At 43.1% G+C, this 275,005-nt stretch overlaps 1 protein-coding gene across 2 annotated transcripts; it reads left to right on the top strand.

Moving 5' to 3' along the window:
* Positions 1–144,272: 144,272 nt before the first annotated feature.
* Positions 144,273–249,315, top strand: AMOTL1 (angiomotin like 1). 2 transcript variants are annotated; one of them, XM_060103191.1, is made up of 13 exons: positions 144,273–144,532; positions 182,701–182,847; positions 187,611–188,541; positions 203,215–203,506; positions 211,472–211,616; positions 212,838–212,927; positions 232,226–232,371; positions 235,760–235,909; positions 241,759–241,949; positions 243,242–243,367; positions 244,453–244,679; positions 247,461–247,736; positions 248,829–249,315. In XM_060103191.1, exons 1-13 carry the CDS (start codon positions 144,502–144,504, stop codon positions 248,933–248,935), a joined length of 2,859 nt encoding a protein of 952 aa, XP_059959174.1. In that variant the 5' UTR covers positions 144,273–144,501; the 3' UTR covers positions 248,936–249,315. The 2 variants fall into 2 exon arrangements, with proteins under 2 accessions (XP_059959174.1, XP_059959173.1); XM_060103190.1 differs by having other exon boundaries at positions 144,273–144,550.
* The last annotated feature ends 25,690 nt before the right edge of the window (positions 249,316–275,005 follow it).

Here is a 275,005-nt window from a genome sequence, read left to right as displayed (position 1 = left end):
TAGGAATTCCTCCTCCCATTATCAGACCCCCAGGTTGGGAAGCCTGACGTGGGGCTCTGAACCTTCACAGCAGTGGGTGGAATTCTGTGGTATAAGTGTTCTCAGTTTGTGAGTCACCCACCCAGAAGTTATGGGATTTGATTTTATTGTGATTGTGCCCCTCCTACCATCTCACTGTGGCTTCTCCTTTGTCTTTGTATGTGGGGTATCTTTTTTGGTAAGTTCCAGTGTCTTCCTGTTGATGATTGTTCAGCACTTAGTTGTGATTCCGGTGTTCTCGCAAGAGGGAGTGAGAGAATGTCCTTCTTGCCATTTTTATTTTTTGTTTGTGTTTTTCTTGACTTCTGTAAGGCTTTTGTATTTTAAAGATATTAATACTTTGTCATACTTTGGTAGCTATGTCCTTAATTTATCGTGTACTTTTAAATTTTGTTTTTGTTGTCTTTTCAGCTTCAGAAATTTTAAGTTTATATATTCAAATTATCACTGTTTTCTTTTAATGTTATGAAAGCAGAGTGTGATTTGAAACCTAGAAAATCTATCCCTGTCTAGATATTTGACAAGTATGACCTTTTTTTTTTTGGTTTTTATTTCCTTTCCTATAGTGCTGTGCATCCATCTAGATTCTATTTTAGTGTAAAGTGAGTACTGTATCTAAGCTATTTTCCCAAAATCTGGAAGAGAATTGATGGGTTAAAAGAGAACCAAATATAAATCCTGAAAATGAAAAATAGAATCATTGAAATAAATACCTCAATCGATTTGTTAACCGTAGACTAAAAACAGACAAAGAGAGGATTAATAAATCAGAAAGCAGACTTTAGGAAATCAGTAGATTTAGAATGCAGTACCAAGAGCTACACATGGAGTGTAAAATGAGATGCCTCATGACACATTTGGTAGAAGTTCCAGAAATAGGAAATACAAAAAACAGGTAGAAGGTGGAGGCAGTTTTCAAGAGATAATGCCTTCAAATGTTCCAATATTGGAACACACATTCTTAGAGTGAAAAAAAATCACAAGGAGAATGAATAAGAATGTTTCATACTTAATACAGTTTGATGAAATTATAGAACATCAAGTATAAGGGAAAATCTTAAAAGATTTCCAGAAAGAAGTGTAGACTCGCAGACCGCCTGCAAAGAAGCAATGACACTGCCTGTAGAATAAATGAGAAAAAAATTGAATAATATCTTTAAAGTCTTGAGAGAAAAGAATAATGAAGCTAGAACTCTATGTGCAGCTAAATGAAGTTTGAAGAATGAGTGATAAATTAAAAAATTCAAATATAATGAGGGTTTACTGCCCACAGACCCTTGCTGAAAGAGCTACTAAAGAATGTACTTCAATATAACAGAAAACAAACCCACTTAACAAAGCAAAGATGAGTAAAGAAATTAGTAAAATATGTTGTAAATCTAAACTAATATTGGTTGTTTAAGCTCATACAACTCAATAACAACAACAAAAAACAAAATTGAAAAATGGGCAAAGACCTAAATAGACACATCTCCAAAGAAGACATATAGATGGCCAATAGACACATGAAAAGATGCTTATCGTTGTTAATTATTAGAGAAATGCAAATCAAAACTGCAGTGAGGTACCACCTCACATGGGTCAGAATGACCATGGTTAAAAAGTCTACAAATAGCAAATGCTGGAAAAAAAGGTGTGGGAAAAAAAAAGGAACCCTCCTATAATGTTGATGGGAATGTAAGTTGGTGCAGCCACTATGGAAAACAGTATGGAGTTCCTTAAAAAACTAAAAACAAAGGTGTCATATGATTCAGAAATTTCACTTCTACACACACGTCCAGACAAAACTATAAATCAAAAAAGATAAAGGCACCCCTATGTTCAGAGCAGCACTATTCACAATAGCCAAGACGTGGAAACAACCTAAGTGTCCATCAGTTGATGAATGGATAAAGAAGATGTGGTATATATACACAATGCAATATTACTCAGCCATAAAAAAAATGAAATAATGCCATTTGCAGCAACATGGGTGGGCCTAGAGATTATCATACTAAGTGAAGTAAGTCAGACAGAGAAAGACAAATATCATGATATCCCTTATATGTGGAAACTAAAAGAATGATACAAAAAATTTTTATTTACAGAACAGAAACAGACTCACAGACATAGAAAACAAACTTACAGTTACCAAAGGGAAAAGGTTGTGGGGGAGGGGTAAATTAGGAATTTGGGAGTAACATATACACAGTACTATATATTAAGGTTTTTTTTGATGTGGACCTTTTCTTTAAATTAATTAATTTATTTTTATATTTATTTTTGGCTGTGTTGGGTACTTCGTTTCTGTGTGAGGGCTTTCTCTAGTTGCGGCAAGCAGGGGCCACTCTTCATCGTGGTGCATGGGCCTCTCACTATCACGGCCTCTCTTGTTGTGGAGCACAGGCTCCAGACGCGCAGGCTCAGTAGTTGTGGCTCACAGGCCCAGTTGCTCCGCGGCATGTGGGATCTTCCCAGACCAGGGCTCGAACCCATGTCCCCTGCATTGACAGGCAGATTCTCAACCACTGTGCTACCAGGGAAGCCCACACAGTACTATATATTAAATAGATAAACAACAAGGACCTCGTGTATAGCAGAGGGAACTATACTCAATATTTTGTAATAACCTATATGGGAAAAGAATATATACAATCTTTTTCAGATTATATATATATATATATATATATATATATATTCCTTGCTGTATTATTTTAAAGCAAATCTACACATCTTACAATTAAAATCTGGCTCTTTGTGGGGAGGGACTGGTAGAAAAAACTTTTAGCAAGACTCATGAAGAAAAAGAGAAGGCAGAAATAAAAAAATGTTAGGGATAAAAAATGCACAGTAGAGATTTTAAAATATCATGTTAATAACACAATTATGCCAATAGATTTGAACACTTGAAAGGTATAATTTTCTAGAACTATGTAAATTAAGACAATTTATCCCAAAAGAAATAGAAAAATTTACTATAGTATAGTGGTTAAGAGCATAGCTCCTACAGCCAGACTGCCTGTGTTTGATTTTGGCTCTGCTGTTACTACGTGAGCTTCAGCAAGCTACCTAACCTTTCTTTGCCTTAGTTTCCTCATATGTAAAATGGGAATAATAACTACACCTAGATCATAAGACTGTTGTGTTGACTAAATAAATAGTTGTTGTTGAAATGCTTAGATTAGAACAAGGGCCTCGTACTGTGTAAGTGTTACCTACTGCTAATATGGTAGTGACAAAATAACAAGAGATTGCATCAGTAGTCAAAAATGTCCTCCCTAAAAAGGAAACAGAGCCAGAAAGATTTACAGCTGAGTTTTACTATAGTCAAGGAACAGATAATTCCTATCTTATACAAACTGTTCCAGAGAGTAGACAAGTAGACAAAGCCATTCTGTTTATTTTATGAGACAATATAATTTGATTCCCAAACCAAAGACAGTATAAAAAAGAAAACCACATGCCAACCTCACTTATAAACATAGATGTAAAAAATCCAAGTAAAATATTAACAGATCCAGTTTAGCTGAATAGAAGAATACATTTAAAAAATATAACCTAGCATGATTTATCCCAGGGATGTACAGAAGTTTTAACTTAAGAAAATCTGTCAGTGTAATTCACCACGTTAGCAAGGCAAAAGAGGCAATCCACATAATCACTGAAAAGGTGCAGACTAAGCTTTCAAGAAAATTTAGTACTCATTTGTGACTTAAAAAGACAATTCTTAACAAAGTGTAGATAGAAGAAAACTTGAACATCCTTGATTTGAAAAAAGGCATCTAACAAAAACGTACATCATATCATAATAAATTTTATCATATTACATAAAACAAGTGCTTAGAAGCTTTCCATTAAAGCCTAAAACAAGACAAAGATATCCACTACCACATCATCAATACTGTGTTATAATTACATCTAATATAAATTATCATTATTCATTCATGGTATGATTGTCTATTTAGAAAACCTAAGAAATTCTTCAGAACTAATAAAATCACTCAACAAGAGACATCATATAAAACTACCTTCAAAAACAAATAGCATTTCCACAGGCTAGCATTATACGAAGAAATTGCAAAAAATCTAATTTAGCAATAAAAATAATTTGATGCCTAAGAGTAAATAAAACAAAAACTTCGTAAAATTTTTTGCTGAGAAAATTTCAAAAATGGTATTGAAAAACATATAAAAAGCTTTAAAAAAGTAAACAGATATGCAGTACTCATGAATGGAAGATTCAATATGGTAAAGATGATAATGCTCCTCCAAATAAATCTAAATTTTTAATGCAATTCCAATAAAAATCCTAACATGGTTTTTCATAAAACTTGTAAAGTTATCTCAAAATCAGTGTGATAGAATAAAAGCCCCAAAATATCCAATGTAATTCTGAAAAAGAACAACAAGAAAGGAATGCTTATTCCACCCATTATCAGAGTTTATTTTAAAACTCAATAAGTAAAACAGTGTGGCTTTGGTTGAGTCATAGATAAAAGATCAGTTGTGCAGATTAGAAATTTCGAAGAAAGTACATGTATGGAAATTTATTTAATGGAGCTGGCATTACAGATCTGAAAGGAAAGGATGAATGACTTAATCAAAGGGACCAGGTAGCTGGGCTTCCTACACAAAGAAAATTAGATTTTCATCTTACATGAAAAACAAAAAGAAATTTCATGTAGATTAAAGACCTAACCATTAAAAACAAAAATTGTAACAATTAGAAGAAAACAGAGGGAATATTTTTAAGATGTTAGGGTAGGGAAATGTATTTTATATATTCTTAAGCAATACATAAAAAAGCACAAATTGAAAACATTGTTAACTTTGACCATGTCAAAATGTAAGCCTCCAAATGACAAATGAGATAGTAGTAATTTTAAAAGACAAACAGCAGACTGAAACAATATATTTGTAACATGTACAATAAGAAATGGATTATTACCCCCAAAATGTGAAAAAAATGCTATCAAGTTAATTAAAAAAAAACACATCCAATAGAAAAGTGGGCAAAAAAATGAACAAGCAATTCATGTTAAAAGAAACCAAATGACTAATGAATACATGAGATGATGCTCAAGTTCACTAGTAATCAGAAAAATTCAAAATAAACTACTAATGAGATTTAAGTTCACTTTCCTAACATTGGAAAAAATTAAAAAGTCTTCTGATACTAATTGTTGTTGAGAATGTAAGGAAAAACACTTAAAGATCGTTTCTGGAGTGTGAAGTCGTACAATCATATTGAAAAGACCATACCCTACAAACCAGCAATTCTACTTTGAGGTATGTACTTTTGAGAGTCTCCTGTACGTGTGTAAAGGAAGAGAATGAATAAAATATCCTACAGTCATACTATAGAATACTATATAGAAGTTAAAAGAAAGGAGCTAGATAGTTCTATGTAGACCTACATGAATGGTTCTCAAAAATAATGTTGGGAGACTCACAGACTTAGAGAATGAGCTTATGGTTTCCGGGGGGGGGGGGAAGGGGGAGGGGGAGGGATAGTTAGGGAGTTTAGGATTGACATGTACACACTGCTATATTTAAAATAAATAATCAACAAGGATAAAAAAAGGCACCAAAAAACCCCCAAAATGGACTTCCCTTATGGTCCAGTGGTTAAGAATCCACCTGCCAACGGGTTCGATCCCTGGTCTGGGAAGATCCCACATGCCATGGGGCAGCTAAGCCCGTGTGTCACAACTACTGAAGCCCGTGTTCCCTAGAGTCCTCACACCGCAACTACTGAGCCCGTGTGCTGCAACTACTGAAGCTCGCATGCCTAGAGCCCGTGCTTCACAACAAAAGCCACTGTGATGAGAAGCGCGTGGACCGCAACGGAGAGTAGACCCCATTCACCTCAACTAGAGAAAGCCAGGCTGCAGCAACGAAGATCCAGCGCAGAAAAAAAAACCAACAAAAAACACCACAAAGATAATGTTGGGTTTTTTTTCAGCTTTATTGAAGTATAATTGACAAACAAAATTGTAAGATATTTAGAGTGAACGTCAAGGTAGCTTTTAAGTGTATACATTGTGAAAGGAGTTTCACCATCTAGTTAATTTTCACATTCATCCCCTCAAATATTTATCTTTTTTCAAAAACAATGTTGAGTGAATAAAACAAGTTATAGAATGATGTATATATTATGCCACTAATGGAAAAAACTTAAAACGCAGTGAAATACTATATTTTCCTGGTTGTATAGGTGTGAATGTACACACATAAAAAGGAAAATGTGGAGATGGGAGATTAGACACTAAATTGAAGACAGTGCTTGCATCTATGAGGCAGGGATGGTTGTAAGACAATAGATAGGCATGTTAAATGAAGGGAATCTTTTAAAAAATTTGTATTGAAATATAGTTGATTTACAATGTTGTGTTAATTCCAGGTGTACAGCAAAGTGATTCAGTTATACATATGTATATCATATATATATATATATATTCTTTTTAGGTTCTTTTCCTATAAGTTATTGCAAGATATTGAGCATAGTTCCCTGTGCTACACAGTAAGTCCTTGTTGGTTGTCTATTTTATATATAGTAGTGTGTATATTTTCATCCCAAACTCCTAATTTATCTCTCCCCAGCTCCTTTCCCCTTTCGTAACCGTGAGTTGTTTTCTATGTCTGTGAGTCTCTTTCTGTTTTGTAAAGAAGTTCATTTGTGTCATACTTTAGGTTCCACATATAAGCAATATCGTGTGGTACTTGTCTCTCTCTAACTTAATTCACTTAGTCCATCTATGTTGCTGCAAATAGCATTATTTGAATGAAGGGAATCTAATTTCAATTCCATTTTTTTTTGAAAATGAATAAAATATCACACAATGGTAACAACTGTGAACCTGTGTTGAGAATATGTGCGTGTTTAGACCTCAGTCTAATAATGGGAAAGACATCAGATAAATCCCAAGGATATTCTACAAAATGTGTGACCAGTACTCCTCATACAGTCAAGGTCATCAAAAACAAGAGAAGTCTGAGATTCTGTAGGTGTCAAGAGGAGCCTAAGGAGACATGATAACTAAGTATAATATAGTATCTTAGATCTGAGCCTGGAACAACACAAGGACATTAGGAAATAACTAAGGAAATCTGAATAAAGTATGGATTTTTGTTAACAATAATGTATCAATATTGGTACATTAATTGTGACAAATGCACTGCATTGCTATAAGATATTCGTAATTGCGGAAACTGGGTGTGGGGTATATGGAAACTCTTTGTACCACCTCCTCAACTGTTCTTTTTGTGTGTGTGTGTGTACAGTTTATTATATGTCTCTTATGCCATAATCTATTTTCTTTTTTTTAAGGCTTAGGGAGTACAGAATTTTAAATTATAAACATATATTACACATTGTGGTTTTTGATCATAAATTGTAGAGATCTATATGCATTAGCCTACAATAATATCTCCACTTGGATTTTTTAATAAATTTTTAAATTTTATTTTTTTTTACACAGCAGGTTCTTATTAGTCATCAATTTTATACACATCAGTGTATACATGTCAATCCCAATCACCCAATTCAACACACCACTACCGCCACCTCCCCGTGGCTTTCCCCCCTTGGTGTCCATACGTTTATTCTCTACATCTGTGTCTCAATTTCTGCGATGCAAACCGATTCATCTGTACCATTTTTCTAGGTTCCACATATATGCATTAATATACAATATTTATTTTTCTCTTTCTGACATAATTCACTCTGTATGACCGTCTTTAGATCCAGCCACGTCTCAACCTATGACCCAATTTCTTTCCTTTTTATTGCTGACTAATGTTCCATTGTATATATGTACCACATCTTCTTTATCCATTCATCTGTCGATGGACATTTAGGTTGCTTCATTGATCTGGCTATTGAAAATAGTGCTGCAATGAACATTGGCGTGCATGTGTCTGTTTTAATTATGGTTTTCTATGGGTATATGCCCAGTAGTGGGATTGCTGGATCATATGGTAATTCTATTTTTAGTTTTAAGGAACCACCTTACTGTTCTCCATAGTGGCTGTATCCATTTACATTCCCACCAACAGTGCAAGAGGGTTCCCTTTTCTCCACACCCTCTCCAGCATTTGTTGTTTGTAGAGTTTCTGATGATGCCCATTCTGACCAAGTGTGAGGTGATACCTCATTGTAGTTTTGATTTGCATTTCTCTAACAATTAACGATGTTGAGCAGCTTTTAATGTGCTTCTTGGCCACCTGTATGTCTTCCTTGCCTTGGAGAAATGTCTATTTAGGTCTTCTGCCTATTTTTGGATTGGGTTGTTTGTTTTCTTAATATTGAGCTGCATGAGTTGTTTGCATATTTTGGAGATTAATCTTTGCCCATTGATTCATTTGCAAATATTTTCTCCCATTCTGAGGGTTGTCTTTCCATCTTGTTTATGGTTTCCTTTGCTGTGCAAAAGCTTTGAAGTTTCATTAGGTCCCATTGTGTATTTTTGTTTTTATTTCCATTACTCTAGGAGGTGGATCAAAAAAGATCTTGCTGTGATTTATGTCAAAGAGTGTTCTTCCTATGTTTTCCTCTAAGAGTTTTAAAGTGTCTGGTCTTACATTTAGGTCTCTAATCCATTTTGAGTTTATTTTTGTGTATGGTGTTAGGGAGTGTTCTAATTTCACTCTTTTACATGTAGCTGTCCAGTTTTCCCAGCACCACTTACTGAAGAGACTGTCTTTTCTCCACTGTGTATTCTTGCCTCCTTTATCAAAGATAAGGTGACCATATGTGTATGGGTTTATCTCTGGGCTTTTTATCCTGTTCCATTGATCTATGTTTCTGTTTTTGTGCCTGTACCATATTGTCTTGATTACTGTAGCTTTGTAGTATAGTCTGAAGTCAGGGAGTCTGATTCCTCCAGCTCCGTTTTTTTCCCTCAAGACTGCTTTGGCTATTCTGGGTCTTTTGTGTCTCCATACAGATTTTAAGATTTTTTGTTCTAGTTCTGTAAAAAAATGCCACTGGTAATTTGATAGGGATAGCAGTGAATCTGTAGATTGCTTTGGGTAGTATAGTCATTTTCACAGTATTGATTCTTCCAGTCGAAGAATATGGTATATCTCTCCATCTGTTGGTATCATCTTTAATTTCTTTCATCAGTGTCTTATAGTTTTCTGCATACAGGTGTTTTGTCTCCCTAGGTAGGTTTATTCCTAAGTATTTTATTCTTTTTGTTGCAGTGGTAAATGAGAGTGTTTCCTTAATTTCTCTGTCAGATTTTTCATCAGTAGTGTATAGGAATGCAAGAGATTTCTGTGCATTAATCTTGTATCCTGCAACTTTACCAAATTCATTGATTAGCTCTGGTAGTATTCTGGTGGTATCTTTAGGATTCTTTATGTATAGTATCATGTCATCTGCAAGCAGTGACAGCTTTACTTCTTCTTTTCCAATTTAATTTCCTTTTATTCCTTTTGCTTCTCTGATTGCCGTGGCTAGAATTTCCAAAACTATATTGAATAAGAGTCGTGAGAGTGGACATCCTTGTTCCTGATCTTAGAGGAAATCCTTTCAGTTTTTCACCACTGAGAATGATGTTTGCTGTGGGTTTGTTGTATATGGCCTTTATTATGTTGAGGTAGGTTCCCACTATGCCCACTTTCTGGAGAGTTTTTATCATAAATGTGTGTTGAATTTTATCAAAAGCTTTTTCTGCATCTATTCGTATGATCATATGGTTTTTCTTCTTCAATTTATTAATATGGTGTATCACATTGATTGATTTCCATATGTTGAAGAATCCTTTTCTTCAACAATTAAAGGAAAAGCTTTCCTTTTCTCTTTAATTCTTTTATTTTTCTTAATCTCCCACTTTTCCAATTGCTTTTGATATCTGAGAAAAAATGCCTCTTTTCAAATTCCCGCTATTTATTATATGGCAGGTATGATATATTGATACATATCAGGTATCAGGACCATCACTAAGACCTGACATTGTTCGTATCTACACATGGGGTTGTTGGCCCCATCCTCCTAACACCTCTTTCCTAGATTTTCCAGGGGTGCTTGCTAAACATGTGAAACTCTAAGCTCTATGCCAGGAATTTCCAGAGAAGAAGCCAGAGAATTTATTTTTTAAAAAGCCTCTAGGTGATTTTTTTTTTTTTTATAGCTCAGATACGTTTAGAAAAGTGACTCACCTAGTTCCTTCCCTAACCCTAAGGCTCAGCTCAGCGTCAGCTTCGCTGTCGAGCTTTCTCTATCCATGTCAGGTACTTAAGATCTCACACACAGGACTCCATCACTGCTCTCCTTGTAATGTATTCTAGTTAGTTGTTTACACATTTGTCTCTCTGACTGTTCTGCATATTTTTTGTGATCTCAGTGAGAACTCATGGTAGGTTCTCAATATGTGTTCCTTGGATAAATGTGCAAAAGGATAGATAGATGGATGGGCTGCTTTTAAATAAATGGGGTGATTCTGAGAATTCCACCAGCATCCATCTTCAAGCCCCTCAAGAATGGTGTCGCTGGTTGCTTTGTGATGGGTAGGCTGAGCCTCTTTTATCACCTGTGTAGAATAAAGCATGATAATATTCATTTTATTCCATAACATATTGCTTTAGGCTTGGATAATGGTCAGAGAAACTGGTAGTGTAAATATGTTTCTGAAGATCTGGGAAATTATCCAAACCCAAACTCACATTTGGTAAGTAGTACTTATAGTGGGGCAGGCTACTCAATGCTTGGAGCTGTGCTATCCAATATGGCAGCTTCTAGACACATGTAGCCTTGGAAATTTAAAGAAATTAAAACTAAATGAAATAAAAAATTCATTTTTTTTTCTTTTTTTCGATACGCGGGCCTCTCACTGCTGTGGCCTCTTCCATTGTGGAGCACAGGCTCCAGACGCGCAGGCTCAGCGGCCATGGCTCACGGGCCCAGCCACTCCGCGGCATGTGGGATCTTCCCGGACCGGGGCACGAACCCGTGTCCCCTGCATTGGCAGGCAGACTCTCAACCACTGCGCCACCAGGGAAGCCCCAAAATTCAGTTTTTAAAAAAATAATTTTATGTTTATTTATTTGTCTGTGTCAAGTCTTAGTTGTGGCATGTGGGATCTTTTTGTTGCAGTGCATGGGCTCTTTCACTGTGGTGTGGGGCTTCCCTAGATGTGGTGCGGGCTTTTCTCTAGTTGTGGCTCATGGGCTCCAGAGCACACAGGCTCAGTAGTTGCAATGCACAGGCTTAGTTGCCCTGCAGCATGTGGGATATTAATTCCCCGCCCAGGGATCGAACCCACATCCCTTGCATTGGAAGGCAGATTCTTAACCACTGGACCACCAGGGAAGTCCCTAAAAATTCAGTTTCTTGTTCACACATTTCAGGTGCTCAAAGGCCACATATGGTAGTGCCTACTGTATTAGAAAGTGTATAGAATATTTCCATGATCACAGAAAGTTCTGCAGGAGAATGCTGACATAGATTATTCCTCTCTATCCTTCAAAATCCAAATCCAGTACTTCTTTAACACAAGGCTTTTCCTTATCCCTCTAAGCAAAGTTCTGTTTGGTTCACAGTGCCAGGCTTGTCCAAGGCACCAGGAATCAGAGAGGAAAAAAATGTGGTTAAGGGGCTTCTCTAGTGGCGCAGTGGTTGAGAGTCCGCCTGCCAATGCAGGGCACACGGGTTCGTGCCCCGGTCCAGGAAGATCCCACATGCTGCGGAGCAGCTGGGCCCGTGAGCCATGGCCACTGAGCCTGCATGTCCAGAGCCTGTGCTCCGGAATGGGAGAGGCCACAACAGTGAGAGGCCAGCGTACCGCAAAAAAAAAAAAAAAAAAAAAATGCGGTTACTGCCTTGCTAGATCTTACAGGAGGTTCTTAACTTGGGTGATTTGGATGCCGGGGGACATTTGTAATGTCTAGAGACATTTTTGGTTATCATAATGTATGTGAGTGTGTGTTGTGTGTGTATGCATGTGTGTGATACTGGCATGTAGTGGGTAGGGGTCAGGGATGCTGTTGAACATTCTGCAAAGTTCCAGGACAGCCCCTCCCTTAGTCAAACATTCATCTGTCCCAAAATGTCAATAGTACTGAAGTTGAGACACCCTGGCTTAAAGCTTTGTTGGGGAGAGAGACAATGCCAATGTAATGTGGGAAGTGAAGAGAGAGGAGTGATGTACAGAAATGGGGTAGGAAGATTCTCGAGCTGAGTCTGGAAGGAGCTGGAGGATTAGTCCCTCCATCTATGGTCCCATAACCCTTTGCACATTCCTCTCTATGGCACCTACCACTGTACGTTAACCACAGGTTCACACATCCTTCTCCCTGTTACTCTGTGAATTCTTCAAGGGCAGGTCCTGTGTCTAATTCACTGACATGTGTGCAGTGTGTACAGTGATGCGTCCACACAGTAGAAACACGTTTACACAGGTGAACAAATGATGGGTGGACCTAATCTCCCTCACCTCTCCCCCACCTCTCCCCAAACAGAGGTGTCTCTTGATGTGTCCTGATGTGAATTATTTTGCTGGCTGAAGAAACATTTTCTAAAACAAGGTGCCAGTGTTGAGTTAAATTTGTCACCAGAGTCTTCAGAGAGAGCCCTGTCCTCGGGCAATTGTTCCTGAGAGATGAATTGGGGGATTTAGTTCACATACTTTAGTGGCTTGAAATGCAGCACATATCTGCCTCCTTGGCAGCATCAATTCATCATGGAGTGCATCATCAAGGCCAAACAGCCGATGCTGAAAACAGAGCAACAATTTCCTCTCGGGATGCCATGCAGCTGGAGCCAGGGAACAAGGCACCTCTGTGGAGAAGAGATAATCAAGCCCCAATTTAATGCAGTGATTCCCTTGGAATTTTAGAGACTTTCCTGTTATTCTCCAGTATGTTGGAAAAAAATTCCTGAAGCAATGTGAGCAAATACCACCTTGCCTTTTCCTTTCCTTGAAGATGTTTGTACCTGTTAAGCCCTTGATTCAGATTTTTATAAAACCTCATCCTGAGCTAATTAGAAGTGTCTTGGGTTGCAAATCACATTTTACACAAAGATTTAACATCCAGAATAGACATACAGGCTTACAAATCACACAGGAAAAGAGAAACAATTCAGTAAAATGTAGGCAAAGGATAGAGGCAAGCAATTCACAGAAGAGGAAAGTCAGGTGGTCAATAAATGTCTGAAAAAGTTGCTCACCTTCACTAGTGATCAGGAAAATGGCAATTAAACAACAATGGGATACCATTTCATACCCATTATGTAGGCAAAAATTAAAATCTGAAATACAGAAAGTTGGTGAGGATGTGGGGGAAGAGGAACCCTCATGTGCTGCTGGTGAGAATATAAATTAGCACAACCATTCTGGAGAGTAATTTGGCAATTTCTGGCAAAGTTGAGAATGTTCAGATGTTCTGAGCCTGGATGCAGCACTGTTTGAATAGTGAATATTGGAAACAAGGTAAATATCCATCAGTAGGAGAATAGATAAATAGAGTAGAATACTATTCAACAGTTAAGACGAATGAAATATATTGATATATACTAATGTGCAAATCTCTCCAAAACACATACACCATTGAATGAAAAAAGCAATTCACAGAATTATATGCACATGAAAACATTTATATAAAAATCTTAAAAAGTCAAAATAATGCTATCCAGTGCTTATTTATATATATGTAATAAAAGTTAAAAAAATAACCATATGCACAAATGGCATACACCAAATTCATGAAATTGGTTATTGCTGATGAAGGGGGAGAATGGAACAGTGAGGGGAACAAATAAGACTTCTAACTCTACCTTGTGAAGTTCTATTTATTTTTTTTTTAAATGAGGAGCAAAAGTAGCAAAATGTTCCCAGTAGTTAATTCCAAGTGGAGGGTTATGGGGGTTATTCCCTGTTGCTCTCCAGATCCACACTTCACCATTCTCCACCCTGCGATACCCCAGGAGGCTGGGCCCTCTGCTCAGATTCTCAGCCTTCTGGCTCCCACTGGGTTCATCCAGCTGGGACAGGGGCAGAGATGGGAGGGAGGGAAGGGAGGGAGTCGGGGTATTTATTCCTCCACTCCTTCCCTCTCTGCAGAAATACAAGCCCTTATTAGGAAGCCCTCTCTGTCAGGTTCTGGTAACAGGTCCCCACCTTGTGTCTTTAAGATGCTAAGGTTTCCTGAATCCTTGGGGTACAGCACCATCTCTTGTGGCTTTCCTATACCTTGCTCACTCCTTTGCCATATATTTCCTGTCAGGACGCTTCTTGATACAAAGGTATGAGATGTTTGCTATTTCTCTGCAATTTTTGTATTTTAAGAACTATACCAAAAAAAGAAGAAGAAGAAGTATCAGAGATGTAAGGAGTTGAGTGGGCAGAAGCCAAAAAACATGAAAACTTTCTCAAGAACCTGGGATGCCTTGAGGAACTTAGACATTAGGTAAATGAGGACCTTCATGCTGATGTTTTATGTGAATCGAGTCCCCCTGCTTCCCCTCTCCCATGGGTCACACAGGAGTCCTGCCCTCCTGCAGAGATGCAGCCTGGAGCACTCGCCCCTGCCCTGCCATCAGCTTAACATGTAACAGAGGCATTGCTCTAAGCCAGCAGTTTACGCTCCTTAATTGGTTTTGTTTGATAAACTTGACTGCACATCTCCTCTCTGTCAACCACTGAGCCAGATGATGGAGGTGCAGAGTCATCCCTGCTGCCAAGGGCTTTACTGCCTAGAGGCAACATAAATCCACCAGGTGGGGCATTTTTATAGGAAGCAGAAACTTTTTATTTTATTTTATTGTGATAAGAACACTTAATATGAGATGTGCCCTCAACAGATATTTAAGTGTATGATACATAATTTTTGACTATAGGTACAATGTTGTACAGCAGATCTCTAGAGCTTATTCATCTTGCTAACTGAAACTTGATGCCCATTGATTATTAACTCTCCATTTCCCTCTGTCCCCAGCCTGGTGACCACCATTCCACTCTTTGATTCTATAAATGTGACTGTTTTAGATACCGCATGTAAGTGGATTCATGCAGTATTTGTCTTTCTGTGACTGGCTTATTTCAATTAGCATAGTGCTCTCAAGGTTCCTCTATGATGTTGCATATTGTAGAATTTTCTTTTTTTAAAAGACTGAATAGTATTCTGTTGTATGTATATATCATATTTATTCATTTGTTGATGGACATTTAGGTTGATTTCACATCTTGGCTGTTGTAAACAGGGCTGCAATGAACATAGGAGACTATACTATACTTTTCCTCAATGCACTACCTAATTAAGGAAACAGTACTTTCTTTATGTTGCTTCCAGTTTCTGAACAAAAGTTACTCATAAAGGGTGAAATGGGTGGTTTGGAACAAGGATGAAAAGGAGTATTTTTTATATGGAGTTTTCAAAATGTTCAACTATATTCTAATAAAATAAATTAAAATTAGAAAAAAAAAGAACATAAGAGGCTAATATCTCTTCAAGACCTTGATCTCAATTATTTTGGATAATACCCACAAGTAGGATTACTGGATCATATGGTAGATCTATTTTTAATTTTTTGGAGGGACTTCCATAATGTTTTTCACAGCAGTACACCATTTTGCATTCCCATAAATAGTGTGCATTGTTCCAGTTCTTCACATCCTTGTTATCTTTTGTTTTCTCAATAATAGCATCCTGACAAATGTGCAGTAAAACCTCATTTTGGTTTTGATTTGCATTTCCCAGAGGACTGGTGACTTTGAGCATTTTTTCATGAAACTTTGGGGAATTGGTATGCCTTCTTTGGAGGAATGTCTATTCAAGTCCTTAGCCTATTTTCAAGTTGGGTTATTAGGGTTTTTTTTTTTTGCTATTGAGTGGTAAGAGTTCCTTGTATATTTTGGAGATTAACCCCTTATCAGATTATATATAGTTGCAAACCAGGTATATGATTTACAAATATTTTCTCCCATTCCATAGGTTGCCTTTTCACTGTCAATTGTTCCTTTGCTGTGCAGAAGCTTTAGTTTGATGTAGTCCCAGTTGTTCATTTTTGTTTTTGTTGCCTGTGCTTTTGGTGTCATACCCATGAAATCGTTGCCAATATCAGTGGCACGAAGATTTTCCCCAATGTTTTCTTTTAGAAGTTTTACAGTTGTAGGTCTTGCACTTAAGTCTTTAATCCATTTTGAGTTGATTTTTGTGTACAGTGTAAGAGTCAGAATCTGACAAGACAGGGATTCGCCTCAGTCTCAGGGGGAGCACAGAACAGAACTCAGTGAGGTCTTCCGTACAGAAATGAAGACTAGGCTGAGATTTACCAGGAGAGTCTAACTCTCATTAGTTCAAGAAATGGTGGTTGAACACCATCTGTGAGGGATACTGATGAAGTCTCCACCTTCAAGAGCACTGCTGGCCAATAAAGCTTTGTGCTGATGGGAAAGATCTATTTGATACCACTTTCCATGTGTGTTTATTAAGCACTTGAAATGTGGCTATTACAAGGAAGAAACTGAATTTCAAAATTTTACTTAATTTAAATTAAAATTTAAAAGCTATGTGTGGGTCATGGTGATCATATTGGAGAGTGCAGTTCTAAAAAGTCACATCTACCAGGACAAATAGCAGGTTATAATTACAATGATTATATGATATCATATATAATCTTTTTTTCATTCAATAAACATTTCTTGCCAAGGGGGAGAGTGGGTGGGAGAGGGAAGGATTGGGAGTTTGGGATTAGCAGATGCAAACTATTATATATAGGATGGATAAACAACAAGGTCCTACTGTATAGCTCAGAGAAGTATATTCAATACCCTGTGATAAACCATAGTGGAAAAGAATATGAAAAAGAATATATATATATATATGTATATGTATATATATATATATGTATAACTGAGTCACTTTGCTCTACAGGAGAAATTAATAAAACATAGTAAATCAACTATACTTCAATAAAATTTTTTTTAAAAAACCAACATTTCTTGAGAATGTGATATGGGCTGGCACCACAATACAGAGATGATTTGGTCTTGGCCTCTGGCACCAAGAGGTCCACAGCCTAATAGAACTTGAACACTAGCCAGGTCAAATCCTCCCTTTTGAGAATGTTTTTGTAACATGTAGAACACCTGGATATAAATAAATCTCACTGAAACTAAGGTCTTTAACAGCATGGGACTGGGGAGTATTTACTTAGTCTAGCCCACTCTGAGACTGGGAATCTTGACTGTGATCATCAGTTGTGATCATCAAATGCACATTTACACAAATATGACAGTATTGGTAATGATCCTTTAACTGTAACTATAGTAAGATCACGAGGATTTGATGGTAATGCACCCACGACCAAGGGTAAGAACCACACTCAGTTTACACATCACTATGTACATTTATACAAGCCAACTATAAGACACACAAGGGATTCCGATACTGATTCCTCATAAGAGTTGATAAAAGCTCTTAAGCAGCACGGCTGGGTTTAAATTGCTGGCCCTGTCTGGATTATCCTCTCTGTGTCTCACTTTGTTCTTATCAGAACTTGAGCCATACAATCTGTGCTGGTACATTCCCTTCCTCCTTCATGGCTTTTGTTACATCTTTTTTGCTTTCTGCACTTACTCAAAGCATGTGCTTTCTCAGCCATTTCTAGGAAAGGTTTTGTTAGATGCAGCTGTGACTGTCTCTAAATTGGACCCTCTCCGCCTGGACCTGCATTCTCTGCCTCCTCTGCATTCTTTCAGTGGGATGTCCTTTCTTCTAAGTGCTGTGGTCACGGGAGCATCATTTTAAACTCATTAACCATTAAACATAGCCTGTTCTGCTCTCTCAACTGCTACATGAAGGGCCTTGTTGCTAAGTCATGTACAAGATGATGTGGAATATGTACAAACTGGTCACTGACAATTCCTTACACCATGCAGTGGGCGTCTTTTGGGAATATCAGCCTCTTTCTCTGACCAACTCCCATCTCCCTCCCATACATGGTCACCATCGGTGGCAGCTATGATCGTAGTGTGTGTCCCCACCCACTGTGGCCAGAGATGACTGCTCTAGAAGTGAGCAACTGGTCCAAGATTCCTTCTCTGAGAATTTAGAACTAGAGGGCAGGGGAGAGAGAGAGAGAGACTGATTCTACCCAAGACAGCACGGGGTTGGAACTGTAGAACACAAATGGAGATCAGATAAAGTCAGTCCACAGAGGGTGACAATGATGAAGCAAATGCACACAGAGACACAACTTTCCCTACAGGATTCCACAGCCTAATCTCTGTTCTTCCACTGGCCAAGCTGCATTATTGCCTTCTGTCTACAAGACATCCTTATTTCCTTAAAACCAATTTCCCTGAGTTTGTTGAAGTAAGTTGGAGCAAGGTGATTTCTGCTTACACACACACACACACACACACACAAAAAAAAAAACACACACACCCCATAGAAGCTCAGCAAATGGAAGGTGCGGTTGGGAGAGTTTTAATATGACCTCTGTTGATTTCTATCCCTGGTATCCATGCTTCTGTGTGTTCCCCTCACCCTGAGTTGTGAGAGGGAACTGTAACTTGCTTCTAACCCATAAACTATAGCAAGAGGAGGGAAATTTGCAGTCCCTAATCAGTTGATTTTAAGTTAATCAAATAAGAGCTTATTCTGGGTGGGTCTGACCTAGTCAGGTGAACCCTTGAAAGAGGGTCTAAAAATCAGAGACTCATTTGTTTCCTCTAGCCTTAAAGAAACAAATGAATGAGTTCTATAGCTACAAAAAACTGATTTCTATTGTATGGGAACAAAATTTGCCACCGCAAAATGTCTCTTTGGCATGTGGATTATTTTGAGCTGAAAACAATCAAGGCCTAAAAGATTCAGGAAGAAACTTTGACCTTCCCCCTTAGCTGCCTAAAGAATTTAGGTAGCAGACCTGTTCCCAGAATAGAGCATCACCAGAGATATCTGCAAAGAATATGGTCTAGGGTGGTGGGGAAACCCTAGGCAGGGCCTAGGAATCAGAGTCCACTCTGTGTCCCGTTGCCTCTGTGTGGCCCAGCAAATATTTATTTACCAAACATTTGCTTTTCTATCTTCGTGTGAATTGCCTTCCTCCCCTTGAAGTCCCAACCACTACTCTTAACATCCTCTTTGGTCTTTAGCAGAAAATAGTATTTAAGGTGAGGGTTTCAGCCATTTTGGTTAGTGACTTAGTTTTCCTGGGGCTCTCTCATGTACACATGTTATTAAACTCTTGTGTGATTTTCTTTTGTTAATTCTCATGTCAATTTAATTCTTAGACCAGCCAAAAAATCCTAGAAGGGTAGACGAAAACGTCTTGCTCCCTGACCCTACCAACAACCACATGAGCTTGGAAGAGGACCCCAAACCTCAGACAAGACCACAGGCCTGGCTGAGACCCAAGACTTGTGAGACCCTGAGCAGAGGATCCAGTTACACCATGCCTGGACTTCTGCTCTAGGGAAACTGTTTTAAGTTTTAAGCTGTTAGGTTTGGGAAGATTTGTTACACAGAAAGAGAAAACTAAGAAGGCAAATGAATGGCTGTGTTCTTTCTTGTTCGAGTCTCCTTCTTCCCCCCTTTCTCCTTTAAAAAAAACTAGCACTGTCTTGCACATGTGATCTGTAATTGTCTCGATGGACCCTAAGAGGTCAGATTAGCTATATTCCTAGTTCTTTATTTTATTTTTTTATACAGCACGTTCTTATTAGTCATCAATTTTATACACATTAGTGTATACATGTCAATACGAATCACCCAATTCATCACACGGCCACCACCAACCCCTGCTGCTTTCCCCGCTTGGTGCCCATACGTTTGTTCTCTACATCTGTGTCTATATTTCTGCCCTGAAAACCGGTTCATTGGTACCATTTTTCTAGGTTCCACATATATGCGTTAATATATGATATTTGTTTTTCTCTTTCTGACTTACTTCACTCTGTATGACAGTCTCTAGATCCATCCACGTCTCTACAAATGACCCAATTTCGTTCCTTTTTATGGTTGAATAATAATCCATTGTATATATGTACCACATCTTCTTTATCCATTCGTCTGTCAGTGGGCATTTAGGTTGCTTCCATGACCTGGCTAATGTAAATAGTGCTGCAATGAACATTGGCATGTATGTGTCTTTTTGAATTATGGTTGTCTCTGGGTATATGCCCAGTAGTGGGATTGCTGGATCATATGGTAATTCTATTTTTAGTTTTTTAGGGAACCACCATACTGTTCTCCATAGTGGCTGTATCCATTACATTCCCACCAACAGTGCAAGACGGTTCCCTTTCCTGCACACCCTCTCCAGCATTTGTTGTTTGTAGATTTTCTGATGATGCCCATTCTAACTGGTGTGAGGTGATACCTCATTGTACTTTTGATTTGCATTTCTCTAAAAATTAGTGATGTTGAGCAGCTTTTCATGTGCTTCTTGACCATCTGTATGTCTTCTTTGGAGAAATGTCTATTTGGGTCTTCTGCCCATTTTTCGATTGGGTTGTTTGTTTTTTAAATATTGAGCTGCATGAGCTTTTTATGTATTTTGGAGATTAATCCTTTTTCCATTGATTTGTTTGCAAATATTTTCTCCCATTCTGAGAGTGGTCTTTTCATCTTGTTTATGGTTTCCTTTGCTGTGCAAAAGCTTTCAAGTTTCCTTAGGTCTGATTTGTGTATTTTTGTTTTTATTTCCATTACTCTAGGAGGTGGATCAAAAAAGATCTTGCGGGCCTCCCTGGTGGCGCAGTGGTTAAGAGTCCGCCTGCCGATGCAGGGGATACGGGTTCGTGCCCCGGTCTGGGAGGATCCCATATGCCGCGGAGCGGCTGGGCCCGTGAGCCATGGCCGCTGGGCCTGCGCATCCGGAGCCTGTGCTCCGCAACGGGAGAGGCCACAACAGTGAGAGGCCCACATACCGCAAAAAGAAAAAAAAAAAAAAAAAAAAAGACCTTGCTGTGATTTATGTCAAAGAGTGTTCTTCCTATGTTTTCCTCTAAGAGTTTTATAGTGTCCGGTCCTATATTTAGGTCTCTAATCCATTTTGAGTTTATTTTTGTGTATGGTGTTAGGGAAAGTTCTAACTTCATTCTCTTACATGTAGCTGTCCAGTTTTCCCAGCACCACTTATTGAAGAGACTGTCTTTTCTCCTTTGTACATCCTTGCCTCCTTTGTCATAGATTAGTTGACCATAGGTGCGTGGGTTTATCTCTGGGCTTTCTATCTTGTTCCATTGATCTATATTTCTATTTTTGTGCCAGTACCATATTGTCTTGATTACTGTAGCTTTGTTTGCTCCAGCTCTGCTTTTTTCCCTCAAGACTACTTTGGCTATTCGGGGTCTTTTGTGTCTCCATACAAATTTTAAGATTTTTTGTTCTAGTTTTGTAAAAAATGCCTTTGGTAATTTGATAGAGATTGCAGTGAATCTGGAGATTGCTTTGGGCAGTAGAGTCATTTTCACAATATTGATTCTTCCAATCCAAGAACATGGTATATTTCTCAATCTGTTGCTATCATCTTTAATTTCTTTCATCAATGTCTTATAGTTTTCTGCATACAGGTCTTTTGTCTCCCTAGGTAAGTTTATTCCTAAGTATTTTATTCTTTTTGTTGCAGTGGTAAATGGGAGTGTTTCCATAATTTCTCTTTCAGATTTTTCATCATTAGTATATAGGAATGCAAGAGATTTCTGTGCATTAATTTTATATCCTGCAACTTTACCAAATTCATTGATTAGCTCTAGTAGTTTCTGGTGGCATCTTTAGGATTCTTTATGTATTGTATCATGTCATCTGCAAACAGTGACAGTTTTACTTCTTCTTTTCCAATTTGTATTCCTTTTATTTCTTTTTCTTCTCTGATTGCCATGGCTAAGATTTTCACAACTATGTTGAATAATAGTGGCAATAGTGGACATCCTTGTCTTGTTCCTGATCTTAGAAGAAATGCTTTCAGTTTTTCACCATTGAGAATGATGTTTGCTGTGGGATTGTCAGATATGGCCTTTATTATGTTGAGGTAGGTTCCCTGTATGCCCAATTTCTGGAGAGTTTTTATCATAAATGGGTGTTGAATTTTGTTGAAAGCTTTTTCTGCATTTATTCAGATGATCATATGGTTTTTCTTCTTCAATTTGTTAATATGGTGTATCACATTGATTGATTTGCGTATATTGAAGAATCCTTGCATCCCTGGGATAAATCCCACTTGATCATATTGTATGATCCTTTTAATGTGTTTTTGGATTCTGTTTGCTAGTATTTTGTTGAGGATTTTTGCATCTATATACATCAGTGATATTGGTCTGTAATTTTCTTTTTTTGTACTAAATGTGTCTTGTTTTGGTATCAGGGTGATGGTGGCCTCGTAGAATGAGTTTGGGAGTTTTCCTCCCTCTGTAATTTTTTGGAAGAGTTTGAGAAGGATGGGTGTTAGCTCTGCTCTAAATGTTCAATAGAATTCACCTGTGAAGCCACCTGGTCCTGGACTTTTGTTCGTTGGAAAATTTTTAATCACAGTTTCAATTTCATTACTTGTGATTGCTCTGTTCCTATTTTCTATTTCTTCCTCTTTCAGTCTTGGAAGGTTATACATTTCTAAGAATTTGTCCATTTCTTCCAGATTGTCCATTTTATTGTCATAGAGTTGCTTGTAGTAGTCTCTTAGGAAGCTGTGTATTTCTGTGGTGTCTGTTGTAACTTCTCCTTTCTCATTTTTTTTTTTTTTTTTTTTTTTTTGTGGTACGTGGACCTCTCACTGCTGTGGCCTCTCCCGTTGTGGAGCACAGGGTCCAGACTCACAAGGTCAGTGGCCATAGGCTCACGGGCCCAGCCACTCCACGGCATGTGGGCTCCTCCCAGACCGGGGCATGAACCCGTGTCCCCTGCATCAGCAGGCAGACTCTCAACCACTGCGCCACCAGGGAAGCCCTCATTTCTCATTTTTAATTTTATTGATTTGAGTCCTCTCCCTCTTTTTCTTGATGAGTCTGGCTAGTTTATCAATTTTGTTTATCTTCTCAAAGAACCAGCTTTTAGTTTTATTGATCTTTGCTACTGTTTTCTTTCTTTCTATTTCATTTATTTCTGCTCTGATCTTTATGATTTCTTTCCTTTGCTAACTTTGGGTTTTGTTTGTTCTTTTTTCTCTAGTTCCTTTAGGTTTAAGGTTACATTGTTTATTTGAGATTTTTCTTGTTTCTTGAGGTAGGCTTGTATAGCTATAAACTTCCCTCTTGGAACTGCTTTTGTTGCATCCCATAGGTTTTGGATCGTCCTGTTTTCTTTGTCATTTGTCTCTTGGTATTTTTTGATTTCCTCTTTGATTTCTTCAGTGATCTCTTGGTTATTTAATAACGTATTGTTTAGCCTCCATGTGTTTGTGTATTTTACATTTTTTTTCCAGTAATTGATTTCTGATCTCATAGTGTTGTGGTCAGAAAAGATGCTTGATATGATTTCAATTTTCTTAAATTTACTGAGGCTTGATTTGTGACCCAGTATGTGATCTATCCTGGAGAATGTTCCGTGCGCAGTTGAGAAGAAAGTGTAATCTGCTGTTTTTGGATGGAATGTCCTATAAATATCAATTAAATCTATCTGGTCTATTGTGCCATTTAAAGCTTCTGTTTCCCTATTTATTTTCCTTTTGGATGATCTGTCCATTGGTGTAAGTGAGGTGTTAAAGTCCCCCACTATTATTGTGTTACTGTCGATTTCCCCTTTAATAGCTGTTAGCAGTTGCCTTATTATTGAGGTGCTCCTATGTTGGGTGCATATATATTTATAATTGTTATATCTTCTTCTTGGATTGATCCCTTGATCATTAGGTACTGTCCTTCCTTGTCTCTTGTAACATTCTTTATTTTAAAGTCTATTTTATCTGATATGAGTATTGTTACTCCAGCATTCTTTTTTTTTTTTTTTTTTTTGCAGTACACGGGCCTCTCACTGTTGTGGCCTCTCTTGCTGCGGAGCACAGGCTCTGGACGTGCAGGCTCAGCGGCCATGGCTCATGGGCCTAGCCGCTCCATGGCATGTGGTATCTTCCCGGACTGGGGCATGAACCCGTGTCCCCTGCATCGGCAGGTGGACTCTCAACCACCGTGCCACCAGGGAAGCCCAGACTTTGGGAATTTTAATGAGTACTGGTCAGGTCTTTTGTAAAATATTCCCCAATTGAAATATGATTGATGTTTTTCTCATGGCTAACTAGAATGAAAAATTTCACTGTTTGTATGGAAACACAAAAGACCCCGAACAGCCAAAGCAATTTTGAGAATGAAAAATGGAGCTGGAGGAGTCAGGCTCCCTGACCTCAGACTATACTACAAAGCTACAGTAATCAAGACAGTATGGTCCTGGCACAAAACCAGAAATATAGATCAATGGAACAGGATAGAAAACCCAGAGATAAACCCATGCACCTATGGTCACCTTATCTTTGATAAAGGAAGCAAGAATATACAGTGGAGAAAAGACAGCCTCTTCAATAAGTGGTGCTGGGAAAACTGGACAGCTACATGTAAAAGAATGAAATTAGAACACTCCCTAACACCATACACAAAAATAAAGTCAAAATGGATTAAAAACCTATATGTAAGGCCAAACAATATCAAACTCTTAGAGGAAAACATAGGCAGAACAGTCTATGACATAAATCACAGCAAGATCCTTTTTGACCCACCTCCTAGAGAAATGGAAATAAAAACAAAAATAAACAAATGGGATCTAATGAAAGTTCAAAGCTTTTGCACAACAAAGGAAACCATAAACAAGACCAAACAACAACCCTCAGAATGGGAGAAAATATTTGCAAATGAAGCAACTGACAAAGGATTCATCTCCAAATTATACAAGCGGCTCATGCAGCTCAATATCAAAAAAACAATCAACCCAATCCAAAAATGGGCAGAAGACCTAAATAAACATTTCTCCAAAGAATATATATAGATTGCCAACATACACATGAAGGGATACTCAACATCACTAATAGTTAGAGAAATGCAAATCAAAACTACAATGAGGTATCACCTCACACTGGTCAGAATGGCCTTCATCAAAATATCTACCAACAATAAAAGCTGGAGAGGGTATGGAGAAAAGGGAACCCTCTTGCACTGTTGGTGGGAATGGAAATTGATACAGCAACTATAGAGAACAGTATGGAAGTTCCTTAAAAAACTGAAAATAGAACTACCATATGACCCAGCAATCCCACTACTGGGCATATGCCCTGAGAAAACCATAATTCAAAAAGAGTCATGTACCACAATGTTCATTGCAGCACACTTTACAATAAACAGGACATGGAAGCAACCAAAGTGTCCATCGGCAGATGAATGGATAAAGAAGATGTGGCACATACATACAGTGGAATATTACTCAGCCATAAAAGGAAACAAAATTGAGTTATTTGTAGTGAGGTGGATGGACCTAGAGCCTATCATACAAAGTGAAGTAAGTCAGAAAGAGAAAAACAAATACCATATGCTAACACATACATACAGATTCTAAAAAAAAAAAAAAAAAAGATGGTCATGAAGAACCTAGGGGCAGGACAGGAATAAAGACACAGACTTGGAGAATGGACTTGAGGTCACGGGGATGGGGAAGGGTAAGCTGGGAAGAAGTGAGAGAGTGGCATGGACATATATCCACTACCAAATGTAAAATAGATAGCTAGTGGGAAGCAGCCATATAGCACAGGGAGATCAGCTCGGTGCTTTGTGACCACCTAGACGGGTGGGATAAGGATGGTGGAGGGAGACGCAAGCAGGAGGCAATATGGGGATATATGTATACGTATAGTTGATTCACTTTGTTATACAGCAGAAACTAACACAACAATGTAAAGCAATTTTACTCCCATAAAGATGTTAAAAAAATAAAATAATAAAATAAAATACATGTAACGTTATTTTATTGTTTATCCCTTAAACCCATAGTTTTTGTTATATCTTGATTTCACTAGCAACAATCTTTACCAAAAATAACATTTTCCAGGAATGTAATCCTTATGGTTGGCAAGAGTTATTATTTCCAAAATATGGAGTAACATGTGCAGATGGGCTGTTTCTACAATAAGCTACATTTAGGATCATGTTGTAAAAAGAGGTTTTATGCATGCATAATGGGAACTGAATTGCCATTTCTTAGAAAAAAATCCAAGAATGTTCTACAAGGACAGACAAATTTATGATAACTACTGTTCATTCAGTGTCTTCTGGCTCCCAGGGACATGCTTGATACTTGACCTATATTATCATAGTTAATCTCATATTGGACCCTCAAGATAGCTATTATTATACTCATTTTTAAAAAATGAGAAAATTTCACCAAGGGGGGAAAGCAGTGGTGGTGGTGGTGGGATGAATTGGGAGATTAGGATTGACATATATACACCAATATGTATAAAATAGATAACTAATAAGAACCTGCTGTATAAAAATAAATAATAAAAAATTTTAAAAAAGAAGCTACTGTATAGTACAGGGAACTCTATTCGGTGCTCTGTAATGACCTATATAGGAATGGAGTCTAGAAGAGAGTGGATATATGTATATGTGTGACTAATTTACTTTGCTGTGCAGCAGAAACTAACACAACATTGTAAATCAACTATACTCCAATTAAAAAATTAATTTAAAAAATGTGAAACTTTGATGGTGTTTAACTAGAAGAGTTACACATACAGATTTGTTTTTAAAATATTGCTCTGCCTGCTGTGTAAGAAACTGGCTGAAGGTAGAGGATGGCAAGAGCGGAAATGAGGAGACAAATGAAGAGCTACTGCCATAGTCCAGGGTAAGGGTGTGGTAAGAATCATGGCAATGGGGATGCAGGGAAGCAGACGGGCTCCATGACTGGATATGGCAGTGGTGAGGGAGAAACACCCTCAAAGATTTTCCTCTCTCTACGGTGCTATCTCCCAGGGTACGTTTCTTGTGTTTGCTTTCCTTCTTACAGAATAAAGACAAAACCAGGCCCTTCCACGCAGCAGCTGGAACACAAAGGCAACACAGCAAGACTTCAGCTTTGTCTCAGAAAAGCTCTCCAAATATCCCATCATTAGGGATTCCCACAGTATTGGGAAAGGAGGTAAAATGTTCCCATTTGATTCTCACCTGTTTGATCCAGCTCTTTCAAGAAGACATTGAACTTCTCCCCAGGCAGGGGAAAAAAAAAAAAAACTTGTTATATAACACAAATGGGAAAGTGTCATGTTATGTAAAATGTTCAGAGTACTATATTGATGATAACCCATTGGTCTTAGCACAGTTTCTGAATACCAAGGCTGCTGGTGTTAGCAATGATAATATAATTATTTAGAATTAGAAAAAAAATTGTCCTTACATTTTCTACTCAAAATTCTAGGTCGGAGGGGGCAATTTGTACGTAAGAAGAGTCAGGGCACCTCTGAGAGTGACAAATTGGAAAGAAAGGAATTGGGGGGCATTCAGTTCATGTCTATTAAAGGGTGGTGTAGTAGAAAATACATGGGCTTTGGAACCTGAACTTGGTTCACATTCTGCTTCTTCCATTTCTTAGCTGCACGATGTTGAATAAATGTCACCCTTTCTGTATCACGAACGGCGATAAAAACTGATAAAACCTCTAGGCCTCGGTTATTATGAAAAGTAAGACAATGCATTAACAACTAATACAGGTATAATATAAACTACAAGAAAGTATTGTACAACATGGGGAATATAGCCAATATCTTATAATAACTATAAATGGAGTATAATCTTTAAAAATTGTAAATCACTATATTGTACACCTGTAACTTATATCACATTGTACAGCAACTGTATTGCAATTAAAAAAATAGTACCTGGTACAGAGTAAACAGTCAATAAATGTTAGTGGCAATGTTGTCATGCTTATGTTTAAAGGAAAAAAGATTTTGACTATTGGTAGTGAATGGAAATTCCTTAACTCTCACTAGCAATGATAGAAAAGATCATTTCAATTTCAAAGTGAATGGTTTGATTTTCAAAAAAATCAACGAATATTTATTGAACATCTACTATGTGCTAATCATTTTGCAAGGTGATGTGAGAGGACCAAAGAGGCATTAAGACAAACATACAGATGAGTGGGTGAGACATAAAGTAAGACCCAGAAAGGGAGCTCGGTTAGGTCCAGGTGGGCTAAGTTGCAGGTGAGGACAGAGAGGGTGGGTGTTCTCACAAGTGAGAATTGCTATCTGGCGGAGGTGGCAGGGCTGGGACAATGGCTGGTGATAAGATCCACTTTCCTCATGTCTGAATGCAACCCCTAACTGCTAGTTCGGAAAAAATAAGGAAGAACAGTTTCCCCAAGCAATGAAGAGTTGTTTTGGAATGGGTTGGAATAAAATATGTCAGTTTCAGGATGTGTGAGATTACTGCTCTGACATTTACCGGTAAAGCCAGAGTCATTTGACCTTTATCTAAAAGGTATGACTTCGTGAGTTTTCAACAGTAAAAAAAAATCTGCTTTAGAAATAGCTGCCAGAGAAAATAAGCCTGAACAGACCCCATCATGAAAGATCTGAGGGCTCCAACCAATTTTCAATTCAATTCAAAGTCATGAGTATGTTCTGAACATCTTCTCTGTGGCAGTCCCGTGGGTATAATGCTCTGTTGAGGATCTCATGGGCTAGTGGAGGGGACAGGCATGTCAACGGATAAATTATGAAACAGCGTGCAGAGTACAGCAGTAGAGATGTGTTCTAGGTTCAGAGGTCACACAAAGGAGAGGGTGATGTTGAAGGCAGGTGGGAATGTCCAAGCTGAGTTTGAGGAGAGAACAGCAGGATTCAACAGAAGGATGAGGGAACGGGGAGGTAAGAAATGGTGTTCAGGAAATATACTCAGTTGGGAACTCCAAACAAGCCTCACCTCTCCCAGCTCCCAGGAGGACAAAGCCATGGCCAAACCTCTCATGCTTTCTGATTCACACAACTTTGAACCAACTCCGCCCCAAATACCTTCTCACCATTATTCAGGATGTCTACTTTTAGCTACAAATTTTGATCCTTGTTTACAAACAGACACATATTTTAAGCTGTAGCTGCTCATTTATACTTGAGTGCAGATGAGTTCCATGTGCTGTATCAGGAGGTTTAAGATATTTAAAGAACAGGAATGTCTGAACCCCAACTAGAAAGCTTGATTATGTTCAGCGCCCCCCCCAACTCGCATTGGCTTCAACACCTTCACTCAATTACCTGTATATTTAAAAATTTACAAATCTGCTGGCTTTTAATTATGCTGACTTTGCTATATTTGTTGTTGATTACATTTCCTTTTTCTTGGGTACATTAATAAGACCCCCTAGCAAATATCAAGATGAGTCACTTAATCTTAACATTAGCCAGAATTTGGTCTTTACCTATAGTCTGTTTCTTCTTTTCAGATACAGCACTCTGAGAAAGTCAAAGAAAAAGACTCCTTTCTTCCTTTTTTTTTTTTTAATTAAGCTTACCTGGAAATGCACAAACTGTGTTCCATTCCTCCTGTGGCTCAGACCCAGATCCTCAGAGGAGAGCATGTGTCTGTCTCTATAATTGCTTAGGTTGCTATGTGCGTTCCCAAGCCATTCTCCTAGCCATGCAAATACACATTTTGTGACTTGCCAGGTATTGTGTACTATTGTTCTTGGCAAAATACTTTGTTCCATTACTCTCCTGCCCAGAGGCAGAGAGGACTGAGGACGTCTAGAAGTCAACCTGGCAATTCTATTCCTCCTTATAATTTAGAAGATTCTGGGAACAGGACAATGTGTCATCAAAGTAGCACTTCCATGAGATATTCAGTAGAAACAAAATATTGAAGTTCTTGGGTGATAAGAACCTTGGGAAGCCCCAAAACTCAACAAGATTGACCATGTCTGCAAAGCGGCTGTTGGCAATGTTGCCAGCTTCAGAGAGGGTCAGAGAAGGGACTGTAGGCTGGCTTCAGGTGTCTCTGGAGATGGCCATGCATTTTTCTAATTATTGAAAGAGTCAGAATATACCTGAGGTTTGGTGGGAAGCGGGTGGGGGCAAGAATGAAGGGAATGGACCTTCAATAGAAGGTCCAGAGGATCTAAAGCTATTTATGAGGCCAAGGACAGTGCATCCTTGCTTTCAGCAGTGGCATGCTGAGGAAAAGGCAGCAGGAGCAAGTGGGGAGAAGCAGCTTTGTCTCTCTCTGGACTAAGAGAAGGTACCAGCATGCACATATAGATGGGCAGGGCTTCTGAGCAGACACACACTTGACTCCAATCTGCTGTTCTTTGTATCCCATAAAACCTCATTCTGGGAGGAATTATCTCAAGATGATTATACTCTTCGAACCCCAAGGAGAGTCCTTTGGGGGACCTTGGTCCTCATCCACAGGTCCCTAGTGACAGGCACATCATGTTTAGGAGATGTGGGGTTGCTAGGGAGAAGGCATCCATTACTCCAGATGGCATCACTGACTTTGGAGAAATTGCCACCATTATTCGGGACTTTGGGGGAAATCCTTGGAATACTAATGAATGAGGTCAAGGAAATATCAGTGGTCTCAGGGGTGTCCTGGAAGAACAAGAACAACATAGTTGGAAGAGAATAGAGTGACGACATTTGAAACTGGGGTAGTTTTTCAGGTATATAAGAGATGAAAATTTGCATGATATGTCCATGCGGATTGAAGAGGAATGGAATATGTCACACAGAGGGAACTGGAAATGATGTCAGCTGGCTTTGGTCCCACTGTCCTCTCCTCTCTAGACCGTCTTACAGTCTGCCATCCAAGCTGATAGACCTAAAATACAAATCTGGCCATGCCACTTCCTATAAAAAGCGATTCAGTAGCTCTAGTCATCCCCATTCGGGAAAGTTCACACACTTAGCATAACCCAGGGATCTCACTGATGTGGCACTGGCTTCTTCTCCAGCCTCAACTCTTTGCTTATTACTCATTGCCCCACCCCCACCCCGACCTTTTACCCTTTGCTCTGTTCTTGCTGAACAATTTACCTGCAAAAGCCATGCTCTTTAAAGGCTGTACACATGCACATGCTACTCCCTTGGTGTGGCATATCTTCTGTTTTAAGTCATCAAGACTAAATGCAAGGGACTTCCCCAGTGGTGCAGTGGTTAAGAATCCACCTTCCAATGCAGGGGACATGGGTTCGATCCCTGGTGAGAGAACTAGATCCCACATGCATGCTGCAACTAAGAGTTCACATGCCACAAATAAGGAGCCTGCTGGCAGCAACTAAGGATCACATGTGCCACAACTAATGGAGCCAGTGAGCCGCAACTAAGGAGCCCACCTACCACAACTAAGACCCGGTGCAACCAAAAAAACAACAAAAAAAAGACTAAATGTAAGAAACTTCTAGGAAGACCCACTCAAGGAGAATTAATTACTAACCACCTCTCCCTACTTGTTGCTTCATGCACCCACTGTATCTAGTGTAGTTGACCCTTATTAGTTAATTTCAGATTTAAATTCCATGAGTTTGAATGCTATCAAGCAATTGAAACATCCATGACATATAAGAATTTGCTAATTTTGCCAAGGCTGTAGTTTGTGTTATACATGCTGGGAGGCAGGTTTCTAGAAGGTGGTTCGTAGCTAGTGAGAGAATCTAGTCAACCACCCAGCATTTGCCTTTCAAAGTGACGTGTCCTCCCTGCTTGTGGTCACGTAGGCAGTAGTCTCATGGAGGGATGAAAACTTGTTGACCCCTACCTACAATATTACCTATTCAGCCCTATACAAACATATTTTCATGTAACCCTTAATGAAACTCCCATGAGTTCTTATGAAAATTCCCATTTTACAGGTAAGGAAATTGAGACAAATATTTTTCCCATATTTAAACAGCCAGTGGGACTTCTCTGGTGGAGCAGTGGTTAAGAATCTGCCTACTATTGCAGGGGACACGGGTTCGATCCCTAGTTTGGGAAGAGCCCTCATGTCGCAGAGCAACTAAGCCCATGAGCCACAACTACTGAGCCCATGCATTGCAACTACTGAAGCCCGCGCACCTAGAGCCTGTGCTCCACAACAAGAGAAGCCAATGCAATGAGAAGCCCGTGCACCACAACGAAGAGTAGCCCCCACTTGCCACAACTAGAGAAAGCCTGCGCACAGCAATAAAGACCCAACACAGCGCCCCCACCCCCAAAAAAAAGAAAGTATATAAATAGCCAGCAAGTGAAGTCAGGAATCAAACCCAGGTTCAAAACCAACAGAATGGAACAGAGAACATACAACTAGAACTAGTGATTTCTGAAGTTGGTGAAAAGGGACAAGGACTCTGAAGGAATTTAAGAATGGGATTCTTCTTTAGAAAAGGTTTTGAGTAAATGAAACAGTGGAGAAAATTATGTTAGAGAAGAATTTGCCAATTTGAGGATTCTTGAGGGTATCCTCACAAAGTTTCTGGACACAGATCTTTAGGAATAGCACTTAATGTTAAGGATCTGCACTTCCATGGCCTCCATGTTGCTAAATCCGAGTCAACCCACAGACTTCTATAGCACTGGGCAGAGTCGATCACATTTCTTCCTGGACGTGCTTTCTTTGCCTGGCTTCTGGGACACCAAGCTCACCTGGTTCTCTTCCCTCCTCACTGGTTACTCCTTCTCAGTTTCCTATGCTGGTTCCTCCTCATCTCTCCAGCCTCTGAATGTCAGAGAATCCAGGGGCCCCTTGGGTTTATTCTCCTTTGTACCTACACCCTTCTTGATCGTCCTTTCTAGTCTCCTGGTTTTACATCTCCCCTACATGCTGACAACTTCCCTTGAACTCCAGACAACCATATTTCAATGCCTGCCAGACATCTCCACGTGGATACCTGGCAGACATCTCAAAGTGAAATGTCTCTGAATGTTTATCTTCTCCTTCAAACCTGTTCTATTTTCATTCTTTCACAGTGTAGTTGATGACAATATCCTTCTAGTTGCTTCGGACAAAAACCTTGAGTCATCATTGATTCCTTTCTTTCTTACATCTCACGCCCAATCTATCAGGAGATTTCTGTCAGCTCGAACTTCAACATAGGCCCAGAACTTGGCCACTTCTCACCATCCCTATTGCTACCACCTAGCCCAGATCATTGCACTTCTCTCGTGGATTACACGGGAGCTTCCTAACCATTTCCTTTCTTTTACTCTTGCCACCCACTCCCAACCTCCACTGTCTGTTCTCAAAACAGCAGCCAGAGGATGCTATTAAAACATAAATCAGGGCTTCCCTGGTGGCACAGTGGTTAAGAATCCGCCTGCCAATGTACGGGACATGGGTTTGAGCCCTGGTCTGGGAAGATCCCACATGCCGTGGAGCAACTAAGCCCATGTGCCATGACTACTGAGCCTGCACTCTAGAGCTCATGTGCCACAACCACTGAGCCCACGTGCCACAACTACTGAAGCCTGAGCGCCTAGAGCTCATGCTCCACAACAAGAGAAGCTACTGCAATGAGAAGCCCACACACCGCGATGGAGAGTAGCCCCTGCTTGCCGCAACCAGAGAAAGCCCGTGCACAGCAACAAAGACCCAACTTAGCCAAAAATAAAAATTAAAAAAATTTTATTTAAAAAAACAAATCAGATGATGTCACTTTGTTAAAAGTATCTCTAAGGCCTCCTTTGTTCAAAAACCTTTATATTTCTCAGAGTGGAAGCCAAAGTCCTTATATTGACTTATCATCCTCTCCTGACACCATCGCCTACAGACATACCGTATACCACTTCTTTACTTAGTAGGCTTATCATTTCTTTGCCCTTCCATCAGATAGCAGGGATTTTGCTCCGTTTTATTTATTACTACTTATTATGTATGTCCTACCTAGGCAACACTAGGAGATATTGGGTGTTCAAAAGTATTTGCCTAATGTTGCAATGGGATCTTATTGAAGGCCAGTACTTAGAGAGTGATGTGATTCTCGGTGTCTATCACGTGGGTGGTGGATACCCTCATGGCGGGGAGAAAGGCACAAGTTAATATGGGAAATAAATTAAGAGCAGTATAACTGTGACAGGTGCTTATTTGTGCTACTGGTTTTCCAAATGGAAACTTCATTCTTAATGAAATCCTTTTTTCAAATGAGACCTCTTTCTAAATTAACCAGAGCAAACAAACCAGGCCAATGCCAATTTTACTGTCAAATGTCAGTAGAAAATCACCTGTCTGCTGCTTTACCAGGATTCGGTAATTGCCTGGGCACCCAAGGGAGGTGGGTGGTGGTGAGGACAGATATGGCCTATCCCTCACCAAGACTGTTGATGGAGAATGGGCTAAATTCACCAAGCTCTGAGTGAAAGTTTTTAGGTTCTTTTTTTTCCCCTCTAAAGAATCTGATTCTTTTTTACAGAGCTTTAGTGTAACCACAGCAGAGATAAGTTTTATTTTACACGGTAGACATGTTCCCAACAAGCTGCAAATCAACATTCCATGAATTCAATTATGTGAAAGGAGGGGTGCTTACTCTTAACAGGACACTGGGTAGGGGTTTAGGGGGTACAGGGGACCCTGGGTCTCCCACTTCCAGGGGAGCTTCCTCCATCTATCAGTAAAATGGGTTAATAGTATCTAAGTCACAGGGTTGTTGAGATTATCTGAGATCATCAGTATATATGAAAGTAATTTGTAGAGTATAAAGTGATGTCTAAGTGTTGGTCTGTGACTAAGTAGTAAAACGTTTTCATAAATCAAAATGCTCCTCCCATAATCCTCCCGTCATTTATCTACCTTGTAAGTTTCGATCTTTACATACCAACCTGGGTCAGATTTTTATTGCTGTTTTTGTATTTTTATGTTTTAATCTCCATTTCTGTTGTGAAAACTGAAATTGTGTCTAGTCAGTTCCAGTATTTTGCTAGATTAGTTTATGCAAAGAACCAGGTGTTTCAGGTCAGCATCTACTCAGACTGACGATTTTGTGAACTTCCCCAGGCCTTCCCCAAACTGCTCAGGTTGGCCACTTTTATGGGTTGAAGTGTGTCCCCCTCCCCCACCAAAAGATGTGTTGAAGTCCTAACTCTCAGTACGTGTGTGACTTTATTTGGAAATAGGGCCTTTGTAGATGTAATCAAGGTTGTTGGGTGAACCTTAATCCAATAACTTGTGTCCTTATATGAGAAAGAGAGACACAAACTGACACACAGAGGGAAAACAATGTGATGACACACAGGGAGATCTCTAAGTGATGACAAAGATCAGGGTGATGTGTGCAAAAGGCAGGGATTGCCACCAACGACAGAAGCCAAGAGAAAGGCATGGAACAGATTGTCTTTTAGAGCCTTCAGAGAGAGCACGGGCCTTTGATTTGGGACTTCTAACCTCCAGAGCTATGAGAGAGTAAATTTCTGTTAAGTCACTCAGTTTGTGGTATTTGCATGGCAGCCCTAGCAAACTAAACACACCTGTTTCTCCCATTGGCCCATTTGAGGTGGGCCTGGTCACTGTGATGGGCACCATGGCTTATTGCTCTGGGTTTGATTAATGACCTTCCAAGTCAAGTAAGAGACCAATGTAAAATTGAAATAAGTGGTCTGGAGTGAAAGTCCCATCCATTTATGTTCCTGAATGAGCAGGCTCACATCCTCTGTCATATAACTGACTGTACCAATGAACTACTAGTGTGAAAACAACACCCTTCTTGTTGGTTTTTCTCTCCCACCACTCTCTTTCCACTTTAAATGTGAATGGTTCCAAAAAAAAAGCAATTTGATGTTTTTTTGTTTTATACCATTAAAAAATTTTTTTGTACTTAGGAAAAGCTGCATTATTTATTTCAACACTTTAGGGTAAGGCAGATGCATAATTTTTTTTTCAAATGTCTCTGGGGAGCATATAAATGTGTTGTTAGAAAGTCTCTATTTTGACTTGTCTTCATGCTTTGATGCCATTCCAAGATTGATTTACCTCTTTGAAATGCATGTATATTCCTTTTTACAATATCTTATAATGTTAAATTTTTATTAGTAAAAAAAAATGAAAGGGAAAGCTGTATCAGGCTTATCTCAACCTGAAAGAGAAAAACTCAGAAAACAATTTAGTGACCTTCTGCTCCAGTGGCCCACAGTCCTGGCTGCACTTCATAATTACATGGGGTCCTTTCAAAATATTGTCACTTGATTTCTACCCCTATTGATTTTGATTTAATTGATTCGAGATGGGGCTTGGGCTTTGGCACTGTTTTATGTGCCCCAGACAATTTTCACGTGTAGCCAGGATTCAGACCCAGAGAGCTGGTCCGACTATCTCATTTCACAGAAAGGTCGAGATCAAGTGAGGTTAGTGACTTGCCCAGGATCAGAAAACCAAATGTCCTGCCACTGCATCCCCAAAGCATTCTGCTCCTCCTTCCCCGTCTGGATAATTCCTGGTCACTCATCAAGGCTTAGCTCAAGTGTTGATTGCTCTTGGGGCCTTTTCTGACTCATCAACTCTCAGCTTCTCTGGCCAGGTCAGGACCTCTCCTCTGTCCCCTTACCTTTCACAGTCACTGCCCTTGTCATATACTTTGTCTCTATTCTTTTTTAAAAATTTTGAATATAGTTGATTTATAATATTACATTAGTTTCAGGTGTACTGCATAAAGATTCAAAATTTTTATAGATTATACTCCATTTAAAGTTATTATAAAATATTGGTTATATTCCCTGTGTTGTACAATATATCCTTGTAGTTTATTTATTTTATACACAATAGTTTGTATCTCTTAGTCCTTTACCCTTACCTTGACCCTCCCCCTTCCCTCTTCCCACTGGTAACCACTAGTTGTTCTCTATATCTGTGAGTCAGTTTCTGTTTTTGTTTGTTTGTTTGTTTGTTTTTTGCAGAACGAGGGCCTCTCACTGTTGTGGCCTCTCCCGTTGCGGAGCACAGGCTCCAGATGCGCAGATTCAGCAGCCATGGCTCACGGGACCAGCTGCTCCGCAGCATGTGGGATCTTCCCGGACCGAGGCACTAACCTGCATCCCCTGCATTGGCAGGCAGACTCTCAACCACTGCGCCACCAGGGAAGCCCTCAGTTTCTGTTTTGTTATATTCTTTGTTTGTTTTATTTTTAGATTCCACATTTAAGTAATAACATACAGTGTTTGTCTTTCTCTGTCTGACTTATTTCACTTAGCATAGTATCCTCCAAGTCCATCCATGTTGTTGCAAATTCTTTTCTGTGGCTGAGTAATATTCCGTTGTATGTATATACCACATCTTCTTTACCCATTTGTCTGTTGATGAACGCTTAGGTTGCTTCTATATCATGGGAATTGTAAATAATGCTAGTATGAACATTGGGATGCATGTATCTTTTCAAATTAATGTTTTTGGTTTTTTTGGATACATACCCAGGAGTGGAATTGCTGGGTCATATGGTAGTTCTATTTTTAGCTTTTGAGAAACCTCCATACTGTTTTCCATAGTGGCTGCACCAATTTATATGCCCACCAACAGTGTACAAGTGTTCCTTTATCTCCACATACTTATCAACATTTTTTATTTGTGGTCTTTTTGATGATAGCCATTCTGACAGGTGTGAGGTAATATCTCACTGTGGTTTTTTTTTTTTTTGCGGTATGTGGGCCTCTCACTGTTGTGGCCTCTCCCGTTGCGGAGCACAGGCTCTGGACACGCAGGCTCAACGGCCATGGCTCATGGGCCAAGCCGCTCCACGGCATGTGGGATCCTCCCAGACCGGGGCACGAACCCGTGTCCCCTGCATCGGCAGGCGGACTCTCAACCACTGCGCCACCAGGGAAGCCCCTCACTGTGGTTTTGATTTGCATTTCTCTGGTGGTTAGTGATGTTGAGCATCTTGTCATGTGCATGTTGGCACCTGTCTTCTTTGGAAAAATGTCTATTCAGGTCTTCAGCCCATTTTTAAAATCAGGTTGTTTTTTTGACATTGAGTTGTAAGAGCTATTTATATATATTGGATATGAACCCCTTATCGGTCATATAATTTGCAAATATTTTCTCCCATTCAGGTTATTCTTTCATTTTGGCCATGGTTTCCTTTGCTGTGCAAAAGCTTTTAAGTTGAATTAGGTCCCATTTGTTTATTTTTGTTTTCGTTTCCTTTGCCCTAGGAGACAGATCCAAAAGAATATTGCTGTGATTCATGTCAAAGAGTATTCTGCTTATGTTTTCTTCTAGGAGTGTTATGGTTTCTGGTCTTACATTTAGGTCTTTAATCCATCTTGAGTTTATTTTTGTATACAGTGTTAAAGAATATTCTAATTTCAGGAATCCCCTGGCAGTCCAGTTGTTAGGACTCCACTCTTTCACTGCCAAAGGCCTGGGTTCAATCCCTGGTTGGGGCACTAAGATCCCACAAGCCATGCAGTGCAGCCAAGAAAAAAAAAAGCATCCTCTAATTTCATTCTTTTACATGTAGCTGTCTAGTTTTCCCAGCACTACTTATTGAAGAGATTGTCTTTTCTCCTTTGCATACTCTTGTTAATTGACCATAAGTGCATGGGTTTATTTCTGGGCTCTTTATTCTGTTCCATGACCCATGTGTCTGTTTTTGTGTCAGTATCATACAGTTTGGATGACTATAGCTTTGTAGCATAGTCTGAAGTCAGGGAGCATGACACTTCCAGCTCTGTTCTTTCTCAAGGTTGTTTTGATTATTCAGAGTCTTTGTATTTCCACACAAATTTTAGAATTATTTGTTCTAGTTCTGTGAAAAATGCCATTGGTATTTTGATAGGGATTTCATTGAATCTGTAGATTACTTTGCGCAGTATGGTCATTTTAATAATATTAATTTTTCCAATCCATGAACATGTTATATCTTTCTGTTTGTGTCATCTTCAGTTTCTTTCATTAGTGTCTTACAGTTTTCTGAGTATAGTTCTTTTACCTCCTTAGTTAGATTTATTCCTAGTTATTTTATCCTTATCACACATTTTGATTTATAGGGCTTTCTTTCCACTAAAGAGTAAGCTCCTCTAGGGAGATAGGAAATAGCCAGGTGGAAAATCATAGGAACTTGCTCCAAAGTTCAACAAAGGAGAACCCCATAGTACTTGCAGTTTCCTAATTTGCATATGATTCTTATGGTCAAATTCATCTCTGATCATTGTTAAGTTCTCTTGCCCTTTTGCTTGTACTTACTTGTTAATGTTTATTGGATTTTTTAATTAAAAAACTAATTCATACTCATGGTCAGAAATTTGGAAAACATTAAAAATTACAGAAATAAAAATAAAATTCCCACTGAGTCACCACACGAAAGCTTGTTGTTAGTGTGATTCCTCAATTAATCAAGCATTTATTGAGTGCTTATCATATGCCACCTGGTGTCAACAGCTGGGTTCAAAGCAATGCTCCATCTCTGTGTCCTTTCATTTATAATATGTGCTTTGTTTGTAAAATGCTCATTCTCACAATGATTCCATTAAGTATTATTATTTGCACATGAGCAAACTGAAGTTCGAAGAGGTTGTCTATGTTTCTTAGCTTATAAGCACAAGTTCTGGGATTAGCACCCAGGTCAGGCTGACTCCAAAGCCCATGCCTTCTCCTCCACTGGAAGCATTTAATTGCCAAACTCTGAAGGCCTGGTCAGTTCAAAAGAGCAGTGAGATTCTGAGCTCTGCTGGTTACCATAGAGCCCATTGTTAAGAATGAGTAAGTAGGACCATCATGGACAGCTGCACAGGTTGTGCACTGTCAACCCCAGGAGGTGTCACTCACATTACAGTTCACATGAACTGCTATCCCAGACACTGTGCAGTGACATAGACTTGAAGACTGGAGCCTGCACTGAACTCAGGACTGTAGCCCTGAGCTGAGCTGGAACATCTGCAGGTTGTGGAGTGACACTGAGAGCTAGATTGCCTCAGGTGGATGGTCAAGCCCCATGGCTCACTGAGCCATGAGACTGAAATACTGCACTCACGCTGGCCTTCTGAAATGTTCTCTGAAATGCTGCCAGTAAAAAGGAACAAGAGGAGGAGGCCTGGAGAGCTCTGCAGAGCAAGTCAAAGGCCATGTTTACTCATCTCGGGGAAAAGCACTTTCTCTGAGCACAGAGCAGGAGGACATGTTGATAGGCTGGCTGCAAGAGAAGCAAGGCTCCAAGGAGCACCGAGAAAGCACAGTGGGGACTGCTTCTTGGGCCAGGGAGCTTGCAGCATGTGCCTCCAAGCCTGCTTAAGAAACATCCAAGCTGGTTCCCGGGCATCTTGGGGAAGTGAACAAAGCTGACAGGGCTTTCTTCTCAGCAGGAAAGTGGTGGCCATATCCCCATAGAACTTTGGAGCAAGAAACAAAGAGGTCTCCCCCAAACTCAGAAAAACCATTAGGAGGAAGGGTTGCAAGGGTGGTGGGAAGAAAAAACAACAAAAGAAACCATAAGACAGGCAGATTGCTGAGTTTTAATAATCAACATTGTCATTCTAACAAACCCTGGCATTTCTGCGGCATTTGCAAAGCATTTTCATACTCTTTTCCCATTTGGTCTTCATAACTGCTCTATGAGGTCATCGTCATCGCCATTTTACTAATGAGGAAATTGAGGTTCAGAGAGACCTGCAATCTGGCCGTTACATGCCAGGTGCCACAAACAGAACCTGGCCTCCATGTACAGCCAAAGCTCCTGATGACAAATCTGAGCTCCCATCATAGGGGAGAGCTTCAAAACTCACAGTGGGAAGTGTGAGCCTTGGGAAGTGTGGCCTTGGGAACCTTTGGAAGGAATGGTTAGGAAGAAGCCCTAGAAAAGCACAGGTGAGTCTCAGCAGGCTGGTTCATCTTTGATCTTGCAGAGGATGGCCCCCTGATCTCTCAAGATCTGGCCCCTTCCCACTCTCTAGAGTCTTTACCTCCTATTATCTCTTATTTCTGAAGCTCCCAACTCCCTGAAGCTTAGCTATCATGAACTGCTATTCTGCTCTGTTCATGTGGAAGATAATTCTTCCCGTGACTAGTTTCTAATCAGCAGTTGCCTCTTCCGGGAAGCCCGCCCTCATGCTCAGAGTGGGTGCTCATGCTCTGAGTCCCCATAGTTTCCTTTTGCATACTTCTCTCAAAGTGATGATCAATTGGCTATTAGCTATCTTGGTAGTTCTCAGTGCCACCTCCAACAGAGATCCCCCATTACTACTAGCGAAGCCTTCATCCTCTCTCACCTGGTGATAGCCTCACTTCTGCTTTTGTTCCTTTACAGTCCATCCTGAATGTGGCAGTTGGAAGCAGTTTTCTAGGTATAAATGAGAACATATCACTGTGCTGCTTAAAACCCTTTATTGCCAAAGCTGACAATTTACAACTTGTTGGCTGAGTGGTGTTGCATGTGTTTTTGTAAATAAAGTTTTATTGAAACACAGCCATGCTCATTTATTTATATATTGTCAATGACTGCTTTTGCACTGCAGCAGCAGAGCTGAGTAGTTGTCACAGAGACCCTTTGATTTGCTAGGCCCCCAATATTTACCATCTAGCCTTTTACAGAAAAACTTTGCTGAAAAACTCCTGCTCTATTGGTTTCCCATCTGTTTGGGTTATCTATTGTTACATAACAAACCACCCCAAAACTTAGTGGATTGAACAGCAGCAATCATTAATTTTGCTCATGAGTGGTCAGTTAGCACATGGCTCATAGGAACAATGCTTCTCTGCTCCATGTGGGGTCAGCTGGGCATCTGACTGGGGTGGAGGGTCCACTTCTTCTTTTTTTAAAATGTATTTTATTCAAGTATTGTTGATTTACAATGTTGTGTTAATTTCTGCTGTACAGCAAAGTGATTCAGTTAAACATATATATATATATATATATATATATATATATATATACATTCTTTTTCATATTCTTTTCCATTATGGTTTATCCCAGGATATTGAATATAGTTCCCTGTGCTGTACACTAGGACCTTGTTGTTTATCCATTCTACATATAATAGTTTGCATCTGCTAAACCCAAAGTCCCAATCTATCCTTCCTCCACTGCCCCTCCCGACTTGGCAACCACAAGTCTCTTCTCTATGTCTGTGAGTCTGTTTCTGTTTTATAGGTAGGCTCATTTGTGTCATATTTTAGATTCCACATATAAGTGATATCATATGATATTTGTTTTTCTCTATCTGACTTACTTCACTTAGTATGACAATCTCTAAGTCCACCCATGCTGCTGCAAATATCATTATTTCATTCTTTTTCATGGTTGAGTAGTAGTCCATTGTATATATGTACCACATCTTCTTTATCCATTCATCTGCCGATGGACATTTAGGTTGCTTCCATGTCTTGGCTATTGTAAATTGTGCTGCTATAAACAGAGGGGTGCATGTTTGTTTTTGAATTATAGTTTTCTTAGGGTATATGCCCAGGAGTGGGATTGCTGGGTCATGTGGCAACTCTACTTTTAACTTTTTAAGGAACCTCCATACTGTTCTCCACCAACAGTGTAGGAGGGTTCCATTTTTCTCCACACCCTCTCCAACATTTGTTATTTTTAGACTTTTTGATGATGGCCATTCTGACTGGTGTGAGGTGATACCTCATTGCAGTTTTGATTTACATTTCTCTAATAATTAGCAATGATGAGCATATTCTCACATGCCTGTTGGCCACCTGTATGTCATCTTTGGTGAAATGTATTTAGGTCTTCTGCCCATTTCTCAATTGGGTTGTTCATTTTTTTGTTATTGAGTTGGATGAGCTGTTTGTATATTTTGGAAATTAAGCCCTTTTCAGTCGCATCATTGGCAAATATTTTCTCCCAGACTGTAGGTTGTCTTTTCATTTTGTTTATGGTTTCCTTTGCTGTGCAAAAGCTTGTAAGTTTGGTTAGGTCCCATTTATTTATTTTTGCTTTTATTTCTATTGCCTTGGGAGACTGAGCAGGGTCTGCTTCTTGAATGGCCCACTCCCACAGCTCACATGTTGATACTGCCTGTTGTCTGAGAGCTCAGTTGGAGCTCTTGTTCCTCTCTGCGTGGGCCTCTCCGAGGAGCTGTTAGGATTTCCTTGCAGCTTGGGTTCCAAGGGTAAGTTTCTAAGGGACAGGAAGTGGAAGCTCCCAGTCTCTTAAGTATCACATCTCCTGAATTCTATTGGTCAGACAGCCAGATTCAAGGGGGAGAGACATAGACCACTGACTTCTTGATGGGATCATACATGGAATAAAATCCAGGCTCCCCATAAGTCGAGCACTGTCTCCCACTTTGCTGTCATCTCTGCATGCTTCCCCTTATTCACTTTGCTCCAGCCACACTCACCTTCTTGCTGCCCCTCAAACATGTTGATGGGGTTTTTTTTGCCTTTGTCCTGGCTCTTTCATGTACCTAATCCCACTGGTACCCTCCTGGCTGCACCTTCCCATCTCTCAACTCTATTGTCACCTGCCTGGAGAGGCCCTCCTCCACCTTCTTGTCTAATGCAGACCCCACCCCAGTCGCTCTCTCTCGAACACATACTTCTTCTTCTTAGCACTTATCTACCTGAAATTCTCTTGTTTCTTGTTATGTGCTATTTATTTATTTACACGTTTACTGTCAGCATCCCCCTCCCACAACAGAATGTAGAGACTTTCAGGGGGGAGAGATGATTTAGGAGTTTGGGATTAACATATACACACTATTATAGATAAAATAGGTAACCAACAAGGACCTACTGTATAGCACAGGGAACTACACTCAATATTTTGTAATAATCTATAAGGGAAAAGAATCTGAAAAAGAATATATATATATGTATCTGAATCACCTTACTGTACATCTGAAACTAACACAACATTGTAAATCAACTATACTTCAATGTAAAAAATGAAAAAAGAATGTAGAGACCTTCAATTCAAGGCAGAAAGCCTGTTTATGTGTTGATACATGCCCATCACCCGGCACAGGCCTGGATCAAAGGGAGCACTCGATAAAAATGTGTTGCCACAAGGACTAACTGTTCTCCTGACTACACTGTAAGCCCCTTAAGGAAGGGTCCCACCAAGTCTGGTGCAGTCCCGGACACACCATGGGTGCTTATTGAGTAACTATTGAATGAATCAGGCTTGAGTATACTTAAATCAGAAATGAGAAATCCAGAGATAGGTAGCAATTCCCCCCTTCCCCACCGCTTTCAGATTAAGCTGCAGAAACAGGCCTGAAAGAGTCTCTAGGAGAGTTGGTTGGACTCTGTAGCTAACAGCATGTGCTCTCTCCATCCCACATCTCTCCCTTCTCCCTTCTTACCTCTCCCTACAACTGTCTCTCAATCTCAAATGGCTCTGAGGCTGTCCTCAGGATGTGAGTGGTCCACAGGGTGCTCCATGGCTGGGTGCTCATAAGCTCCAGGTACCACTGTTGGACCTGAGACCTTCCCAAATGTTTGTATCGGCTCCAGGGTGGTCCCAAGATGAACTTAGGACCTAGACCTCTGACTAAGGCCAGAAATGGAGCCCTTAACGCGATAAGGTGAGACTTCCAGTGCTTAGCCATGAGTAGCTCTGTCTAACCAACATTTGTCGAGTGAATGAATGAATGTAGGGGCAACTCTGGTCCCCCATCTGGTCAGAGATTCTCTATCCTGAGGTTAAAGGAGGAAGGCACAGGCCTGGCTGTGAGTCCCAGGGTCTGAGTCCCAGGCCAATGGCTGTTCCGCTCCTGCCTAGCCCCTGCAGTGACAAGGCCTGGCCCCTCCTGTTCACCCTGAGTGTCAGGCACCTCTCTGTCACATCTCTACACTACCCCTTGGGCCAGGAACAGTGAACTCTGCTGCTGGGAACCTTGGAAAGGAAGGACACCCACACACACATATATTCTGAAAAAAAGAGAAGCAAATGGCCCAGAAAATCACTCTGGGCTGTTGCTTCAAGAGAAGAAGAGTTTCTCTCTCCTTAGAAAAATCTACTCACAAAGGCATAAAGCAGAAGGAGCCTGGCAATTTCATTTTAAATAAAGTCCTTCTCCTAAATTATCATATTTCAAATTGGAATCACATCTCCCCCCCTTGGCCCCCACCCCAGTGTTCTTTCTTCAGTGTGCACATGCACTGATTAAAAGCCACCCGTGATGGGCCTGCCACCAGCTAGTCCTGAAGAGACATGTCCAATTAAAACAGACAACATTTTCAAAGACCCCAGTCAGGCATTTCATCTCAGCACTTTCTCCAGCGTGTCAGTGTCACCTGCGGCAGTTCTTCCTCTTTTTTTAAAAAATTCTTCCCCCAATATGAAATTTAGGTCAGTAACTGCATCATCCACAAAAACAACCCTGGCTGCCTGTCTCCCTCCTCCCACTTTTGGAGTTGGATGGTTGGAAATACATAATTGGGCCCAAATGCTGCCCCTGGCTGACTTCAGCGTTTTGGTGAGAACCCAGCCCGGGAATGCTGAGTGGCTGGTGAGCTCTGCTGCCTGCAGGACCTGTGATGAGAAAAGGGCCCAAAAGTTGGTTGTGTGATTCAATCATGAAGTCAAGCCACGCTGCCAGCCCAGGGGGCCAGCTGAGCTGTCTCACTGTGATATTAAATTCTCTGCCCCCACCCTGCAAATCAACGGTGTGGCCCTGGGAGAGCCACCAGCCTTCTCTGGGTCCAGTCTTTTATCCATAAAAGGAGGCGTGCTTTTGCTCCAGTACTTCTGTGCTTTGACAGAGCCTTTTGGGGTCAGGTGCCCTCTCAGGGGGTACAGATCTCTCCCACTAATCAGCTGAGGGTGAATCTGTGTCCACTTGTCTCTCTGGATGCCTTGGTGTGAATGTCCAGATCCCAGGGAGATGGAGAGATGGGTGTCTGGAAAGAGAGGCCTCCCTCAGCCAGATGAGGCAAGGGAATTGGCTTCCTTCCTATACTTAAGCCAGGGTGAGCGCTGTGCCTGCCACAGAGACAGCATATTTTCTCAAACAGGAAAGTAAACTCTGTGCTTGGACAGTAGGATGACTGGAGCCAGGGCCAGGGGAAGAGGACCTAGAAAATGTTTTCCTGCACTACTCCTGTCTCCGACTGGCTTCTCGTAGGCAAGAAGACTTCCGACATTTGCCAGGTGAACTCGGGAAAAACTTTTCACTCGACATTTTTCCATGGGAGAAAGCTGGGGAGACTGACTTAGGAACAGTCACCTGGTTTTGTCTGACAGACCATCTGGCCCAGTACTTAGGCCCAACAGGGCACATGGGGACCCAGTGGGGTGGGCTGTGGTCATTCACCCTCTCTGGGTCACACTCAGCTACAGGGACCTATTGCTAGAAGAGATCGTATGATGTTATACAGTCCAACCTCTCCAATCTGCAGATGAGGAAACAGGCCCAGACAGGGGAAGTGACTTACATGTTCACACAGAGTTACTCACCTAGTTGGTAGACCAGAGATTCCTGACTGCCAGGCTAAGATAATCTCCATTATCTTATGGCCTTTATACTATCTTCTTTTCTTCTTCCCTGTTTGAGAATTAATTTAACTCAATTCAAGGGATGTTAATGGAGCACCGGCCTTGTCCCAGGCACTGTGTGGGGCATTGGGGTTGAGAAGTGAAAGAGTCACAGACTCTGATCATAAGAAGTTCACTGTATTCTAGGCAGGAAATTTCTGTAGCGAAGGAAGTGCAGGTCAGCATGATAAACCCTTGCCTGAGCTCCAGGAGCACATGTACCTTCATCTGTAATTGTACCAGCTACATTGAATTACAAGTGATGTCCATTGGACACTGAGATCTTGGAACACAAGGACTTGGCTTATTAATTTTAATTTTGTGTGCTCAGTGCCCAAGACAGTGTCTAATACATGGTGGGTACTTAGTATATATATATATATATGTATGTATATATATATATATATATATATATATGTATATATATATATATATATATATATACATACATATATATATATATTTTTTGTGTGTGTGTGTGGTACGCGGGCCTCTCACTGTTGTGACCTCTCCTGTTGCAGAGCACAGGCTTCGGACGCGCAGGCTCAGCGGCCATGGCTCACGGGCCCAGCTGCTCCACAGCACGTGGGATCTTCCTGGACTGGGGCACGAACCCATGTCCCCTGCATCGGCAGGCAGACTCTCAACCACTGCGCCACCAGGGAAGCCCAGTAAATATATTTTTTAAAATAAATGAGTAAATGTTTCCCTCAAACATATTAATCTGGCAAGTTACTGAACATTCCTATGCTTCCGTTTCCTCGTGTATAAAATAAGGATAAGTGTTTCTTTTTCCAACTCTGGTGGACTAGTTTGTATCAGAATAACTCTCTTGCTGAGAAAAATTATAAAAGAGGAACTATATATATTTAAGTTATATTAAATGTATCTATTTAAGAGCATATGTGTATATATACATATACCCTGACATAAATATATATTTTTAAAATTATATTGTATATAGATAAAATATAATTTTTAAAGGGTACTGGCAGGAACAAGGAAGTTAGGACTCAAATGGTCAAAATCCCAAAGAGAAGGAAAAAGGGAAATTTGCCCAACATTTGGAAGCAGTTTTTTCCCTAAGGTATTTGCTGGTTTCCAGCAGCAGCCAAGAGGCCAAGAGCAGGAAATGACAGCTAAGGAGCTGAGAAGCTGAGCAGGGTTTCAGTAGTCACTCAGGTTTTGAAGTTAAAAATTAGCATTATCTGTCCCCAGGGTGGAGAGACCCTAGTAAACATACTGAAAGGTAACACCTTAGGAACAAAGACGAATTGGAAACACCAGTCATCACAGACTGAGGCACAGCTTAGCATCAGCTTAATCTCAGAATCTATGAACCTGATCTGCTTCTATCCTGACTGCCTACAGAAGCTGAAGTAAACCCTCTCTGGAGAAAGATAACATCTCCAGAGCCTTGAACTATTTCTACCATTTTCCACGCACTATTACTAGCATTCAATCCCAAATCATCAGACATACCAGGAATCAAGAACAGAAAGGATCAAAACCAAGAGAAAAACTGACAAGAGAAATAGACCAATGAGAGATCCAGCTTTTGGAATGAACAAACATACATAAAATAGGTATAACAATAATGCTTACTAAATGAGCTAATGCATGTTTAATGCTCAGAATAATGCCTGGTACAGTGAGCCTAAGGTAAGTGCATGTTAAATATAAAGTCAATACTTTGTTAAATATAAAATCAACACACGGGGGTTCTGTCGGGAGAAAATTTCATTCACCTAGCAGACACTTATTGGATCAAGTAGACACTGTGCTAGGCCCTGTGATTACAAACAAGGTGAGGACCCTGACTTCAAGATGGTCACAGCTGGATGAAGAGAGAAATTGTAACCGAGCAGAACCCTTTGGGGCCTTCCCAGGACAGATCCCTCCCCCCAGGTCCTTTGCTTTAGCTCCTCTCTGAAGCACCTAGATAATAGTATCAGATGCACATTTCCTGAGTTGTTTTACAGATGCTAAAACTACCACCAAATGGAAGAAATTAACTACTTGATGACCATGAGCATGTAGTCCCCAGACCTACTGGCACCTAAGGATTGATAATGTTAACCCCTGTGACATCACCCTGTTACCTCACCATCAACCAATCAGAGAATTGTGCATAAGCTGATCACTACCCTGAGACTCCCCTCCCTCACTTTCCGTTTAAAAATGCTTCCCTAAAGCCCAACGGGGAGTTCCAGTGTTTTGAGTGCTAGCTGCCTTGGACTCCTTGCTTGGTACCCTGCAATAAACACTGCACTCTCCTTCACCACAATCTGGTGTCAGTAGATTGGCTTTACTGTGCATGAGCGGGCAGACCCAAGTTTGGTTCAGTAACAAAATTTATCAGTATGGGAGGATCTTATAAGGTTGCTCTAAAGAAAAGAAGGAAAGGAAGAATCACAGTACGTGGGGCCATTGGATCTAAGTAAATAGAATAGAGAGGTAAATAATATGGTGGGCACTGTGGTCAGGGGGATGGCCAGCTGGAGTCTGATGCATTCCCATAGCCCTTGGCATTGGTTGGGATCATCTCCCATTCCTGAGGCAGCTGTAATTGTTAACAGCATTCCCATTCTATACAGCAGAAAGCAGAGGCTCAGAGAGGTTAAGGGATTTGCCCTGGATGATGAAAGCAGAGTTGGTGTTCAGATTTCCTAAATGCCATCCAGTATTCTTCTTCCTTCTCTATTATACTATTTCAGAATATGGGACTCCAGGCCAAGGTGAAGATATATAGCATATAGTAAGACTCACTCTAATATTTTACATGCTATTATTTTTAAATGCTATTACTTCTTAAATTTTTTTAAATTAAATGTTATTATTTAAAAAAATTTTATTGGAGTATAGTTCATTTACAATGTTGTGTTAGTTGCAGGTGTACAGCAAAGTGAATCAGGTTTATATATATATATATATGTATATATACAACAAAGAATAGATATATATCCATTCTTTTTCAGATTCTTTTCCCATAAATTTATAACAGAATATTGAGTATAGTTCCCTATGCTATAAGGTAGGTCCTTGTTAGTTATCTATTTTATATATAGTAGTGTGTATATGTTAATACCAATATCTTAATTTATCACTTTCTCCCACGTTTCCCCTTGGGTAAACATAAGTTTGATTTCAAGATCTGTGAGTCTGTTACTGTTTTGGAAATAAGTTCATTTGTGTCATTTTTTAAATTAGATTCCACATATAAGCAATATCATATGATATTTGTCTTTGTCTGACTTACTTCACTTAGTATGATAGTCTCTAGGTCCATCCATGTTGCTGCAAAAGGCATTATTTCATTCTTTTTTATGGTTGAGTAATATTCCATTGTACATATGTACCACATCTTTTTTCTTTCTTTTTTTTAACCTATCCCTGCCCCCTACGCCTGGCAAACACCAACATGCTCTCTTTTTCTATGACCTCAGTTTTAGATTCCACATGAAAATGAGATTATACAGTATTTGTCTTTCTCTCTCTGACTTGTTTCACTTAGCATAAATGCCCTCAAGTTTCATTCATGTTGTTGTAAATGGAAGGATTTTCTTCTTCTTTTTTTAAAATTTAATTTTATTTATATATTTTTAATAAATCAGGTTCTTATTAGTTGTCTATTTTATACATATTAGTGTATACATGTCAATCCCAATCTCCCAGTTCATCCCACCACCCCTCCCCCCACTATCCCCCTGTGGTGTCCATATGTTTGTTCTCTACATCTGTGTATCTATTTCTGCCTTGCAAACTGGTTCATCTGTACCATTTTTCTAGATTCTACATATATACATTAATATATGAAATTTGTTTTTCTCCTTCTGATTTACTTCACTCTGTATAACAGTCTCTAGGTCCATCCACATCTCTACAAGTAACCCAATTCCGTTCCTTTATATAGCTGAGTAATATTCCATTGTATATATGTACCACATCTTCTATGTCCATTCATCTGTCGATGGGCATTTAGGTTGCTTCCATGACCTGGCTATTGTAAATAGTGCCGCAGTGAACATTGGGGTGCATGTGTCTTTTTGGATTATGGTTTTCTCTGGGTATATGCCCAGTAGTGGGATTTCTGGGTCATATGGTAATTCTATTTTTAGTATTTTAAGGAACCTCCATACCTTCTCCATAGTGGCTGTATCAATTTATATTCCCACCAACAGTGCAAGAGGGTTCCATTTTCTCCACACCCTCTCCAGCATTTGTTGTTTGTAGATTTTCTGATGATGCCCATTCTAACTGGTGGGAGGTGATACCTCATCGTAGTTTTTTTTTTTTTTTTGAATGTAGATGTATTATTTCCTGAATTCAGGGAAATGTATTTTATTTTTTAATTTTTATTTATTTATTTTTAAATAAATTTATGTATTTATTTTTGGCTGTGTTGGGTCTTCATTTCTGTGAGAGGGCTTTCTCCAGTTGCAGCGAGAGGGGGCCATTCTTCATTGCAGTGAGCAGGCCTCTCACTGTCACCGCCTCTCTTGTTGTGGAGCACAGGCTCCAGAAGCGCAGGCTCAGTAGTTGTGGCTCACGGGCTTAGTTGCTCTGTGGCATGTGGGATCTTCCCAGGCCAGGGCTCAAACCTGTGTCCCCTGCACTGGCAGACAGATTCTTAACGACTGCGCCACCAGGGAAGACACTCATTGTAGTTTTGATTTGCATTTCTCTAATAATTAATGATGCTGAGCAGCTTTTCATGTGTTTCTTGGCCCTCTGTATGTCTTCTTTGGAGAAATGTCTATTTAGGTCTGCCCATTTCTGGATTGGGTTGTTTGTTTTTTTAATATTGAGCTGCATGAGCTGTTTATATATTTTAGAGATTAATCCATTGTCTGTTGATTCATTTGCAAATATTTTCTCCCATTTTGAGGGCTGTCTTTTCGTCTTTTGTTTATGGTTTCCTTTGCTGTGCAAAAGCTTTGAGGTTTCAATAGGTCCCATTTGTTTATTTTTATTTTTATTTCCATGACTCCAGGAGGTGGATCAAAAAAGATATTGCTGTGATTTGTGTCAAAGAGTGTTTTTCCTATGTTTTCCTCTAAGAGTTTTATAGTGTCCAGTCTTACATTTAGGTCTCTAATCCATTTTGAGTTTATGTTTGTGTATGGTGTTAGAGAGTGTCCTAATTTCATTCTTTACATGTAGTTGTCCAGTTTTCCCAGAACCACTTATTGAAGAGATTGTCTTTTCTCCGTTGTATATCCTTGTCTCCTTTGTCATAAATTACTTGACCATAGATGTGTGGGTTTATCTCTGGGCTTTCTATCTTGTTCCATTGATCTATTTTCTGTTTTAGTGCCAGTACCATATTGTCTTGATTGCTGTAGCTTTGTAGTATAGTCTGAAGTCAGGGAGTCTGATTCCTCCAGCTCCGTTTTTTTCCCTCAAGATTGCTTTGGCTATTTGGGGTCTTTTGTGTCTCCATACAAATTTTAAGATTTTTTGTTCTAGTCCTGAAAAAATGTCATTGGTAGTTTGTTAGGGATTGCATTGAATCTGTAGACTGTTTTAGGTAGTATAGTCATTTTCACAATATTGATTCTTCAAATCCAATAACATGGAATATCTCTCCATCTGTGTCATCTTTGATTTCTTTCATCAGTGTCTTATAGCTTTCTGCATACAAGTCTTTTACCTCCTTAGGTAGGTTTATTCCTAGATATTTTATTCTTTTTGTTGCAATGGTAAATGGGAGCATTTCCTTAATTTCTCTGTCAGATTTTTTCATCAGTAGTGTATAGGAATGCAAGAGATTTCTGTGCATTAATTTTGTATCCTGCAACGTTACCATATTCATTGATTAGCCCTAGTAGTTTTCTGGTGGCATCTCTAGGATTATCTATGTATAGTATCATGTCATCTGCAAACAGTGACAGTTTTACTTTTTCTTTTCCAATTTGTATTCGTTTTATTTCTCTGATTGCCATGAGTAGGACTTCCAAAACTATGTTGAATAATAGTGGTGATAGTGGACATCCTTTTCTTGTTCCTGATCTTAGAGGAAACTCTTTCAGTTTTTCACCATTGAGAATGATGTTTCCTGAGGGTTTGTCGTATATGGCCTTTATTATTTTGAGGTTGGTTCCCTCTATGCCCACTTTCTGGAGAGTTCTTATCATAAATAGGTGCTGAATTTTGTCAAAAGTTTTTTATGCATCTACTGAGATGATCATATGGTTTTTCTTCTTCAATTTGGTAATATGATGTATCACACTGATTGATTTGCATATATTGAAGAATCCTTGCATCTCTGAGGTAAGTTCCACTTGATCATGGTGTATGATCCTTTTAATCTGTTGCTGGATTCTCTTTGCTAGTGTTTTGTTGAGGATTTTTGCATCTATATTCATCAGTGATATTAGTCCGTAATTTTCTTTTTTGTAGTAGCTTTGTCTGGTTTTGGTATCAGGGTGATGGTGGCCTTGTAAAAGGAGTTTGGCAGTGTTCCTTCCTCTGCAATTCTTTGGAAAAATTTGAGAAGGATGGGTGTTAGTTCTTCTCTAAATGTTTGATAGAATTCACCTGTGAAGCCATCTGGCCCTGGTCTTTTGTTTGTTGGAAGATTTTTAATCACAATTTCAATTTCACTACCTGTGATTGGTCTATTCATATATTCTATATCTTCCTGGTTCAGTCTTGGAAAGTTATACCTTCCTAAGAATTTGTCCATTTCTTCCAGGTTGTCCATTTTATTGGCATAGAGTTGCTTGTAGCAGTCTCTTAGGATGCTTTGTATTTCTGCAGTGTCCATTGTAACTTCTCCTTTTTCATTTCTAACTTTATTGATTTGGGTCCTCTCCCTCTTTTTCTTGATGAGTCTGACTAAAGGTTTATCAATTTTGTTTATCTTTTCAAAGAACCAGCTTTTAGTTTTATTGATCTTTTCTATTGTTTTCTTTGTTTCTATTTCATTTATTTCTGCTCTGGTCTTTATGATTTCTTTCCTTCTACTAACTCTGGGTTTTGCTTTATCTTCTTTCTCTGGTTCCTTTAGGTGTAAGGTTAGATTTTTTATTTGAGATTTTACTTGTTTCTTGAGGTAGGATTGTATTGGTATAAGCTTCCTTCTTAGAACTGCTTTTGCTGTATCCTATAGGTTTTGGATTGTCTTGTTTTTGTAGTCATTTGTCTCTAGGTATTTTTTGATTTCCTCTTTGATTTCTTCTGTGATCTCTTGGTTATTTAGTAATGTATTATTTAACCTCCATGTGTTTGTGTTTAGGTTTTTTCCCCTGTAATTGATTTCTAATCTCATAGCGTTGTGGTAGGACAAGATACTTGATATGATTTCATTTTTCTTAAGTTTACCAAGACTTGATTTGTTACCCAAGATGTGATCTATCCTGGAGAATGTTCTGTATGTACTTGAGAAGAAAGGGTAATCTGTTGTTTTTCGATGGAATGTCCTATAAATATCAATTACATATATCTGTTCTATTGTGTCTTTTAAAGCTTGTGTTTCCTTATTAATTTTCTGTATGGATGATCTGTCCATTGGTATAAGTGAGGTGTTAAAGTCCCCCACTATTATTGTGTTACAGTCGATTTCCTTTTTTTTAGCTGTTAGCATTTGCCTTATGCATTGAAGTGCTCCTATGCTGGGTGCATAAATATTTACAATTGTTATATCTTCTTGGATTGATCCCTTGATCATTATGTAGTGTCCTTCTTTGTCTCTTGTAAATTTTTTTATTTTAAAGTCTATTTTTTCTGATATGAGAATTGCTACTCCAGCTTTCTTTTGATTTCCATTTGCATGGAATATCTTTTTCTATCCCCTCACTTTCAGTCTGTATGTGTCCCTCAGTCTGAAGTGGGTCTCTTGTAGACAGCATATATATGGGTCTTGTTTTTGTATCCATTCAGCGTGTCTTTTGGCTGGAGCATTTAATCCATTCACATTTAAGGTAATTATCGATATGTATGTTCCTATGACCATTTTCTTAATTGTTTTGTGTTTGTTTTTGTAGGTCCTTTTCTTGTCTTGTATTTCCCACTTAGAGAAGTTGCTTTAGCATTTGTTGTAGAGCTGGTTTGGTGGTGCTGAATTCTCTTAGCTTTTGCTTGTCTGTAAAACTTTTTTTTTTTTTTTTTTTTTTTTTTTTGTGGTATGCGGGCCTCTCACTCTTGTGGCCCCTCCCGCCGTGGAGCACAGGCTCCGGACGCGCAGGCCCAGCGGCCATGGCTCACGGGCCCAGCCGCTCCGCGGCATATGGGATCCTCCCAGACCGGGGCACGAACCCGTATCCCCTGCATCGGCAGGCGGACTCTCAACCACTGCGCCACCAGGGAGGCCCCGTCTGTAAAACTTTTGATTTCTCTGTCGAATCTGAATTAGATCCTTGCCAGGTAAAGTGATCTTGGTTGTTGGTTCCTCCCTTTCATCAGTTTAAATATATCATGACACTCACTTCCGGCTTGTCATGTTTCTGCTGAGAAATCAGCTGTTAACCTTTTGAGATTTCCCTTGTATGTTATTTGTCATTTTTCCCTTGTTACTTTCAATAATTTTTTTTTTGTCTTTAATTTTTTCAATTTGATTACCATGTGTTTTGGCGTGTTTCTCTTTGGGTTTATCCTGTATGGGACTCTCTGTGCTTCCTGGACTTGGGTGGCTATTTCCTTTCCCATGTTAGGGAAGTTTTCACAATTTTTCTCGGCTCCTTTCTCTCTCTCTCCTCCTTCTGGGACCCCTATAATGCGAATGTTGTTGCTTTTAGTGTTGTCCCAGATGTCTCTTAAGCTGTCTTCATTTCTTTTCATTCTTTTTTCTTTATTCTGTTCCGCAGCAGTGAATTACACCATTCTGCCTTCCAGGTCACTTATCCATTCTTCTGCCTCAGTTATTCTGCTATTGATTCCTTCTAGTGTAGTTTTCATTTCAGTTACTGTATTGTTCATCTCTGTTTGTTTGTTCTTTAATTCTTCTAGGTGTTTGTTCTTTAATTCTTCTAGGTCTTTGTTAAACATTTCTTTCATCTTTCTGATCTTTGCCTCCAATCTTTTTATGAGGTCCTGAGTCATCTTCACTATCGTTATTCTAAATTATTTTTCTGGAAGATATTTTTCATTATTTTTCTATCTCCACTTCATTTAGTTGCTCTTCTGGGGTTTCTACTTGTTCCTTCATTTGGTACATAGTCCTCTGACTTTTAATTTTGTCTGTCTTTCTGTGAATGTGGTTTTCTTTCCACAGGCTACAGAACTGTAGTTCTTCTTGCTTCTGCTGTCTGCCCTCTGGTGGATGAGGCTATCTAAGAGGCTTGTGCAAGCTTCCTGTTGCGAAGGACTGGTGGTGAGTAGAGCTGGGTGTTGCTCTGGTGAGCAGAGCTCAGTAAAACTTTAATCTGCTTGTCTGCTGATGGGTGGGGCTGGGTTCCCTCCCTGTTGGTTGTTTGGCCTGAGGCAACCCAGCACTGGAGCCTATCCAGCTACTTGGTGGGGCTAATTGTGGATTCTGGGAGGGCTCATGTCAAGGAATACTTCCCAATATTTCTGCTGCCAGTGTCCTGGTCCCCACAGTGAGCCACAGCCAACCCCCGCCTCCGCAGGAGACCCTCCAACCCTAGCTGGTTGGTCTGGTTCAGTATCCTATGGGGTCAGTACTCCTTCCCCTGGGTCCTGATGCATACACTACTTTGTGTGTGCTCTGAGAGTCTCTGTTTCCCCCAGTCTTGTTGAAGTCCTGCAATCAAATCCTGCTAGTCTTCAAAGTCTGATTCTCTGGGAATTCCTCCTTCCATTGCTGGACCCCCAGGTTGGGAAGCATGACATGGGACTCAGTACCTTCACTCTAGTAGGTGGACTTCTGTGGTATAATTATTCTCCAGTTTGTGAGTCACCCACCCAGAGTTATGGGATTTGATTTTATTTTGATTATGCCCCTTCTACCATCTCATTGTGACTTTTCCTTTGTCTTTGGATGTGGGGTATCCTTTTTGTGAGTTCCAGTGTCTTCCTGTCAATGATTGTTCAGCAGTTAGTTGTTATTCTGGTGCTCTTGCAAGAGGAATGAGTACACGTCCTTCTGCTCTGCCGTCTTGACCCACATCTTCTTTATTCATTCCTCTTTCAATAGATAAAATTTAAGTTGCTTCCCTGTCTTGGTTATTGTAAATAATGCTGCGATGAAATTTGGGTTGCATGTATCTTTTAGAATTATGGTTTTCTCCAGATATATACCCAGGAGTGGGATTGCTGGATCATATGGTATTTCTATACTTAGTTTTTTTTTTTTTTTTTTTTTTTTTTTTTTTTTGCGGTACGCGGGCCTCTCACTGTTGTGGCCTCTCCCTTTGCGGAGCACAGGCTCCGGACGTGCAGTCTCAGCGGCCATGGCTCACGGGCCCAGCCGCTCCACGGCATGTGGGATCCTCCCAGACTGGGGCACGAATCCATGTCCCCTGCATCGGCAGGCGGACTCTCAACCACTGCGCCACCAGGGAAGCCCTATATTTAGTTTTTAAAGTAACCTCCATACTGTTCTGTATAATGGTTGAACCAATTTACATTCCCACAAACAGTGTAGGAGGATTCCCTTTTATCCACACCTATTCCAGCATTTATTGTTTTTAGATATTTTGATGATGGCCATTCTGACCAGTGTGAGGTGATACCTCATTGTAGTTTTGATTTGCATTCCTCTAATAATTAGTGATGTTGAGCATCTTTTCATGTGCTTTTTGGCCATCTGTCTGTCTTCTTTGGAGAAATAAATGTCTAATAGTTTACTTCTTTAGCCTCCTGATGTTCCAGACTCAGCTTCTGAAAGTCTGGAGACTCAGACTTCTTCCCAGCTGAGGTTCTGCAGCTGGGAGAAGCCGTGTTTGAGGTCCTTTCCAGGCAGGAACCCCTCCAGGACAGGATGCATGGCTGTGTTCCAGGAAGCTGGACTTTAGAGCCCTTGACCCTCTGCAGCTCACTCCAGTTTCATGGAATGTCCCACAGTCAGATGGCTGTGGAAACCACAGAGCTGGGCCCTAGAGCTTTCCCCACTAGCTTGCTGCTTGGAGGAATGGCCAGATCATAACTGCAGATATATACTTCCTGAGAGCTGGAAGGTCCCTTCTCTCCTGGCCTGTGTGACTTCTTCCATAGCTGTCTCCAATTGCTCTTGGCTTCTTCACCTTTGGGGGGTGGGGGGAGGCCCTGCCTAGGGAGCTGTGTTCTAAGGGAATAGACAGGATAGCTTACCTATCCTAGCATAGTACCATGGCCCACCTGGCCAAGGTAAGAACAACATGCCCAGAATGGCATCAGTTGAAAGCGAAGCCTATTTTGAGGAGACGCTTGCTGTATCTATGAGATAATCTCTCCCACGGGGCAGATGCCAAGCCCTTCCAGGTAGTGAAATATCAAGTGTTCAAGCAGAGGGCTGAGCTGGAGGAGGCTTTCCTGGGATGTCATGTGGGGATGGCTCCAGGGTGGATAGATGGAAAGGAAGAGTCATCCTGCCTCTATTTATGATACGGCAAGAATATGAGACAGAGGAACATGAGAAAGGCTGTTTGAGGTCACACATGTGACCACCTATACCAGATTCTCTTTCTGACATTTGTTTCTAGGGATGCGCTGGACATGATGCCTTCTTACCAGTCAGTGGTGCTTTCCCATGCAGATTAGAAAAGAGGAGGGTTACGAGGGGCCTCCCAGCTCCAAATCCCAGCCTCACTGCTGACCTGTAATGTGACTTGAACCTTAACCTCTCTGAGTTTTAACTTCCATCCTGTAGAATGAATATATGGATACTTACCCTGCCAACCTCATAAGATTTTTCTGGGGGCAAAACGCCTGTCTACAAATCATTTGTTAATGATTCCATAGAGAAGCCTGTGCCAGAATGTAAATCAGTGGTCACTAAACACACAGTTTAGTTCAGAGGACAGTTGGTGTATGGTCAGGCCACTCAAGATGGCTGTTCTCTCACTCCCTGTACACCCACTGCCTGACCAGTGCCTGTTTCACCTACACCCTACTCACAACACTGACCCTCCTGCATAATCGCCCCAGGCCCCAGTTAGTGACTGTTCTTATCAAAGGGGCAGTGAGAGGCATGCCCCTCTGCTGGTTTCCCTGGTAACCGATGAGCCAACCTGACGTCAACTCCCCTTATAACTGGCAATCTCCCCCACCCCAGGAGTGAAGACTTTTGCCATGACATGCCCTGCCCACCATCCACAACACAAGGTGGGGTGTCACTCCAGGACCTTGCCTAAGTCATATACGCTCCCCCATCCATTAAACCACTGATGTCTCTGTTACTGATCCCAGGCTCTTTCTTCAGTCTTGAAGCTGGGCAAGTACAGCCTTGCAGGCTTATAGGATGCAGCCTAACAGTTTGTTTATCATAAGACTTCCTTGTTGAAGGAAGCAGGGCTGGGAGAGTTCCTTAGCCCTTTGAGTAGCACTGCTGTTAACATTATACCTATGGGTAGCTCTCGTCTTAAATGCCCTTATCCTAGCTACCATATTCTCTCCCCTGGCCCCACCAGCCTAGCCACCTCTTGAACACCTATCGTTTTTCAAGATGTAGCTCAAGCATCTCCCACCTAGATTGCCAATCCCTTCCTCCTTGGGACTCTACTGTATGGCAATTATGAATGCAATATCTGTCCCCCAACTAGGCTGTGACATTCTTGAGGTCACATTCATCTCTCTGTCCAGAGACTGGCACAGAGAAGGTACCCAATGTGCACTCATCAAATGAAATAAAATTTAGAAATATGAGATGTGATAAAATGGAATATTACTCAGCCATGAAAATGAATGAAATAATGCCATTTGCAGCAACATGGATGGGCCTAGAGATTATATTAAGTGACGTAAGTCAGACAGAAAGACAAATAGCATATGATGTCACTTATATGTGGAATCTAAAAGAAATGATGCAAATGAACTTATTTACAAAACAGAAATAGACTCACAGACATAGAAAACAAACTTATGGTTACTAGAGGGGCTGGGGTGGGGGGAGATAAATTAGGAATTTGGAATTAACATATGCACACTACTGTATATAAAATAGATAAGCAACAAGGACCTACTGTAGAGCACAGAGAACTATACATAATATCTTGTTATAACCTATAATGGAAAAGAATCTGAAAAAGAATACATCTATATAAATATATATGTATAACTTAAAATGTATGTAATCACTTTGCTGTACACTTGAAACTAACAAAACATTGTAAATTAACTATACTTCAATTTAAAAAAATCTGAAAAAAAAAGTGAGATGTGCTCCATCCCTGCCTATTTCTTAGGTGGGTGCCATTAAATCTGTTAAAGAGCCTGTACAGTCGAGGTGTGGTGGTTGAGAGGCAGTTCTGCTTGGAGGCTGGGAAATAAATGAAGCACTGACCCTTTGAAGTTGAAAGATTCTGTGGAGCTTAATTTATTCAACACACAAGTATTGGTCACCTACCATGTCCCAGGCATGGTGTGAGGCATTGGGGATACAATGATTAACTAGATGCAGCATCAGCTCTCCAGAACCTGCACAACCTTGTCTCCATATGTCAGTATCACCTTATGGAAGGAAGTGGAGTCTCGGATGCCTGGACTTCCACCATTGGTGTGTCCACCTCATGATGCTGGGTGTTAATAATATGGACTTGATCAAAGTCTTGCTTTCTGAGAAATCTCTCAGAGCCTCACCTGCAGGTAAGGAAGAGGTTTGCTATTTAGACGGCAGAAGGGAGAGGTAAGGGTCAAGGAAGAGCAACAAAGGGTTGGGGGAGAGGAGGCAAGGCTCAGTCTGATTCTTTCAAGGCAGAGCTTGCTCTCCCGGCATCTACCTGGCTACCCTCGTCCTATCTCTAGATGCCGCTCCTGCACTCGCTTGTCCCTGCCTTCTTTGGGCCACCTCCCTCCGTCTACATTTTACATCATCATGGCACTCACTAAGTTCCTTTGTATTATAATAATTTGTTTATATGTCTGCTTCTCTTCCTGGGCTGTGAGTTCCCTGAGGCACAAACCAAGTTTCAGTCTTTTCATCTCTTGCCAAGTGTGTCTATTTCTTGAATAAATGGATAATTATCTCCACTTATACAAATGAAGACCCAGGTTCAGAAATACTGTGCCCTGCCTAATGTCACAGCCCGTGAGCCAGATCTTCTGAATCCAGCCACACCCAGCAGGATGGCCCTGGGGACTGTAATTAGAAAATCCCTACTCCAGATCAACTTTCCTGTTCTGAGAAGTAGAAACCGAGGCCAACAAGGGGATCTGTGTTGTGAAAGTTTGAAAATAATGGCCAACTGGGGGTGTTGAATCAAGTTCTCTGGTCTCCAGGTCAGTAAATCTAGAAGTCATTCTGGACATTGACCTCTGCTTCACCCGTCACCCTACACTCAAAGTATTCCTAAATCGGGTGGATTCTGCTTCTTCACACCTCTCATTTCTCTCTCTCACCATTGTCACTGAATCAGATAAGACCCTTAGCAGCCTTCTAATTACTGGTCCTCCTCCAGTGACTCCTGCTGCAGCCAGAGTGGTCTTTCTAGAATGCAACCCCAATCATGCCCCTTCCCTTGTGGAAACCTTCCTATGGTACCCAGTGTCCCAGGAATAAATCTAAAGCCTTACCTTGGCATCCTTTCCGTCTGACTTCTCACCTCTCCAACTCTTTCTCACCCTTCAACCCCTGTACTCAGGGAGCTCCCCCAGTCTATCTTCTCCCTGCCCAGCTCCAGCCTTTAAGACTTTCTCACTCTCCTCTGGAGCTTTGTGTTTCAGTCCTGAGCCCTGGGACCTAGATCCTTCTCTGACCAGTCCCTTTAGGTTGGTGAACTGGTTACACATCTGCCTGGCTTTGCTTATTGTTTCAGACTCACGCTGATGCTCTGTCAACCCTTGTTGGCAGATCTAAGAGCATCCCCATCCCTCCCTTCATCCCCACCCCACTCTGTGAGCTTCTCCTGCCCCCAAGTTGCCAGTCTGGATCTGATCATTCCAGTTCTCACTTGTCTGGAAGGCCTATCAGAATGAATGAATGGGTGAACCAAGGAATGCATGAGTACATTTCTGTACTTTCTCCCTTACTTCCTGTTCAGATTCCCAGGGCCCTCATCCTATGCCATGGTTCTTAGACGAGTCTCGCTACAGTTCCTCTTAGCCCAGGCCTAATCTCCCTGAAGTGGCCCATTCTCCAAAATAATCTCAACTTTCCTTGCTCTATCCCCAAGTCAAAATGTCCCTCCCTATCAGGGTGACTGATATGGAGAAAGGGTACAGGCATAAGCCTCAGGAGGCATAGAGTTTAGTCCCAGCCCTGTCCCTTAACTCCTGTGGAGCTGTCACTTAGAGGTTTCCCCTTCCAGAATCACTTGAGGCTCAGTAAGATCAAAATCGTGGCAGATAGCCATTTGTGCAAAATTTAAGGCCCAGAGAAAAGCTGAAATTGTGGGCATGGCTTTCCTCTATCCTGATGCCCCAGGCCTGCCTGTCTTCCTGAATTGAAGCCCACCAACCCACTGCTTCTTTTCTGCTTTCCCCAGTCTCCATGCCCAAACTGGGCTTGGTAATGTAGAGTTCCCCATCAGAACTGCCGATAGGGCAAGTCCTAGCAATGAGGCTGTCCCAGGCTTACACTAAAGCACTTTGCCTTGTTTTATGGTACGCAGTCCTCACAACATCTTTCTGAGTCAGGCTGAGCCGGTGTTAATATCCCCATTTTATAGCTAAGGAATCCAAACTCCAAAATGTGGAAAAACCTGTTCACAAACACGGAACTAAGTGGCAGAACCAGGATTCAACACCAGGTTTTTTGAACCTAAAGTTGTATTGCTGCCCCGACAGACCAAAGTAATGGAATTGACCAGGGCCCCTGACCCCTTTATTCCTTCCCTTCCTTCCTGCCTTCCTTCCATTTCCTGGAATGTTGGGAATATAAAAAGACTGGCTCAGGGGCAGGGGACTTAATCCAAGGTGATGAGAAGCATCTTTGACAGACACAGACCTCACAAAGAGTGTTGGAGCCCCAGGGCAGGGAGCTGGCATGCCTCTTTGCTTGCAGACAGAAATGTACATCTTTCAAATGGACTTGTAAGCCTCATGCAAATAACCATGCATGGGGAGGGGAGCAATCATCACCTCTACAGGAGAACGTGCTTCAGTTTGCCCACGCTGTATTAGATTCCGTTCAAACTTGATGTGAAAAGCTCCCAGGGGTGAGAAAGACGACAGGTACCACTTCCGGGCCTCTCTCTCGAGACTGTTTTGAAGGACAGCCTGTCAGCCTGGCATAGGTGCTGGCTGACATTCCTCTCTGGGGTGAACTAGGAGCGGTCTAGACCTGTCCCAAGAGCTGTGGGTGAAGATTCTTGGCCCTCTAACCTGCAGAAGAGACTGGGGTAGCCTTGTGCAGACAGATTTGGGCTGGGCCCAGGCAGCTCCTCAAATGAGCCCTGGGCACCAAAGGGGAACAGCTCAGAAGTTCTCCTTTTCCAAGAAATCACCCACAGAAGCAGCCCTAGAAAATCCACCACACCCCCACTCCTGGCTGGTACCCGAGGCTAGGGTGCCCTGCCTTCACTGACCCTGGGTTCTCAGGCGATCCCATGAGAGCAGCACTCGCCCTGAAGTGGTCACTGACCAGTGTCATTTCACCGCTCTGTCTTGGTTTCCTCCGCTGCAAGGGCAATGATAATACCCACTCTGCCCTGCGGTGAAAATGACAGGAGCTCATCCAAGTGAAAGTGTTTTGCAGATTCTAAGCTGTGATTATGGGAATAATTATTATCAGGATCATTAGGGTCACTGCCTGGTTTGGGCCCGGAGATCCAGCCAATGAATCCAGGAGGAGCCTGAAGGCAATCTGGGAGTCATAGGGCCGTACTGATTAAAATGTGCCTGTCTGTCACTGGAGGGCTAGAGAGAGAAGGGGGCTGCTGTCCTTTCAGAGAGGGATACAATAGAGCGTTTCCGGGTCCCCTTTCTGGAGGAAGAGGGATGGGATGGAAGCGCCAGTGTAATGAGTCCCCTGCGCATGCTGCTGAGTGCTGTTCATGGTCACAGTCCCAGGAACAGCACCTGCACCCAGCTGACACTAATTGGTTTTCATGGCAAGTGTGGCTCCTCAGCAGATGTGCTAAATGGCTGGCAGAGTTCCTGTTTCTGAGCCTCCCCAGATGGGACCCACAGAGGGGAGGGGGCTAGGAACCAGCCCCAGGCCCCTGGATTTCCATTCTCAGGCCTCAGCCCACTTAACCACTGGCACAGTTTCCGTCTACACAGCATCCAAGGCTCCCAGCATAAGAGGACCTACAAACACCAATTCCATCACTTGTGGGGTCAGCTCTATGAGTCACACCAAATTGGGTGGATTCAAGAACCAACTCAAAGCAGCTTAATGTTCAAATCGAAGTACGATCGCCTAAAAAAGCTTAATATTAAGAGTTCGGGTTCTAGGGTAAGATACACTTGGACTCAAATTCTAAGTCATCCATTTACAATTTGGGGGATCTAGAACAGGTTTTCTTATCTTTCAAATGGTAAAATATAATAGTACTAACCTCTTTGGGTTGTTGTGAAGAATGAATGGGATAATAGAGGTGCCTGACAAGTAGCCAGTATTCAATATATTTTTGTGGTTTTGGATTTCTTCATCTAAGATGCTTTCACTCTAGAAGGCAGATAAATAAGGCACTGAGTAAAATTATTTTTCATAAGAAAATTAGTCTAATTGCCCAAGCTAGAAACCTAAGTGTCATCCTTAACTCCTCCCTCGCGCTCACTCACGAAGGCCAATCAGCGAGGTACAGCTCTCAAATATCTTTCATATCTGTTCCCTTTACAAAGCCACTCACCAATTCAAGCCATGATAACATGCCACCTGTACTGCAATATTAGCCTCTTTATTGATCAGTTTATTCATCAAAGACATGTGCACTTGGCAATTAGAATTCATCATATGAGATAACCACTGCTTCTAGAAGGAACAAAATGATGTGGTCCTGTGTTGTACTGCCCTAGGTAAATGTACCATTTCAAGTAGACTGTTAAAAATGCTGAGCATGGCTTGAGGTTCTCCTTAACTTCCGGTTCATGATCTGGTTCCTGCCTCTCTCTCCAGCTTTCCCTCTTGATTCTCCCCTCATGGTACTGTGTAAGTTCATCAGATGGAATTATTTGCTGTTTGCTGGACAAGTCATGCTCTCTTTTTCTTTGCACATGTTATTCCCCCTGCTTTTAATACCCTTCACCTTCTTCATCTGGGAAAATCCTACTGGTCCTTTGGACTCAGCTGAGGTGTCACTTTCTTTGGGAAACCTCTCCCCTCCTGCCCCCAACACACATACTTCAAGAGTAGATTAGGGGCCCCATCCCCTAAGCTCCCAGGACATCTTTTTTTTTTTTTTTTTTTTTTTTTGCGGTACGCGGGCCTCTCACTGCTGTGGCCTCTCCCGTTGCGGAGCACAGGCTCCGGACGCGCAGGCTCCGCGGCCATGGCTCACGGGCCCAGCCGCTCCCAGACGGGGGCACGAACCCGCGTCCCCTGCCTCGGCAGGCGGACTCTCAACCACTGCGCCACCAGGGAAACCCCCAGGACATCTTTTTTTTTTCTTTTTTGCGGTATGTGGGCCTCTCACTGCTGTGGCCTCTCCCGTTGCGGAGCACAGGCTCCGGATGCGCAGGCCCAGCGGCCATGGCTCACGGGCCCAGCCGCTCCGCGGCATATGGGATCCTCCCAGACCGGGGCACGAACCCGTATCCCCTGCATCGGCAGGCGGACTCTTAACCACTGCGCCACCAGGGAGGCCCCAGGACATCTTTTTAATTCATTCTTTCATAGTACTTGTCACACTCTTTGGTTGGTCTCCTCCCCTCCCCATCCCCACTCCTCCGCCCCATAGATAGCAAATGCCTTGAGGACAAAGATACGTCTTAAAGCCTCTTTTCATACCACACTCCGAGTGGTACCTAAACAGGGGCAGCTGCTGCTGAACTTGGGGACGAGCACAACCATTCTATCAGAATTCCTGCAAAGAGCTGCCTTCTAGGGCTGCCGTAGAGCCTCTGCTTATTTTTGTAACCACAGATCAGTGGGCAACAGTCACCTACTGTAAATTTACAGCCCAAATTACTTCTCCAAGGCAGTCCAAATGGGGATTGAACTGATTTCAAGCTGCATTTCAATTTTTGTAACACTGAGTGTCTTTCATATTTGCCCTTATTTCTGGGGCACAGCTCTCAAAACGACAAATGGAAGCCTAAGATTCCCAGGTTCCCTCTCCTTACCATGCTGAGATGGCCGAAGCCTGCCTGAGTTCTCAGCCTCTTATCTGAGGCTTTCTTTTCTTTTCTTTTTTTTTTTTTTTTGTGGTACACAGGCCTCTCACTGTTGTGGTCTCTCCCGTTGCGGAGCACAGGCTCCGGACACGCAGGCTCAGTGGCCATGGCTTACGGGCCCAGCCGCTCCGCAGCATGTGGGATCTTCCCGGACCGGGGCACGAACCCATTCTCCTGCATCGGCAGGCGGACTCTCAACCACTGCGCCACCAGGGAAGCCCTTATCTGACACTTTCTGCTTGGCTGATCAGCATGACACCAAGCAACTTATGAATAGACAAATGCTTTAAGGAGAAAAGCATCTCAGATTGTCAAAATCACTTCACTGTGCTCCTTTCTCTCTTGGTCCTTCTATCCTGGCTCCCTTGGTGGTCCTGAACTTCAATTTGGGCTCAAAGTTCTGCTTAACCACTGCATTGCTTTCTGCTTGGCTTCTCAGTCTCTCAACCTAAACTAATTATGAGCTGGCAAATCCCTTGAGGAGAGGGTAAAATATCAGGCTCACCTCAACCAGAGTTTCCTCTTCACTCAGAGACCTTGTCCCCTCAAGTCCTGGCTTCCATGGTAACACTCTAATTCCTTTAGCTGTTTTAAAGTATAGCACTTCTGTTGTTTGTTTGTTTGTTTGTCAGTGGGAGGTTTGGTCTCTTGCAAATCAGTCTGATGCAGCTGACACCACTGAAAGTAAAGTCAGTTATTCCTCCTTTTTTTAACAAAATTCCACTTAAAGGTGATTTTCACCTAAAGACAAATTCTGAATGGGTTTTTAAGATGATAAAAATTTATCTGAATTACTATATGGTGAAGGCTCATGTAGCAAATCAAACCCTATGAACTTGGGGTTCAAGAGAGAACAACCATATAAATACTGTGGGCAATTCTGCTTAATAAAGCAGTCTATGTAATAAATGTGCTCCAGAAGGAATGTGAGATGGGAGACATGAATCTCAGGCTCCCTCAGTCAGCTTCAGTTTGAGATACTTGCCATTCTAAATGTGATGCTAGATAGAATGACACAGTACAATGCTTGTCTGTCTAAAAGGCAGCTACTCCATCTGAAGGAATGGCAGTTTACTTCTGTATAGGATGCAACGGTTGTGTTGGACTTACGGAAAAATAACATTTCAGTCTCCAAACTGATAGTTTATAAGAGACTTTCTATGCTATTTTGAATTCTATGCAATTTTCTCCTTGTATGCTCACTCTCAAGGTCTAGCTCTGTGTCAAATTTAACTCAACCCATGCGGCACCCATTTTTCTGCTCTAATTACCTCATAGAACCAGTGCTGAGGAAAAGAACCTTTACAGAGAAGGGTCATCATTCCCTCCTAGAAGTTTGGGTGGTGGGAGCCACTCTCAGGAATAAGAAGAGAGGACAAAAATCCAGAGGCACTTTCTGCTCCCATGTCAACATGAAGTCAGGAGCTGAAAAAAAAGCAATGGAAAGATACCTTAATCTTTGTTAATTCCCCACATTTAAAAAAAATATCTTCAGCATGTTTTCCTTGGGTGATTAAAATGAAAAGCGCCTCTCTGGATGAATGCAGAACCTCAAGGATTGGGAAGCGGCAGCTCTGAAGGACATGGCAGTGTACTGAGTGAGTGTCTAGGATCCACCGTCAGGGGATGGGGGGAAGGAGGGAAGCCTCAGCAGGAAAGTTGGGCTTCATCAAGCTTTACCTTAATTATTTATTATAATTGTATACAAAATTTACTTTAAAATTTGATCATCAAGCTTTACCTTAATTATTTATTATAATTGTATACAAAATTTACTTTAAAATTTGATAAGTTATTTTCAAATAAGTTATTTCAGATAAGTTATTTCAAATATTTTCAGATAAGTTATTTCAGGTGGGCACGAGACCCTTATACATGGTATAAGAAAAGAAATTTTGTTTTTTTCTGAGGAGACGAGAGAAGAAAGAGGGAGAAGTGGTGGAGTTGGGAGGAGATGGGGTATAAGGAACATGGAGAAAGAGCCGGAAAGAAAGAGAGAGGCTAGGACAAGGTAGGTCGAAGATTCTGTGCTACTCCATGCTGGGGATGCTGAAGGAGGCTTTGAGAATCATGTTTTGTAAATGTTCCCTTTAAAGTCCTCCTATTAGTTTGCTAGTGCCGCCATAGCAAAGTACCACATACTGGGTGGCTTAAACAGAAGTGCATTGTCTCACAGCTCTGGAGGCTAGAAGTTTGAAACCCAAGGTGTCGGCAGGGTTGGTTCCTTCAGGGGGCCGTGAGCTGTTCCATGCTTTTCCCCTAGCTTCTGGTGATTTGCTGGAAATCTTTGGTGTACCCTAGCTTGTAGAAGCATCACCCTGATCTCTGTCTTCATCTTCACATGGTTCTTCTTGGGTATAGGTCTGCCTCCAAATTTCCCCTTTTTATAAGGAAGCTAGTCATATTAGATTAGGACCCACCTTAATGACTTCATTTTAACTTGATGATCTCTGTAAAGAACTTACCTCCAGATGAGATGGATTAGGACCCCAGTACCTCATAATGGCGGGGACACAATTCAATGCATGATAGCCTTCCTCTCACTCCTCACCAAATCACAAGGGCTCATAGGAGCTGGATTTTAGCAGAAGTCCCACAGCTAAGGCCATGTGCAGCCAGAGACAACACAGGAGCTACAAGAAGGAACTCGGGGCCGAAGGGGCCATGGGCTCACAGAAAACTTGAGGAAGGCTTCACACGTCTACTGGCTACCACACCAGGGTGTTACAGACAACTTTTCAGAAAATTTCATTGAAAGCACAGGTCAATGTTTTATTACAATCTTGTGGCAGGTGAAAAGGCCTCCAGTTGACAAATTCAAAGATTCATTTTTGGTAGGGTTTTTTTTTTTTTTTTTTTTTTAGGAGAAGAGAATAGTTACATCATTATTGGACTACATACAAAAAGAAAAGAAAGATTATTTGGTTAAACATTTGGCTAAACATTAAGACAATTGGCAAGTAGGAGGTTAGGTGATTAGATTCTCAGAACAAAGTTTAATCTAGTTAAAGTTGTTCAGAAAATTGATTAGTTAAGCATTTAATCAGGAACACTCATTTCTTCCCAGAAGTAGATTTTGAATTATATTAATCTTAACACACACTTCTCAGCGCTTTCACTGCCTAGGGCCCGGAGAACTAAGATCTCACAAGGCATACTGCGAGGCCAAAAAAAAGAAAAAAAGGTTCTGTCCTAGACCAGATTTCAAATTTTTTTTCCTCTGGCAGGGGTTCCTACCTATTCAGCTCCAGCTGACATCCAGGAGGCATTCCAAGGATCTCAAGTCCCACCAGCACCTCTTTAACACACACTTCTTCACTGCCTCTGCCCTCAGAGTCTGCCCTGCACTGTGTCCTCCACTGGAGCAGCTCCAGCCCTGCCTGTTCTCATACTCCCGGAAATGGGAGTTATTCTCCTCTTACAAAATTCAGACTCCTTCTCAAGGCCCTGTGCCTTCCTACTTCTCTCTCACCTGACCTCAGTCCACCTCCTCTTGGCTCACTGTTCCCCATCCACAGGTCTACAGAACATCCTTGCTGTTCTGTAGACCTGTCCAGCTCACTGCTGTTTGGGGGTCTTTGCACCAGCTCTTCCCTCCGCCTAGAGCATTCTTCTGCAGGGTCGGCTCCTCCCACCATTCGGAGCTCAGTTCCAAGACCCCTCCTCACGGATGCTTTCCTTATCCCTCTCCAAATGACCCTCCATCCTTTACCCTGTTTACTTTCTTCACAGCACTTAGCACCATCTGCCTTTGTCTTGTCCTGTTCTCTTGTCTGCCTTCCCTACCAGATTGTTAGATGCATCTGGACAAGAAACGGGTCTGTTTGCCACGGTATCCAACTGTCTGGCTCATGTAATAGATGCTCAGTAAATTGCTGGTGAATGTTCAATAAACATCTGTTGGTGAATGTTTAATAAATATGCGGAGAAACTGTGGCTCAGAGTAGTCAAGTAATTTGCATAACATCACACAGCATTAAGTGATGGAGTGGGGAAACTATCAGTAGTTTGACTCACTCTAAAGGCCTTACTCTTTTCACTAATCTTTTCTGTCTTCTTTATCTCTTAACCCTGGGGGACCTCAACACTTCTTTGTTGTCTATGGGCAGACCCTGTAAGAGTTAATTTCCTCTCTCATTTCCTCTTGACCCAGAGGCCACAAATCCCTTCTGATGCTGTGGGTCCCCTGGACAGTCCTTTGATACCCAATTTGCTCGGAACTGGTTGCCTTTCCTTCCAAAGCACGAGATACTCACTGGGCATCCCCGAAGCCTCCCTTTTTCTCCACCTCAGAAGCCTTTCACTCCACACTCATGCAGCAAATGGTCACTAAAAGCCTTCTCTGGCCCAGGCCTGTTCTAGGAGCTGCCAAGTCATCCCTACTTCTCTCAATCAGGGCTTTCCGTCACCGTGCTGCTTCCTCCTATTTCCTTCTCAGTTTCTCTAAAACACAAATAAATGAGTAACCACTTCTATCTTTTCTCTTCATAAGCCTCTTTCCTGCAGGCTCTCAGGTCCAGGGCCCTGTTCACACCTGCCTGGTCCTGTCCCCCGGGAGGCAGAAAACAATCCATCCCAGCTCAGAACAAGCATTAACATATCAAAAGCTCTGGTTTACATTTTGGTTACTCCCACTCAGCACAACCCCTGAGGCTCAAATCCAAATAGATTTTGAGGCAAATGGTTTCATGTATTATATTTCCATAAAAGATGCCTGGTAAGATGCAGACACACAAACCCTGTGGCAACATCTCCTCAAACTTTCTCTGTAAACTCCAACCCAGATACTGAGTGTTGGGCGGTGGAGGGGGTAAGTTGGATTGGCCTGGCCTTGCTTCTTCTCAGACATTAGTCCAGGACAAGTCTAAAATTAGCCCCACCCCCTCCCAGTGCTAAAAGTCAGCTGGAGCAACATGGGGCCAGTTACTTTTAGAAACCATCACTTTGGGGCTTAGGGCTGAGCAACAGAAACAGGTGTTGGAAACTGGGCCTGGAACCTGCAAGGCAGGAAAGAAGAGCCGGATCAAGTTCAGGAGCCTGGATCAGAATGCCAGATCCAGGGACAAGGGCTGCAAATCCAGACTGATGCAGTGGCCACGGTCAAATCAAGGAGAAATAGCAAAAAACCAAGCCAGAGCTGCCTGTCACTCTTATTGCAATGCTAAGGCAGGGTGGGGCTGGTAGGTACAGGAAAGGAAGGAAGCAGACGTTTATTAGGTACAGTGTGTACCAAATGCTTTATATGTGGTGTCTTGTGGAATCTCATTGGTAGGAACTATTACTTTGCCTCTTTTACCATTGACTAATGGAATGTCAGAGCTGTTCAGTAAGTTAGCCAATATCACACAACCAATACATGACAAAGTAGGGACTCAAACCCTAGCTTATTTAACATAAGGCCTGGGTGCCTCTAGGAGTAGCAGGAAGGGAGATTTCAGATCCACCCACAACCCATGAGAATGGACCACGAAGTTGCCTCACCAATATTTCTCACATCCTAATTTCCTGGGGAGCCTTGACTAAAGTACCAATGCCTGGGTACCATCACCCAGAGGTTCTATGTAATTGTTCTTGGGCAGGGCTTAAGAATAGGTGTTTTACAATCTCCCAGCAGATTCTCTTATGCCACCTGGATCAAGAACAAGGCTGTATGCTAGGTTGCTGATCAGGTCCCCTAGGGCAAGCTGGAGAAATAGGGTGGGGATAGATGTTTATGCCGAACTTATCTGGGTTCCACTCCAGAGGGGCAGGGTACCTGGTCAGCTATGGCATTTTCCACAGAAGATTCTCTGGTTGAGGGTTGGTCGTCTCAAATTCTGAAGTCAGTTAAAGAACTGAAACTCATTCCCACACTATGCAGTAGAAGCTAACACAACATCGTAAAGCAACTATACCCCAATAAAAATTAATTTTAAAAAAGTTAAAAAATACAAAGACAGATGAAACTAAAAAATAAAATAAAATTAAAACTCTTTCCCACAAAGAGAGGGTGGAAGCCAGGAACCTGGGGACTTAGGATTCTATAAAGCAGAAATTTTCAAAGAAGAGAGGAGTAGAATCAGCATCATCTATCATTCTAACACGTCACTGTGCCCATTTCACCAAATCTTTATAGAGGGAGGAGACTCCCTCAATGTAACTGGCAGGGCTCCCTGCCTAGGAGCGAGAAGTACAGGTGAGTCCACTTCTGATCTCACTCAGGAATGTCTATTCTGGCACATTTAACTCACAGCTTCTATGCAGTTTAGCACTTGATTATGTATCTTTGGTGTCCTTTTGATTTCTAATTGTTTCATATTTAATTACTTCAAGTCTTGCTTTCTTTGAAGTCTCCTGGAGAGCAGAGACTGTATCATGTAGGATACAGAAAATAACATCTGGAAAACCTCTCATAGTCTTAGCTGGGACATCTTTGGGTCCTCATGATTGCATACTGGCATCATCTTGGAAATTAAAAACAATACTAATGCCTGGGTCCCAGTTCTTGAGAATGTGATTTAATTGGTCTGGGATGTGGCATGAACATCATGACTTTTCAAAGATGCACAGATAATTAGAATATGCACCCAAAGCTGAGAATCAAAATTGAAGGATAATAAAAAGCTATGTGAAGAAAAGTTACAAAAATGTCTGTGAGGAGAAAAATGGGGTTATTTGATTTATTTTATTTTTGCTAATCTGTGTTCTCTATTTGCTTGTCCACATTGGTTATTATATAATTTAAAAAATAAGACTAAAACAAAAATGAAACTGGATTAGGTATTCCTAAAATTGTTTAATTTTTTTCAGAGATAGATCACTGAGGATAACTTGTACCAAGTTGGAATGGGTCCTGATCAGACACTATTCTCACTCACCCAGCAAATATTTATTGAGAGCCTGCTGTATTCCACATGATAGACACTGAACATATACGAGTGAATTTTACAAGCACAATCCCTGCTCTCATGAATTCTACATCTAATGGGGAAGATTAACCATCAAACAAGCAAATACAGACTTTAAGATGTTCTAGTAGGTAAAAACAGCTGAGTATTATATTGTTTTGTAAGTAACCATAACAGAAATTACAAATATCCAGCTTACATTTTCTCTCCTTTGTCCAAGGCAGACATTGCTTATTGATTATCTCACCCTTTTCTGCTGAAGCTCAGTATCCACTTCAACATAACCAATCAATCTGAGGTGGTGTTTGTTTGAAATAAAACATAAATAGTATTCCAGGAAAGAGCTCTGAATTATCTTGTTGAAAGTAAACTAGATGACTCAAAAGGTAATTGAAACCTTCTGGTATGGCCAAGTAGCTCCTCTTGGACCATACATCTTGTAGATAACAAATATAAACTCTGGGCAAAATATAAGAACACCTAGTTGAAGGTACTGGAGAGAAAAAAAACAGGCAAAAAGCAGAGGAGACTGAGCCATTGGAAGAAGAGAATGGCATGGGGTAAGTTCCCTGATTTACAACTTTTAGCCTAAGAATAGGGCCCTGTCTGAGATATGCAGGGCAGAAGGGAAGTCTTACATTCTATGAATAAACTCTGCCCAGATCTATGGCTGACCCCAAACCACATATGTAAGAGGCAGACTTTAAGAGTCCCAGCTACAGCTAAAAGAGCTGAACTGAAATTCCAGCTGCTACTGGGGAGACAGGGTTTTGTAGTTTGAGTTCAGCCACTCTAAAGGCCTGAATAAAGAAAAGTCAATACTCACTAGAACAGCATAATAGAATCCAGACTTTTTACAATATATCATTCATAATGACCAAGATACACTCCAAAATTATTCAACATACAACAAAACAGATTTTAAAAAGAAAACACAATCAACAGAGTCCAACTCTAAGATGACTTACATGATGGAATTAGCAGACAAGAATTTTAGAGATGTTATTGTAACTATGACCAAGTATGTAAAGGAAAATATGTCCATAATGAATGAAAATATAGAAAATCTTAGCAGATAAATAGAAATTATTTTAAAAGAATCAAATGAAAACATAAGAACTGAAAAATAAATATCTGAAATAAAAATGCAATAAGTGTGCTTAAAAGCACAAGGGAAATGAAAGAAAAAAAAGTCAATGAACTAGAAGATAGATCATCAGAAATGATTCAAACTGAACAGAGATATAATAAATGTGCAGAGACTCATAGATCTTTGAAACAATGTCAGAATGTCTTATATACATATAATTGGAGTCCCAGAAGGAGAGGAGAGAAAGAACAACACAGAAAAGTATTTGAATAAATAATGGGTGAAAAGTTTATAAATTTGGAAAAAGACAAATATTTATGGACTCTAAAACCTCAATAAATGCCAAGAAAGATTAATATCAAAACAAAACCAAACCAAACAAAGATAAAAGCATTCAGGCATATCATAATCAAACTGCTGAAAATCAATGACAAAATCAAGAAAAAAATGCTGAGAGAAATTGAAGATGTAAATAAATGGAGAGATACACTAAGTTAACGGATTGAATGATTCAGTATTGTTAAGATGGCAATTACCAAATTGACCTGTGGATTCATTACAATCCTAATCATAATCCTAATATGCTTTTTAGTCAAAATTGACAAGCTGATTCTAAAATTTCTGTAGAAATGTAAGGAATTTAGAATATTCAAAGAAGTTTTGAAAAAAGAAGTCAAAGGTGTAGACTTAACACTACTTGACTTCAAGACCTACCCTAAAGCTACAATAATCAATACAGTGCAGTGCTGGCACAAGGATCAACAAACAGATGGATAGAACAGAATAAAGAGCCCAGAGATAGACCCATACTTAGACATTTATTTTATTTTTGACAAAGGTGTTAAAGCAACCCTATTGGGAGAGGAACAAATGGTGTTGAAATAATTACATATTCATATGGAAACAAATTAATCTGGCCCTAAATCATACTATCCACAAAAATCAATTTGTGAAGGACCATAGACCTAAACATACAAGCCAGAGCTATAAAACTTCTAGAAGAAAACAGGAGATTATCTTCATGACTTGGGGGAAGACAAAAGCCAAAAAAAAAAAAAAAAATTTACACTTAATCAAAATTAAGTCTCTGTTCATCAGAAGAAATGTCATTAATAAAATGTATAGGCAAGCCACAGGGCTGGAAAAGATATCTGCAAAACATGTCTGACAAAGAATTTGTGTTCTGAATATACTAAGTACTCCTAAAACTCAATAATAAAATAACAAAAACTCAATTTAAAAATGGTCAAAAGATTTGAAAAGACACTTCACAAAAGATGGTAAATTAATGGCCAGTAAGCACGTGAAAAAACGTTCAACATCTTTAGTCATCAAGGACATGCAAATTGAACCACTGTGAGGTACCATTTCACACTTACCAGTATGGCTAAAATTAGACTGACAGCACCAAATATTGTCAGAAAAATGTAAACGTACATGGTTGGCAGGAGGGGAAAATGGTCAAAAATATTGAAAAAGATCTTCCAGTTTCATATAAATTAAATACATCCCCTTTCTAAGACCCAGCAATTTTACTCCTAGGTATTTACTGAAGGGATACAAAAACACATGTCCACAAAAAGTGTGTCCAAAAATGTTCATATTAGCTTTATTCATAATAGCCCCAAACTGGAGGACCAGGTGTCCATTAATAGGAGCCTGGATAAACTGTGGCATATTCATACAGTAAAATACTATTCATCAATGAAAAGAAACCAACAACATGGATGGATGAATCCCCAAAACATTGCTGAGTGAACAGAAATTCCACAAAAGTGTACAAACTGTACAATTTTATTTATATGAAGTACTAGAATAGGCAAAATTGATCAATGGTGAAAACATGAGAATATTGGATCTCTCTAGGAGTGTTAAGGCAGGAGTTTGCTGGGAAAGGACATGGGAAACTTTCTAGGGTGATGGTCAATGTTCTGTCCCTTGATAGGGTCTGGGTTGCACAGGTGTGTGCATTTATAGGAATTCATCAAATGATATACTGACAACTTTTGCATTGCACTGTACACGATTTTCATCTGAAAAGAAATAAAGGAATTGTAAACAAATTTTGAACTCTGGTTAATAACATTGAAGTACTTTGGGGAATGTATTAATGCCTGCAACTTACTTGGGAATGTAATAGCAAAAATAATTAAGTGAGCGGCTGGATGGATAGAGGAATGGATAGAGAATTAATATATGATAAAGCAAATACAGTAAAGTGTCAGTTGAAGAAACTATGTGACATGTATATGGGTGTTCACTATAAAATTCTTTCAACACATTTCTAAGTTTGAACATTCTATAATGGAATGCTGAGAACAAAGATAACTGAAGAGAACTGGCAGATTGCCCATGAGATGGAGTCCTGGCCCTGGGGAAAGACACCGGAGTCTAGCTGGTGTACAGGGGAACAGGGTAGGCAAAAGGGACTCATGGGTCCAGAAACTGGCTTTCTTTGCTCTATTCTAACTGTGGCGATGAACCTGGGAGCTGAGGCAAAGCAAAGGACCAAGTGCCTCTTGTATTCCATAAGACCCACTGACTCATGCTCTCTGCAATTGCCTTGCTTACCAGATGGTGACTTTAAGAATTCTCAATGTATATAAATATCAAATCACTATGATGTACACTATGATGAACACATACAAAACTACAATGATATTGTATGTCAATTATACTTCAATTTAACAAAAAGTCCTCAACAGATCTGTTCTAGAAATCTGGAACAGAAGGGGCTGTCGGACACCATTTATTCTCTATCCACTGAGCACCTGCTGTGTGCTACTCTCTGTGCAAGGCTCTGAGGAGTCTATGATAAACCGAATAAAAATGCCTCCTGCCCTTTTTTTGATCTCAACATTGATGAAACTCTGCTCCTCTTCTACGTTTCTCACTACTTACACCCTGACTAGAAGACTTGCAAATCCTTCTACAAGCCATGTTGACATTTCTTAAATCTCTGAATTCAAAAACCCCTTTCTAATGTTGGAGCTGATTACATCTCAACAGAAAGAGATTTTTTTCTTGTTTTACCCTCTCTGGAGTGAAGCTTGACACAGGAAGATCCCCAAAGCCTCAAAATAGTTCAGCAAGAAATTGGACACATGCCTAGTGACCCCAAGTTGCTGTACACTCTCCTGAAGTAGAGATGTGATAGAAAGGGCAGTTAGCTGCTGAGCTCAACCCTCTGCCCTACTTCCAACAGAGGTCACAGCCATTACCAAGCCTTGTCCTGGCACCACAGCCAGAAGGTCTGCCCAAAGTTTAGCCCAAGGACGTGACATCAAGCAGAGGTGCCTGGCTTCCTGGGTAGCTTGACATAACCTTGAATCCCATGTTACAAATCCGATTGCTCCAGCCTCACCTTTAGCATACAAAAGAGAAAATTCCTGACTTAAACAAATGTCTCTTTTCCCAAATTTGGTGAAATGTGAGCACGTTATGAGCTAATATATTAATGTTACAAATGACCCCAAATGAGTTGAGTGATACCACAGGCAATAAAAAGACAATAAAAAGAGATCGCCTTCATTAAAAAGACTGTCAACTTTCCTTTCATACAGTGACTCATTCCCTTTGTGGAACTGAATACTTTCTCCTCTGCAAACTCCAGACCATCACCTATTTGTCATCTTTGTAGGCTTACAAATCACCAGCTCTGCAAATCTCTTAGCACAGTGATCCTTTCCAGCTTCTTACTGCCCCTCCTCCTGCCTGAAAGATCTTTGCTTCTTCTCTCTTCCCTCCTTCCCCAAGAATTTTTACTCCTCAGACGTTTAAATACCTGTTTTCCTTCCTTAGAATGTTGGATTCTTGGGAGATACTGATATGACTTAGGGAAATAAGTGTGTGATTTCCCTACCCCTGGTGCTGGTGAAGGTGGTTAGTGCTTCCGGACTTTCTGAAGCTCTTTGAAAACAACAGGGCAAGTCAGATTCCAAAGCTTCACCTTCTGAAGGCTGAGCGTGTCTGGGCAGCGGCTGCATAATTTGGACGGAATCATCACTGGCAAGGCCGAGTTGACTCAGCCAGGAAGCACTTGTTGCTCTTCTAAACTCCACGGCACCAGAGATGAAGTCACCTTTCTTCTTTTAAAAGCAACAGATCTTCCCTGTGAGTCCCTGTCACGTCTGCGGGAACTCAGTGTTTTTTCCACAGCTGGGCACCAGGACCTTTTCTCAGGTAAGAAAGTTCCACTTTAGTGGGTTTCCATTCAGGAAAGCTTGATTGGGTGGGGGGGGCACTTTTTAGGGCACCTCAGGGTAAAGTTGGAGTTGGGTCAAGGGACATTCTGGGTGAGGAGGACAGCTGGTTCCCAGGCAGCTGGTACCCACCTGGTGGGCTGACAGGCCCTGGGCTAGGTGACCACCCAGCTCGGGCTGCAGTGGCATGGAAATCTAACCCGGGCTTGGTTTCAGGTGCCTGTTCTAACAGTGGGAAAATGAACCCTTTGGTGAAGCAACTACAAGTGGTCTCCTTAGGCTGGGGCTGTCCTACCTGCTTTGCCTTCCTACAACTGGCGTTGTGTTTTGGGTAGAACCCTCAGAGGGTCTCATGATAAAAGCTGTTGTATAGGAAAGCAGCAGCTCTCTGGAGAGCCTTCATTTGCTCATTCGCCAGCTTGAATTCTTCCCTTCTTCCTCAGAGTGTAGCAGGGACAAAGGCCCAGCCTCCTTGTCCTGACACGCAGGGACCTTGTGTAAACAATGGCTGTGCTCTCCTGTGAGGCAGAAGCGTGCAAACACATCTTAGAGCCTGTCCATGCAAGTTCTAAGTTTTGGTGTGTGTGCGTGAGTGTGTATGGTCGACCTGCATTCCTAGGGGCCCCTGAAATCTCCCTGCCACACTTTCTATGAGTTATGTGAGTCACTGCCACTAATTGAATCATACAGCTCTTATGAGCTCTGGAAGTCTCAATAAAAACATCTTGGTGATGACGGAGGCGCCTACAGGGTGATAAATGGCTTTTGAGAGAGTTGAACCACAGTAAAGTGAAAACACTGAGAATTGCAGGGTCCCTTTATAACCTGACACAGAACTCTGTCCCACACAGGATTCAGTGCTTTCATCTATAACCTCTGAAGGGAACAAAGAATTTCATTGAGATAAGAGATGCTTGTTTTGTTTTAAATGCAACTGCATACTGGCTGCGAGTGCCTGCTTACTCATTCACCTCAAACTTGGCACATCCAGAATTTATCCTTGCCTGAACTCTGTGGAACCTCCCCTGACCCCCGTGTCCCCCAGCTACATGAAAAGCACCTGGTTGTCCACGACAGATTTCTGGACTTCACCCTTGACCCCTCCTTCGCCCTCACATTCCCACATCTAGTGTGGTAATACATCCCACAGATTCTGCCTCCATGTGATCTCTCAGATCCATCCACTCTCCCACTTCCATGGCTACTTTAAGCCCTTATCACCTTCTCCAGGAATACGGAAACCTCTTATCCCAGCTTCCTCTCTCCAGCCTCATCTTCCCGGGGCAGCCAGAGTGATGATTCTACAATGACTGATTGGCACGATCCGATCCATCACTAGTCTGTTGATCTGTCTTCTTAATAGTCCTCAAAATTTTTCTCGCCTACCCATTCCATCACCCTACCTTGGTCCGTCCCACCAGCACTCTTTGCCTGAGTTATTACAATAGCCGCTTAGCTGACCTCCCTGCTACCAGGCTCACTCCCTTCCTAGTATAAGACACTTCAAGCTTCTTGTCTTCCCAAGAATTTTTATTTTATTTTATTTATTTATTTTTGGCTGCGTTGGGTCTTCGTTGCTGCGCGCCGGCTTTCTCTAGTTGCAGCGACTGGGGGCTACTCTTCGTTGCGGTGTGCGGGTGTTTCATTGTGGTGGCTTCTCTTGTTGCAGAACACAGGCTCTAGAAAAAAGGGTTTCAGTAGTTGTGGCTCGCGGGCTCTAGAGCGCAGGCTCAGCAGTTGTTGCGCACGGGCTTCATTGCTCCGCGGCATGTGGGATCTTCCCGGGCTAGGGCTCAAACCCGTGTCCCCTGCATTGGCAGGTGGATTCTTAACCATTGCACCACCAGGGAAGTCCCTTCCCAAGCCTTTTAAGGACATTTCTTATAAGATCAGAACTTGAAACACTTATTACCCTATCTGGGGTTTAGAAGCATTAGCATTTCTAGGACTCGTGTGGATACTTCAAGGAGGGAGGCAGAGAGAATGGGGGGAGATGGGAGATGTATATTGCAGTGGGAAGATGGCTTGAAGAACACATAACGCTCAGGCCCTGGAACCATGCAGGTCTGCATTGGAATCCTAGCTCCCTACTTCCTAGTGTGGCTTTGACCAAATTGGTAAATTTTCTTAAGATTCATTTTCCTCAACTATGAAATGGAAATAATAATGCCTATTTCTCTGGGTGAATATGAATTAAATGAGAACATTTATGAAACACAGCCATTAAGAGTTTTTAGTTCCTTTCCTTCTTTCCTTCTCTTTTACAGCTTATAATCTCTATCATATATCTTGTAAGTATCCCTGTGTGTATGTATGTATGATTATCGAGTTTTGGCAAGGTGGGGAGGAGGAGTAGCAAAGAAATAGGTGAGAACTCTCTCAAGGAATTTGCGATTTACTTAGAGAGGTAAAGCAAACTTACATAGTATGAAAACATCGATTAAAAAAAGCATTCTGCCATTGTCATGTGGACAGTCCCAGTTGAGTACATAAGTGGGAAGAGCTTGAGAAAACAGGTCTGTGAATAACTGCAGACAGAGTGTAGTTAGATCTATATCAAGCAATTTTAGATTTAGGCTCTTTGGGGACTTAAAAATCATTGGCCTCTCTGATGTTGAAGTAAAACTTTCCAGAAGGCTTTCCACTTTTAGAGTGATTTAAGGACATACGCATTAGAGTTTAAGTGATTTTACTCATTCATTCATTCATCAAACACTTATTGAACACCTACTCTGTGCCAGGTCCTCTATTATACTCTTCCATGGGACATGGATAATTCTCCTCTTCTTGAATCAGGGATAGCCTTAGAGACTTGATGATCAATAGGATAAGAAGAAAGTGACCTTTGGGGACATCCATGGCTAGGTTCTCAGGAGCTTTGCAGCTTCCCCCTGTTTTTCCTGGCCCACTCACTCTGGGGGAAGACAAACACCATATAAAGTCATGTGGTGGTAACCTGGCTCTCTAGGGCAGGGGGATTCCCCCTGATTTTCAGTGTTTACCAGTTTTTATTCTATAAATACTCCCTCCCACCATGGCTGATTTCAAGCTACCAAAGTGACAGCACTGAATGCAGGGTTGGAAAGAAATACACAGAATCAGTTCTTACAAATTTGTACAAACCAGTCCCAGTGCATGACGGCCAGTTACCCTTGAGACCATCATCCTGTGAGAACACCCAATCTAACTAGATGGAGAGGCTCCATGGAAAGAAGCCCAACCAGCCCCAGATTTTCTAGCCATTCAGATTTAGCCTACAGGAAAAAAGCCTTCAGACGACTCCAGACTCAGCCACTATTTGACTGCAGCTGTATAGAAGACCCTGAGGGAGAACTTGTCAGCTCAGTCCAGTCACCCCACAGCATCCTCAGAGATGTGACAATTCATATTCTCTAGGTTTAGAGGTTGTTTGTTACACAGCAAAAATAACTGGAACAAGGTGGTATTCTTGTTTTATCCATAAGGCAGCCCAGATTAAGCCTCCAAGGGTGTGGAGGGGTAGAGGTATCTATCCAGAGAATTCTTTGTCCATGCATATTCTCAGGCCTCAGACCACTGAGGAAGAAAGCGTTTCATTTAAAAAGTCCTGGGACTTCCCTGGTGGCACAGTGGTTAAGAATCCACCTGCCAATGCAGGGGACATGGGTTCATGCTCTGGTCCGGGAAGATGCCACATTCTGTGGAGCAAGTAAGCCCATGTGCCACAACTACTGAGACTGTGCTCTAGAGCCCACGAGCGACAACTACTGAGTCCGCGTGCCACAACTACTGACGCCCGCTTGCCTAGAATCTGTGCTCTGCAACAAGAGGAGCCACCGCAATGAGAAGCCCGCACACCGCAACAAAGAGCAGCCCCTGCTTGTCACAACTAGAGAAAGCCCGCTGGCAGCAACGAAGACCCAATGCAGCCAAAAATAAATAAATAAATTTAGAAAAATAAATAAATAAAAAGGCCTGAGAAAGAGACTCAATGACTTTACTAACTAGTTTTACCCTTATAACTAAATCAGTGAAAGAACTCTCTCTCTCTCTCTCTCTCTCTCTCTCTTTCTCTCATCTCCCCCCACCCCTCATCATCTGCCCCATCACTTCCCCATCTAACTCAACTCACATGAAGATCTGCTGGGGTATCTCCCTTACCTGCTCTTGGGGCTCTGCTCCATCCTCCACATGGAATTTGCCCGGAGAAGTAGGCTCACAGAAAAAACATGAAGTCAAGGAAATGCCCAGAGTCCAGAGCTCTGGAGGAAAGCAACTGAGACCCCTAGAAAAGAGCAGCCAAGAGGAGAATTTAAAAACAGGCTCTAGGGCTTCCCTGGTGGCGCAGTGGTTGAGAGTCCACCTGCTGATGCAGGGGACACGGGTTTGTGCCCCGGTCTGGGAAGATCCCACATGCCGCGGAGTGGCTAGGCCCATGAGCCATGGCCGCTGACCCTGCACGTCCAGAGCCTGTGCTCCACAACAGAAGAGGCCACAACAGTGAGAGGCCCGCGTACCGCAAAAAATAAAAATAAAAAAATAAATAAGTAAATAAAATGAGTCTTTTTAGCAACTTTATTATTATTATTATTATTGTTTAATTTTATTTATTTTTTGGCTGCTTGGGTCTTCTTTGCTGCATGCAGGCTTTCTCTAGTTGTGGCGAATGCGGGCTACTCTTCATTGCGGTGCTCAGGCTTCTCATTGTGGTGGCTTCTCTTGTTGCGAAACACAGACTCTAGGTGCGCAGGCTTCAGTAATTGCAGCAAAAGGGCTTCAGTAGTTGCAGCGCGTGGGCTCAGTAGCTGAAGCACGCAGGCTCTAGGGCACAGGCTCAGTAGTTGTGGGACACGGGCTTAGTTGCTCCATGGCATGTGGGATCTTCCCAGACCAGGGCTATAACTCGTGTCCCCTGCATTGGCAGGCAGATTCTTAACCACTGCTCCACTAGGGAAGTCCCAAATCATGAGTTTTGAAATCAGATGACCTGGGTTCCAGTCTGGATCCTGACATTTTCTATTTGGTTGACCCTGGAAAGTATCTAGTCACCTCTCTTCTCGGTTTTCTTTATCTTTTTAAATCGAAGTATAGTAGGTGATTAACAACGTTGTGTTAATTTCAGGTGTACAGCAAAGTGATTCAGTTATACATATGTATATCTATCCTTTCTCAGATTCTTTTCCATTATAGGTTATTACAAGATATTGAGTATAGTTCCCTGTGCTATACAGTAGGTCCTTGTTGTTTATTTTATGTAGTAGTGTGTATCTGTTAATCCCAAACTCCTAATTTATCCCTCCCCCACCCGCTTTCTCCTTTGGTAAACATAAGTTTGTTTTCTATGTCTGCGCATCTATTTCTGTTTTGTAAATAAGTTTATTTGTGTCACATTTTAGACTCCACACATAAGTGGTATCATATGATATTTGTCTTTCTCTGTCTGACTTATTTCACTTAGTATGATCATCTCTAGGTCCATCCATGTTGCTGCAAATGGCATTATTTCATTCTTTACTATGGCTGTCTTCTCAGTTTCTTCATCTTTAAAATTTGGGTAATAATGCCATCTCACAGAGTTCTTGTGAAGGTTAACTGAGATGATGCTTCGTACCTGGGGCTGAATAAGGAGCAGTCAACCTTAGTAGTAGTGACGGTATTGGAGTCATACTAGTTTACCGTTGTCACAAGTCCCAGAGTCACAGGCTCTCTGCAGACCCAGAGATTCAGTCAGCCAGTCACACTACAGGTGACCAAGATAAGTATTCAATAAGTACTTAGGTCAGACCGAATATCTATATTCTGAATGTTTATTCTACTGCCAATTTTCTTCTCTTATTGTCCCCCAAATATATTTCCAAAGGTTTTAAAAGCATGACTGTGCATTATTTCTCCTGTATGTTAAGCAATATGAATTAAAACCATATTTTCTTATTTCTTGTGAGTCCTCTTCTTACCTTCTACTGTGTAGCAGGTAGTTGAGTAGTTCAGTGATCAACACATTTTAACTATTATTATTTTTTAAATTCTGTTTAAGAAGAAATTGAAGTTGGGTGACTTTTGCAGGAATCCTGTGCCCAGGGTGCTCCAGAAATGTCAAGTTTACCATTTTGCAGATGCCATCTCTGTGGTAGGACAATCAGGGTGAAGGATAACATGATTTTTGAGAGCAAAGTGTGAGTGTTAAGTTCTCCTGCTTTATTTATACTTTGTGAATACGAGTTACTAAAACTTTCATCTATGAATTGACATTAGGCAGACTTGTCTCATTAAATTTATGATTGGTCTAGTCATGTGGATTTTTTGAACAAAGGATAATGCAAACATTCAGACTATTAAAGAAAAGCTGATTTGCATACTTCTAAAAAGATTTTATAATAAAATACTTATTGATTCAGAAGTGTGTGCCCACTTCACCCAGCGTCCCCAGTGTCAATATTTTGTATAACTATAGTACAATATCAAAACTAGGTAATTGACATTGGTATAATCCATAAACCTTATTCAGATTTTATCAGTTATATGTGTACTCATTTGTGTATATGTGTATAATTGTATGTAATTTTGTCATGTTTATTTCAGGTAACTATCACCACAATCAAGATACAAAACTGTATCATCACCACATGGCACTCTTACACTATCCCTTTGCATCTACCCCCCTCACCCTTAACCCTTTGAAACCATTAATCTATTGTCCATCTGTATAATTTTATTTCAGGAGCGTTACATAAATGGAATCATGAGTATTTACATGCATGAGATTAACTTTTTCCACTCAGCATAATTTTCTTAAGATCTATCCAAGTAGTTGCATGTATCAATAGTTGGTTCTTTTTTTACTGCTGAGTAGTAATCCACAGCATGGTTGTAGCAAAGTTTGTTTAATCTTTGGCCCATTTACCCATTGGAGGATATCTGGGTAGTTTCCAGTTTGGGACTACTACAGATAAAGCTGCCATAAGCATTTGTATGCAAGTTTCTGCATGACATAAATTGTCATTTCTCTGGGATAAATGCCTGAGAGTACAATATCTGGGTCTCATGGTAAGTCCATTTCTAGTTTTAGGGTGAACGGAAAACTCTTTTCCAGAGTGGCCATAACTTTTTGCATTACCACCAGCAATGTGTAAGTAATGGAGTTTCTCTGCATCCTTGTCAGCATTTGGTGTTATCACTATTTTTTCTTTTAGCCATTCTGATAGGTGGGCAGTGATAACATATTATGATTTTAATTTGCGTGTCCCTAATGTCTAATGGTGTTGAACATTTTTTTTCATGTGCTTCTTTGCCTTCTATATATCTTCTTCAGTGAAATGTCAAATTAATGACTTATGCCCATTTTCTAACTGGATCCTTTGTTTTTTTTATTGTTGAGTTCTGTGAGTTCTTTATATATTCTAGATAAGCATCTTTTTTTCAGATGTGTAGTTTACAAACATTTTCTCCTGCATTGTAAATTTGTACATCATCCTCTAAATAAGATCTTTCAAAAGGCAAAATTTTAAATTTTGATGAAGTCCAATTTGTCAGTATTTCCTTTTATAGGTTGTTCTTTTAGAGCAAAGAATAAAAACTTTTTGCCTAGTCCTAGTTCTCAAAGATTTTCTCCCATTTTTTCCTAAAAACCTATAGTTTTACATTTAGATCTGTAATCCATTTTGAGATAGATTTGTGTAAGTCGAAGTTTAGGTCAAAGTTAATTTTTTTGCTTAAGTATGTTAAGTTGCTCTAGCACCATTTATTTAAAAGGCTATCTCTCCTTCATTCTGCTGGTTTTGAACCTTTGTCAAAAATCAAGTGAGTGGGGACTTCCCTGGTGGTCCAGTAGCTAAGGCTCCACACTCCCAAAGCAGGGGGCCTGGGTTCGATTCCTGGTCAGGGAACTTGATCTCACATGCCACAACTAAGAGTTCTCATGCCGCAACTAAAGACTCTGTAGGCCGCAACTAAAGATCCCACATGCTGCAACTAATAGCCGGCACAGCCAAAATAAATAAATATAAATATATATATATATATATATTATATGGTGATCTGTCATCAAAAATTATTTGAAAAATCAAATGGATGTATTTGTATGATTCCATCTGTGGGTTTTCCATTGTATCCCATTGATCCATGTGCCTATCTGACAATACCACACCATCTAGGTGACTAAATCAAAAGCCATACAGTAAACCACTCACCAGGCAGAGCGATTTCTCCCACGTCAGTGGTCTCTTTCTAAATTGCTTTGGTTATCCTCAGGTCTTTCACATTCCATATAAGTTTTATAAAATGCTTGCCTATGTCTACAAAAACCGTGCTGGGATTTTGATAGGAATCTTGTTAAACATGTAGTTTAATTTGGAGAGAAGACATTTTTACTAAGCTGAGTCTTCCAGTTCTTGAATGTGGAAAATTTCTGTGCTATTTAGGTCTCCTACGATTTCTTTCATCAGTACTTTGTAATTTTCAGCATGCAGATTCTGTACATGTTTTGTTAAGTTTATAACTAAGTATTTCATTTTCTTTGGAACAATTGAAAATGGTATTGCATTGTTAAATTACATTTTTCATGTATACATTTAGTATATAGAAATGCAATGACTATTTTTCTTCTCTTTTTCCCCCAGCTTTATTGAGGTATGATTGACAAATAAGAATATATATTTAAGGTAAACTATGTGCTATTTTGATATACACATACATTGTGAAATGATTATGATAATCAAGCTAATTAACATGTCAGTCATCTCACATAGTTACCATTTGTGTGTGTGTGTGTGTATTGTGAGAACATTTGAGAAGATTATTCAAGATCTTACTCTCTTAGCAAATTTCAAGTCTACATTATTAAACTATTGTCACCATGCTGTACATTATGTCTCCAGAATTTATTCATCTTATAATTGAATGTTTGTATCCTTTGATCAATATCTTCCAAAACTACAATTAAATGTTCTGTGTTGATATTGAATCCTATAATCATGCTGAACTTGCTTGTTCAAGTTCATGCTGAACATGCTGAACTTGGGTTGTTTTGTTTTGTTTTTGTTTTTTGTAGATTCCTTGGGATTTTCTACAGAGATCATCTGCAAATAGAGATTGTTTTAATTTCCCCTTTCCAATCTGTATGACTTTTATTTCTTTGTCTTGTTTTATTGCGCTGGTTAGAACTTTCAGTTCTATGTTGAGTAAGAGTAGTGAGACAGACATCCTTACCTTGTTCCCAATCTTAAAGGAAAAGCCTTCAGTCTTTCTGTCACCATTAAGAATAATGTTAAGGGTGGTGGTGGTGGTGGGATGAATTGGGAGATTGGGGTTGACATATATACACTAATACATATAAAATAGATAAGTAATAAGAACCTGCTGTTTAAAATAAATAAATAAAATTAAAAAAAAGAAAAAAGAATAAAGTTAATTGTAGATTTCTTTTTTTAGGTGCTCTTGATCAAGTTGGGAAAGTTTTCCTCTATTCCTAGTTTGTTGAAAGTTTTCACCATGAATGAGTGTTGAATTTTTTTAAATGATTTTCTGCATCAATTGATATAATCATATGTTTTTTCTTCTTTAGCCTGTTGATAGAGGGGATTACATTGGAATTATTTTTAAATTTGAGCAAGCTTTGCATATCTGAAATAAATCCCACTTGGTCATGTATATAGTTCTTTTCTATAAAGAGCTGCTGGATTCAACTTACTGATATTTTGTGGTGAAGTTTTGCATCTCAGTTCCTGAGAGTTATTGATTTGTAGTTTTCCTTTTTTGTACTGTCTTTGTCTAGATTTGCTATCAAGGTAATACTGGCCTCATAAAAAGAGTTGCAAAGTGATTCCTTCTCTCTATTTTTTGGACATGATTATGTAAAATTGGTGTTAGTTCTTTAAATGCTTGATAAAATTCTCCAGTGAAATAGTTTGGATCTAGAGACTTCTTTTTCAGGAGCTCTTTAAGTATAAATTCAATTTTTATAATAATTGTAGAACTATTCACATTACTTATTTCATCTTGACTAAGTTTTCATTGTTTATGGTTTTCAAGGTAGTAGTCCATTCCTTTGATGTTGTTGAACTTAAAAGTGTAAAATTGTCCATATATTTCCTTATTATCCTTTTAATGGCTACAGGATCTGTAGCAATATCTCTTATTTCATTCCTGTTGTTGGTAATTTGTGTCTTTTGTTCTTTTTATCTTTATCAGTCTAGCTAGAGGTTTACTGATCTTAGTGATTTTTCTTCCTCATAACAACCAGCTATTTGTTTTACTGATTTTCTCTATTGTGTTTCTGTTTTCAGTTTAATGTATTTCTGATGTTATCTTTATTATTTCCTTCCTATCTCGTTTGTGGCCTCTCCCTTGTGGAGCACAGGCTCCAGATGGGCAGGTTCGGTGGCCATGGCTCATAGGCCCAGCTGCTCCGTGGCATGTGGGATCTTCCCGGACCAGGGCATGAACCCGTGTCCCCTGCACAGGCCGGCAGACTCTCAACCACTGCACCACCAGGGAAGCCCTGTAATTATTTGTTGAAGCATTTTTATAACAGCTGCTTTTAAAATCCTTGTCAGATATTTCCAACAAGTGATCCACTTCAATGTTGGCAATGGTTGATTGTCTTTTCTCATTCAAGTTGTGTTTTTCATGGTTCTTAGTATGATGAGTGATTTCCAATTATATTTTGGACATTTTGGATAACATGTTAGGAGACTCTTGATCACACTTAAATATTTTATTTTGGTAGCAGTCACCCTACGGAGACTTTTTTTTTTAACATCTTTATTGGAGTATAATTGCTTTACAATTGTGTATTCGTTTCTGCTTTATAACAAAGTGAATCAGCTATACATATGCATATATCCCCATATCTCTCCCCTCTTGCATCTCCCTCCCTCCCACCCTCCATATCCCACCCCTCTAGGTGGTCACAAAGCACAGAGCTGATCTCCCTGTGCTATGTGGCTGCTTCCCACTAGCTATCGGTTTTACATTTGGTAGCGTATATATGTCCATTCCACTCTCTCACTTTGTCCCACCTTCCCCTTCCCCCTCCCCGTGTCCTCAAGTCCATTCTTTAGTAGGTCTGCATCTTTATTCCCATCCTGCCCCTAGGATCTTCATGACCATTTTTTTTAGATTCCATATATATGTGTTAGCATATGGTACTTGTTTTTCTCTTTCTGACTTACTTCACTCTGTATGACAGACTCTAGGTCCATCCACCTCACTACGAATAACTCAATTTCATTTCTTTTTATGGCTGAGTAATATTCCACTGTATATATATACCACATCTTCTTTATCCATTCATCTGTCGATGGACACTTAGGTGGTTTCCATGTCCTGGCTATTGTAAATACAGCTGCAATAAACATTTTGGTACATGACTGTTTTTGAATTATGGTTTTCTAAGGCTATGTGCCCAGTAGTGGGATTGCTGGGTCATAATGTTAGTTCTATTTTTAGTTTTTTAAGGAACCTCCATACTGTTCTCCATAGTGGCTGTACCAATTCACATTCCCACCAGCAGTGCAAGAGTGTTCCCTTTTCTCCACACCCTCTCCAGCATTTATTGTTTGTAGATTTTTTGATGATGGCCATTCTGACTGGTGTGAGATGATATCTCATTGTAGTTTTGATTTGCATTTCTCTAATGATTAATGATGTTGAGCATTCTTTCATGTGTTGGCAATCTGTATATCTTCTTTGGAGAAATGTCTATTTAGGTCTTCTGCCCATTTTTGGATTGGGTTGTTTTTTTAATATTGAGCTGCATGAGCTGTTTATATATTTTGGAGATTAGTCCTTTGTTGGTTAATTCATTTGCAAATATTTTCTCTTATTCTGAGGGTTGTCTTTTTGTCTTGTTTTTAGTTTCCTTTGATTTGCAAAAGTTTTTAAGTTTCATTAGGTCCCATTTGTTTATTTTTGTTTTTATTTCCATTTCTCTAGGAGGTGGGTCAAAAAGGATCTTGCTGTGATTTATGTCATAGACTGTTCTGCCTATGTTTTCCTCTAAGACTTTTATAGTGTCTGGTCTTACATTTAGGTCTTTAATCCATTTTGAGTCTATTTTTGTGTATGGTGTTAGGAAGTGTTTTACTTTCATTCTTATACATGTACCTGTCCAGTTTTCCCAGCACCACTTATTGAAAAGGCTATCTTTTCTCCATTGTATATTCTTGCCTCCTTTATCAAAGATAAGGTGACCATATGTGCGTGGGTTTATCTCTGGGCTTTCTCTCCTGCTCCATTGATCTACATTTCTGCTTTTGTGTCGGTACCATACTGTCTTGATTACTGTAGCTTTGTAGTATAGTCTGAAGTCAGGGAGCCTGATTCCTCCAGCTCCGTTTTTCATTCTCAAGATTGCTTTGGCGATTCAGGGTCTTTTGTGTTTCCATACAAATTGTGAAATTTTTTGTTCTAGTTCTGTGAAAAATGCCATTGGTAGTTTGATAGGGATTGCATTGAATCTGTAGATTGCTTTGGGTAGTAGAGTCATTTTCACAGTGTTGATTTTTCCAATACAAGAACATGATATATCTCTCCATCTATTTGTATCATCATTAATTTCTTTCATCAGTGTCTTATAATTTTCTGCATACAGGTCTTTTACCTCCTTAGGTAGGCTTATTCCTAGGTATTTTATTCTTTTTGTTGCAATGGTAAATGGGAGTGTTTCCTTAATTTCTCTTTCAGTTTTTTCATCAGTAGTGTATAGGAATGCAAGAGATTTCCGTGCATTAATTTCGTATCCTGCTACTTTACCAAACTCATTGATTAGCTCTAGTAGTTTTCTGGTACCATCTTTAGGATTCTCTATGTATAGTATCATGTCATCTGCGAACAGTGAGAGCTTTACTTCTGCTTTTCTGATTTGGATTCCTTTTATTTCTTTTTCTTCTCTGTTTGCTTTGGCTAAAACTTCCAAAACAATGTTGAATACTAGTGGTGAGAGTGGACATCCTTGACTTGTTCCTAATCTTAGTGGAAATGCTTTCAGTTTTTCACCATTGAGGACGATGTTGGCTGTGGGTTTGTCATATATGTCCTTTGTTATGTTGAGGTAAGTTCCTTCTATGCCTACTTTCTGGAGGGTTTTTAACATAAATGGGTGTTGAATTTTGTCGAAAGCTTTCTCTGCATCTATTGAGATGATCATATGGTTTTTCTCCTTCAATTTGTTAACATTGTATACCACATAGGTTGATTTGTGTATATTGAAGAATCATTGCATTCCTGGGATAAACCCTACTTGATCATGGTGTATGATCCTTTTAATGTGCTGTTTGATTCTGTTTGCTAGTATTTTGTTGAGTATTTTTGCATCTATGTTCATCAGTGATATTGGCCTGTATTTTTCTTTCTTTGTAACATCTTCATCTGGTTTTCATATCAGGGTGATGTTGGCCTTGTAGAATGAGTTTAGGAGTGTTCCTTCCTTTGCTATATCTTGGAACAGTTTAAGAAGGATAGGTGTTAGCTCTTCTCTAAATGTTTGATAGAATTCGCCTGTGAAGCCTTCTGGTCCTGGGCTTTTGTTTGTTGGAAGATTTTTAATCACAGTCTCAATTTCAGTGCTTGTGATTGGTCTGTTTATAGTTTCTATTTCTTCCTGGTTCAGTGTTGGCACGTTGTGCATTTCTAAGAATGTGTCCATTTCTTCCAGGTTGTCCACTTTAATGGCATAGAGTTGCTTATAGTAATTTCTCATGATCCTTTGGATTTCTGCAGTGTCATTTGTTACTTCTCCTTTTTCATTTCTAATTCTATTTATTTGAGTCTTCTCCCTTTTTTTCTAGATGAGTCCGGCTAATGGTTTATCAATTTTGTTTATCTTCTCAAAGAACCAGCTTTTTGTTTTATTGATCTTTGCTCTTGTTTCCTTCATTTCTTTTTCATTTATTTCTGATCTGATCTTTATGATTTCTTTCCTTCTGCTAACTTTGGGGTTTTTTGTTCTTCTTTCTCTAATTGCTTTAGGTGTAAGGTTAGGTTGTTTATTTGAGATGTTTCTTGTTTCTTAAGGTAAGATTGTATTGTTATAAACTTCTCTCTTAGAACTGCTTTTGCTGAATACCATAGGTTTTGGGTCATCATGTTTTTATTGTCTTTTTTTTAAGGTATTTTTTGATTTCCTCTTTGATTTCTTCAGTGATCTCTTGGTTATTAAGTAGTATATTGTTTAGCCTCCATGTGTTTGTATGTTTTACAGACTTTTTCCTGTAATTGATATCTAGTTTCATAGCATTGTGGCCGGAAAAGATACTTGATACGATTTCAATTTTCTTAAATTTACCAAGGCTTTATTTGTGACCCAAGATATGATCTATCCTGGAGAATGTTCCATGAGTCCTTCAGAAGAAAGTGTATTCTGTTTTTTTTTGGATGGAGTGTTCTATAAATATCAATTAAGTCCATCTTGTTTAATGTATCATTTAAAGCTTGTTTCCTTATTTATTTTTATTTTGGTTGATCTGTCCATTGGTGAAAGTGGGGTGTTAAAGTCCCCTACTATGATTGTGTTACTGTCGATTTCCTCTTTTATGGCTGTTAGTATTTGCCTTATATATCGAGGTGCTCCTATGTTCGGTGCATAAATATTTACAATTGTTATATCTTCTTCTTGGATTGATCCCTTGATCATTATGTAGTGTCCTTTGTCCCTTGTAATAGTCTTTAATTTAAAGTCTATTTTGTCTGATATGAGAATTGCTACTCCAGCTTTCTTTTGATTTCCATTTGCATGGAATATCTTTTTCCATCCCCTCACTTTCGGTCTGTATGTGTCCTTAAGTCTGAAGTGGGTCTCTTGTAGACAGCATATATATGGGTCTTGTTTCTGTATCCATTCAGCTGGTCTATGTCTTTTGGTTGGAGCATTTAATCCATTTACATTTAAGGTGATTATTGACATGTGTGTTCCTATGACCATTTTCTTAATTGTTTTGGGTTTTTTATTGTAGGTCTTTTCCTTCTCTTGTGTTTGATGTCTAGAGAAGTTGCTTTAGCATTTGTTGCAAAGCTGGCTTGGTGGTGCTGAATTCTCTTAGCTTTTGCTTGTCTGTAAAGGTTTTAATTTGTCAGTCGAATCTGAAAGAGAGATCCTTGCTGGGTAGAGTAATCTTGGTTGTACATTTTTCCCTTTCTTCACTTTAAAGATGTCCTGCCACTCCCTTCTGGCTTGCAAAGTTTCTGCTGAAAGATCAGCTGTTAACTATATGGGATTCCCTTGTGTGTTATTTGTTGTTTTTCCCTTGCTGCTTTTAATATTTTTTCTTTGTATTTAATTTTTGATAGTTTGATTAATATGTGTATTGGCATATTTCTCCTTGGATTTATCCTGTATGGGACTCTCTGCTCTTCCTGCACTTGATTAACTATTTTCTTTCCCATATTAAGGAAGTTTTCAACTATAATCTCTTCAAATATTTTCACAGTCCCTCTCTTTTTCTCTTCTTTTGGGACCCCCATAATTCAAATGTTGGTGCATTTAATGGTCTCCCAGAGGTCTCTGAGACTGTCCTCCCTTCTTTTCATTCTTTTTTCTTTATTCTGCTCTGCAGTAGTTATTTCCACTATTTTATCTTCCAGGTTACTTATCCGTTCTTCTGCCTCAGCTATTCTGCTATTGATTCCTTCTAGAGAATTTTTAATTTCATTTATTGTGTTGTTCATCATTGTTTGTTTGCTCTTTAGTTCTTTTAGGTGCTTGTTAAACGTTTCTTTTATTTTCTTCATTGTATTTCCAAGGTTTTTGATCATCTTTATTATCATTATTCTGAATTCTTTTTCAGGTAGACTGCCTGTTTCCCCTTCATTTGTTTGGTAGAGTGGGTTTTTACCTTGCTCCTTCATCTGCTGTGTGTTACTCTGTCTTCTCATTTTGTTTAACTTACTGTGTGGGGTCTCCTTTTTGCAGGCTGCAGGATTGTAATTCCCATTGTTTTTGGTGTCTGCCCCCAGTGGCTAAGATTGGTTCATTGGGCTGTGTAGGCTTCCTGGTGGAGGAGACTGGTGCCTGTGTTCTGGTGGATGAGGCTGAATCTTGTCTTTCTGGTGCACAGGTCTGCATCTAGTGGTTTTTTTGGGGTGTCTGTGACCTTATTACGATTTTAGGCAACCTCTCTGCTAATGGGTGGGGTTGTGTTCCTGTCTTGCTAGTTGTTTGGCATTGGGTGTCCAGCACTGTAACTTGCTGGTCGTTGAGTGAAGCTGGGTGTTGGTGTTGAGATGGAGATCTCTGGGAGGTTTTCACCATTTGATATTATGTGGAGCTGGGAGGTTGCTGATGGACCAATGTCCTGAAGTCAGCTCTCCCAACTCAGAGGCACAGGTGTGATGCTTGGCCAGAGCACCAAGACCCTGTTATCCACATGGCTCAGAATAAAAGGGAGAAAGAAAGAAAGAAAGAAAGGAAAAATAAATTTATTAAAATAAAAAATAATTATTAAAAATAAAAAAGAATTTAAAAAGTAATAAAAAAAAAGAAAGAAAGAAGAGAGCAATCAAACCAGAAAACGAATCCACCAATGATAACAGGCGCTAAAATCTATACTAAAACAAAAAAACAAAAAACAGAAAAAAAAAATGGACAGACAGAACCATAGGACAAATGGTAAAAGCAAAGCTATACAAACAAAATCACACACAGAAGCATACACATACACACTGATAAAAAGAGAAAAAGGGAAAAAAAATATATATCTTTGCTCCCAAAGTCCACCGCCTCAATTTTGGGATGATTTGTTCTGTATTCAGGTATTCCACAGATGCAGGGTACATCACGTTGATTGTGGAGATTTAATCCACTGCTCCTGAGGCTGCTGGGAGAGATTTCCCTTTCTCTTCTTTGTTCGCACAGCTCCCGGGGTTCAGCTTTGGATTTAGCCCCGCCTCTGTGTGTAGGTCACCTAAGGGCATCTGTTCTTTGCTCAGACAGGACGGGGTTAAATTAGCTGCTGATTAGGGGGCTCTGGCTCACTCAGGCTGGGGGGAGGGAGGGGTACGGATTTGGGGCGAGACTGTGGCGGCAGAGGCCGGCGTGACATTGCACCAGCCTGAGGCGCGCCGTGCGTTCTCCCGGGGAAGTTGTCCCTGGATCACGGGACCCTGGCAGTGACGGGCTGCACAGGCTCCCGGGAGGGGAGGTGTGGATAGTGACCTGTGCTTGCACACATGCTTCTTGGTGGCTGTAGCAGCAGCTTTAGCGTCTCATGCCCGCCTCTGGAGCTCGTTTATGTGGTGCTCTTAATCCCCTCTCCTCGCACACTGCGAAACAAAGAGGGAAGAAAAAGTCTCTTGTCTCTTCTGCAGTTCCAGACTTTTTCCTGGATTCCCTCCCGGCTAGCTGTGGCGCACTATCCCCCTTCAGGCTGTGTTCACGCAGCCAATCCCAGTCCTCTCCCTGGGATCTGACCTCTGAAGCCCGAGCCTCAGCTCCCAGCCCCCGTCCGTCCCGGTGGGTGAGCAGACAAGCCTCTCAGGCTGGTGAGTGCCGGTCGGCACCGATCCTCTGTGCGGGAATCTCTCCGCTTTGCCCTCCGCACCCCTGTTGTTGTGCTCTCTTCCGTGGCTCCGAAGCTTCCCCCCTCTGCCACCCCCCATCTCTGCCCGCGAAGGGCCTTCCTAGTGTGTGGAAACCCTTTCCTCCTTCACGGCTCCCTCCCACAGGTGCAGGTCCTGTCCCTATTCTTTTGTCTCTGTTTTTTCTTTTTTCTTTTGCCCTATCCATGTAAGTAGGGAGTTTCTTGCCTTTTGGGAAGTCTGAGGTCTTCTGCCGGCGTTCAGTAGGTGTTCTGTAGGAGTTGTTCCATGTGTAGATGTATTTCTGATGTATTTGTGGGGAGCAAGGTGATCTACACTTCTTGCTCTTCTGCCATCTTGAAGCTCCTCCTCTATTTAGACTTAAAGTACAGGTTCTGGACAACTTTTGTGAGCTATAGTTGCAATGACAATTTGTTTTCAGTGCTCTTGCAATACTAATATGGGCTTCCTTGTTCCTCTGGGATTATTTGGGCTCTTGCTTTATTACTGCAAGAGCCTCCTGGGCTGCTTGGTGGATGTGGAGTGGGTGATGTGTCCCTAGCCAGGCAATTTCTGGGGGGAAAAGTAATGTCAGGAAGGAAGTCTAGCCATACTAGATATTAAAGCATGTCATGACATTTACAATAATTAAAATACTGGTGCAACACTAGAGAGATCATGGAAAAGCATGAAGAGTCCAGAAATAGATCCAATAAACATAGCAATGTGGCATTTCAGTCTAGTAGCACTGGGATAATTGACCACCACTTGGAAAGAGTCCACTTTTTAAAAAGTAGCCAATTATCCCAATACAGTTTATTGAATAATCCATCTTTTCCCCACTGACTTGAAATGTCCATTTTTTTTTCATATACCAAATCAATTTCATTGATTATTTTTAAAATGTTTTATTCTAGCCAAACAGTTTATTCCAGGAATAAGATTACCTTCTTTGAATTACTTTAGCTTTATAATTTGTTGTGTTATCTGAGAAAGTAAATATCCTCTCAAACCCTGCCATTATTTTTCAAATCAAAAATTTCTAGGCTAATAACCAAAATATATTAGTGTGAAGAAAAAGCCAGTCACAGCAAAAAAAAGTATGTGCGTGTGTGTTTGTATACTATTCATGTGTGTGTCTCTCTCTATATATACATATCTTTGTATGTATAAATACATGTGCATATATATACATATATGTACATATATATTTGCATAGGCATAGACAATTTTTGGAAGGGCACACATGAATCTAAAATAGTTACTTCCAGGGAGTGAGACTGTTGGGGATTCTATTGATGAATGAGACTTACTTTTTTCCACTTTGCACAATTCTCCACTTTTTATGTATTCTTTAAAAACAAATACATATTTATTTTATAATTAAAAACAGTACATGATTTTCTCTGCCAGAAATCCAAGCCTGTACAAGGGCATATCATGTATATTAGTGTTTCTCAATTGTGACTGCACATTAGAATTACTTGGGAAGCCTTTAAGAAATACAGATGCCCAGGGACCTGCCCCCAGAGGTTCTGATTTCACAGGTCTGGGAGAGGCTGTGGACATCAGGGTATTTTGAAAGTACCCCAGGTAGTTATGATGTGCAGTCACGGTTGAGAACCACTCCTGTAGATGATGTGAGGCTTTAAAGGGTCCCCAGAAGGCCACCGCAATGAGGTCTTTTCAGAATATAGTTATTTGGGAATGCAACCCAAAGTAATCCATCACATCTCTATCAGGCTAAATGTAGGCATGGGATGGAGTGCAAACAAGTCCAGAGGGAGGTGGTGGAAAGAGCTTTGCTTGAATGTGTGTGAAAGCATCCATCTCTGTAGTAGGCCTTTTTGTTGAAAGGTATAGATTCATTCAGGCTTCCTCCATACATAAGGGATTCATATAAACTAATCATGACCATAAAAGATACAGAAATCTCATAGAAAACCAGAAATAGCAAAACAGCTGTGCCTCAGGAGCCCAGATTGTGTTTGATATTGGAAGGTTCCAACAGAGAACCAGGGTTACTTGGAGACCCTTCCATAGGAGGCTTTCAAACTTCTTTCATCTGGAGAACTGCTTTGTTAAAATGAAATGCCCTTTGGAAGCCTGATCTGGAAAACAGATCAAAGAGGAGCCTGAAGAAACCTGAGAATTGACTGGAAACCCCACATTATTGTAACACTTTCTGCTTCTTGTGTGTGTGTCTTCTCCTGATGCTTCTCCCTATCGACTGCCTGATTCTGCCTCTATAATACTGATAGAGGAGCTGATTGGCCCAACTAGTCCACAGTGGTCTGTCTCTGGTTGGACAAGCTTTTCCACACCAGGTGACTACAGAGATGGAGCTAACAGTTCATGAGTCATACGCCTATTCATCCCTGGTCACCCAGGCCAGAGAGCGCCTGGGGAGAACATAAAACATAAAACATAAAACATAAAACTGCCTTGGGATTGCAGGGGGAAGGCGTGGGTAAGGCAGTTCCCCTTAGAATGGGAAAGTGGACGGAACATCCACCACGATTAACCTGCCCAGGCCAAGCACTAAGTTGGTCATCGGTGAGTGCCGAATTGGAGGAAGTTTTCAATGGGGTGTGAAACTGTTTAAATTCAAGCAAAGATGTTAAAGAAAAACTGTCAGGAATGAATAGATGGCCCTTGCATGCTGTACATCTCCAAAGGTCTTTTCTTGCTCTATGCATCTGGGTTTTTAAAAGTTCTTAACAGCAGCCTAGGAGGTCTAGGAGAATGGAATTCATGTTCCCTTGTGATTAGCTCTGGGCCACATGTGGCTTTTGAGCACTTGAGGTGCGGCTGGTACAAATTGGCTGTGGGGTAACTGACTGGGTTTTGAAGACTGGGTATGAACAAAAGAAATCTGACATTCTCATTAGTAATTTTTTGTATTGAATACATGTTGAAATACTATTTTGGATATAGTGGGTTAAAGAAAATATATTATTAAAATTAATTTCACCTGTATTACTTTTTTTAAAATGTGGCTCTTAGAAATTTTAAAATGATACATGTGACTCACATTATCTTTCTCATGGACAGCTGGGTTAGATGGTGACTCTGCTATCTCTCCCTGCACAGGTCTGGCTGTAAAGATCTGTGTATGAACGACAGTTCTTTGCTGTGGGGCCCACATCAGTATATTATTCTTGGTTCATAATCAGAGCTGTGGCAGTTCATCTTGCTCTGGCTCTCTCTCTCTTTGCCCCATAGACTGCAGCCTGATTCCTTTTCTCAAACAGAACCACTTAATCCTCTCCTGTGGTTTTCCAACATCCCATACCCAGGCAGCATTGTTCACGACTCTCCCTCAGCAAGTCCTTACAGAGCTTTGCTGGGCCTCTTGGCCTCTGTTAGTCTTTCCTGCCTCATTTTCCCCCTTCCCTTCCAGGACCAGCACACAGCAAATGTTTCACATTTATATTCTTGCCCACTTTTTACAAATGTCCTTTTCCGGGAAGGCTGTCCTTTTCCAGCAGCCTTCCTGTGGGGACAAATGACTGCTTCCTAATGCTTTGCCACAGTTTATCCTGGTTCCCCATGGAATGAAGTCTGTGGATGGGACTAAGTCACTTCCAGAAGTGTATCTACTTAAAGAGTTAATAATGATTTTAATAAAACAACTACTATTGCCATTTATTGAGTTTTATTACTGGCCAGGATCTATACGAGGTACATTATAGATATTTCTTATTTAACCCTGACAGCAACTTCACAAAGTATGATCCTCTATGACAGATGGGAAAAATTAGGTTCAATGACATTATATCCCTTACTTACAGTTCTTGCTAGGAAATGGTGGACCTGCGATTTAAATCTACGTATGTTCCCAAAGTCCTTGCTCTTACCCATTACATTTAACACTGCCTCCTGGATGCTCTGTCACCTCCCAAGTTGGGCAACTCCAAGTTGGAATTCAATGCTGCATATCAAGTGATATCTATAAGCAAATTTGCTGTGCATTTGCATATTGTTTTGATGATTCTGAAGCTGACATACAATTCTCATGAAACTCTGATAAAGATGGAATAATGGACTTTATGAGCCCTATTTCATACACTGGAAAAACTGAGCTCCAACAAGATGAAGTGATTCATCTGGGGTTACAATTTGAGTAGCAATCCCAAGCCAGTCAAGAACCCAGTTTTCTGAAAATATTTATTCTCCTTTTTCTTTGCTCATCAGGGTGTCCTTGGGCATTATGCTGCCTGGATGGCAGCATATGGTGGCAAATCATGTGTTATGCTTGCTGATTTAACGTGAGTTATGTGAAGAGTTTGCAGGCACATACTCATTTGAGTCTCTCAGCTGTAGGTGTGTCAGTTTTATCCATTCAGCAAGCATTGCCTGAGCCCAAGTCTGGCCAGCCATTGCGCTAACAGTGGGCACGAAAGGGTGGATAAGATATGATTTTGTCCTAAGAAGACTACCTTCTAAAGAGGATGACAATTGTCTTATAAAGAGAGTATTATCATCCAATGGAAAAGTGTGGTCTTAATGGACTATAAAAAGTTCTGAGAAGTGCAAAGGGAGAAGGAAATAACTCTGCTTGGGAAAGTTTCGTGGTGGAGGGAACTTCTGAGCTTGGTCTCAATGGACTGACTTTAGAGATGAAAAGCCTGAGTCACTGAGAGTTCTGCAAAGGATCTCATCATCGTATAACTTCATTAAGTTTCCTAAAAATATGCTTGTTGTCACAGCTCCTTAGAGAGTAGTAGCATAGATTATTTATTGGAGTACTTAAAATATTAACATCAATAAATTCCACAGGAACTTCACAAATACTCTGCCCAGCTGGATAAGCCAACCTGAAAGACTGGTTTTTAAGTTACTCAAACTTTCCAATTCTACAAATTTGATAAGAATATGTGGAAACAAATACAAAGCCCAGGGGAATCATGTCAACTCTCTAAACAGCTATTTCAGACAGAGGAAGACTCTGTGCCTGTAGCATTTCATGTCTTTTTATCCACATAAAGAGATGTAACCTTTCACAGCGGATACTTACAGTGTTCTACTCTCTCTTTTCTTCCACCCAAGCTTAAAAGTCTGCCGTTGAATTTTATCATTTGAATATTAAGAGCCCAGATGTATACTCTAATATATGTGGTTTATTTGGAGCTGAAAGGGAAATATCCTTCTAAGTTTAGAAATTGAAACTCATCGGAGCCAAACCCTTGGGGCAGCCCAAGAGGAGAGTGCCCTCTATCATACTGTGGTCCACAAGGTCGCCGATGATTGTTTTTTTCTGATAGCTGATACCAGGCTAGACCTAGTGCAAAGGACTGAAAGTTTGTGTTCCCTCAAAATCCGTATGTTGAAGTCCTAACCCCCAATGTGATTGTCTTAGGAAGTGGAGCCTTTGGCAAGAACTTAGATCATAAGGGTGGCGCTCTCATGCATGGGATTAGTGCCTTTTTAAGAGGGACCCCCCAGAGAGCTCTCTAGCTCTCCTTCTGCCATGTGAGGATACAATAAGTCAGTAGTCTGAAATGGAAGAGAGTCCCTCCAGAACCTGACCATGCTGGTACCTTAATCCCAGACTTCCAGTCTCAAGAACTGTGAGAAATACATTTCTGTTGTTTATAAGCCACCCAGTCTGTGGTACTTTGTCATAGCACCCCATCTTGACTAAGACACCTAGATCCTAGATAATAGAGATCTTAGCTAGAAATTCCTAGTTGAGAAGGAAGATCCCATCTTGTGACCTCTTCCTTCTTGTGCTTCAATTTAGTCATTTGGTTTGTTTCTGTGACCAGATAGATTTATACCCCCTACTCATAACCAAGATGGAATGTTCCTTCTGATTCCTGACTCACTGAAGAATAAGGTCCAGATCTGCTTGGAGAGTATTAGAACTGGGGTAAAATCTTGATATTCCTGGAAGAGTATCTCACCTTCAAGAAGCTTTTGAAGAACAGAACAAGGGGCAGGAGGCTCTAGAATGGCTCAGCAGCACTGAGGGTTGTTGGTGAATATCAATATTTTGTCGAAAATTTTAAAATGAATTGCTTGACTGAAGGGTTCACAAATACAGTGGGCTGCCTGGGGAGAAAGTGAGGTCCTTCTCACTGGGTATTGAAGTACAGGCTGCATAGACATATACTGGAGAGTCATGCATAAGGCAAGGGTTAGACTAAAGGTCCTAAGATCCCATCTAATTTCCAGATTCTATTATTTACAGATCTTTGGTTTACTTTGTGCATGCCTCTAAGCTTGCACTTAGTACATTGTTCTGTAATAATATGTCCAGATATTTGTCTCCCCTACAAGGTTGAAAACTCTTTGAAGGAAGGGCTGTATTTATCCTTTTCTATCCCAAGCACTTAGCACAGTGACTTGTACATAGGAGACACCAAGTAAATATTTATCAAATGAATGAATTAATTCATTTTATATATTTATGTCTATACATACTTTTATGTATATCTTGATTTATAGTATAAGATATCAGCAAGTGGACCTCCTTGCTATGAGGGTGTTCATATTCTTTAGAACCCACGGCTGCTTGAATGCCTGAATGATGGAATATGCCATCCAATTCCCTAAGCATGGGACTTCTAGACAGTTAATCTCTTCTCTACTAATGGAGCTGTATTATGGCAGTTAAGGCAGAATCAAAGTATGGATAGGGTTTTTCTGAATTGTATTTCCAGATTAAGCCCCCCCACTCCCACCCCAGAAATGACCCTGGAGGTTATTGGTTAGAGGTCTAGGTATGACTTGGCTGCATTAGGTGGGCAGGTATCTCCTGTGGATAATCAGAAGTGTAGTTGCATCCCAGTCTTGGGGAGGGTGGCAGGTATATGATGGGCAGGGGCTTCAGGGGCATGCTGGGCAGAGGAGCAGGTATGCACACTGAAGTGGGAGCATAAATGGGATAATCTCAGCCAGTTAGACCAGATGAGAAAGTCAGAATAAGGCCAGGAAACAGAGGCAGATAGGGTGCGGGTTTTAGGTGGAGAAATTGACAAAGGAGCAGAGGAGGGGGGTGAGGTTGCAAAGAAAATACTTTCCAAAGGACATGTTAAACTGAGGGACGCTTGTGCCAAACAACACCATTCAGTGCTATATTCATTCATTCGACAAACACATATTGGGTGCTTGCTTACCTTGTGAAGCCCCTATACCAATGCTAGGGATACGAATAAATAGAATATCTGCTCTTACATACGTATACTATGAACTAAACTCTACAGGCATATTAACAGATAATTACAGTGCAGGGTGATACATGCTGTAATGAAGCAAGAACAGGGCAGTCTAGGGGGACATGTAACCAAATCTGAGATGTGAAGGATAAGTTGTATTTTGCAAGGTGAGGCAGGAAGAACACTCTTGATCCAGCTCTAGGAATGGCTGAATATCCAAAAGACCAAGAGGGGAGCTAATTCAGGGACTGCAAATACTTTGCAATAGTTGGGCCTTCTATGCCATGTTAAGTGGTCCAGACTGTCTCCTGGGAATAATGAACCATTGGAGTATTTTGATCAAGGAGTGACATGATCAAATTTGTGTTTTAAAAATATTACAACAAAGTGTGGAGAAAGGGTTGGAGGTAAGAAAGACCAGGACCCACTGAAGTCATTGCCGTGTCTCAGTGAGAAGGGATGGTGGCTGAGCTAAGGATGAGACAATGAAAGCAGAGGGGAGTTGCATCCTTGAGACATTTGAAAGTTAAACTGGACAAAGCTTGGTGATTGATTTGATGTGAGATGTAATCAGTTAATCAAGGATGACCAGGGAATTCCCTGGCAGTCCAGTGGCTAGAACTCGGTGATTTCACTGTTGGGGCCTGGATTCAATCCCTGGTTGGGGAACTAAGATCCCACAAGCTGCATGGCACGCCCAGGAAAAAAAAAAAAAGACAAACAGTTTCTGGCTTAGGCAGCTCTAGAAGTGGATCCAAAAAGAGTTCTGGTGGTCGGGGAGACCAAAGGCTAAACTCCTTAAGTCCAAAGGTCCATCTGTCCTCATACTCTCTCTTAGGGTAGACAGGTCTACTTTGGGAGCTTAATGGGATGTAATAGCTGACTAGGGTCCTTACCCACACTGGCCATTATCATTTATTCATTCATTCAATCAACCAGTATTTGTTAAATATCAATTATGTGTTCATATTATGCCAGTATTCCATAGATCCCAGTGTCCCACTCTGCAGGTGGCTTAGTTCTTCTCTTTCTCTCTCCCCACTCCACCTCTTTCTTTTTTTTTTTTTGCTATTTATTTTTTTTCAGCTTTATTGAGGTGTAATTGACAAATAACATTGTAAGATATTTAAAATGTACATCATGATGATTTGATATACATATACATTGTGAAATGATTCTCCCATCTAGTTAATACATCCATCATCTCACATATTTATCTTTTTTTCTTTTGGTGAGAACATTTAAATTACACTCTTTTAAAAAGTTTCTAGGGGTCTTCCCTAGAAGTGCGCAGTGGTTGAGAGTCCACCTGCCGATGCAGGGGACACGGGTTTGTGCCCCAGTCCGGGAAGATCCCACATGCCGCAGAGCGGCTGGGCCCGTGAGCCATGGCTGCTGAGCCTGCACATCTGGAGCCTGTGCTCCACAACGGGAGAGGCCACAACAGTGAGAGGCCCCCATACCGCAAAAAAAAAAAAAAAAAAAAAAAGTTTCTATTATACAACACAGTGTTATCAACTCTGGTCACTGTGTTATACCCTTATACTAACCTTTCCCCTTGGCAACCACTTTTCTACTCTCTATTTCTATTAGTTCCACTTTTCTTTTCTTTTTAGATTTCACATGTACATGATACCATGCAGTATTTGTCTTTCCCTGTCTGGCTTATTTCACTTAGCATAATGCCCTCCAGGTTCATCCATGTTGTTGTAAATGGCAGGATATCTTTCTTTCTCATGGCTGAATAATATTCCATTGTATATATATTCCACATCTTTATCTATTCATCCAGTGACAAGACACTTAGGTTGTTTCCATATCTTGGCTATCATGAATAATACATCAATAAACATGGACTATAGATATCTCTTTGAAAAAATGCTTCTCAAAGTCAGAGTTACGACTGTTAAGTTTTCAGTAGACTTTCCCACTCATTCCATCCACCCCACCTTATTGTATATATTATTGTTTGAGCTGCCATGTGCTATTTTAGACAAAACTATTTCCTCACTTCTTATTCCTATGGCTGTATAAATTTTTTTTTTGGCCTTTTAGTTTCTTTTTCATGGACTTAGTCTTTGATAGAATTTTGACTTGGATAGAGGTTAAAAATTTTATAGAAAACTCTGAATAAGTTGTTTTATATGGCCAGAAGTCTGGAAAATATTTTCTAGCCTCCAGAGTTTCATGAGCCACTCTGGGGCTTCCAGTGACTGATGTGATGGCGTTAGAGTTTCAGTAACAGATGTGATTGATCAGTCTTCCTTGAAATACTTGTGTTTGATGCAATTCATTTCACATTTTGTGCTTGGCTTTCCCAAGCCAAGGTGTGAAATTCAAGCATCAGAGAAACCAGCAGGGTTTTTGAGTTGAAGTCAATAAAATACTCAACATGAACCTATGTAGTGCAGATTAATAAAATAAAATGTATGGGTGTGAGAGCCTAACCTCACACATCTAGAAGATATCACGTTGCGAATCTGTTTCCAGGGGCCAGTGACTGTCAAGGCCACTGGGCCAAGTGGGATGGAGAATCTACTTTGAAAACCACTCTCTTCTCCAATGATTAAGTAAAGCTCTATTTAAAAATTTTTTAAATTTAATTTACATATTTTTTATACAGCAGATTCTTATTAGTTATCTATTTTATACACATTAACATATACATGTCAATCCCAATCTCCCAGTTCATCCCACCCCACTTCCTTTTCCCCCTTGGAGTCCATACGCTTGTTCTCTACATCTGTGTCTCTATTTCTGCCTTGCAAACTGATTCATCTGTACCATTTTTCTAGGTTCCACGTATATGCGTTAATATACGATATTTGTTTTTCTCTTTCTGACTTACTTCACTCTTGTATGACAGTCTCTAGGTCCATCCACGTCTCTACAAATGACCCAATTTCGTTGCTTTTTATGGCTGAGTAATACTCCATTGTATATATGTACCACATCTTCTTTATCCATTCATCTGTCGATGGGCTTTTAGGTTGCTTCCATGACCTGGCTATTGTAAATAGTGCTGCAGTGAACACTGGGGTGCATGAGTCTTTTTGAACTATGGTTTTCTCTGGGTATATTCCCAGTAGTGGGATTGCTGGATCATATGGTAATTCTATTTTTAGTTTTTTAAGGAACCTCCATACCTTCTCCATAGTGGCTGAATCAATTTACATTCCCACCAACAGTGCAAGAGGGTTCCCTTTTCTCCACACCCTCTCCAGCATTTGCTGTTTGTAGATTTTCTGATGAAGGCCATTCTGACTGGTGTGAGGTGATACCTCACTGTAGTTTTGATTTGCATTTCTCTAATAATTAGTGATGTGGAGCAGCTTTTCATGTGTTTGTTGGCCATCTGTATGTCTTCCTTGGAGAAATGTCTATTTAGGTCTTCTGCCCATTTTTGGATTGGGTTGTTTGGTTTTTTAATATTGAGCTGCATGAGCTGTTTATATATTTTGGAGATTAATCCTTTGTCCATTGATCCATTTGCAAATAATTTCTCCCATCCTGAGGGTTGTCTTTTTGTCTTGTTTATGGTTTCCTTTGTTTGCAAAAGCTTTGAAGTTTCCTTAGGTCCCATTTGTTTATTTTTGTTTTTATTTCCATTACTCTAGGAGGTGCATCAAAAAAGATCTTGCTGTGATTTATGTCAAAGAGTGTTCTTCCTATGTTTTCCTCTAAGGGTTTTATAGTGTCCGGTCTTACATTTAGGTCTCTAATACATTTTCAGTTTATTTCTGTGTATGGTGTTAGGGAGTGTTCTAATTTCATTCTTTTACATGTAGCTGTCCAGTTTTCCCAGCACCACTTATTGAAGAGACTGTCTTTTCCTCCATTGTATATCCTTGCCTCGTTTGTCATAGATAAGGTGACCATAGGTGCATAGGTTTATCTCTGGGCTTTCTATCCTGTTCCATTGATCTATATTTCTGTTTTTGTGCCAGTACCATATTGTCTTGATTACTGTAGCAGTAAAGCTCTATTTTTGTCAAACAAAGTTACTAGAATCTCCAACTCACTTCTCAAGGGTACTGCAAGGATTAATAAAATGGTTTTGAGTGACCAGTGTATGGTAACTAAATGTTGCTTTTTAAGGATGTAGTATTATTGTTGATATTATTTCATAATTGGTAAAGATATAAGATGTTGACTATTTAGTTCATTTGATTAAATTATGATACCAGTAAGATCATGGTCCAGGTTTGGATTTCTATTCCAGACATGTTTTTAGTTCTACACAGAGAACATGTCTTATTCCAATTGCAGACTACCTCTAGCCTCAATCAGCCACCTCTCCCATGCTGAGGCTGATGTCTCAATTTGCTAATGGACAAATAACACAGCTTTCTTGACCTACTAATGTGGTTGGATAGGTCATCTTTGTATGTAGAAACATATTATTATAGACTGTAAGTCCTGGAAGACTGTACAGATCTTTGACATCATCTAGTCCTAATTCCTTCATTTGAAGTTGAAGAAATTAAGCCCTGAGAGCATAAATGTGTTTGCCCAAAGTCACCCAGTTAGTGCAAGAGTCAGGGCTGAAATCTGGATTTATTGTTAAGTCCAGTGTTTTCCCTATGGCATTGTGCTATACCCATTCTGGTCTAGAATTCTTCTCTAAAATTTTTGGGTGCTTGCCTTGAACACAAATCCCTAGTGAGCCAGGACCCAATAAAGTGCAGTACACTGTCTTGTCTACAGTTGGACGGGCAGTGCAGGAACCTGCAGAGCAACTCTGAACAGCATTCTTGAGACGAAATCAAGCCAGCTGCTCTGATTACAACCATTGATAACTGGTGCCCATCATAATTAGGCTGATAGGATTTCTCCCCTGCTGGATGTCCCTCTGGCTGCATTCACAGATTAGGTCAATCAATCATGTTCAGTTATTCAGCCACGTCCTTTGGAGGACCTGTTATGCATTATGAAGTGTTATGAAGTCTCTTTGTAATGTAGGCAGAAGTTTGGCCATGAGTTGTAATCTTCCCAGATACAGTTTACAGGTAGAGATTCCCAGGCTGGACTTCTTGGAGGCAGCCAGTGAGGCGTCCTTTTTATGGAAAAACAAGAACCCTCCTGACATGGACTTTCTATCATGGTTTTCAAGAGGAAGTGGAAAACTGGTCTTCATGGTCCTTCTCAGCCCTGAGATTTTCCTTTAAAATAAAATGTATTATATACTTTTTTCAGATTATAAAAGTAATGCATATTTATTATGGAAAAGGCAGAAAGTTGCAAAGAAAATAAAAAGAATTCATATTTCCAATACAATGGGAACTACCTCAAAATTTTAGTTCAATTTTTCCAGTCTGTTTTTTAGGCCTATATAGAAGTATATAGCTATTTATTTTTTTATGAAATTGATACCCTACCCTGAAATTCTAGGATTCTACAAAGCATGCAGAACTATACACAGTAAGTTCCTTGCTCAAAGCCTGGCCTACAATAGTTGCTCCATAAACATTTGTTAACTGAATGAAGAGGGGAGCCACGGTGTGTAGACCTGAATAGCCAGCCTTGTCGGAAGATCTCACACTCAGACCATGCCCGAATCTTTATTTTTATTTTTTATTGAAGTATAGTTGATTTACAATGTTGTGTTAATTTCTGCTATACAGCAAAGTGACTCAGTTATACATACATATACATTTTAAAGTATTCTTTTCCATTATGGTTTATCCCAGGAGATTGAATATAGTTCCCTGTGCTATACTGTAGGACCTTGTTGTTTATCTATTTTATATTCAATATGTAATAGTTTGCATCTACTAACCCCAAACTCCCAGTCCATCCCCACAGCCCGGGCAACCACAACTCTGTTCTCTATGTCTGTGAGTCTGTTTCTGCTTTGTAGATATGTTCATTTGTGTCATTTTTTAGATTCCACATATATGTGATATCATATGGTATTTGTCTTTCTCTTTCTGACTTACTTCACTTAGTATGATAATCTCTAATTGCATCCATGTTGCTACAAATGACATTATTTCATTCTTTTTTTATGGCTGAGTAGTCTTCCATTGTATATACGTGTACCACATCTTCTTTATCCATTCACCCGTCAATGGACGTTTAGGTTGTTTCCATGTCTTGGAATGCCCAAATATTGACAACAGTCTTTGCATGCTAAAGAAACATAATAAACTAGAAACTGACCACTTTCCTTCAAGAAAGTGTCCCCTTTCCAGGAGAGTATCAGTAGTCATTTATCTCCATTTTTTCATGCTCATTATTTATTTCAGGAGATTCCCTTTGATCAGAGAGCTGCACATACAAGAGACTTGCTGCAAGCATGGACCTCAGTGAAAAATGGTCTTTGGAGGAAGGAACCTGGCTGTCTCATGCTGGAATTCATCATTTTGCCAACACCAGAGGGGGTATGGCTACTTTTGCTGTCCCTGATACACACAGTCCTCTTCAACTCCTGCACCTATTGTGTCAACCCAGCTGTACTCTGTATGTGCCCAATGCTGTTTGCCTTTTCACAGAAGCAGCCGGGTGGAGAGGAGAGGGCATGGACTTTGGTGTCAGACAGACCTGGGTTCAGATCTGGGATTTCCTTCTTATAAGCTATGTGTCCTTAAGAAAATCGATTGTTTCCTCACCCCTCACATGAGAGTAAGAATGCCTACTTGTAGGGTTGTGATAACCAGCACTGAGTAATGTAAGCTGTCATTGACTGAGCCCTTACCCTAGCTAGGTGGGAAGTTAGTCACATATCTTTGAACCCCTAACATGTGTCAGGCACTATTTTCTTGCCCGTCTCCCCCCACTCCTCCTCTCTCCTCTCCTCTTCACGGCCCTGCAAAGATTAAAGTTGAGGATAATGCAACTGATATAAACAGTCTAGGTCAGTCCACCTTCCTTCTGGTTCTGTGTCCTAGCATCTGATTAATGCAACTCAGCATTAATTGATCGGGATGTTGTTTACTGTCCTGGTGTGGAGCATCCAAGTGTAAGAGTCACAACCCTGACACAGAGCAGTGGTCCTCTTTCAGGTCTAAGAGTCTGCCCCATCACCCATCCCCCAGATCGAATGGAGATCCACTTGGGCAGTAGGAGTCATTCTATGGATGGGAGAACAAAGGCCACTGAAGTTAATGCATTCACATGATGTTTTTAGAGAGGGTATGCCTCCCATTTGTTGTTGTTTATTCATTCACTCAATAACTATTGAGCACCTACTATGTGCCAAGCACTGGGAATACAAAAAAGAGAGTAAGATAGACACGGAGATCACCAGACTACACTCTCTACTGTGTCCCATTTCTAAAATGGGGTAACTTATACAGCAATAAACATTTACTGAACTTCTGCACTGCATCAGGGTACATCTTCTAACCAAGACAACTGCACACAATGGGAGATTCCCCGAAGGGAAGCTTGATACTCTCAGACAGGACACTTGGATGCAGCCCAGACAAAAACCAATAGCTGTTCACTCCTGTGCCCTGTCACATTGCCACCCTAGTCACTTTTAGAGGTCCTTAAGCCAGTGTCTCCTCACAGCCCAGCCCATGGAATAAAGTTGAACTTCCTCAGCTCAACATGCAGCCTTCCTGATCTGACCCCTGCCTGCCTCTCTAGACTCATCTCCTGCTGCTCCTCACTAAAAGCAAACCCCTTTCTCATCGCTGTATCGACCTCCCCCCTGGATCCTTGAATACATCATGCTCTCACACACCTGTGCGCCTTTGCAAAGGCTGCCATTACTATGTGCCTTTTACTTGGCCAGCTCCTGCTCATCTTTGAAGTTCCAGCTTAAGTCATCTATTCTGGGATCTCTTCCTGCTGCTGCCACCTACCCACCCCCACCCTGATCTGAATGAGTGGTCCATCCTCAGTGCTGCCACAGAACTTGCAGATTCCTGTGTCACAGAGTTGCCACACTGTATTGTCATTGTCTGTATCCTAGACAATGTGTGAGCTTCTTGGGGGCAGACATCTTGTTTTATTAACCTTTGCATCCCTTTCACAAGTAGCCTGGCAAATACTTGATGCATATTTGGTGGCTGGCCAGCTGGCTGGCTGGCTGGCTTGATGAATGAATGGATGGATGAATGAATGATGGCTAGGAACATATCCTCTACATATTTCTGCTTTCCTTGAGAATCTTTTTTGACTGTGGCAACCCAACTGGTTGCATAACTTCTTCTGGCACCACTACATCACTTCACCTTACTTTCAGCATACCTAGAGCATTTCATTCAGTGACCCCCTCTCCCCCCAGGGCTTGTTAACCAAAGCTGGATGGCAGAGGAGAGAATTAAGTAGGTGTAGTTTGTCCGCTGGTGCTTTTGTAACCTAGGCAATAGAATCATCCATCATATAATCTTAGAGCAGAAAGAAGCCCTAGGGATCACTGTGACAAAGGGGTGGCTAGAAATTCTACTGTGACCAGCTCCAAGCATTATCACACACCTCCTTGAGTTCACCGCATCATGTATCTACAATCTTTGGAGGTATGGCTGGCTCATAGGAAGGGGAACCAGACCTGTGTCTGGATCTACCTAATAGGGAAGCACTGCTCTTGGGTAAGTGATGAGCTTCTGGGGCAGATGGAAAAGCTCAGCTCGGGTGGGCAACAGATACCATGATATCTTGCCCCAGTTCAGACAATCAGTATGTGATGATGGAGGTGTCCAAGACAGAGTATGGTTGTATTGCCATATGTGGGTGAAGCACTGTCACAGTGAATCAATGTGGCTGAAATGTGAAAGTCCTTGTGAGCAGCTGGATTAGGGTGGTTCTCAGAGGCCTAGGCTGCGGTTCAGGGAAAGGATGTAGGTCCTAAGAGGACTAGGTAGGGTGGCAAAATGGAAACATGGTGAAATGTTGAAATGAGATGAGAAAACTCGCACTAGAAACAAAGCGGGAGCCCCGCTGTGCCAGACCTAAGTCACAATTGCACGAATTACAAAAGCATATTTGTAATCGTTTATTAGATAGATACGTTACACCAGACATTATGCTATGCCCTTTTCCCCCTATTTTTTAAAATTTATTTTTTATTTTTTGTTAAAATGTCTATTTAATTTTTATTTTTGTTTTTTAAAAAATAATGGTAAAACTCTGAATTCTACCTAAGTTTGTAGGGTAACATTTTTCACCTTTATTTTTGAAAGATATTCTTAAAAAAAATTTTTTTATCTTATATTGGACTATAGTTGATTTACAGTGTTGTGTTAGTTTCAGGGGTACAGCAAAGTGATTCAGTTATACATGAACATATATCTATTCTTTTTGAAATTCTTTTCCCATTTAGGTTATTACAGAATATTAAGCAGAGTTCCCTGTGCTATATGTTAGGACCTTGTTGGTTATCTCTTGTAAATATAGTAGTGGGTAAACGTCAATCCCAAAGGGCCTTTTTTGTATAGATATGACTGTCGCCATTCATTCTCACAACAACATTATTCTCCTTTTATGAATGAAAACACCTGAGCCTGAAGAGACTGAGAAACTTGCTCAAGGTCACAGAGTGGGGATTTGAACCAAGGTCTGCCTAACGCCAAGCTGTGCCAAGCTATTGCTCCACAACTCATCCTCCAACCCTCGCTACTCTGCCTTCTCAGTTAAAGGCTCTGGTGGCCCAGTTACAGATTTTTTATTGCTTACTTAATTGTCACAGTAGAAAAGAGCACTAGCTCTGAGCTGGGCCAGAAAATCAGCAGTTCTGTCGCAAAGTGTGGATTATCATCCAAGACCCTCTGACGGCCGCCTCAGCTAATGCATTGCCAAGGCCTTGACCCATCTGCTTCAGAGCATCTTTCCTCCACATCCCCTGTTTCCCAACACTGGCCGGTCCCATCTGCTCCATCTCTGAGGCCCACTGTGGGCTAATGGGGTTTACATTTCTAGTGAGGTACCAGGGAAAGTCCTGGAAGTGTCCAGGCCTTGAGGTTTTTTTCTTGGCTTCCTGGAGTCCTCCGAGAACTGCATTATCTGCTAGGGAGGCTCAGTCATCCTGGCGAGTCATGGGCCTTGAGACAGGGCCAGATCCACGCAACATCTGCCTTTGTGTTATCCTCAGAGCATCTCGGGCTGCCATGAGGGTGGGTCAGCCTCCAGGAAGCTGGCTGGGGAGAACCCAGGATGTCTGAGGGTGATACAGAATTTCTGCAGGAAAGTCCCTCTGCCACTCCCGCTTCCTACGCTCTTAAAATACCCTCAAGGACGTGGGCCGGTGGTTATGCAAACTTATTTTAAAGGCTTGGAACACATTTTCCAAATGAAATCATATGCAGTGCCTGACACACAAAACAAAAGGGGGCCAGAGCCCTGTTTCTGATTGGCGCAGCGTAAGCTTCTTTGGCCGCTCCTTTGATTTGGCAGCTGCCACATCAGACGTGTGGGGATTTGTGCAGGAGGGGAGGCCTCCATAGCCCTTCTCAGTGAATCTATAAAACACTTCTTCCTGTTATAGATGTGCTCGCTCAGCTGTTTGGGAATTCTGCTCCCATTCACTCTTCCCAGGGCACCCAACCTGCTTAAGCCCCTCATTAGGGAAGAGTCAGGAAGTGTGGGAAACATAACCTGGCAGTAGGGGCCAGGTGTGTCTAGAAATTCAGTGGTGCTGTTCCCATTCTGGTTATAAAAACAAGAAGGAGCGGATTTCCCTCCTGGTCCCTCTCAAGGTCAGGGAGAGTTTTAACATGTCAGGAAGGAAGGAAGGAAATTTTTCTGAGTGTGGTCTGGGTGCCAAGCACTGCTGTGGGCATTATTTCATTTTATTCAAATCCTCACTGAAATCTCTTCAAGTAGTTATTATTATCTCCATTTTTCAGATGAGGAAACTGAAGCTTGGGAAGGCATGATAACTAAGGCACCATAAGACTCATATAGCAAACACCAGCAGAGCTCACATTCACACTCAGGCCTTCATTCCCCAGAGCTCTGCTCTGTCCATTTCACTTCTCCATCAGCTTCAAAGGGCATCTCCACCTTTCCATGAAGCTTGATCCTTTCTATTTCTTTTTTTGTTTAAATTTTTTATTTTATATTGGGGTAAAGTTGAGCTTTGTGTCTATTTCTCTTGCATACAGGGTGGTAAAAAGATTAATACAACAGAAGCTGTTATCCATGGTCTCCTATTGGCATTCGTTTTACAAGTTTCATAAAGGTCATTTCTTTTTACAGAGGAGATACAGGCTAGGCAGGTTTGGAGACTTGTCAAAGATTAGTGGCAAAACTAAGGCCAGAACTCAGGCCTCTGATTTTCCTGCCGGCACCTACAGTATGCTGACTGCTAAGGCCATAGCTTCTTGGAAAAACCATTTTAATGTGAAAAAAGAGAGACTCTTGTGCGCCAGGTAGACTCTATTTGCAGCATCTGAAAGAAGCGATTCCCTTTGTCCAGGATACTGGGGTGGAAAATGGGAGATCAGGATGGTCTCTGCATCTCAGCAGAAACTCAAATCCATCCTATGGATGTCTCTTGTAATGGTGTAGTCATAGATTTCAATGGCAGCAAATGTTTTTACCCTTAATCTTAACACAGGGTATTTTGTCTGATTTCACTCAATAGATCCAACTGAGTGTGAGCTGGAAATGTATGATTTTCCTCTGCAGGGACCTTTTTCTTTGTATATTTTTGGAATGGTTTATTCTGATTCATGGCCACATACACCTTCTAGTTGCTTCTTGGCTCAGCCAGAGTTTATTTCCTTTGATATGATGTTGAGTGGGGCGTCTTTTAAATCTTCATCTCTATTCCATAGTTGGTAAAAGGAATCCTGGTTGCAGGGGGCTGGATAGATCCAAGTTGTTTATATATTTCATAAAATGTCTTGCTTTTATTAGTAGCATCTACTTCATGGTATTTGAATTTTTCAGAGACTATATTTAGCATTTTTACCAAAATGAATCCTTGGCTTCCTGTCAGACTTAATATCGTATCACCTCTTGGTTTGTATTGTTTCTGCTAAGAGTAATGATTCTTTTTTCAGGTGAGATATAGTGAACTATTCTTCCTATAGAGCCCATTTCTTTCTTCTGGATGTTATCAAACACTAGAGCAGTTATCTGAGACTTGATTTTCATTTAAGGGAAACAAAGCAACTATATTTTCTTTCTCCCTTTCATCAAGGATTATAAAAAAAGTGGGGTTGTACTAAAATAAAAGAATATAAAACCCTAGGAGAAGGTGAGATGTCCTTTGGGCCAGTTCAGCCCTGGAGCTAATGCTGAGACCAATAAATACAAAATTCTCTTTGATGAAAGTATATGGGTGGGTGCATATATTTTCCTGCTGTCCTCTGTTGGCTCGTCCTGAGAGGATGCAGATAAGAGACAGGATAATAGGAGAGAGTCATGCCTTGCTTAAGGCAGACACAAACCCACTCTTCCCTCCTCAATCAGTCCTGCCCATGCTCCCCAGGGTGAGGAGGGGAGGAGGGGCAAGCATTGCTTCTCCACTCTGTTCTGCTGGTAACTAGCAGAGGGCCTCCAGGAGACGGAAGACTACCTGCAGAGAAGGTGTGCAAAGGGCGATGCCAGGGTAGAGAGGCAGGCAGAGGTAAGGCTTAGCTCGCCTCTTCCTGTCTTTCATGCTTGAGATTGGTGACCTCCCGGGGTAGGTGTTGGGAAGGCTGTGCACAGATCCGAGTGGCCTCTGGCTACCATTCTAACTTGTTATGGCATCCGTGCAGCTTTTTCTTGTAAAGGAATTGATAACATCCCTTGGCTGAACAAAAACCTTCTCCCCGTGTGGCATTTAGCCCTCACCCGTCTCTTGGGGGAAGAAGCCACATCTGTTTGAGACCCCATCTCCTCCTTTTCTCCACTGACCAAGGGGCTGTAGCCCCTGGGGGCCTCCAGAGTCAAAGCAGCCCATATAAGCCTGCCCTCTCCGTGGCCTTTCCTCCAAGCAGAACCTGCAGTCGAGGCAGGCCCTGCCACCTCTGCAGCAGAGGCCAGCTAGGGGCTGATGACACGCCCAGACTCCTGTGGGGCATGGTCCTGGTCCATAGCTGCAGTCCTGCACACTAAGCAGGATATTAGCGATGGCTGTTTTGCTAGAAACCCCTCTTCTAGCCACTTGAAAAGCATTTGGAGTGTGCTTTTAGCTCTAGAAATGGATCTAAGAATTCCTTTGATCCTAGAGTTATGTTCAATGTTGCTATGTGAGCATACTTCATTTACAGAGGAATGAGGGTTATGATTAAGTGAGTTTTCCAGATAGCTGAAGTATAGCTCTTTAAATGCCTAAATTTTGTTCTGGAGTTTACTGTTTTGTAATAGTTGATAAAACTTTTTTCCTATGATTTTTTATAAACTTTCTTGCCCTACTAACCAGAAAATAGTCACACCTTAGTTTATGACTGGGGTTGGACCAAAATCTCATTTAGAAATGTATTGTCTTTCATTTAGAAGCCATAATATGATATCCAACTTGTTTCAACAGTTCATAAACATGTTTGAATATGCCTAAAAAATAATCTTTACCAGGGCACACAGGAAGGTGTGGATAGTGCTTCAGTTTGGGGATGGAGACTGTGATAGGACAGGAGAGAGGACTTCCATTTTTCAGTTTATACCCATGGGTATTAAATGTTTGTTCCTTCACCTTGAATATATATTATTTGCTTATATAATAAAAATTAATTTAAAACATTTAGAATTATATATAATATAATATATATTATATAAGATTATTAATATTGATGAATAATATATTATTAACTTTATATATATAAAGAAATATTAAAGCTAGGGGCTGGGTTCCCAGGCTAGCTCCCAAAAGTCTGTTCAACTCATGATGTAGTGGGTAACAGCTAGAGTGGATATTAGACATCAGCCCCATGTGTACTCTGTTTCTATGGAAAACCTGAGGCCCAGAAATAGTTCACCCTGAGCCCCAGAAACACTTCCTTCTTGTTGCTTTCTCCCCACCTGTCCCACCTTCTAAAAAATGCTGCCCTAGAAATAGGATCAGACTCCTTCCCTGTCTTCAGTGGCCATGGCAGCAGGAAGCCCATTCTCCTCCAAGGACAGTCAAAAGAGGGACTCCAGGGACTTCCCTGGTGGTGCAGTGGTTAAGAATCCGCCTACCAATGCAGGGGACATGGGTCCGAGCCCTGGTCTGGGAAGATCCCACATGCCACGGAGCAACTAAGCCTGTGCACCACAGCTACTGAGCCTGTGCTCTAGAGCCCACAAGCCACAACTACTGAGTCCACATGCTGCAACTACTGAAGCCCACATGCCAAGAGCCCACACTCCACAACAAGAGAAGCCACCGCAATGAGAAGCCTGTGGACTGCAACGAAGAGTAGCCCCCACTCGCCGCAACTAGAGAAGGCCCGCACGCAGCAACGAAGACCCAATGCAGCCAAAAATAAATAAATAAATTTATTAAAAAGAGGGGACTCCAGCATGCCTAAGCCTTCTATGTGGGAGAGAAAGGCACGGTGCTTGGTCTGTCTCACACTTTTCCTGTTTGGCTTCTCCTGACAATACAGTGAGATAAGTATTATTATCAGGAAACTGAGGCTTTGAGAGATCTAGTAACATCCCTGTGATTTCTCCCCTAATAATCTGATGGCACTATTTCAACCTATAAGATTGTGCACTGTCCTTTATAACTTGGTGACCCTCCAGCAGAATCATTTCTTTATAAGAGGCCTATAAAAGTCAACTGTGGGTAAGCACTTTGGACATTGCCTGAGGTTTAGTAAGGTCCTCTGAGCCTATTAGAAGGTGAGCAACCTGAGGGCAGGAACCTGTTCTGATCACTTTTGTATCTGCATTGCCTAGCACCATCCTGGAAGCATGGTATATTCCCCATAAATATTGTTTGCTTAACAAGAAACATTATTGTTTGTTCTGCTCTGCTTCCTAAGACAGAAAATTGGAATCATATATTGTAGAAAAATTGTCAACAACAGATATTGAAACAAGAAAAATATTTTCTCATTAACCTTCAGTTGATTAGGAAATTTAAAGAACTAAAGTGCTGTAAGGAAAGATCTTGGCTTACGAGCCATCCATTTATAGGAACAAACTGAAGGGGAATCCATTGTGAGTTAGAACAGTTTGGCAAGGCTCTGGAACCTAATCACCTGGTAGAATATGTGTAATGCTCTTCCTATGTGGGAATGCCTGGTCCCAACTCCACATAACCAACTTTCAAGGCACCTCTTAGAAAGCAAACTAAAAGATGGGGCAATGTACATAGCCTTTAATTTGAAGCATAATCTGTGGTTAGTGATTCCTTTCAGTAACTCAAATTGTTAAAGGAGAGAAAAGAGCCCATTTTTTCTCAGCTGTAAAGGAGCATGCCATCTAATAATAACTAACATTTATTTGATTTTCACAATGTGACAGTCTCTCTCAATGCTGTAGTTTATTGCATTCTCACCACAAACTTATGAGTTAGATATGATTATAATCTCCATTTTTATAGAAAACTAAGGTTAGCAGAAATTAAACTATTAGTTAATAGCGGAGCTGGTATTAGAACCAAGGTCTGGCTGACCCCAAAGCCCTCTGTAGACTGTCTCTCTTGGAATACAAAGACTAGTTGCCTACCAATATGATGGGGAAATAGAGGAGACTGGTCCTGCAGACGGTCCATCTGAGCTCACCCACTTATGGATTCAGGGGTCAAAAGCTCCTATTCGGACCAAGAACTGACCGTTGGAATTTGGCAATGTCAAGGCCAGTGCTGGGTTGCACTAAATATCCACTTCAGGTTAGTGGTTACAAATTGAAAATAAGACCAGTCAGCATGATGGTATGCTTCTCCAATGATGTTTCACTGGGTGCTGGCAGACAGAAGATGAAGAATTAGATTTTATCAGGGTTATGGTTTTCCCAAGGACTTAATATGGGGGGCGGGGAGATGGAGAAAGAGAGAGATGGGTAGAGAGGGAGAGATGGATTTGAAGGTGTATGGAAGAGAGAAATGATTATAATAAACCTAGAAACTAGGGTGGTTAAAAGAGGAAGGAAGGTCAAGAGGACAGTGAGGAACAGAGAAAAGATCATGGGATAAGTAAATTATAGGAGCTGTTGGGGTCAAGGAGACATTGGGTTAGGATAACAGAAAGAATAAGCTGGAAAGGTAGGAGGTGGTGGTTGGAGAGTGGGATGCTCGGTGTTGAGACTACAGTTGGTGTCACTCTGAGAGCAGGGAGCTGGGATAGTTGGAGATCCAGGAAGTGAGAGGATGTTGAAGAGCTGAGAGACCAGTGTGTGAGAAGAATCCATTAGGCAGAACTGGAAATAAGAATTATCACGGGAATGGTATTGGGGGAAGTGACAGTGATCCAGATGCCAATATCTTCAAGGAATGAGGTAGAATAACACAAGGGTGTGTAGATGGCTGCAGGGAGTAGGGGTGGTGGGCCATGTGGTCTCTTATTTTCAAGGAGAGTCAGGTTTCCATAAGAGTAAGGAATTGATAGAAACATTCAGAGAAGAGGCTGAGGATGTTGGGGATTGTGATGAACCATGAATTCCTGAGGGCAAATAGAGGTTTCTAGGAGGTGGGAGGGGATGGATTGATGCGTGCAAACATTCACCCAAGCACATTCACTTCTTGGATTTGAGAGCTCAGATTGTCAGGAGTGGGGGAAAAAGAAGAGGATAGAGAGATAGGCTAGGCAGCTCAAGAATGGTTACTTTGGGGAGTTCCCTGATGGCCTAGTGGTTAGGATTCTGGGCTTTCACTGCTGTGACCCTGGTTCAATCCCTGTAGGCTGCACACAGTGCAGCCAAAAAAAAAAAAAAAAAAAAAAAGAAGAAGAAGAAGAATGGTTACCTTGGTGAGGAAGAAGGACAGTCTCAGCCTGGTCCCCAGCCATTCCTCTGTGAGCACTCTGGCCAAAGTGGCTTCTTTCTGTCCTCCATGGTAATTTGGGTAATTTGTAAACTGACAATGGAAAACCCAGAGATGACTGAGAGTTTACAGAATGAGAAGACCTTGGCACTGATCCGGGAGCCCTCAGGCTGCTGCAGCTGGTGATCTTATCAGTCTGAGACTATACAAGGCCCCCAGGACATTGCCCAGACTGTTGACTCTCCAACTATCAGTGTCCAAGGACAGGGATGGAGAAGAGACAACCATTTTCCATGTTTGTTCTTTCCTTCCTCTAGCTTTCTCCCAGCAGCTCTCTAGAGCACATCCCCATAGCCCAGGGTCCTCCCAGGCAAGCAGTCAGTCAGTCCTGGTGGAAAACACATAATGCATCTGCAGAGGTTATTCAGGCCACTGACACAAATAGGGAGATTCCCGCAATCTGACATGAATTTCTTTAGGACCTACAACTCGGACATTCAGACCCTAACTTCTGTTCTTATATTCTGTATTTGAGACCGCTCAACAATAGAAGGAGCACCGCTCTGCTCTCCCCAGACACACACCACACACACACACACACACACACACACACACACACACACACAGAGACACCCATCACAGTTCTGTGCAGTCATCCATAAGTTACTTAACTTCTGAGCCCCAGTTCCCCCACCTATGAAATGGAGACACATTGCCTTCCTTGCTCGAACCACGTAGTCTCTTAAGAGAAGGAAATATTGTTTGGAGTGGAGTTAGAATTCAGGTTCAAAAACAAGGAGATGGTTGGGAGTATTGAAAGCTCCTCCTTCCTTGCTGCAAGAAATATTCAAGCTCTGAAAATTCTGCCTCTCCCCATGAAAAGCACAGAAAAACGATTTCCCAAGCATCGGAGTAGGACAGACATAGTACAAAAAAGCAGGGATCGTTTTAAAACTGGTTATGCTCTAATTTGTAATGAAGGGTCGAAGAGGGTGGGGGTGGGGAAGCCACCCTCCAACCGGGAATTGGGAGGCAGCGCGCGCGCCGCTGCCGAGCTTGACGGCCGCGGTCGCCTAGCAACGGGCGGAGGGGGTGGGCGCGGGGAGCTCGCCGCCGCTGCTGCGCGCTCCCGGGTCTGCTGGACCCACCAGGAAACTTTGGGGGTTCTGGGCGTCGGGGCGTCGGCGCTAGACCCAGCGGACGCCGCGATGCGCCTCGCGGGCTGAGGGCAGAGGATGAGGTCGCGGCCCTGCGCGCCCGGCCGGGCGATCCGTGGGGTCGCACCCACGGAAAGTTGGCGCGCACCTGCCCGCGCCCGGAAGACGCTTGGACCCTGGGTGGAACTGCCCCCGCTGCCAAGTTTCTTTGACAATTTCTTACCCCCAGTGGATGGGGCATCTGGGACCCCGCGTGGCCCCCGGTTCACGGATTCCGGTCGCTGCGGGAGAGAAACCCGCGCTTTTCTAAGAGACCTACGACGGTAACTGATGCTTAATCCATTAGCCCTGAATGGTTGTGATTCTATTTTTGTTTTCTGCTTTTCTTCTTCCTCCAGACAGTGAATTTGTGGAAGAAGCCTCATCCGCGCCCTACAGCCCCGAGGAGTTAGGTAAGTCTGCCCTTTTTGCTTTTTCTTCTCGAAATCCAGCCCGAGAACCGGGAATCTGGGGGGCGCCCGGGTCCAATCAGCCAGAGGGGCGGAGAGAAACGGCCAGGGAACACACTTCCCCAGCTGTACATTCCCTTCGCGGTGAGAACTGGCCTTTTCCTGGCGCGTGTGCTTTGGGGGTGGCGGGGAAAGTGTCAGCTGTGCCCTGTGTGTGTGTGTGTGTGTGTGTGCGTGTGTGCGTGCGTGTGTGCGTGTGTGTCCAGGTCCGTGGTGCTGCTCCCTGGAGCGCGGCCCAACAAACTTCCTCATCTGGGGGCCTCTGCAAGCAGCCTGACTCATCCTGCCTGGAAGGATGCGGTGCGGGCTTGCTCAGTCTAGCCAGTACCTGCCCCAAGAAGGACATCGTGTGGCTAGTTCCTAACCTGAACTTAATGAAGTCCAGGGCCAAAAACGTTCTGGTAATAAAATTTCAAGACTTGGGAGCTGCGTTCCTCCCCGATTTGTTTCTCCTTCAGGTGTCTGGGAATAGGGCATTTCATTTTCCTGTGCCTGTCATTCTAAGTGTAGATTTGTTGTGGGTGAACGCGACAGTCTTGTCAGAGACAGACTTCCTCTTGTGAAGAGAAGGAAATTTGCATTGTCGGGATCCCCCTAAGTATTCCTGCCACCCAGTCTCACTTGGTGGCTTAGTGGTTGATGGTTTTTTGTTTTTTGTTTTTCTCATTCTAGGGTTTAGTTAAGCTGCTAACAATCTGGACTGTCAAGTCTGTCCTTGCTGTTCTTTTATCACCAGCTTGCACATCTTGCCTGCCTTCCATGAAATGACAGCTGTTTAAAAATGTTTATCCACACTAAGGCTCTCAGCCTTGGGTACCGCGTGTCTGGTCAGCCTCTCCTCCTGGGTTGTATGTCCTCAGCAAGTCCCACACCACCTGAAGTAAAATTCCACCGCAGCAAGGACTTTCATCCTTTTCTAGGAGCCAGGTACCCAAGATAGGTCTGGATCAAGGATGGCGTTGTGAGGCAGGGAAGAGGACCTTGTTTTATTCAGAAGACATGTTTCTGAAAAGTTGTGAGGTAATCGCATCTCTGGAAATGGAATCATAAATTAAATGCATGAGCAAAACTAGCTTTTAAAGGTACAGTATGGTGAGTCTTTTTATGAAATGAAAATGACATTTAAACCATAGCTTTGCATGAAGCAGTTTATTAAGAGAGCAGATTCTTGGTAATCTGCTCCACATGTGTTTAATTGTGTATTAATGACACCAGAATTGGCACCATTGCATTCACAGAATGGTTTATGTACCAGAAAGGCCCAGGTGATTGACCCTTTTTTGTTTTCATCTCTTCCCCCACCTCCCACAGCAGACTGGAAGGCCCAGCTGAGGTGCTGATCAGTAGGGGGAGCCCTTCAGATTAGCCGTAGAAAACTCAGAAAATAACCTTTTTTCTCTTCAGCCCTTCTGTGGGAAAAGCTGTTTCTCAAGAGGAGATGAGAGTGTTATAGGAATCCTGGTCCCTCCTGGGCTCTGGGATGGCAGGATGATTGAGAATATAAAACACAAGTCAGAGTTTGAGACCAGGGTTCTGGGTGCTTCACCTTCCTTAGCAGATATGTTAACCAGTCTGTTTTCTCATCTTTGAAAAGTTGGGGTTGTGCCAGGTGGCCTCTAAGCATCATCCAGTCCCAGCCTCCTGAGACCATAAGCCAAAGGAGGCCCATAGCTATTGGGTATTTATTATTTACATTCGGGTGCCATGCTGTTTGGGTGCGAGGTGGCTCCAAAGGGTTTTTCTCTTCCTGACAGAGCAGCTCATTGGATGAAACTGCATTGTTTCCATGCTATTCAGGTCAAAGAGGGAGCTGGCCTTTCTCCCTTAGAAAGAGTCGTGATACTTTTGGGTGGTTTTCTAAGACACACAGCAGGAAAGATGCTTCCTACAGCAGTTGATGAGCTTGTCCAGCAGCCATTCTTTCTGGAGCACAGAAGAGCACTGATTCACCCCCTCGCCAGGATCTAAGGGAACTGGAGAAGAGGTGGAGGGAGGTCATAAACACTTAGTTTGAATTCTATCACTGCACTTACCTGTGACCTTGGGCAGGTGACTAAACTGCTCTGGGCCTCAGTTATCTCTCAACCTAATTGGAGACCTTGCATGGCTGGGGTCAATGGTGTGTGTAGAGTCCTAGCCCCATGTGTAGTATGTGCAGGTATTCAGGAAGTGCTTATTGCTATTACTTTATTAGTAGTATTCATTTGAAAGACACTTATTTTCTGTGCATGATGGAATAGCTCTCTCATCAATTGTCCCAACCTATTAACTAAAACCATTTTCATTTCTAGAAATTTCTCTGCAACTTACCTAGTCTCCAAACACAGGTTCTTAGGAATGGTGATCAGGTTGATTGAATTATTTAGTGATTTATTCTTGGAGCAGTGTGTGGAATGGTGTTCCATCTGGGGTCTTCGGTGACGATCCCACTACTTTCTTGTGGCACGATAGGTAGTTGGTTTTGCCTCCAAATTTTCATGTAAGTCTCCAAATGAACTATGACTTGCTCTTTGGGGGATTTATTCTCAGTGTTGTGGCAAGATCATGTAATGGAATTAAGTAACCAAAAAGGGGTTTTTGAAAAAAATGGAAAAAGGAGCCTATCTCTAGATGAATGCTGTATTGAAGGTGTCCTCTGATGGAGAGTCCAGAAATATGCCCTCTCTTCTGTGATGGTACCACTTTCTACACCTTTCCATAGTCTTTCTATAGTCCCACCCATAGGTAGAAGTGATGGCCATCTGAGGGGGTGAGAAAGAATGCATGGAGAGTTGGGATGAACGCAGATGTGATCATGTCTGCCCTTCTAATAACCTTTATCAACTTCCCACTACCTGGAGGATAGACATTTGGTTAGCCATGGGAGGACCTCCATGATTTGCATCACCCCCAGCCACCATAACCTTCTAATTACATTGAACTATGGGACAGTCCTCTAACTGCAGCTCTCTTCCCGTTGCCTGCCTGCCTTTCCTCCCCCTTCTCTCCTCCTCCCCTGGCTGGCTCCTACCCCTCTTTCAACACTAAGTCCATGTGTCATGTGCCCCTAGTGGTTCTTAACCCTAGACGTTAGAATCAGGGGAGCTATTAAAAGTCCCGAGACCAAGTCCTAACCAATTACATCAGAATCCCTGGAGTGTGCACTGAAGCATCAGTGTTTCATCAGTGTGTACTTTAAAAATTGGATCTCAGTGATTCCAGTGTGTAGCCATGGTTGTTAGCTACCATACTAGGTTGTGGTCATGACACTTTTCTTTGCAAATCTAGCAGTCAGCCTAGTGCCTGGCACATGTAAGTCTTCAGTAAATGCTTGTTGAATGTGTGAGTGAGGGTCACCGCCGAGATGCTTTGTCTTTTCATGGTTATATACTCCTAAAATTGACCTCTCTGCTTGTCATAACAGTGCCTTGGGGCACTTGAATCCTTTGACCTTTGACCTATATCTCTCTCCTTTGTTCATTCCTTAGGCTTAACCAGTTTATTTGCTTTCTTAAAAATTGAAATCCTAAAACCACTTTTTAGTATAAAAGTAACACATGCTTACTTTAGAAAATTTGAACATTAGAAAGAATAGGGGGAAAGTTCACTCCCTCACCATCCAAAAGCACACGGATGTGTCCTTGTTTCCATAACTTTTCCTAATTTGCTGCCCTTATGGGAGTTGCTTGACCCTCTGGCACACCTCATTGAGCTCAGTTCATGCTCTCTTTTGCTCAGACCCTGTGAACTTTCCTGAGTTCCAAAAGGAGTGCTCATGAGAATAGCATTCTTGGAAGAGAACAGGGCCAATGCCCCCAGGGCCAGTGTACCATGAGAAAGGGTTTTCTTGTGCTATTCTTGCCTTCCTCATTCAAGCAGGATGTAGGGGCTTTATTATAATAAATGATAACAGTTGTGTAACTTCTTTAAAATAATGACTTAACTGTTTGCCAGCCCACCCCCTAATCCTCCTAAAATAGGAGATGAGATTGCATTGTTGGATAAAAGTACTTATGTCTTTCAGAGCGCAGCAGCTGGTAAGTATAAAATTAGTCAGCATAGATAGGCTGACTGCTACAACAAATAAGCCCAAATGTCAGTGGCTTAACACCATAAAGACGGTGTTTGTTGCTTGTGTTGTCTAGTGTTGAGCTGTCGGAGGGCTCTGCTCCATGTGGTCATGAAGAGCCCCAGGCTCCTTCCCTGCCTTGGCTCCATCCTACCCTACAGCATCAGGTTCCTTCACTGGATCCTTTGAATCCATTTGGCAGACAAGTCAGTAAGGTGAGCAAGACCAAGGTATGCTCACCGATGGTTGTCTCAGCCTGGAGGTAACACACTGACCTTCCCTCATATTCCAAAGGTGGAAGCTAGTCCCATAACCTCATCCACATGGAAGGAGGCTGGGAAACGTAGTCTAGTAATGTGCCAGGAAGAAGAGGAGTGCACTTACATTGGTGATCACCAGCTGTCATGTGCCTCTTATTCTAACCACAATGACTGAGCTACATCCTAGTCTTTGTATTGTTTAGAATACTGGTTTGGCTGCTACAACCAAGGCTAAAATGACAGTGACTGAAACAAGAAACAAGTTAAATTCTCTTTCACTTGGAGCGTAAGCAATCCAGTGCTGATATGGTGGCTTTGTTGTCCTCTGATAGTCTCAAATGGAGCTTCCATGCAGTGAGCTAAGGTGGCTGCTTCAGATCCCACCATCACATCCACATTCCAGTCTATAGGAAAGAGAGAAGGAAAGTGGAGGGCATAACCTAAAAGCTGCACGCATTATTTCACTTACATTCCTTTGGACTGAACTTTAGTCAGATGGCCATACCAACTCCAAGAAGGCTGGGAAATCTGGGTGGGAGTAAGGTGGAGTCTATTACTGGAAGGATGATTGAGTAGGATACAGGGAGAAAGAGGTGCTGGATAACGAGTAATCTTTTCAATCAGTTCTAGGAAGCATGTCTTAGTGGTTAAGTGCATGGACTCGGAGTCATACTCTGTGTGTGGTTTGAATTTTGTCCCACCTCTTATTTGCTCTATGACCTTCGGCAAGTTACTTCATCTATATCTGTTTCCTAACCTGTAAAATCATGTGGTGGCTCTTTTCTGATGTTCTTCCAGACCCACTCACCATCCTTCACTACCCTGGTCTGTGCCCTGGAAAACTTACCTTTTGGAATGTAGCCTCTGGCTTCCAGTTTGGCCAGTGAGAGGTACTGGCAGTATATGGGAGGGTGGAAACCAAGAGCTGTCAGGGTACTTAATCCCTTCCTGTCAGGCTGTGGGATAATGTGGCTGGATTAGTTTAGGCCACTGCTTCCTCTCTTACTGCATCAGATCATGCTGGGTTCCGGAACCTCCCCTTCTGACTGAGGAGTGGCTCCCACGTGGCTTGCCCCAGGCTGCTTCTCCATCCCGTTTTCCCTCAACCCGCTCATCACACTTTGATCAGTAGTCCCTTCATCGGACTCTCTTCAGTCACTTCTTTGAAGCATGCCATCCATTTCCTCTTAGGACCCTAGCTGATATTAAGGGGGTAATAATAGTATCAGCCTCAGACCATGGTGGTGAGGGCAGATGGGTTTTAGAAGGAACCCTTGAATGTCGTAACCATCATTAAATGTTTACTATGTTTCATGTCCCTAGCCGAATGCTCCGATCCCTTCAGGCCTGGTCAAACCTTCTGAAAGACCTGACTTTTGACGTATAAATGAAATAATATGGCCATTCATCTCCTCTTCCCCACCCCGTGTTAGGAAGATGCAGCAAGACCTAAGAGTAGTGAACAAATCTCTTCCTGCATCCGAAGTTTTCTTCCCTCCCATCATATGGGGATGAATAAGGAGAAAGATCCCGGGCCTTTATTATTATTCACCTACTCTATGCTGGGCACTTTACAGGTGTGAACAGTCTACCCAGCTTCCCAGCTTGGGGTTTAAATCATGTCACCCACATTGATAGCCCCAAATATAATGATTTCCAAGGATTTGCCTGCCCATATTACTAACAAATCAAGTCTTTCTCTAAGGCTACCCTCTAATTTTAGGCCCAAGAATTCTCAGGGGTGCTTGTTCGCATCCACAGCTTCAGTTCTGGCTGCTCTAGCCTTTTGCCAAGGGAGCTGGAATCCAGATACACCTTACTGAGGCCAGTGGACACCTGGGTTACTGTTCCACGTCCTCTTTCTTCAGAAACCGGTGACCACATGACACAGCCATGGCTGCTGCTGCCCCTGCTTACACCAGAACCTGGAGGCTTGGTGTTTGTTTGCCTGCTGGGAGCCTGACTGATTTCCCAGTGTCCTGCCCTGTGCTGGCCGCAGAGTGGGCCCAGGGCCTTCTAATCACTACACAAGCCCAGACTCACCGAGGGTCTGGGGTCAGATTGGCTACCTTCCCAGCTCTGAGCTGGTCTCTAAACGGCCAGGGCCATTCACCTCATCCCCGGATCCACCCCCAGATCTCTCCACCCTTAGAAGCCTATCTGTCCTGCCTTCTTCCTCCCCCAGCTCTGAGCATAGCTCTGAGAGGGAGGGAGTTTTCACCCCAGTTTAACTTTTCCTCAGGATGATTGACAGTGGAAAATTCAATTCCCTTCACAGGAAACCTCACCCTACCACAGGGGTGTGGTCTGGCCTCCTCGCTCCAACAAAACAATCACAGAAAGGCTCACCATTGTTACAGTTCCCTAAACCTGGGCACTCAAGTCTCTTCCGCAATTGATCTTGTTAAGTTTATCAGCTCATTTCATCCTCAGAACAACTCAGTGAAGCAGAAGGAATTATTTTCACCTCATGGAGGAGGAAACAGAGGTTCAGAGGGGTTAAATTATCTGCCCCATGTCACACAGCTAGTTAAGGGCAAAACTACCATTCAAAATATAATCTCTGGCTTCAGAGCCAATCTCAGTTTCTTGGAGAGGAGAATATACAAATTGCCCTCCTCCCAGGCGGATTTGGTGGTGGGCTGAATGCTATAAATGATGTAAAAGGAACTACCCCAGGGCCTGCCAGCACAGTATATGACTGTTCGGTACGTTCTCTGTTGAATAAATGAATGAACAGTAGGTGCTCAAAGCCATATATATATATATTTTTTTTAGACCACCAAATAATGATTAATATGCTCCGAAGGAATTTTCCATAACGGGATCTGAAGCAACAACCAGAAAAACTCTTCCTAGCTTCCTTCATTTAGTTCCTGCTGTTCCCGCTCTGTATTACAGGGCCAAGTCCCTGGGACAGGAAACCTCTTATGGTTTCCTGATGGTACTGACGCCATTTCTAAAGGAAACTAGACCTTGGAAGCAGCACAGTTTGGGGAGGGACAGTGGCAGCCTGGAGGGGAATCTGAAAGCATAACTGAGGACAGGTGGACTTGGGTCTGGGTGTAAAACTCATCCCAACTCCCCTAGTGTTTGTTTGTGAAGTGACACTACTCATTGCCCAGGAGGTAAGATTTTATTTCGGGGTGTTCTTGGGAGGGAGAATGGAGTAGGAAGGGGGAAATGACAATCAATTCTGGGAGATAAATGGTTATCTACCTTGGCTAAAAGAGCAAGGAAGGTGGTATGGAACAGTGGGATAAAATACAGACACACACACAGACACACACACACAGACACACACACACACAGAGGAAAATGGAAAGGGCATTTTCCTTGCTGAAGAGATGTTTTACTAGAAAAATATAGGACTGTGTCCAGTCATTCCTGAATGTTAAACACAAACCACCTAGAAACCATGATATTTCATCAATTGTTAAGGACTTCCTGAGTCTAAAGAGTGTAAAATAACCAGCTTGATCTGTTCAAGAATGCTATGATTATGGTTTCTGGGTCACATTCTTACTGAATGATCTTTCTGGAATATGTCCTGTTGGTTTTGGTTCCTCTCAAATCAGTTGTGCCCATGGTGGTTGCATTAAAATGGCTTGCTGGGACTTGTCAGCTCTCACTGTCTCTCCTGGGTTACCCCTTCCCCTTTTCTCCTTTCTCCCCACTTCTGGCTCCCTGTCTCCCCCGCCCCCACCTCCGCCTCGGTTCCCCTCAGTCTGTCCCCTCCCCCTTTCCCCTCTTGCTGCCTCCTTCCTGTTCCCATGTTAAGTTGGAATACAGACAGAAAAGGCAGTGCTTGCCTTGCTAGGGCCCTCTGCCAGAAAAATGGAACAGGTCAAATTATAAAAAGGGATTAAAAAAGAATGCTCTTTGGCAAAATGGGGGAAACAGATGTTCAGGGGTGGTTTTGCTGTCTCGGGCTGTCTGCCGCCTGCTGAAACACACTCCTTATAGGATAGCTAGGTACAGAAATTCATCATCATGGCACACGTGGTTGTTTTAATGTCAAATCTGTATCTATATATTTGTCTCTGCTTAATTCTCCTCTCTCCGTGACCTTTGTAGCCCCAAATCCAGAGTTGGCAAGATTACTGACCACCTGATAGAAAGATTTATTTTCAGCCTCTTCTCAGAGGGTTTTTTTTTTTTTTTTCTGGCTAGGAAATTTTTCATTTATTTTAAAAAAATTTATTGAAATATAAATTTTTGTACAGCAAAGTGATTCAGTTATACTTTTATATATATATATATATATATATATATATATATATAATTTTTCAGATTCTTTTCCCTTATAGGTTATTACAAGATATTTGAGTTCCCTGTGCTGTACAGTAGGCCCTTGTTAATTACCTATTTTATATATAGTAGTGTGTATGTTAATCCCAAACTCCTCATTTATCCCTCCCCTCCTTTCCCCTTTGGTAACCACAAGTTTGTTTTACACGTCTGTGAGTCTATTTCTGTTTTCTAAATAAGTTCATTCGTATCGTTTTATTTTTTAGATTCCACATATGAATGACATCATATGATATTTGTCTTTCTCTGTTTGACTTAGTATGATAAACTCTAGGTCCATCCATGTTGTTACAAATGGCATTATTTAATTCTTTTTTTAATGGCTGAGTAATATTCCATTGTATATATATATACCACATCTTTATCCATTGATCAGTTGATAGATACTTGTGTTGCTTCCATGTCCAGGCTATTGTAAATAGTGCTGCAATAAACACTGGGGTGCATGTATTTTTTCTAATTATAGTTTTCTCTGGATATATGCCCAGGAGTGGGATTGCTGGATCATATGGTAACATTATTTTTGTTTTTTTAAGGAACCTCCATACTGTTTGCACCAATTTACATTCCCACCAACAGTGTAGGAGGGTTACCTTTTCTCCACACCCTCAGAGGGTTTTTTTTTAAGACTACCAGGAAGAGTGGACACTGGAGTTGCTTTCAGGTCACTGTAAATATTTTATGGAAACTTCAGGTTCTTAAGAAAATAGAGAAGGAACTTGTGGGTGCAGAACCTGGTCTGAAATGAACCCTACGGAAAGTTCATGGTTGAAGGTCTCCTGCTGGGACTTGTAACCTGCCAGAGGTCCTTTGCTTCTGTCTCCCAAAAGGCTTGCTATTTACTGGCTGTTGACCAAAAATAGAAGTCCGTTATGTAGCCCCTGTGGTTGGCCAGCCAGAGAATTCAGACTATCTCCTTTAAAAAAAATATTTCCCTTTTGGCTCTAAAAGCCATTTCCACCACAGACTCAAAAGAGGGATTCCAGATTCTGAACATTTGCTGTAGACTGAGGACTGTGGCAGGCTGTTTCCGTGCCTGTCAGACCCCTGTGTGGGTTAACCCCACATGCCCACCTGGTACCTCCCCGTCTAGTGGTTCCCCCTTGTCGTATAGGAGTGTAACGAGCATCCAGTGAGTTAGCACATCTAAAGCACTTAGAACAGTGCCTGACAGATGACCAGTGTTTAGTAAATGTTACCCTGATTTTACTGCTTTCCTTTTTTCCCCGCCTTCCTTCACAACCCTCATCACTTTCAAGTATGTCTTCCTTCCCTGAGCTCCATTCTGTTTCTTCTCCCCTATTCTGTTCATCTAGTGACACTGAAAGAAAAGGGGAAAGAGAATCAATTACGAAAGTATAAAGCTAGAGCTGCCACCAGCCCAAACAGTACCTTTGAGCAAATTAGAAAAAAGCATCCCCTCCAAGTGGATGAAGAGCAGAGTCCATGTTCCCAGTTTAGCGAGTAGAGGGCAAGCTAGATTTTAGCCCCACACCTCTGCTTCATTCAGTCTGTCAGCCCAGCACTCTTGTGCAGTGAACGGCTTATACAACTGGACGTGGTAGCCTGGATTCCCCACTCCCAGCCTTCTCTTGGATATTTTTTCCCTTTTCTGGGAACTCTTTCAGTGTTGTGTAACTACTAGAAAGCCTAAATTCTTCCTTGAATAGTCCTTTTTTAAAAAAAAAAACAAAATATTTTTATTAGGTGTTAATTGGATACTTTAGATATGATACGAAGTTGGGATTATTAGTTGAATAGAATGCAAACAAGTAGACATATTTTTTTCCTAGATAACAAAGTCTCTGCTCAGTTATCTGACTGACATAGTGTTAGGGATATAGAAGTGAGCAAGGCAGTCACAGGCCTTGCTCACTGGAGAGAGGGCAGTCATTAAAATATAATTACACAAATTATTATTTAATTGCCCTTGTAACAAGTTCTTTGTTTTTAATTTTATTTTTTTATACAGCAGGTTCTGATTAGTTATCTATTTTATACATATTAGTGTATACATGTCAATTCCAATCTCCCAATTCATCCCACCACCACCACCGCCACCCCCCGCCACTTTCCCCCCCTTGGTGTCCATATGTTTGTTCTCTACATCTTTGTCTCTATTTCTGCCCTGTAAACTGGTTCATCTGTACCATTTTTCTAGATTCCACATATATGCGTTAATATACAATATTTGTTTTTCTCTTTCTGACTTAATTCACTCTGTATGACAGTCTCTAGGTCCATCCACGTCTCTACAAATGACCCAATTTCGTTGCTTTTTATGGCTAATACTCCATTGTATATATGTACCACATCTTCTTTATCGGTTCGTCTGTCGATGGGCGTTTAGGTTGCTTCCATGACCTGGCTATTGTAAATAGTGCTGCAATGGACACTGGGGTGCATGTGTCTTTTTGAATTATGGTTTTCTCTGGGTATATGCCCAGTAGTGGGATTGCTGGGTCATATGGTAGTTCTATTTTTAGTTTTTTAAGGAACTTCCATACTGTTCTCCGTAGTGGCTGTATCAATTTACATTCCCACCAACAGTGCAAGAGGGTTCCCTTTTCTCCACACCCTCTCCAGCATTTGTTGTTTGTAGATTTTCTGATGGAGGCCATTCTGACAGGTGTGAGGTGATACTCACTGTTTTGATTTGCATTTCTCTAATACTTAGTGATATGGAGCAGCTTTTCATGTGCCTCTTGGCCATCTGTATGTCTTCTTTGGAGAGATGTCTGTTTAGGTCTTCTGCCCATTTTTTGATCGGGTTGTTTGTTTTTTTAATATTGAGCTGCACTGAATAGTTCTTTTAAATAGATTCCCCCAAATTATTTACATTATTTTCCCCAAGTTCTGATTTCCTGAATAAAAACTGTGTCTGAAACTTGCAATACTTATGCCAGTAGTTAACCCAAAATTATTTGCTCCAGTTCAAATGGCATTTTAGAATGTATTAAAATAAAAAAGAGCTCATATTTGTGAGTGCTTTTCATGTATAGGTGTCTTGCTAAGAACTTTATGTCAGGAATCTCAAAGCAATGCTGTGAAGCAGGTACTATTGTTTCCCTCATTTGACAGATAGGGAGTTGGAGCTTAGACAAGTTCAATAACTTGCCAAGTCACACCTGGGAGTGGTGGAGCTGGGGCTTGAGCCTAGCTTTGTTCTCTCTTGCTGGGATTCCTAACCTCTGTCCTCAATTCCAGAGCAAGTTACTAGAACCCAAACTCCTGATTCTCAGTGGCTGATTCTTGGCAGAACCATGCTTTGCATCCAGGCCTATTTGACTGTAAAATAATGGGCTGACCCATTTACAATGCTGCCCACCACTTGCCACACACTGCAGGCTGGGCTTGCGGACACAAGGGTGAATGAGAAACAATCCTTCCCTGGGAGAGAAAGACCAATTAATAGAAAAGTTTACAATGTGGTACTCTGGCTCCTCCAGACCAGTGGGCCCTTATTGACTGTGTGACCTTGTGTAGGTTATCTAAGCTTTCTAGGCTTTACCCATCTGTGATATGGGAATGCAAATACCTACTTCATAGGGTAGTTGGGAGGGATTAAATGAGATGATACACACATATATATACACACACACACACACACACAAAGTGATTAGCACATAGTTGGCACTCCATGAGTGGTTGCAGTTATTTTTTATTATGGTGAGTGCTATATAGGAAGTATTCAAGGGACCGTGGGACCCCTGAGAAGAGGAACCTGACTCAGTCATGGAGGTCAAGGGGAAGCCAGGCAGGCTTACTGGAGGTCATCCACCCTTCACAGCATGTGCTGCAAGAGGAAGGGTACAGGGCAAGAACAGGTTATGTCTGTGTTAGGACAGCTGGTGGCAGCCAAAGTCAGCTCCTCCTCTGGGGTCCCTGAAACTGAGCTCTGAATACTGGAGTGAAGGTGAATGAAGCGGAATCTTCTCCCTTGTACATGCCCAGGTTGAGCATGGAAACTCTACAAAGTGGGACGGTAACCTCATTAACTCTTTCCTCAAAATGCCGTGCACATCCTGATGACTCACAGGGTCTGTTTGTCCCACTCTTAAAAGGCCTTTAAATTTGGCATGGTAGGGTTCAGTGGGACAAAGCTGTTACACTGTGTCCATTTGAATTTCACTCCTTTTTCCATTATTATCATCATTATTGCTTTCTACTACTGTCAGCTTGACATTGCACACTGTTTGCCAAATGAGAGACTGAGGAATCCTCTAAAACAAGTATAGCGATATCACCCACGTAGGCAGGTAATTGTCAGAATTTGCAAAATCCAAACTAGGTATCCAAAAATAGAGAATACCCAGTTAAATTTCAGATAAACAGCAAATGATTTTTTTTTAGTAATATACATATGTCCCTTGCAATATTTGGGACATAATATACTAAAAAATTTTGTTGCTTATCTGATATTCACATCCAACTGGTGGTGTCTGGCAGCTCTTGGTGTGGGAGCAGCATCTGGGGGTGCTCTGTTTTTCATGTCAGATTTTAGCTTGCTCTGTTAGAAGGTGTGGTAAAACATGGCTCAGTTTCTGTCACTGGGTATTTAGTCCCCACTTGACTCCACTTAGGTGCTTACATTATTGAGAACTGATTGCTGACGGGTGCGCTGTTTTATCAATTAGAGAATGGTTGTTGGAAATTAGCCCTTCCTACAGCAGAAATCCTGAACAGCTTCAGGGATTTGATGCATGCTTATTTTGCATAATATATAAACACAGGAGCATTTGCCTGCTCCTGGATGGGCTACATGACTTATGGAGTCTGGATATTGAGGTTTTGGTTTTCTCCATTCTCTCTTGTAACAGAAGCTCAGGTCTGATCTACGCGTTTAGAGCATCTTAGTGTCCTCATTGGAGGGAACACCCAGTGCCCTCTTTCCTTAATGCATGGTCCCTCAGCCTGGGCTAGACCATCACCAGAGGGGGTGATGTTTATATGGGGGAGGGGGTCCTGCCTCATGAGAAAACCTAGTTTATTGATATGCAGTGATCATTATTATAACACTTTCTTTGAGGGAGCTGAAACTTGATTTCCTGTTTCTTGCACCCAGTTGTCCATGTTTTACCTTCTAGAGCTTTCAAACATTTTTTTTTTTACTGTGACCCTACATAAAGATACACTTTATAGACTCATACAAATTTGAATATAACTAAAACAGAAGTTTCATGGAATAGCAATTACTCCTTATTAGACTGGCTGCCTCTGATATTTTCCACTTTGTTCTATTTTATTTACTTAAAATGCTGATTAACCTATTCAGTTGATTTCCACTAATAGGTTGCCTACTACCGTTTGAAAAACAATGCTCTAGAGTGTTTATAGTAAATGCAGAGTCAGTCTGTACCTCTTTCCTTTCTGTAAGCTCTCAAAATATTTTAAGATGGCTATCAAATTGTATCTTAATCTTTTCTCCCTACTAGGTCTCTTGTTTTATTATTATTTTTTAATTGAAGTATAGTTGATTTACAATATTGTGTTAGTTTCAGGTGTAGAGCAAAGTGATTCAGTTATACATATATGTGTGTATATATATTCTTTTTTCTCTTCTTTGCCATTATAGTTTATCACAAGATATTGAATATAGTTCCCTGTGCTATTCAGTAAATCCTGTTGTTTATCTATTTTATACGTAGTAGTGTGCATCTGTTAATCCCATACTCCCACTTTATCCCTCCCCCGTGCCCCTTTGGTAGCCATAAGTTTATTTTCTATGTCTGTGAGTCTATTTCTGTTTTGTAAATAAGTTCATGTGTACTATTTTTTTAGATTCCACATATAAGTGATATCATACAATATTTGTCTGACTTACTTCACTTAGTATGATAATCTCTGGGTCCATCCATGTTGCTGCAAATGGCATTATTTCATTCTTTTTTAATGGCTGACTAATATTCCACTGTGTATATATACCACATCTTCTTTATCCATTTATCTGTCGATGGGCACTTAGGTTGCTTCCATGTCTTGGCTATTGTAAACAGTACTGCTATGAACATTGAGTTGCATGTATCTTTTCAAATTAGAGCTTTCATCTTTGCTGGGTATATGCCCAGGAGTGGGATTGCCAGATCATACGGTAACTCTATTTTTAGTTTTTTAAGAAATGTCCATACTGTTTTCCACAGTGGCTGTAGGTCTCTTTTTTAATATGCTCTGGTTTCTCCATCCATTCCCATCCTGCTCAACCTCTGCTGAGTGCTTTCGAAGAGGAAAGTTTTGTTTTAACCTGGCACCGAGAACTGAGCCTGACCTCACATATAACTTGACCAATATTTAGCATAGTAGGATCATCAGACCCCTTGACCTCAACCCCCACCCAAGTTAATATCATTCCATTAATCAATACACATCGGGTGTAGTTATTTAATTATTTTAAATTCACCTAAAATACCTAAGCTAGCCTATTTTTTCCTGTTTTGTTTGTAAGGATCTCTTGAGATATTTTTCCTAGCTAGGGTGTGGGAGGAGCTCAGATCAAGATGCCTACCATTCATATTTCCAGGATCTACCAATTGAATACTCCCAAACTCAAGAAGCGTCAACAGAAGAAGCTGTGTGTCTAGGACCGTCTAGCACAGCAATGATTAAAGCTTCTCTAAAATGGCCATACTTTGAAAGAAAATGGATAACAGGTTAGTAATCGTAGCTGATAATTATGTGCTGCATGTTAAGAGCTGAGAACTTTACATGCAAGTGACTCATGAATTTCTCACAACCCTTTGAGACGAATACTGTTGTAACCACTACTTCTCAAAAGAAGAAAAACTGAGCTTTAGTCAAGTCATGTAACTAATAAATGACAGAAGGGAAGTTGAGCCCACACCTGTCTTCACTCCTCAGCTTGTGTTTTAGAATACTTAACTGCCCCCCCCAGACTGAAAACCACCCCTGGTGGTTTTGAAAGAGATAATGTATGTAACACGCTTAGGGCAGTGCATTTGTGGAGGCTTAGTAGAGTTTACTGCCTTCCCTAAAGAAAGGGAAGAACTTAGTAACAAGTTCAGGTCCCTAGCAGCCCCCAGGAGTCTGTGAAAAGTGTCTGCACCCATCACTGGCTGCACAGGATCGGCCTCAGAGTACTCTGCAGCGGTGCAGTGGGTCTGGAGCCTGGGGAGCATCTCTCCTGTCCAGGGGAGCCTGGAGAGGGAGCTGTGTGTGTGCAAGGCAATGTAGTGTAGCGTCAAGATCAAGAGCTCTGCTCTGAAGAACAGGTTTGAATCCTGGCCCTGTCACTTTTGAGCCATGTGATCTTGGGAGATTCCCGTAACCTGGGGCCCAGCCTCTTTTCCTCATGCATAAAACAAGGATAATGAACCCTACCATGCAGTGTGTTATGTACCGATGAAATGAGGTAACATATGAAATCACCTGGTACAGAGGAGACACACTATTCCGTACTTGCTCACTTGAGACAGAAAACTGGGTTTTGATCATTCTCCTCCTACAATGCTTCTTGCTTGTTCCCTCATTTAGGTTGGGATTCTGAGTGCACAGAAATGTAGGTCCCCAAATATCCTAAACCAGGGGTTCTCAAAGTGTGGTCCGTGGACCAGCAGCATCAGCATCATCTGGGAACTTGTTAGATTAAAAGTGCAATTCTGGGGCCCCACCCTGACCTGCTGAATCAGAAACTCAAGGGTGGGACCCAGCAGTCTGTTTTAGCAAGCTCTTCTGGTGACTTTGATGCAGCTCACGTTTGAGAACCACTGCCTTACTGGCACTGAGCATCCTAGGTCTTCCCCTGTTTTCAACAAGACTCAGATGAAGGCTCTAGAGAGACTGCATCTTTCACATGGATATGGTGGTGACCAATGTGGAGTTCACTTTCAGGTTGTTTCCATTTAGTCCTTTTATTATTCTTCATCCCAAATTGGTCATTTTCTGACATTCCTTTTCTCTCTTCCACTTAATTTGAAACTCATATTGTTTGAAACTCATAAGGTATTACATCCTAAAGGATGACTGGAAAGGGACCATTCCCAGATTCTGGGTAAAGGAGGCTCGTAACTTTCCTAAGGAACTCATCCCGGGATGCTCCAGACTGGATTCATGCAGGCCCTCCTCCCTTTGCCTCCTTTAAGCTCCTTCCTGCTTCAAGATCTTCGCACAGGCTGTTTGCTCAGCTGGATGGCTCTTCCCCCTGTTCTTCATCTCCTTGGAGAAGCCTTCCTTTTCCACTCCCTCTAAGTAGCCACCCTTGCCCTCGTGAGTCTTTGTTATTGCACCCTGTTCCTTTTCTTCATCGCACATAGACCAGTTTGAAATTATAGGTTTATTTGTACACATTTTAATAAGCAGAGCCCATAGCAGGGTATTTGCACACCTAGTGGAGGGTGTGGCTTATTCAATGTAGTTGATAATATTTTTTGAATGAATGAATGAACCACTGCAGCTTTCACATGGCTCTGCCTTCTTTCAAACTCTGTTGTGCTTTCGGTTAATCCTTTCAGTTAGTCCTTCTGTTTAGGACTTTATTTTTTCTAGTTATTTCTAATTATTCCCCTCCCAACTTTGGACTTTTCTGAAGACTCTGTTCTGCTTGGCATGATACTGGCTCTGTTGCTGACACACAATAAATAATTCCTGATGTCTGGATGGATCACCTATCATGTAAGATGTGAATTTTAACTCTTACCCTACCCTCCACCCCACTCTGAGATTATGCTGTAAAACAAGTTTTTCTCCTGAATTGAACCATCCAGAGTGGCCGGAGCCCTTGGGAATGGTGAGAGCTTCCCCACTTCTCTGTCTTTGGCATTTAAAGTATAAGATGTGCTGGAAGGATGCTGGTCTTTAGTGCATATTCTAGAAAGAGAAGAGCTAGAACTGCTGTGTAGGCTATGGAGGGGCCATTCTTCTCACTGTTCTTTCTAGCTGTGAACAGAGAGGACATGTTTTCAGAATAAAACACACCTGCATCCTTTTCAGAAAGGCGACTACAAGCGATCCTTAAGTCTGAACATTCTGATCAAAGTTATCTCCAGTTATTGTGACAGTCCTTGTTTTTAATAGCGATTGTATGTCGCTGTTGTTTTAGAAATTCAGTATGATTCCAGTTTCTAGAAAAAAAAAAAAAAACCCACGTATCTCTACCATCATTGGAAATAGAATAAAACCTAATTGGTTTTTTGTTAATGAAGAGAGAAATGGGAAGAAATTGCCATAGTGTGATATATACTGTAGAACAAACAAAACTGAGGCTGCCTTCTATTAGTACACGATTGGATTCCCCCAACAGCTCAACGGAATGATCAGTATGGTTAGAAGCTTGGGAGCCTGTAAACTGGGCACCATTAACTACTCATCTAATTCAGTGGTTCTCAACTGGGGGGGGGGGAGTTTTGCCCATAGGAGACATTTGACAATATTTGGAGACATTATTAGTTGGCACAACTTGGAGTGGGAGGTAGGGTGGTTGCCACTGGCATCGAGCCGGTAGAGGCCAGGGATGCCACTAAACATCCAACAATGCAGAGGGCAGTCCTTACCACAAAGAAATCTCAACACCAAATGGCAAGAGGGCCAAGGTTGAGAAACCCTGAAATAACCAATTAGCCAGAAAGTATGAGCTTTCAGTATTCCCGAGGTTTCTGTAGTTAAGAGTAGCAAATAACAGAATGATCATCATTTATTAAATACCTGTGACATGCCAGGCTGCTTTATAGTCATAGCTACTGAGTGTCTCAGTCAGGATCTGACCCCAGGTTTATTTGGGGACAATGTCTCTACTCTTCCTTTTTAGCTTTTTGGTGTAGGTGCATTTTGCCTGGACATGACGGTATCCACCTTCTGCTTCTTGTGTTTTATATAGATCAGATTATGCGTTTAATGCATATTATGTAATACGCTCAGAGGAGAAAGCTATGGGGCAAGAAGAGAGCAGTGTGTCACCATGGGTGTGAAGCTGAAAACATCCAGACAAACAGGGCTCAGATCCATAACTCACTAAATGAGCCAAACGCCTGTGGAGGATGATAGCATGGAGCCTGGCCCTTAGTAGGTACTTAATACATATTTATTGGGCAATTTTTTCATAATCAACAGAGTCCTGGGGTAAGCCTCAAATGGAGCAGGGTTTTCAAATGACCCATTCTGTTACATGACATTTAACTCCTCCTGGGAGCAGTTTACCCATCTCTAAGGCACCCGGTATTTCCAGAACTGCAGAGCGGTCTTACCTGTGCATCTTCCACTTGCCTTGCACATCTTCCTCTCTGTTTTTCACTGTCCTTTCTCAGTCAGTCTGGCCTGGAAAAGGCTCATCCCTGATCCCACCTTCCTCACAGCAGTGCTCTCCTGGCATCCTCTGCTTTGGGCACTTCCAGGACTCCCTGCATTTTGCTCCTGTTAACAGTTTACAAGATGGGGGCAGGGCATATGTCAGAATCTCCAGAGGAGGAGCTTATTTGAGAACGGGATTTTATATTTGGAAATAAGCAGGGAAAAAAATACAACTATTGTCTTTGTAAAACAGAGAACTGAAAGAAAAGCTTGGAAGAAATCCTCTTACCTGGCAATAATATATGGATTTAGCAAACCTGGGGTTGGTGTGACCATTTTATGTTTTGGAAAAGAAGAAGTTCAAAGAAAAAGTGTTGGGAAGCACGGCAATGTGCCCTCTTCTTTCCCCTGCCTTTGCTAGTAATGACGGCCTTCCCTCAGCACTTGGATTTCTTGGAACCTGCCCTTTTCCCTCCCTGTACAAAGCCAGTCACTCCTGCATGCTCCCATAATGCTTTGTTTTTAACGTTCTAATATGTCACCCATTGTCCTTTACCTTTATCATATTAAGCTCTGATACAGTAAATGCTGCTGAAAGAGAAATGGAAGAGCACCTTGACCCCAGTGAAGCAGTGGGAGGCCTTAGTCCTTGACCCTCAAATTTTGGTGTGCTTGGCATTGCTTACACTGGATTCTATGACGACTCCATCCTTAGAGACCCTGAATCTCTAGAATTTGGAGGTGAGACATTAGGAATTTAAAATTTTACATGCTTTGGCTTATAAATCACACTTTGGGAAGCACTACAGAACTTGGGTTTCTATGTTCTAGAAACAAAACAAGTGTTTGATTAAGACAGCCTGGCTGCATTGAGCCATTGGTTTGTTCACGCAACAGGTGTTCATTGAGAACCACTCATTGTAGTGTGAGCTGTCCTAGGTGTGCCGGGCAGTAGCTGTCCCTTTTGTGGACATGCCTGTCCACTCTTTTTTTGCCGTTTACTGTTTCCCTCCTGGCAAGCTCAGGCCCATTCTTAGGGCCCATCCTAGTCCAAGTAGCAGATGATAAAGACTTTTAAGGCTGTGTTTGGTGGGTGCAGAGAAGAAGAGTGGGGGGGGAGAGGATTCCCATTGTAATAGAGAATTAAATTCCTTGGTATTTCAAATCACTGGAGAAGGGAAGGGTTTCTTTTACTGAATTCCTATTATGTGCCCAGCACTTGACATGTATTGTCTAATCCTCACTATAAGCCAATGAGCTAAATGTAATGATTCCAATTTTACAGAGGAGGTAGCTGAGGCTTGTTTTGTTGCTCTCCATAGCTAGAAATAAGTGGACCCGGACTAGACCTCAGGACTTAACTCTAAGACCATGCTCATCCTCCTCTTCCTGGATGCCTCTGTTCCCTCACTATTCTTCCAGCCTCTGTGCTTGTCTGGAACATCCTGGTACCTGCCCTGTCTGGAGTTAAAGACTGTTCCCTGAGCTGTCTCTAGGAGTGCCAAAATTGCTCTGTCACCTTCTTAACTTTCCTAGGGGTGAGTAAAAGACAACTTGGGTCGCTTTATAGAAAGGATGCTGACCCATAGGGTGAGTATGTAGGTCCAAAATCACAGATGCTGACTGGTTCACTCCCTTACTGCTAGTAAAGCTGCATTCAGTTTTTATTGTAAACATACCTTGTTTCTATTTGGCCCCAACCTTAGTCAGAATCTGCAGCCAAATATACTATAAAATGTTATCGATGACCTCTTGCTGGTTAAATCTGAAGTCTTTTTCTCAGGCCTCAGTTCCTGAACAAGAGTCAGATATATTTGATGTAGAAGATTATTCATTTTCTGCATTTGATATAGTGATTATTAATGGTTGAGGAAATTAAGGTGAGTGGAGGGGGGAAACTGGCCTCCTAAACTATCACTCGGTATCAATTAGAAAAGTCTAGGCTAGGTCCACCTGATTGAATCAGAAGATTCTTGGGCCCACAAGCTGTGCCTGTCACTTCCTCAGAAGTCTAGGAGTCTGTAGCATTTGATAGGGGGACCATCTTCTTAAAGCTTCCTCTGGCTTCCATGCCTGGAAACCTTCCTACCTCTTCTACTTCCCCAGCGTCTGCCTCTTCTGCCTCCTTCTTTCCTGAATTTTCTGTCATGGGCATTCTCCAAGTAAACTGATCTTCAAAGCTTCATCTCTTTTTTTCTCTGCATTTCTGTTCTTGACTTCTCACCCAGGCTCTTGTTCCTTTTTTCTCTTGCCCAGAGGACAGGAAGCCTGTCAACATCTTTCTCAAACCAGTTCCCCGTCTCAACTCTGCTTCTTCCATCATTGGTTCATCCGTTGGACCAACTGGTTTATAAATGTTCCAAGAATGATCCATTCTTCCTATGACCCAGGCACAAAATCTGAGTTAACTTGATTACTTTGTTCTTTCTCCCAGGATAACTGTCTAGTCAATGAAAAGAGTAAAATCTTGCTTCAGAGATTTTGTATCTTCCCTGTATTTGGCATCCTCAAAGATTTGGTATCTACATGGTATCTCTTTCTTCCTTTCTGTCTCCCAACCTCAGTTGTCATTGCTTCCTGTAGCTATTTCCCATATGGGCTCCCTATGTCCAGGGCTAATGGAGGGTGGCTTGAAATAATAGCAAATGTGTGCTGAGCACTTACATGCATCGCGCTAAGTATCTTATGTTCGTTGCTTTATTCAGTCCGTACAACCACCCTGTGAGGGTTGGTGCAATTTCCCTCATCTTGCAAATGAAGAAACTGAGGTTTAGAGAAGGTAGATGACTTGCCTAAGTGCCCACAGGTACAGTGGTTGAGCTGGGACTCAACCACTCATTTCTGTTTTGTTCCAGTGGATGCTTGTAACTGTTAAATTCTGCTGCCTCTCAGGATATAGTATGGTATCGAATAGGGGGCAATTAATAAATGTTAGTTTCCTTCCTACTTTCCCTCCTTTTTCTATCCATCACCTCTCCCCCAGCCTATGCTAAATTCATACAATGCCAGTGGCTCTGAGCTCCACCACTCTTCAAGGCTCTCCTTTCTCCTGCATGCACTCAGTCCTCTCCACCAGGGGCCCGCTGGCCTGTTAGGGAAGGGGCCGCACAGCAGGAGGTGAGTGGCGGCGAGCAAGCAACGCTTCATCTGCCGCTTCCCATCGCTCCCCATTGCTCGCATAACCGCCTGAACTATCGCCCAGCCCAGTCCTTGGAAAAATTGTCTTCCAGGAAACCGGTCCCTGGTGCCAAAAGGTTAGGAGACCGCTGCTCTCCACTTTTTCCAAGCATCTCCAGTGCTTTCCTGCTCTGTGGTTGCGTATTTTGTTATCTTAAATAAATAAATCCTTGAAGGGCTGGTTAGCTGCTGTTTCATTTCTTTTATGTGTTATCGAGTACTAGGGTATCGGACTTTAAATGTGGTAGGTTTTTGGTAAATAATTGTTAAATTATTGCATTTGGGTTTTATCTTGAGAGCAGAGGTTACTGAACCATCAGGGATGTATCACAAGAAAAGACTGTAATCAGAGGGGCACACAACCCACCAGGATTGAGTGGAGGGGTAAAACTGCTGGCTGACTAGTTAGCTAATGGCCACAATCCAGGCGGGAATCCCTGAAAGAATTCTGGTCTAGAGAGAAGGCAGAGAGGAGAGGAGCACAAGGTAAGAGGTGTGGGATGCCCTGTTTCTCCTATTAACATCTTCCTCAGCAACTGCAATACTATTACCTGGCCTCTGCTCCTGTAAGCAGCAGAGACAGCTCCTGGAAGCTAGGGAGAGACGTTACATGGTGTGGGTGGGTTTGGGGTCCCCAGATCAAGGCTCCGGAGGTCTGCAATTGAGTATACTGGGGTGGGTGAGGAGTGTTACTCAGTGTAGCCTGGTTTAAGAGGTGGGACAGAATCAGCAACATTCTCCCAGAATTACTTTAATCGCCTCCGCTCGGGCAGGTAACAGCCTAGAGGTTTGTGACCACTGGTTGTAATATCTGAGGATGTAGAATCTGTTTTGGCCCTTCTGCTAGTCAACGGAGCCCAGAGCAGCAGCTTGTCGTCCAATCCCAGTGCATGATAGAAGCACTGGGGCTAAGGGAATGCAAAGAGAAAAGTCTGGCCACTTTTCATCTGGAAATACCGCTTAAGAAGAAAAAAATCCTACACAGAACTGATCTGGACTTTGAGGGCAGATCGGGAAACCGATTTCGGCCGGAGTTGGCCTGGTGGGACGGAAGAGAAAGTCAAATGAAGGAGAAGTGGAGTCTGACATGAATTAAACCTCGGCAGGGACCAAAACAAGGGAGGCCGTCGCCCTCCTAACTCTCGGGGAGACACGTCAGCTAGAGCTCGGGGCAATTTCAGCTGGCGATCTCCCGGGCCCCGGAGGGGCGGCGGGAGCCTGAAGACGGGCTCTAGGGCCCAGCGGCCAGGCGCTGGGCGGGGGTGAAGTGTAGGGTTACAGTGACGATCCCGGACTACCCTCCCCGCGCGGCGCGCGGGGCGCGGGGAGCGCGGGCGGCGGCGGCAGCGCACGGGACGCTCTAGGACCCAGCGGCGGTGGTCCGGTTTGGGGCTGGAGGGGAAGCCTCGGCGTGTCTCCTCTTCCTTGTGAATGGGGCTGCTTGTCGGGCGCCGCTTCCCCAGGCTGCCACACGCCATGCCCGGCGCGCTGCCTGGCCGCCGCCTTCCCCAGCCGCGGCACTGAACTAGCCATGATCGCCTCATGTGGAGGGCAAAGTTGCGGCGGGGAACTTGTGAGTCTGCGGTGAAAGGTAACCCGTCCCCGCTCCGGGCGCAGGGCGGGCGCCTCCGACTCTCCCGCGCAGAGGACCCGGCCGATCTATGCTCCCCGCCCCCTGCCGCTCCGGGCCGGGGGCTCCTCTCCAGGAGTTCGGGGCGGAGATCGGCCCGCCTCCGGAACGACTTGGGCAGCCTTTTTGGTGCTGGGGGCCGGGAGTGCTTGCCACCGGAATCTTGATCTCCCTTACCCATATTGCTTTAAAAAAAGAAAAAAAAAATCAGAACTCTGTTCCCGCGCCACTCTGCAGGCCCCGGAGCCGGCCGGCCGGCTCGCAGCGCCGCGCCTCCCCGCGCCCCCTCGAAGACTGGGAGTCGTTTGGCCGTCGTGGCCCGTGGCCGGGGCTGCAGGCGCGCCCTCGCCTTGGGGCTAGCCTTTCCGGAGGGGCGCTGCCATATGGCCGCCCTCTCCGCGACGCGCCGGCGCGCGGCTCTCCGGCGGCCGAGGGAGGCGGCGGAAGGGGTGGCCGGTGGCCGCTTCCCTGCGCGCGAGACAAAGGCGCGCACGGTGGCCCGACCGACGCGCCGGACCCCTCCTGTAGCCCCAAAGTCTCGTCTCTGGCGGGTGGGGGCGGAGAAGCGATCGCGCCGCGGACCCCCGGCCTCGGATCGCGTTCTCTGATTGCTTCTTCTTTGTTCTCCCGGGACAAGTTTCTTTGACAGAAACTGGGGAGTTAGATCCAGCTCTCCCTTGCTGTTCGTGTTGCTTCAAAAGAATCTAGTTTCAGGGGGGAAAAACATTAAACTTTCCAAGTGGAGGTGGCTCTTCTTGGAATGGGACTTTCGTGGCACTTCGGTCGATGACAGCTGGGCAGAGCGGGGCCCGCGCTGTGGCAGGGGCCGGACGTGCCCCGTGGGCAGCCGGGCTGGAGGACCGGGCGGCGGAACCGACGAGCGCTGGCTCGCACCCACCTCTAGGGCCTCCGCCGCGGCGACCTTTCCAAGTTTCCCTCTTAGGAGCCCAGGCTGAGAATCCGGCTGCCTGCCCGCAGCTCCCGCGCCTCGCCACGCCCTACCCTCTAGTATCTTGATTGGTGGCTGTAAAGACTCTCCCTTTCCATTTTTGTTCGAAGGGTGTTTGCTTCTTTGGCTTCGGCGTCGGTTTCCTGTCCCCGAGTGGCACATGCTTTGGAAAATGCCCGGCTAGTGTGTGGATCACCTGAACTGGGGCTTCAGTAGACGTGGCCCTGATGATGGGCCTCGGAGCCTTTGAGGTTGGGACCGAACATTTTCCGCCCTCGGTCCCCCTCAGTTCCTTTGCCCTGTCCTGATACAGTGCGGACATGGTTGCCCGTTTTCTTCTTCCGAGGCATGTTAGGAGAATCGAGTTTTTGTACTGCTTATAAAGTCCTTGGTGGTGTTGGAGATAGTGGGTCACTAGAGCCATTTATGATCCCGGAAGATGCTTTGGACTACCCCAAACAATAACGTTACTTGCTATAAGCAAATACAACCAGAATAGAGGGATTATTAACAGCTACTATTCCAAAAAATTTCCTTCCTTTTCAGGAAGTGAAAAGTCTGGGCTTGAAATGTTGAATAGTCATTTCTCTCTCTCTGCTTCCAAAACTGGCCAGTGTGTCGCTGCCAAACTAAGATTTCCCCTGGCCGCCCACCACTCCGGGCTGCCCACCACGCCGGGCTGTCCACCACTCCTGGACCCGGCAGCTCTCCGTGGACGTCCGACACAAGTTAAGCATTGGTGTCTCTCTAACTTGCAAGTTCTTGAAGCATCTAGACCAGTGTGACATTTATGTCCCAGGACGCTGCTCTGATCATCATAGTGCATCTACTATAATGCTTTTTATGGAAGCGATGTGGGCACAATCCTTAATACACTTTGAACTGTTCTACAGAGGAGCAAAGGGTTGGAACCCACTGATTGGACCAGAATTAAAAGAAGTAGGGCATAGAGTAGAAGGCTTTAGAGCTGCCTGTCTCTACTCTCCCTGGTGGGCCATGGGGGATGTTTAGTTTCTGGATGGGTATGCTTTGCTTTTGTGAGATACATTTTTCAAGATAAATGAGAAAACCCTTGTGAACTCTGCAAGTGGATAGGAGGAGAGAAGGTGCTCTTAACTCCACTCCCACTCCCTTCTTTTTATTAGTATTTTTAGTTTTTAAAAAAATGTTTATTTATAATTACCTGCACCGGGTCTTTGTTGCAGGATCCCTGCACTGGGGGCACCGAGTCAACCACTGGACCACCAGGGAAGTCCCCTCTCCCTTCTTTTTAAAATGCACACAAGTCTTGGTCTTTTGGTTCTGTGTGATGGTGGGGGGTGAAGAATACTAATGTACTGAAGGGCATGTGGACATCAAAGCATTTAAAAATACATCTGTTCATGCAAGCTAATGGAGGACTTTCGGTTTAAATGAGATTTTAAAGTGCTGTTAAGAAAAGCACAGGAGTGCAGAAACGTGAGTGATTTTCTGGGAAGGCACTCTGCTGATTAGACTTGAGAGTGTCTGCCCTTGGCCAGTTCGTCTGGAGGCTTCTGTGGATAGAGCTCTGCTTTTTTTTTTTTTTTTTTTTTTTTTTTTTGAGTCTACCCCTGTGGAGAAGTGTAGACCCAGGGCCTGGGGGAAAGATGGCCGATCTAATTGAAATTAGATGGCAGTCTGGCTGGTGAGAGTTCTGTTGAAAAGTACAGCCCCGAGGTACCAGTGCTTCATAGCAATTTGTGAAAATGCTTTGAAAATGATAAATCACTGTATAACGTAAAGCTTTTTAAAGAAAAAAATAATGAACGACTTAGAAAACAAGGGAATTGCTAGTGAAAATCGTAAAACTCTGATTTTCCAGGCCAATACATTAAAAAGGAAGTGACTTTGTAAGACCGGTTAGTAGTCCTGATAAGCAAAATTCTCCCAAAGTAACATCCTCACTCCTTCCAAGTAGCTATCTGCATTTTAAATGCATATGGAAGCTTAGATCAGGAAATTCTCTAGTGTTTTGAATAATTTTTCTCCTCCTATTCTTTCATTAATTTTAGTAGGTTCTTATGTCCCAGAATTCACTAGGCAATAGAATACTTGAAAAGCAAGGGGTAACTTGGAGGTCAAGTAAGAGGACATATTTAATTATAAGGTTTGTTGGAAATAGTCTGAGGTTGTTGAGGTTTTTATTTGTTTGCTTAGCGCTTAAAATTTTTTTTTTTTATTTTGTTGGTTTGTTTTGTCTTGGAGAGAAGGCAACATTTAAATCTTGGCCATTGTGGGTAGATCCGTACACTACATTTTCTGGAACGGAGGCACGCCTGGGCTTGTGTGTTGGCACCACTCTGAGTTCTTCTCGAACTTGTGAGGCCCTTGGCCTCCATCCTTGCGAAATCTTAGGGTATATTCATTCCAGGCTCTTAGGACCAGACTCCTGGACTCCCAAAGTGTCTCACACATCAGGCATTTTTTCGCCCTTTATTGCGGGGGCTGGGGGAGTAGCTCTAACGTATTAGGAATTGTATCCCTGTTAAGCCTCTGGAGAATTGGGTTTAACTTAAAAAAAATAATAAAGTCACATGATCCTACTGTGTGTGTTTAAATCTGTATTTGGGACTTCACTGGCCAGTAGTGCAGCTACGTGTACCTCTTTTCTTGTTTGTTTTGTTTTTATGTAAAATGCCTGTAGCTCACTTGTTTGTTTGTTTAACTTTCAGTTTTGAAATGATTATAACTTTACGGGAAGTTGCAAAAATAGTAGAGAGGTCCCTTGTACTCTTCACCCAATTTCCCCCATTGGTAACATCTCGCATAACCAGCGTACAACAGTAGAACCAGGAAATGGACCTTGGTACGATCCAGACCATATTCAGATTTCACCAGTTTTACATGCAGACACTCGGGTTTGTGTGTGTTATCCTCCTGTGCAATTTTTTTTTCACATGTGTAGCTTCCTGTAGCTACCACCACAATCAAGATGCACAGTTATTCTATCACCTCAAAGCTCTACTTTGTGCCACCCCTTTATGGTCACCCTCCCCTTCCCCCTATTCCATCTCTAAACTGTAGTAACCACTGTGTTCTCCTGTATAATTTTGAGAATATTGCATACATAAAATTATGCAGTATGTGATCTTTATGAGATTAGCTTTTTCACTCAGCATAATACCCTCAAGATCCACCCAAACTATTGCTTTATCACTAGTTTGTTCCTTTTTATTGCTGAGTAGTATTCCCTGGTGTGGATATACCACAGTTTGCTTAAGCATTTACCCACCGAAAGACACCTGGTTGTTTTCAGTTTTTGGCTCTTACAGTTAAAGATGCTCTGAACATTCATGTACAGGTTTTGGTGAGGACAAAGTTTTTGTTTCTCTAGAACAAATGCCTAGGATTGGGATTGCTGGGTTTAGGTGTATGTTTAGTTTTTTAAGAAATTGTCAAACTTTTCCAGAGTGTCTACCATTTTACATTCCCACCAGTAATGTGTGAGAGATGCAGTTTCTCTGCATCCTCACCAGCTTTTGTTTATTATTTTAGCTGTCCCAGTACATTTTTTAATCTCATTATGGTTTTAATTTGCATTCCCTAATGGCTAATGATGTTGGACATCTTTTCATCTGCTTGTTTGCCATCTGTATATCCTCTGTGGTGAAATGTCTGCTCCTGTCTTGCCGTGTTCTAACTGGATTATTATTATTATTATTTTTTGCCATTGAGCTTTGAGAATTCCTTATATATTCCAGATATGAGTCCTTTGTCAGATATATGGCTTTTGTATATATATTTTTCAGTATGTAGCCTGTCTTTTCATTTGCAGGAAAAAAAATTTTAATTTTGCTAATGTCCAATTTATTGATTTTTTTCCTTTTATGGATTGTGCTTTTGGTGTCACATCTAAGAACATTTTGCCTAGGTTAATATTCCAAAGATTTTCTATTTTTTAAAAAAATTTTCATAGTTTTACATTTAATATTCAAATTGTAGTTCACTTTTACCCTCTTAAGAATGTGTATGTCTTGCTGTCCATCTTATAAACCATCTTATAAACCATGTGTATGTCTTGCTGTCCATCTTATAAAACCAGTTGATTATGCATTTAGTGCTCTGGAAGCACACGGGTGAATCAGGCATAGTTCCCACTCTCCAGAGCTTGCTATTGGTGAGGTGGTATGTGGACATTCCCAGGTGTTAATATTATGATAGAAGAGAAGAGCATGATGTATTTGGGAGCACAGAGAAGAGAAGCAGCAGGGAGGTCTCACTTTGATCAGGTGGTCAGGGAGGGCTTCCCTGGGCATGTTGCCCAAGCAGGGTGGGAAGAAAATGGGTTCTTGCCTTTGATCTAGTTTTTGGATATTTTACTGGCATGAATTCTTCAGTGTGGGTTACCCTGGTTCTTGAGCACAGGTTGAAGGACTTTGGGTAAACTGAGTGGTTGAGAACTTTTTTGAACAGCACATGGCATAATAGGTTAAAAAAAAAAAAAAGAAAATGCAGTACTTAAAACTGAGTATGAGTAAGGTTGAATTGATTTAAAGTTAGAATATGTGTCAAAATGAAAAAGGCAGTAGTATTTTGGATTGCTTAGGGGCAGATGGACTTAGTTTGCTTCCTGGCCCTGTCACCTCCTTTCTGTGTGATCTCAGGGTGTGTGACCCGTGCAACTTCATGGAGACAGTGGAGACAGTAAAGGTTCTTACCTGGTGGAGTTGCATGCAGGTGAAATGAATTGATGCATATATAGCACTTAGCTCAGTGCTGGCACATTCAAAGCATTCAGTAAATGCCTATTATTATCATTAGTAGTAGTAGTAGTAGTAGCAGTAAAATAGCAGAAAGACAAATGGCTTTATAATGTTATGTGTTTTCTCATGTATCTTTTTCTTTGAGAAACTGGAATCCCAGTTCTTACTCATAGAAGCTTGCCTTTTCACACTTGGGAAAACTGTGCTGTATACCAAATACTATTTATTTATTTATTTATTTAAAATTTTATTTTATGTCCTTATAGTTAATTTACAATGTAATGTTAATTTCTTCTGTACAGCAAAGTGATTCAGTTATACATATATATATTCTTTTTCATATTCCTTTCCACTATGGTTTATTACAGGATATTGAATATAGTTCCCTGTGCTATACAGTAGGACCTTGTTGTTTACAAATATTATTTATTGATTGAGGTTAGAAGCTAGGATACTCTATTCACCATCTAGTGCTCCTTATAGAATATGCCTTTTCCCTACCTCTAAACCAAGAGTTTCTGAGTAAAGAACAATTTTCTCTCCTCCCTGACCACAGGAGGTGGTAGGTGTGTGCTGTCCTGAGCTAGTTAAGATTTTGGGGTCCTTATTACCCGAGGTACAGTAAGCCAGGGCTGATGTCACTGTGCCCCAAACTTCACTAGTAGCAGCTCCCTTTCCTTTCCCTTGATGACTAAGTTGTTTATTTCCCAGAGGAAACGGACTGCGCCTTAGGTGTACAGATGTAGAGCAGTGGTTCTTAAACGTGGGTGGACATCGGAATCGTCAAGAGGGCTTATTTAAAACCCGACTGCCGGGCCCCAGCCCCAGGCTTTCTGTTTCAGCAGGTCTTGGATGGGGCCTGAGAATTTGCATTTCTAACAAGTTTCCAGGTGATATTGTCACTGCTGGTTTGGGGACCACACTTTGAGAAGCACTATTTTAGAGCACAGGCCCCTATAAATTAGATCTAGACTGAGGTACCTTACTCTTTGGAACTGATTCTGTTCATGTTTAATGGTTGAGATCGACATAGATTTGATTTCTGAGGTTCCTAGTTGATGTACATGACTGTATCCTTTCCTCTAATCCCTCTTCCATGCCTTCCCCCTTCCCCACCCTGAGTTTTCCTTCTCTCAGTTGTCTTTTGATCTCTCAGTCCTTGGAAGACATGCCAGGTTATGGTACATGGTGACCATATACCAGCCATATCGCCTTGGCTAATTCATTCACTTAACTTCTGTAAAATAAATGTGTTTACTAATGCTTATATCCTAAGGTTATGGTGAGGCTTACCTGAGATAATGCATGTTAAAAGGCCGTATAAGAGGTAAAGCATGGTGCAAAATTTGTTTTTTTATTATTTCGAGCGTCCTTGATTTCCCTTTGGAAGAGTGTCCTTGGATTTGGAGGTGGACTGCCTCTCCTGATGCTGAGTTCCACTGCTGCTGGGTCGACTCGGTAAAGATTGCTTAGAAATGTTCAGGGACACTGTGGAGAAGTTACCTGCAGTGGACTGGCAGTTGGGCTAGGGTCTCTGAGGGCTTTCCAAGCTGCGATGTTTTGGAGGCTCATTGATGTGCAGTTGTAATGACCAGAGAAGAGCTCAGGGCTGGAAGAAAAGCTTGAGCAGATGCTGCACTGTTAAGAGAGTCCGCTTCCTCTCAGTGGAGAATTAGAATTCCATGATTTTTTCCTCTCAGCTTAATCTGGCCCCCAGATTTTTTTTTTTTTTTAAGTTCTAGATCTACACCTTCCATGTTAACCACTAGCCACATGTGGCCATCTAAATTAATGAAAATGAAATGAAACTAAACATTCAGGTCCTCAGTCATACTGGCCACGATTCAAGTGCCTAAGAGCCATGTCCATCATTACAGCAAGTTCCACTGGCCAGTGCTATTCTAGAGGGATGCTAGCCCTGTTTGTCTGAAGGCAGCATCATTGGGCTTCATATCGTGGGACCGGGGCATGTTTTTTTTTGCGGTATGCGGGCCTCTCACTGTTGTGGCCTCTCCCGTTGCGGAGCACAGGCTCCGGACGCGCAGGCTCAGCGGCCATGGCTCATGGGCCCAGCCGCTCTGCGGCATGTGGGATCTTCCCAGACCGGGGCACGAACCCGTGTCCCCTGCATCGGCAGGTGGACTGTCAACCACTGCACCACCAGGGATGTCCCCGGGGCACGTTTTTGAGTGAAATGTACCACTCTTCCCTTGGAAGTCTGGTGTGACTGATGGGGAGAAAATACCACGGGGATACTGCCCTGTCAGCTTGAACCTCACTTTGCCACTTGGCAATTCGGAGGCTCATTTCGTTTGGAAGGTGGGTCAGCAAGGCATCTGGGCATGGAGTTCATCAAGTTAGCAGGCTGTTATCAAGGGGAGTGGTCTACTGTTTCTAGGGAATATTCGAGGCTTTAGTTCAGTTCATGGGATTCTTCCAGGAATCTGGTCCTTGAGAGAAACAAATGGAAATGTTAGGCTGGATTTAGCCCTGAGACCCCCTTCTCCTGGGGAGGATCCAGAGGCGGCCTGGACTCCTCCGCCTTGGGTCGGCTGCCCTGTTGAACCAGCCTTTGTCCGTGGGAGGCTGGGGGCTCACTCGTCTGGTTTGTGGCGCCAGTTTGGGCTTGCTTGGATGCCATTCCGCGCTGCGTCATCCTCACTGTTGCCTCCTTTGAAGGTGTTCTGTAAACTGTGAAGTTACTTTCCTTACTCGCCCGCATCCAGTCAGTCACCAGGTCCTCGCAGTTGACCCCCAGGATGGTTCTTGCATATGTCCCCGCCCTTCTCGTGTCTCCACAACCCAACCAGCCGCACTCCTCGTTACCTGGACTGTGGGAGCCATGTGACAGGTGTCCCCACTTTGCTATCTTACACCTCTTCTGATGAACTCTGTCCTCCCTCCCCCCCTCCCTCCTTCCCTCCCTCCACCCCTCTCAGGACAGGCAGATCAGGACAAGGATGACAGATGTCATGTCTTTCAGGCTCACTCTGCCTCCTCAGTGTGAGGTGGGGCGCACACACACCCTGTGGCCCTGTGCCCGGGAGGAAGGAGGCATCTCCCTTCCAGCTGCTGCTTCTCAGCTATAAGGGCTGCTCCGGATGGCGTGGCCCAGGAACGGAACCCCTGAGAGCAGGCGTGAGGCAGGCCTTTCCCTTCCTTCCATGAGCTGTGCTCTGAAGGGCTCTGACCACCAAGTTTCTAGTGAGTGAGGCTTTCTATCTGGCAAGTCTGGGGAAAGGAGAGAATGTAAAATTCTCTAGTAAGGCCCTGTTTCCTGAGGGACGGGTCCCTAAAGTCACTGCAACTAGGTTGCTCATCTTGGTGATGTGGGAAAAGTTTGAAAGATGTGAGGGCAATTTGTTCACTCATATGAACTCTGTAATTTATAATCAATCCTCATTTTAGGAATGTTAGGTTTGTTTTCAGTATTGGATATTACAGGCAGTACTTTGTCTTTTTTTTTTTTTTTTTTTTTTGCGGTATGCGGGCCTCTCACTGCCGTGGCCTCCCCCGTCGCGGAGCACAGGCTCCGGGCGCACAGGCTCCGGACGCGCAGGCTCAGCGGCCATGGCTCACGGGCCCAGCCGCTCCGCGGCACATGGGATCCTCCCAGACTGGGGCACGAACCCGTATCCCCTGCACCGGCAGGCGGACTCCCAACCACTTGCGCCACCAGGGAGGCCCAGTACTTTGTCTTTTACATACTTCTTTGCAAATGTACTAATATATATCTACTATAAATTCCTAGAATGATAACCATAGTATAAGTACATTTTGAATTTTAATAGATATTGCCAAGTTGCCATCCAGAGATTCTATTTTTTTTTTTTTTTTTTGCGGTACGCGGGCCTCTTACTGTTGCGGCCTCTCCCGTTGCGGAGCATAGGCTCCGGACGCGCAGGCTCAGCGGCCATGGCTCATGGGCCCAGCCGCTCCGCGGCGTGTCGGATCTTCCCGGACCAGGGCACGAACCCGTGTCCCCTGCATCGGCAGGCGGACTCTCAACCACTGCGACACCAGGGAAGCTCTCTATTTTTTTTTTCCGTAAATTCTCCCCAATTAAATTTTGTTAAAATTTTACCATCTGATAGACAAAAGACTTATATATATATATTTTTGTATTTATTTATTTATTTTTTTTATTTTACAAATTTAATCAGTTATACATATACATATGTTCCCATATCCCCTCCCTTTTGCGTCTCCCTCCCACCCTCCCTATCCCACCCCTCCAGGCGGTCACAAAGAACCGAGCTGATCTCCCTGTGCTATGCGGCTGCTTCCCACTAGCTATCTACCTTACGTTTGGTAGTGTATATTTTAAATTTTTATTTGTTTATTATGAGTGATATTTAGCATCGTTTTACATGTTTATAAACTATCTGTATCTGTTTTCCTGAAAACTTTCTATTTATGTTAAACTTTTGCTTATCCATTTATAAAATCTCCTCATACATTAAAGGATGAGCCATTAATTGTCAAAAAAAAAAAAAAAAGGATGTGAGGGCAGACAAGAGGGAGTGTCTGGGATCTTTTCTGAGGAATGGGGCAAGGAGGAGGAAGGATAGAAACAGAGACCAGGGAATGTGCTTTTTCAGATTTATGGAAACCCGTGGAGGCAGTGGATATTTCTTAGTGCATAGTAGTAAACTCACTGCAGAACACACGTAACCCCACTCTAGTTTCTGAAAGGAGAAATGGACTAATGTTCCTTTATCTGGAAGAGTAAAAGAAAATGTCTTCTGAAATCCCAATAGGTTTAAATGAAGACACCTGGGAAAGTACTGTAACCAGCACAAAACCATTTACGCAAACCTTGAAGATAATGGGGGTGTGAGGTTAGAAGCTGGAGGTTTGTAAAAGGACAGAATCCTGTCAGACTCACCCTTCCCCATGGTAGTGACTGGCCTGGTAGGTCCAAAATGCGTGGCAGCATGAAAAGTGGTGAATAAATTCACTTTAGCTAACTTTTAGATTTGCTCCTGTAAAATACTCATCCAGAAAAAGGAAAGAGTATGTCTGAAAACGTCTACTCTGAAATAGGGATTATCTTAGTCCTGAGTTTAGAGCTAAAATTTCCCAAAATTCTGAAGTTACTTACCTCCAACTTTCTCCAAAATAAATTCCAGGAATATGGAGTGGAAAAAAATGGAAAGAAATACAAATATTTATACTTTAATGGCATTTGTTAACTGACCAATATCACACTGTAGTTTAGGAACATAAAATGGGCTCTGTGTAATTAAGCTTGCTCATAAAGTGAACAGCTTTTTTTTTTTTTTTTTTTTTTTTCCGGTATGCGGGCCTCTCACTGTTGTGGCCTCTCCCATTCCGGAGCACAGGCTCTGGACGTGTAGGCTCAGCGGCCATGGCTCACTGGCCCAGCTGCTCCGCGGCATGTGGGATCTTCCTGGACCGGGGCACGAACCTGTGTCCCCTGCATCGGCAGGTGGACTCTCAGCCACTGTGCCACCAGGGAAGCCCTGAACAGCTTTTGTAGGATGAAATTTAGTAGTTAGGCAGCAATCACAAATATTCTAATTGAATCTACTCTGAATTAGTTTCAACTTCTCTTAAGGATGGTACATGTTGAACATTTGGGGAGCATGACATTTCTTATTTGGGGACAGAATATAAATTAGGCAAAATTTTGGATACAGAAGCTCTCACTGCTCAATAAAAATCTGTTGACTTACTAACTCTGGACTGTGCAAGTCAATACTGAGGTGGAGAGTTTGGTGAGGATACAGTAAAAGGATATAGTTCCTCCATTTGACATTTGAGGGTCTCTCACGTGCGTGGAACTGAACTCGGTGTGGGGTGTATGTCCTTTGCACCTATGGAATTTATATTCTAAAAGGAATGTAATGTTAGAAAACAGAAGGCAGATGAACTGGTTTATTCCACTCTGAGAAACGAAGGCCAAGAAACGATTAATAACTGCCTTTCAAGTATTCTGTCTTCACTGTGGACTGCGTAAGAGGAAATGTGTTGAAATGACAGATATCGTGACTTCTAGAAGCATGGAAGAGTTCCCTGCCAGAGAGCTTGGGAGGGTATGGAGGACACAGATGCAACCAGGGAATTACTAGATGTGTGAGTGTGACTTAGTGGAGGACACTCAGTAGAGATGATGGAAGGTGGGCCTAATGGGCCAGTTGTGATGTGTTCATCTGTGGAGCTGAATGGTTAAGACTCCAGAACTGCAAACGTGGAGTCACTTCCCACCGGTGCCACTCACTGTCTTTGTCACCTTGGGCAAATTACTTAACCTCTCTGTTAAGTAGTTTCCTCATATGTTAAATAGGCATAATAGTAACACCTACCTCAAAAGATCATTGTAAGAATTTATGTGTATTATGTGAGTTAAAATATGTAAAGTGCTAGGAACAATATCTGACACATTAAAAGAGTCATGTGTTAGTTATCACCCATGTTCCATTGCTGTGCAACAAATTGCCTCATCCTACTGGCTTCAAACACTCATTTATTCTGCTTCCAGATTCTGTGGGTCTGGACTTCAGACGGGGATGAGATGGTTTGTTTCTGCTCCAATGTGCTGGGAGGAGGCTGGGGGTGACTGGATGGTTTGGGATTGGGTTATCTGGAGGCTCCTTCATTCACCTGTCTGGCATCAGGGCTGGGATGCACTTGAAGGCTAGGTCTGCAGACTGGAGCTCCTGCAAGTGGCCTTTCCTCACAGCACCAAGCTAGTCAGAATTCTCACGTGGTGGCTCAGAGCTCCAGATGTGAGTATCCCAGCAAACAAGAAAGAAACTGCCCTGCCTTTTATGGTCTGATCTTGGAAGTCACCTAGGGTCACTTCTGTCGTTCTTTATTGGGCATTGCACTTAAAAGCTTGCCAAAATCCAAGGGAAGAGGAGTTCATCTTTCTACAGGAGTGTCAAGGAATTTGCAGACGTGTATTAAACTGCTAAAGTCATCATAAGAATCATGTCGCCAATATTAAGATGAAGTATTAACAGTTGAGCACACAGTAAATCCTCAGCATTTGGACCACCTAGAGAATGTATTGTTCTGAAGATGTGAATTTTCTGTGTAGTTAAAGGTAAATGTGGCAGTTTTTCTGCAAGATTGATTCCCACCCCAACTCCACTCCTCCATGCCCTCAGCTCTTGCCTTATGTAACTTTTTCTTGATGGTTCAGAATCATCATTATAAACACCAATTAACGTGATGTGTTGTTTGAATTGAGGGTGGGGGGAGAAGGGTATATAAATAATAGAAATATTTGCTGACAGTGATTCTCATTTTTTAAATATAAGCACCACAGTTACCTTCCAAGAGGATGCTTTTCTACCCATTGTTGAAATAGGATAGTAACTAAAATAGGTAGTAACTGAAGGTGCAAAATGATGATAGAATCAGTGTAAAAATTCACATACATGTTCTATGTGCAAGAGGTACTGGGTGATACACTTGAAAGCCCTATGCTGATGACGTTTCCCATTTCTTAAAGATTTGGACTGTGAGAGCCCTGGACACTTGCTAGGTGGAAGTTGATCAGCATCCACAGAACAGACCAGAGTCATCAGCACTGCAGAGCAGTTCAGTGATAGAATATGCTCTGGATTGAGTTCTGAAAAAGTCATCTTGTTTAAAAAAGTGTTCGAATTGGCAGACTTCTTTTCATTGGCTGTATGTAACTTTCTAATGCCCTCGACTTAACTTGCAGCCTTAAAGACCTCCATGGCCTTTTACTTCAGCTCTTTTTCACTAAGAACTGCTCTTAGAGGAATCATCCAAAGATAGCTCAGAACCTTCACATAAATCAGCTGCTTTCTGAGTCTGATAGAGTGGCTAAATCAGTATTGTCCTGGTCTTTTATTTTTGCTTTTTAAAAATTTCTTTCCTCTTTCTTTTTTCCGGCCCTCCCCCTTTAAAAAATCATAATCATATTTTAAGTCATACTTTAAAAATCATGATCCTTGGTTTTTCATTTTTGGTCTCCCTGGAGAAAGTGACAGCCAGTCTGAGAACTAGAAGTGGGTAGGGACAGTGCAGGTCTTAGACCTGAAGAATGCCATTTGTTGAAAAGGGACATGGAGCCCTGGAGGACTGGCAGGAAGCTCAGGTGGCTGGCATCGTGACCGACAAGGACCAGATCAGATTCAGTAGGTTCTCCCAGATGAGGGAGGGGAGCCATTGGTAAACCACCAGGTGGGGCATGTGTCAGGGAGTCGTATGAGACGTTCTATGGCGACAGCACGGGTTATGTCTACATTCACCTTTCAATTTTCTCTTTGATTTGAGTGAGTTGTTCTATCTGGGAAGACCAGTGGAAAATTAGTGCTAGTTATACATCATTGTTTGCAAAATCTGCCTTATTTCATCATATAGAAAAAGGATTTAGGAATCTGTGATCTGTTGTTTGCTCATCCATTTAAGAAGTTAAGAAGAAAACAACCCTCAGGCTCTTAATTCTGGTTATCACCTAGAAATCTCCACTGAACTAAACTCAAGCCTCATCAATATAGCAGTGAAATCTGCTCACATTGATGACGTTTGTGTTGATTCAGACCTGAGATTCAGATCTCCAGAAATGTTACATTATGTTCAGGTCGTATTGATTCAGGCATTTTTTTCAGAGAAATTATTGTAAATCAGTTTTGAAACCCTTGACTTGGAGGAATTAGTCAGTTACTTGTTGCACTGGGCATTAGAGGAAATGTTCTAGTGGGTCTTTGTAGTCAACTGATACGTTATACATCTTGAAGCGAGGTCAGCCATTTTTATTCTTTGATTTTTCATTTTATTGGCCAGTTATAAGACTTACTGCTTGGGGATGAAAATAGGCTTTTAGTTGCCACCTGTGTTATGATCCTGAAGGACTAGGCTTTCAGGATCATAGGTAGTAAAGGGTCAGTTTTTTCCTCCATTGACAGTGAAAGGGATGGACTCACTGCAGGAGATGCAGAGAAGAGATTTGGAGGTCACACCTTGACCTCCATCCTGTTATACCACCGGTGGATTGAAAGAAAAGTCATGGAACACAGGTGCCAAGGAGAGGAGGGTTTTTAAAATTATTTGCAATTCTCAACACAAAGGACAAATCTGCCTCTCCCCGCCCCACCCCCACCCCAAATAACTACTCTATTGTCCTTCTGTCTGAAGGTGGAGCCTCTGGAGCAGCTGAGGGTGTTCAGGTTAGCTTCTGGTTCCTAACACCTTCTCCAGGTCCACCTAGGCTCCTGTGTGCCAGGGTGGCCAGACAGGTTAGGAGTTTTGGAGAGCTTTTGGATGACACCATGTATTCTTTTATTTTGGTTTTTGATAGTAGGACCACAACATTATGCTTATTTTCTGAGGAATTGTGTGTTGTAAGATGTCCCTTATTCCAAATTCTTGGAAAATTGAAAATGTAATTTTAGTCTTGTTTGTCAGTCAGCTGAATAGTCTGACCTAAAACACTCTAAAAGCCTTCATCTCTGGTTTGCTTGAGCATCTTGCTGCTGTTCCTAAAAAGCCCACTGATTGGATCCTCTCTTGAAAGTGAAGTTTACGGTGATGATTCTTTCTTTTGTAGTTTTGCTTTTATTTTATTTTTTAATTAAAAAATTTTATATTCTTTTCCATTATGGTTTATTACAGGATAGTGACTATAGTTCCCTGTGCTATACAGTAGGACCTTGTTGTTTGTCCATTCTATGTATAATAGTTTGCATCTGCTAATCCCAAACTCCCACTCCAGCCTTCCCCCATCTCCCCCTTGGCAACCACAAGTCTGTTCTCTATGTCCGTGAGTCTGTTTCTGTTTCGTAAATAAGTTCATTTGTGTCATATTTAATTCCACACATAAGTGATATCATATGGTATTTGTCTTTCTCTTTCTGATTTACTTCACTTAGTATGATAATCTCTAGGTCCATCCAACAGCCTTGATTCTTGTTCCATTTCCCCATTCTCATAAAAAGAAGCTAAAATGTTTTGAGCACTTACTGTGTGCTGGAACATTGCTCATAGCCCTTGCCATTGTCTCAGTTAAGCTTTGTAACAGTCCTATGTAGTAGGTCCTATTATCCCCATTTCTTGGTAAGGTAATGGGAACCAAGAAGTTAACTCATTTGCTCCAGTTCACATAGCTAATAAATGGTAGAGCCTGGATTCTTACATTGTTTAAGAAACAAATTTGTCAAGACAGAACAAAAAGCATGACACATCCTTCCTTTCCGTTCAGTGGGTATTTTCTCCTTTGTTGTTTTTATTCTTTAAATTTTTCTAATACTCAAGTCTTTTGGCTTGACAGCATCATTTTTTCTCTTCAGTCATCATGTCTTAACATCCTTCCCTTTGTCCAAAGATTGCCTGACTTCCTGCCAGGCAAGTTATTACATTTTCTTTTCTCCCCACCTCCTAATAGCAATCTCACGGAGGCTTTTTGCCAATCAAATGTCAGTGTTGATTTTTATTCCCTTTTATAAGAATTCCTCAAGGGCAAAGAAGATGCATTCCTATGCAGGTGTTTTCTAGAGGGGCTGCTCTCTCTCTTCAGATGCATTTTCTGTAATCAACAGGATCGTTCTTCTGACAGAGTTCAAGCAGCGCTTTGCATCAAAGGGCCTCTGTGCGTCTTCTCTGTATGTCTCACCAGCTTTTGGGGGCTGTGGGCATCTTCCTTTGCCTGGGCAGAGAGGTAAATCATTTTCAAGTATGACTGGTTTGCAACCTTTTTCATCTTAAAATTCTCCTTAAGTTTCACATTTTTTGCTGGAAAAGGCTATAGAACATAGAACAGTGTTTCTCAAAGTGTGGCTTGTGGAACCCTGGGGGCTTCTGAGACCTAAAAGTTATCTTCTTAATAATACTAAGACATGCGCCTTTTTCACTGTATTGACATTTGTACTGATGGTCCAAAAGCAAAAGTGAGTAAAACTGCAGGTGGGTCCACATGAATCAAGGCAGTGGCCCCCGACTATACTAGAAGTCAGGCTGCTTCTCACCAGCACACAATATAAAAAGCCCGTTTCACTTAAGAATGTTCTTGTTGAAGCAGTACAAATGATCAATTCTGTTAAATCTCCAACCTCAAGTACATCTGTTTAGTGTCTTGTGTGATGAAGTGGGAAGTACACATAAAGTGCTGCTGCAGCAAACTGAGGAGGAGCCCTTGTGTGACAAGCACTTGAATCGTGACCTTAATAGCAGCTTTTCTCAGTTTTAGTTGAAAGAACAATTGACAAACTATGGTTATTCTGAGTTAGATATTTGATAGCTGTTTTCTCAAAAGTGAATAAAGGGTGACTGTTATGTCAAGAAAATCAATGGACAGTATTTGTTACCAATGATAAAACTCAAGTTTTCAAGTGAAAATTAGAATGTTGGAAAACTTGGATTTGCCACCATGAGCTTGACAACTTCCTAATACGTAAAAGCCTTTTTGATGGTTGCGATCTGTGTTGTCGTAACAAATGTGATTTTGTCAATTTTGTCGATATTGCTTACTTGATATATTTCCATGTATGGAAGATTTTGCATAGTTCGGTGAACCATTATTTTCCCAATGACCGATGTATTATGTTAGGAAATCCTGCACTGGTAAAGAAAAGTCCCTTCAAAGTGAAAGATGGACCAGTAGACTTTAACGTAATAGAATATAGAGGAATATCCAAGAAAAGGTTTGTTTTTAAATTTACTGATTTTTTATTGGAGTATAGTTGATTTATAATGTTTTGTTAGTTTCAGGTGTATAGCAAAGTGATTCAGTTATATGTATATATATTATATATATGTGTATATATAATATATATATATTCTTTTTCAGATTCTTTTCCCATATAGGTTATTACAAGATATTGAATATAGTTCCCTGTGCTGTACAGTAAGTCCTTGTTGTTTATCTGTTTTATATATAGTAGTGTGTATATGCTACTCCCAATCTCCTAATTTATCCCTCCCCTCCACCTTTCCTCTTTGGTAACCATAAGTTTGTTTTCTATGTCTGTGAGTCTGTTTCTGTTTTGTAAATAAGTTCATTCATATCACTTTTTTTAGATTCTACAATAAGTGTTATCAGATGATATTTGTCTTTCTCTGTGTGACTGACTTCATTTAGTATGACTTACTTCTAGGTCCATCCATGTTGCTACAAAGGGCATCATTTCATTCTTTTTTATGGCTGAGTAATACTCCATTGTATATGTATAGCACATTTCTTTATCCATTCATCTGTTGATGGACATTTAGGTTGCTTCCACGTCTTGGCGATTGTAAATAGTGCTGCAGTGAACACTGGGGTGCATGTATCTTTTCAAATTATGGTTTTCTCCAGATATATGCCCAGGAGTGGGATTGCTGGATCATATGGTAGCTCTATTTTTAGTTTATTAAGGAACCTCCATACTGTTCTCTATATTGGCTGTACCAATTTACATTCCCATCAACAATGTAGGAGGGTTCCCTTTTCTCCACACCCTCTCCAGCATTTACTGTTTGTAGATTTTTTGATGATGGCCATTCTGAACAGTGTGAGGTGATACCTCATTGTAGTTTTGATTTGCATTTCTCTAATAAATAGTGATGATGAGCATCTTTTCATGTGCTTTTTGGTCATCCTTATGTCTTCTTTGTAGAAATGTCTATTTATATCTTCTGCCCATTTCTTGATTGGGTTTTTTGTTGTTTTGATATTGAGCTGCATGAGCTGTTTGTATATTTTGGAGATTAATCCCTTGTTGGTTGCTTCGTTTGCAAATATTTTCTCCCATTCTGTGGGATATCTTTTAGTTTTGTTTATGGTTTGCTTTGCCGAGCAAAAGCTTTTAAGTTTAATTAGGTCCCATTTGTTTATTTTTGTGTGACCCAGAGCATGACATTCCTGCTTTTTGTTTAGGAAAAAAGGAGATAGTGAAACCTAATTCTCAGAGATGTGAGAATTATCTGAGATAATGTTTGTGTATCATGTCGTGCTCAGTAATGTTGCTTTCTTTGCCTTCCTTCCCTATAATTAGATAGCTGCTTGTTTTACATGACTTGCTGGCATAGTTGGCCCTGTGATTTCTCAGTTTCAGATTTAGAAGTATTTATCATATAATATGGTAGGCAGTTTCCCAGGCGTTTTCTCATCATGTTGAATTAGATGTATTTTTTTGTATGATCACTTTTTTATTGTATCTTTATAACAATATTTTAGATGTAGCTGAAATAGTCATATTCCCTTACCAGTCATTTGGGTTAGCTATTATGAAATATAGGGCACTAAAACTATTGACTTCAAATCTGAATTTATTAAAAAGTAACACATTTATGCAAAGGATTTTTCACTTTAAAGGAGTCAATGCAGATTGGTTGGCTGTTTGGTTTTAGGAAAAGTTCTCTCCTTTAATTGTTCATCATTGTTTGGATTCTTCAGATCTAACATGTTTTGGCTTAAAATGTGATCGATTTATAAAGTTTCAGTTTACCACAACTTTTCAGTTCATGTGTTGTATAAGATCTTATATGGCAGAGAAGTACAAGCTTCCCAAACCTGACTCTGCATTCAAATCAACTGTGAAGCATAGCCAAAAACTTCCTTTCTGGTCCGTACTTGTGGAGATCCCGATGTTACAGGTCTGACATTGGGGCTTGGAGGTGACATTTTAACATGTTCCATGAGTAACTTTGACACACCACAGGTTTAGGATTCACTGTTAAAGTGGAGACGCCATCATGAAAGTAATATGTGGCCAAATGGAAGGGATGGGAAGGTTGGTTTCATCAACTGCCTTGGTGTTCTGGTGATTGGCAGGTGGTGTGCTCTTATTACTCTAAGCTTTTATAAGAAATAACACAAATCTGCCTCATATATACTGGCATTTATGCAGGCATGTATGGAGGGAAGGAAACTTTCCCAGAGCCTTTCTTTCCCCATTATCCACAAGCAAGGACATTTCATTAAAACTCCTCTAATATTAATATAAGAAATTAGGCAGGAAAAGAGGACTTAGAATTAAGTGTGCATTGCAGTCCCGCTCCTGGGTATATATCTGAAAAAACCAAAAATACTAATTCAAAAAGATACATGCACCCCAGTGTTCGTAGCAGCATTATTTACAATTGCCAAGATATGGAAGCAACCTCAGTGTCCATCAACAGGTGAGTGGATAAAGAAGATGTGGTAAATATGCATCTACAGACACATACAATGGAATACTACCCAGCCATAAAAAAAAATGAAATTTTGCCATTCGCAGCAACATGGATGGACTTGGAGGGTATTACGCTAAGTGAAATAAGTCAGACAATGACAAACACTGTATGATATTGCTTACATATGGAATCTAAAAAATACAACAAACTGGTGAATATAACATAAAAGAAGCAGACTCAACAGATATAGAGAACAAACTAGTGGTTACCGGTGGGGAGGGGGAAGGGGGGAGGGGCAATATAGGGGTAGGGGATTAAGAGGTACAAACTATTAGGTATAAAATAAGGTGCAAAGTTATATTGTACAACACCTGGAATATAGCCAATATTTTATAATAACTATAAATGAAGTATAACCTTTACAAATTGTGAATCACTATATTGTATACCTATAACTTATATAATATTTTCCATAAACTATACTTCAATTAAAAAAATTAAGTGTGCATGATTGGGGGATCTTTGGAAGGCAGAATAGCATAGTAAAAAGAGCTTTGCTGTTGGAAGGGCTTAGGAGCTGTGCTGCTGGCTAGTTTTGTGACTCTGGACGTGACTTTACCACCGTGAGTCTGGTATCCCTGTCTGTACAATGGGAATAGGGTGATAATTAAATACAATAATTTTTATATCATCCCTGCACTTAATAGGCCCTCAGTAAACGGTAGCTCCTGCTATTATTGATTATACTCTTCTTACTAAAGGGATGTTTAATTTCTTGGGGAATATTGGTTGCTTTAAATTATGTAGCTCATCCGTGAGCCAATACTGACTTATGAGGTGGGCGGGGTGATTAGAAGAAATGTACTTGCCTCTCCAGAGTCCCAGTCCCTGTGAAACGCTGCAGCCTGGCAGACCTCTCAGTGTCACTAAGCTGCAACAGCACGCTCTCTTAGGATCCGGAAGGCTGGAGGGTCCTAAGATCCTCGCGTCTGAACTGTTCCTCTCTCTGCAGTGTGGGTGAGAGGGAGCTTTGAGGAGCACAGCTGTGCATTCATGTTGTCACTTTAAGTCTTGGGGTTTATTTTAAGGCTCTTCATCCTGTTTGTTTTCCTTTGTTCCCAAAACATTAAGTACTTACTGTCTGCAAACAGTGACAGAAACACGTTTGAGCAATGGAGCTTACCTGCTGGTAATAATTTTTTTTCCTCACTGGGAACAAAATGTGAGCCAGGGCGCCTGAAAGAATGCCTTTGTGGTCCTGAGATAAGTATAAGCAAATAGGGTATGTTTAAAGATTATTTAAGTTTGAGTTATTAAATTAATATAGGGCTTATTTATTAAAACTGATCCGAGTAAATAAGTTCTAGAGTTCTATTATACAGCATAGTGCCTAGAGCTAACAATACTGTATTGTATACTGAAAATTTGCTAAGAGGATAGATTAAGATCTTAGCGCGCACACACACACACACACACACACACACACAAATAATAGAGGGGGTGGGAGAAAACTTTGGGACGTGATGGATATGTCTGTGGCCTTGATGATGGTGATGGTTTTACGGTGTATGCTTATCCCCAAACTCATCGATCTGTATACATTAAATATGTACAGCCTTTTATGTGTTAATCATACCTTAATAAAGTAGTTTAAAAGAAAAAACTTACCTGAGGAAAGGAATCTCTGAAGTCCAGGTACTTTTAGTTTTAGCTAAGTTAAACACCAAATACATCAACATGAAATATGGATTGTGATATTATGTGTACTTGAGTCAAGATATTTATGTAGCCTTTGGATGTGACAGTAAAACCCAAATTTAAAAAATGATTTCCTCTTGGTAGACAGGGTCCTTTTACCATGGACGCTCTCATTGTATACCCCCTGTGACTCTGGGTGGTGGGACTGCACTGACTCCTTTTATTTATTTATCTTTTTAACGGTGCATGAGTGGATACCCTTAGAGGTCTCCTGACTGCACCAGCTCTCAGACATGTGAGGAAGCAGAAACCAAGGGTTGTATTTAGCACACAGTCCCAGGGCTCTGGGACCTGCTGTGGGTGTTGAGTGGGACCAAAGAGCCCCTTTCTCTAAATGTGAATTTGTGTTTAAGCTACAAAATCCCTGTGATGTTGTTACCTCTAACACGTACAAAGCCCCTGCAGGATTTGGATCACAGCATCCTTGTAATTAACGTGTTTTAGCACTAGATGGCTTTCTCCCTTTTTTTTTTCCCCCACTAGCTTTTATCAAGCCTTAGTCTCCTGAGTAGATTGAAAGAGACAACTCGCCTTTGAGTTAAGCTCTGTAGAATTAAGAATATGTTTGTAATTGTTATTTTTAAATGTATCTTAATTCCATTAATGTGTATTTATTGAGTGACCATTATGTGCTAGAAACTGCGAGGGACTGTGAACATATGCAGATGGGCCGTTGATTCAATAAGTATGTACTGAGCACTTACTTTGACCTTATTCCTGCTGTAAACTGGAGATACAAGAGGTGAATAAGGCAAGATCCTTGCTGTTAATCAACTTATAAGTTAATGGGGAGAGAAAAAAACTAAAAAAATTAAATACACAGGCAATGTAATATATTGCGGCATAAATATACATGAAATGTGATGGGAATGCAGGTGAGTGGCATATACAAAATTGGGGGAGGAGGGGTAGATGACTTCCTGGAGGAAGTGGCACTAGAGGAGGGCTTCCAGAGACATTTGGATAGTCAGGGTATATATTTTAGCATTTAGTGTGTGCCGAAGTAAGAGTTTCCTTGATCCGTATAGGGAGAAAGGCCCTCCAGATGGAGGAAACTTTGGGGGAACTGCAAGTATTTCTCTAGGTTTTGTGCAAAGGATATTTGGGGCAATAGACATGAGTTGCTATAATTCAAGGCAGGTTGTGCTAAGTCATGTAGTACTTACCATACAGTGCTGTGTTCTTAGAATAGGGGTCAGAACAATTAAAATTTTTTGTAAAGTAAGTCTCTGTATCTATAAGAAGTTCTTTTTTAAAAAAATTTTATTGAAGTATAGTTGATTTACAATGTTGTGTTAGTTTCAGGTGTACAGCAAAGTGATTCAGTTATACATAAATGTATATATTATTTCTTTACATTCTCTCCCATTATAGATTATTACAAGATATTGAGTATAGTTCCCTGTGCTATACAGTTGGTCCTTGTTGTTTATCTATTTTATATATAGTAGTATATATATTTTAATCCCAAACTCATAATTTATCCCTCCCCTACTCCCTTTGGTAACTGTAAGTTTGTTTTTTATGTCTGTGAGTCTATTTCTGTTTTGTAAATAACTTCATATGTATAATTTTTTTTAGATTCCACATGTAGACCTATGACATATGCCTATCAGAAGTGCTTGATTGTAAGCAGTGCAAAGTAACTTTGGCTAACTTAAGCAAAAGAAGAACTTATTGGAAGTACATTGGGCAGCTCACATATTAATGGGAAGGCTCAGAAAATGAGCAGGAACCTAGGTGAAGATATACTGGCAACTCGGGCAGGGGTAGGCTACTTGTCTTGTGATGATGGTGGCTACCATGGATACCACTGTTGCTCCTGGACTCCTGGGGGTACTGTTACCACAGATACTTTATCAGCATCCTTTGTTTTTGTGTCATTTCCTCAAGATTCAAAGTCCTTGGTTGGAATATCAGTTGACTGGGCCTCGGTCCTCCTAACTGCTAGAACAGGGAGGGGACCTTTTGGCTTCTGTAATGGGAGGTAGACCCAGCTTCCAAGGCTCACACAGTGAGTTCAGGGTTCTCCAACACTATTAGTATTTAATTAGAGGTGATTGACTATCAGGGATATGATAGGTAGTAGTTGAAAGTTGAACCACCTAATTCTAAGTTATTTTGCATTTCTGTAGTGTTATGAAAATAATGTACTAGTGCTTTTATTTATTTATTTTTATTAAAGTACAATTGATTTACAATGTTGTGTTAGTTTTTGGTGTACATCAAAGTGATTCAGTTATACATACATGTATGTATATATTCTTTTTCATATTCTTTTCTATTATGGTTTATTATAGGATATTGAATATAGTTCCCTGTACTATACAGTAGGACCTCATTGTTTATCTATTTTATATATAGTAGCGTGTATCTGATAATCCCAAACTCTTAATTTATCCCTCCCCCACCCCCTTTCTTAGTTTAGATGTCATATGGTATTTGCCTTTCTCTTTCTGACTTCATTTAGTATGATAATCTCTAGGTCCACCCATGTTGCTGCAAATGGCATTATTTCATTCCTTTTTATGGCTGAGTAGTATTCCATTGTATATATGTACCACATCTTCTTTATCCATTCATCTGTTGATGGACAGTTACGTTGCTTCCATGTCTTGGCTATTGTAAGTAGTGTTGCTATGAGCATTGGGGTGCTTGTATCTTTTCGAATTAGAGTTTTCTCTGGATATGTGCCCAAGAGTGGGATTGGTGGATCATACGATAACTCTATAGGCTTTTAAAACTAAATACTGGATTCTGGGTCTGCAGATACAGCTTCATTCTCCTCCTTACCCATACCCAAGCACCAATGAAGTCTCCATTGCTTAAAGAGACCAAACACTTTGGTGACTCAGCCCCTATGCTTCACCTTTACCTTTTTGGGCTTATCTTTCCTCACTAGCACCCTCTCTTCACCCTGAAGCAGATTAACATCCTCCTCCTTTTTTCCACTTCAGCTCCGGAGTCTCTTTCTCCTTGTCGTTTTAGCTCTGAATCACCTCTGTCAATCATCAGGTAGTAACGAATTACTCCTGAGCCTTCAAAGCTTTGTGTCCCTTTAATAGAGCACTTACTCTGAGATGAAGTTTGGATAGTTGGTGCCTGTTGTCTCCAGAATGGAATCAAAATATCTTAAGGCTAAGGGAGGTCTTACTCATTTCTTTGTTATTTATAGCTCACATCACAGGGCCCTGTTAAACTCAATTGTTACTTTAAAGGTTAAGCATACTTTCTGTATTTTGGTCCACACTGATACTATCTCAGAGATATTTTTAAATAAGCATTACAAAGTTAAACTTCACACAACTTTAAAGGTATTCATCACAAATTGCACTTTGAGAGAGTCTAAATTAAATAGGTGTATTTATTTTTCTTGTTTTCTACAATGGATGGATTATTCCAGGGATTCAAATTGAAGTTCCATGCCCAGGAAGACCACATCTGTAGAGGCTGGGAATTTTAGAAATCTTCCCCACTCCCACCTCCTCCCCACACCCCCCATCTTAGGTTTCAAATAATGGTTACTTGGGAGAAAGGGAGTGAGAAGGTGTATTCAGGTGTGTGCCTTCAGTTTAGTGTTGGACATCCCTGTTTGCTTTTTCAGTGTGTGTGCTGTGTGCAGGTGTTCATAGAGGGGGTGACAGGACCTGTCTGCTTCCTTCAGGCCTCAGGTTCAAGAGTATGCCTTGGCGACCCTAGGGAGGGAGCTTGGCTTCACATGAGGGCCTGTGAACAGACTACCCCTTATTTTTCAGGTACTGTCGTGGAGTCTCCACGCTCCCTTTAAAAACATTGTTTCTAGGGCATCTGTCTCCCTGAGCAGAGTATTCTACTCCCCGGAGAAACCTCCAGTTCTGCCCGAATCCGAAGGCTTGGCTTGGTTGCTTACATTTAACTTTGAGGCTGCTGGCGCACTCAGTAAATTCCTTAGCTCTTTGAAAAGGAAGGTAGAAGCCACAGAATTGTTTTGTTGCTTGTGGTTAAAATAAAATCTCTGTTATAAGGTTAGAGGAGGTTATTCTAATCTTGACAGTGGAATTGTGGTTTTTTGTTTGTTTGTTTTTGTGGTACGCAGACCTCTCACTGTTGTGGCCTCTCCTGTTGCGGAGCACAGGCTCTGGACGCACAGGCTCAGCGGCCATGGCTCACGGGCCCAGCCGTTCCGCGGCATGTGGGATCCTCCCGGACCGGGGCACGAACCCGTGTCCCCTGCATCGGCAGGCGGACTCTCAACCACTGCGCCACCAGGGAAGCCCAGTGGAATTGTTTTTAAAGGCATTAGGTGGTTTTGGCTTACAGAGAGCTGGCAGAAAGTCTTGCACTTGGGTGCAGTGACACCTGGGAGTTTTTTCGCAGTGAGTGAAGGCCCCAGAGCATCACTGCCAGCTGCAAAGGGGAGAGCGAGTGCTTCCTCATCTTAGAGACCTGAGAGGGCCAGGGAATCATCGGGAACTCTCAGAGACTGGCTTTGAGGGGACCCTCTCATTAAACTTGGTCGTGGCATCATCCCAGAGGATATGCCAAGTTCTCCATCCATCAGCAAGTAGTAAGGGAACATATACCTTATACAGAAAGTAGCAAGTACCCACATGGTGCCTTGTCTTCAAGCTTCACCAGGGCACTGGCACCAGCATATATATATATATATATATATATATATATATATATATATATATATATATATATTTATTCATTGAAGTATAGTTGATTTACAATGTTGTGTTTAATTTCTGCTGTATAGCAAAGTGACTCAGTTATACATATGTATATTCTTTTTCATATTCTTTTCTATTATGATTTATCATAGGATATTGAATATAGTTCCCTGTGCTATACAGTAGGACCTTGTTTATTCGTCCTATATGTAATAGTTTGCATCTGCTAATCCCAAACTCCCAGCCCATCCCTCCCCCATCGCCCCTTCCCCTTGGCAACCACTAGTCTGTTCTGTATATCCGTGAGTCTGTTTTTGTTTTTTAGATATGTGCATCTACTTAATGGTTGAGTAGTATTCCACTGTATATGTGTACCACATCTTCTTTATCCATTCATCTGGCGATGGTCATTTAGGTTGTTTCCATCTCTTGGCTATTGTGAATAGTGCTGCTGTGAACATAGGGATGCATGTATCTTTTCGAATTAGAGTTTTGTCTGGGTATATGCCCAGAAGTGGGATTGTTGGATGCACCAGCCTATATTAAGTGACTACTGCAGACCACTAGGCAGTTGATGTTTAAGTGCTCAGTTGTGCGCTTTCGATCATAATTACCGTGGCCATTGGGGGAAGGCAGGCCACTGTAGGGGAGGTAACCTGAAGAGGTAAATGTATTGGGATGAACTTGAGAGGACTTGGGGAGGGCAGTGTGCAGTTAGAGGATGGCATTCCCAGCAGGGCCTTGGAGAATGAGGGTGGCATGTTCACAGGATGCTGGGATGCTGAGGGGACCAGCAGGACTGTTGGCAGCTAAAGGAGGGGGCCGAGTGTAGACAGCCTTGAAAACCGAACAGAATTTGAACTTGAAGCTGTAGCCGCTATGTTTATGTGCAAGGGAGTGGCATGCTGGCAGTGGAGTTTAATTAAGGACAGGTGATTCCCAGCTGTGTGAGTGCAGGACGATAGTGGGGTGACGGTTTGAATGTCCTGTGGTGTTTACACCGGAAGGAGACTCCTGAGCCTCTTATGTTGGTCTGTTTATGGATTCCGGATCTGATCTTAGGGAACAAATCAGTTACAGTGGAGGTGAAATAGATGAGCAGGTGACCAGGATTTGTTGTACCTCTCGCCTCCCCCAGGAAACTCACTTCATTTTTACCTTAATTCATTTTTCCTTCAACAATGAGGCCTTTGTTATCCCTACTATGGAGGGAGGGAAAAAAGTCGTGTTCAGGGTCACATTACCTAAAGGCCTCTGGACAGTTAGAAAGAAAGTGAGAGAGTAAAACCGTAATGGGAAGGAAGTTTTCAGTGCTTTAGAAGCCAGCCAAAAGTAGTCATGCTCGTAGAGAGAGAAGCAAAGGATTCTTGTTGAGAAATGACATGCAGTTTTTGCAAAGAGAAAGGAACTATTCTTGTTGAAATGGGTCATCATCAATATAAGGTAGAAACGTTGAACTCTCAGACTGAAATTACAGAATTTCACCCTCTGCCGAGCACAGCACAAACAAATGTCTAGCTTTATTTCAGGCAGGAGCCCTAGGGGCTGCAAGCCTCCTGCCCAGAGGGAGACCCTGGGCAGGTTTTCTATTGCTTCTGCCAGTTTCCCCACGCAGACTAAAGCCCTGTGAGCCATGGTCCTTAGATGAAGGTTTGGGTTGAAAGTAGGTGACTGCAAGTTACTAAGTCAAGAGAAACTTACATGGAAACGCTGAGAGGCAACTCCATGTACAGATTACATAGAAGCTGATTCCTTGGTCAGCTGTGGACTCCCCTAAAACCTGCACTGTCACTTAGGCGCTGGGCCCCAGCCAGGCCTCGCAGCGCTCACCGGGTAGGGGTGGTGTCCGGGCGTCTCCTGTGGTTTCTCACAGTTCTTGCTCCCAGGGCTGGAGACCTGCTAACAAGGAAAACCAAATTTCTGCTTGTGACAGGTATTGATGTCCAGTTTCTGATTTCAGAGATCCTTGACCCTGTTGGTTAGATTATATACCCTATGTTTTTACATAAGAAGAGACTCAAATCATGCTACCGGAGTTCCTAACGAAGGTCCTGCACTAGAACAGGAAGGGAAAGATGATGTGCACGTGGGGCGGCGGATGGTGTCTCTCTTGCATTTTTGCTGTGTAGTCCAGGAACGTCGTGCCACCTCGTGATACACGTTATTGTCATTTTACCTTGTCTTACAGGTGAGGGAGCTGGAAGTGAAATGATTCCTTTCAGATGTGGCAGTGCTGGGATAGCTCACTCGGTTGTCTGTCGGCTCAGGGGAGTGATAATTCCTGGGCCTGGCTGTCCGTAGGGTCTGTCCTGATCATCTGCTCAGCCGGACTTCTCTCTGCACTTCCAAGGAGAGGGGGCAGGGTGGGAACGGAACTCTCGGTCAGTGTGTGGGCCACGGAGTCTTAGATGACTGTTCATACGGAGTTGGGCATCCTGTCCTTCAGTCTGCATAGGGGTGTGTGTGTGTGCGTGCGTGCGTGCGCGTAGGAAGAGCATTAGTTCTTTCTTAATACTGAGGCCTGCCGAAGAAATGGTGAGAGGCGGCGCATCTTTGGTGCCCTCTGAGCTTAGGCCCCTCCTTCCAGCTCTGCTCTCACTATAGCGCCCTGTGGCCTGGAGCCCTGGGGCCTACTCTCACTCAGCAGGCCGTTGGATAAGGTGTAGAAAAGCAGTTTATATCAGTGTTGTGATGATAGGAATGGCTTACTGCAGGGTTCTTAACTGGGCTCCATGTTGAAAGCATGTATCTATGCATACACACATTCCCTACACGCACCTTTGTACACCCGTACATATACACATATATATTCTTAGGTAGGCCACAGTTTTATTGGCAGTTTACTCTCTGTTATCATTTAAAATTTTTAGTCACATGATTAGATGGTAGGGCCCAAAGAGTTGTAATCTGTTGGCATGTGCCATTCCTGACCGTAAGAGAACACCACACTTTTTTTTTTAATTGAACTCACGTATAGTTGATTTACAATGTTGTGTAGTTTCAGGTGTATAGTAAAGTGATTCAGTTTATATATATATAAATATATATTTTATAAATATATATAAAAAAATATATATAAGTATATATATTTATAAATATATATATATATATATATTCTTTTTCAGATTCTTTTCCGTTATAAGTTATTGTGAGATATTGAATATAGTTGCCTGTGCTACACAGTAGGTCCTTGTTGTTTATCTATTTTATATATAGTAATGTGTATCTGTCACACTTTCTTTACTCAAGTGTATGGGTCCTCAACTCCTCCCTGGCTCTGATTTGGTGGTAGAGAGGCGGAGGGTGCAGAAGGTGTGTTTATGTTTTTTTGTTTCTTTGCCTGTGTGCACTGTTCTCCATCTAGCTTAGGGCTTCTCAGCGGTGGTTGCACATCGGAATCATATGAAGAACCTTATAAAATACGTGTGCCTGGGCCCTGTCCCAGTGATTCTGATTGACTAGGTTTGGATGAGACTGGGGTACTGGCATTGGCAACGTTCCCCAGGTGATCCTAACAGGTGGCCAAGTTGCTCTGTGCGTCTCTCCAGCTTTCCACCAATATTTTCCACCTGCCTGAAGTAGAAGCCAGGCCAGGATTTGCCTTTGGATCCAGGCCATCGATGATTCCTAATTTTAGCCTTGACTTTTAGATTTATAGATGTAGAAGATGAGGCCCAGAAAGGGCTGAGTTTCTTTCCAGGGTAGTCCTTTGTGGGTTGGCAAAAAAGAGAACGCTGACAGACACTGTCACAGGCATTGGAACTGTCATTTTAGGCTGATCTTTATATAGTATGTCATTCATACTCAGTTTTTATTCATCCTTAAGATCTAAGTCACAACTACATTATTTATTTTAACATTGTTAAGATAAATACTCTCGTTGTCAAAATCTTTTTTCTCTTTTTCTCTCTAGTCTAAACATGCTTATGATACATGTGAGCACATGCACAAATATTATTTCATGGGTTGAGGTAGAGAAACTCAGGAAGAAGTTGAGTAAATTTCCATCTTACAGCCTCTTAGAATAATTAGTTGCTTACTACTAGCTTTGGCCTTATGGGAAATGGGTAGATAACAATCCTAGCAAGAAACTGCAAATGACCTGTTTGAAGTGATGGCTGTAAAACATGATTTTTCTTCTAATGGAATTATCTCTGGGGCAAGGATTTTTTTTTTTTTTTTTTTTTTTACAAATTTAATCAGTTATACATATACATATGTTCCCATATCCCCTCCCTTTTGCGTCTCCCTCCCACCCTCCCTATCCCACCCCTCCAGGCAGTCACAAAGAACCGAGCTGATCTCCCTGTGCTATGCGGCTGCTTCCCACTAGCTATCTACCTTACGTTTGGTAGTGTATATATGTCCATGCCGCTCTTTCACTTTGTTACAGCTTACCCTTCCCCCTCCCCATATCCTCAAGTCCATGCTCTAGTAGGTCTGTGTCTTTATTCCTGTCTTGCTCCTAGGTTCTTGATGACATTTTTTTTTCTTAAATTCCATATATATGTGTCAGCATACAGTATTTGTCTTTCTCTTTCTGACTTACTTCACTCTGTATGACAGACTCTAGGTCCATCCACCTCATTACAAATAGCTCAATTTCATTTCTTTTTATGGCTGAGTAATATTCCATTGTATATATGTGCCACATCTTCTTTACCCATTCATCCGATGATGGACACTTAGGTTGTTTCCATTTCCGGGCTATTGTAAATAGGGCTGCTATGAACATTTTGGTACATGTCTCTTTTTGAATTATGGTTTTCTCAGGGTATATGCCCAGTAGTGGGATTGCTGGGTCATATGGTAGTTCTATTTGTAGTTTTTTAAGGAACCTCCATACCGTTCTCCATAGTGGCTGTACCAATTCACATTCCCACCAGCAGTGCAAGAGTGTTCCCTTTTTTCCACACCCTCTCCAGCATTTATTGTTTCTAGATTTTTTGATGATGGCCATTCTGACTGGTGTGAGATGATATCTCATTGTAGTTTTGATTTGCATTTCTCTAATGAGTAAAGATGTTGAGCATCCTTTCATGTGTTTGTTGGCTGTCTGTATATCTTCTGTGCAGAAATGTCTATTTAGGTCTTCTGCCCATTTTTGGATTGGGTTGTTTGTTTTTTTGCTATTGAGCTGCATGAGCTGCTTATAAATTTTGGAGATTAATCCTTTGTCAGTTGCTTCATTTGCAAATATTTTCTCCCATTCTGAGGGTTGTCTTTTGGTCTTGTTTATGGTTTCCTTTGCTGTGCAAAAGCTTTTAAGTTTCATTAGGTCCCATGTGTTTATTTTTGTCTTTATTTCCATTTCTCTAGGAGGTGGGTCAAAAAGGATCTTGCTGTGGTTTATGTCATAGAGTGTTCTGCCTATGTTTTCCTCTAGGAGTTTGATAGTGTCTGGCCTTACATTTAGGTCTTTAATCCATTTTGAGCTTATTTTTGTGTATGGTGTTAGGGAGTGATCTAATCTCATACTTTTGCATGTCCCTGTCCAGTTTTCCCAGCACCACTTATTGAAGAGACTGTCCTTTCTCCACTGTACATTCCTGCCTCCTTTATCAAAGATAAGGTGACCATATGTCCGTGGGTTTATCTCTGGGCTTTCTATCCTGTTCCATTGATCTATCTTTCTGTTTTTGTGCCAGTACCATACTGTCTTGATTACTGTAGCTTTGTAGTATAGTCTGAAGTCAAGGAGCCTGATTCCTCCAGCTCCATTTTTCGTTCTCAAGATTGCTTTGGCTATTCGGGGTCTTTTGTGTTTCCATACAAATTGTGAAGGAAACATCTCGAATAAACAACCTAACCTTGCACCTAAAGCAATTAGAGAAAGAAGAACAAAAACATCCCAAAGTTAGCAGAAGGAAAGAAATCATAAAAATCAGATCAGAAATAAATGAAAAAGAAATGAAGGAAACGATAGCAAAGATCAATAAAACTAAAAGCTGGTTCTTTGAGAAGATAAACAAAATTGATAAACCATTAGCCAGACTCATCAAGAAAAAAAGGGAGAAGACTCAAATCAATAGAATTAGAAATGAAAAAGGAGAAGTAACAACTGACACTGCAGAAATACAAAAGATCATGAGAGATTACTATAAGCAACTCTAGGCCAATAAAATGGACAACCTGGAAGAAATGGACAAATTCTTAGAAATGCACAACCTGCCAAGACTGAATCAGGAAGAAATAGAAAATATGAACAGACCAATCACAAGCACTGAAATTGAAACTGTGATCAAAAATCTTCCAACAAACAAAAGCCCAGGACCAGATGGCTTCACAGGCGAATTCTATCAAGCATTTAGAGAAGAGCTAACACCTATCCTTCTCAAACTCTTCCAAAATATAGCAGAGGGAGGAACACTCCCAAACTCATTCTACGAGGCCACCATCACCTTGATACCAAAACCAGACAAGGATGTCACAAAGAAAGAAAACTACAGGCCAATATCACTGATGAACATAGATGCAAAAATCCTCAACAAAATACTAGCAAACAGAATCCAACAGCACATTAAAAGGATCATGCACCATGATCAAGTGGGGTTTATTCCAGGAATGCAAGGATTCTTCAATATACGCAAATCAATCAACGTGATACACCATATTAACAAACTGAAGGAGAAAAACCATATGATCATCTCAATAGATGCAGAGAAAGCTTTTGACAAAATTCAACACCCATTTATGATAAAAACCCTGCAGAAAGTAGGCATAGAGGGAACTTTCCTCAACATAATAAAGGCCATATATGACAAACCCACAGCCAGCATCGTCCTCAATGGTGAAAAACTGAAACCATTTCCACTAAGATCAGGAACAAGACAAGGTTGCCCACTCTCACCACTCTTATTCAACCTAGTTTTGGAAGTTTTAGCCACAGCAATCAGAGAAGAAAAGGAAATAAAAGGAATCCAAATGGGAAAAGAAGAAGTAAAGCTGTCACTGTTTGCAGATGACATGATACTATACATAGAGAATCCTAAAGATGCTACCAGAAAACTACTAGAGCTAATCAATGAATTTGGTAAAGTTGCAGGATACAAAATTAATGCACAGAAATCTCTGGCATTCCTATATACTAATGATGAAAAATCTGAAAGTGAAATCAAGGAAACACTCCCATTTACCATTGCAACAAAAAGAATAAAATATCTAGGAATAAACCTACCTAAGGAGACAAAAGACCTGTATGCAGAAAATTATAAGACACTGATGAAAGAAATTAAAGATGATACAAATAGATGGAGAGATGTACCATGTTCTTGGATTGGAAGAATCAACATTGTGAAAATGACTCTACTACCCAAAGCAATCTACAGAGTCAATGCAATCCCTATCAAACTACCAATGGCATTTTTCACAGAGCTAGGAGGATTTTTTTTAATGTATTTTTATTACATCGCAGGAGAACAACTCATGTTATCATGCTAAGTGACAGCAGCATGACACTGTGTGATTCCATATTTGTATGTACAAATCTTAATGTATAAAATTAAACAGAAACATACCATAAGGCTAACAGCAGTTCTCTATATGATTGTATTATTGGTAATATATAATCATAAAAATGCATTTTCTTTCATTGTGAAAATCAGATACTGAAGTAGGATCAGCTTAAGCTCCTTGGCCTCTGTGCAGGTTTTCTCGACCTTTAGGCAGGGTTAGGCCCTTTGTCCTGAGCTCCCACTGTATCTAGAACAAGGCTTTGTTACAGCCAACGCTACCCTGCATCGTAACTGCCAGCCAACATGTCTGCTTCCTGCTGAATTCTGAGACTCCGGACGGCAGAGTTCTTGTCTTGTTTATCGCTATAGCATGGTGCCTGGCACTTAGAACATGCCAGGCACATGTTGACTAAATGTTGAAAGAATTTCTGTTGGAACTATAGACCAAAGTAATCAGATTTAATTCTGAGGCTTGCTGTTGCCCACTCCTTTTCGGGTTCCACAGTGAGTAACACAAGCATCTCAGATAATATTTTTCCTAAAAGCTTTGTACAACTCGGGTAAATTGCCACTGTGAAATGGGTGCTGCTTGGGTGTCTGGGTGGGAAAATTCCTTTGAGGGACATGGAAGCATCAGACAACTCTACCTAGTGGCATCCATCATTTGAGTATGCATCTACTTCCCTTACTGGGATTCCTTGCTCACCATGCAACTTCCAAGTTGTAATTTGCCTTCTTGTGGAAATGTCAAAACAGTAAATGTGCTAGCTGGCCTGGAGGGCATAAGAGACTGTTCCCTCTGGCAGTTGTGTTTCTCATGGTAAATTAATGAATTGGCAAAATTTGGATTCTGATGACCCAATGAGGTGCTGCCACCCTGTGAAGTCTCTTGGCATGCTTTGTACCATCTATCTTATCTCCACCAATAGTGGAGGATCAGAGGGGAGGGCTCATTGTCCAGAATGCCAAGGAAAGGATATCCAGGATGGAAGGGAAGCTGCTGTGGTAAACTTTGGACACACCTGGACAGCTGTGGACAAACCTTCAGGTTTGGGTACAAGAAAGTTTTGAGATGGATTAATTCTACACGTGATGAGGAGAAGACCAGGACAAACTATACAGTGATCCATTATAGTTACACATTAACGGAAAAGGCACTAAGATGTCCTTAGCCATTAACTCTCTAAATTGTTTTTCCTTGTATTTGTAACTAATCTAATTGATATTCATGTTTAGCTACCATATATATATGTCTATATATAGTTTTTAATAGAAAAGTCTTTTTATTTTTTTTGAACATTTGAATTTTATTTTATTTATTTTTTTATACAGCAGTTTCTTATTACTTATCTATTTTATACATATCAGTGTATACATGTCAATCCCAATCTCCCAATTCATCACACCACCAGCCCCACCCCCCGCTGCTTTCCCCCCTTGGTGTCCATACGTTTGTTCTCTACATCTGTGTCTCTATTTCTGCCCTGCAAACCGGTTTATCTGTACCATTTTTCTAGATTCCACATATATGCATTAATATACGATATTTGTTTTTCTCTTTCTGACTTACTTCACTCTGTATGAGCGTCTCTAGATCCATCCATGTCTCTACAAACAACCCAATTTCGTTTCTTTTTATGACTGAGTAATATTCCATTGTATATATGTACCACATCTTCTTTATCCATTCGTCTGTCGATGGGCATTTAGGTTGCTTCCATGACCTGGCTATTGTAAATAGTGCTGCAGTGAACACTGGTGTGCATGTGTGTCTTTGAATTATGGTTTTCTCTGGGTATATTCCCAGTAGTGGGATTGCTGGGTCAGATGGTAATTCTATTTTTAGTTTTTTTAGGAACCTCCATACTGTTCTCCATAGTGGCTGAATTACATTCCCAACAACAGTGCAAGAGGGTTCCATTTTCCCCACACCCTCTCCAGCATTTGTTGTTTGTAGATTTTCTGATGATGCCCATTCTAACTGGTGTGAGGTGATACCTCATTGCAGTTTTGATTTGCATTTCTCTAATAAGTAGTGATGTTGAGCAGCTTTTCATGTGCTTCTTAGCCATCTGTATATCTTCTTTGGTGAAATGTCTGATTAAGTCTTCTGCCCATTTTTAGGTTGGGTTGTTTGTTTTTTTAATATTGAGCTGCATGAGCTGTTTATATATTTTGCAGATTAATCCTTTGTTGGTTAATTCATTTGCAAATATTTTCTCCAATTCTGAGTGTCGCTTTTTGTCTTGTTTGTAGTTTCCTTTGCTTTGCAAAAGCTTTGAAGTTTCATTAGGTCCCATTTGTTTTTATTTCCATTACTCTAGGAGGTGGATCAAAAAAGATTTTGCTCTCATTTACGTCAAAGAGTGTTCTTCCTGTTTTCCTCTAAGAGGTGTATAGTGTCTGGCCTTACATTTAGGTCTCTAATCCATTTTGAGCTTATTTTTGTGTATGGTATTAGGGAGTGTTCTACTTTCATTCTTTTACATGTAGCTGTCCAGTTTTCCCAGCACCACTTATTGAAGAGACTGTCTTTTCTCCATTGTATATCCTTGCTTCCTTTGTCATAGATTAGTTGACCATAGGTGCGTGGGTTTATCTCTGGGCTTTCTATCTTGTTCCTTTGATCTATATTTCTGTTTTTGTGCCGGTACCATATTGCCTTGATTACTGTAGCTTTGTAGTATAGTCTGAAGTCAGCGAGTCTGATTCCTCCAGCTCCGTTTTCTTCCCTCAAGACTGCTTTGGCTATTTGGGGTCTTTTGTGTCTCCATACAGATTTTAAGATTTTTTGTTCTAGTTATGTAAAAAATGCCACTGGTAATTTGATAGGGATTGCATTGAATCTGTAGATTGCTTTGGGTAGTATAGTCATTTTCACAATATTGATTCTTCCAATCCAATAACATGGTATATTTCTCCATCTGTTTGTGTTATCTCTGATTTCTTTCATCAGTGTCTTACAGTTTTCTGCATACAGGTCTTTTACCTCCTTAGGTAGGTTTATTCCTAGGTATTTTATTCTTTTTGTTGCAATGCTGAATGGGATTGTTTCCTTTATTTCTCTTTCTGATCTTTCATTGTTAGTGTATAGGAATGCCAGAGATTTCTGTGCATTAATTTTGTATCCTGCAACCTTACCAAATTCATTGATTAGCTCTAGTAGTTTTCTGGTGGCATCTTTAATATTCTCTATGTATAGTAGCATGTCATCTGCCAACAGTGACAGTTTTCCTTCTTCTTTTCCAATTTGTATTCCTTTCATTTCTTTTTCTTCTCTGATTGCCGTGGCTAGGACTTCCAAAACTACGTTGAATAATAGTGGCGAGAGTGGACATCCTTGTCTTGTTCCTGATCTTAGAAGAAATGCTTCGGTTTTTCACCATTGAGAATGATGTTTGCTGTGGGTTTGTCGTATATGACCTTTATTATGTTGAGGTAGGTTCCCTCTATGCCCACTTTCTGTAGAATTTTTATCATAAATGGGTGTTGAATTTTGTCAAAAGCTGTTTCTGCATCTATTGAGATGATCATATGGTTTTTACTCTTCAATTTGTTAATGTGGTATATCACATTGATTGATTTGCGTATATTAAGGAATCCTTGGGGGCAAGAATTTTAATTAAAAAAAAATAGCCTGACTCTTTCCCCAGAGTAAACTAAGTTACTTTTGCCAGAAAGAGCCTTCAACTTGGTGCCCACGCAGAGAAACGAGTGCAGAGAGGAAAGACAGCCCAGACCCATCCCACTGAGTGTTCCCACGATGTTGTAGATGCCAGATCGGTGTCGCCGTTGTGGTATCTCATGTTCAGTGACTGTAGAATTCAACACAGTGTCACGTTTAATTGAAACAGGAAGCACACTCCTCTTTGAGTGTGAAGCAGATACAGAGGAGCTGAAAGGTCAGTGCCTGGCAGAGGGCCAGAACCCATGACCCAGGCTCACACTGCCACACGAGGCTCCAGAACCCTCAGAGTGGGGCTGAGCGCTCTGTCCTGGGTTGGGACAGGCCCTTGCTAACACATGGTCTGGCAAAATGACCACCCCTCTCTGCATCTTTCATACATTCCAAGAGACAGCTGCCCTTCCCCTTTTAGTTTTCCTTTTCTGGCCTCCCTGCCTCCCTCCTTTCTGTCCCCCACGTTGACCTTTCCAAATTTGGTGACTTGTCCAGTTCCTCAGGGGACTTGATTTCTGCCAGTGTTTCTGCTGCTGCCCTTGGAAGTAGGTTGTGAGAAAGGGTCCCTGACTTCACTCAGCGTGTCTTGAAAATTGTTATTGTGACCTTACGGGTCATTTTGGTGGGTGGCTAGACTTGTGATGATTCTGAATAGTAACTTTGGAATTTTATGAATCGAAAAGACAGAGCTGCCACTGCCCGTGGAAATGTGTGTGGGAGAACAGCTAGTGTGACTCACACGGCAAAGAGGGAGAGGAGGACTTCATTGGCACTAATATGCACTTTGCTTTCTGCCCCCAGGTCCCCCTCCTGCCTGTTACAGCCCCAGTAGTCCCATCCAGATTCTGGAAGACCCCAACTACTTTTTCCCAGACTTTCAGCTCTATTCTGGGAGGCATGAAGCATCTTTGACGGTGGAGGCAAACAGTAGCATCAGGGAAAAAGTTGGTAAGTTCTTTTATTGGCACTTGTGTTGGAAAAGCAGAACAATCTTATGTTTCTCATTTTTCACTCTTTTGCATAATTTTTTCTCTATCCTTGTTTTAAATATCAGCATATTGGATTATTGGTTGTCTCTGTATTGGTAGGTGCCTTATTTTTAATGTTTGGTAAACATTAACAAGGTTTTAATTGACTGTTTTACTATAATATGTGACCCTCTCAACAGAGTTCCTAAGTACATAGGAACTTCAGAATTATACCATTTATGCCCTCATTTTCTTCTAATTCCTAAATATTCTTCTGTATTCTTTCCCAGAATCTTTCATTCCTTTTTTTCTTCTCTGCTTTCATTTTTACCTCTTTTTGCAAATGATTCAGAAATTCAGAGAAATTCAAAACTATAGTCGTGAAGGAACTGCTTCCTTTGTAAAAACTTTCTGCCTATTTTTGAGGGTTTATGAGATTGGTTAAACCATGAAAAGGAATCTTCTAAACCACTTTAAAGAAGATCTCAGGGTTCTTGCCAAATGTGCTTATGAAAAGGAACTTCAGTAGTTTTCATGCTTAATGAGGCACCATTCCTTTTATTATTCATCCAAAAAAATCTTTTTCCTTTGGATATATATTTTTATTTGAATTTTTATTCATTTTATTTTAAAATGTTGATTTTTATTTGAATTTGCTTGTTTCATTAAGCCCTGAAGGTAAGGACTGTCCACTTCATTCTCCTAACCCCAGCACCTATCAGAATGCCTGAATATAACAGGTTGGCAGTTGTTATTTGTAGAGTGAGTGATGGCTCAACTCAACCCACACTGTTAATCGCTTTCCTAGCGTTGTTCATCACTTATTACAATTATTGGCAATTCATCTTGTGTGGACTTTCAATGATCTGTTTTTTTTGTTTAAAATTTTTCGTTGTTGAACTTCTGGTTTAAATATCAGTTACTGTACACCTTCTCTGAAGGTGAGGAATAAGTTTGAATTTACTCCACATGCCATCCTGTGAGGCAGATATGAAGCCTGACCATTATACAGAGCAGAGAGGTTCAGAGAAGCCAAGTAATTTGCCTGAGGTCACAGAGGTGCGATTTTGGGGTCGATCAGAGTTGAGCTTCAGGAACCAGTCTGTAAAGTTCTTTACTTGGCAATTATTTTTTCTCTTATTTTTTTTTTTTTTTTTTTGCTGTACGCGGGCCTCTCACTGCTGTGGCCTCTCCCGTTGCGGAGCACAGGCTCCGGACACACAGGCTCCGCGGCCATGGCTCGCGGGCCCAGCCGCTCCGCGGCATGTGGGATCTTCCGGGATCGGGGCACGAACCCGTGTCCCCTGCATCGGCAGGCGGACTCTCAACCAATGCGCCACCAGGGAAGCCCTCTCTTATTTTTTTTTTAACCACATTTTAAGTTGAAGTATGGTTAGTTTACAGTGCTATGTTAGTTTCAGGTGTACAGCAAAGTGATTCAGTTATTTGTATATCTATCTATCTATTCTTTTTCAGATTCTTTTCCATAATAGGTTATTATAAGATACTTAATATAGTTCCCTGTGCTATACAGTAGGTCCTTGTTTTTTTTATCGCTTTCATGGACAGTAGTGTGTATATGTTAATCCCAAACTTCTAATTTATCCCTGCCCCCCACAATTCTTTCCTGAATGCCTTCTGTATATTGAGGTAGTATTCTAGGCACTGGGTATACGGCATGTGAACGTAACAGATAAAACTCTCTGTTCTCTGGTGCTTGAATTCTAGTAGACAAATACAGATAAATACAGTGTTGATCAAAAGGAGGAGAGGCCAGAGGCAAGAGATATTAGGCTGCTCAGGACATTTAGACAACTGGTTAGGGGACTGGAACCCGGGGAGTAGCTGAGGGCATGGAAGCTGGGGCTGCAGTCTTTGCTGTTACAGAGACACTCAAAGTGTCATCTACGGTCGCATTTTCTCATTTTTTATTTTTTTATTTTTTTATTTTTTATTTTTTTCGGTACGCGGGCCTCTCACTGTTGTGGCCTCTCCCATTGCGGAGCACAGGCTCCAGACGCGCAGGCTCAGCAGCCATGGCTCATGGGCCCAGCCGCTCTGCGGCATGTGGGATATTCCCGGACCAGGGCACGAACCCATGTCCCCTGCATCGGCAGGCGGACTCTCAATCACTGCGCCACCAGGGAAGCCCTTTCTCATATTTTAATACTGAAAAGTGTAAGAGGGATGTAATCCTTGACAGAATCCCTTGCCCAAAGAAGACAATAAACCCAATGACATATGTCTAGGTAGATACACATGTATATGTGTATTTCTATATCTTGTAAGCATATCACACCACCTTCATTTTTTCTCATTTCACTTATCACACCACCTTCATTTTTTCTCATATCACTGTGGACTGAAAAGTGCTTGGCACTTGATTAAATGTAGGGAGCAAAGGAGACAAAAGGATCAAAATTGAATCTGAAATTTCTATCTGGTTGTCTCTGATGAGGATGCCATTCAGAGAAAAAAAAGGCAACCTTGGGGAAGAAAGACAGTTTGGGGGAAAGTAATGTGTCCTGTGCATATGTAAAAACAAAGAACCATCACTACAGGGAATTGTAAGAGTGAAGGCTGCTATCTCTAAGGCTGCTTATCTCTAAGGGGCTAGTTCAGCTCCCTCTATTGACAGGGGAGGATGTTGAGCTCTAAGAGAGCAAGTGATTTGCTCAAAGTCTTGCCAGTAGTAAGTAGTAGAATTTTTGTTATCCTAACACTATAAATGTCCTCAATACACTACTTCTTAGTACTATTGTGAAATGGGGTGAATTATATATTTCATGGTGCTCAGATATTCTTTTACTGGTTACATGTTTGACCCCCATTACATGCAAGATCTTTGCTCTTAAGGAGTTTAGAGTCTGTGTACATGAGTGATTGCCATCTGTTGTGATGACTGCTCTAAGGGAGGTATAGTAATGGAGCCCAGACATTGGAGGAGGAGGGCTCAAGCCTGCTGGGCTACAGCAGGAAGGGTTCTACTCAGAAGGTAGCTTTGGAGCCATCATTTACAGCATGTCTAGGAATTTCCCAAGAAGGGTGTAGTGAGATGCGTCTTTCTAGGCAGAGGGATGGATGGGAGCAAAGTCCTGGAGGCCAGAGAGAGCTAGCATGTCTGGGAACTTCTTAGGGTATTGCTGGAATGAACTCCAAGGGGTTGCCGGTGAGGGGGCCAGTGATGGCATGAAATGTTGCTGGATGGACAGAGCAATGCCTGCTACACCCTATGATGGATTGTCAGTTTCATCCTATAATTAATTGTTGAGGAATTTTGTGCAGAGGAGTGGTATGATTAAGTTTTCCGGTTTGAACAATCTTAGGGCAGTGGGGAAGATAAGTTGGAGTCTGAGGGGGTGGGTTTGGAAGTGGAAAAGAGACTAGTGTCAGAGAAATAGATGAGGGGGCTCTTGGAATGGTTTGGGTATGAGGCTCCACGGGCTTGTCATGTGGAATGAACACAGATTTCGTTGTGGAATGAGTCGGATCCTGGATCTGTCTCTTCCTACCTCTGCGACCTTGGTGATTTACCTTCTCTAAACCTCTCTCCTTATCTGTAAGATGGGGCAATTAATACCTGCCTCATGCGATTGTATGTGAACTAAACTAAATAAAGGAGGGAATTTAGTACAATACCTGGCACATCATATGCTCCTTAAAAATGGTTTTTGTGGTTGTACTGTGGTTATTGATAATGAACTTGGAGACCGGCAGGGGAATAAAGGGGAGAGTTGGGAGAGATGTTTCATTTCGGAGGTAGAATTCACAGGCAGGCGCTGACCAGATGTCGGGGGTAAGGGAGAGGAAGGAATTTTGGAAAACTCTCAGGTTTCTGGCTTGGCAAAGAGTAGACGAGGCAAGGATCCAGGGGTTGTTTGGATGGGCTGAGGAAGACACGTTGAGTTTGGAGGACCTGTGGGCCATTGGCTGGTGGTTGTAAATGGGTGGGCCATGGGTCAGTAGGTTCAGACGAGTGGTGGATGAGATGAGAATCTGTCGAAGTGAGGGTGGGTGAGTGCTCAGGGCAGAGCTGTGGGAAAGAATTTAAGGGGCAGGTGGAGAAAAGGGAGCCAGAGATGGAGTGTACGGAGAAGCAGCAGGATCCTGAACCATGAGAGGGGGTGGCCTGGATGCTGAGTGAGGAGAGCATTTCAAGAAGTGGGTGATCAACATGCTAAATGCTTCAGAAAGGTTAGGCTGGAAAGTTCTCCCTGGGAATGATTGCTAATCAGAGCGGTAGGGAGGGCAGTGGACGGCACGTTCGGAAAGTGGAGATGGCCACTTTCCGTATCGATTGCTTTCTGAGGACGATTAGAAGGGGAGGAGAGATGCAGGGTGGCACTTAGAAGTTTATGTAGAGCCATGAAAGGATGGTTTCTTTTTGTTTGGTTCTGAGTTTTGCTTGTTTTTTTTTTTTTCTCTCTTTTTTTTTAAGATGGTAAAGACTTGACCTGTTTATATGATGAAGAGAAGGGGTCGGTGGGGAGCTTAAAGGAAAGGGAGGGCTTGAAGGCCCGAGCAAGGTCTAGGAGGAAACAGTAGGCAAGGGAAGGGAAAGTAGTAGAGACACTTTGATTTGGAGAGATGCTTCCATGAGAAACTGTAGGGTAAATGGGAGTGACGGTGTATTGGAAATCTTTAAATGCCTCTGTCATTAGAAAGTTGGTTATTCACCATGTATGTCCAGACCTATATCTGCGTGGAACAGCCTGACATCTTTTTCCTATGTTTACCTTCTAGTTGAGGATCCTCTTTGTAACTTCCACCCGCCGAACTTCCCGAGGATCTCAGAGGTGGAAATGAGAGGTTCCGAGGATGCGGCAGCTGGAACAGTGTTACAGCGGCTGATCCAGGAGCAACTGCGCTATGGTACCCCGACCGAGAACATGAACTTGCTGGCCATTCAGCACCAGGCCACAGGGAGTGCAGGACCAGCCCACCCCACAAACAACTTTTCTTCCACGGAAAACCTCACTCAAGAAGACCCACAAATGGTCTACCAGTCGGCACGCCAGGAACCGCAGGGTCAGGAACACCAGGTGGACAACACGGTGATGGAGAAACAGGTGCGGTCCACGCAGCCTCAGCAGAACAACGAGGAACTGCCCACGTATGAGGAGGCCAAAGCGCAGTCCCAGTTCTTCCGGGGGCAGCAGCCGCCGCCGCCGCAGCAGCAGCAGCAGGGGGCTGTGGGTCACGGCTACTACATGGCCGGGGGTGCCAGTCAGAAGGCGCGGACTGAGGGCAGGCCCACGGTGAACCGCGCCAACAGCGGACAGGCGCACAAGGACGAGGCGCTGAAGGAACTCAAGCAGGGCCACGTCCGCTCTCTCAGTGAGAGGATCATGCAGCTGTCGTTGGAGAGGAACGGTGCAAAGCAACACCTCCCTGGCCCAGGGACCGGAAAGGGGTTCAAGGCAGGCGGGGGGCCCTCCCCAGCCCAGCCTGCAGCTAAAGTGCTGGACCCCCGAGGTCCTCCACCCGAGTACCCCTTCAAGACCAAGCAAATGATGTCCCCGGTGGGCAAGACCCAGGAGCATGGACTTTTCTACAGTGACCAGCACCCGGGGATGCTCCACGACATGGTCAAGCCTTACCCTGCTCCCCAGCCTGCGAGGACAGAAGTGGCCGTCCTGAGGTACCAGCCACCCCCAGAGTATGGGGTAACGAGGTGATTATCAAGCCTAGAAGTTTTTTATTTTATTTTGATTAAAAAAATTCTTTTTTATTGAAGTATAGTTGATGTATATTATATGTTATAGGTGTACAGTATAGTGGTTCACAATTTTTAAAGGTTATACTTCATTTATAGTTATTATAAAATATTGGCTGTATTCCCCATGTTGTACAATATATCCTTGAAGCTTATTTTATACCTAATAGTGTGTACCTCTTAATCCCCTGCCCCTACATTGTCCCTCCCCGCTTCCCTCTCCTCACTGGTAACCACTAGTTTGTTCTTTATACCTGTGAGTCTGCTTCCTTTTTGTTGTATTCACCAGTTTGTTGTATTTTTTAGATTCTACATGTAAGTGATAACAGACAGTATTTGTCTTTCTCTGTCTGACTTACTTCACTTATTATGATAATCTCTAGGTCCATCCATGTTGCTGCAAATAGCATTATTTCATTCTTTTTTTAAAAATTTATTTATTTATTTATTTACTTACATTTATTTTTTACTGTATTGGGTCTTCGATGCTGCACGTGGGCTTTCTCTAGTTGCGGCGAGCGGGGGCTACTCTATGGGCTTCTCATTGCGGTGGCTTCTCTCTCGTTGTGGAGCACGGGCTCTAGGCGGGCGGGCTTCAGTAGTTGTGGCACGAGGGCTCAGTAGTTGTGGCTCACGGGCTCTAGAGCACAGACTCAGTAGTTGTGGCACACGGGCTTAGCTGCTCCGCAGCATGTGGGATCTTCCTAGACCAGGGCTTGAACCCGTGTCCCCTGCATTGTCAGGTGGATTCCCAACCACTGTGCCACCAGGGCAGCTCCTATTTCATTCTTTTTTTTTATGGCTGAGTAATATTCCATTGTATATATATGCCACATCTTTATCCATTGATCAGCTGATGGATACTTGTGTTGCTTCCATATCTTGGCAATTGTAAATAATGCTGCTGTGAACATTGGGGTGCATGTATCTTTTCAAATTAGTGTTTTTGTTTTTTTTGGATATATACCCAGGAGTGGAATTGCTGGTTCATATGGTAGTTCTATTTTTAGTTTTTTGAGAAACCTCCATACTGTTTTCCATAGTAAGCCTAGTGGTTTAATTCATGTTTTTAGCACTCATTATTTTCAAGGCATGTTAGGTTTTTGTCATCGTTTTTTTTCTTGTGCATAATATTTAATAAGCAGCATTTTGGCCAAAATACGCAGAGTGAAACAGAAAAGAGGGCAATTGGGTATTTTCTCCAAATGTAACAGAAGGCAGCGGGGGATTTATGAGTTTAAGGGAGGAACCTCCATTGCTGGCCATCCTTGGGAGCTCAGCCCAGTGGCCTGGCAGAGCAGCAATTTTCCTGGCTGGCTTTGAGGAGCGTGTCCAAACTCCTGGAACATATTATTACCATGGGGTTTTATAGAGTCTTTCTTCATTGTAGATTTTAAAGGAAAATGTAGTCTGAATTCTAGAACAGAGGAGTTAAAGGGACCATAGAAATCATATAGCCCCACCCCCGTATTCAACAGATGAGAAACTAAATTCCCACAGTACTCGACTCTGAGGCAGCTGGAGCAAGGCTCAAGTATTCTGACTGTCAAAGCCTTATTCCTCCATTGCCTTAATTCCTCCTACATCTGTTGATGGATTCAACAACACTTACCGAGTGTGTATTCTGTGCAACCCTGTACTTGGTCCAGAGATAAAGATATGGTTCCTACCCTCAAGGTCCTTCCAGCATCGTCTTGGAGGAAACCAGCATCTTAACAGATCCTCGTGGTGCAGTGTGCTGTTTTAGGATAGAAATATGCAGAGAGCATTAGGGCACCAGAGAGGGTAGTGTGACTCACAGCTGTAGGGCTTAGGGAGAGCTTCACAGAGGAGGTGACATTTGAGTTGGGTCTTGAAGAATAAATAAGAGTTGTGGGGTAGAGATGAAGTAGCAGTAGGTACTAAGCAGGGGAGATGCCATTTCTTCAGACAAAAAGCTTTGGAGGTTTTGTCTGGCATGAGCTGCAATAATGCAGAGCACTGGTGGGCTAAGAAGTAGCAGAAGGTGTGTTTGGACAGGGAAGTTGAGACCAGTTGGTGAAGGTCGTTGAGTGTCATACTAAAGAGTTCAGAATTTATCCATAAACAATTAGGAGAACCAGTGTTTTTCAATAGATACTATGTTGATGTTTACTAGGCTGACTTTTCAATAGATACTATGTTGATGTTTACTAGGCTGACTTCTATGTTGATGTTTACTAGGCTGAGAACCAGTGTTTTTCAATAGATACTATGTTGATGTTTACTAGGCTGACTTCCATGGCAGAGAAGGATGAATTAGAGGAAGGGGATACTGGAGGCCAGGAGGGCCTCAGGGACCAGGTCAATTATCCAAATAAGACTTGGTGAGGGTGACCTAGGTTTGAGGCCATAGGTATAGGGGAGCCTTATATGCTAAGAGAAATAGAATTGATATCATTTAATGATTGATTAGCTGTGGACGTTGAGGAATAATAGGGCAGCTGGAAATAAGGCAATTGGAAAACAAACTCTCAGGAGAGAAACTGGGTTGGAGATACACATTTGGGAATCGCCAGCATTTAGATGTTTCTGAGCTTGCTCTGCTCAGGGAGAGCATGGAGCAGTGGGAAGAGAAGACAAGTGGCCACTGCCTATCATGGATATGTCTTCATTCTCACCAAAGGCTTTATTCATCTGTTTCTAAATCAAATGAGCTGAGATTTCCCTGTGCCACCCCAATGGCAGTGTGCAGGGCATACTTTGGCTGTACATCTTGCAAAAAGGGAGTGACTGGGCCTTGGCAGAGAGAGTGATCTGGCTGATCGGCCTGCCACTTACTTCCCAGCTGCTGACGCATTTCCCTGCGTTTGGTGGGGGATGGCAGCTGTGAAGCACTATACCAACCTTTAGGCCCCTGACAGGCAGCAGAACTCAGTGGGCACAGTCTGATCCCACTGGGGAATCAAGATGGGGCCTGGGAGGGCTCTTATTCTTACCCTTTTATGGTTCCTTAAGCCAGGGAGAAATTTAAACTTAAAAACTATCAGGTTTGAAGAAGAAAAATAAATCTTCAAATCTCTGGTTTTTAGAACATTGATTTGTCAGAGTTAAGTAATCCATGATGTTTATCCCAGAATCATATCAGAGTTTGGTTTGTGATAGTTCACATTTGTTTAAATCAGCCTCTAGAGCCTGATAGAAAGTGAAAATATCCCCAGACGAAGTCTCCTTCCTTCTGCTTGGCTTTATTCTTTGTTAAATGGCAATGCATAAAGTGGATCATTTTGCTTTTTGTCATTTGGCAGTAGATGTGCTGTGAGTGGGAGACACAGTAAGGGGAGGAGGGCAGCTCTTCCTGGAGGGCTACCCAGTTATTGGTGGGTGGTGTCATTTGCCTCAAAATTATGAAGTCAAAAAGAAGAAGAAATGTATGAAGGATTTGACCTGATTGCCAGGCTTGATAGCTGGGTCCACATGACACATCAAAATGTCCCAGAAGACGTAATAGACAGGCCATTGAGGCTGGGCCGCAGAGCTACAAGGCGCCTTTGTGAGCCTGGCCACGCCTAGCCAGCATGACTCCAGCAGTGCAGCCTTTGGCCGACAGGGTAAACAAAGTTGCGTCCACACCAGCCCTGTTTCAGACACCTTCAGTGTGGCCTGAGCTCCAAGGGTTGGATCTGAAGTTCAGCAGTGTGTGATGTTCAAGTTATCTTTGACCCACGAGAAGAGGAGGGCTCCTTTTTGTGTGTGTGTGTGTGTGGTCCGCGGGCCTCTCACTGCTGTGGTCTCTCCTGTTGCAGAGCACAGGCTCTGGACGCGCAGGCTCTGGACGTGCAGGCTCAGTGGCCATGGCTCATGGACCCAGCCGCTCCGCGGCACGTGGGATCCTCCCGGACCAGGGCACGAACCCGTGTCCCCTGCATCGGCAGGCGGACTCTTAACCACTGCGCCACCAGGGAAGCCCCAGGGCTCCTTTTAATTTCACTGACACATTCCTTTATGCTTAACGGGTTATCAGTTTGTCATTAATAGTGATGGTTTGGGAAGCTGCAGGCTGTTGGGTCAATACGTCATAGACTCTTCTGAGTCGGAGAGACTCAGTAATCTCAGACTCTTCTGAGTCTGACTGAGATTACTGGGTCCACATCCGGGCCACGTGCTGCAAAAACGGCCTCAGTATGTTGTGAATGTTCAGTGTTCTGATCCAACCCATCAAGCTGTCGAGACTTCAGTTCTTTTTGCCTAGAGGTGGAAAGGTCCAAAGAGCATAGAGCTTAAGATAAGATGAGGAAGAACTTGGAGTTCTTTTGCCTTCATTACTGAGTCACCATAGCTTACAAATTCTCTCACCTGCTCTGATCTGCTAATGATGGGAGAAGTGGTGGGTTATGGACTCCTTTTGTGGGAAACCCCATGGAGAGACCACCAGTCAAGGTGTACTTGACTTACACACATTGGCCTTTTTCGTGAGTGTGCTAGTGAGGCTGGGGAGAGGGAGGGATTACGGCGACTTGGCCCTACTGAGGTGGCTGGTGGGGACCTCCAGGGACCATGAGCGGCCATGGATAGAGACTCTGGTTTTGTTCCTGCCCCTTCTTCCGTTTCCTTCAACCTGAAAGTGGAAATGGATATAAATAAGGACAAGGTGAGAATTGGACAGGTTGTTCTATGGAGAATTAGGCTTTAAAAAAAAATAAAGAAAAGGAAGAATTTGGATATTAACTCTGACACATTTTGTGGAAACAGCACTTCTAAGAGTTGTGACTTGGCTTACGCAGTCTGTACCGTTAATGGAAATGAATTCACGAATGAATACCAGTGGATGATCTGATTTTCATCAAAGCAGTTTGGAGCACATTTGTCAAATGTATGTTTGTTTTCCAAAGAAATCTGTCCATATGTCCAAAAGTGGAAACTAAAGATGCTAAAAAATTATTTAAAGTATCCTACTTTCTTAATACAACCACTGTTAACATTTTTCCTGTACAAATTAATTTTTTCACATGTTGTAATCATAGATGATATTCCATTTAGTATCTTAGCTCTTTTTAGATAGTATTGTATTACAAGTTTTTTTCTACAATGTTTGTTTTCATAACCATCCTTTCTATTGCTGCATATTTCATAAATTATATCATTTACATCTTTTTCTCTATAAATAGTATAGAGACCATCATCATGCACATCGAATTTTCCATATTTTAGTTTACTTATTTAGGCATCATTATTTAGAAATGAAATTATTGGATAAATTTTAGTTAAATATTTAATGACTTCTGATACCAGATAACTTTATGAAAATATTATAGTGCCTGTTTCACTGCCCTATGACCAACATTAGTCATTATAATTACAAAGACCTTGCTAATGTAATAGGCAAATTGTGTTAATTTTTAATTTTCATTTGCAATTATTAGCTTGGTTAATTTGGGGGGGGGGCGTGTATTTGACTAGTTAGATTGATTTGATTTTGAAAATTGGCCCTTGGTATTTTTGTGTTCATATGATCTGTATATTTTCATGGCTTCAGAATAAGCTAAAACCTGTTTTCTCTAATACTCGCTCTGATTTTCCAGTTTCTGGAGCTCCATCTCCACCCTTCTCAGGTAACAATGGAACAGAGGCAGTAGTAGCATAGGCCTCTGAGTGCCTGCTGTGTGCCAGGCACGGTGTGGGTCATCCTCCTCCATCTTCAGGACAGTTCTGGGGCTTCCCTGGTGGCGCAGTGGTTGAGAGTCCGCCTGCCGGTGCAGGGGACACGGGTTCGTGCCCCGGTCCGGGAAGATCCCACATGCCGCGGAGCGGCTGGGCCCGTGAGCCATGGCCGCTGAGCCTGCGCGTCCGGAGCCTGTGCTCCGCAACGGGAGAGGCCACAAAGTGAGAGGCCCGCGTATCGCAAAAAAAAAAAAAAAAAAATTCCACCAGCAAACATGTGTTTTGAATACCAGCATTAAAACTCAGGAGTTTGTACAATTTTTAAGCTGAATTATGTCTGGATGAGCCAAATAAAATGCCCTGTTTATTGTGAGAAGCAACTCTGCAGTGTGGGAATTTCAAAAGGCTAGGGTCAAGTTCAGGTTACTTTCTCAGGAAATCTAACACAGTTCCAGCAGCAATGCATTAAATGAGTGGCTTCTCCAAACAAGAGAATTATCCATATGCATCCTGCATAGCAATAATTTTGATATTAGCTTACCCAAGACCCTAGTCTCAATTTGAACATTTATGAGTCTCGTGTCTGCACCACCAAAGGGATCCAGGTGGGAAGGCTGTGGGTTTGGGAATAGAAGATTTGAGGGGTTTTGAGTCCTGGCTCTCCCACTTTGTAGCAAATTGAATAAGTTCTCAGAGACTCAGTTTCCTTATCTGCAACTTGTTACAGCTGATTTTTCCTAAAACTAACTGATTTTCTTCCTTACATAAATGAAGCATGTTCATTGTAGAAAATCTAGAAATATAGATAACTCCCACTTCCTCCACTCCCTAAAATAAAAAAGAAGGAAAATAGAAATTACCTGCAGTCCCATTATCCAGCCGTAACCATAGTTAAATACTCCGTTCACTGTTGCTTTGAGGGTTAGAAAATTATAAGAAAATACTCTAAGTTGGAAATCTCTAGGTAAATAAGAGGTATTTTTATTGAGTGAGAAGTCTTAAAATTTGAACCTCTTCACAGCCAAGAAGGCCTTTGTTATTTTCATCTCATTTTAAAATTCTTTTATTTTATTTTGTTTACTTTCTCTGATTATTAGAATAACAGTGCTGATTTTTTTGGCTTACCTTTATTTTCTAATTTTTCTCATTTTTTTGCTTATCTTTATTTTTTAATTTTTCTCTATTTTCTAATTTTTCTATAACATATATTACTTAGTGAAATTTTTTTTGAATAGCCATCCATGTTCATTGTAGAAATTGTATAAAGAACAGAAAAATATGAAGAGTGAAAAAAAACCCCTAATTTCATCACCTAGAAATAGTCATTCTGACCTTTTGTCATAGTTCCTTCTAGTCATTTTTCTATATATTATTTTTTACTCAGGTGAAATCCTAATATGTATCATATCTTGAGAATTTTAAAGAATCTTTGCTTAGAGGCTCAGTAAACATTCATTGAACTGAATTGTTAATGTTGATAAATGGAAAACAGTTGTTTTGATTTTACTTCTCTACTAATAAGTTTGCTTTGGGAAATGTATTTAGCTGTTTGCATTTTCTCTTCTGAATTACTTGATCATATCCTTCATCTGTTTATCCATTGATTTTTTTTTCCTGTTGTGTTTTGGACAATTTTTGTCAGTCACACAAGCCATATTTATTAAATGTTAGCATGATGGCCTGATTGTAGATAAATATATAGTTTAATATGTTGAATATAGCTTGCTGATCACCATTGATGCTTGGGGATCTGGGGACAGTAGAGTGGGGACTGCTAGTCTGTTTGCATGAATTGTTTTGTTGCTCACTGATTTCTGGAATGTCTCCAAAATGAGACCTTTTGGTGTACATGCAATGTGGACTAGAGCAGTGCTGAACAGTAGAACTATAATGTGAGGAGGGGAAGGAGGGGTGGGATAAATTGGGAGATTGGGATTGACACATACACACTACTATATATAAGATAGATAACCAATAAGGACCTACTGTGTAGCACAGGGAACTCTTCTCAATACTCTGTAATGACCTATACGGGAAAAGAATCTAAAAGAATCAGTATATAACTGATTCACTTTGCTGTACAGCAGAAACGAACACAACACTGTAAATCAAGTACACACCAATAAAAATTTTAAAAAAATAAAATGGCTAAATTAAAAAAAATAAAGACATCGACATCCTTAAAAAATAAAGAAATATAATCTGGGTGACATATCTAATTAAAATTTTTCTTGCAGCCACATTTTTAAAAAGTTAAAAGAAACAGGTGAAATTAATTTAAAAACATGTTTTAGTTAACTCATTTAAAAAAATTGAAGTATAGCTGATTTACAATGTTGTGTTAGTTTCTGCTGTACAGCAAAGTGATTCAGTTATACATACATATATACATACTTTAAAAATATTTTTTTCTATTATGGTTTATCACAGGATATTGAATATAGTTCCCTGTGCTATACAGTAGGACCTTGTTGTTTACCTATTTTATATATAGTAGTTTGTATCTGCCAATACCAAACTCCTAATTTATCCCTCCCTGCCTTCCCCTTTGGTAACCGTAAGTTTGTTTTCTATGTCTATGAGTCTATTTTTGTTTTGTCAATAAGTTCATTTGTATCATTTTTTAAGATTCCAGATATAAGTGATGTCATATGATATTTGTCTTTGTCTGACTTACTTCACTTAGTATGATAATCTCTAGGTCCATCCATATTGCTGCAAATGGCATTATTTCTTTCTTTTTTATTGCTGAGTAATATTCCATTGTGCTTATATACCACATCTTCTTTATCCATTCATCTGTCAATGGACACTTAGGTTTCTTCCGTATTTTAGCTATTGTAAATAGTGCTGCTATGAACATTGGGGTACATGTGTCTTTTCCAAATATATGCCCAGGAGTAGAATTGCTGGATCATATGGTAACTCTAGTTGTAGTTTTTTAAGGAACCTCCATACAGTTAGTTAATCCATTTAAAAACATATTTTTAGATACATGTTTTAGTTAACCCATTATATGCAAAATATTATGATTTCAACAGGTAATCAACATAAAAAACTATTAATGAGATGTTTTACATTTTTTGTACTGTCTTCAAATTTTGATGTGCCTTTTATACTGCCTGCACAACTCAGTTCAGATGAGTCACATTTCAGGTGTTCAGTAACGACATGTGGTTTGTGGCTACTATTTTGGACAGCACAGGTCTAGAAGAAAGTGAGAATCTGTGTTCAAGAGAGAGTGTCCTGATGTGTACAGGCATCACCTTTATACTCTTGTTCTGCATTGCATTGCAAGCAAACAGTTCAGAAATGGAAGATTCTATGGTGCTAGCATTTGCTTTTATTCCTTGTTGAAGCTTTAGTGTTAGGGACTGGGATTCTCAACACATGGTGTTTGAAGAGGAAGTGACACCCAAGGGTGAATTTGTCCCTTGCCTTTCTCCTAACACCCGTTAGCAGTGTGTGATAATAGCAGAGGCTAGCAGTTATTAAGTATCAATAGTTTCCTAATGATAGACACTATGTGCAGTGCTTTATATGCATTATCTCATTTAATTCTCACAACAACTCTTGAGGTAGATACTGTTATTATCACCATTTAAAGGTGACAAAGAAGTTAAAAACTTGCCCATGGTTACTTGGCTAGAAGGAAGCAGAAGCAGGGAAAAGAGACCCCATATTAAGGAACAGTGCTCTCCTGTACCAACATGGGGCAAAAGTCCTGGTGTGGTGGGAGTATGCGGGTTCCAACCCCCAGTTCGTAGCCCATTGTTTTGCTTTATAAAGACTGAGATCTCTGGTTTGTGATCCTCTGAGCCTTAGTTTGCATACTTTAAAAACAGAATAATAATATATGGTGTGAGAGCAGGGAATGCCCAAGCTTGTGAGAATGAAATGACAGTGGATGTAAAGTGCTATTCATGGCACGTTTAGTACAGGTATAATGTAAACACATACATTTAAACAAGCTTATTTATGAAGGCTCATTGTATGCAGAGAGAAGCAAATGGACTGTTGATTAGCTGTCTCCAATGACCTTGTTTCCCCAGTCCAAATAACATTGTCACTCCAGTTTTGAGCTGCATTTTGTGACCACTCAATACATGAGAACGGCAGTGACTTGGAGCTATGTTATTATATTGGCAATGTCATGATTGGAGATTCTACCTATATGATTGAGAACAAATCTAAATACCAGAGGTCTCTTCCTTAATAAAACAATGTTGAAGGTTGAGTCAGTCTTTGAAAGTGCATCAAGCATATGTGGTCTCCTAACTTGCTTTTGGGTTCAAGGGCCAAATCAATTGACAAAAATGTACTGGGTACCAACTTAGTATAAGTCATGATTTTCTACCCTCAAAAAAAATGCATGCTAATAATTAGGGAGAATAATACACACATGCATAAAAAATTAAATAATATTGTATTTAAAAATTCAAGAGAAGGTAGGTTGTCAGGTGTGTGATTCAGGCAAGGTTGTAAGTTTGGAAGTAAGAAGTGGGTGCAGATTCTGGAGTCAGGCTATGCTTGGCATGGTCCAAGTCACTGACGATGGAAGACCAGCCTGCACGACTTCCCAGTATGACCCCCTATTTTGTCTCTTAGATGTGACTCTTTAAATCCTCCTTGATTCTTGTTTCTAATACATCACTGTGGGCTTGGGGCAAAGAGGCTTTTTCAGCCCTGCTCAGACGTATATAAATAACTGGTCAGTTCAGTGGCATGTGGGAAGAGGTCACTTTCTGTGGTGTCCCAAGGCTCATTTGGTTCCTTGAGAAAGGAGCAGGACCTGTTGGTGGTCCTGCCTTGGTTTGTGTGAGGATTAAGCAAGGTAATGAAATGTGCTGCCTGGCAGATGGCATAGACCCTCGATAAATATGAGTTGAATGCTCTCTGTAGAAGGGACATTAACCTATGAAAGATAATAATGTTGAAGGTAAGTAACAGTCCAAGAGAACAACTCAGGGGCAGGTTTCTAGCCTTCATCCTTCCCCCGAGGTGGCTCAAGCCTATAAAAAGCTGTAATGCTGTTGTTAGGATGTGAGCCATGGATGTGGTGGTGGCTCAGACTGAGCCACAGGAACGCGGGAGCAGAGGACAAAGGGTGGCTGCCTTCCCTCCCTGCTTTCACCTGGTCTGTTCAGAGAAAGAGTGAACTACAAGGACTCTGAAATTGAAAAGCCTGGGCTTTGATCTCCTTTATGTTTCTATTATCTCTGTTCCATTTTGCAGGTTACTTACCATCCTGTGCCTTGTGTTCTCATCTAAATACAGAGACTTGACAATGATGCCTGTTTTATAAGACAATCATAAAGGTCAAAATGAGATGCATGTAGTGGTGCATACCACAGTGACTGGTTCATAAAAAGTGCCCAGTAAATGTTAGCCATAACAGAAAAAAATTATTGGACTGCTCATGAAAGCCACACTCAGGGCTAGGCTCTGGGATATAGATGATAATAATTATAATAATGGCGATAATAGCTAACATTTGTCCACAGCTTGATTTGTGCCTGGCTTTATACATATTAACTCCATAAGTCCTTTAACAATAAGCCAAGTGGTGGATGGTCACAGGAGACACATGATGTCAAGTAACCTAGCTCTCTGCCTTCACTTTCTAACGGGGGGAGTAGGCTCACAAATAGAAGATTGTGGCATAGAATTCTATTCACAAGTAGTTTCTCAGTAAATGTTGGTTCCCTTCTCCTCTTTTTCCCTTTTCTCTGTGTCCCCATTATGAGGAAGGGTTTATCCTGATGTTGGCTGATCAGTAGCGTTATCTTTGGAAGCTGGGGATAGCTGTTTCATAGCACTGGTATGATCGTGACATTTTCCTGCCCTCCTCCACCATTCTTTCCTCTTCATTTACCCTCAGCCAGATTTGCCTTGTACAGACCTTTGAGCCTCCCAGCCCCAGCTGGCTGAGTAGTGAAGCCACGGAACAGAGGTTTGCTCTCCTGGCTGCACGTCATCCATTGTAATACGGTGCTTCTTGAATGTGTAACCGAGTTAGTTTGTGAGGCTGGTGTTCTCTATTTAATAGAAGACTTCCCATTTTGAAAAACCCATTCTTTCTGTCTCCAAGCCTGGCAGACACCCTTTTCCTGCATTGCCACTCAGGTAACTCGTCACTGTCGTGGATGGCTTAGGCAGGCATTATGAAAAACATCCTTTTTGTTATATAAAGGAAAAGGATGACCAAGAAGATAAGCCCATCACTGACTGTGAGTTCCAAGTCCCAGAGCCCAGTAAATGTTAAAAGGTAGAAGCCCCAGCCCAAAGCTGCCTGGGTCAAAGGCAACCCCGGATGCCTCATCTGTGCCCACTTCAGCTCCAAGGAGACGCACCATGCTTGTCGTTTGCATTGGATGAAGTGAGAAGGGAGAACCGAGGAGGTAGGAATGGGTGTCTGCCTTTGAATTGAGGCAGTGTAATTTGTGGCATTTTGTCTCTGGCCAAGGTAACCTCTATCCATGAAAATTGCACCGTAGTATTTAGCGAGCCTGTGGGAATGCAAGTACTCACTAAGGATCTATGGTTTTCTGGGTCCACGACTGATAGGAGGAGTTCCTGTGATCTGGGGGTGAAAGTTGGGCGTTGTGAAGAGCAGCCAAGGGCATCTCACTCTCGCTATGGAGTTGGACTTTGTACACACAGACCTCCTCATACACATGGGGCAACACATATTCACATACACTGCAGTGTGGAAGCGGCACACATTCATCAGAATGCAGAAATGTTTTATTTCATAACGGCCAGATAGTTAAGTATTCGATAATAGGTGCAGAGAGGGAGGGAGGAGGGGCAGGTTTACACTTCCCCATCAACAGCACTCCTTTCTGAAATCTGAGACACTTAAGGAATAAAGAACCACATTGAGCTCCATGGTTCTCTACCTTGACTTGGGGAACTTAGATCCCAGCTACTTTAACATGAAATGGATGGGGTGCCTAGATCGAAGGCATAAGGAAATCTAGTTGGCAACTATCTCCTAAGCCCCGGTGGAGTGCTCTGACATTGGTTACCAGAGCAGAGCTTGTGGTTAGTCACTCTGGTGGGATCTGCTGGGTTCCTTTTGAGGTCATCTTTAGTAGTAACTGCATCTCCATGTAGGGAGGGCTAAGGTGACCGTTGTCCACTTTTCTGCTAGAGTTTGACTTTTAGCTGCCAGGAGTCAGCATTCAGAGGATGCTTAAAATGCCCTAAGAGATACTTACAAAATGAGAGAAATGGAGGCTGACAGGGTCCAAAAACATTCCAGCAAATATACTCAAAAGGAAATAAAAGGCCAGATGAGCTCCCGAGAAAAAGCGTAGTAGCTCTGAGAGTTTTGGCCACGGATGGCCACAAGTAATGGGAAGTGGCACAGGAAACTGTTATGGAGTAGAAGGATCTCAACCCCTTGATATAGAAAGTTGATGATTTGGGGCTTGCTGATAATTCTTAGCACCCCAGTTCCCAGACTGAGACCTAAAGGTTGAAGGGGACAGCAAGAAAACCATTTTTCCCAAGTCTGCAGAAGAGCGACAGCCGTGGTTGGAAAACCAGAGGCCAAGACTGTCTTTGCTGTTTATACCTATAGAAGTTGTTTTTAGGAGCCCTTGGCTTAGGCTGAAAGAAAATACAATGATTCTTATGAAACAGGTTAACAGAATCGTGAGGAGGGGATTGGTAGGGAGGGGCAACAGAAGGTGGAAATTCAAGTAAAGGAGCTAGTATCCAGAATTTGAACCATCAAGGGACACCTCTGTGTGTTCTTTTTTTTTTTTTGCGGTATGTGGGCCTCTCACTGTTGTGGCCTCTCCCGTTGTGGAGCACAGGCTCCGGACGCGCAGGCTCAGCGGCCATGGCTCACGGGCCCAGCCGCTCCGCGGCACATGAGATCTTCCAGGACCGGGGCACAAACCCGTGTCCCCTGTATCGGCTGGCGGACTCTCAACCACTGTGCCACCAGGGAAGCCCTGTGTGTTCTTTTTAACCTGGTTAAGATCAGACTTTTGATCCTCAGACCTCCTTATCTCAGCAAATCAGAACACACAAAGTTTGTTCCTTCCCTAAGACTTTCCCATTTCATTAAATGGTACCCCTGTCCATTTGTGTGGACCCCAGAATCTAGGAGTAATTTAAATTTTTTTCTCACTTTCTCTCTCCCCATACGTAATATAAATAAAACATATCCCAGATCCATGTACTATTTCTTTTCTGCTGCTACCCTCTGAGCCTTCGTTAGGTCTCACCTTGACCACATCCAGGCCTCCTCACTGGGCACCTTTGGCCCATCCTTGCCAACGTACATCCCATCTACACGCCACTGAGAGTGGAAGCAGCTCCCCCACTGGCCCCCCCTTCACACTCTAAGGGAAGGGCTGGCCTTGGCTCACAAAGACCCTCGCCCATCCCGCTGGCCTTATCTTATGCTGCTTTTGCTGGCTGTGCTCTGTATCAACTTGCTTTCTTCCAGTTGATCTTCTCCTCTAAGTCCCGCCTTAAGCCCCACTCTCAGGCGATTCCTCTACCTGGAACACTTTTCTCACTTCTCTACCCCCTGCCCCCAACCGCTTTTTCCTCCTGTCTGTCAACAGACTTCAACTCAAGCGTCCACCCCTGACCTTTCTGTATGACCTAGCCACTCAGTCATTCCCTGTCCCTGTCACCCTGATTCTTTGGAGAGGGCTCATTACTTTTCAATACCTGGCTTTGTGTGTTTATCGTGTGATGGTGTGCCTGTCTCTCTCCCCGAGAACATAAGCTTCCTGAGAGCAGGGACCTTGTCTGTCTGGTCCCCTCTTTCCTCAGTGACCAGAGCAGTGCTGATTCCTATGGGGAGAGCACATTAAATATCTGTGGGATGGAGGGTTGAAGCTGCTTCAGTCAACCTAGCTTGGACCGTGCGTCAGTGACGACCCCTGGCAGTAGAAGCCATCCATAATGCCTGTGTGGTTGGGCTTCCCTCCTCTCCCCACCATGGCCCTGGGGTCTGACTGCTGGTCTTCTGTTCCCTTGCAGCCGCCCCTGCCAGCTTCCTTTCCCGTCAACGGTGCAGCAGCACAGCCCGATGTCCTCCCAGAACTCCTCCGTCAGCGGGCCGTTGCACTCGGTGTCCCTGCCACCTCCACCTCCGATGACCCTGGCAGCCTCGCAGCCCACGCCAGCCGCCTCCCCCAGCCAGCAGCTTGGTCCGGATGCGTTTGCGATCGTGGAGCGAGCCCAGCAGATGGTGGAGATCCTAACGGAGGAGAACCGGGTGCTGCACCAGGAACTTCAGGGTTACTACGACAACACCGACAAGCTCCACAAGGTACGGGGCCTCCCTAGGGAGGGGAGGGAGAAAGTTCTTTGGACGGGGAGCACAATTCCTTACCTGCCCGTGGGCGGTTGATTCCCTCACTCACTGGCCCGAGTGTAACTAGACCCCTTTTAAGGCCTGAGCAAGGCTTTAGGGAGACAAAAATAAATATGCCACGGTGCCTGCCTTGGAGGAGCTTATAGTCCAAAAGGGGTAGAGTTGCCTAAGTTAAACCTGCAGTAGGACGTCAAGAGGCTGCAGTAGGGGCAGCAGAGGTGCCCCGGGACCTGAGACTTAGAGGCTGAGTAGCATTTCCCCAGATGGACAGTGTGGAAAAGGGGACACCGAGAGTAACCCAGAGCAGTGAGTTGAGAGAGACAGGTTTTGCCTTTCAGTCTGGGACCTCAGACAGGAACCTTGTGATTGCCATGTTGCTTTCATTAGCTGGTTTCTGCAAAAAGCAGCGATGTCTCAGCACTGAGGGCAGAGTACAGGTTACTGCGTGCTCTCCTTATGCTTATGACGTAACAGGTGGGGAGACGCTGCGTAATTCCAGCCTGTGTCATTGTCGTGGGAATATTAGGATGTACGGCAGCCTTCATTCTTAGGACTTTATGCTGAAAGCCAAAGTCAGCAGGAAGACATCCAGCGAGAGTGAAATCACGGGCAGTGATTTCATGATGACCCACATGCCAGCACCTGAAATGCTGCAGGTAGAAAGGAAGAGGTGAAGGGCAAAAGTCATAGGATCTTTTTTTTTTATTTTTATTTTTTTTTTGCGGTACGCGGGCCTCTCACTGTTGTGGCCTCTCCTGTTGCGGAGCACAGGCTCCGGACACACAGGCTCCGCGGCCATGGCTCGCGGGCCCAGCCACTCCGTGGCATGTGGGATCTTCCGGGATCGGGGCACGAACCCGTGTCCCCTGCATCGGCAGGCGGACTCTCAACCACTGCGCCACCAGGGAAGCCCCCCCTTTTTTTTTTTTAAGCAATATTTTTTTGTTTTTTAAAATTTTATTTATTTATTTATTTTTAACATCTTCATTGGAGTATAATTGCTTTACAATGTTGTGTTAGTTTCTGCTATATAACAAAGTGAATCAGCTATACGTATACATGTATCCCCTCCCTCTTGCGTCTCCCTGCCACCCTCCCTATCCCACCCAGTCATAGGATCTTTTCGGGCAGCAGAGCCCCAGGGCACTCGAGTTTCCTTTCTGGAAGCAAGGAGGCATGTGTGGTAGAAGGCATCTCATAAGAGTCTGGGTGCGTGCTCTGTCCTGGGCAGTCAGGGGCTTTTGTAAAGAGAAAGGGTGAGAATGTAAACTCACCTGGCTACAGAAGCATTGCCACTTGGTTCTGTGTAACAAGACGTGCTCCTGGCTGGCCCATGGTGTTCACTGTGCTGTGTTGATCTCTCAGTTAAGCCTGGCCTCTCTGCTGGTCCGGGCGTCAGAACAGTCAGCCCCTGTGATTCCCTGAGGGCTGGCAGCAGTCGGCTGGGAGCAGTGGGTGGAATGATGCAAACATTCACAGACAGGACCTGCCCCAGCTCATCTGTGCAGAGCTTCCACCGAGAGGGTCTGGAGCTCCCTGGAGTCAAGACCAGGCTTGGCCCGGAGATCTCTGGCTGCCTTTATTGGAGGGGAACAAATGAGAGCCGGGAACCAGTGGGCTGCCTAAGGATGGCAGCCTCACTCCCAGCCTCGGTCATACCCTTAGAAGTTGGGAAACACGTGCTGGCTCCTGGCCTTGGCTGGAAGTCACTGCTTAGGCCCAGGCTTGCCTCTGATGCTTCCTGGGGCAGCTTCTTTCCTGGTACAGTCTGAAAATTGGGAAGGGCAAACTCAGCATTTTCTGGGAAATCAGGAATTTTTTTCTTCTCCCTGATGAAGCCCTATGGCAGACGCTTTCAGGAGCCGTGCAGACTCACCTGAGGGCAAGAGTGTGGTTCTCTGTCTTTTCCATGGATATTTTTGAACAGTTGCAGGGAGGATGCATAAATTGTGAGGTCTTGTTATTCTTTGTTGACTTTTTATTAAGATACACTTTTTTATTGGCCTGTAACATACATCTTTTTTTTTTGGCCGCGCATCATGTGGGATCTTAGTTCTCCGGCCAGGGTTCGAACCTGCTCCCCTAGCGTTGGATGCATGGCATCTTAACCTCTGGACCACCAGGCAAGTCCCCTATACATGTATTTCTTGATGTTGATGCCCATTTCTATTTTGAAAACCAAAATCAGCTTCCCAGCGACTCATTTTCCCTGCACAGGGGATGACTCTTAAACTTTGTGACCAAAAGCATTTTGATGACTTAAGGAGAAAAATCAAAAGCTGTGTCCCTTCTGGATTCCCAGACTCCTTCAGTCCCTTGAATGTTATGAATGGTTCTATAAATATTATATTTCATTAACCTGTCATATGTCGAACTGGAATTGTCAGTTTGAAAACTCAGGTTTTGATGGATACTTGCCGTATTTATCACTAAGTTCCACAGCTCTTCTCAGCAGCTAGGGCCAAGAGAAAGAGAGCTGCATGAAATCGTGACTTGACAGTTGAAGGCTTGTGTTCCCGAGGTCATCCTAGTCCAGGCCTCACTGCTCTGCTGTGTCTCGGCAGCTGCTTATTTAAGCCTCAGGTCTAGGGAGAGGCCTGTCCAATGAGGTGACTTTACTCCTTGGGGATGATGACCCCCAGTTTGGGTGGAACCACAGTGCTGCACCGTAGGATGTGGCTGCCCTGTGCTGGCAGGAACATCCAACCTAGAATCCTTCCTCACAGCTTCGGGAGCACTCGCAGAGCTTCATCATCAGGGCAGAACCAAAAATAGATCAATTTTTAATTGCAGTGCTTAGCCTGTGTGCACTGAGCCAGGAACACAGCAGGACACAACGACTAAACTCAGAGGCTGCCAAAGTACCGCCTGGAACTGAAGGCCCGTTTCCAGAGAGGCACAAGGTGGTGATTATCCCTGTTAGTGTTGGAATGGTGGCTGGGGACCCCCAGAAAGAGCAGTGGTTTTTCATTATTTCCTTTTGGGCACTCATTTTGCTTCTTTTTCCTCCGAGTTTCCCTGAAACATAGTTCATGGATGGAATTTCCAGCTGGACCAGACTATGAGCTGTTTGGCCTCAGAAACCATCAGGGTGGAGATGGGCATTTGAAGGGAAAGGGCGCCATGTTTACCGTTCCCCCGGGCTTGCTTTAGCAAAGACCCTCTTCTTTTGTCAGCGAAACAGAGGTGGCTGTGATTGGGCAGTCTGAGTCTTGGATGGCAGGCCTGTCTTCGATTCTGTAGGTCCCTGAGCTGTGCATGTGAAGGTGTCAGGGAACAAGCCAGTTTCTAGAGCTGGGAAGGGCTGAATCTCCGGACACTTTTTTGTGCATTTGCTTCATGGCAGCAATGCCAGTGAAAGCTGTGTGAGGCTTTCCCCTCTGCTCATAGTTCTGTTTCTGGGCCAGGGAGTGCTTCTCTCTGTGATTTCAGGGGGTCTTGCAAGCCTGGCCTAAGAGCTTCCTGATATCTAGGCTGGAAGGGAGGGTGGGAGCTGTGGAGGCAAACCCAGTATCCTCTTCACACGATCATCCTCAGACTCTGAACTGGCCCAGATGTCTGTATATCAAAGGCAGCCTTTCCACCTCCCTTCACCTCTAACACACATCAAGGGGAACTTAAGATGTTCTGGAGCTGCTGATGTGAAAAAGAGGGTGTGGTTCTCTTTCTGAAGGCGTGTGCAGTCAGAAACTATAGAGCTTTGGACTAAAAATTATTAAAATGATTCTAGTCCAGTTTCCCACCCCTTAGAAACCCTTGCTTCATGTCTCCGAAAAGAAGTTGTTCATTTTTTACTTGAATGTTGCTAGAAAAGAGAAGCTCCCTACTGGGTAGACTTTTGGGAAAGATAGTTAGGACATTCTTTTTTTTTTTTTTTTTTTTTTTTTTTTGGGCGGTACGCGGGCCTCTCACTGTTGTGGCCTCTCCCATTGCGAAGCACAGGCTCCGGACGCGCAGGCTCAGCGGCCATGGCTCACGGGCCCAGCCGCTCCGCGGCATGTGGGATCTTCCCAGACCGGGGCACGAACCCGTGTCCCCTGCATCGGCAGGCGGACTCTCAACCACCGTGCCACCAGGGAAGCCCAGGACATTCTTCCATATGTTGAATCACAGTCTCATCTCATTAACTTGCTGCGTTTAGTTGTAGTTCTGTCCCCTCCGGTCACACTGAAGGAGACTCATCTGTCTCCACCACGACAGGTATCGCTTCTTACAGGAAATACATTGTCCCGAACTATGACCCTTGCCCTTTCTCTCTTGGTAGCTACAAGCACATAACCCTGTCCCAGTTCCTGTCTGCCTGAGTATCTGAGATGGTAAACTATGCTGTCTTGGGGACGCTGCAGTTTCCCTTTATAGCGTGCGGACGGAAGTTCTTTTCATGAAAGGAAAGAATCCACAGCCAGGTGTAGTTTTATCAATGTCCAAGTCTGTCTTTAGGAGTTATAAGTATAAAGATTGAGTTAACAGTCAGTACTTTTGTCTTAAGAAGGCACAGGTCTAGGGCTGTAGGGACTGCTTCTGCCCTCAAGTAACAGACAGTCAAATCAGAGACACAAAATGCATCAGAATTCCAGTCAGGTGAATACAACAGATGAAAGTACGTGAAATCAGATGGAGGGAAGTCCCTATGGGTGGCCTAGTTGAGGAAGGCATCCTAGATGCCCTGGGCTTGAAGCTTGAGCACTGTCTCACGGTCGACACCTCAGGGTTTTCGGTGCCCTCAGCTTCCTTGGGGACTAGGTGATGCCTTCGGTCTAGATGGGGATGGTCCAACTGTCCAAAAACAAAGGCCACCTTTTACAGATGGAATTAGCATCGAAATGGTGGTATGTTTTGGAGCCATCTCTTTTGAAAACAAAATTAAAAGGAAGGAGCATAATTTGTGGTAGGACTGTGAACAGGACTCAGGACACGCTGTTCTTTCTGCTGCCATATGACCAATCATTCATGATATCTTTGCAAGAGATAGAAAGGCTTTGTAGAAATGAGGGGACTGTGGAACAACCAACTCTGCTATGAGGAGGCCTTTGGGAACATCCCCTGGTGCCGAAGGGAGCCTTGGTGTTGGGCCCCTCCCTGGTTGGAGGCCACTGAGCAGAAGGCCTGATGCCCTCCAGCCTCTTCACCCACCTCTTCTCAGATGTGTCTTGGCTCCATCTGTAACCTCTGGGGCATTGACCACATTCGGTCTCCTTCTTTAAGTTTCTGGGTTCCTGGCATCAGTCTCTCTCCTGGGTTCTCCTGCCTTCAGCGCTCCCATCCTTGGCCCTCTGATCTTCTGTTGGTCTCCCTAAGTGGTCTCACTTTGTGACTTCATCTGTCATCTATGCACAGTGAAACAACTGCCCACCTGACTTTCAGACCTGTCTCTTTCCTGCTAACTGTTCTGCAGGCACTTCAGACATGGTATCTCCAAAACCAGACTTTTGGTTTTGGTAAACCTGTTTCTCTTATCATTTATCTTGGTTAAGTCTTGTTACTCTGTCTTCTAAGCTATGAATGTCTGTGATTTCTTTCTCCCTTACCGTCCAGACCAGTCACGGAGACCTATTGATTCTACTCTTCAGTGTCTTTGGAATTTGTCCTTTTAGTTATCTGGGTTCATGCCCTTGTCCTGTCATTAAACTGTTCATGTTCGCTTCTTACCTGGACTCCTTTCTCCTGCCTTCTCTCCCTACACCCACCCTGCAACTCCATCCTTTAATATGATCTCCATAAAACCTCAGGTGTGATTTATGCTGCTCCCGCCTCCCCAAGCTCTCCCCCCCACAACAATTACCTTTGGCCATAAAGTCCTTCCTTATGGCGCTTGCTCCTGCCACTTGCCCCTTGCTGTCATCCCCAGATGACCTGTCGTGTCAGAGACATGCACTTTCCTTCGTGGCTCTGTCTTGGCTTAATCCCTGTCTTCTGCCGAGAATGCCAAAGCCCTTTGGCCTTTTGTTTTCTGTTTGGCAAATTCCTGTTCATCCCTCAGGACTCATTTTAAATGGCATTTTCTCTGAAATCTTTTTTAAAGAAACCCCTTCTCACCCCTGCCAAATTAATAACTTTGTCTCTAGGCTACCATAGCATTAAATCACCACACCCCTTGTCACATTGCACTGTAGAAGCATATGTATCTGCATATAGGCCAGCTCTAGGCTGTGAGACCCTAAAGACCAGGAATTGTCTTATATCTGTTTCCTTGGCACCCAGACACATAATAAGTGTGCAGTAGGTATCTGTTAGGGAATGTATTACTTATAGGAGTCTCAGCAGGGACTTTTTGATCTGGGCAATTGGAGTTCCGGCAGTCGGGGTGTCTGCCTTATGGTGACATAGCTCTCCATGGAGGGACCAAAACATGGTGCAGGTCTCTTGGTGCCCAGGGAGAGGCGCTAGTGTTCTCAACCCTGCCACTTTGCCTCTGATTCCAACTTTTGGTAGCCAAGTTTGCAGGTACTCTTTACCCTTTCTCCTGCATTTATGTTATACAACAATAAAATGGGATTTATTAATTTCTACTTTAAAACATGCTGTTATGTTAGACTCCTGTTATATCAGTTATAGCTACTTGTTATAGATTTATATATGCCGTAGATTAAAGGCTCTCCCAGTTACAGCTCTTTTTTTTAAAAATTAATTAATTAATTAATTTGTTTATGGTTGTGTTGGGTCTTTGTTTCTGTGTGAGGGCTTTCTCTAGTTGTGGCAAGCGGGGGTCACTCTTCATTGCGGTGCGCGGGCCTCACTGTCGTGGACTCTCTTGTTGTGGAACACAGGTTCCAGACGTGCAGGCTCAGTAGTTGTGGCTCACGGGCCCAGTTGCTCCGCGGCATGTGGGATCTTCCCAGACCAGGGCTCAAACCCGTGTCCCCTGCATTGGCAGGCAGATTCTCAGCCACTGCGCCACCAGGGAAGCCCCCAGTTACAGCTCTTGATTTCGTGAAATACAAAAAAAAAAAAAAAAAAAAATTGGTTTTTCTCCCATGTCTTCCAACTCCCACATATCAAGAGGTTTTCTGTGGTTTACAGTTAGATACAAATCCATTAGTCCTTTATATAGATAATTTCATAGACAAAGGGATAACAAGGCTAAGTGATGAAACCTCTCTTCGTGTGGATTTTATGTTCCTTTGGGGATGGGTAGGAGGGTCTCAGGAGAGCACTGTACTTGGAGTCAGGAAATTAGGGTTCTACTTGTGATCCTGTAGTTTTCCTATACTTTAATATTTTCCTCACATTAACTAGGAAAAATAATAAAAGTTGTAAATTGCCATACTTAATATAAGCAGTTTATGTTTATTTTATTTTTATTATTTTTCTTAAACATTATATTTTATTTTATTTTATTTTTTGGCTGTGTTGGGTCTTTGTTGCTGCACGCGGGCTTTCTCTAGTTGCATCAAGCGGGGACTACTCTTCGTTGCATCACGCGGGCTTCTCATTGTGGTGGCTTCTCTTGTTGCGGAACACAGGCTCTAGGTGCGCGGGCTTCAGTAGTTGTGGCACGTGGCTCAGTAGTTGTGGCTCGTGGGCTTAGTTGCTCTGCACCAATTGGGATCTTCCTGGACCAGAGCTCAAACCCGTGTCCCCTGCATTGGCAGGTGGATTCTTAACCACTGCGCCACCAGGGAGACTAAGTTATGTTTAAATTCACCCCTTCCTGATATTTGTCCAAGAGACTATTACCAGGTGACATCAGATGGTCCCACCAGACATGTGAGTCTGTAATTCACAGGATCCTAACGCGGCCCTGGGAGACAGATGGGGGTGGTGGTGAAGTCAGTTGCAGGATTTGGTAGACAAACTTAAGACCCAGAAAAGCTGCATTGAAGATACAGCCTTCACAGCTGGAGCATCCAAGAATCAGCATAGCTAAAGCATGGGTGGGAATGTCAGAAGTCTCACTTTCGTGCTGCTTCTTTCTTTCAGTTTGAAAAAGAACTTCAGAGAATCTCGGAAGCCTATGAGAGCCTGGTCAAGTCTACCACCAAGCGAGAGTCGCTGGACAAGGCGATGAGAAACAAACTCGAAGGCGAGATTCGAAGGCTCCATGATTTCAACAGAGACCTCCGAGGCATGTCAAGTTCACTCATGTTTTCTCTACCCTAAATGCCCCGTGTTGCTGACAGCCTGACTTCAGGTCCAAGTTATGTTACATAACTTTGTAAATCCCAACCCCCTGGGAAAGGGGCACCAGAGAGCAGAAGTGTTCTTTTCACGTTGTAGGGGCACCAGAGAGCAGAAGTGTTCTTTTCACGTTGTAGGTTGTAGGTTGCAGCACTGAGCCTGAGAAGTGACAACCTCTATACATGAGTCCCTGACAGGGAGGGAGTATGTGTGCAGCTGCTTCTTGCTTTAAAAGTACTTAACATGACTTGTGTTGTGAATGGGAATGTCTGAAAAGACCAATGTTCCATGCACAACCCTTGCCACATCAAACTGAGGCATTTAATTGCATTCTTTGAAAGCCAACAGTTAACACTTGCTTGGTATATAGTGTAGAAGGCAGAGTTAGACACATGTCCCTCGTGGAGGAAAAAAAGCCCACAGTTGTGAAAAGAGTAGATATATATCAACTTCCTGAAAGCTAGGGGCCCCCTGCTACAGGGTCTTGGCAACCTCCAACATGCAGAATGATCTGACCCATGAAATTATACTTCACTTTCAGTCAGCCAAGCCGTTTTTCAGTTCCCTCGGGTCAAAAGACTCAGTGTACTGGCAGTCTGTAGCTGGAACCTACCTTTTTTTTTTGTTACTGCAAACCGTTTAGTCTTGGGTATTATGTAAGCTCAATAAAGACTTGTTAGGTTGAATTATTCAATTGAATAGATGAAGATTGACCAAGTGGCATGAGCAAACCTAGAACTCTGAGTAGAATCTTCATCCATTAGGTCATCTTGACTTGCTTCCTGGTATTTATTTAATTGTTATTTTAAATTTTTTGCTTCCCAGCTACAGAGGGCTGATGGTCAAGGTTAGACGAGGGCTGGGTTTGAGGCCAAGGGAACTCAACCCCTTTTCGAGGACTCTGCTGGCCTTGCAGGAACCTGTTCTTCGCTGCCTGCCACTGGTGCACACCTTGGCGTTAGATTGCATAAAGGCACAGCGTGGCATCTGAGGACTTTTCTTTTTGATGTTCTGGAGCATCTTGTTCCCTCCCCAAGAGTTGTTCAATTTGGGGCTCCTCCCTGGGCATCTCTCCCTACCCAGCTCTCAGCACCCAGGTCATTTGCCTGTTGGAGGATGACTTAAATGCAAGTGCATTTCTTTGTAATCCTTTCCTCTCTGTGCACAGACCGACTGGAGACTGCCAACAGGCAGCTGTCCAGCAGGGAGTATGATGGACACGAAGACAGAGCGGCGGAGGGGCTTTACGCTTCCCAGAGTGAGTCTTCATGCTTACCTATCCCAATGGGTAGTATTAAAAACTGGGGACCTGCGGAAAGAACCCTGTTAGTTTTAAGTAAGTTTTGTGCTGCTTGCTTTTTGTTTGTTAGTTTAACGTATAAGCTGTTAGGCCGAAGATGAGACCCTCCTAGGTCTGCCAGAGACAAAGCCAAGGTTGATGTGTATTATTTCAGTAACATTTATTCCGACCTTCTTACCTACAGTGTCTGTTTCTCCCTAATACCCTCCATGGGTATTATAGAGTATTTCCTGGCACTCGCCACTTGGACTAAGGCACAGTTCTTTTTCCCCATGGAAAGGGAAGGAAGCCTGTGGTGGAATTTTTTCTTTTGTCACATTCTGTGTGTGCCTAGGTTGAGCAGTTCTGGACTGGCTGCGCCTGGCATCATGAAGCCACCTAAATGTTCCCAGCACGTGTCTCAATAGGTGATGCTCGCTTGCGAACCATTGAGCCCATTTCAGCCAGGAATAAAATGGCTTCCTGTGCCTCAAGATTTATTGGGAGAATATTCTATTAATTTCACCAGAGACAAATGATAGAAGCAAGTGGGTTTTGAGAAACCATCGATTAAGGTACGAATTTCTGCACATTCATTCATTGTCCAAGTCAGAAATGTAAAAATCCAACTGGCTTTTTTGGGAAACTGTTTGGAAAACTGAATTCATTTCTCTGTCATAATTCTCAACAACATTGTGAGTTAAGTGCTCACAAACTAAAGACAGTTTGAACAACAAAAAGTCCTGTGTTCAGACTCTGGCCATCCATTGTATAATGGTGGTATTCTGATGCTTGGGTCCCTCAACACAGCTCTACATTTTCAAGGCTGGGAAACAATTGGTTAAACTTTCTAATTTCCAGTACTATTCGTTGAGGTTAAAGCTCCTTTGTTTTTCCCAGATTTACTCATGATTGCATTCCAGTTTGAGTCTCAGCTTCATTTTTTAAATTCTATTTTGGCAAATGGACACTAATACAGTCTTGGGCTTTTGCATCAGATTCCTTTGCAGTCTTGCAGTTAGGTGAATTGGCCCATGCTCCAGACTCACACACAAAGCTATATATATCAGCGTCTTGAATTATTCACTTTCCTAACAAGTTATTTCTTCTCATGGGTGCAGTAGATTTACCATTTCATCTGAGCTTTCATTTGAAAACTGAGTCATCTGTACTATTTGCACTAAGGATTTTTTTTTTTTTTTTTTTTTTTTGCCGTACACGGGCCTCTCACTGCCGTGGCCTCCCCCGTTGCGGAGCACAGGCTCCAGACGCGCAGGCCCAGCGGCCATGGCTCATGGGCCCAGCCACTCTGTGGCATGTGGGATCCTCCCGGACCGGGGCACGAATCCGTGTTCCCTGCATTGGCAGGTGGACCCTCAACCACTGCACCACCAGGGAAGCCCTGCACTTAGGATTTTGACACCTTAATTTTGGGTGATCGTGTGCTTAAGTAGAGTAAGTGTCTTTGTGGCAGTTATGTCAGTGATGTCACTTTGCTGATACTCTGCCTTCTTGTCAGGGGATATTATTTTGTCACTTAGTTTGGGTCAAAATGGAAACGTCAGTGAGTTTCATCTGATGGGCATTTGCTGTAACCTCCCAGCCTAGGCTGTGCTAACGGACTAATCGGTTTTGGTGTCATGTGAGTTCAGAAATGTTCCCAAAGATTTTAACCTTCTGGCTCAAAGCTAAAACATCAATAATGTAGGCAAAGAGGACCTTCCAGCTTTATAGGGAATGATTTGTTCTGTGCAAACATACACTGCTGTGTTCCAGAGGCGTAAACAAGAGAGTCCAGGGGCATTTTTCAAGTGCTGAAATGTGCCTTAGTGTTGACATGTGATGTAACTGCATCTTGGCAGGACATTTGAAGCAGGTTTGCTAGCAGTGATATCTAACCAATTTTTCAGTACCTGGTCTTTTCAGGACATGTTGTGCCTTCCTCACAGCTTTATAATTATTTGCATTAGCTTTTCGTCTCCTGGTGTAGGCAAGAGATGGACTTGAGATGTTATTTCAAATTTACGATAGTTTTTTTTCTTAGTGAGTTGGAAGAACTCTTGGTATATGAAGGAAATTAGCATGTCCCCTGCCAAATATAGTGCAGATATTTTCCCCAGTTGTTTTTTTATCTTTGAATATAGTGTTCTTTATCTTACAGAAGATTTTTCAAGTGACTGTATTTATGCCTTCTAGGTTTTATGTCATACTTAGAAATGCTTTTTCCAATCCAAAATTATAAACATATTCACCTATGTTCTCTTCAAGTATGTTTATGATTTCATTGTTTGCAAGCCTTATATTTTAGAAGCTAATTAGGGAGGCACAGAAGAAGAGAAATTCATGAAGAACTAACCTGTAGGCAAGGAGACTAGTTAACAGATATTTTAGTATCTGGGCAAGAGAGGTAGAGGTCCTGAACTAAGATAGAAGTAGTAGTGGAGGGTAGGACACAGATAAACAAGTGACAAATTAGTAGGACTTGGTGACCAATTGAATAATGACACTGAGAGAGAGAGAAAAGAGTGTGACTAGAGCCACTAGATGTATGGTCATCCTTTACCAATAAAAAGCAGGAGGAGGAGGAGAAGGAATTGGGATTAAGTAACCAGTGAAGTGTTTTTTTTGTTTGTTTGTTTGTTTTGCGGTACGTGGGCCTCTCACTGTTGTGACCTCTCCCATTGCGGAGCACAGGCTCCGGACGCGCAGGCCCAGCGGCCATGGCTCACGGGCCCAGCCGCTCCGCGGCATGTGGGATCCTCCCGGACGGGGCACGAACCCGTGTCCCCTGCATCAGCAGGCGGACTCTCAACCACTGAGCCACCAGGGAAGCCCCCAGTGAAGGTTTGAGCATGTTGAGTCATCTCATGCCCATAGCTAAGTGAGCAGGTGTAATAACAAAGGTGCAGATGTACCCTGGAGGCTGTTGATGGGTGGTGCTCTCTGTTAGGCTTTCCTTTTAGCACGTGGGCACAGAATGGCAGGCACAAATTACTATCTCTCTTAGCAATTATTAATGTGTTCAGTTATCTATATAGTTTTTTAGAAGCTCTATTGTAAGAGTACTTTTCAGTGCCTAGTAATCATAATTATAAACATTGGGCACTCGAGAGGAGCCATCCTTTTCAAATGAGTCTTTTGAGATTCTGATGCTTGGCTAGGAGAAAGGCAAGTCTGACTGCATAGCAAATAGTAGTGACTTCTCTGTATCATGCCTACCAGGAGCTAAGGCTACGGTGGGAAGCCCCTGACAACCACCTTGGCCAGTGAAAAGTTAGAAGGAAAGGGAATAATAACATGTTTGACCTTTTTGCTTGGTGTTCAGTTTGAAGCTCGGAGTCCAGGTCCAAGAACGCCCAAGGCACTCCTGCAGCATGAGCGGTTGGGAGGACTTCTGTAAACTCTCAGCTAACAGAAGGGGAACATCGTTCCTGGCATGATTTCTAAATTTCCCTGCTGCCCAGAGTAGTTTTTCTTTAAAGAAACAAAATTCTGCTCTTTAGTTGGAGCCTGATGAAGGCCTGGAAGGACTGCCTTGGTCATTACCACTTAGCTCTACAAGATGAAATGAACATTCAACAGGGCGATAATTGTGCTCCTCTTGGACATGAGATTTGTCTGTATTAAAAATCTTGCTGAGGGCTTCCCTGGTGGCGCAGTGGTTGAGAGTCCGCCTGCTGATGCAGGGGACATGGGTTTATGCCCCGGTCCCGGAAGATCCCACATGCTGCAGAGCAGCTGGGGCTGTGAGCCATGGCCGCTGAGCCTGCGCGTCCGGAGCCTGTGCTCCGCAACGGGAGAGGCCACAACAGTGAGAGGCCCGCATACCACACACACACACAAAAAAAATCTTGCTGAATGAAATTTGATGGCTCTGAGGAGTGTTTTTCCTTATCACCTCATGGTGCTGTGTTTTTCTCTTTGGAGGAATTCAAAAATTTGTGCGTGTGTTTTCTGGTTTTACTTATTTGTTTTTCCAAATATGTTTGCAGCCAAATTGCTCCTTAAAAACAGGGCATCTGGGCCTCCCTGGTGGTGCAGTGGTTGAGAGTCCGCCTGCCGATGCAGGGGATACGGGTTCGTGCCCCGGTCTGGGAGGATCCCATGTGCCGCGGAGCGGCTGGGCCTGTGAGCCATGGCCGCTGGGCCTGTGCGTCCGGAGCCTGTGCTCCGCAACGGGAGAGGCCACAACAGTGAGAGGCCCGCATACCGCAAAAAGAAAAAAAAAAAAAAAAAAAAAAACAGGGCATCTAGCTAATTTCCTTTCTGATCTGGCTGAGTGAAACTGGGACTTCTTGGTCCTTTAGCTTTTTTAACTTACTGAGATTCCTAGTTTTCCCATTCACTTATTTGTCACATGTATGCGTGCATGCCTGTGTACACACACACACACACCAGACACAGGCCACTGTCCACTAAACGCAGTGCCCCGGGAATGTCTGTCATCCTTCTTAGCTCTGTCTTCTCAATAAGTGAAACGTTTTAACTGTTTCTTTCTGAAAATTGGTAACTGCAGAATTTCCATCACTAGTAGGTCAGAAAGCCAAAAATAAAATATTAGATGTGGGAAAACTAGACTGGCGCAGATGATCTTCTTATATTCTTCAGTGGAGGGGGAGCTGATTAGCTCTGGCACACTTGTATTATTCCAGGATGAAACCCAGTCATGTTACAGGATGGCCATCAACTTATCTCCCCACCACCACCCCCTTAGGATTCTTTAGGCCCCATGGATTCAGCATATTCGGTTAAACTATGTAAGTCAGAAGTCTATGTATGTCAGATTCTGGCTTTTGTTAAATGTCCCTGTCTAAGAAAAAAAGGTTTTTTGGACATTCATTTATTTGTTTAAATTAATAAGTAATGGGTGTAAATCAATCAAGACTAATTCATAGGATTTGATTTCCCTTATAATCCCCCTGGGTTTAAAAATGAACCAAAAAAAAGTGTGGGACCACTCTATTAAAAATAATAGTAACTTGCCATTTTCAATGTATCTTATAATCGTCATCTTACCCTTGAATTTTATCTTAGGTACTTTGATTTTCTGTCTCTTATAGAGCATAAAAGAGACAAAAATAATTTCCTAAAAGAAAATCCCTCTGGTTTTTGTATTTCCTCTAAGGGCTTGTGTGAAACACAAAGCAGAAACTACAATGACATAAACATTAATTCTGTTGACCTACATAGAGCATAAGGAGCTTATTCTGAATCCTCATTGGATTTCATTACATCATGTTGTAGGCTTCTATCAGGCTTCAGTAGGAAGGAGAGGATAGATGTTGTCACACGTGGATTCACTGGGCTTCTTCCTCCTCTGTGGGCCTGCTGGTGCTTGCAGCTCCTGACTCAGTGCGAAGCCCCTACTACAAGCACCTACTCTGCCTACATTCTCTGTGGGCACCATTCCTTTGCAGGGATCTCCTCCACTAGGTGAGAGAACTATAGGCATTCTTTACCAACATCCATCCCCAACCCTCATTAAAACCCTTTGGATCTTTATGTACCTGGCCCTCAATAAATGTTTATTGAGGGACTGAGTAAAAGTGGGAAATCCCTGTAACAACAGGCTTGAAAGTCTCATCATGGTGCATCAGTATCAAAATGTTCTTTTTAGCTCCATGTCTCCCAGTCATGTTGGGAGCTACCTCTGGTTTTGCTCAGTTATTTCAAGATATTAGGCGAAATTATTAATGAATTACCTTCAGAATAAGAAGCAGCTTAAAAATGCTTGATTTTTTTTTTATGCCTTCCGCCTTCCCCCTTTCCTTCCTTCCTTGGTTTTTCCAATAGGAAGATATCCAGATAAGGGAAATCTTCTACTATGAGGAACAGTAGTATTTTTTCATGAAAATGACTGCTATATACTACAATATAGTTGACTTCTGGTTCCCTGACTCCTTCTCTTTACTCTGCTGTGGTTATGTTGGAGATGAGAGCTGGCTATGGTATATGAAAGTTTTTGTAGCAGCCGGCCATATTTTCACACTAACCAATCCATAGATCATGCCAGACACCACAGATCAGCTCCCAGGCAAAGGGGAAGGAATCATCCACGAAGCCTGCCAAGGTGCATCTCTTAAACCAAGAAAATTTTCTTGCCCCAAATTAATGATTCTCCTTTGAAGGAGATGATCTTTTAGATGACGTCTATATTTAGTAGGACTGTGCGATTCTAAAAAGCAAAGGTTTTGTAAGCATGGGCTAAAACAACTAATCTTGGATCAGTTACCGCATCTTCTGGTTCCTGGGCTCTCACTGACATGTTCAGTGACCTGAAGTTAGATGCTTAATCTCCTTGTACCTACATTTCCTCTAAAGAAATAGAGGAATAAATCTCCCCATTGAGCCAGCAGAGCTCTTCGGGCTAATCGGTGATAGGAAATGCAAAGAAGACTTTATACCATGCATTTATTCTGCAACACTCCTTCCTGCTCCTTTGCATTCTCCCTCCACCTTCTCTGAAAGGACCTGCCAGTTTTCAGGGTGGGGTCAATGGGCCGTGTTCCCAAAGAATGCCTGGGTGGCCCGCCGAGCCTTGCTGGGTTTGGAAGGCAGAGCATATGAGTGCTTAAGCCGCTTGATCAACCTTGACAGGCAGCACCAAGAAACTTCAAACCTCCATGACAACCAGCAGCACACCCAGGCTGCAGGGCATCTGTTTATGTTCCATCAAATCTTCTCCCCAAGTGTAATGTTCCTCAATTTAGACTGATTTTCCATGCTTAAAAAACCAGAACTGATAGCAGAATGGTCTCTTGGTCATGTGTTGATATCCAGTGTCTAACAGGTGAACGTGGCTTATGATTTTCCCCTTGTTGGTTTTAAAATTATTTATTTGCTTAACATTCCTGTTTGGGGATTGAAAAATCAAGTATCTCGAACTTCATTACGATCTGTGTTCCTTGCACTCATAGCTGGATGGATGGATGGAGGAAGCACAGACTGAAAAACAGACAAACCCATTTGCATTTCATGTGGCATCAGGGGCCCCTCACTTTCGCTGGCAGTTCAGAGGCAAGAAATCCACGTTCAGGTCTCGGCTCAAATTAAATGGCAGTTATTCAGAGAAGGCTGCCTGAGATAGGATCTGGTCTTCCTTTTATATACTCTGCCAGTACCCTGTTCCCTTTGTAAACACTCATCATACTGTAAATAAGGAATTGTTTGGATGATCATTTTCTCTCTTCCCGTACTAAACTGTCCACACCATGAGGGCATGGACCCTGACTGTCATCCTCACGATCGTAGTCCCAGGTCACTGTGTTTCAGAAGCTGGCACAGTACCTGGTGCTTAGAAGCATTTAATAAACATGTATTGGATGTTGAATGAAATGATGACCATTATCACGTATTCAAAAACAGTTATTGGCTACCTACCATGAATGAGCAGTGTTCTAGGCCATAGGTCAGCAGACTCTTTCCGTAAAGGGCCAGAATGTAAATAATTCTCTGCTTGGGGGCCGTAACTACTCAACTCTGTCCCTGTAGCCCCAAAGCCGCCATAGACGAGCTGTGGACAAGTGTCCTGACTGTGGGCTGGATTTGGCCTGCAGGGCATAGTCTGTGAACCTCTGCTTCAGGGACTGGTCATGGAAGAGAAAGGGAAAGAAGACACCCCAGCAAAAGGAGGATGGAAAATAAAGAACTTCAGAAGTATTTAGGTCTTATTTTATAAATTGTCCTAATTTATAAATCAGGATATAACTGTTATTTTCTTTCCTGGGAGAGTTTCACAGTCATCTTTTACTTAATTCCTAATCGGGTGAGCGTGATTATTTCACATTAGATAAACTGAGACACGTACAAATGCAGTCACAAACCTTAGTTAGCCCAGTGGGGATCCACAATTAGCTAACGATAGAGACAGGGGTGGGCAGGACAGCCCTGCGGTTAGCCACGGCTAGTAACTGCCTGGGTAGTGAGGTCTCATGGGTGCCTCTCCCAGCAGGGCCATAAATCTTCCCATAAGCATCCTGCTGTGAGATGATGTCTGCAGATCTTATATATCAGGGTTGCAAAGGACCTGAAAGGTCACAAGTCTGGTTCCCAGCAATACACATGTCCTCTGAACCAGAGCTCATTAAAAGGCCATCTGATGGCCATTGTGAGTGACAGAGTTTCCGGAGGCTGTTGATCTGATGGTTCAAAGTTTATCTTCAGGTGGAGTTGCAGGGGTGCTCCCTTGTAATCTAGCTTTCAGGTCCTGGTTCAGGTCATCTAACGGCAGTAACAGCTGCCACCATGGACTGAGCACTTACTGTGAGCTAAGCACTGTGCTAACCTCTGTAGGTACACGGTCTCTGTTCATCCTCCAAGCAGCCCTGTGAGGTAGGTGTTACAGGTATTTAATAGACGAGGAAACTGGGGCACAGGAAGGTTAAGTAACTTGTTCATGGTCATACAGGCAGGTAAGTGGAGAAGGCAGGTTTTGAACCCAGGGCATCCTGACTCTGGAGAGCCACTTCCTGTGTACCAGGGAGGTGGGAAGAGGTGGCTGGGTTGGACTCCCCATAATTTTAGAGCTCGTGTAGCATGGCCTCCATGCTTCATTAAAGAAGAAACTGATGATGGATGATCAGATGATTTGTCCAAGGCCCCCTAGGTGCTTAATGCAAGACCATGACAAGAACACCTCCTTTTTCTTGTTTTTTCCTTCCCCTTCTCCAAAGGTCATCTCTGTTGGCTCTGGGGGTGATGAAAGAGTTCACATTTTTACCCAGAGAAGAATCCAGCCTTAGTAAGCGAACATAAATAATTCTTGTACTAGAAGTCTTACGGCAAATTATTTAGCCCAGTACTGTGACTTAATAATAATGTATTCAAGTCATCTCAAATGAGTTCTAACTACTGGAATGAGCATTCTGTGTTTCTGACTTCTAACATCTGTCTTTGAACCAGAGCCAATTATAATAAAAGGCCTTGCTGGATAATCCACTACAGATAGAAAAACAAAAAAAACTGTTGAGACCAGCATAGAGTTTAGACTCTTAAAAGTTTTCTCAAAATGTCTATGAAATTAAACTCTTTGTTCTCTGGATGATAAGAATAAAAAATTAGCAGAATACAATGAGTAACCCTGTGGTATAGTTTCTTACAATTAGTTTTTGAAATTATTTTTGGTTCATGAATTGGAGGGAGAACATACAGTTGTATCTTAATGGAATCCAAGAACTTTGACAGGACAAAGTGTTTGCTTTAAGTTCAGAAAATTTGGTCTTGGACCATTAAAAATAAGCTTGCATCTGCTCCTAATTTTCTTCTTGCCGACAAAGACTGTGGTTTGGTAGAAAGAAGAAGAATAAAAGGATCTGCTCAAAGCAAGTTACAAAAATGACAATGGGAGGGGTCACAGAAGAAGTTAAGGAAGGGAGAACATATAATTGCAGGTGATGCATTTCTTTCTCCCTGGTCAGTCGTAAATTGAGTCACTTCTGTCCCAGATATAACAATTTCCCCAGCATCAACTTCTATCTTTCAGCCAGGTTTTGGCATTAAGCCATATCTGCCCTTCAAAGGGCCCATTTAGAAAACATCATTTTATTATACATATTATAATAATGCCTCAATTAAACTAAATATAGGTATATAATATATACCTATATGTACACACAATAAAGTGTACACATTTTAAGTGTACAGTGCCATGAAATGTGACAATGGCCACAGTCCAGACCCAGCACAGGTGCAGCTCTGTCCTCTGCAGTGAGTGGCCTCCCACGCCATCTGTCTGCCTGCCTCACTTTTCACTTCTGTCAGGTCATTGCTCTCTGCATTATATCCAGGCTTCATGGCTGTTTCTGCAGGGGCAGCCAGATTGTCTGGTAGGGTCTTACTTTGTCATACCTGGAAATAGACGTGTATGTTATTTATCTTTTTGTATTAAGAAAAGAGAAAGCAAAAAAGGACTTCTGTGGAGGTTATAGAAAGTGTAAATTATCAGGTTTTGTTGTTAATCGATTCATGCATAAGTGTATAGTCAAAATCAAATGCCCTGTGCATCCTGTATTTATGTGGCATTTTTAAATTCATTGCTTAATTTGTTATTACGCTGTCTGCAGTGACACAGAAGCAGCAGTACATTTTTACTTCAAGTTAAAAAAAATAAAGTGGAAGATTGAACAGTACATGTGGAAGCTGAGCTGGAGGAATGGGTGTATCTTCAGTCAAGTGAGTTTGCAGGCTACATATGTATAAATCTAGGCAGGTAAAAAAATACCTATGATTTACACCTGGGTGTATAAGTATAGTTTCTAAAATAAAAATGCAATATGAAGAATGAGTAGATTAGAAAAAGTTATATTAAGAGAGCTTTTACTGGTATTCAAATAAATATTTTACCAAATCATACCTGAGATATTTTACATTTGGTGCTACAAAAAGTAGCACTTTGGGGTATTAAACTCACTTCCTGGATATTAAAAAGCAATAGATAAATTAAGTATGTTAAGACCAAAATGTGTTGTTTTCCTCCATTAGATTACTAGAAGATTTTGTGGTTAGGCTTTGTTACTTTCCAGTGATAAGCATCTGAAAAGGATCATTTTTGAATTTTATTTTAAATATCCAGTTAGAATTTGATCTTGTATTGATAGGATCCTCTTATTCAGTGACTGTTGCCTAAACTTGTCATATTTCTTTCTTCACATACGAAACACTTACGCTATCTTAGATTCCTAAAGTCCTACAAAGATAGAGGGGTTTAGACACATTATGAAGGAAGCCCAGTAGGAAGGATAAGTCAGACAGACATCAGCCACTGTACCTGGAGTACAAGCAGAACATGGTATAAATACTCGTGAAAGAATTACTTCCCCCGGCAAAGTGTATGTGTGCAGGTTCTCCATTACAGGAGAGATCTGTTTTACTGATGGAATCAGAAAAGCTTCGTGCAGTGTGTAGCCTTTAGGGTGGGCCTGGGAAACTAATTTGCATGTTTGAGTAATTTTGCTGCCATAATACTTTGTAAGAGGGAAAATTTCTCTTTTCCTTTTAACTTGGGGCAACAAAGATTGAATAAATCCTTCACACTTCAGGCTTTGCATCACTTTCTCGTATTGATTCATTTCTCCAAAAAAAATGTCTTCCCTACATTTTAACAACAGCCATTTCCACAAATCTGTGTTTCTCTTATAATGTCTGAACCACTGGCTTTCAAACTCAGAGCTCTTGTTTAAAATGAAGCGTATCTGGAAGCCCAGTATGTAAAACGCATGAAACCTGAACAGATTTCTGGTTGAGAGAGGGGTGCGTTTGTCAGAAGCCTCCTCCTTCCTACTTGGCCCACTGCATCCCTTTTCTCCTCTCCCCATCCTTCTCTCTCCCAGGGCTCCGCAGAACAGAGTTTGGTTGAACTCTCCTTCTTAATTTTCTTTATTACGCAATTCGTTTTAAAACAGTTCACTCTCAGCCATTTAAAACAAGCCCTGGCTGGAGTGTCCCTGTGTTTGTTAACAGACCTATTTAGTCCTAAGCCCACTCACAACCCTTGTCTCCCGTTGCCTGGAACCATGGCAACTTGCACATGCATACAGGGAAGGCAGAGAGCCCAACACCCTTTTCTGAAATAACGAGCTTCCTTACCTGAGAAACTTTATCAGCAAATTTTTAAAAGATAACAAAAAGCCAAACCAGGGGCGTTATGGGGTCAGCTTTGTATTCTATCGCTTTTTCATTTCTGAATGAATGAGTGTGGCTTTTAAAGGTAGGTCATCTCTTATGTTGTTTTGTATCAAATAAACCTCATGTGAACAGATCACTCTCACACGAAGTGGACAGTGCTCTGTTTGGATTATATTTTGGGGATCTCTTTCCGGGTTTGTCAGTTTGACACTCAAACCGGGGTGAAGGGGTGAGGGCAGATATAAGAATGAGCTTCCAAGGGTAGCATGTCTTTGAGGCAGAATGAACCTAAATAGCTTTGAGGATAGTGAAGTAGTTGGAATACCTTCCTATTGTCTTTCCACTCCCACAACCTCAAAAGAAAGGACTTCCGGGCTTCCCTGGTGGCGCAATAGTTGAGAGTCCGCTTGCCAATGCAGGGGACACGGGTTCGTGCCCCGGTCCGGGAAGATCCCACATGCCGCGGAGCCATGGCCGCTGAGCCTGCACATCCAGAGACTGTGCTCTGCAACGGGAGAGGCCACAGCAGTGAGAGGCCCGCGTAACGCAAAAAAAAAAAAAAGCAAGGACTTCCAAGAGGATCTGACTTCAGTTACCCCATAAATCATAGCTGACCCTCGGAATAGGCTCCAGCAGCTGCTCAGAATTATAAGATATTGTGCCAGGATATGGAACTCAGGGCCAAAGAATCCTGAGGAAGAAGAAACAGGAGGAAACATTTTAGGAAGAGATAATATGTCAAGTAATTATTCAGACATCTTTTCAGAAGAGGGAGTCCATTTTATCAGCATGGTGAAGTGACTAGTTACCAGAGTCAGTGCCATTAGTGTTGGTCAGCCTTGTCCTAAGGCATTACTATCAAGTCCTTTCTTGGTGGAGGTGGGAATAGAGGTGTAAAGAAACAACAGAGAGTGTCTTAGTGATCTTTTGGTTACAAAAAGAAAAATCCAACTGGGATAGCTTAAGCCCAGATAAAAGGATTTTTTTTTTTTTTAAAGAAGTATCATTGTGTGTGAAGGAGGCCCCAGGCAGGACGTGTAGGCAGGCCTCTCAGGGGCCAGGGACCAGGGGCCGGGGGCCTGGGCTGGCCTGTTTGTGAGAATCAAGGGGCAGATGGTTTGGGGGGCTCAGTGTTTGTCCGTGTGGCTCTGTTTCCCGCTCTCCTTCTCACCGTGGACTCTCATCCATCTCTCCATGTCCATCTGCTTGAGTCTTCACTCTCCACCGTGTGCTTGCTCTGTTTCTCTAGTGCACACGTGGGACGTGCTCACTAGCCTCAGAGCTGGGCTGCCTCTCTGTGTCAGCATCCCCCTCTCGCCCAGGCTCCCCCTCACAGGGTCCCAGGCCAGAGACTGTACGTGACTCTGCTTGGGTCACAGGGCCCTTCAGGTTTGATCCTGTCAAATGGGAGTGGTGGGTAGGGGAGGGTGAGCAGGGTTTTGTGATGCAGACGGGCTGCTCAGAACTTAGCCCTGTGAAGGGAGGAGTATAGTAGACATGCTTCCAAGTGGAGTGCTGTCTGGGCAGCCCCTGTGAAAGCTGTCTACTCCAGGTGAGGACACACTTGCCTCTTTTTTTTTTTAATTGAAGTATAGTTAATTTACTTTTTTTTTTTTTTTTTTTTTTTTTTTTGCAGTACTCGGGCCTCTCACTGTTATGGCCTCTCGTGTTGCGGAGCACAGGCTCCGGACGCGCAGGCTCAGCGGCCATGGCTCACGGGCCCAGCCGCTCTGCGGCATGTGGGATCTTCCCGGACCGGGGCACGAACCCGTGTCCCCTGCATCGGCAGACGGACTCTCAACCACTGCGCCACCAGGGAAACCCTAATTTACAATTTTGTGTTAGTTTCAGGTGTACAGCAAGGTGGTTCAGTTTTATATATATATATATATATGTATGTCCGTATACATATATAGTCCTTTTCAGATTCTTTTTTATTATAGGTTATTACAAGATATTGAGTAGAGTTCCCTGTGTTGTACAGTAGGTCCTTGTTGGTTATCTATATATAGTCGTGTGTATCTGTTAATCCCCAACTCCTAATTTACCTCCTCCTTACCATCCCCTTTGGTAACCATAAGTTTGTTTTGTATGTCTGTGAATCTATTTCTGTTTTGTAAATAAGTTCATTTGTATCATTTTTTTACCTTCCACATATAGGTGATATCATGCTATTTGGAGAAAGACCTCTCTTTTGCCTTCCAAGCATTCTAGTAAATTAGTCACCCCTTGGTCAAACTGGTGGCAACCAGACTCCTCAGTCCCTCCAGCTATATTGGGCTTAGGGAAAAACTCATCAAAAACCCATTATATCAGGAAAGGCCTAGAAAATTAATTCCTCCTTGAGAAGGGCCAGGTTACAGCTTTGCACCCCGCCATGAACTCCAGCCATAAGTTGGAGCACTGCATTAAAAACTAGCAGTGCAGCGCACGGTGCCCTGACACCTCCACTGCCAGATCCCACGCCCATGCTCCACCTGTTTCTCAACAGAGGTTACTGGGGTCCACCACCCAATGGTTCAGCTAGCAGTCAAGCTTAGTGCTCAGATAGTAATTGCAGAAACTCTTTCACCAGACTGTCCACTTTGAACCTTACGCAGAGCTGGCAAAGAAGGGTAAGATGGAAGGGGAACATCTTTGAATTCTGGGCCCAATTCTCACTTCCATCCACTTCTGCTCTTTTTCAAGCAAAGAGACTAACCTAGGGGTAGAGGCACAAAAGCAACTACCATTTGACCTGTTGTAAGTATCATAGCTCATCTTACTTCAGATTTTTCAGTTGTCAAGTGGAGTTGATATAAGGATTCAGGAAATGAGGTTCTGTTGTAAAACTGAAGGCACAGTGCCTGGGTGTCATGTGTCTTAGCTCTTGCTGTTTATTAAGTATCTGTTATGTGCCAAACCCCATAGTAGGTATTTTACATGTCATCGTTTTAATCCTCATAACAGTCCTGCAAAATAGGTCTTGTTAGTTTCATCTGAGGAGATGGAGTCTGGAGAGGGGAAGTCACGTGTCCAAGGTGAACCAGTATGTGAAGGTGCCAGAATCACACCAGGTTGGCCTGGCTACAAAGCCCATGCCATCGCTGTGGTTTCCAGAATAAACTGTGTGCGAGCAGACATCCTCTGTGTAAATGGGACCGGAGCCATCAGGCTAAACAACGCCCTGCTCCACACAGTTGAGGGTAATTCATATCCACTGAGTAAACAGACCATGCCGGGCAAGAGTTCCCTTGTGTCAACTTGCCTGTTCTAGGAATTCTCAGTATATACATTGGAGCACAGCCAAAAGTTCAGTGTGAGGCTGATCTTTGTTGAGATCCATCCCAAGGGGCTTAGCTAATAAACAGACGGAAAGGACTTCCCTGTGAGGTGGTTTCACTCATAGGACTCACCCTTGGCATCTCCCAAGAGATAACTTTTTCCAGTGGTTCTGACACACCCAGTTCCCATGTCTCCAGGGAGTTAAGGGGCGCAGTGACCCCCACCACATAGGCTCACTGCCTGGACACCACCTCCTCCTCACACCCTGGCCTGAGGTAGGGGTCCTTCCTGTGTTGTCACAGTCCCTGCGCAAGCCTCTGTTAGAGCAGCTGGTCACATTGCCTTTGCCTGTGTCCCTGCCTCTCTTCCCACCTGGCTGAGAGCAGAATGCTCCGTCCTACGCACCATGTAGCCCAAGGATTTATCACTATTTTCGACAGCAACAATAACCTTGGCATTATCATAGTTGACATTTACTGGGTACTTACTACATGCACTTTGAAGTGGGTACTGTTGTGATCCTCACCTTAAAGGCAAGAAAACTGAAGCACAAAGACATTCGTTTACTTCATGTCACAAAACCATAAGTGGTAGAGCTGGATATGAACCTGGGAAGCTTGATTCTAGATCCATGCTTTTATCTAGTACTCTGTGTTGCCTCCATGTAGCAGATGCTTAATTAATTAATATTTGCAAAGGGATACACATGAAGATTTATTGCTGTATTTTGAGATACATGATATGATTTGTGACATACTTAAATTTGTGCCACAATGAGCTGTGTTACAATGGCGCTCTCCCACGCCTCCTGCTTCTGTTATTCTGTGGGTCTTCATCCCCGCACGCTTGCACAGCAGAGGCAGTATAGCGCCGTGCCTGTGAACATGCATTAGAGAGAGGCCGGTGCCGGTTCTTGCTCTCCCACTGACGGGCATCACTTCTGTGGACACGTTACTTATCCTTTCTTAATGTCATGTGCCTCCACTGGAAGATGGAAATAATAATAGTGCCTACCTCATAGAGTAAACTTCAAGGAAATAATATAAATGGAGTAATTAAAGGGAATAATACAAGTCACCATTCGCGGAACACAGTACCCGTTCAACAAACATGAGCGGGTTTTGTTATTACCACAATTGTCATGAACATTGGTTTTTAAAACTTTGCCATCGAGAACACTACTTCCTGTCCATGGACAAGGAGTTCTGAGCCAGTGTGAGTGACACTAACTGATATTGCTTCAGCCTGAAGTCTAAAGTCACCAAACTTAGGACAAAGAGCTGGAAAGTGGTGAACCTAGGATTTGAACCCAGTTCTTTCTGATGCTAAAGTCCATTCTCTATCCACAATATGATACTGGCTATCAAGGGAATAGCAACTGTTGGATGAGTGTGTGTGTGCCTGCGCATGTGTGTTGGAGGGGAGGAGTATTCGTTAATTCAGAAATCCAAATGTTTGTCATTGTGACACAGCAATAATTATGACCATCAATTTGAAAACTGCAAGAAGCTCTGGTTTTGGCCTCTAGACTTTACCTCTGGCCAAAATTGATGTGTCCTTGACTGCCCTCAACAAAGACAAGAACTGTTAAGCTTAGGTTGACAAGCAGGTAGAAGCTCTGAAATCGGTGGTTCATTCCCAGGCCTGCCCACTGAGTAACTAACTCCTGGGTGCCCTCCAGAGCTTGGACAAGGGCAGTGGGCACCATGCCTGTTCAGATGTCGTCCAAACCCAGGGAGCTAGTGCTCGAATGTCAGTAATTTTGCACAGAAAGCGTGAAATGCTCTGGTCCGCCCTGGGCAGTGGATGGTGGGCCCCAGAGCCAGTGGGCTGCTCCTGACCCATTTGTTTAGGCCTCTTGCATGCCTGTTCTCCATGCACTGGGAAGGAAGTTTCGGAGGCAGCATTTCATGCCACTGAAAGGGAGAAGGGGGGAGGGCAGTTGGTCATTGCAGTGGGTATAAGAGCCCAAAAGTAATGCTCTCTTCTGGGTCAGAATCTTGGTGGCCTCGTTTTGCTTCCGAGAGGCGCCATTATTTCTAGGCATCACAGCCAATGCTCGCTTTACAAGTCTGCTCCTTCATTCTGTTCGTTCCGAAGCTTTTCCGTTGCACCCTGTTCCCGTCGACATAAGCTCACAAAGCAAGGGCAGTGCAGTCAAGCGGGAAGGACGTTGTAGTGGCCATCAGGAGACCCGGAATCTGGCCCTGGCTCTGCCCCAGCTGGCGGGGCACCTTGGATGAGTGCCTTTGCTCCTGGGTTTTCCTTTCCTCACCCGTAAAACAAAGGGGGCAGAACTGGATGGTGATGTTTCCTATGATCCCTTCCGGCTTTAAAATCGCAAGTTGTTTATTGAGTATTGGCAGCCTTAAAGTGTCTTTGCCCTGTATTCAAAACCACATTTTTCCCACTCCTTACGGGCGGCGTTCTTTCTATTGCTTCAGTGCCCATAAGGCTGGTCCTTAATGTTTGATAACTCTTCACTAAATGAATGAACGGCTATACAAGGAAATCATGAATGAGTGAAACCACTGTCACGTGCTTGTATAGCTTGCACACTTTGGTTCTTGGTGTTTCAGTTTGGTTTGCTAGGAGGACTAGGTAACCAGTAGGAGGCATCTGAGTGGTGTGGGCACAGAGAAATCAATTTCTAACTGTTGTTGTTGCTCTTACCCTTATAATTATACATCCTGTTTTCTACAAATTTGGAAGAGTGTGCATAGGGTTTTGTAACCACCTTTTTTCAACAGTGACGATTTTTTTCCTCATCACTAATATTCTCTTACTTAGCTTTAATGGGTGCATCCTATTCTATTGTAGGGTTTACTGTAGTTTATTTAACCAATCCCTTAATCTTACACAGTAAGTCCATTCAAGTTTTTCCATATTATGATCAACGTATCTAAATATTCTAAATTACTTTAAAAATAAAATATACAGGCATACCTTATTTTATTGTGCTTTGTTTTATTGCATTTTTTACAAATTAAATGTCTGTGGCTACCATGCATTGAGCAAGTCTCTTGGCGCCATTTTTCCAATAGCATCTACTCCATGTGTCTATGTTATGTTTTGGTAATTCTCACAGTATCTCAGACTTTTTCATTATTATTATACTTGTCATGGTGATATGTGATCAGTGATCTTTGATGTTACTGTTTTCATTGTTTTGGCATTTTTTAGCAATAAAGTATTTTTTAATTAAGGTACATACACTGTTTTTTAGACATAATGCTATTATTGCACATTTAATAGACTACGGTACAGTGTAAACATAACTTTTATATACACTGGGAAACCAAAAAAAATCATGTGACTTGCCTTACTACGGTGGTCTGGAACAGAACCCGTAACATCTTTGAGGCATGCCAGCATTGTTTTTGTAACAGGAGAAATGTTTTCAGTAAATGATACTGATCTCATCACACCGTGGGCCCTGCCTGCTTAAGTAAATTGGTGGATGAGTCTATATGAGAGCTGTGTGGAAGCCACTGTGAGGCAGCCTTTCCTCTCCATGTGCAGAGCGACAGTCATCACCATCAGCTACAGTGTCACTGAATGAGAGGAAAGCTGTTTCCCCACATCCAGAGCACTTTGTCTTTCCTCTCTCTTTTTTTTTTTTTTTTTTGCGGTACGCGGGCCTCTCACTGCTGTGGCCTCTCCCATTGCGGAGCACAGGCTCTGGACGCACAGGCTCAGCGGCCATGGCTCATGGGCCCAGCCGCTCCATGGCATGTGGGATCTTCCCGGTCCGGGGCGTGAACCTGTGTCCCCTGCATCGGCAGGCGGACTCTCAACCACTGTGCCACCAGGGAAGCCCTGTCTTTCCTCTCTTGAGCAGAACTAAGAGAATAGGTGAGGCCAGGTCATATGGAAGAGGACCCAGACAGAGATAGGCGGCCTGGGTTGAAGCTCCCCTCTACTGCCTGGCCTCAGAGCGAAAGCTTAACCTTCTGGACCTTGGTTTATTTCTCTATGAAGGAGAGCGTTAGTATTATCGTTAGTATTGCCTGCCTTTCCATCACTGGTTTGGAAGGTAGAAGCTGGAGAGCTTGTGAGCTTGAAAGAAAATCATAGGTCCAAGGTTAATTTGAAGCCTTAAAGTAAATGTTGTACAGAAGTGAGTCCCTGAGAACACAGGGTCACTGGTTCTTTTTGTGCCATTCATCTCTGGAACTGTGACCTGGACTATACCTATAGTTGGCAGTGGTTTTTGAGAAAATCCTTGCTTCACACACCACCACTATGAACAGGGAGCAAAGGCAGTACTTCAACCCTCTACTTTCTGTATGCTTTTTTTACTTTTAATCCTTGCCAGATGTAGACTGGCAATGAGCCCAGAGGGTGAGTGCCTTCTGATAGAGGTCATTTTGTTCCCATCTCCCTTCTAGACAAAGAATTCTTGAAGGAAAAGGAGAAGTTAGAAATGGAGTTAGCGGCAGTGCGGACCGCGAGTGAGGACCACCGGAGACACATCGAGATCCTGGACCAGGCTCTGAGCAACGCCCAGGCCAGGGTCATCAAGCTGGAAGAGGAGGTGAGCCTGCGGGGGGGCGGGGGGGCGGGGAGGGGCGGTGCGCAGAGCCCCGAGGGCCTCCGTTTCCGTTTCCTAACCCAGCAACTTTAACCAGAGCCAACTCCAAGGGAGTTGAGTCAGGGGAGCGATGTAGGTGACCTTCCAAATAAAAATGAATAAAAACAGAATTTATCCACCCCAGAGCCGGGCAGAGGATGAGAGGCAGACGTGAGTAACCAGCAAAGAGTTCATTCAGTCTCAGCCATCAACCCAGGCTGCTGCCCACTGGCTGGCAGGTGTCCAAGGCTGAAAATAAATGGAAGGAATGGGAACCACTGGTGCCTGTGGAGAGAAGAGACTCAATTAACAGTTCAAGTGCTGTGTCTCTGGGCTCTCGATTGCGTAAAAAAGGCCAAGTCTTCTGATGGGGTGGGATTGGGGTGGTGTTCAACAAACCTGTCTCCAATTTTCAGAAGTTGGCTTAGCCAGGTAATGACCCCCCAATCCAGGAAACGTTGATGCCGCTCAAGCGTGATGGGTTTAGTGGTTTCTGACGAAATCCAGCCTTTAGATGAAGTTTTAAGAAGTAGACTTTTCCTTTAAGCCTGACTGGGGAAGTAGAATGACCACTCCTGAGGTGCCGGCTAGGGGATCCGGGCTGTAGACACAGCAGCACAGGGGAGCCTGTTGCATCCGCTGTGTGTGGTGAGGCTGAACTGAGCAGACCCACGGTGGAGAGTAGAAACTCAAAGTCACAGAGCGGCATGACCGAGATATTCTCCACCAGGACTGAGTTGGTGCTTGGCACGCAGGAAACAGCACTATTATTAATCCAACTGCTGTTGCTGTTGTTGTCGACAATAAAAAGCTGTTCCTTCAGGAAACATCTCCTGGCGCCAGGTGGCTTGGGTGTCTCAGCAAACTTCAACTTCAAGGCTAATGCAGCTAAAGGGGAAGATTGTTAAGTCAGTAAGGTCTTGTCCATTCAACCTCTCCCGTTAAACCCCACAAGTCCTATGTACAGTTTTAATACTAGCATGAGGATCCCAGGCAACAGCCCCAGAGTCTCTTCCTCGTCACCAGCAAGCAACTCATTAAATAGGAAACTATCTGCTACAGACCTTAACCCCTGAAGGACAGGAGGTCTGCTTTGAGGAAGGGAGGCCAGAACTCATTCTGAGGGCACTTATCAAGGCTCCATCTCCATGTATGGAGCGAAGGAACGTGATAATTTTGAAATATTTTAATTTTAATATTTCTGTTAAAGCAAAAGTTGTGAACTCCTTGAAGACGGGTTCTTTATAATCAGCGTTATGGGTCTTTTCTTGTTATTATATTTATATAGGATCTGTGTTTGATTGATTGTACGTAACTCCTCCAAAATGTCTCATGTGTCTGGCTGCCAGTGTCCCTCCTTGTTCTTATTAAAGTTTCTTTTGAAGGATCTTAACTCAGTTTAGATGGCTCACACTGAGTGCTTACCATAACTTCCCATGATGGTTAAGGGCTTGGACTCTAGAGGCAGACCACGTGAGTTAGACGGGTGCTGTATCAGCTGTGTGACCTTGAGTAAGTCACTAACCTATTCAGTCCTCAGTTTTCTCACTTGTTACATGGAGGTAATAAAAGAGTTTACCTTCTATTGTTATTGGGCGGATTAAATGAGATACTTCATATAAAGCACAAATCTTGGCATGGTAGTGCCTCCAAAATGTTGGCTGATTAATTACTGTTACTACTAGTCATCATCATCATTATATACTCCTTGCTAGACTTAAGGCTGATCCAAGGGTGAATGAGAGAGATCGATGCCTCCAAGAATCTTGCAGTTGGTTAGTGATAATATTAACTCATTCATTTAACAAATACTTATTGAGTACCAACTGGATGCCAGGTACTGTTCCAGGCCTTGGGGACATATTGTGCACTCTGCCCCAAGCAGACAAATCTCGTGGCAGTTATATTCTAGGGGCTACACATTTCAGAGAATGGTATACAGTCTACGACATGGTAAGTGGTGTATGAATGGTACTCACAAAATAGTTTATCAGATGAGGCTTTTCTAGCACAGGAACCTGCAGTTAGTAGGTCCTCAAACAATCAAAGGCACAGTGAATGAAAGAGTCAGATGAAAACTAATCCCAAGAGCAGGTGTAGAAAAGGCTATAAGTTGCTGTCCGCGCCCCCCGGCAAAAGGTCAGAAGCACCTCGTTTTTTATCGCAGTGGTTTTGGCTCGGGCACAGGCATTGCTCCTGGCAGGGCTGCCGGCTAAGTCAGAAACCAACTTTTGCAGCGAGCACTTAAATCGCTAGCATGTTCCAGCTTGCCAGTGCAATCATGGGTTGAACTCAGGATCTGAATCACCTGCAAGGCGTCTGCATGCCCAGGTGCAGAGTGACAGGAAATAGCATCTGGTGTCTTCTCACCCAGGACCAGATCAAGGAAAAGCCTCAGTCTGAGGCTTTTGGCACCAGCCAATCCCCAGAAAGTTAGAAATGTGCCTGGGATTTATGAACATGGGCCAAACTCCTAATTGGAAGAAAACAAAGTCTGAGGGTAAGAATTTGAAGTGGTTGATCAGTGAGTCTAAATCCATACCTGATGTGACATTTACATAAATAAATTTTTACCTTAATTTGCCTCTCCTCAGTGATTGTGTGGTTTGCGTGTTCATTAGGCCTCTCCTGTCTCTCCAGGGCTGTCATCCATAAAGGGCTCTGAAATCTTTAGGAGGAAATTACTCCACAAGTATCTGTAATCAGATATTGTCATACTCATTCACACATACACAAATGGGTACACATGCATAAATATATACAGACACAGTTTTTCTAATAGTAATTGGTAGTTATAGAAAATTTGAAAAATACAGAAGAGTAAAGAAGATGAGAAATTATTATTCTGCCATACAAACACAGTTGATGCTTTTATTTCCTTTCAGTCTTTTTTCATACATAGATGATAGATAGATGGATAGATAGATAGGCAGGCGTAGTTGTGATAATGTTGTATATAATTTTTGATTCTGGATTTTTCAGTTAACATTATAGAATAAGCATTTCCTTATAACATTTAAAAATCTTTATTAACCTCATTTCCAATGCCTGCTGATGCTATAATGACTCAGCAATAACCATGGATTGAGCTCAGAGCTCTATAAATGACTGAAAGCAGGTGGCCTGTTAGGGTTTTCAGTTCCTAGCATCCCAGCTGTTTTAGGTATAACTGGTGGCCTTCGTCTAAATCTTTTCTGTCCCAGCACACCTGAAGGATAGGAGTGGAGAAGGTACATGCACTTGTAGTTTAAATAGCATCTCGAGGTACTCTGACACACACCCCCCAATCTCCACCCCAGCTTTGAGGATCACTGTCTAAATTCCGTGTTCCCTTTTCCTCTCCTCCCCTCAGCTCCGAGAGAAGCAGGCATACGTGGAGAAGGTTGAGAAGCTGCAGCAGGCCCTGACCCAGCTGCAGTCTGCCTGCGAGAAGCGGGAGCAGATGGAGCGGAGACTGCGCACCTGGCTGGAGAGGGAGCTGGACGCCCTGAGGACCCAGCAGGTGAGGGGCGGGGCGGGGCGGGGCCCTCGGAGTCTGGCACATGCATTCTGTGAACACCACGGAGCCAAGCACCTGCTGCCCGCCAGGCTCTTGCTCTCTGCCCTGAGGATTCAGGGGTAAACGAGAGCTTGCTGTCCTCCGTGGTCCAGCACAGAGGTCAGTGGAGGAGCCAGTAAGTCCACTCACTGGAGAGAAAACGTCTTGACAGGGAGAAAGTGGTGACCCCTGGGGGCTGGGTATGGGGGAATGCGAATGCAGACAGCTTCATAGTGGAGGACATTTGAGTTGGACTTAGAAGGATGAGTTTGTTGGCCATTCTGGGGGAGGCGTCAGAGGTAGAGGAGGAGTATGCATGGAGGAGAGAGATGAGAGGCACGTGGTGGGTCCAGGACAGCTGGGGGCAGCCAGCTGGGGGAGCATACCAGCTGGAGGCAACGGCCAGTTTGTGGAGGGCTTTTGGTCATGCTGAGAGACTGGATTTTTTTTTTTCCTGTAGGATCAGGGGAGGAGCCCTCTGGTGATGTCAGAGGAGGGGCTGGAGGAACAGATGTTGAAGTCAGGGAGGCCAGCCTGAAGGCTGTTCGTGTCATCTAGGGTTTAGTGACAGTGGGAATCCACGGGGGACCTAGAACCGGGTGAAATTGGGAGGAGCTGATCATCAGTGAGTTTTCAGAGGTAAAAGACAGGAAGGAGTCAGGACAATCCCTAGAAAATAATATTGGCCATAAGTTCCTTGTCCTTCTGCCTATCCCTGTTTCTCCTGGTAACAGCTGTTCATGTAATTCAGCTACAAATAAACTCAGAGTAAAACACCCCAGCCCAGGGTCCTCTTGGGCCTTGGCAAGAGGAGAAGTCCTATAGCTGGGCCGGGCTCCGTTACAAGCGAGTCAAGGGCTCCTGGTGTGTCATCAGCCAGCGTGGTGGGCAAAGCCCTCTATGCAGCTGGTGAAGAGTGTGCTTTAAGTTTGGAACCAGGGAAATGCGAGACAGGACTCCATGGAATTATCTGGTGGATAGGGCATAGTGGTTATGGTTGAAACACTTGAAAACACTTGAAAGCATACGCTCTGGCCAGCTAAGCCCTTTCTCGTGGCAGCGCACGCAGTTCCCTCTGGGCGTGTGTACTTGGCTGGAAATGGAGGCGTTAGCGAGATTGCCCAGAAAATCAAGGAGCCCACCCAGGCCCCTACCAACTTGGCTTAGTTGATAGCTCACAGGGAAAAGTGAGTCTGTCTCTGGACTTCTGATCCTTCTAACCTGTGCCGCAATCTCTGGCATTTCAGGGCCACCCTTCAGCCATTTTCTGTTGCTCAGTTATTGAGATCTTAAGTTCTCCAACTGGAGGGCAGGCTCTCTGGTGTCTGGTACTGTGCTGGCACCTGGTGGGTATTTATGAGTCTTTGGCTGACAGAATGGGCACATCGCAGTATTTAGAGCAAAAAAGAATGTTCTTTTCCAGTTAATGTGCCACCCACACCCTATAGTTAAATTACTTATACCTGGATCTTCTATTTTGAGTGCTGTGAAAACAGACTCTTCATTCATTTCAGCTACTATATATATTCTAAACTATATCTCTCCCATTGATTGCTTTTGGGATTTGTGCCAGTGGTATTGCTGTTGGAGGCAGTACTCTTAATGAGCTGCCTTTTTACATGTCTCCTTGCAAAAAAATGTAAGAGCTTCCCAAGAGGATATACTTAAAAATGGGATTTCTGGATAACGAATGCATATGTAAAACATCACTAGATATTGCCAGATCACTCTACAAAGTAAATATACCAATTTATCCAAAATGTATAAGAATGTCTTCCTGTACATTATCATCAACATTTAGTTTTGCAAGATGTCTTTTTCTTTAAGAAAAAAAAGGGGGGATGAACGAAACCTGACTCAGCTCCATTATCCTTGTTGTGTATCAAGAGGAAATGCGAAGGAAGCATTATCTGAAAAATTTCTCTATTGCCACAGAGGACCATTCCCGTATGCACACTCAGACCCATGCACATTCAGACCCACACGCACTCAGGCCCATTTTTTTCCTCAGAGCAGCAAACACAACTTTCCCACTGTTTGTAAAGGATGCGGTCAGATTTCGGCTGCCTGTGGAGGACAGAAGTTTCAGAATCAGGGCTCTCCTGGGGAATTACGTGGCTTGCATTTTGGACTTGTCTTTGGGATCTGATAGCAGATCCCTAGCTGTATTCGGCTGACATGAGACCAGGGAAGGGGGAAGCAATCTTTAAACAGAACTTTGCTGCCCAGCATCTCTTTAAAATAATATTACAATTGTTTTTTTAATGAGAGTGTTAATCTGTCTCCTCTGTTATGAAAGGCACTTGGGGATTTCCCTACTTTTCCCTGCTTTTGCCTACTCATTAAAAAGATAAGTATTATTTTTTATTTTTTCCTTTAATACTTCAGTTTCTCATTTTACCAATGAGCATACATTATTCTATAACCAGAAAAGACAAAAGCGTTGTTACAAAGAAGTCCACGAAAATACCTTAAAAGTTCCACGTGGCCGATACTATAGTTTGGTCCAACTCCTGCCTGGAGGCTGTGGACAAGTGTGGCGAACACAGTTCTGCTGGCCCCCAGCAGGGATGACCAGCGTCCACCCTGGAGCGTGGGGTCACCCGAGAGACTCTGCCTCTCTGATCTGCTTCTTCCTATTTAGTCTGAGGAGCTCACACATGATTCCACCCCGGATGTGGGCAACCCACCTCGCACACTGCTCCTTCACCCTGGGGTCACCGAGGCATTTATCTGACCCCATTAGAAGGCATACTGAGGTCACACAAAATAAATAAAGCCCCTTGTCATCTCTCCCCTCAACAAAGCAGTGAGACCACACTGCCTGCCTCTTCCCATAGAGAGTCATTCTGAAGGGACCGTTGAGAGAACAGCTTAGAGCACTTTTGAATCGACACCCCACACAAGGACTCTGCCGTAGACCCACGCCAGGACACAGCTGAGCCTCTCCACCTGGCCCTCTCCACACAGAGCCCCCAAGTGAGCTCCAGTTACTCCTGCAAGGTATTCCTTCTGGAACCTTCCAGAAGGGTGGGTAGGCTGGAGGTGAGCAGAGTGGCATGGAATCGTGAACTGAGTCAGAGCATAGGCTCGGGGGTTAGGCTGCCTTCTCCTCCTACTACAAAAGGAATCTTTCTGAGCCTTCACTTCCTTGTCTCTAAAATGGGGCACATAAATTATATTTACCGTATACTTGTAACTAAAAATAAGAAAATCTGCACAAAGTACTTACACAGTGCCTGACACTTAGCACTTGGTGAAGGAAGAATAACTATCATTGTTGTTCTTCTCTTCATTACTTTAGAGTCATTTGATGGCTTAGGGCATCTTTGGTGCCCAAATTACTCCAACTTTTCCAATCCCATTGAAAAAAAAGTGACAAGTGTGGCTGGACTGAGAAGGGCAGAGAGGGAAGATAGGTCAGGACACTAGGACCAGCAGGAAAGAGCAGCTCTCAATGAACAGGTTCTGTTATTAGAAGTAATCTCCCTCTACTTTGGGAGGCAAAGTGTGGTACTTAAGCATTACTAGAAGTTGGGGGGAGGTGAAATAGAAATAATGGTAAAAGAGGAAGGGAAATTAACGTTTTTAAGAACTCACAATCTTTTCTTTCTGGAAAAGAGCTGAAAGTAATTTTCACATCTTACTTCCACAGTAGTCTTAGGAGGTAGAAGAAAGAAGGGGGGAATGTTCTTGAAGGGCAAAACAAGGCCCAGGGCAGCTAAGACACTAGCCCAAGGTCATGTAGCAAATTTAGGCCTTTCTCCCAGGTGAACACGCTGAAGGCAAAGATTTTTATCTGTATTGTTCACTGTGGTATCCCCTGCACAGGGTGCATGCTTAGTAAATATTTGGTGACTAGCTGAACGGGCTGCAAAAGCTGGCCTGCCTGACACTTAATCTGTTTTTCTGGGCAATGTATGTACCCATTAGACTGTGCTATCTCTGAACTCTTGAGTGTCTAAATTCTTGCATTTATTTAAACAGCTCTTAAGGACCTAAGCAGGTCACCAGCCGAGATGGCAGCACAAGGGATTTGGATAGAAACCATAGATGCCATAGATGGCAGCTAAGTGAGGCTGTGGGATCTTTTTCTTGGAAAGTTTCTAAAAGCAGGGTAGTTTCGCATCTCAGTGGACTGGTTTGTTTGTCCTCCTGCCCTGAGGCTGGGTGCCCGGCTTGATGGGGTCCGTGACTTCCTGTGCAGGCTGATGAGGACAGGTACATGTTTTCCACTGTATTCTGGCTTAAATGCCGGCCACTGGCAAGCTACCACTGGATCCTAGAATAATTTGTATTTGTAGCTTTCAAGAATCAAATAAAAGCATATGGTTTACAAAAAAGCCCGTAGGCCCATTTGTTCTCTTCTGTCTGGTGGGATTAGGTTCCAGCAGTGCAGTTCAAATGCCCAGCTGTTGCTCTGGGTAATTTATGTGGTTCAGGGTGAAAGGTACCTCTCACCTTGCAAACAACTCTGCATTTAAAGTTTGTGATCACTGGGAAATAGGAGGGGAATGCATGTCCCAGGACAGAGAAGAGCTGGGATGAAATCATTCTCCCCTTGAGTAGCTCAGGCCCGACTGGTCTCCTAACCCCGAGTTCCCGAGATGACCCATCTCCACCACTGGCCAGAAGTCAAACTTCCTCGTCCTCTAAGTCATCTGTTTAGAGGAAATAGTATCCCTGAGTTACAAGGGAGAAAATCTGAAAAGTGAATATCCTCAGCTTATGAGCTATTCACATAACACAGCCGCTTTGTGTTGTGTTATCTGAATAACACTTCTCTCTTATGGACACAGATGGAGAGAAAGGGCTGGAAAATGAGCTTGACTTGACTTGCCTTAGAGGTTTTTCTGGTAGCACTGTACTTTGGTTAGCCCTTTAAAGTGTATTAAGTGCTTTCATGTTTATTATCCTATTTGATTGCTGGGCTTCCATCTGGGGCAGGTCTTAATTTCTGTTTCCCAGATGGGAGGCTGGGCAAGCATGCCCTTAAGGCATCTCACTCCCACTTCCTGTGCCTTCACATTCTATGCATCTCACTCCCACTTCCTGTGCCTTCACATTCTATCTCCCAGCCTCAGGGGAAGCAAACAGCTGAATCACTTCCTTGAGCTCTGGAGAAAGTGCCCTAGACCAGGAGGCCAAACTTTGTTCCTGTTCTGGCTCTTGGTATAAATTAACTGCATGACATTGGACAAGACACTTCCTGTCATGCAGAGCTGGATATAGGCAGACGGACTCGGGTTTGAACCCTGACCCTGCTACTGATCAGCTTAGAGACAAGGAATAGTTCATTCAATCTCTCAGCTGCTTGGTTTTTCCATCTGTAAAATTGGGATAATACTCTGTTTTATAGAGCTCCCGGATAATTAAATGAGATAGAGGAAGTGGGGACAGAGGTTAATGGTGTCAGAATCCACCCCCATTCGGGTCATCAGTGCTGGAGAAGGGAGCAAGGGTGTGAATGTGCTGCAGGATTTGGGTGAACCGTGCTTGCTCCACGTGGGTAACTCTGCCCACCCAGGGTCTACTTTATAGCCCCAATTCAGCATCAAGATGTTACTTCTTGGGCTTCCCTGGTGGCGCAGTGGTTGAGAGTCCGCCTGCCGATGCAGGGGACACGGGTTCGTGCCCCGGTCCTGGAAGATCCCACATGCCGCGGAGCGGCTGGGCCCGTGAGCCATGGCCGCTGAGCCTGCGCGTCTGGAGCCTGTGCTCCGCAACGGGAGAGGCCACAACAGTGAGAGGCCCACGTACCGCAAAAAAAAAAAAAAAAAAAAAAAAAGATGTTACTTCTTTCGCATCTCCAGAAACACGGAAACGGCCAGCCAGCCAGCCTGCCGGAATACAATGCCCCAGCCCTCATGGAACTCGTAAGGGAGAAGGAAGAGCGGATCCTGGCGCTGGAGGCTGACATGACCAAGTGGGAGCAGAAGTACGTAGAGGAGAGCGCCATCCGGCACTTCGCCATGAACGCTGCAGCCACTGCAGCGGCCGAGAGGTGAGTCCCATGGAACTGTGCTGCTCGGAAAAGCACAGCTAGAGAAACACAGAGTGTCCAGAGGGGTTCAGGGATGCATCCCAGGGAGTGAGAGCAGTTAAAAATAATTATAGGGCTTCCCTGGTGGCGCAGTGGTTGAGAGTCCGCCTGCCGATGCAGGGGACATGGGTTCGTGTCCCGGTCCGGGAAGATCCCACATGCCGCGGAGCAGCTGGGCCCGTGAGCCATGGCCGCTGAGCTTGCACGTCCGGAGGTTGTGCTCTGCAACGGGAGAGGCCACAGTGGTGAGAGGCCCGCGTACCGCAAAACAAACAAACAAACAAACAAAACAAACCATGTATATGATCGTAACACTGGAATGTGAAGTTAAAGGGATGTGAAATATTTGGCTGGATGATTTCTTACTAGTTTAAGATTCACTGATCAGAGACATCATTGGGCCTTTCAGCCTAAGACATACTTGGATCACTTAGATGGCACAATTATCTTATTTTTACCAGTCGTCATTAATTAGGAGTAATTAAATTGACAAAACCAGTGGCAAGAGGAACAGTTACCTTTGACCAGCGGTTTTCAGTCAGGCATCTGTTCCCGGCTACACTGCTCTGCAGTGTCCCTCTGTCTGTCCCTCCCCTCACTCTACCCCTTCGACTGGACTCTCCAAGGACAGGGTGTGTGTCTTCTTCATCTTTGTGCCCTGCTGCCCAGCACGGTTGTCACTCTGAACGGAGCTGAATCCTAGGCAGGGGCTCATAAAAGCGGTGAGCTCGAATGCAAATGTGAAGGGGACTTCAGCCGGAGCCTCGCTGTCCAGGAGGGCCAGTCTCCATTTCAAGGATTTATTGAGTCCCCATTTGCTGTAAAATACTTGAAATAGCTGCTATATGGGTGAGAAATAGAAATAAAACTTTAACCCTGATTGAGAAAGTGAGAGAGGAGAAGTGAGTATGAAAGATTACAGGCATAGAAATACTAACCATTATGGTAATATCAGTATCCACATGTCAGTAGGTTAAACCTATAGATGTGCAGTAGTGTCCGTATTCAGAGCACGCCACATAGCTTAGAATTCAATGTCATTAGTAGAAGGGGCAGGGAATTTGGATTTGGGGGTTTTATTTTGTTTTCCTTAGATACTATCTTAGTTCTAGCAATTCAAGGAGAGAATTGGCCAGGATTTAGGAGAGGGCAAGGGGTGAAGGAGTCTGTGGAGAGATATTTTTAGTGTGGCACCCTTGGACCCCTCCCCACGAGGACTGGCATCATTCTCGGTGTGCATCCTGTGTTGCCAGGGACACCACGATCATCAACCACTCGAGGAACGGCAGCTATGGCGAGAGCTCGCTGGAGGCCCACATCTGGCAGGAGGAGGGGGAAGTGATGCAGGCCACCAGGAGATGTCAGGACATGGAGTACACGTAAGGGACAGCTGTGCGCGGCCCCCAGGCTCCACTCTGGGCACTTCCCTCAAGACCCCAGTGGGGCCACCAGCCTGATGTTTGCACTCACACTTCAGCCCTTTCCTGTTCTGAACAGCTTCAAGCTTGAGTTCTCCCTCACACCCTGCCCCAGAGAGAAGGGAAAGAGTCTACTCAAAAACGGGCCTGGAGTCTGAAGTCTCTGGGGGCTAATTTCATGTCAGATGCAGGTTTTAAGATGGAGGCTAATAACAAGAATTTAGATGCCCGTGTGTTTTCTGGGTGTCTGTCTCTACAACATTCTAGACATTACCAGCTGGACAGGGGAAACATCATATTCCAAAGTCTCAGAGATTTTGAGCCAGGGTTTATATATTCCAGCCAGAAATAAAGAACTTATATAGCTAATGCATTCTTTTCATGGACTAAACAAGATGTCCAGCGGGCTTGGTGACATAATGGAGCTAGCCTGCCGCCCACCCCCAGCCCTCCCTACGGAGCCCTGGGAAGCTGAGCTTCTCATTTTGCAGATGTGAAAATAGGACTGAGTGGCTGAGTCGTTGGTAAGCTCAGCAGGTTACTATTTGGGTTGTGAAAAGAACTCACGTGTTTTCTGATTCTCATCTTTGACCTTCAGGGAGGAAAACATCGTCTTCTCACAGAAAACCTGTCCGTCTATTTCTTTTTTCCTCAGAAAATAGGGAAGTGGACTCTCCTGAGCAGCCCACCCTGTGTGAGCCTTGAGTTTGTGTGCTTTCCTACTGCTTCTCCATGCCTCCCACTGCCAGGGTCCTAGACACAGTTCAGTCCAGGAGGTCCCTGCTGGGTGGCCATGGTCACTCAAACTGTGTGTCCTTGGGGTCCCAGGACATCCCAGAGTCTCCTGAGGGGCCAGAGAAGGTGCACCCTTTTCAGCTACTACAAAAGATACGTCTTCTACAATTTGGAGATTGTAACTGAAGACTTACACTGCACTTAACTCTCTGTCCTTGAATTATAATTAAAGTCCCTGGGCATCCTGAGAGAAATGTTCATGTTATTCTAGCCAGATGGCTTTTGATCATGACTTTTGTTTTGTTACACAGTATTAAAAATCTCCATGCCAAAATCATAGAGAAGGATGCCATGATTAAGGTCCTCCAGCAGCGATCCCGTAAAGACGCCGGGAAGACGGACTCCTCCAGCCTGCGGCCCGCTCGCTCTGTCCCGTCCATCGCTGCAGCCACTGGGACTCACTCCCGCCAGACCTCGCTCACCAGCAGCCAGTTAGCCGAGGAGAGGAAGGAGGAGAAGACCTGGAAGGGGAGCATAGGTGAGCCCCGCCCCTCCACAGGCGAGCCCCGCCCCTCCCCTCCCCCACTGAGCCCCGCCCCTCCACTGGCGAGCCCCGCCCCCTCAGGCAAGTCCCGCCCCTCCTGAGGTGAGGCTCTGAAGAGAAGGAGGCACACAAACATTGAGAGGCACCTCATCTGGCCAGAGGAGTTCAGACACCCTTGTGAAAGCAGAAATATTGAGTATTCCCGAGTCTCAGTTTACTTGTATGTAAAGCAGAGAAGGATAATCAATCACACTTTGGTGGTGGAAGCAAAGACCACCCCACCAGAGTCGCTGTTACCTATGGGTTGATTCACACCATAATTATCATCATCATTGTTGAAAGTTGAGGTGACCCTTAATGTAAAATGTTCTAATGGGAAAAAACCCAGAGACCTCAGGCCTCTCAATTTGGCTCGGCCCCAGACCAGTGGTAAGACTGCTCCACCTCTGCTTCTGTGTCTCGCAGAGCAGGGCGGTGCCTGGAGGCGTCTGCCCTGCTGTACCCCATGGGGTCATGGCAAGGGCAAAATGAGATAACGGAGAGAAAGCGCTTGGGAAGCAGTGCTCTCGAGTGCAAAGTTCTGGTGGCGGTGGTTTTGTTGGATTGTTGTTACACAGGCAGAATGTTGAGGAGAGGTCTGCAAACGTGGTCTCAGCCGTGAACACGTTTCCTGGGGTGACGGGGGCTGGCTGGGTCTGGCTCGCGCTCCCTGACATCATCCTCAACTCTTGTCCCCGGCACTCCACACCCCCAGGGGCCTGGCCCTTCTTTGATGCATTTCCCCGGCTCAGAGTGTGTTTTGTTTATCGAAGGAGCAGAGAGCCTGTTTTTCTCAAAACAGAACCCCAGAGGAGCCTGGCTGCTTCGTGCCAAAGGGGATAAGAGCTTCCAGAACGAACGTGACAGACTTGGGGTGATCAAAGACACCCAGCCACAATCTCTGTTTGAAGTTCCCCCATGGGTTACTTCTGCAGCCCCTGCCCTCCAAGGAAGTGCACTTCAAAGAGGACGTGTGTGGACAGCAGCTGGGATCTTCAAAGACCCTCCCAAGGACGCTTAGCTCCCCACCCCAGTTAGAGATCCTTGGAAGTGGTGCTCAGTCAGGCCTGGTAGGGGAGTCTGAATGTGCTCAGCTCCCATAGAAACCTCCCTGGCAGAGGCCAGTCTGTGACATCCAGCCAGGCAGGCACTTCCCTGGGGTCTGTGCCTGTACCCTTAGCATTTGATGTGTCTCAACCAGGCCTGGGAGCCAGAGGGCCCGGCTGCGGGAAGCACTGCTGTGTTCTCTGCACTGGTGTTCCTCCTCGTTACTGTGATTGGTGTCCACGTGTCACAAAAACAGAGCGGGGCCCTCTGAGGTTCCAGGCAGAGGCACACAGTCAATTCACAAAGGTACAGTGCACAGTCCCCAAAGTGTTTCCACAGTCTCTTGCCTGAGGGGCTCTGGAAGGAGGTAGAGGTGATGACATATACCTTCCTGATGGCTCAGGGGCTCCCAGGTGAGAAGACAGGCCAGTGACTTGGTTCCACCAAACATCCTTGCCAGATGGTGGCTTTTCACCAGACAGGTCGATGAGGTGGAAAGTACACAGGGTGGACTTAAAGGCAGGCACAGCTGGGTTCCAATCCCATTTCTGCTATTGATACTTCTAACTGTGAGATACTTATTTCTCAAAGCTTCCATTTCCTTTTCTGTAAGACAAAGGATAACAACAGGCCCTACCTCATATGAAATGAGATGATGTGTGTGAAGCACCTAGCCAGAGCCCCTCGCTACTCAAGGTGTGGTCCTTGGACCACGGGCACCACCCTCTCCTGGGAGCTTCTTAGAGAAGCAGACTCTCAGGCCCCACCCACTGACTTGAATCTTCATCTTAACAATATATCCAAGTAATTGATATGCACATTACATTTTGAGAAGCGTTGCTGTAGACAGACTGGATTGAGTTGCATTCTGTTATGAATGGGCACCTTGAAATAGCCCTGGCAAAGAGACGTTATGAATTGCTGGCTCTTTAAATAAGTGAACAGACACTCGATTGTGCTTACCGCATTTTCTACAGGCTAGTGTTCTGGAGTGCTGGCACTTTTCTGAACGTGGGCCGTATTTCACTGTCGTAACAGTGGCTGTCCTGTCCAGCTTTGTAGGAAGACTTTGAGGAAAAGGGACACCACAGCGCATCATGCCTCCCTTTTCCCCAGCCAGCCCGCCCTCTTCCTGCCCCAGCCTCTCTGCTCTTGGGGCGGGCAGGGAGGGAGAAGAAGGCTGAGTGGTCCTTCCCAGGAGCCCAGCTGGCTTCCTACTTCTTGGAGGACATGGCTCGCCATTGCAAGGATCTCTTTGGGGAATATTGTACACAGCTCTGTGTTGCCCTGACCAGGAAGCCTGTAGGAGGCCATCCGTTACCAAGAGTGGAGGGGTATGGGGGGCTATTAGGTAGAGCAGCAGGCTGATGGGACTGTGTCTAGGAGCAGGGAAGCCTTCAGGTTTTCTGAAGCACACAGCCACTGCCCAGGACTAGCCCTCCTAGGCCATGTTAGGTAAAGCAAGCATCGCCTCTAGAACACTTTGCAGAAATGCCCTCACCCCTCGACGCTCTGCCTATAAGGTGCCTCTTCTCCATTCTTCCATAGCACCCTGAGAATAAGAGTATCGTATCATTTGTCATGTTATGTAAGAACCATTTACTTGACAACTCCTCCCCCGCCCCAGACTAGGTGTTTTGGTTTTGTTTTTAAAGAATGGCATTGAAAAAGCTGTTCTTCCGCTCTCAGGGTTGCTGCTGGGGAAGGAGCCCCACGAACACGCATCCACCCCCGTGCTGCCCACCCCGCCTGCCACAGCACTATCTCCTGCGGCCCTTGTCGCCTCAGCCAGCAGCGCCCACGCGAAGACAGGCAGCAAGGACAGCAGCACACAGACGGACAAGAGCGCCGAGCTCTTCTGGCCCAGTGTGGCCGCCCTGCCCACGCGCGGCCGGCTGAGCGGAACCCCTTCCAACAGCCCGGTCCTGAAGCACCCAGCGGCCAAGGGCACAGCAGAGAAGCTGGGTATGAGGTCCCCACCTCCTCTCACGCTCGCGCCGGGGATCCTCAGCTCTCCCTGGCCTGAGAGGGGGAGGCTTTTGTTGAGCTGGGGAGAGAGCAGGGCTACCAATGAACTCTGACTTTACGGGTTATCTTATGATTATGGTTACCCTAATGCACTTAGGCTTTGTATGCCCTTTATTATTCTGGAATTAAAATGTGTGTAGAGACTCCTAACTTACTACCATTTAAAGGAGTCCACAAGTTGCATCTGTCCTTTTAGTGTATGCTTTGTAACTAGCCCTTCCCCAGAAGGTGTGCAAACAGACCCTCCAGGGGATGTTAGGGAATTAGTTCCCCCCCCCCGCCCCCAGTATGTTTGGGAGCTGGTACCAGGCACCACCAGGTCCATCAAGGGCATCAGGTACAAGACATTGCCTTACTCGTCAAGGATTCAGGGTCGAGAGCACCTCCTGATTGAAGGAGAAGGTAGATTTAAAGTAGGCGAACTGGCCCAGTACTCAGGCCAGTTCGAAGGAGTTGCTGTCAAATATTTAAGAGAAGACAGCTTAGGAGGAGCTTGGCGATGAGTCCAGAAGTGTCCGTGGAAAGAATAGACTTGGCTTTGGACTGTTCGTAGTCATGGGGTGAGGAGGGGGTGGGAGCTACTGGACGTAAATGAATTGTTTCCTCCAAAGGGGTTCCCTGTGTTCATCCTCCAAAATAGACAAGTAAACACAATGTTATTTTCGGAGATTTAATTCTTGGGATGCTCTTTGGCAAGGAAAGCAGGGAACATGTGAGAAGGACCTGACTCATGGCGTGCACTTGGTAGTTTAGAGGAGAGGAGGAGAGCAGGGGTGAGGGCTCCGCACAAAGTCCCGATGCCAGTTTCACCCACTCAGACCTCTCCCATCACGTCCTAGTTCTGTTCTTTGTGTCTGAATCCCAGGGCCAGTCATTCAGCTTTGGTCCACCGTGGGCTGGGCACTACGGCCTTACCTGCGTGTACCGATGGTAAAGGGTGGTACTTAAATGGTTCCATTTTAGAGAGGGCTGGGAAGGCTGTGCTCCTCCTGGGGAACAGGCTGCTAATGTGTCCCTTCTGTTTGGCAGAGAATTCTCCTGGCCACGGGAAGTCACCTGACCACAAAGGTCGCGTCAGCAGCTTGCTCCACAAGCCCGAGTTCCCTGACGGGGAGATGATGGAAGTTCTCATCTAACACCGGCATCCCTGTTGAATTTTGCAACAGAACATTGACAAGCAAAGAATGTGGCAAAGAGAAAGAAAGATCAAGAAGGTTGTGGATGGGAAATCAGGAATGATTTGAACTGATCAGCATTTCAGATTAATGAGAACACTTTTTATAAATGTTAAAAACAAAACAAAAACAGGAGGCCTACATGACTGAAAATGAAGAGGATGTCGTGGATTTTTACTGCATATGGTGGAAGAGAGAAGATGCATGTAGGTTTGGAAACAAAGAAGAAATAGGAAATGGAATTTTTCCGTTGTACAGAAAATGTATCTCTTGGGGAGGGTCTGTGTACACCCATTCTCTGGTTATAAACAGATAAACCTAAGCATGGATCTTCCTTGAAATACGCCCATTCTCCTTGCCTCTTAGCTTGTTTTGTTTGAGAAGAACCTCCTAGAAATCTCGGAGAGTCCGTCTTGATATAACGTAATAATATCACCTGTGCCCTCCATGGGGTGTCCTGTGAATGCGTGTGGGTGTGGCAGGGAGGAGAAATGTCCGGGGTGATGGGGAATTTAAAAGGCCATCTTCACCTCATTACCTGCTTGGTTTGGACTTCTTAGCTTTTCTGGATTAAGCAGTATTTTCTAAACAGGATGGGAGCTTTCTGGTCTTGGTGTGCATCCTCCCTCACTTCTCTGAGTTCATCTCTGTCTCTGCTTCATACTCTTTAATTTTACCCTTTTTTCCTTCTTTTTTTTTTTTTCCTTTTGCAACAAGCCATTGCAGAATTCCTTTGTTCTGGGGTTTATCAGAGCAGTAACTGAACGGTCAACATTCATCGTGACCAGTGGGACAAAGCCATACGGTGGGTCCCTGGCTGCTTCCTCCACCTTTGAAGAGTTGGGCTGCAGTGGTTGATCTCATTCTGACCATGAACTAGGTAAGCTCCGACTAGGCGGAAGATCCATGAGCCCTGTGACGTCCTGCATTAAGCTCACGGCCCCGACTTTCTTCTCTCTCACATCAGCTCTTGCGTGGAGTTTGGTATCTCCACCTCATTGCTCTGTTGAGGTAGGACTTTCAGGACTGCATTCCGGGAAATGAGTGACACTTGACTTGGTAGCATCCAGAATCTCCCCAGGCACCTTGTCCCGCTTTCTACTGTTTGTGGCCACCGCTCTGCCTGCCCCTTGCATCCCTCTGGGATTGTTGGTGAGCACGCAGACGCTGTGACTGTCAGCACGTGTGTGTCAGCACATCAGTTCTGCCCTGCCAGGAACTTGCTTTGTAACATGACAGGCCAGTATCTATACAGTGTGGTCAGGTTTTTCAAGATTTCAGTTGGGAGCAAGTTGTCCAAAGTAAGACGGAAACACCAGGTCAAAGAGCCAGGAGTGAGTGAGGTCGTGGGCCTCATCCTGTGCTGTAAGGTTTCCCATCTGACTCCTCAGATACTCAGATATCGGCTTTCTTTACAAATCTAGAAGCTGCTGGATCAGAAGAGAGAAGCTAGTCAGGCCGTCAGATGCTCATGCAGGGTCCTGATAGTTTTCTCCCTGCAGGGTAGCTGGATCTGTGTTTTCCCAGGTCCCTTTCCTTATGCTTACTTAAGGAAAGAAAAAAAAAAAAAAAAACGAAAAAACAAAACCCAGGTCTGAGGCTTTTTCAAGTCCCACCCAAATGAAGCCCTGAAGACAGCATCACTTAGGAAATTTTGCTTGGGTGGCTCATTTTAGAGTTGGTCTTTGGAGTGTAACCTGGGTGAAGCCTCCCCAAATTGAGGTGGTGCAAGGATGACAGAGGTGTGAGCTGGAGAGGGAGACGTGGGGGAGGAAACCAGTGGCTTTGCCCAGGGGGCCTCTGAGCTGCCTAGTGGTCAGGAGAGTAAGCAGAACGGATGCTGCTCAAGCCCTGCTCTGCGGTAGGCGCTGTGCAGTTGCCTCCTGCAGTCCTCCGTTAAGCATCGCTGAGGATTGTGCAGCCTGGGAAACCAGAGCAGCCCTGGGTGTGAGGAGGGAGCGCTGAGGCCCCATGGCTGTTTGGGGGCCAGGTGAGTATGGACACATCGGGGCAGGGATGGAGCAGAGGGATCCCCATCTCAGTCTCAGTTCCCCGTCACTTGTTATAGGTGATGAGGCTCGGTTGATGGCAACTAACTCTCTTAAGGACATTTTGACCCCTGATTAACGTGGGGGATGGAAAGAAAACGTCTAGAAATAAGAGGGCACGTCACCTCTGCCAGCCCCCATCATCCGTGTCTGGGCTACCCCAAACATGGGCTGTGTCCCCTAGAAACGGGTGAGAGTGACAGCCGCAGCCCAGTTTCCCGCAAAGCCTCATCTTTATACCCCAGCATATGTTGGCAGCTCAAGCACAAGGCTCATTTGCTTTCCTTGGTCCCCCACGTTGCCAGGCATGTTAATCGTCAGAATGCAAACACAGACATGACCGTTTTTCAGTTGTGCTGTAGTCTCTTAATCTTTTTTTCTTCTAACCTGCTAAGACTCCTCCATAAGAAGAGGGACCTACAGTTTTGAAATGTCTTCTTTTATGGGACCTGACACTTTTCATCTTCATAGCTCGAAGCCTTGCTTGCGTTTAGGAGAAATGCAGATACTGAACTCCCACTGTGTGTGCTGGCAGTTGACAACATGTGATCTCATTGGATTTTCAGAAAACAATCCTAGCTCCATCTTTTTTTTTTTTTTTCGGTACACGGGCCTCTCACTGCCGTGGCCTCTCCCGCTGCAGAGCACAGGCTCCGGATGCACAGGCTCAGCGGCCACGGCTCACGGGCCCAGCCGCTCCGTGGCATGTGGGATCCTCCCGGACCGGGGCACGAACCCGCGTCCCCTGCATCGGCAGGCGGACCCCCAACCGCTGCGCCACCAGGGAAGCCCCTAGCTCCATTTTTTTAGTGCCAACTGTATGCAGGCACTGGGATAAGTCCCTTTTAATGAGTCCTCAGACCACATGGGAGCAGGGGCGAGTTTATCATCCTTATTTCACAGAGGAGGAAACGGGCTCAGGAGGTCAAGTCCCTTCCCCAGGAGAGGCTGGGATCTGAACCAAGGCTTTGGGAGAGGATCTGTGCCTTCGACACAGGCTGGACTGCCTCTGACTTGGGGATGATAAGTGCCACAGCTTGACCCACTCTGTCCCCTCTGTGTGATGTGTGCACTTGTAGACACACACACACACACACACACACACAGCTTCCTGCCCCCTTGCCACCTCGGGAGCTAAGAAATAGGACTAAAGCCCAGAACTGCTAGAACTGCCCATAAACACAGGTATAGGTAGGAGTCTTTGTGTTCCGTTGTAAGCAGGACCACAAAGTCTGTTTAAGAAGCACTTACTTGCGAGTGGTCCAGAGGCCGGGCCTTCTCCAGAACTTTTCAGTGGTGTCTGATTCTGAACTCACGGGCCCTGTCTCAGGGTGAAGGATAAAGGCCTTGGCCTTGTGTGGTGACATGCTGGAGTAACTCCGCTTCTTCCTTCAGTGTGTCGCCTGGCGGTTTCTGCATGCTGCCCGGGGTACTGTATGCAGCAGGAGATGTTGCTGCTTTGGGGCACTAATTTCAGAGCGTGTGCAGAACCTTTCCTTAGCTTTTTCTTCTTAGCTTTTCTTCTGCTTCCCAGAGTTGGGAAGCCAGCCACAGTGTCGTGCCCAGTCTGCTTGGAGCAGGCATGCGGGACAGGGTTGCCACGTCCCTCCCAGGGCTTGGGTTGGAGGGCAGAGAGTGGAGGCATGTCTCTCTTCTTCAGTTCTGCAGAACTTGCTCTTTGGAACCTATGTGTGCATTTGACTACACAGGACTTGGGTTGGATCGAGACAGTTGTTCCCAATGGATTGTGAACTTGGAAGAGAGAGTTCATTGGTTCTGTTGCTCAGCCGGGAGGCCGTTGGAATGCCCCCTGCAGAGAAGCCACCCGTCACTGCTGTTTGTTCTCTCCTGGGTTTGCCTGCAACCTCCTGTGTCCTTAGGATGCTGAGCGCTGGCAATTGCAGGTGGCTCCTGCATCCTTGTCCGTAGCTGATGGCAAGAGAAATTCTCCCTACAGCAGCCTGAGTCCCAGAGACTGATGTGAACACAGATGTCAGGTGGGGCAGGGCCCCGGGGGCTGTGGAGACTTGCAAGGTTTTGAGGCAGGGAGCTCACGCTTGGGCTGCTGGGAGCTGAGCAAAGAGGTATGTTTTCCAGAACAAAGTCCTGCTGCATATCTGCACCGGTGCCGGCGGGGCATTCTTCTCTCTGCCCCCAGTGATCTCACACTCCTCCTAAGCCTTGGAGGACCGTGGTACAAGGGAGCCAGGCGAGTGTTCTTAAACAGAGAAGGTCCCGCCCACAGTTGCCTGCTTCTCCTCTCCAAGTCTGACACAGCCATGGTATACGCTTTATAAATGTTGGTTTTCTCTTCTTTTTTCTTGCTAATTAATCAGTGGGTTTAAAACGTCTTCATTCAACATGAGGATTGTTTAATGGGTTTGCCTCTGGTGTGTGGCTCCATGGGAGATGCTCAGAGTAATTAAGAAGTTACCAGAAGCTGATCAGCTGGGAGCATGGAAAAGTCAGCATTTCAGTAAATGGATTTCTTCTGGAACTATCAATAATGAGCAATGTTTTTCTGTCCCTTTTAGGTAGTATCCCCTTTTCTCATTTGGTAATTTAATGGCATAAAGACATGTATATGTCAGTGCATACATATGAGGTGTGACTGTAAGGTTGTATGTCGAGTTTCTTTTCTTAATATCCAGGAGATCCAAGTGTTTCATCTCATCCCACGTTGCTTAAGAGGTGACCCTTTGCGAGACTCTGTGCTGATTACTGCCGTGCTAAGTAGAAACATTTTGCAGATGCCTCTGTTAGAATGGATTTGGGGGCCTGGCATGTTCCTCTGGTTATCCTTAGAGATGAGAAATCATCATCCTTTGAAGGCAGGTTTAAGTTTGGAAATAAATCCTAAGTCATTCACTCAGTTGGATAAATAAAGATGGGTGATTAAGGTAAGTCACATCCTTTTAGCTTTTTTTTTTTTTTAAAGAAGTCCTTAAGGTGTTCCTGGGGGATGAGTCTTTGGACCCTCAGAGGCTTTCAGAGTGACCACTTCAAAGGAGGACAGTAATCGTTAGTATGTGTACCTTCCAGAAGTTTCGTTTTTAAAAACCTGCTCTCTTGCCACGCCTTGTATGTGTTCACGTCTCTGCGTACACGCGGGTGTAAGTGCACATTCATGAGTAGCCGCCTCCAGTAGGGATTCTGTAAAACCCTGTTAGACTTAAGTGCATGTTATTGTCATGTTAGGCCAAGACTGAGGTGTTTCTTTGTCATGAAACTTCGCTTCCTCACAGAATTAAAATATTGTTTTTTCAATATAATGAAGTACATATACGGTATTTTCTTGTGTCAGCTCCTGAAGTTTTGGTGCCCAGTGGTGTGTTTACATGTGGTTTGCCTAAGATTCCGTTCACATAGAGACACCTGTAAGTATTTATTACAAACCAGAATGTAAGCAAATTGATCCATAGTGATTTTCTTTGAATTAAGGTGTTTTCCCCTTTTGCGGAGCGGGGGGAGGCTCCTTCTCCGCGTGAGGCGCGTGCAGAATCTGGGACATTCTGTGAGGCTGGGCAGGCCATGCACCCACCTCAGCCAAAGCACCAACGGCCGGGGTGCTGCCACACTTCCCGCCAGCTGTGTGTGCCATCGCCCTGCTTGGTGGCGTGTGCTGTGTTCCCTCCAGCAGACTCTGATGTAAGATTCTGGCATCTTCGTATTGCTAGTCTGTATTGAAGCAGAGGTGGAGGGTACAGATGGGTCTGTATCCAGAGCGGGGAAATCCAAGAAGACGGCATGTCCCTCACAGCAAATGTTGATACTGTTGGTCAGCCAAAGATTTTCCTATTCTTTGCTGCTTAAACTTGTGCCTTAATATTGTATATAATAAATGGATAAAATGGCTCTCTCCCTCACGCTTGCTCTTTTCTGTCCCAAGGAACTTCTATACCAGGTGCTCAATAAATGTTGGTTGAATTTCATTTCATTTTACTGCTGGAAGCAGCCTCACTTGCTGTTTTGCTTGCAGAGGCAAGAGGCATCCCGCGGGCTCCCCTCCCTCCCCCCAGCCCCTGTGGGCCTCAGGCTCTTGATCCCGAGGAGGAAATGAGTCATCCAAACCCCTGGAACTGGGCTTCCCTGGTGGCGCAGTGGTTGAGAGTCCGCCTGCCGATGCAGGGGACACGGGTTCGTGTCCCGGTCCGGGAAGATCCCACATGCCGCGGAACGGCTGGGCCCGTGAGCCATGGCCACTGAGCCTGCACATCCGGAGCCCGTGCTCCGCGGCGGGAGAGGCCACGGCAGTGAGAGGCCCGCGTACCGCAAAAAAAAAACAAAAACCCTGGAACTTGCCATCCACCCTGCCACCCACCCCTCCAGACAAATACAGAAGGAGGAAACGCGGGGACGTGGGCCCGGGAGCCGGTGGCCACTTTGATCACATCTGAATGTCCTCTTTGGGCGTTCCTGGGTTCAGGGCCTGCCAGTGACCACCGTCACTTCAGGAATTTACCCAAGCAGCCTGGGCCCTGAGTCTGAGCTGGAGTCGGAAGCGTCTCTGCACCCCATGATGGACGTGGCAGGTGTCGCTGCCTTCTTAGTGTCTTGAGGTCACAGGAAATGTGGGAGGTTTTGGTAGAAAGAAGTCACATGGTAAAGTGGTGAAATTCAGGTGGGAGCCACAGTGGCTGAAGCAGGAGAAAGGGACAAATTCCATGAGAGTCCCCGAGTGAAGGGTCCCCCCCACCCCACCCGAAGGGGACAGTGACCTGGGAACACTGCTGGGGAGGATGAGGTGCCCTCTGTTTGTTTTCTAGTTGTGTCTCTTTGAGCAGAAGCCTCTCGCGCCCGTCCCTGGCCCAAGCATGGGTAGAGCTTCCTAAATGTGAGCATAGGGAGAGCGAGGGATGCACCTCTTGTCCCCCAGTGACGGCCGGTGTGGTTTGCACGCACTACCGTCTTCAGTCCTCACAACAACCTGGGCATCCCCATTTTAAAGACAAGGAAACTGAGGCTCAAACAACCTTGGGCAAGTAACGTGCGAGCGGTGGCAGGATTGGAACCCAGATCTACCTGACCAGGAGCCCGTGCACTTGCAGTGAAAGGTGGGTAGGGGCTGGGAGCTTGGGTTCTGACCTGTCCTGCCTTCTACCCAAAGGAATTCTCTGCAGGGACCTGCAGATCCCTGCACGCGTGCAGATGTGACTCGTGAGAGTAAAGGGCAAACTTGGCAGCTCCCCAACCTCCACCTCCCGGGACTACTCCGGAAAGACAGCTGGAGGCCCCGCATGCCTCGGGGCTCCGATGAGGACCCTTCCGAGCTGGCATCCACCTCTGCCATCTCCCTGCCCTGACTCCGTGCTTGCCACTTGTGGGAGGTGCCCAGGCCTCTGTCCTGGATCCTGGGCTGGGGCCTCTGCACTGCGGGGAATGGGAGCAATGCCTTTTAGATTGCCTGGGCTTATTGTAATCAGGAGTCACGCCCCAGATGAGAAATAAATCAGGAGTTCTGAAATTCCTTTCTTAAAATATACAAAGCTCGGTGATGAAATAAAAGGAGTTTTAGGTCTTTAAAGAATGTTGCCGGAAAAGGGAGGGGATATGGGAACATATGTATATGTATAACTGATTAAATTTGTTATAAAGCAGAAAAAAAAAAAAAGAATGTTGCCGGGGCTTCCCTGGTGGCGCAGTGGTTGGGACTCTGCCTAACGATGCAGGGGGTGCAGGTTCGTGCCCCGGTCTGGGAGGATCCCGCGTGCCGCGGAGCGGCTTGGCCCGTGGGCCGTGGCCGCTGGGCCTGCGTGTCTGGAGCCTGTGCTCCGCGGCGGGATGGGCCACGGCAGTGAGAGGCCCGCGTACCGCAAAAAAAAAAAAAAAAAAAGAATGTTGCCGTTTTCCTGTTTCTGTGGCCCTTTTATCAGGCACCACCATGTCTGCGATGTGCTTCCTTTACCTGCCCTGTTCCTGGCAGGCAGACATTCTCTCTTAGCGAGTCTGTCTCCCTCAAAACTCTCCCCTTATGCAGCCCAGAAGGAGACCCTTCCCGTGTGGTGTGGATTTCTATCAAAGGGTGACTCTTCCCAAGTTCCTGATGTGAAAACAGAGAATACAGGGCTCACAGGCTATGTAGCTGGGTAATCTGGAGTAAAATAATGTGAATCTTAGTCCTGGTGTTGGAAACATACTACGGAGCTTTACATCCTGACTGGTTTCAGCCCTCTGACTGTTTGAGGGAGGGAGGACCTAACATTTATTGAGTTGGCTTTGGAATATTGCTTCACCTTAACAACCTCCAAGGTAGGTGAAGGCATCTTCATCCCTGAGTTTCAGATGAGGAAGTCGGCTCACGAGAAGTGTAGTGCGTGTCCAGCTGCACGTCCAGCCCAGGCCGGCTTGTTTTAAGTTCCCATCCTTCTCTCCTGTACTGCTTCGTGGCCTTTGACTGTAGTGGATTTTATTTTAATGCTTTGTTTGCTTGTTTTTGGTTTTAATAGTTATAGAGAGAATTGGTAGGCAAGTGGCTAGTTGAAAAAAAAACATTTTATAGAGAGAATTGGTAGGCAAATGGCTCTTTTCAGAAATGTATTTCCAGCAGAAGGCCTGTGTAGATGGACAGGCTTGATTCAAGCCTCTGGTCTCTTTGCAAGATGAGGACTTAATTAGAGCGGCTTGACTATGTACTGATGCAGGTACACTTGGGGGGCAGCACCAGGGAGAAGGGACCCAAGGTAGATGTGGTCGCAGGACCCACTTTCGGGCTGGGGTCCCACTCTTGTTTTTCCTCAGGCACAACCTGAGCCCACAGAACTGCGGTCCAGAGATGCTGAGGGTAAAACGGAAGTGCCTTTTTTTTCCGGTCAGATGAAGTCCTGGATTGTCCCTGACAGACATCTCTGTGTGGGTTTCCCCAGACCTGGTCGAGACCTGGCACCTTCCCTTCCGCCTCTGCTCTCTGTGCCATCCTCTCCGTCACCTCTGCTGGGCACCCAACTCCTCTGGGCTGCCCCCTCCCGCCCCCTGTTCCTGGCTAATCACTCCACCTTCCCATGTTGTTTCTCTCCTTTCATTCTCTCCATCCTCACGGCCTTAGCTCCAGACCTCATCTCTCACTTGGACAATTTCAGGAGCCTCCCGCCTCCCACTGCTGCCACTGCATCCTTGACACGGACACCAGAGAAACGAGGAATGACCGGCGTTTATTTATTGTCATTATACACCCCACGCTCCTGTGAGCCACTCCTACCTTAAGACATTGAATTCTTACAGTCACTCTGAGGCCGGCACTGTTATTAGTTCCCCATTTTACTGGAGGAGAAACTAAGAGGCAGAGAACTTAAGTCTCTTGCCCCAAATTCTGGAGCTTGTGGATGGCAGGGCTGGGATCCAAACCTGGCAGACTAGCTCCAGAGACTCCAGGCCACACTGGTCCCCTCAAGCTGTTAAAGTCTGATCACATCACCCCCTCGAGGGGAACCACAACAGAATTATTAGCTCCCAGTGGCCTTCAGAAGAACGTCCAAACTGCTGATAAAGCCTTCATGCTCCATAATCCTCGGCCTCGGCCCAGGCCCCAGGCTGGTTTCCCGCGACTTCCCTCCCTCTCCGGCCCTCAAGTCTCCCCGCCGCCACTTCCATGCCCCGAATCTGCTCTGTGCTTTTCCATTCCGGCCCGTGGCTCAGAGCCCCGCTCTCTGTCTGTCCAAGTCCTACTCGTCCTTTAAAGTGGAGTTCCAATGTCTCTTCCATCAGGGGGGCGATCCAGACCCCAAGGGTCAACACGCATCGGCCTTCCTCCATTAGTAGCTGAACCACCTCGAGAAAGTGGCTGAACTTCTCAGAACGTCTCACCTGTAAGATGACATGGGGGTGGTACCGTGTCTGTTTCTCCACTAACATGAATCAGGCCCTAGTACATTTCGTGACACTCTACAGGGGCTCGAGCACATGTTGACCGAATGAGTCAACCCCGAGGATTTCACGGGGGAAGAGTTGGAAAGTGCCTGCCCATGGTAGGCCCTCCACACAGGACGGCTCTGAGCATCGTGGCGTGGCCCAGCCTCAGTCCACCTCCTATTACAGTGAACTGCATACAGGCGTGTCTGTCGTCAGCTCGTCCGTCTGGGGTAGGAACCCTGTCCTGTAGCCAGAGTAGATGCTCATAAAGATTTGAACCGAATGTGAATTCTCCCAAGCTGCTTGCATGTGTTCAGCGACTGTTTTCGGGGAAACTGGCAGGAGAAACCAGAGTAAAATCAAACTTAAAAATGATGCAAGTAATCCTCGTTTGTTATAAAAAGAACAATCCCATGATATGGAAGTGTACAAAATAGAAGCCACTCCCTGCTCTAAATCCCTGTAAGTCACCACCGTGAACAGTTGTATATAACCAGATAGGTAGGTATACAGATGTGAGAATGAATATTAATTTTAAAATAAAACCATGCTATTTCACACAAAATTCTTTTTCACTCAATAATAGATCACAGGCAGATTTCTCTATCAGCATATATAGGTCTATCTTCTTATCTTTGGTGGCTGCGTAGTGTTCCTTTGTATGGAAGAGGGGAGTTGATTGAAGTCCATGCTCCGTTGCTGCCCCCACCAGCTTCCCTACAGCATTTTCCCAGCAGTTAAGGGAGAACTAACTGCTAAGAAAGAGGCCAAAACTTACAATTTGTGTCAGGCTTGGCCAAACAGTGTCCCCAAATTCCTCCAGGGCGTCGTCACATTTCCATTGACCTGTCTGAGCACGATGACATTGGGACCCCAAGGACTTGACAGTGCCATGGCCCCAGCTGATGGTTCAGGCCCAGCCTAGCCTCGCCTGACCTGTTTCTATCCAGAAAACCTGCCAGCTCTAACTGACAGGCTCATTTTCCATACAATGTCCTAGCCTTTGGCCCAGAGAAGGACACATTTTCCTGACATTATCCAGCTCAACACGAGCCCAGTCTGACTTTGTCCAGTGATGTTGATCCCTGTCTTGTCCCCGGCATTTTCATTTTGCAGAGTGTCTATCAGATTTTTACAAATATTTAGCTTTAGGAATAGCCTGTAAACAGAAGCCCAGTTCACAATTCACTTATCATGCTATTACTGAAAATTAATTATGTGCCCAGCACATGTCAGATCCTATGGGGGGGAAGCCAGGAGGTACAGATTGCTCTGGCAATTCCAGCCCTGAAGGAAGAGGAGGGGAGGCTGAGGTGAACTGACCAACTACTGTGAACCAATCATTTTACATCAGTCACTGCATTGGGTCTTCAGGACAGCAAGTCCAGGGAGATTCGGAGAGGTTCCGCAAATGACCCAAGGTCCACCCTTACCCAGGTAAGTGGCCGGGTGGCATATGAGCCTAGGTTTGGGTGCATAAAAGTCAAGATTTTCCCATTATACCATGCAGCCTCTGCGTTTAAGTCTAATTGAGGTCCCGGGACCAGGAAACAAATTGCTCCTTGCTCATCTTTGTTGGGGCAGGTACACCAGGTCCCTGGACAGATCTGTTAAGACCCCACCACACTCAGCAATTGGGAACCAAGCATTTGGCTGATGGTGCTCAGCCACGTGCTGCCGTCCCCAGCCGGGGTGAGGGGGGTATAAGGGAAGAACAGAGGTTCCACCAACGTTTGCATGTGGCAGTCTCACAGTCGGGACCCAATGAGAGAACCCAGGCTGAATCTTTTCCCCCTTCTTTTTTTGGGGGGTGGCGGTGTTAAGATTTTTTAAGTTAATGTTTATCTTATGTTGGAGTATAGTTGATTCACAGTGTTGTGTTTGTTTCAGGTGTACAGCTAAGTAATCCAGTTATACATATGCATATATCCAGTCTTCTTCAGATTCTTTCTTTTCCCCCTTCTGCCGTCTCTAAGGGCTCCACAGCCACCAGCAGGGCCCATCGGCTGTCCTGTCCCAGCCTTTCCAGAAGAGCCACGGAGAGGGGATCCGCAAAGGAGCCAGTGATGTTCCCTGCCCTCCTCTCTCGCTGGTCTACTTACTTCCTCAATCCCATTTCACCTGGAAGGGAGGTAGTTGGAGGCAATAACCATAAGCAGTATCTTTATTTATTTGAAAAAATTTGGGGGGAATTCCCTGGCAGTCCAGTGGTTGGGACTTTGCGCTTTCATTGCCAAAGTTCCGGGTTTGATCCCTGGTCAGGGAACTAAAATCCCACAAGCTGTGCGGTACAGCCAAAATAATAATAATAATAATAATAGTAATAATAATAATTTTAAAATTAGATGTCAATAGTTTATATCTTGAAAAATAAAAAATCTCTTTCCTGCTGTCAAGTCACTATTCCCCTTTCCTACAGACTTCACAGACTCAGGCTTGGGCACATGTCACAGCTGTCCAGGAATGTGCAACTGACGTCATACATCAGTAATAAACAGATGTAATCAACGGAAAAGCCAGAGCCAGCCACTGCTCAAGTCATCTGTGTCTCTCAGTCAAGACCATCACAGTGACCTGGAGAGGAGTGCATTTCGTTAGGGCTTCTGGTAACAAAAAAACACCACGACCCACATTTGCTTTCTGTAGAGTAACACCAGGCATCCAATGAGTGGCTGATAAATGTGAAATCTCTACTTGGTAACATCCTCACCCTGTGCAAAATGCATTTCTTCTAAAGAACCTAAGTGTGTCTTTTACTGCTATTTAGTTATATGCTATTAGCGCTCCCTAGGGATGGCTATGTGATTCCTTGTTACACAGCTGAGAGAATGAGAACAGAGAACTGGGGCACCTTCCCAAGGTCATAGTGAGGTGCCAGCAGAGCCAGATGAGAGCTGGGCTCCCCTGCAGCCCTTTTAGTGCTTTTTGGGCAGAGGGATCCCTCTGTGCTGATGCTGTGTGGGCATCGGGTCTTTTCAGAGCCCTGCCCCCTTTCCTGCCTGGGGATCAGTAAACCAAGAAGTGATGGGTGTGATGTGAATCAGTCAGACCATCACCTGAGAAGAGCTTCACATCTAACTCATATGTCTAAGGAGCCAAGAGATATCATAAAGGCATAATTCCAGGCTCAGAGGTTGGCATTTCTCCCAGTGTCAGAGTCAGGCAGGTAGGGCCCAGGACTGTGGGATCACAGCAAAAAATGCTTGAGGACTTTTCCTTTGACAGACTCAAAACCTATGACTTTATAGTAGTGCTGAGATGAGAATGACCACAGCAGCAAGATGGCAGATGAAAACAGACAAGAGCCTCTCCCAGGGATAACAGAGCTGATGGCAGATGCAGGGCCCCTTTGCATTTGAGAAACAGGGTTGGAGAGACACCTCCCATCACAGTCTGGTAGGGACCACCTGTAGCAGCTGATTCTTCAGGATTCTCAGTATGTGGAGGATGTATAAAGCATCCCAAATAACTCGTGATTGACACTGAGAAACACGCTTAAAGGGAACACACACACACATTAGTTCAACAAACCTTTACTGTGTTAGATGAAAGATGCAAAGATAAATAAGAAGCTGGACCTGCCTTCCGTGCCCCACGCCCCCAAGCTCATAGTCCGGGTGAAAAGACCAGAGGGGACCACAGTACCGTGTATAGTAAATGTCAAACTCATGGGTTGTACAGGTTGTTCTGTTGGTCTAAAGAAGTGGGGACATAGGCAGGCGACGTGTGAGTTGAACGTGGATGAGTGAGAAAAGGAGACAGTGCTGAAGTCAGAGGGCAGAGGGGTCAGTGGGCACAGAGGCAGGGCATGCCCATGAAACCACGGCTCTGGTCTGCAGGGGCTGGTGGGGATGAGTCTGGGCGGTCTTCTAGGTCCGTGAGCTGCCGTGCCAAAGATTCTGGCCCTGGTCCCGTGGCCATAGATGTTGGGAGTGCGCAAAAGTATATTTAATCAGGACTGTGGTCCAATAGATGCTGTTTTATAGAAAGATAACCAAGGGTATTGAGTCCACACCATGAGGAAGGGACAGTAATGACATTGGGTGTTTCTGTCTCTGTGGCCATGTCACAATTGCTCCCAAACTTAGCAGCATAAAACAACCATTTATTTTGCTCAAAACTGCACTTTGGGCAGGGCTTGGGGTGGGGGGATGGTATTTCATTTCTGCTTGGCTCAGCTGAAGTGGCTCAAAAGCATGGAAGCTACAAGAGTGGGGAGTCCCGGGGCATCTCCCTCCGTGGTCTCTCCCAGGGTCTCTCCAGTGTGGCAGTTTCAGGGTGGTTGGACGTCTTACGTGGTAGCTCAGGGTGTCAAAGGCATATATATATGGAGAGAGAGAGAGAGAGAGGGGCAGCACACCCAGCAGAAGACATATTGCCTTTTATGACCTGGCCTCAGATGTCACGCAGCATCACTCTACCACGTATATTCAAGGCATTTACAAGGACCTGCCAGGGTTCAAGGGCAGGTGAGGGGCAAGCAGGATAGACTTTATCTCTTCAAGTGTTTGAAATGGCAAGGTTCTAGAACAGCACAAGGGACTAGAGATATTACTATTGCCGTGACCATTTTGGAAAATGAAGTCTGTCACACTAGGTACATGTCAGACAGTATCCTAAGTTACACACACATTTTCTCATCTTACTCTCCCCTCTACCTGTGAGGTAGGTATTATCCTGCCCGTTTTATATAGCAGGAAATTGAGGCTGGAAGATGTTAAGAGGTCTGCCTGAAATCACACACCAAGAAGTGATGGAGCTGGATTCTGTGTGCAAGTCTAATGACCCCAAGGTCTCTTGCCCTCTCCCTGCTTCAGCCTCAGGCGTGGGAAAGAAAGCACGGAGACAGACTAATTCAAAGTCATTGTTCTGCCCAGGGATGTTGTCACCACTAAGAAGGGCAGGTGATCTATGAGCTGAATAGGAAACGGAATCAACAGATCGGCAGACCAATTGAATTTGTGTTGTGTCTGCATCATAGATGCCAGATGACAAGCATTTCCTGTGGTCGTCAGTGCAACTACCAAGCAGGCAGAGCTGACAGTTGCCACTTACCAAGTGCCAGGCTCTGTGCTAAGTACTTTCTGTGCATTAACTAATTTAATATTCACAATAAGTCTATGCGACAGGTATTATTGTTGCTGCTGATGTTAGGCTTAAAGGCATTAATTAATGTTGCATAGAGAGGGCATCACCCCCAAGGGCCTCCCACCTCCCTGCCATGAATCCCTTCCCCAACCAGCAACATGATGTCATGAATAGATGAACCAATGGTCTCCCCTCTCAGGGGCACCACCAGCCATGGAGTGGTTAGGAAGGCCCCTCTCTGGAGTCAGACTGGTCAACTGGAAACCAGCTCCACCATTTACTAGCTGTGTGAGCCTGGGCCAGTCACTTGACCTCTCAGTGCCTCAGTGTCCTCATCTATAACATGAGGATACAGTCTGTTTCTCATAGAGATTCCCATCAGGAGTATAAGACATGTCTAGACAGTATGCAGTGTAGACATTGGCCTGGAGAAAGCACACGATGGATGTCAGCTATTGCTCTTAGTGTGGAGGCTGGTGCCAAGGGCTCCTTGGGATTGACTTGTAGACGGTGAGTTCTTATGGTCCAGGGACATGCATTGTTTTTTTCAGAGGGCCAGGGAGCAACTTGTTTTACTAGCCTCGTTGGGATGGAGGTGGGGGTCAATCTGTCCAGCCAGGTGCAAGGGATAAGCCAACCAATGAGATGAGGTGGTGGCGGGGAGGGAGGAGTTTGCAGACACCGTGCTGCTTCATGGATGCTGCAAAGTGCAGAGAGCTGGTCCCAAAGCCAGGGTTGTAACTGATGCACTGAATCAGGGCCCACGCAGCTGTTTCCCGTGATGGTGGGAGGCCCTGGATTTAGGCTCCTGTGCTTTGGGTTAACAAAGGAGCTACGGACGAGGAAGCAGGAGCCACCTATGATTGTCAGCATGTTACCACCTGTGACCTCCATTCTTAGGCAAACCCGCTTTTGCTTTCAAGGAGAAAGAAGAGAGCTCTCTGGTTGTACACAGGGAGGTACACAGTCCTCCCTTGCACTCTGCATCCCCCTGTATGCTGACCTTTTCAGCTTGAGCCAGGCTGCAGTCCCTCCCTGGTGGTAGAGCTGGCATCTGGTGGACAGGCACCCCACATTTTGGAAGCACGGTTGAGAGAGAACACAGTGGAGAGGAGTGACTGGGAGCCTCTGGGCTGGGTTCCTGCCCTTGGTTCCTGTCGTCCCAGCCCCAGAGCGCTCCTGTCCTTCTGGTGATTTGGTTAGGTACCAAAACATCTCTCCTCTTGCCCAAACTGGCAACCTAGGTCCTTCTGGTCCCAAGTAAGTTAAGCACAGGAGGGCTCCTGGCTCAGCCCAGGCAGTTTGCTTCTCATGCCCACAATGAGGATAGAGAATTCACAGCATGGCCTCCTTCCAAACATCTCAAAACCAGACCCCAGTGTGTCGTCACTGGGGACCCCCATTGTCAGACCTCTGATGGTTCCAAATATGAGAAAGTCCGCCCCTCTTTCTATACTATCACCTCTGCAGGCTTCCTTGTCAGCTAAATCTGCCCTTTGTTCCTTTTTTCATTTCCTTTCCTTTTTGCAAAACAAGAATCAACATTAAAGACTATAGATATGCCTTAGATTTCCACCTTCTTGACAGTAGCCATGGGCCTCCGGAGAGTCCGGAGATGAGGAATGATCCCTTCCACCTCACTGTACGTTTCAAGTGGGAGTTTTACAAAACTTCTGTTTATACACAGCTTTCAAAGAGCATGTCAATTTTGTGTTCTGAAAATCTCCATCCCTCCTTTTTCTCACCTCCTTTGAACTTAGCCAGCATCTCCCACAGGAGATCTGAGTGTGGGCTTTCTGCCTTTCTGACGTTTGTTTGCTGGCTTGTTTTTACCTTTCATCTTTCCCACAAGGATTCCAGGTGGCTAACAGCAAAGTACACACACACAGAATGGTTAATAAAATAAAAACCGGAGACCCTTGATGTTTGTGATTTCAAATTCCCAGTTTCAGCTCTTCTTTAATAATGCTGAAGATTGGTGACATAAGAGAATTTTGAAATCTCTTAAAAGTCGAGCCACTTGGCCTCAGACCTTTCCTAGGAGGCAGGACAGTCTGCATACTTCAGAGTCAATAAAGCGTTGCAGGCTCACCCCACTCTCTCCCCAAGGCCAGCAGCACCATCTAGGACACAGCCAGAGGCAGGCCAGGGTGGCAGGCCTCCTGATGCAAGTCATCTGCCTGCCTGACTCATGAGGCCTCAGCCAAGGCTGTGCTGATGCCAAAGGGGATGTTTGTGGGGAAGGGCAGGAGTGTCGGTACATGTCAATGTGTTCTCCTGCTCCTAGTGTGTTTGATAGATGCAACTTCGAGAATTTCTATAAGTGCTGGAGAGGGTGTGGAGAAAAGGGAACCCTCTTACACTGTTGGTGGGAATGTAAATTGGTTCAGCCACTATGGAGAACACTATGGAGGTTCCTTAAAAAACTAAAAATAGAATTACCATATGTTCCATCAACAGACGAATGGGTCAAGAAGGTGTGGTTTACACACACACACACACACACACACACACAATGGAATATTATTCGGCTATAAAAAAGAATGAAATAATACCATTTGTAGCAACATGGCTGGACCTAGAGATTATCATATTGAGTGAAGTAAAATATCATATGATATCACTTATATGTGGAATCTAAAAAGTAATACAAATAAATTTATTTACAAAGCAGAAACGGGGTCACAGACATAGAAAACAAATTTATGGTTACCAAAGGGGAAAGGGGGAGGGAGGGATAAATTAGGAGTTTGAGATTAACAGATACACGCCACTATATACAAAATTGATAAGTATTAAGGATTTACTGTATAGCACAGGGAACTATATTCAATATCTTGTAATAACCTATAATGAAAAATCATCTGAAAACAGTATATATATATTCCTTGAATTACTTTGCTGTACACCTGAAACTAACACAATATTGTAAATCAACTATACTTCAATAAAAAATATAAAAATAAAAGAATTTCTAAGTGACAAATCTCCATAGTCCCTCCTTCCATACAGAAGGCTGCCAAAGCCTCCTGTTTGGGTCTGGGATTTTGCCCCACTTCCCAGGTAATAAGCTAGCCTGTTTCTGTTCCATGGAGGCTGGTAGAAGACATGACACTCCTGAGTCAGAGACAAAGGACTTTATTATTCGCAGCACAGAAAGTAGTGTGAGCACCATGTAGGTATCCGTTTTCCATGCCCTCACATCACACAGGGTCATGCAGAGGGGCCCAGGTGTATGCTGTCCATGCAGTGGGTTTGCATCAAAGCTGGAGATCACTGAGCTTGAGGCAGCCACTGCTTTTATAGAGTGTGGTAAGCAAGCTTCCTCTTTGTCCAGAGGGAGACTTTATCCCATTCCTCAAGGTTGCTTGCTGCAAATACAGTACACTACAGGTCACTGAAGCTCAGTTTCTGATAGAATGTAGTGTTGCCCTCTTGCCTAACTTGTTCACAGGTTTGAAGAAGGAAATAAAGAAGAGCTGTTGCTTAAGACCCAGGGGAGAATTTTCTTCTTGGGATAAGATGGAAATATTAAAAATCAGAGACTGGGACCTAGTCCCAGAAGGACATGCAACCCTCCCTACCTCCCCATCCAGCCATAGGGGGGATAATGGGGATCCTTTTAAGTCCTTATGTGTTTGTTTTGTCCCAGTGAGAGAGGAATTGGGCTAGTAATTGAGGTTTGTCTTTTGTTTCCTCTGCTCTTACCTTTTCAGTGACCTATTCCTTCCACAAACCTTACCCCTTTCCCACCCCGCTCCTCTTCCCATTACTTTTCTATTCTTTCTTTCTCCTATTCAAGTCTACTTTCAAAAAATGATTGGTATGTCTTAATGATTCTTTGGAAAGTTGCCTCTAAATAACTTTAGGCCAAAAAAACCCTCAAATCTAATCAGCGCATTTGGACCTCAGGGAAAGCTATTTGGGAGCCAGTTCCTGCATATGACATGGAAATATCACCAGGAAGATGACCATCTGTTCCACCTTTGAAAAGCCTATAATAAGGGAGACAACCTGGTGTCAGAGCTTGCTCCTCTGACAGTAGCCCCCTATAGTGGTCCACCGTGGGAATGGTCACCATTCTCGCTCTAGGATCTGGACTTGGAAATTCTGCTAGTCCAGTGCTGGCTCCCGGCAGATGCCCAATGCTTTAAACAGTCATAGCAATGAGGTGAAACATTATTTGGGTTTCGTGGTCATCTTCTGATGTCTAGAGGGAAGAACTTCACTCTCTCCGATTATTCAAGAGCTCTGGTCTCTAGGTCAAGCTCAGTCATTAGCTGGGGCAACTCTTAACTTCAGTTTCCTTATCTGTAAAATGAGATGAAAGATGCCTGGTGTCTGTCTCTCATGATACTGTTGTGAGGATCAAAAGAGACAGTAAGGGACAAGGGAGGTGAAAGCTCTTTGAAAACTGCATCCATAAATGTCATGATGGTTCTGGTATGCTGTCCTAATAGAGGAGCCACTAGCCACATGTGACTATTTAAATTTAAATCGATTAAAATTAAATGAAAATAAAAATTCAGTGCTTCAGTCACACTGGCCACGTTTCAAGTGCTCAGTAGCCACGTGTGGCTAGTGAGCTACCATATTACAGAGCACAGATCTAGAACATTTCTATCATCACAGAAAGTTCTGTTGGACAGCCCTGCAGCTGTCCAACAGAGAATTGAAGAACAAGCTTTACATTCCCCAATTCTGTTCTGCCCTACAAGAAGAAAGCTCTCATGCAGCAGTTTGTAAGTCTAGGAAGACGCCTAGATCACAGTCACCTGGGGGGTACAACTCAATTTGGCATGGATTCATTCATTGTGTGTGTGTATGTGGGTGGGTGTATGTCCCATACAAAACACACACACACACACACACACACACACACACACAGAACCTGCTATGTGTCTGCCAAGCACTGTGCTAAGCTTATTGTCCTACCAGGAGGAGGGCCTGGGTTGCTGAAGTGTATTTCTGCATCAGGGTCTCTGGATAACGGAGTATGAGCAGTGCAAGGAAATTTTATTCGCATGTCAACCTCCTACCTCAGAGACACACAATTGAAGTAGCTCCTGTTGCCTCTGGGAAGACTTTCCTACTCTCTCCACACTAGGCTGTGAGACCTCCTATTCACTTCCATATTCCGCTGTTCTTTCTTTTTCATTGCACTTATTATATTGTATTGCAGCTTGCCTGTTTGATTGTTTTCTGTTAAAATGTAAGCTCTCGGGGCTTCCCTGGTGGCGCAGTGGTTGAGAGTCCGCCTGCCGATGCAGGGGACGTGGGTTCATGCCCCGGTCCGGGAGGATCCCACGTGCCGCGGAGCGGCGGGGCCCGTGAGCCATGGCCGCTGAGCCTGCGCGTCCGGAGCCTGTGCTCCGCAACGGGAGAGGCCACAGCAGTGAGAGGCCCGCGTACAGCAAAAAAAAAAAAAAAAAAAAAGTAAGCTCTCTGAGTCAGGGGACCAGGTCTGTCTTATACTCTCTTGTGTCTTCAGCCTCCCATACAGGGCCTGGCCCATACATAGTAGATGCTCAAAAACTATTAATTAATGGGTGGTATTTATAGGTGGGTGGATTTCTTTGTTCCTTCATTCAGGGTCCTATATTCCCCCCATAAAGCCCTCAGTTATGGAACTGCTGGAGATTCTCTTGATGCTGGGCCACCAAATCCTTTGGCCATATCCCTCACCCTAAAATGGAGGCACAAGTTGAGTGGGAAAGGCACAATTTGATTTCTGTTTCTGGCAGTTCGGTTGATGAAAACAACTAAAATGCTGGATAAAATTTTTAAAGCATATTTTTAAAAACATTGCTGATCCACACAAAAACTTGTACACAAATCTTTATAGCAGGGTTATTCATAATAGCCCAAAGTGGAAACAACCCACATGTCTCTCATTTGATGAAGAACAAAATTTGGTATATCTATGCAATAGAATGCTATTCAGCAATTAAAAGGAATGAAGTATTAATACAACAATGGTGAACCTTAAGCAATCTGCTAAGTGAAGGAAATCAGTCATAAAATACCACATATTACATAATTTCATTTATATAAAATATCCAAAATAAGCAAATCTATAAAGACAAAGAGTAAGACACTGGTTGCCTAAGGCTGGGAGAAAGGAAGATTTACTGCTCATGGGCACAAGGTTTCTCTTTGAGGGTGACAGAAATTCTCTAAAATTAGACTGTAGTGATTGTTGCACAACTCTGTGAATCTGCTGAAAACCTGGCTTCTCTGATGAATTTTATCAAAAGCTTAAAAATCAATTATTACCAATCCTTCACAAACTCTTCCCACCGCCCCCCAAAATAGAACAGGAGGGAACACTTTCCAACCCATTCGATGAGGTCAGTATTACCCTGATTCCAAAACCAGAAAAGATATTACATAAAAAAAACAACTACAGGCTAATATCTTTTTGAATATGAGCTAAAATCCTCAACAAAATAGTAAAAACTAAACCCAACAACATATAAAAAGGATTATATACCATAATTAATCTGTCTATCTCAGGATGCAAGGTTTGTTCAACTTCCAAAAGCAATTAATATAATAAACCATATTAATAGAATAAAAGACAAAAACATCATGATCATCTTAATAGATGCAGAAAAAGCATTTGACGAATACAACATCTTTTCATGATAAAAACATGCAATAAAATAGGAATAGAAGGGAAAGTTCTTCAACCTGATAAGGGCAATTACCCAAAACCCACAGCTAACATCATACTTAATGGTGAAAGACTAAATGTTTTTCCCCCAAGTTCAGCAACAAAAAAAGGATGTCCGCTCTCATCACTTCTATTCAATATTATATTGAAAGTTCTAGCCAGGGCAATCAGAGAAGAAAAAGAAGTAAAAGGCATCCAGATTGGAAAGGAAAAAGTAAAACTATTTCTATTCACAGATGACATGATCATGTATATTGAACATCCTGAAGAATTCAAAGCAACTGCAGGAACAAGAAAAAAAATTAGAACTAGTAAATAAGCTTACCAAGGTGCAGGATACAAGATAAATATACAAAAATCAACTGTATTTCTATACATTAGCAATGAATAACCTGAAAATGAAATTAATAATACAATTCCATTTACAATAGTATCAAAAAGATTAAAATATTTGGTAATAGGGCCTCCCTGGTGGCGCAGTGGTTGAGAGTCCGCCTGCCGATGCAGGGGATATGGGTTCGTGCCCTGGTCCGGGAGGATCCCATATGCCGCGGAGCGGCTGGGCCCATGAGCCATGGACGCTGAGCCTGCGCATCCGGAGCCTGTACTCCGCAACGGGAGAGGCCACAACAGTGAGAGGCCCGCATACCGCAAAATAAAATAAAACAAAATAAAATAAAATAAAATAAAATATTTAGTAATAAATATAACAAGATTATTATAAAATCTGTACACTGAAAACTATAAAACGCTCTTTAAAGAAATTAAAGTAACCTATGGAAAAACATACATGTTCATGGAGCAGAAGACTTAATTAATATTGTTAAGATGGCACTAGTCCCCCAAATTATTTACAGATGCAACATAATCCTCATCAAAATCCCAGCTGCCTTTTTTTGCAGAAATCAACAGGTCAATCATAAAATCCATATAGAAATGCAAGAGATCTAGAATATATCAAACAATCTTGAAAAAGAACAAAGTTGGAGGACTCACACTTCTCAATTTCAAAACTTACTACAAAGCTACATTATCAAGACAGTGTGGTACTGACGTAAATTTAGACGTATGGATCAATGGAAAGGAATTAAGTCTAGTAATAAACCCTTACATTTATGGTCTCTTGTCCTCAGTTCCTGAAATCAGAGCCACAAAGGCAAAATGGGTGTCTTGTTATTTATAACAGCAGTCCCCAACCTTTTTGGCACAAGGGACCGGTTTCGTGGAAGACAATTTTTCTATGGACCGGTGGCGGGGGTGGGGGGGGTGGTTCAGGTGGTAATGCGAACGATGGGGAGTGGCAGATGAAGCTTCGCTCCCTCGCTGCTCACCTCCTGCTGTGTGGCTGGGTTCCTAACAGGCCACTGACTGTTGCCGGTCCGTGGCCCAGGGGTTGGGGACCCCTGATTTATAACAAGCCATTTTCCACCATAACTGGGTTTACATTAATGAGGTGACTTTTGGAAAGCAGGTAAGGACGAGGGCTCGTTGCCATGGGAACCAACCCTGAAGACAGTGTTTGAACTTTCAGTCCCTCCTCATACTCCAGGGAGGGGAGAGGGGCTAGAGGTTAAATCGATCACCAATGGTCAATGATTTAATCAATCATGCCTATGTAATGAAGCATCCATAAAAACCCAAAAGGAGGAAGTCCAGAGAGCTTCCAGCTTGTGGAACCAGAACACTTCCAAGTGCCACCATGCCAGACTCAAAATTCCATGAGGACAGAAGCTCCTTTGTTCAGGACCTCTCCCCGTGTATCTCTTCATCCAGCTGTTGATTTGTATCCTTTAATACCCTTTAAGATGAGTTGGTAATCTAGTAAGTAAACAGGTCTCTTGAGCTCTATGAGCTGCTTTAGCAAATTAATCGAACCCAAAGAGGGGGTTGTGGCAGCTTCCAATTTATAGCCTGTTGATCAGAAGCACAGGTAACAATCTGGACTTGTGACTGGTGTCTGGAGCCACTCTAGCAGATTAAACAAACCCTAGGAGGAAGTCTTTGGAACCTCCAATCTGTAGCCAGTTGCTCTGGGCTTGCCACTGGTGTCTTAAGTGGGGGTGGGGTGGGGGACAGACTCGTAGGACTGAGCTTTCAGACTGGAATCTGAAAGTGTCAGAATTGAGTTAAACTGTAGGACACCCAACTGGTGTTTGGAGAATTGCTTGGTGGTGTGTGGGAACCACCTCCCACTGCCATCCCTCCACCCACCCCCCACGTTGGAATTGGTCCCAGAACTTTTAATGCACTTAGCATATTTCAGAAAGAAGTACAAGGCAGACTCTGGGTCTTTGATGACATAGCAGAGCATAAGCCCAGTGAAGCAGCTGTCTCACTGCTCCCAGTGTCTTCCTTTTGCCCTGAGAGCAGCCGCAGTCAGTCCCTATGACAGGCACGGTCTTTGTGAGGTGATGTCATTTGTGGCTCAGACGATGGGCTATGGGATCAAAGAGACCTGGATTCAAACCTTGATTTTGATGTTCCTACAAACTTTGGGCAACTTAATCTCTGAGTTTCAGCTTCTGCACCTGTTTGGGGATACCATTTGTCTCCCAGGGTGGCTGCTGGCAACCTGCAACCTGTTTACTTAGACAACCCACATCAAGTTCCCAGCACAGGCCTGGCGCATCTGGAGCAGTCAGCAAATGCCAGGTATTCTTATTACTCATTTTGCTTTATAGAGATTTGGCAGATCTGCTTGCAGGACGCAGGAAAGAGAGAGGAGGTGTTTTTTTTTTCTCTCTGTGCTTTGATGATCCTGCAGGTATTCAGGAAGAGAATCCAGACAGCCTCTTTCTGGCTGCAGATTCCTTATGGAAAATGGGCCTAAAATGGCCCTAGAGAGTCCCATGGTTGTTAAAGGAATTAAACGCTGGAAGGCTTACTATATATATACTACTCCTTAGGCCCTCCACACCCCAGGGGATGCCAGTTCCCATTCAATGTTCAGATTTTATGAGTATTTTTAAAACTTTCCTTTGAACATATCTGTAGGATGGTGTCCTCAAATGCCTTGTCCAGATGACAAAGTTCTTTGTTAACAGATGCAAAGAATGGCTACATCCACTGCATACCTCATCTTAGCATGGTTCTCTTAATGATCCACCTATTTTTAAGAATGGTGCTTCTTCTCTCAAGTTTCTTATGGCTCTGAAATGTTGCTGCTTTCATTTCATTAACAATGGCTTCCTAGGCCAAATGTTGGAAAATCTCAAAAAAAGGGGAACTCATTCATTCATTTATGCATACCATAAACAGTGGGATTCTCATACTGAGTACCAATTCCTTGCTCTCTGGGATTTCTGTTAGTTGACTCAGTATCAGTTATGTACTGAGAATTGTGCTAGGTCCGGAGTGTGCCAAGTTGAGCCTGCCAGATATAGCTTCTGATCCAGTGGGGGCTACAGACTCTTACATAGATGGTTATGATGCAGGCGGATGACCTGAAAGAATGGGATGAGAGTGGATGTTGGCTGATGAACTAGAAGAGTTCTTTCTGCCCCAGAGTGGGAGCAGAAAGAGGTGTGGGATAGAACAAAATTGCAGGTTGGGTTCTCGGGAAGAAGATGCTGAGATGGAGTTTAGGGTGTAAGACGTTCCATGGGGTCAACTCCTGGGAAGGGAAGGAGAAGGAAGCAGGAGGGGGCCAAGGAAGAAACTGAGCTGCAATGCTGTCTCAACAAGCCTCAGTCCACCGGGTGTGGGGCTCTGGAGAGAAGATTGCCTGCCACAGGGTTCCTAGTGGGGCTGACACTGCTGGGCCTGTCCCTCCCCTGCCTTCCTCAGCGGCTGGATGCGGCAGCTGTGCGGCCGTCAGCGGTGCTGTCCACTCATGCATTCCTCACAACAGGGCAGCAAGAGCTTCCCTGAAGGGGGACCTGGGTCTTCTAGCATCATGTCTATCTCAGAGGGACGACTCCTAGAATAGATAACATCTAAACCAAGAAGTGAAGGACAGACACCAGGTACAAAGGTGGGATGGGTGGGGAGTGGGAACAGGTAGAGGGAATAGCCTGTGTGGAAGCTTGGAGGGACTGAAACAGGCTGAGTTCTGGGGAGGCATGGCCAGGGGGGCAGTGTACAGACATGAGATTGGAAAAGTGGGAAGGGGGCTCGTGGATCACATGCATGGGGTGTGGGCTTCATCCTAAGGGCCGTGAGATGCACTTACAGGTAAGTCCACTGTGGCCTCCACTCTGGATGTTAGGTTAGGAGATGAGGACAAGTGGGGATCAGAGGGATGGAGGCTGGAGGCCCTGTAGGGAGAGTGTGGGTCCCTGGGGAATGCCCCCTGGGAAGGGTGCCTCCTGGGAAGGATGCCTCCCTCCATGTAGAAGTGTGGACTGGCCCATGGCTCCCTCTGAGGGAGGAGGC

This window comes from Mesoplodon densirostris, chromosome 7, assembly GCF_025265405.1.
Source record: "Mesoplodon densirostris isolate mMesDen1 chromosome 7, mMesDen1 primary haplotype, whole genome shotgun sequence".
NCBI classification, from domain to species: domain Eukaryota; kingdom Metazoa; phylum Chordata; class Mammalia; order Artiodactyla; family Ziphiidae; genus Mesoplodon; species Mesoplodon densirostris.
The sequence above is the reverse complement of the archived record's forward strand: the minus strand, read 5'-3'. Positions and strand labels throughout refer to the sequence as shown.

Bases quoted from the DNA above. Each gene is read 5' to 3' on its own strand.
- AMOTL1 (XM_060103190.1), top strand. From the start codon at position 144,502: ATGTGGAGGGCAAAGTTGCGGCGGGGAACTTGTGAGTCTGCGGTGAAA. The intron at 232,372-235,759 runs GTGAGCCTGCGG...TCCTCCCCTCAG, and splicing joins TCATCAAGCTGGAAGAGGAG to CTCCGAGAGAAGCAGGCATA. The intron at 235,910-241,758 runs GTGAGGGGCGGG...TCGCATCTCCAG, and splicing joins ACGCCCTGAGGACCCAGCAG to AAACACGGAAACGGCCAGCC.